The 288,358-nt window shown below is 43.9% G+C and overlaps 4 protein-coding genes across 4 annotated transcripts; 1 reads left to right on the plus strand and 3 right to left on the minus strand.

Annotated features, from left to right (window-relative positions):
• Window positions 1-24,796: 24,796 nt before the first annotated feature.
• Window positions 24,797-112,374, plus strand: LOC115478384 (probable cation-transporting ATPase 13A4). The gene is made up of 30 exons (XM_030215682.1): window positions 24,797-24,864; window positions 24,951-25,146; window positions 26,543-26,689; window positions 33,195-33,265; window positions 35,863-35,943; window positions 39,709-39,778; window positions 40,620-40,754; window positions 45,115-45,187; window positions 46,718-46,849; window positions 50,537-50,707; window positions 52,908-53,065; window positions 57,177-57,365; window positions 58,959-59,020; window positions 61,213-61,363; window positions 63,905-63,994; window positions 65,746-65,902; window positions 72,419-72,536; window positions 75,648-75,772; window positions 76,108-76,271; window positions 80,034-80,156; window positions 81,240-81,319; window positions 81,496-81,538; window positions 84,881-84,990; window positions 85,355-85,451; window positions 87,578-87,650; window positions 90,773-90,944; window positions 97,914-98,098; window positions 101,877-101,965; window positions 107,667-107,747; window positions 111,686-112,374. The coding sequence occupies exons 1-30, from the start codon at window positions 24,797-24,799 to the stop codon at window positions 111,947-111,949; spliced, it is 3,675 nt and encodes a 1,224-aa protein (XP_030071542.1). The 3' UTR covers window positions 111,950-112,374.
• A 21,843-nt stretch (window positions 112,375-134,217) lies between these two features.
• PLAAT1 (phospholipase A and acyltransferase 1) lies at window positions 134,218-145,381 on the minus strand. The gene is made up of 5 exons (XM_030216778.1): window positions 145,258-145,381; window positions 138,316-138,454; window positions 137,957-138,225; window positions 134,723-135,015; window positions 134,218-134,584 (listed from the first exon to the last, which is right to left on the minus strand). Exons 2-4 carry the CDS (start codon window positions 138,452-138,454, stop codon window positions 134,914-134,916), a joined length of 510 nt encoding a protein of 169 aa, XP_030072638.1. The 5' UTR covers window positions 145,258-145,381; the 3' UTR covers window positions 134,218-134,584; window positions 134,723-134,913.
• Window positions 145,382-152,487: 7,106 nt separating this feature from the next.
• On the minus strand, window positions 152,488-167,500 carry LOC115478385 (zonadhesin-like). The gene is made up of 5 exons (XM_030215683.1): window positions 167,303-167,500; window positions 164,579-164,717; window positions 159,545-159,682; window positions 155,618-155,720; window positions 152,488-152,682 (listed from the first exon to the last, which is right to left on the minus strand). Exons 1-5 carry the CDS (start codon window positions 167,498-167,500, stop codon window positions 152,562-152,564), a joined length of 699 nt encoding a protein of 232 aa, XP_030071543.1. The 3' UTR covers window positions 152,488-152,561.
• A 617-nt stretch (window positions 167,501-168,117) lies between these two features.
• On the minus strand, window positions 168,118-277,452 carry LOC115478386 (IgGFc-binding protein-like). The gene is made up of 40 exons (XM_030215684.1): window positions 277,291-277,452; window positions 276,815-277,195; window positions 274,567-274,856; window positions 272,976-273,244; window positions 272,144-272,218; window positions 268,102-268,245; window positions 267,230-267,486; window positions 254,269-254,353; window positions 250,077-250,151; window positions 249,414-249,652; window positions 248,148-248,431; window positions 247,493-247,770; window positions 246,725-247,323; window positions 245,019-245,616; window positions 240,796-240,995; window positions 240,320-240,700; window positions 238,926-239,215; window positions 237,339-237,607; window positions 236,506-236,580; window positions 235,873-235,959; window positions 218,731-218,817; window positions 216,706-216,819; window positions 216,161-216,408; window positions 211,123-211,300; window positions 208,721-208,829; window positions 207,705-207,796; window positions 202,301-202,477; window positions 199,365-199,567; window positions 197,236-197,380; window positions 193,273-193,514; window positions 190,031-190,195; window positions 187,404-187,531; window positions 186,824-187,092; window positions 185,821-186,029; window positions 182,914-183,058; window positions 179,260-179,510; window positions 176,213-176,342; window positions 173,407-173,575; window positions 170,322-170,501; window positions 168,118-168,265 (listed from the first exon to the last, which is right to left on the minus strand). Exons 1-40 carry the CDS (start codon window positions 277,450-277,452, stop codon window positions 168,118-168,120), a joined length of 8,427 nt encoding a protein of 2,808 aa, XP_030071544.1.
• Window positions 277,453-288,358: the final 10,906 nt, after the last annotated feature.

The raw sequence follows: 288,358 nt of genomic DNA on the forward strand, positions 1-288,358 counted from the left end.
CATGTTGGGCTTACTGCTGCATTGTAAAAGACCCCCTTAACCAGCCAAGGTCACTGCATAAAAGTCAGTCCTATCTTTATGCATTGCCCCCAAAAGTATTAAGGGGCCCTTTTATCAAGGTGCGTACCAATTAGAACTATCGCCCAGCTCCCCTTCTGCCCTGTGCAACCATATTGGCTGCACATAGCTATCTATGGCTCTGACTATACTGTTACATATTATTCATAGTTTATTGCTCCCGAGGCTGACTGTCACTGGAAACCAGTTTGGAATATGCATTTGTATTCATAGCCCTTTATGTTCAGCTTTCTTACAACAATCCTGCTTTGTGAAATAATAAATATTTAGTTGATCTACCTTGGTATGATCGTTGGCACATGGACAGAGGAGGTGCACTACTCGAATAGTCACATCAGGGACACAACTACCCTTTTCACTGAAGGGGAATCCATCGTTATACAGGCCACAGCCCTGAAGGGAGCTAGATTTGATTTTGATGTGCCTGTTTTTTTTTTTGTGGAGTTTTGTTGTCATGCCAGATCCAGGTTTAATAGTATATCTGTTCCCCATCCAGTCAGTGCATGAGTGGGGACTGGCCCACACACTGAGAGGAAGAAAAAAAAATCCCACTGGACATTTTGACAGACAGACCCCAAGTGTTGCATCCCAGGATGCACCAAATGAGTCAGTTGGCATCTTGTGGAAGATGGTGCTGTGGAAGAGTAGAGAGTGGGCATCACTCCTCCCTCCAAACCTCAGGGTAGGGGGACCAGGTGGCCATAGGTGGAGTTGGGATCCATGGGACCACCAAGAACCTTTCAGTTTGGGTGTCAGGGGAAGGGGGAGTCAGGAGATTGAGCATTTGGGGTTGGGGAGAGGAGAGCATTCACTAGATCACCAGGGATGTTTCCTTTTGTGTATTGGAGGGATGGAAGATTGCGGGCTCATCTCTGAGGTCAGGAGATCATGATGGTTTCTCTGGAATCAGGTAGAGAGGTGTGGTAGCCGTGTTAGTCCACTCTTACAGGTTATCAATAGAAATCAAACAAAATAAAACATGGAAAAGAAAATAAGATGATACCTTTTTTATTGGACATAACGTAATACATTTCTTGATTAGCATTCGAAGGTTGCCCTTCGTCAGATCGTAAATAAGCAAATGTGTTGGCAGATAGTATATATAAGAGAAACATCAAAGCATTACTTTGACAGTCTGACAGAGTGGGAGGGTGGGGGTATGCATGAGGACATCAATTATCTATTGATAACCTTTAAGAGTGGACTAACACGGCTACCACACCTCTCCCCTTAACAGTAAAATAACACATCTCTTAATGGTAGTCCATGTTGATAACGACCCCCTTACTGTAAAGAGTTGGTCTCAGGTAACCAGAGCTGATATTGTGATGTCATAATGGCTCATTCCACCAATGCCTAAGAGCCAACCTCATCAGTGATGTCACAATGGCTTACTTACCTCACTTTTATTACATATAGCAGTAATCTCAATTTTTAGTCTGACAGAGTGGGAGGGTGGGGGTATGCATGGGGACATATGGAATCAGGGAGTGGCAAGATTGGGGGGATCAGGGATGTCAGCTCAGTAGTTGGGGATGTCCAGTAGTCTACAGTCGGGATCAGTGATCTGAGATGCCAGGTAAACTTGCAGGAAGTAAGAGGACTTCACACATACAACAGAGGTTGTCAAAAAAGAAATGTCTTACCTTACTTCCGGTCCCCATCTGACAACACATTTCAGCTTTTCTTATCAAAAAGCCCCAGTACACAAAAGGTACGCAATCACAGTACAAGAATTAATGATGTTTTTTGAAAACCGCCATGTTATGCCTTGAATGGTAGGACATCAAATGTCAAAGAAATCAATACAAATATTTTTTTAAAAAATTGACCTTTGTGTGGCTACCTAATTTTACATCAAATTTGTCTCTCTCCAAAAATACACCCAAGCCACATAATTGTCTAGACACACAAGATATAAAGGTTGATATTCTGGGATTGTTTTGATGTTTTCTACTACTACTACTACTACTACTACTACTACTATTTAGCATTTCTATAGCGCTACAAGGCGAACGCAGCGCTGCACAAACATAGAAGAAAGACAGTCCCTGCTCAAAGAGCTTACAATCTAATAGACAAAAAATAAAGTAAGCAAATCAAATCAATTAATGTGTACAGGAAGGAGGAGAGGAGGTTACAAGTGGTTAGAAGTGGTTACAAGTCAAAAGCAATGTTAAAGAGGTGGGCTTTCAGTCTAGTTTTAAAGGTGGCCAAGGATAGGGCAAGACGTAGGGGCTCAGGAAGTTTATTCCAAGCGTAGGGTGCAGCGAGACAGAAGGCGCGAAGTCTGGAGTTGGCAGTAGTGGAGAAGGGAACAGATAAGAAGGATTTATCCATGGAGCGGAGTGCACGGGAAGGGGTGTAGGGAAGGACGAGTGTGGAGAGATACTGGGGAGCAGCAGAGTGAGTACATTTATAGGTTAGTAGAAGAAGTTTGAACAGGATGCGAAAACGGATAGGGAGCCAGTGAAGCGACTTGAGGAGAGGGGTAGTATGAGTAAAGCACAACCCTGCTTTCTTTGGCTTGAGGTATTTATTTCCCACCATTCTATTAACAGCTGAGCTGTATTATTCTTCACCAACACAGAGCCTCAGTCGGGATAAGACAGAAAATCAGGACCTCTCTCTTTAGTGGTTTATTGATGTTAGGCAAAAGTTTTTATTTCAGGAGCAACTTTGACACATTTCATTATTTATTTGTTACATTTGTATCCCACATTTTCCCACCTTTTTGCAGGCTGAATGTGGCTTACATAGTACCATAAACGGCGTTAGCCGATTCCGGTATGAACAAGGTGATATTGAGGTACATGTATGGTAAAGACCATTGGGGCGAACTTAGAGAGGGAGAGGAAGGATTAAGATATGTCCAGTTACGGTCTTTGGTTACGTTATGTCGCTGGTATCCCTTGCCAGTCAGGATTTATGGCAGACACTACGAGAAGACAAATTACATTATAGGTTACCAGTGGCGGCTGAAACACGTGAAACTTCTACCCCTGTCATCTTTTCTCTTCCAGTCTAATAAAGGAGGTGTGATTATGGGAACAATGCCTAGGGATGGGACAATGACGACACACAGGGACCCTTTTACTAAGCCGCGGTAAAAAGTGGCCTGTGGCAATGCGAGGGCGTCTTTTGGCTGCTCTGAAGGCCAGTTTTTAAATGGACATGCTGCAATATAAAAACCAGCGCGCCTCCATTTCCAGCCTGAGACCTTACCACCACCCATTGACTTAGCGGTAAGGTCTCACGCGCTACCCGGGTGGTAGGCATGCAACATGTGTCCACCAGGGGAGTAGCTGCCATGGGGCCACAGAGGCCAGGGCCCCTGTAGATTTGGCCCTGGACCCCCTGCCAACGACCCTCTCAACCCCTCCTCCCGCCGCCAACCTGCTGTCGCCTTCTAGTACCTTTGCTGGCGGGGGAGGAGTGGCCTAGTGGTTAGGGTGGTGGTCTTTGGTCGATTCCCATTTCAGGCACAGGCAGCTCCTTGTGACACTGGGCAAGTCACTTAACCCTCCATTGCCCCATGTAAGCCGCATTGAGCCTGCCATGAGTGGGAAAGCGCAGGGTACAAATGTAACAAAAATAAAATAGATACTATTGGAGATTCTACATGGAATGTTGCTACTATTGGAGATCCTACATGGAATGTTGCTATTCCACTAGCAACATTCCATGTAGAAGGCTGCGCAGGCTTCTGTTTCTGTGAGTCTGACGTCCTGCACGTACATGCAGGATGTCAGACTCACAGAAGCAGAAGCCTGCGCGGCCACATTGGTGATCTGCAAGGAATGTTGCTAGTGGAATAGCAACATTCCATGTAGAATCTCAAATAGTAGCAACAGTGGAGGAGTGGCCTAGAGGTTAGGGTGGTGGACTTTGGTCCTGAGGAACTGAGTTTGATTCCCACTTCAGGCACAGGCAGCTCCTTGTGACTCTGGGCAAGTCACTTAACCCTCCATTGCCCCATGTAAGCCGCATTGAGCCTGCCATGAGTGGGAAAGCACAGGGTACAAATGGAACAAAAATAAATTTTAAAAAACCCCGCCAGCCGAAGTCTTCTTGCTTCGTTCTGTTTCTGTGAGTCTGACATCCTGCACGTTGTGTATGTGCAGGACGTCAGATAGACTCAGAAACCAAATGAAGCGAGAAGACTTCGGCTGGCGGGGGTTGGGGTCCCCCGCCAGCAAAGGTAACATAGTAAATGACGGCAGAAAAAGACCTGCACAGTCCATCCAGTCTGCCCAACAAGATAAAATCATATGTGCTACTTTTTGTGTATACCTTACCTTGATTTGTACCTGTCATTTTCAGGGCACAGACTGTAGAAGTCTACCCAGCACTAGCCCCGCCTCCCAACCACCAACCCTTCCTCCCCCCACCAGCTCCGCCACCCCATTTCGGCTAAGCTTCTGAGGATCCATTCCTTCTGCACAGGATTCCTTTATGTATATCCCACGCATGTTTGAATTCTGTTACCGTTTTCATCTCCAACACCTCCCGCGGGAGGGCATTCCAAGCATCCACCACTCTCTCCGTGAAAAAATACTTCCTGACATTTTTCTTGAGTCTGCCCCCCTTCAATCTCATTTCATGTCCTCCAGTTCTACCGCCTTCCCATCGCCCAGATATTTGAACGTCTGTGTCATATCACCCCTGTTTCTCCTTTCCTCCAGGGTATACATGTTCAGGTCAGCAAGTCTCTCCTCATACGTCTTTTAACACAAATCCCATACCATTCTCGTAGCTTTTCTTTGCACCACTTCAATTCTTTTTACATCCTTAGCAAGATACGGCCTCCAGAACTGAACACAATTCTCCAGGTGGGGCCTCACCAACAACTTGTACAGGGGCATTAAAACGTCTTTTCTTCTGCTGGTCACTCCCTCTCTATACAGCCTAGCAACCTTCTACTTAAGGCCACCGCCTTGTCACACTGTTTCGTTGCCTTCAGATCCTCAGCTACTATCACCCCAAGATCCCTATCAGACTCTCACCGCCTAACACATATGTCTCCCGTGGATTTCTACTCCCTAAGTGCATCACTTTGCATTTCTTCGCATTGAATTTTAATTGCCAAACCTTAGACCATTCTTTTAGCTTCCGCAGATCCTTTTTCATGTTTTCCACTCCCTCCCGGGTGTCCACTCTGTTACAAATCTTAGTATCATCCGCAAAAAGGCAAACTTTACCTTCTAACCCTTCGGTAATGTCACTCACAAATATATTGAACAGAATCGGCCCCAGCACCGATCCCTGAGGCACTCCACTACTCACCTTTCCCTCCTCCGAGCGAACTCCATTAACCACCACCCTCTGCTGTCTGTCTGTCAACCAGTTCCTAATCCAGTAGGCGATGTCACGGCGATGGCGGCGGGGGGGGGGGGGGCTACAATGTGCCCCCTCACCTTTGCTCTGGATCCCCTTAATGGCAAAGTCCAGATACACCCCTGGCGTTCACTACCACTTACCGCTGGGTAAACACCACCCGGTAGCTGGGTGGTAATGCCGATTTGACACACACTGGACATGCGTAGTCCCTTACGCACCTTTGTAAAAGGGCCCCATAATTAGCTGGTTCAGGTGAAGTTAGTCGGAGGTTCTGTGACCCTGCCTGGAAGGACTCATAACAGGACTGCATGATAATAGGCACTTATTTAGCCCACGTCTCTCCCTAAATCTAGGTTCAGAGCGAGTTAACACAAGACCATAGTAAGAAAATAGTTGCAAAATGTGATCTACAAGTCAATCAGCATGTCGGGATTCCATCACCTCTGTATCAAATGGTGGCACACCCGACCGAAATTCATCAGATGATATTCTGGAAAAGCCTTAAAGCCTGTTTAAGTAATTTTTCACGGATGATCATAATTAATTTAAACCCTTAATTGGATAATTATTTCAATTTCTCAGCTCCATTCTAATTGTTATTATACATGTTGGTTGACTATAAATTGTTACCTTTTTGCATCTAGCATTTGTTTCCATACTACATACTGTAATACTCAATCAACATTTATGTTATTATTACTACTTAATGCATACTATCCGTCATCACTTTTTGTACTGTTAATTGCAATAGGTTGTTAGCCACATTGAACCTGATCTATTGGGATAATGTGGGATATAAATGAAATAAATAAATAAATGCAATATTACCAAATAACTAAATTTTGGTGAGATGTGGGGTTGTGCGGGCTTGATAGAATCAGGAATTTGATATTTGTCTCTATTTAGTTTGAGTTGCTTCCCAGTTAACCGAATTACAGTTAACATTCACCGGGTGGTCAATGTTAGGCCTATGTTCACAAGCTCAGGACTGGAGGTCCCAGCCTGTCCTTGCTTTAGCTGGTATGGCGGGGTAAAAGATTTTCTCATTAAAGTTTACATCGGACTCCTTGCTGTGTATGGCAGACTGTCTGCCGATTGGTATGGTTGCATTTTTATTCTTATGGCTTGGGTAAAATTTTGTATTCGCCAATAAAGTGAAGCTGCGGTCTTTGCTATATTCCAAATTTTTGAAATAAATACGTTATGTGTATATGTTCAAATTAGTTTAGCATGGATGGGGTGAATAGTCTCACATCCTCCGATAATGCAAATCCCTCCTGAGCCTCAGCCTTGAAAATTCCTCCACTCAGCATGGGTAAAGTCAGGGCTTTTTTGAGGGGGTACTTGGGGGTACTGAGTACCGGCACCTTTTCCATTGTCTGCTAAAATTGACCCATGATCCCCAAGTTTTAAAGAACGAGCTCAGGCTCTACACACCAATTCTGCCTTGTCATAGATTCTGTGACTGGTTGCAGGGGGCCTAGCTATTGTGGGGCGGGTCGCTCAGTGATCACCCCAACCCTGAAGGGTGATGTGGCATTTGAGTACCGGCACCTTTTTCGCTAGAAAAAATGCACTGGGTAAAGTTATCTATAACCGATAGGCAAGGCTAAACACGCAAGACACAAAGATTGAGGTTTGGGAATTGTTTTTTTTGTTTTGTTTTGTTACATTTGTACCCCGCGCTTTCCCCACTCATGGCAGGCTCAATGCGGCATACATGGGTCAATGGAGGGTTAAGTGACTTGCCCAGAGTCACAAGGAGCTGCCTGTGCCTGAAGTGGGAATCAAACTCAGTTCCTCAGGACCAAAGTCCACCACCCTAACCACTAGGCCACTCCTCCACTGTTGCTGCTATTTGAGATTCTACATGGAATGTTGCTATTCCACTAGCAACATTCCATGTAGAAGTCGGCCCTTGCAGATCACCAATGTGGCCACGCAGGACGTCAGACTCACAGAAACAGAAGCCTGTGCAGCCTTCTACATGGAATGTTGCTAGTGGAATAGCAAACAAAAAAAACAGCACCACGGGCCTTTAAAAATGGAACACAGTTCCATGTGGAATCTCCAATAGTATCTATTTTATTTTTGTTACATTTGTACCCCGCGCTTTCCCACTCATGGCAGGCTCAATGCAGCTTACATGGGGCAATGGAGGGTTAAGTGACTTGCCCAGCGTCACAAGGAGCTGCCTGTGATGTTGTCCTTGCTTAACCTGCCTTGTTTGGTTTGAGGTATTTATTTCCCGCCATTCTATTAACAGCTGAGCTGTATTATTCTTCACCAACACAGAGCCTCAGTCAGGATAAGACAGAAAATCAGGACCTCTCTCTTTAGTGGTTTATCGATGTTAGGCAGACGTTTTTATTTCAGAAGCAACTTTGACAGGTTTCATTATGGCAGACACTACCAGAACACAAACGACATTATAGGTTACCGGTAGTGGCTGAAACACATGAAATTTCTATGCCTGTCTTCTTTTCCACTCAAACAAAGGAGGTGTGATTCTGGGAACAATGCCTAGGGGTGGAACAATGGTAACACATAATTAACCGGTTCAGTTCAAGTGAGTCAGAGAATTCTGTGACCCAGCCTGGAAGGACACACAACAGGACTGCTTTAATACTTTCCAATGGAGGCAAAGACTAGGGGTGATCATCGTGCGCTTCTTAACCAAGGAGAGGAAAATGAGATGGTAAGGGCTTTTCTGCTCCTGCTTCTTCCTTCCTAAAACGAAACCTTAAAATGTGGTGAATGGGTAATAATCTAAATAATTACTGCCTGTATACTATTACTTTGTTTTCTTATCATCATGTCGACCAAAACCCTGCAATACTAAATGTTTATATTACTAACACTCTTCCACTACTCATGATGTATCGTAAGCCACTTTGAGCCTGCAAAGAGGTGGGATAAGGTGGGATACAAATGCAACAAATAAACAAAAATAAGTAAGTACATACTTTTCTGTTCTGAAGTTATCCCCAGGGTTGCATGGTCTTATATTTGCATCTGCTGTTTGGAAGCACACATTTTGTGGCTTAATTTCTGTGCATATATCCATACTTTCAAAAAAAATAAGCAGAAATGCAAATCCCTCCTGAACCTCGGCCTTGAACGTACCTCCACTCAGTGTGGGTAAGGTTATCTGTAACCAATATGCAGGTCGCTTCTTGCAATTACCAGATTTGGAATTATCTATGTGCCTTTTTCCACACACAAAGCCCTGATTCATGTACAGAAATAGCCTTTAACGTTGGCCTTCTATTTATTCAATTTTACTGCTGGTAAGAGAGATTGCATTTATTTAAAAAAACTAGTAAAAAAGGCCCGTTTCTGACACAAATGAAACGGGCGCTAGCAAGGTTTTCCTCTGAGTGTGTATGTTTGAGAGAGTGTGCGTGAGAGTGACTGTGTGAGAGAGAGAGAGAGTGAATGTGCGAGTGTGTGTGTGTGACACAGAGAGAGTGAGACTGGGTGCGAGTCTGTCTGTGAGAGAGAGAGTGTGTGTGTGTGAGAATGAGAGTGTGTGCCAGGGGCCCCCCACTCCCTCCCCTCCCTCCCGCCCAGTTCCAGGGTCATCGTCCCCCTCCCTCCCTCCCTCTCTCCGAGTGCCAGGGTCGTCCCCTCCCTCCCTCCCTCCGAGTTTCAAGGAACCCCCTCCCACACTCCTAGTTGCAGGGTCCCCCCTCCCTCCTTCCCTCTCTCTTCCCCATCCCAATTCAGCATCTCCCTTCTGTCACCCTACTTCCACCATGTCTACTATCTACCCTTCTCTCCCTGAGCAAGCATATTTCCTTTCTTTCCATCCTTCCTTGATCCAGTATCTCCTGTCTTCCCTATCCTCTCTACTCCTCTATCCAGCATCTTCCCCTTGAGCTGTGGCGTAGCAAGGGCGGGGCTGTGGGGGCAGTCCGCCCTGGGTGCATGCCGCTGGGGGGGTGTCGGCTCTGCTGGTTCCCTGCTCCCTCTGCCTCGGAACAGGTTACTTCCTGTTCCGGGGCAGAGGGAGCAGGGAACCAGCAGAACCGACACCCCCCCCCCCAGCGGCGTGCACACGGCAGGCAAGAATGCACTCGGGGGGGGGGTGGGCTTGGGTGATGCACTGGGGGGGGTGTCATGCTGCAACCCCCCCAGGTGTTTCGGGAGGGCGGCTGTTGAGCGCGTCAGTGGCGTCAGGCAGGCTGGAGCCTTTTTTTGTGTGAGTTGCTGTCAAGCTGTATGGCAGTTTGGGAGGGGGGGTGTTGGATCAGCTGTGAGGCATGTTTTTTTTTACCCCGGGTTCTGATGTTGACGTCCGAATGCGTTTGCTGACGTCAGCCTGTGCTACGGAGCCTAGCAGACTAACTCCGAAGAAGTCACGAACATAGGCAGCAAGACCAATAGAACGTTGGAGGTGAGAATTATTATATAGGATATTTTGCATTTTAACTGTTGGTTGACTTTAAAACCAAAACTCAAGGATTATAATTCTATTGGGCTCATTTTCGAAAGAGAAGGGCGCTCATCTTTCGACACAAATCAGGAAATGGGCATCCTTCTCCCAGGGTCGCCCAAATTGGCATAATCGAAAGCTGATTTTGGGCGCCCTCAACTGCTTTCCGTCGTGGGGACGACCATAGGTCACGGGGCATGTCGGAGGCGTAGCGAAGGCGGGACTGGGGCGTGCTTAACACATGGGCGTTCTCGGCTGATAATGGAAAAAAGAAGGGCGTCCCTGACGAACACTTGGCCGACTTTACTTGGTCCTTTTTTTTTTTACGACGAAGCCTCAAAAAGGTGCCCGAACTGACCAGATGACCACCGGAGGGAATCGGGGATGACCTCTCCTTACTCCCCCAGAGGTCACTAACCCCCTCCCACACTAAAAAAAAACTTTTTAAATATTTTTTGCCAGCCTCTATGCCAGCCTCGAATGTCATACCCAGCTCCATGACAGTAGTATGCAGGTCCCTGGAGCAGTTTTAGTGGGTATTGCAGTGCACTTCAGGCAGGCGGACCCATGCCTATCCCCCCCCCTACCTGTTAAACTTGTGGTGGTAAATGTAAGCCCTCCAAAACCCACCACAAAACCACTGTACCCACATCTAGGTGCCCCTCTTCATCCCTAAGGGCTATGGTAGCGGTGTACAGTTGTGGGGAGTGGGTTTTGGGGGGCTCAGCACACAAGGTAAGGAAGCTATGCACCTGGGAGCTTTTTCTGAAGTCCACTGCAGTGCCCCCTAGGGTGCCCAGTTGGTGTCCTGGCATGTCAGGGGGACCAGTGCACTACGAATGCTGGCTCCTCCCATGACCAAAGGGCTTGGATTTGGTTGTTTCTGAGATGGGCGTTCTCGATTTCCATTATCGCCGAAAATCGGGGAGACCTTCTCTAGGAATGACCATCTCTAAGGTTGACCTAAATGTTGAGATTTGGGCGTCCCCGACCGTATTATCGAAATGAAAGATGGCCGCCTATCTTGTTTTGATAATATGAGTTTCCCCGCCCCTTCGCAGGGACGTCCTGCGAGGACGCCCTCAGGAAAACTTGGGAGCTCCGGTCGATTATGCCCCTCCACGTATCCTGCGTACGTCAAATTTTTACAGCAGCATTTCAAACTGAAGACAAAGAAGTGTGGCTGGCTGCTATCTTCCATAATAATTTTGTTGACTTCTCTTTTTGTGTCACTTACATATAAACCAATATTAGAGTAGTAACAGATAGAAGGGAAGAGGTAATTGACCTCAAACAAAGCTAATTAGCAACAGAATGAACGTCCACAGGCAAAATGAATGTTTAAAAAAGGAACAAAACAGCAACATAAAAAAAAATTTATGTTCATACACCATTCAATCTGTTTTATTGGTATTTAAGAGAACCCATCAGGTTAAATGTAATTGTGGCAGATTCACTTAAATAATCCAACACTGTCCTAAAATCTGATTCCTGGATGTGGAAGGATAGGGCCAAATTGCCAAAAGAAACAGGGACAGAGCTTGCATCCATGTAGACAAATACAATCTATTTACAGTTTGATGCAAATTCTCAAATTCACACCTACATCTGAATTATTCAAAGAATTACAATGCTGAAAATATTTTTAACATGAAAATATTCCTATAAAGCTTTTAAAAATAATTCAATTTTTCAGAAAACAGTGGCTCATTTGGGAAGTCTAGAAAAAGTGGGGGAAAGATTCAGATTGGAATTCGAATTATACTGACATATCATCCAAAGTAAATTCAAGACAGTTCAAAGATCTACTTGGATTTGAGCCGGATCAAAAAAGGTTCGCCAGCCTTTCTTATAAGAACAGCATTCTTGTAGTGATCTTAAGATGTGTGAAGAAATCGTAATACTTTTAAACATATTATACCATCAGCAAAAGGCTGATCATACTAGTTCAAACCTGCTCTCCCACTGTCTCTCTGCATGAATTTTGGCAAATCACTGCTTCTTCCCGGTCTCTCGGTTTCCTCAGCAGGGGTTGGGTAATAATAATACACTTCATGCTTGCCTAACACAGATAGGATGTAAAAAAGAATGATGTTTCAGAAACATTGCATAATAAGTTGTATTATGCCACAACATTTGTAAAAGACATGCATAGCCCTGAGCTTGTATGGATTGGCAATCAATCAATCAATAAATTATTACACAGTTATTCAAGTGGGTAATAACATTAGTACAGTGAAAACAACATTTGGGTAATCTCACAGTAAGTAGAGAACACCATTATGCAGAAAAACATCTAGTTGAAAAACAATTAACCCCCCCCCCCCCCTTTTCACAGGGCACTTCTGAACAGGCCCATGAGCCTAGAAAATCCATTGCAGTGCCAGAGCATTGATTCAGGGATGAGTGTGTAAGACCTTTGAAGTCAGAATGATTGAATATTTTAACACCCAACAGAAAGAACTTAACAAGGATCTGGGGTTCCTAGCCCATTATAAACCATAAAGCTGTATGTCTCTGTTGATCACCCCACCCCTCAATTATCCACACCCATCCTGTCAGAATATCAATGATATGCTTTGATGTCCCCATGCATACCTCCGACCCACCCCCATCCTCCCACCCTGTCAGACTGTCATAGTAATGCTTGAATGTTTTCACTTATATACACTGTCAGCTAGCACATTTGCTTATTTCCGATCTGACAAAGAAGGGCAACCTTCGAAAGCTAATCAAGAAATGTATTAAGTTATGTCCAATAAAAAAGGTATCATCTTATTTTCTTTTCCATGTTTTATTTTGTTTGATTTCTATTGATAACATTCAGGGATGAGAAACAGTAGATGCTGTGAGGCTTCTAGCAGATCACTAACTCCTTCACGAAAATACTCCAATACTGAGTTCTGTTCCAAACCAGAAAGTAAATTCTACTAAAGTCCAAAATCAGCAAAAATAGTAGAAAAGGCAGAAAAATCACAAGGAAAAAAAAAAATCAGTCAGTAGATTCCACTGGCCAATCTCAACAGAAATACACAACTCAAAAGCCGGAAAATGTCAGATCTACACAACTTTACTCCTCAAACGTCTTGAGAAAGCGACAGGGGTACGGGGACTCTCAGATGTTTTGCTTTGACCTCCTTCTCCCTAGACCCATTTAATGAACTCCTGGCTGGAACATCTTCTTCCATAGACAACAGTCTTAGAAAGTACCGTGGTTGGTATCCTTCGTATTCAGACTAACCAACGTGTCCCAGGATTTTGTTGGTCTAATAAAAGGTATCAAGGTCCACACAGAATCCAGTTTTCTCTGGGACTAATATGTCTTCTAGAATAAGAAATCTTTGCTTAGATAATCAAGCCCATGATCATTTTAATTTCTATACATTCGTGCTGTCATTTTTATCTAGATGTTAATTATATATTTTCACAAGAACATTTCTTAACATATGTTGCTTTGTAACTAAGCTGCTACAGTATATTCCAGGAGCAAAGTTCTGTGGCCTTGTGAACAAAATTCATTCACATCAGGTATTTAACACTGGGCTAAAGAATAAGGATATACAATCTTTAATTTGCCTTTAAAAATGTTGTTACGTGCCATCGAATCAATATCAATCCATAGATTTCTTCACCCAACGCATAATTAAACTCTGGAATTCATTGCCGGAGAACGTGGTGAAGGCGGTTAGCTTAGCAGAGTTTAAAAAGGGGTTAGATGGTTTCCTAAAGAACAAGTCCATAAACCACTACTAAATGGACTTGGGAAAAATCCACAATTCCAGGAATAACATGTATAGAATGTTTGTACATTTGGGAAGCTCACCAGGTGCCCTTGGCCTGGATTGGCCACTGTCGTGGACAGGATGCTAGGCTCGATGGACCCTTGGTCTTTTCCCAGTGTGGCATTACTTATGTACTTATGATTGTAAGAGGAGGGGAGACTCTCCTAAGCAAAAAAGGCCCGTTTCGTAAACAAATGAAACGGGCGCTAGCAAGGTTTTAGAGAGAGTGAGAGTGTGTATATGTATGTGTGTGTGTGACACAGAGAAAGTGGGGGGTGTGTGTGTGAAAGAGAGTGTGCAAGGGTAGTGTGAAAATGAAGAGTCAGCAGTGAAATTGTACATAGGGCAGCTGAACCATTTGATGCATGTTTGTGTGTCTGTGTGAGAGAGTGTGTATATGTGTGTGGGTGCGTGTGTGTGTGATTTACAGACAGTGTAAGTGTGTGTTTGTGCGTCTGTGTGAAAGAGAGTGTGAAAGGGTAGGGTCAAAATGAAGAGTCAGCATTATAATTGTACATAGCACAGCAAAAAACTTTTGTGGCAGTTCTTGCCTGATCTCCCCTGCCGCCCCCTCCATACCCAACAATTCTTTCCTTGTCTTCCATTCCCTTTGTGTCCCGTGTGTGTGTGTGTGAGAGAGAGAGAGGTGCTAGCAGTCCCTGTGATAGTGGCAGGTCATTTGCTCATTATAGCCAGGTAAGAGTGTGAGTGAGTGTGTATGTGCTGGTTTTTTCTTTCCTTCCTATGCCCTCCGTGTCCGTTGTTTGTGTGGAGAGCAGAGATCTATATGGTGCATTTCTTCCCACAATGTGAAAGCTATGGACGTATTATTGACTGCAGTGTTTGTTTTTCGTTGGTTTTTGTTGTATGCTACTTCTTAGCAGTCAGATTTTTGTACTTCCGCTGTTGAATAGCTTTTTTTTGTTTTGGTAGGGCGTTTTGTCTGGGGAAAGCACATACCGTGATCTTAAGCATGGTTTTCCAAATTTGCATCGGCTTCCAGCGAGTTTCGTCGTCTCCTTGTTGTTTTTGAAGTTCCCGGGTTTGTGTTCTTCCTTCTGCTCCCTTGTTCGGTAGCCTTGTTGCGTGATTGGTCCTTGTAGCGTTGCTGCTGTCGTTGCGTAGCAACTGTGCGCTGCTGGTTTTCTTTGTTCCACGATGCTTCGTTCGTCACGTGCCGTCGCTTAGTAACGTGTTCGCGATGTGATTGGTTGTTTGTCATTGGTCCGCCCTCGACGTCATGACGTTTGACGTGGTGGGCGGGGCAAACACTCCTGGGCGAATTCTGGGTTTCACCACCATGCATTTGGAATGTTGGGACTTGTGGAGGCTTCAGAACGTTGGAGGTGCGTTTTATTTAGAGAGATAATTAATCCACCGCATGTGTACTATATGGAATTAGGGATTCTATTCTTAGTTTATTCACACCACAGGTGTTATGGTTGCATATCTTTTCCGGTAGAATCAAATATGTACATCTGTAGCATCAGTGGAGAAGGATGCAAGACAGGCCAGGAGAGGGGTGAGAGAATACTAGGGAAGTGGCGTTTATCCAGTGAACACACGTGAATATTTTTGTGTCGGGGGTATTCTGTCTGTGTTTATTAATTGTATTATTTATTATTAGGATTTATTTACTACCTTTTTGAAGGAATTTACTCAAGGCGGTGTACAGTAAGAATAAATCAAGCATGAGCAATAGGCAATTACAACAGAAAAATATTCAACTAACAATACAAAGTATGGCACGGTATACTACTTACAATGTCAACACAATACGTAATGGAACATTATAATTGATAGTGAAGGGAAAGGCAAAGTTGTAACATATAGATGGGTAAGAAAGTAGGAAGAGTTAGAAAGTAAGGTGATTGATTTGAAGATAGTTGCACATGAGGTCAGAGAGATGGTTAAATATTATCTCAGCTAGGGTAGGAGTGGATGAACATGTCCCGCTGAGTCATTCCTTGCGTATGTGACTGAAACTAACATGTTAGTTATTTCTTCCATTAAAGGCCTGGTTGAAGGGCCAAGCTTTCACCTGCTTCCTGAAGTAGAGATAGTCTTGTGTTAAGCCAAGCCTTTCAGGCAATGTGTTCCAGAGTGTGGGGGCTACTCCGGAGAAGGCTCGCTTGCGGGTATCACATCATCCTTGGCGGTGTGTGGAGGATCATCCTATTTTTCAGATACTCAAGGCCATTTCCTTTCAGGGCCTTGAAGATCAGACATAGAGTTTTAAATTTAGCCCTGAATTGTACTGGTAGCCAATGAAGTTTTTGCAAAAATGGTGTGATGTGGTCACGTCACTTGCAACCTTCTAGGAGTCTTGCTGCTGCATTCTGAATCAACTGGAGCAGGTGCAGGCCCTTTGTAGTCAGACCATTGTACTGTGAGTTGCAGTAATCCAGTCATTAATCCAGTAATTAAAACCTAAAATCAGAAGTCCTATACATTTATCTATATAAAGAATTGTATTTGTTCTTCATGCATTTGGACACGGTACAAGCAAATGAAACAAAGTCAATGACTACTTTTGGGTTGAAAAGCATTGGTCTCCCAGCTGCACCATCCTATCTATCTGACCAATACGATTGCGGCCAAAATGTGTACCTAAGGGTTCTCTAGGGTGCTCAGTGGTCCATTTGCTTCAGAACCTGATTGGATGCGATATCACATTTCCTGTGCAATGCTGGATATCTCAACTAGTAGTTTCTATGCTACAATATATGAATTTTGGACTTAGGAGCACACATGGATCCCAGGCTTCACTATAGTTAGATGTATACTGTAATTATTTAGATAAGAAATGAGACATTAAGTAGTCCTTTTACTAAGCTGTGCTAAGAAATGGGCTTAGAACGCCCTTAAACATGCCTTTTCCACGAGCTAAGTCCATTTCTAGCAGAGCCATCGTTAATGGCCCTAATGTTCAGAAATATTAGAAATAGCACTTCCCAAGACTAAATAATGATTGATGGACCATCAGACTGTGGGGATATGAGGCTTAATCACCAACATCACAAATAGATGTTATCTCACCAACACCAGTATTCCTCATAGGTCCAAAATATACTTCTTAATTTTTTACAAAGTAGTTCATCTCAGTTAAAAATATTAAATATCGCACTTATCTTATATATTCATGTAGTCACTGAACTATCATTGCTTGCTTCCAATATCATAAGTACATTAGTATTGCCATACTGGGAAAGACCAAAGGTCCATCAAGCCCAGCATCCTTTTTCCAACAGTGGCCAATTCAGGTCACAAATACCCGGCAAGATCCCAAAAATGTACAAAACATTTTATACTGCTTATCCCAGAAATAGTGGATTTTCCCCAAGTTCATTTAATAACGGTCTATGGATTTCTCCTTTAGGAAGCCGTCCAAACCTTTTTTTAAACTCTGCTAAGCTAACCGCCTTTACCACATTCTCTGGCAACGAATTCTAGAGTTTAATTACACGTTGAGTGAAGAAACATTTTCTCCGATTTGTTTTAAATTTACTACATTGTAGCTTCATCGTATGCCCCCTAGTCCTAGTATTGTTGGAAAGCGTAAACAGACGCTTCACATCTACCCGTTCAACTCCACTCATTATTTTATAGACCTACTACTACTACTACTTAACATTTCTAGAGCGCTACTAGGGTTACGCAGCGCTGTACAATTTACACCCTCATCCTCCCCGTCTCATCTGCCCGCAACCTCGGAGTCATCTTTGACTCCTCTCTTTCCTTCTCTGCGCATATCCAGCAGATAGCCAAGACCTGTCGCTTCTTCCTCTTTAACATCAGCAAAATTCGCCCTTTCCTCTCTGAACACACCACCCGAACTCTCGTCCACGCTCTCATTACCTCTCGCCTGGACTACTGCAACTTACTCCTCACCGGCCTCCCACTTAGCCATCTATCCCCCCTTCAGTCTGTTCAGAACTCTGCTGCACGTCTCATATTCCGCCAGAACCGATATACTCATATCACCCCTCTCCTCAGGTCACTTCACTGGCTTCCGATCAGATACCGCATTCAATTCAAGCTTCTCCTTCTTACCTACAAATGCACTCAGTCTGCTGCCCCTCACTACCTCTCTACCCTCATCTCCCCTTACGTTCCCACCCGTAACCTCCGTTCACAGGATAAATCCCTCCTCTCAGTACCCTTCTCCACCACCGCCAACTCCAGGCTCCGCTCATTCTGCCTCGCCTCACCCTATGCTTGGAACAACCTTCCTGAACCCTTACGCCAAGCCCCCTCCCTGCCCATCTTCAAGTCTTTGCTTAAAGCCCACCTCTTCAATGCTGCGTTCGGCACCTAACCCTTACCGTTCAGTGAATCCAGACTGCCCCAATTTGACTGCCCCTATCGGACCGACCGTTCACTTGTCTATTAGATTGTAAGCTCTTTGAGCAGGGACTGTCTCTCTTTGTTAAATTGTACAGCGCTGCGTAACCCTAGTAGCGCTCTAGAAATGTTGTTTTCTCCAAGCTGAAGAGCCCTAACCGCTTTATCCTTTCCTCATAGGAAAGTCGTCCCACCCCCTGTATCATTTTCGTCGCCCTTCTCTGCTCCTTTTCTAATTCCACTATATGTTTTTTGAGATCCACGGGCACAGTCCCGTTGTAGGTTTTTCCCCTATCTTCATCCAATTTTTCGATTGTATATTACTAATATAGAATTTGCTGCTCCATATATATAGTGATTAGTTGATATAATAGCATTTAACATGTGGCCATTTAAAAAAATTGCTGCACAGCTCTTACCATCTCCTATTTAGCTGGCACTCAGGATGCCCGTATTCTGGATGCGCCAACCGGTGCTGGCTGATTATCACTTCCACACCCATCCTTCCCCCTGAAACGCCCACACCAAAAAAATACAAAAATAAATACCACATGGTCAGCATGTGCAGATGGCAAAACTACCGCAGAACACTTTAGTGCATTCCACGTTAGACTATTTATCCTGAGTTAGTCAGCTCCTCATACAGCTTAGTAAAAGGGCCCCTAAATTAAAAAGATACATAACAGATTCATTTGAGGTATAGATGTGGGTTGATGTTTTATCAAAGAAAGTGTTACATGCTGACCCTACTTTTTTTGGATCACGTCTTTATCAAGACGTTTTCCAGTGAATACATTTTCCTATATTCTTCAGTGATTTCGTGTACAGACCCCTGATATAGGCTTTACGCTGAAACACAGTGCTGTGTCGGGTCCTAAAGAATAAAGGTTTTATTGATCATACTCCTCGTCCTGCTGTTTTCTCATGGAAGAGCCCTTCTGGTCACACTACTCCTTTCTTTGGTATTTATTGATGTAGTGGAATACGGCCCTCTGCTTTTGCGATGCTCCTCCGGTGGCTGTTATATGACATACCCTCACATACCTGGATTCTAAGCATCCCATGTTACAGCTTTTGAGATTAACCATTGCTACACCGAGAAAAGTGTACGAAGGAGAAAACGAAAGACTTAGGTGAGACAGAAAGAAAAGGAGGCTCTATGACCACAACTTTGGCATCAATCTATCTAATATATTTATGTCTCACCTATCACACTGTGAAATTTCATTGAATCTAGCTAAGGAGACCACTCAGCACAGGGCTCCAGAGGTCGAGATGTCAGACCGTCAGTAGCAATAGATAATATTTTCCGAAAACTGAAAGATAATTACCTAATCTTCCGAAAACATCTAAAGGCCCACCTGTTCAGAAAACACATCCCAGCTGAACCAACCTAATTATCCACAAGATCAATCAAATCTCACCCATATATTGAAAGTTTAAACAGAAAGAACAACAGTTCTCACTGTCCAACCAGAATCACACTCTGATCCGTCCCCTCAAGGACCTTGACCCATTTCATCCCTCGAACTACGGACCCTCCGTCCACTGGATCTGGAATCCTGCCCTGACCAATGATGTAACCCAACCCAACTTTGTTCTATTTGTCTTTCGATTCCACTCCTATAACGTTATTAACTTTTGTCAGATAATCCCCCTAGAAATTTCTATGTCCCTAACCAAGAGCTATATCTATTCTCCCAGGGAGGGAGATCCACAGACTCTCAATGTCCCGTCGAACTACCAACCCCCTTGATACTCTGTAACCACCCCATTGTTCCATGTAAGGCACATTGAACCTACCACAAGGTGGAAAAATGTGGGACACAAATGCAAGAAATAAATAAATATTCACATGCTAAACTCATATGAATCAGTATTGAATAGATACTGATGGATTAAATTACATTTCTCTGCTTTTTAATCCTCTTCTGTTTAATGTCACAGAGTGAGAGAAATGGGATTAGTGCTCACTGTTAGAAAACAAACATTTGTTAATGTTCTTGTTTTGATTTGTTTTCTTTTAAGAAAAAGCAAACCCTAATCTTGTATTGTATAACCATTTAGCCTGGTGACACATTAGGAAGTTTTATAGACATGGTGGGAAAGTACATAGGCACGTCTAGGACCAGACTTTAGAATCACACTGAAAAATGGGTGCAGGAAAAGATCAGCAGCCCAGACTTTAAGAGTCAGGCTTACGCCTGCTGAACCCTGGTGTAAATGCTGTTGCTCATATTGAGCGTGCTGACGCATTATTCTATAACTACACACCCAACTTTCTGGAATGCCCTTGACATGTCCATGTCTCTCCCATGGCCGCATCCCTTTTGTGTTTCACGCTATGGGGACAAAATGAGTGGCCTTACAGAAAGGCATTATTCTATACTAGTAAAAAAGGTCCGTTTCTGACACAAATGAAACGGGCGCTAGCAAGGTTTTCCTCGGAGTGTGTATGTTTGAGAGAGTATGTGTGAGAGCGACTGTGAGAGAGAGAGAGAGAGTGAATGTGCAAGTGCGTGTGTGTGAGAGAGAGAGAGAGAGAGTGAGACTGGGTGCGAGTGTGTCTGTGAGAGAGAGAGAGTGTGTGTGTGTGAGCATGAGAGTGTGTGCCAGGGCTCTCCCCTCCCTTCCAGTTCCAGGGTCCCCCCTCCCTCCCCGCCCTCCGAGTTCCAGGGTCGTCCCCCCTCCCTCCCTCCGAGTTCCAGGGTCATCCCCTCCCTGCCTCCCTCCGAGTTTCAGGGTCCCCTCCATCCCCTGCATTATGCTCTCTTTCCTGCATTCATCCATATGCAGGCAACGTCCTCTGTGCCCTGCCCCCTCCATCCATCCATGTGCAGCACCTCTCCCCTGCCCCCTCTACCTCCCTCCAAGTTCCAGGCCCTCTCCCCCTTCCCAGTTCCAGTGTCCCCCTCTCCCATTTCCAGGGTCCCCCCCCTCCCTCCCTCCCAGTTCCAGGATCCCATGGAACTGGGAGGGAGGGGGGATGGAGAAAGTTGGAGGAGTGACGTCAGCAGGTGGTTATAATCCCAGTGACACACATTGGAACGTTGGAGGAGCAAATTATTATATTAGATTGTGAACCTGACTTTTCACAGACTGAGGCCATGCCAGTTTTCACGCAGAGGCTTGTTCCTGTAATAGGCCTCAGGCACATTGCTGACACATCGAGGCTAACAGAAGCAAAAAATAAACTGTTGATAACTTTGTTTACCAAGCTAGGGACCTTCATGGACAAGAGAAAAACAGCTATGGCATCTGAAGCCAGGTCCTTGGGCCTTCAAAGACATAACACCGGAAAACCCCAAAATTGGTCATGGGTCAACATGATTCTTCAAATCCCCTTTAAAGATATAAGAGCTACAGACAACATCATGGGAAAGAAGGAAAGAAAGAAAGTCTGGCTGTCAGCCAACCCAGCCGGCCACCCATTAATGGCTCATTAAAGAAGTGCCTGACTCCCTCCCTCCGCCTGCATGTTCACCTGCCTGGGGAGAGCTACCATCTGCTGGCCTGATTGGTGGTTTTGCCACTGCCTTCCCAAGAGGAGAGAACACTTGCCTTCCCAGTTGTGGTGCCTCTGTCTTCAACAGCTACCTGGCTGCCTCCGGATCCAGTGTTCGTGCTTGGCTGAGAGTGTTGCCATCTGTCAGGTTGAACTGCTTTCTCTAAGTGCCTTCTCTAGATCTAGGAGCTAGTATGCAATGTCCTTGCCCTGCCTTGACATAAGTACATAAGTATTGCCATACTGGGAAAGACCAAAGGTCCATCGAGCCCAGCATCCTGTTTCCAACAGTGGCCAATCCAGGTCACAAATACCTGGCAAGATCCCAAAAAAGTACAAAACATTCTATACTGCTTATCCCAAAAATAGTGGATTTTCCCCAAGTCCATTTAATAACGGTCTATGGACTTTTCCTTTAGGACGCCGTCCAAACCTTTTTTAAACTCCGCTAAGATAACCGCATTTACCACATTCTCTGGCAACGAATTCCAGAGTTTAATTACACATTGAGTGAAGAAAGTTTCTCCGATTCGTTTTAAATTTACTACATTGTAGCTTCATCGCATGCCCCCTAGTCCTGGTATTTTTGGAAAGCGTAAACAGATGCTTCACATCTACCCATTCAACTCCACTCATTATTTTATAGACCTCTATCATATCTCCCCTCAGCCGCCTTTTCTCCTAGCTGAAGAGCCCTAGCCGCTTTAGCCTTTCCTCATAGGGAAGTCGTCCCATCTCCTTTATCATTTTCGTCGCCCTTCTCTTCACCTTTTCTAATTCCACTATATCTTTTTTGAGATGCGGCAACCAGAATTTAACGCAATATTCGAAGTGCGGTCGCATCATGGAGCAATACAAAGGCATTATAACATCCTCATTTTTGTTTTCCATTCCTTTCCTAATAATACCTAACATTCTATTTGCTTTCTTAGCCGTAGCAGCACACTGAGCAGAAGGTTTCAACATATCATCAACGACGACACCTAGATCCCTTTCTTGGTCCATGACTCCTAACATGGAACCTTCCATGACGTAGCTATAATTCGGGTTCCTCTTTCCCACATGCAACACTTTGCACTTGCTCACATTAAATGTTCTCTGCCATTTTGACGCCCAGTCTCCCAGTCTTGTAAGGATCTCTTGTAATTTTTCACAATCCTCCCGTGATTTAACGACTTTGAATAACTTTGTGTCATCAGCAAATGTAATTACCTCATTAGTTACTCCCATCTCTAGGTCATTTATAAATATGTTAAAAAGCAGCGGTCCCAGCACAGACCCCTGGGGAACCCCACTAACTACCCTTCTCCATTGAGAATACTGACCATTTAACCCTACTCTCTGTTTTCTATCTTTTAACCAGTTTTTAATCCACAATAGGACACTACCTCCTATCCCATGACTCTCCAATTTCCTCTGGAGTCTTTCATGAGGTACTCTGTCAAACGCCTTCTGAAAACCCAGATAAACAATATCAACTGGCTCACCTTTATCCACACGTTTGTTCACCCCTTCAAAGAAATGTCCCCTTCAAAGAACTGGTGAGGCAAGATTTCCCTTCCCTTCACATAAATTCATTGTTCGATCATCATTCTGGGTAATTCTACATAAGCCTCAAAAAGCTCCCGGCTACACTCTGCCATGGGAGCAGGACTGCTTCATCATGGGCACAAAAAAACCTCCTTGTCCTTTCTAACAGCATTTATACATTTTTTTTGTTCAATCAGTTTTTATTGATTTTATAACATATTAGAAATTTAGTACCAATGACAATAACAGTTAACAAAAAGGTCAATGTACTCCGACTATATATATATATATATATATATATATATATATATATATATATATATATACGTATGAAGTATGCATGCATATCAGATGTTATAGTATTAGTGCCAATATATGAATAGTACCTGTTCAGTAATAATTAACTTAAGCATTTACACATTTTAACCAAAAGAATCTTTTTAAATAGTGTTGCTGTATTCAAAAAATGTACTTAGCTTGTGTGGTTCTCCCTCTCCCTTCCTCCCGCATAAAAATCAAACAGTGACCGACGATGGCCAACGTTTCGTTTGCCTGCTTCAGGGTCTACCGGTCAAAAATATTAGAGGAGCGTCGTCTCTTTCTTCACAGAGAAGGAAGACTCTTTTTCCTCCTTGTATTTCCATTATATTTTGAAGTCGGACCCTATAGGAAAACTCTTGATATATATTTCTATAGACTTGGACTATTTTTTAGGGTTCTCTCCCTTGTTCGTTGGTATAGTTTATATTCTAAGTTCCTTGATTTATCCTTGCCATTTTCAGGGCATAGACCTTGGAAGTCTGCCCAGTACCACCCAAAACATTCCCAGACCACGTCCTCTTGTCAAAAGCATGTTTTTTCAGTTTTAGACATGTATATCCACTCCTACCCTAGCTGAGATAATAGTTAACCATCTCTCTGATCTCATGTGCAACTTTCTTTAAATAAGTCACCTTACTTTCTAACTCTTCTTACTCTTTTACCTATCTATATGTTCCATCTTTGTTTGACCCTTCACTAATCAATTAAAATGTGTTGACATAAGTAGTAAACTATGCCCAGTGGCGTAGGAAGGGGGGGGGGCGGTGGGGCGGTCCGCCCCGGGTGCACGCGCTGGGGGGGTGTTGGCGCCGCTGGTTACCTGCTCTCTCTGCCCCGGAACAGGTTACTTCCTGTTCCGGGGCAGAGAGAGCAGGGAACCAACGGAGCCGACGCAGCTCCCAGAGACAACATGCACTCGGTGGGGCGAAGCGCCAGCGGTAATGATGTACTCCGGGGGGGGTGCGCAGCGGCGACCTGCCCCGGGTGTCAGCCGGCCTCGCTACGCCGCTGACTGTGCCATACCTTGTATTGTTATTTGAATATTTTTACCGCTGTAATTGCCTATTGCTCATGTTTGATCTATTCTTACTGTACACCGCCTTGAGTGAATTACTTCAAAAAGGTGGTAAATAAATCCTAATAAATAAATACCCTGCTTTTCTGAAATTGGGATTTAGACATTTATGCAATATAAACCTGTAAATGCTGATTTATGCACAGCTAAAACCGCACTAGTGTTTCTAAATTAAGCACCTATAATGTAACGTTCAAGAAACATGGGATATAGAAAGTCTCATTAGTTTTGATGTCTAATCTGTGTGACTTCTTCTAACAAGAAGAAAGAAGAATGTTGTTATTATTCAATCACAGCTGAGTAAACTCAAGCATGGGGAGAAGACCCAACTTGTCCAAATTCAAACAGGGAGACAGTGGGAGAGCAGGTTTTGAACTTTAAGAATGCAGGAGCCATCATCCGCTCTTGCAATTCACTCCCAGATCCAACAGGGCTTTTGTAAGCTAAAGCTGTTAGTTTTTGTTTGGTCAGTTGAACTTACAAATCATGTTGATGACGTGTTATAGTGAGGAACATGTTATTTTGTTTATTCCTCAGTGTAATTTCTTTTGCTCTGCAGGAGATATTTGGGTACAGAACCCACGGATGTCGGAGAGCCTTGTGCATTGCTGGTTCCATCTTGTCCCTTGGGTTTCTTCTGCTTCTCTTCTACTGGAAACCAGAGTGGGACGTGCGGGCAAACTGTGTCCCCTGCTCTTTGGAAGAAGCTGACACTGTACTGCTCAGAACCACTGTGAGTATCTGATTCTGGAATGTTCTTGAGTATTTATCTTATCAACAGGGATGCAGCAGGAAGATTTTCATTTCTAGGAAGGTTTTTGATCACTAAAAGTGGGTGTGACAAGTTTGTAGTTTCTCATCCATTTGTTGTACTTTTCCCCCTGATGAAGCCCTAATTGGTGAAACATGGCCACGATGGGCATTGGGTTTTAATACAACAAAAGAAAGGGGTAGTCTAATGCGGTTCCAAGGCACGTGGGTTATTCAATAAATAATAGCTAAAATGACTCAACGCAGTCCTGCATTTTGGCGCCTGCTTCAGGACTCAATAACGTTCAGCCACAAATGATGGATTACAGGTGATGAGACAAAGAATCAGCCAAATAGTAACAGGATAAAAAATGCTGAGATACAAAGTACATCAATAAAAGAGTGTGTCAACAATGACAAGGAAAGTTGTGAGGGGCTACTTCTGCTCTTTTTGGTTTTTTTTGTAGTAGCATTAATAATCATTTGATTGACTTCTCATTGGGTCTCCTATTTCATCCTTGGTTAAGTGATGGGCCATATGGCCTTTATCTGCCGTCATGTTTCTATGTTTAAGTTGAATTTCTGAAAATTCAGATACAATCATCCATTTCAAGTCAATGCCGGCTGCTTAAAAGGATAACTTATTCACTGAGTGGCCCTTTTACAAAGGCGTGGGAAGGTCTACGAAGGTACAGCGCACACCAAATCGGCATGACCGCCCAGCTAGCACGTGAGCCGGGCAGCATTTCTGAATTTGGCAAGCGCCGAATCCCGCAGTAGAAATATTCTATTTTCTACCGCGGGCCGTTTACCCACAGTAGACAGCAGTTGGCGCATGCTGCATGCTTACCACATGGGTAGTGCATGAGACCTTACCGCTAGGTCAGTGGTTGGTGGTAAAGTCTCAGGCCAAAAATGGACGCACACTAGTTTCAATTTTAGCGCACATCCATCTTCCGGCCCCTTAAAAAAAGGCCCTTTTTCCTAGATGCGATAAAAATGACCCAGTGCACGCAAAAAAGATGCGCTTACACTACTGCAGGCCACTTTTTACCATGGCTTAGTAAAAGAACCCCTCAGTCCGAAAAAGTCCCTGGCCATGCCATTTGTTAAAATGAATAACTTTGGCGGGTTAGAGATTTACAAAGCCATAGTTAGTCATCCAAAAATGTACTTGCACTTTTCCAGATTTCTTTTGACTTTTAAGGTAGTTGAATTATGAATATTTATGAAACGTGCACACATGATCAGATGGTGATTAACACCATTGCTTTGTGTGTATACAACTAGTGGTTAAACTGTTTCACAAATGCCTCTTAACATTACAAAAACATGTATATTTCTTGCCTGTTCTCTGCCTTTCTATTTGATTTCTGTAGGATCAATTTAAACAGTGCTGCAAGAAGAAGGTGAATTGGATCCATCTGTCTAAACTGACGAACTCTGTGGTTGACAAACCCAATCTTCCGATCACTGCCGATGAGAACTCGATTATAAACAGAGCGATTATGAGGCCAGAACTGAAAGTAAGTTGGTGTCTAACAATGTAACCATGCCAATAAATAATCTCCCGATTCTATATAGGTTGCCCAAAATTGGGAGCAGGTCCCAGATCATGCGTAAACTAGTTAATGAGTCATTAACAATCAATTAATGGTGTTAATTGTCAGTCATTTGAGTTTACGCACAGATCTGACTGCTTGTACCCTGTTGTATAAAATATGTACCTAAATTTTACAGTGCACAACTCGGGGACATGACCATGAGAGGGGAATGGGCAGGTTAGGGGTGAGAGTAGGCTATGCTGTAACTTTGATAAATTAAGCCAGTACAATGAAGATTAAAGTGCATTAACGGTGTGTGAAATTACACTATTTTGCTATGAAATAACCCCTGAGGAAGCCGTTGATGATGGTGAAATGGGTCCCGTTGGAATTTGGTGCCTAAAAAGATGTCTTTTTTTTTTGTATTGCATAGTTTTTTAATTGCTAAAAAATTTGATAAACTACATTAAAATGATTTTGTGGGGCTTTTGAGGACCGATGGATGACAAAAGGATCCTAAGGTTTGAGCAGATAAGAATGTATATTGTCTGAAAAAGGTTGCTGAGGTCCTTTTCCCTGTTTTTAAATAATCTTGAAGAAATATCGATAATTTTGGTAACACAGATCTTTGGAAAAGCGGGTCAGGGGTGTTCCCATAAATCAGACATAAAGTTAGAGAACAGAATCATTTATGTGCCCAACTGTATCTCATTCCGTGGTACATTTGGGGCCCCTTCTAATAAGCGGTGATAAGCCCAATGTGGGCTTACCACTCACTACCGCTGGACTACTGCAGCAGCCCAGCGGTACTTCCCATCCCTAGCGCACTGTCATATCCGGGGCGTACCCGGCCGTAATCGGGCAGTGCTGTATGCTGCCTGGTTACTGCCGGGTTAGTGCGGGAGCCCTTACCGCCACCTAGGCCCACCCATTCTTGGCTCAGGCCCACACAGTGGCAGCACCCCACATCAACACCTCTCCTCCTCCGTGGCATCCTGGCATCTGCCCACCCATCACTGAACCCCGTCCCTCCCTGGTGTACCTTACAGATGTCCACAGCAATAATTCAGTTATTGCTATATGCGCTGATTTGCATGCACAGCTTTAGTTGCCGTTTATAGAATCCAGCGGTTAGCACACGATGTCAGCGAGCTAAGTAGTTTGCACTTCCATGCCAACGACATGGCCTCTGCCAAAGATAAAATACACTTTTTTAAACATAGCAGGCAATTACTTCACACTAATTCCAAAACATAACACAGGATGCTTTAACCATCCTGCATTAGGCATTTTGTCCCCAGGGGCATAGCCAGAATTCGGCGGGAGGGGGGTCCAGAGCCCGAGGTGAGGGAGCACATTTTAGCCCCCCCCCCCGGCGCCGCCGACCCCCCCCCCCCACCATTGCTGCCACCACCACTGCCACCAACAACAACAACTTTGACCCCCCCCCTGCCGACGATCCTCTCGACTCCCCCTCCCGCTGCCAACCCTCCCCCACCGCCTACCTTTGCTGGCAGGGGACCCCAATCCCCGCCAGCCGAGGTCCTCTTCTTCCGGCACAAGGCTTTGTTCTGTTTCTGAGTGTGATGTCCTGCACATTGATGTCAGACTCAGAAACAGAATGAAGCCTTGCGCCGGAATAAGAGGACCTCGGCTGGCGGGGGTTGGGGTCTCCCGCCAGGAAAGGTAGCCCACGGCGACGGAGGCTGCGGCGGCGGGGGAGGGTTGGCGACGGGAGAGGGGGTCAAGAGGGTCGTCGGCAGGGGGGACCAGGGCCAAATCCGCGGGGGCCCAGGCCCCCGTGGCCCCAGGTAGCTACGCCACTGTTTGTCCCACATTGAGCATGCATTAGCGCTTAACACAGTTTAGTAAACACCAACGGGCTTGTGAGGGGGTTTATAGAAGAACTGGTCCTCACTCTTAAGAATAGTCCCTCAGACCAACTGAGCCACCTTAAAACCACTAGTCACGCCCCAGGAGGAAGTGAGCCGGGAAGGGTGGAGTCGGAACCAGGAAGTATTAAAGACAGGGCCAGACTGAGGTTAAGGAGGCCCAGGGAAGGCAGAATCAAAGCCCCAGCATTTACCACTAGAACAGACATTTAATGATTGTGACCTGGCTGAGGTAAGCCACTTTTGTTTCCTGCCTGAGCCTTGCGAGCCTTGCTGGAGGCGGGAGCCAGAACTCGGAGAAGAACCAAGCAGGACTTACAGGCTGTGTTTGGGGCGTGGCAGCCCCACCAGTCACAGACTGTGCTTTGGGTTTGCCAGCCAGAGCCTGCTTAAGACTGTGCTAATTGAACTACGGAGGCGTTTTACCTTGTCTTCCTGGCCCTGTGACGTAACAGGCTCAGGATTCAATTAAATAAACACTTTGTTTTTATTTATATCCCTTTGTCCAGCTGTGTTATTTCACAGGCCCAGCCTCAACCCTCGCTTAAATTAGTCATTTGTTCTAACCATTTTTTCCCCAAATATGTGGAGGGGGATTAAAGCTGTTTTCGCTGCTGCCTATAACACTTCCTTCCTGGCAGTGAGTCACCAAATAAAAAAAAGTCTTGAGACTTGGCAATCACAGCAACTCCTCTCAGTCTTTAATGTGCTTATGGGCGGTGTTCAACCTGGTGCAGGAGGATTCAATTTAGGGATTATTAAACACAAATAATGTTCTACCAATCAAATTGCATCCCTGCAGTGCAGTATTATAATATACACTATTTATTTATTTGCTAAATTTGATGCCACACCCTACTAAAAATAGCTTAAAAGTTAAAATAAATTCAATGAATAAAAAAATATATAAAATAGTAAAAAGAAATATGTCCTCCCATTGCGGATTAATGTTAGCAATCAGGTTTATCTCTCTTAAATTTTATTTTATTTATTTATTTGTAGCATTTGTATCCCACATTTTCCCACCAATTTGCAGGCTCAATGTGGCTTACAGTTGCCGTCATGGTGGTTGCCATTTCCGGTTAACAGTTACAAGTGATATTGCGTTAAGGTGTGAACATACATTGTGACATACATGGTACATTCATGGAACATAACATATAAGGAACAGCTCTTGGTATATATATATACATAGTAAAAAAAGAATACATTATGGTATGGCATGAAGGATCCTGAGTAATAAGTTGAATTATAACATATATTAGGTCATCGACTATAGAGAGATCCTATTCGGTATAAGGTCTAGGGTGGTAGTGCTTGATTATTCATAGCAAGGAGATTAATCAGTCATGTGATAAGAGTTCGGTTTTGTATAGATCGTGTATAATGTTATTATTTAGTGTTTAAAGATGGATGTTTATGGTATGCCTTCTTGAAGAGATCTGCTACATCGTGTTTCTTTTCAGTATCAATAGAAATCAAACAAAATAAAACATGGAAAAGAAAATAAGATGATACCTTTTTTATTGGACATAACTTAATACATTTCTTGATTAGCTTTCGAAGGTTGCCCTTCTTCGTCAGATCGGAAATAAGCAAATGTGCTAGCTGACAGTGTATATAAGTGAAAACATTCAACCATTACTATGACAGTCTGACAGGGTAATGCTTGAATGTTTTCACTTATATACACTGTCAGCTAGCACATTTGCTTATTTCCGATCTGAGAAAGTAGGGCGACCTTCGAAAGCTAATCAAGAAATGTATTAAGTTATGTCCAATAAAAAAGGTATCATCTTATTTTCTTTTCAATGTGTCATTTTGTTTGATTTCTATTGATAACCTTAAGAGTGGACTAACAAGGCTACCACACCTCTCTATTTAACATGTAGAAACCCAAAGAGTAGCAACATTCCATGTAGAATCTCAAAGACTAGCAAGATTCCATGTAGAAGAAGGGCAACCTTCGAAGGCTAATCAAGAAATGTATTAAGTTATGTCCAATAAAAAAAGGTATCATCTTATTTTCTTTTCCATGTTTTATTTTGTTTGATTTCTATTGATAACCTTAAGAGTGGACTAACATGGCTACCACACTCCTCTACTTTTTAGTATCACAAAACAGTTTCAGAATAAAATACTTTTCCCCCCAGTCTCGTTTGTGGGGGGAGTTTCAAGATGGCGGACGCAGCTTGAGAGCGTTCGTCGAGTCTCCCTGGACCTTTCTCCTTTTCTGATTTAAAAACAAGATTTCTTCAACTAAAATGCCCCATACTAAAAGGGAAGGGGTGGTCAAGAGCTTACCACCCGCAGCGACGACCACTCGATCGGTCCAGTCGACCCTCGACGCTTTCGCCACAAGCACGCCACGGGTGATAGCGGTGAGGAGTTCCGCAGCGGAAGGGGTCGGAGGAGCGACGGCTTCCCTGGAACAGGATACCATCACTCTATCCTCACCGGATATTTCCCCACCTCCATGTCCCGCGAACTACCGAGACGCGGTGGAATCTCCAACAACGTCCGAAGTTGACGTTGAGGATTATTCGGCGGCTGGCACTGCGGAGGCAGCGAGCGGGAGAGGTTTTCAACAACAAGAGCAAGAAGCTCGCACGGAGGTAACCCTCGAGGCCATATGGGCAATGTTAAAAACTTTGAATCAAACAGTTCTAAAGGCAGCAGCTGATACAGCTTCTCTAGTGACTAAAGTAGATTCTTTGCAAGATTCTCTTGAAAAAATTAAACAAGATACTATTAAACAGAATGATATATTTCAACAAGAAATTTCTTCTATAAAAATACAACTCTCTCCTTGATAAAGGATAAAACCTTTACTCATAGTAAAATAAACCAGCTGGAGAATTATAATAGGAGACTTAACCTGAGAGTATTAAATTTCCCAAAAATGGTTGAACTGAGTGGTCTAGAACTATTTAAGAAATATCTCACTGAGGTTCTCAATTGTTCCCCCGAGATGATTCCTCCTATAAATAAAATATATTACCTTCCAATTCCACAGAAGAAAATGGAGGAACAAAGGAGAAAATCAGAAGCACAGGGAATGCAAGAGGATGGATTACAAAATTTAACAGCTTTTCTTGAAAATTCATTGCCTGAAATTCACACCCGTTCAACTTTGCTAGTTTCTCTGGTTTTTGAGCAAGACCTTAATTTAATTATGAAACTATACTTTAAAAATGCTCAAAAAACTTTTTTGGGATCTCGCTTGTGGATCTACCCAGACGTCACTAGATTTACTCAGGAAAAAAGAAGAGAGTTTCTGTTACTGAGAGATGAAGTTAAAGCTTTGGGAGCTAGCTTTTTGCTAGCCTATCCATGTAAATGTCTAATCAAATACTTGGATAATAAGTACGTTTTCTATGAACCTGAATAATTGAAAAGCTTTATCGGATCAAAGAAGATTGTCAAATGACCTCTTGGACTAAGGGAAATAATGAAGTATTGACTACCTGTGGGGCGGTCTAGGTCCTATTGCCTAAATAAGAAAAATATTTTGTTTTTGTTCTCCTCAAGTTCTTTGACTCCCCCCTAACTGTTGGTGGTCTAAGATAGGAAAATATTGTTTCTACTGATATGAGAAATATTATTGTAATTTCTTTTGATTGATATTTCAATTCCGAATTTTCTTTAACAAGTGTATCTTGTAATTATGTGAAATTATAAATAAATAAATAAATAAAAAAATACTTTTCCCCTCTAGCTCAAATGTGCATCTCTGCCTTTTCTTGAATAATCAGGCAAATTTGGGGAAAAAAAAGTACATTGGGTGTTTGCTATCTTTGCAAATAGCGAAACATGCTTTGGGAAGAGAGTAACACCCTTGACAACATTGCTGCCATAATGAAAAAATGTCCAAAAGTCCCAGAAGAAAATGAACATTCCCATAAACGTGGGGAAAATGACACAAACCAATTATTTTCCGGCTATACATCCCCAGTTGTAACCACTGCTCCATGTGTAGTGGGGGTTTAAAAAAGGTTTGGACGGCTTCCTAAAGGAAAGGTCCACAGACCATTATTAAAATGGACTTGGGGAAAATCCACCGCTTATTTCTGGGATAAGCAGCATAAAATGTTTTGTACTTTTTGGGGATCTCGTCAGGTACTTGTGACCTGGATTGGCTACTGTTGGAAACAATACACTGGACTTGATGGACCTTTGGTCTGTCCCAGTATGGCAACGCTTTTGTACTTGGGATTCTGAATGGAATCTTGCTACCCCCTTTGGGGTTCCACATGGAATGTTTCTGCTGTTTGAAATTCTGCATGGAACTTTGTTATTCTTTAGAATTCCGGAGTCTTGCTACTCTTTGGGGTTCTGCATGGAATGTTGCTACTCTTTGGGGTTCTGCATGGAATGTTGCTACTATTTGGGTTTCTGCCAGGTACTTGTGACCTGGATCGGCCACTGTTGGAAACAGGATGCTGGGCTTGATGGACCTTTGGTCAGTCCCGGTATGGCAATATTTATGTACTTAGGTACTTATATGTACTTATGGACTTATTTAGATGCATAAGTCTTGATTTGGGTTGCGCCTACATACAGGGACAGTTTTCAATTTCAGCTTGTTTTCACAGGTGAGATACATCTGGGTGCAGAAAATCAAATACATTTGGTTGAGCTCGGAGAAACAGTTCCGAAACATTGGGTAAGTTTAAGCTGCAGGGTAACATAGGAATATAGTAAACGACGGCAGATAAAGGCCAGCATGGCCTATCCAGTTTGCCCGGAAAGGTGGCCAGAGTTGTATGAAGCTTTGCATGTTTATGTTTCTTATGCAAATTTGATACATTGCCTAATCTGTCCAGCACGCCAACGCAGTTCACAATTAAAAATACATTCAAAACAGAAACATTACTCCACATTCATAGGATAGAGACAACCAATTCATACCAAGTACTTGACAGCAGAGAATTCATAAGAGAAAGAGACAAAAAACAAAATAGTAGCATGTGGGTGGACACCATTAAAGTATATGATTATAAACGGTCTCCAAAAAATAAATTTTAAGGGAAGCTTTAGTTTTAGTAAACGACTGTTCTAAACACAGTAAAGGAAGGAAGTTATTCCAAAAGCATGGAGCTAGGAAAAAGAAAGTTCAGTTCCTTGTGGATTCCCGAGCTCTCCCAGGTGAAGATAATACTAGATGATGCCAATCTAGGGAGTGTAGCGAGCGTGTGGGTGTGTAGGGGATCACACAATTGAACAAATAAGGAGAGATACCAGAATAATATGCCTTGTGTGTCAGACACAGTATCGTAAACTGGTACCTGATGTGGACTGGGAACCAATGCGACTGAAATAAAAAAGGTGAGGCCCAATCGGATTTTCTTGCAATACACAGGGCTTTTTTTTTGAGGGGGTACTTGGGGGTACTGAGTACCGGCACCTTTTCCATTGCCTGTTAAAACTGATCCATGGACCCCAAGTTTTAATGAAAGAGCTCAGGCTCTACACACCAATTCTGCCTTGTCATAGATTCTGTGACTGGTTGCAGGGGGCCTGGCTATTGTGGGGTGGGGTCCCTCAGTGATCACCCCACCCCTGAAGAGTGGCTAGCATTTGAGTACCGGCCCCTTTTTTGCTAGAATAAACACACTGGCAATACATAACAACTGTGCTGCAGCATTCTGTAGGGTTTGGTGCCTTTTAACCTGACCTTGCGGCATAGATGGAGTGACAGTACGAGATGAATGTAATGCTGTCCTATCCAAGTTACTACAGCGGGAACGAATACATCTCAACGCTAAAAAAACAGACTTTAGGGGGTTGATATTTAGGCTGGCATTGAGTATCCAGGTTCAGCGGTGACCATGGGAGTTAGCCCGGCTAACTCCCATGGTCACCGCTGAACCTGGATACTCAATGCCAGCCTGTTTTTTTTTTTTTGGTTACATTTGTACCCCGCACTTTCCCACTCATGGCAGGCTCAATGCGGCTTACATGGGGCAATGGAGGGTTAAGTGACTTGCCCAGAGTCACAAGGAGCTGCCTGTGCCTGAAGTGGGAATCGAACTCAGTTCCTCAGTTCCCCAGGATCAAAGTCCACCACCCTAACCACTAGGCCACTCCTCCACTGTTGCTACTATTTGAGATTCTACATGGAATGTTGCTATTCCAACATTCCATGTAGAAATCGGCCCTTGCAGATCACCAATGTGGCCGCGCAGGCTTCTGCTTCTGTGAGTCTGACGTCCTGCACGTACGTGCAGGACGTCAGACTTACAGAAACAGAAGCCTGTGCAGCCTTCTACATGTAATGTTGCTAGTGGAATAGCAACATTCCATGTAGAATCTCCAATAGTAGCAACATTCCATGTAGAATCTCCCATAGTATCTATTTTATTTTTGTTACATTTGTACCCTGCGCTTTCCCACTCATGGCAGGCTCAATGCAGCTTACATGGGGCAATGGAGGGTTAAGTGGCTTGCCCAGAGTCACAAGGAGCTGCCTGTGCCTGAAGTGGGAACCGAACTCAGTTCCTCAGGACCAAAGTCCCCCACCCTAACCACTAGGCCACTCCTGGTGACTGGCATTGAATATGTGGTTTATTGTTGGCCAGTTAGAAGATAACCGGCTGTTCATATGTTGAATATCAGAGGCTAAGACATTAGAAATGTGTTTTTGAAATGAAAGTCCAGAGTCAATAATGATACCCAGATACCGAAATGAAGTAACTGGATTGAGAAGTTTCAAACAACGGAGTGATATCCGTGGGAGCATACGTATGTTCCCACCCGTAACCTCCGCTCTCAGGACAAATCACTCCTATCTGTACCCTTCTCCACCACCGCTAACTCCAGACTCCGCCCCTTCTGCCTCGCATCACCATATGCCTGGAACAGCCTTCCCGAGCCCATACGTCATGCGCCCTCCCTGCCCATCTTCAAGTCCTTACTCAAAACCCATCTCTTCTCCCTTGCTTTTGGCGCATAACCACCTTCCCCACTCTTGATACCTACACTGACTACATAGTTTGTAACCTTTAGATTGTAAGCTCTTTTGAGCAGGGACGGTCCTTCCCCGTGTTAAACTTGTACAGCGCTGCGTAACCCTGGCAGCGCTATAGAAATGCTAAGTAGTAGTAGATATCTGTGGCTGAGGAAGCTTACCTGTAATCCGATTGTTGTTTTCTCTAGATTTACCACTAATTTGCGGTCTGATAACCATCTGAAAGACAGTTTTCAACCAAAAAGAGTCTTTTTTATCACATTAAAAATGTGGTATCATTTGTATCATTTCAGAGCACTGGAAGACAGTAATTCTTGTTCAGATATATACTCCAAGTATGGATCTGGCCTGACTCGTGAAGAACAGGATATAAGGTAGACAATACTGAAGGCAGAATTCAAAAGCCCTTATAAAACTGGTTTTGGCTGTGAGATGCATAGTGACTTTTTTTAAATTATTATTGTGAGCAAGGACAACGGATCAGCGTTGGCCAGACAAGTTGGTATATGGCCAAAATGAATTAAGATGGGATTAAAAACAATTGGGGGGGAGGGGAGGGGGCTGTAGGGTTACCAAGAGCAGAGAAATTCACCTGCTGTCTAAGGGGTCCTTTCACTAAGGTGTGCTGAAAAATGGACTTCACTATTGTAGGCGCCTGTTTTGGGTGCACGCAGATCCATTTTTCAGCGCACCTGTAAAAGAGGCCTTTTTAAAAACATTTTTGCAGACAATGGACATGCAGCAAAATAAAAATTAATGCATCCATTTTGGGTCTGAGACCTTACCGCCACCCATTGTCTTAGCAATAAGGTCTCACACGTTAACCGTGTGGTAATCGTCTACACGCGTAGAATGACGATTACTGCCCGGTTTCCACCGCATGCCGGAAAATAAAAATTATTTTCCGGCACGCATAGTGGATGCACGTAAAAAACAAAATTACCACCTGGGCCACATGATAGCCGGGCGGTAACTCAGAATTGACACATGTTGGGAGCTTTTAGCACCTACGCAGCTTAGTAAAAGGGACCCTAAATAATCTGTATACACTGAAGTTTGAATGCAGAAAGAACAAGAGTAGTTTTTTTTTGGTTTGTTTGTTTGTTTTATTTATTTATTACATTTGTACCCATACTTTCCCGCTCATCGCAGGCTCAATGCGGCTTACATAGTAACAAGAGAGTACAATCTGTAGTATCAGAATCAACAAAGGAGGTATATGATGGGACAAATGAACAAGGAGTAAATGGGATAGAAGAGGTATGGGAGAAAGGATAGGGATAGGTAAGGAGGTGGGGCGATAAAGGAGAAGTTGGGAAGAGCATGGAGGGTAGGAAGGTTGGTAGGACATATTTTCTGAGTCAATGTTGTTAATGATTAGTTGAACTGGTAAATAGATGGATTGCTTACTTATGGTATTACTTATGGTTTTAAAGTTTTACAATAATTTCAAGATACATTTTGATTTAGTAAAGATGATTTACAAGAAAAAGAAAAAGAATTCTATACATTTTCCATCTTATATTGACAGGTAACGTCATAAACGGAAAAAACAAAAGAATCAAAGTAATTATACTAGTGGTTTTATAATATAAAATGAAAATATTTCTATATTTCCATTGTTTTATTCATCTATAGTCCACAACATGGGAGGCCTGTCACAACATCCAAGAAATACTTAAAGGAAATTCTTTCCTTAGGAAACTAGGGATAAGGGGGGGGGGGGTGGGGGAGTTCCAGGATTCCTAACTATTTCGTGGAGTAGATGTAACGATTGGTCTTGACTGTTCTGAAGGTAACAAGGCTATTTTAGAGTCCAAAAAAAGATTAAATTGTTTAGAATATTTAACAGAATTCAGTTTTACTACACATTTACACGGAAAATTTAACCAGAAAAGTGCACCCAATTGGCGAACCTTGGGGGGTAGTTTAAGAAATTCTTTACGTCTTTTCTGGGTCGCTTTAGAAACATCCGGAAACATTCTTATTTTACAGTTCATAAAGAGCCAGAGCCGTAGCGAGGGGAGCTGACACCCGGGGCGGGTCGCCACTGCGCACCCCCCCCCCGAGTGCAGCACGGCGCACCCTCCTCCCGCTGAAGCGCACCCCCCCCCAGAGCGCATACCTGCGGCGAGGGACGTGCGGGAGGTCCGATCCGTCCCGACTGCACGTTGCTGGGGTGTGTCGGCTCCACGCTGATTCACTGCTCTCTCTGTCCCGGAACAGGAAGTAACCTGTTCCGGGGCAGAGAGGGCAGTGCACCAGCGCGGAGCCGACACCCTCCAGCAGCGTGCACCCGGGGCGGACCGCCCCCCCCCCTTCCTACGCCACTGTAAAGAGCTGATCTCTATGGAGGAAAAACTGTTTAAGGATCCAATCTCTGTCTGGTTGTAATACAAAAGAGAAAGAGTAGTTTTATATTGAGTGGAACACTTAGCATAGCTGAAAATACGCATAAAATGTATTTATATGCATTCATCCAACTGCTGAGTACATAAGTAATGCCATACTGGGAAAAGACCAAAGGTCCATCGAGCCCAGCATCCTGTCCCCGACAGCGGCCAATCCAGGTCAAGGGCACCTGGCAAGCTTCCCAAACGTACAAACATTTTATAGAAGTTATTCCCGTAATTGTGGATTTTTCCCAAGTCCATTTAGTAGCGGTCTACAAAACCCCATCTCTTTTCTTGTCAGAAGCCTGGAATCTCAGTGGGCTGTGATAACGTTAATCAAACCAATATTAAGGTTGCTGCAGTATATGAGATTTTGAGACCACACAGGACCCTTTTTCAGATGTGATGTCTCTTGTGTTCTGTGTTTCCTTATTTAACTCTACGGAGGCCATGAGGGTTCACTCGCAAATCAATCCAGCAATGGTACAGAATGTGAGCTGCTGGGGGTGAATAGAAAGGATAAGTGACAGTCAAAACTGTTTTGCTTTTTTGATGTGTATGCGATGCGCTATCTATAGCCATGGATGTGATCTGAGCTTGAGAAAGTCTTTTACTAAAAAGATCCAGCTCTCAGAAGCTAGTCACAAATTTAGGGGCCTGCGCTGGTGTAGATGTGTGTATCGGAAGCGCACAGGTCCATTTTTCAGCGCACCTGCAAAAAAAGGCCCCTTTTGCCGAAAATGGACATGTGGCAAAATAAAAATCAGCACATGTCCATTTTGGACCCGAGACCTTACCGCCACCCATTTGACTTAGCGGTAAGATCTCACACATTAACTGGGCGGTAATGGTCAGCACGCGTACACTGCCAATTACTGCCCGGTTAGCGCCACGTGGTAGAAATTAGAAATTATTTTCTGCCGCACATTTTAGACACACGTAGAAATTAGAATTACCTCCTGGGGCATGCAGTAGCCGGGCGGTAGGTCTAATTTGACGCATGTTGTACACGCGTAGGTGCCTACGCGTCTTAGTAAAAGGCCCCTTAGTCCAGAAAGGATACATCATCTATGGCTTGTTTGTTGAGTCATCCAAAGCCTTTTGTCGTCCCGTTACACTGTATCATAATAATGTGAAATTTGTATCAGCTTGACTTTTGAGAATACATACGTGTTTTACTAGATATTTAAATATTAATCAGTTGATGAAAGATTGCTCTGATATTATGGGTTGTCATATATGCAGAAAGTATATAAAGTGTCAGGGCATAGGATCAAGCTCAGTGGGTGCCTAAGGGTGCTGAGCACCCCCAACATCGAGCAAGATCCTTCATTGTTTCTAGGAAAGGGTAATTTGGCATTTTGCTTGGTAGACCCCACCACCACCACCACCACCACCACCATCAGCACCGATCCTTTTGAAACGTTGGTGCGTATGTACCAGAGTGAGTGTGAGAGAAGGTGTGAACTTAAAACAATTAGTATCCACCCAGAGAAACTGCCTCTGATTAAATGAAAGTCTAGGGATTAGGGTTCGCTAAAGTATTTTGATTGTAATTATCCTTGGTAGAGTACGAATGTGTTGCTAATTTAGTTCAGATAAATGTTTTTAGTTGACGGTGCTCATGTTGTCATCTGAGTTCCAGATGGAGACAGGTGAGTAATGAATTACCACAATGAACTGGGGAGATTGTACTGGGATGGAAACATTTCTGCTGAATTATAATTGTGAAATGATCCTCTACAGGAGAGAAATATGTGGGTCTAATGCGATTGACGTTGAAGTTACCCCAATATGGAAGATACTTTTTAAAGAGGTAAATTGCATTTAATTTTTTTGCCATTTTGTTTATAAACTTTTACATTCTGATGCAGGTTTTGATAATTCATTTTAAAGCATAGTAACATAGTAAATGACAGCAGATAAAGACCTGTATGGTCCATCCAGTCTGCCCAACAAGATAAACTCATTTTACATGGTATGTGATACTTTATATGTATACCCGAGTTTGATTTGTCCCTGCCGTTCTCAGGGCACAGACCGTAGAAGTCTGCTCAGCACTGTTCTTGTACTAAAAGTTCTGAAGATTCTGGAATCCTAAAGAGTTACAAGATTCCGGAATCCCAATTAGTAACAACATTCCATATAGAACCCCAAAGAGTAACATAGTAAATGAAGGGTAGTAGGTGCCACCTCCTGGACTAGTGCTTTTGAATATTGGGTCAACATTTCTTATGTATTAAAATCCAACTTTAGCAGGATCTTAGCTTGCAAGCACTTATGCAGAAGGTTCTAGAATTGCCTTCTATTCATTATGGATATCTGTTAGCCTCAAAATTCTCTCCCCCCCCCCCCCCCTGCATGTAAAGATAATCCTGTATTTAGTTTACAGTTATATGTAGGGCTTTTTTGAGGGGGTACTTGGGGGTACTGAGTACCGGCAACCTTTTCCATTGTCTGCCAAAATTGACCCACGGACTACAAGTTTTAATGATAGAGCTGGTTGCAGGGGATCTGGCTATTATGGGGTGGGTCCCTTAGTGATCATCCCACTCCTGAAGGGTGGACTGGCATTTGAGTACCGGCATCTTTTTTGCTACAGAAAACGCACTGGTTATTTGGACTCTTTTTCTAATTCTGGTATTTCTTTCTTCCAGGTTTTAAATCCATTTTACATTATACAAGCTGCAAGTTTGGCACTATGGCTGTCCCAGGGTTATACTGAGTTTTCTATCGCTATCATAATAATAACTGTCCTGTCTATTATCTTAACCACAATTGACCTCAGAAGGGTGAGTTTCTCATAAATGCAAGATTACTCAAGTTTCTATTTACTGTAATACTCTACATAGATAACCCAAGCTGGCAAGTCAGGAATAACAATTTTTTTTTTTAGAAGAGGGAAGGGGGAGAGTAAAAACCAAGGAACACGACATTGGGTCGGACTGAGCCCTGCAAGCTTTCCAAAAGAAGTTTCCTTCTTTACCAGGCATAAGTGAGAAAATATTTTATCTACTGGGGAAGAGACTTGATATACTGCCTTTCTGTGGTTACAATCAAAGAGGTTTACGGGTAATTATTTTTTACCTGGAGCAATAGAGGGTCAAGTGACTTGCCCACAGTCACAGTGTGGAGATAAAAATGGTAACAGAATTCAAAAATGCGTAGAATAAACACAAAGGAATCCTGTATAGAAGGTATGGAACCAAACAAGCTTTAGATGACATCGCCAGTAATTGGGAAGCGAAGCCATTGCTGGGCAGACTTCTACAGTCAATGCGCTGATCGTGGCTAGACAGATTCAACTTCAGTAGCTGGAGAACAAGGCCAGTGCTGGGCAGACTTTTACGGTCTGTACCATGATTATGGCTGGACATATTTAGTCCCCATGTTCAAGAGAGAGATAGGGTGATATGAGAGAGAGCGGGATCCCTCTCAGGCTTTGGTAAAATCACTACTTTTGCCACATTCAGAGATTGTGGCACTGCCTCTGCCTTAACCAAAAGATTGATCATATTTGCAATGGAAACCGTGATGTCCTCCATCAATAGTTTGTAAAATTCAGCTCTAAAGCCATCAGCACCAGGCACTTTCAGTAAAGGGCTTGGCTTTATCACCCAGTAGATCCCCTCAGCCCTCACAGGGGCATTCAAAAGATCTCTGTCCACCTGCTTTAGGGCTGGCAGAGACAGGTTTATCTAGGCACATATGGCTATTTAATCCCTGATCTGGGGGGGGGGGGGGGGGGTTCTTAAAGGTGCTGATAATACTGTTGCAAAACGGCACAAATAGTGGAGGAGTGGCCTAGTGGTTAAGGTGGTGGACTCTGGTCCTGGGGAACTGAGAAACTGAGTTCAATTCCCACTTCAGGCACAGGCAGCTGGGCAAGTCACTTAACCCTCCATTGCCCCATGTAAGCCGCATTGAGCCTGCCATGAGTGGGAAAGCGCAGGGTACAAATGTAACAAAAATAAAATAGATACTATTGGAGATTCTACATGGAATGTTGCTATTCCACTAGCAACATTCCATGTAGAAGGCTGCGCAGGCTTCTGTTTCTGTGAGTGTGACGTCCTGCATGTACGTGCAGGACATCAGACTTGCAGAAGCCTGCGCGGCCACATTGGTGATCTGCAAGGGCTGACTTCTACATGGAATGTTGCTAGTGGAATAGCAACATTCCATGTAGAATCTCAAATAGTAGCAACAGTGGAGGAGTGGCCTAGTGGTTAGAGTGGTGGACTTTGGTCCTGTGGAACTGAGTTCGAGTCCCACATCAGGCACAGGCAGCTCCTTGTGACTCTGGGCAAGTCACTTAACCCTCCATTGCCCCAGGTACAAATAAGTACCTGTATATAATATGTAAACCGCATTGAGCCTGCCATGAGTGGAAAAGCGCAGGGTACAAATGTAACAAAAATAAAAATAAAATCAGCATCATTGGTAACTCTGATACCTCACATATATTTAAAGCAAGGATCTGACACTGCCCTTCCCGCTGTGAAATCAATCTAGCCAACAACCGACGTCCCTTGTTTCTATGTCGATAGAGCCGATATTTATAATAGGCCAAGAACTTAGTAGCACTCTGGTGCAGCAGCTCGTTGAGAGCAGTTTCAGATGCTATCACTTTAGATTTATCCAGCACCCTATGGATAACCCCAAACCTCCTTCGTTCCATGTACAATTGACGCTCTACACTTAAAATTTCACGATCCCTGGCTTTATGAACATGGCTAGTGTAACAGGATTTCACCGTGAAGGATGGCCTTCACCTCTCGTTTTAACCACAACTCCAAAAAGCCAATCAGTTCCGCATCAAGAATAGATTCAGGTAGGCCTACCAGTCAGAGATGATTCCTCCTGGACTGGTTCTCCAGATCTTCTAACTTATCTTCAAGCACTGCCACTTGCTTCTGATACTGGGCTGGGCCTGCAGAAACTTGACCACAGACATGTGATCCTCTAGTAGGCTGGTACAGGCTTGATAGGAAACAAAATCTTGATTGAGTTCCTCCAGATAACTTTGAACTTGAACCAGTTTAGAGTGAATGGGCTGGAGCCTCCTATCAAACAGCACTTCCATCACTGTGGTTACCTCCGTGGTGACTTCAGCTACCCAGGCCGAGCTCACTGTGGAACCCTTGGGCCTCGAGGTTGCCGCCATATTATCCTCCCCAGGCCGGCCATGGTCGGTACCTTTCCTCTGTGATTTCATCGCCATCCGTACATGCCATGGGAAATCCTTCTCCGGAGGTAGTCCCCAGCTTCCCAACAATTTAGAGGTGGGTTTATGCAGGTAATTCGGGGTCTAGGAGAGGGTGTCCGGAGGAGCCCAAGTCAATGTCTGCTCCGGAGCATGGCGTTACGTCTTCATGGGTGATTTAATCCATTCTCGATGACTGGTATCGTTCGTAGTTTGCGATCTCCATCCACTTAGATTTAAATCAGATTTTATCCCTCACAAATAGAGGAGTGTGGTAGCCGTGTTAGTCCACTCTTAAGGTTATCAATAGAAATCAAACAAAATAAAACATGGATGCTATATTGGAGAAACAGGCCAGATGCTTAAGACAAGATTCAATTTACATAGACATCATATGAACAATACTGGTGCCAGCAGGGTTCCCACGCCTGTTGGTCAACATTTTACAGGACCAGGACACTGTACCAGTGACTTCACAGTGAGAATCCTCAAAGGTAACTTTAAAACCATACAAGAACGTAAGACCTTTGAAGTCAGAATGATTGAATATTTTAACACCCAACAGAAAGGACTTAACAAGGATCTGGGGTTCCTAGCCCATTATAAACCATAAAGCTGTATGTCTCTGTTGATCACCCTCCCCTCACCTATCCACACCCACCCTGTTAGAATATCAATGATATGCTTTGATGTCCCCATGCATACCTCCGACCCACCCCATCCTCCCACCCTGTCAGACTGTCATAGTAATGCTTGAATGTTTTCACTTATATACACTGTCAGCTAGCACATTTGCTTATTTCTGATCTGACGAAGAAGGGCAACCTTCGAAAGCTAATCAAGAAATGTATTAAGTTATGTCCAATAAAAAAGGTATCATCTTATTTTCTTTTCCATGTTTTATTTTGTTTGATTTCTATTGATCCCTCACAAATGAAACTCAGTTCTATATAACATTATCTTTCTGCATTAAAGTCCTCCCCTTACAAACGCTACAGTGTACAAATATTCTAGAACAAACATTTGGCCACATGAGCTGCTTCCAGACAACCTGATAGGGGAACCTGTTTTCCAAGCTTTTCTTCCCATGCTCTACATTTCCGGCAACAGACCTCCTGATAGGTCTAAACTCACTGCCCTAACCTTATATATTGGAAATAGTCCTAGTAAGTTTAATCTCTGCCCCTTATTCTTCCATGTATGTGAAGGGCAATTCCATCAATGCAACTGCAAGTTACTCTCCCCTCAGAGGTTCTCCTCTTTTCCTGTGGGAAGATAGAGCTCTGTTCAGCTTGTAACAGCTATAAAACAGAGGACACATACCAGCTGCTGGCCAAACAAGGGAAATGCATTGAAAGAAAGGTGTCATTAAAGCAACAGTACAAAATCATAAGCATGAAGTCCCCTGTCTCGCCACAGCGCACAACTGCTAGTGCTACTTATCTCCAATTAAGCGCCAATTTGCTAACTATGTTACACATGTAACTGATCCTGTTCTATAACTGGTTTTGCAATTGGGCATCTAACTTTAGGCACCATTATATAATTTGGGGGTAAGTCTCTTTCCTGCTTGATTTACTAAGCTACGTAAATGCGTTACTGCATGTTAATTCACGTTAATGAATGTTAAAGGTTGTACATAGTTAGTAAACAGGTCCCAATGAAAACGATGGGATCTGCAATATTTAAAATGCCTAAATCACATTAATACTTTCATTCAGTTTAGTAAATAGAGCTCAGATTTTGTAGCTGAGGCAATGAAGGGTTAAGTGGCTTGTTCAAGGTCACAGAGAGTGTAAGTAGGATTTGAACCTTGGCTTCCCCATTTCTCAGCGTGTTGCTCTAACCACTAGGCTGCTACACCATTGCTACCGACTGGCATATATTGTAATGACTGACAGAAATATATGCAATAATATTTTCCACTGTTATGTTAAATTCTACAGCAATCTGTGAAACTCAATAAATTAGTCAAGTCTAACAACAGTATCAAGGTCGACATGTGCAGAAAAGATGGAGGTAAGTCGATCTTTTCGTAAGCTTAACAACGAACTCAAGTCTTCCTGGTACCCACACACCAAAATTTGCTTTAGGAGCCACTGCTCAGTTCTTGAAAAGATATAACCCCAATGAATTGTGTCTGTTCTTTGTGTTATAATATCCACCCCAATGAACTTATGGCCCTATATTCAAAAGCATCAACTGCGTAAATGAGTTTTCTATAAAAGCTCTGTTGTAGTCAGGACCAGCTCAAGGAATTATGGTGCCCTAAGCCAATTTTTTCTTCAGTGCACCCCCTCCCTCATCAGTGTCCTCCTTTTTATCCAGTCAGCTCCCGTCCATCTGCATAGCTCCAATTCACCCTAGGGGTGCTGGGGGTGATAGGGCAGGAGCGATCCCCACCCTCACTCTCATGGTACTACCACTAAGGGAGGAGGAAGGGTTCAAACATAGGCGTCAGAACAGGGGGAGCCACAGGTGCTATGGCACCTCCAAAATTATCCTTCCCTTCCTCACTCCCCTGTGAGCTGTTTATTTGCTTACCGTGCTCCCCCAGGGTGGCAGTTCTAAAATTCTCTTAAGAAGAATTATTGTACGAGCAGCTGGTACAGGGCCTTGAGCATTTGAGCGTGTTCAAGGCCTGCTGGCTCTTGCCCCATCCAATCTTTCTGTTTTGAAGGGGACAGAAGCCAGCAGGCCTTATGGACATGCAGATGCTCAAGGCCCTGCAGGCTGGCCCTGCGATGCCTCTTCTTATGCAGATTATAGAGTCCCTGCCTTGAGGGAGGAAGGAAGGTTCATAGTCTATTATTAAGATGGACATGGGGGAAGCCACTGCTTGACCCAAGATTGGTAGCATGGAATGTTGCTACTATCTGGGTTTCTGCCAGGTACTCGTGACCTGGATTGGCTACTGTTGGAAGCAGGATACTGGGCTAGATGGACCATTGGGCTGACCCCGTATGGCTATTCTTATGTTAAGATCTAAACACCTTGTGGCAGAGCCAGTACAGAAGGAGAGATATGCTGAAGACTGGGGAGAGGGGAAGGGAAAGAGAGAACTGCTTGATGCCTTACACGGAGGAGGGAAAGGAAGGAAGGAGACAAATGTTAACTAATTACATTGCGCGTTCAAATACAGAATATGTCTAGATTTGCATGCACAGTTTTGGTCATGCATTGTGGAGACATATTTTCAAAGCACTTAGTTCCATAGTAACCTATGGAACTTTGTAAGTCTAAGTGCTTTGAAAATGAGTCCCTATAAAATCCGGAGGTTTATGCCTATGAGCTTCTTAGCATTCAGCGCATGCTAATTCTGTTAGCGCACAAAGCTTTAGTAAAAGGGACCCTAAGTGACTTTTTCAAGACTGATGATTTTAAAACCTGCAACTTCAAGTTTTATGGTTTTCCTACTGACCCTTGTGAGCAGCTGATTATTTCAATAATCACTAATAGATTTGCATTAAAAGGAGTGAAAATGTCCCAGATGGGTAATAAAGATCAATGTGTGGCTACATTACTCTTTGTTCATTTTCACATTTACAGAGTGCATCGAATTAGAATCTCAGTATTTGGTCCCGGGAGACATCATCGTTCTGACAGGGAAGAGGCTTTTCTTACCATGTGACACCATCCTCCTGAGCGGAACCTGTGTCGTAAATGAAGGCACTCTGACAGGTAAGAGCACTAATCTTTATTTCTGATATTTATAAACCACCTTTCACAAGTAATAGTGCACGCACAGCATTAAAATTAAGAAAATATAAACAAAACATAAATCAAAAACACACAATCATAAAACAACATAAAAACAATTATAGAAACCACGGCTCATAAAAGAACAGGACAGATCAGGCTGGTGAAAACATATTAGGCATCCTAGCCCTGTGCCCTCCCCTCCAGTTAACATTTAGGCCTTTTGCTGACAACCTCCCCCCCCCCCCCCCCCCCCCCCCCCCCCCCCCATCCAACAATCATAGTCACTCCACAGGGAGCTAATCTAATGCAAACTAATAAAATAAGGTGTAATTTTATCTGATTTCTTAAGGGGGGAAAACATCAAGCATACTGCCACGTTTTGAACAGTTTCAAAATTTTTTCAGAAGGCCTAAATATACAATGTTACAATCATCTAATATGTTAAGAATCAGAGACTACCACCAATTTAAACCAGTCTTCTGAGAAATTGTTTCACCACTTTAAGATTTGTAGACACTATCCCACGGATTCTATATAGCGCGCCTAGAGATCCACACCAAAATCGGCGTGGATTTTATAATAATGTGCAGAACTCAATTAGCTTAATAACCTAATGAGCGCTGATAACAGCACTTAAACAATAATGAGGTTTGGAAAAGTACCTGGTGGAAAAGTCCATAGTATGTTATAGAGACAGACATGGGAAGCAACTGCTTGCCCGGGATTGGTAGCATGGAATGTTGCTACTAGTTGGATTTCTAAAAGGTACTTGTGACCTGGCTTGGCCATTGTTTGGAAACAGGATACTGGGCTAGATGGACCATTGGTCTGACCCAGTATGGCTACTCTTATGGCTACTCTTATGAGCACTAATTGGAACTGATTAGAATTTAAGCGTATTCTGTAAAGATGCGTGCCAAACTTCTAACACATGCAGGCAAAAAGGGGCATGGTTATGGGTGGGGAAATGGGTGTTTCAAAATTTACAGGCCTACTTATAGAATACGGCCCAGTGCATATAAGTGCCATCTCCCCCTATGGGCCCAATATTCAGTCAGCGATGGGCAGCACATTTGCTGTCCTCCACTGGCGTTAAACAAAGATATTCAATGCCAGGCTATATATGACTAATGGCATTGAATATCCAGGCATTGCCTGCCCTGCTTTCTCTTCCCCTCACATCCAGCATGCTCGTTTTAATTAAATTGAGCATGCGTGCATGCTCAGTTTCACTAAAAGGAGTGTGCTGGACTGTGAGGGGAAGAGAGAGCAGGGCAGGCAATGTAGCGGCATTGGAGACCAGTGCTGAACAAAGACATCAGCTGGCAGGGGTTGGGGACCCCTGCCAGCCAAACCATGGGCCCATAACAAATTTGGGGGGCCCAGGCCCCCGTGGCCCCATGTAGCTACGCCAGTGCTTGCGATATATCCAGTTAGCTGAAGTCTTTGTCCAGCGCTGTTCTCCAGTGCCGCTACATTGCCTGCCCTGCTCTCTTTTCCCCTCACAGTCCAGCACACTCCGCTGAATATTCACAGTTAGGCGCTTAAATGCTATTTCACCGGCCAGGCACCATTCCTGGCCAGTGAAATAGTTTTGAATATCAGGGGTATCAATCTAAGGTCTCTCTCCTTGCCCTCTTTCCCCCTATCCCGTATAGCACCTTAGGATTTCTATTTCCCAGATATATCACTCTGCACTTCTTCACATTAACTCTTAACTGCCAAACATTAGACCAGTCTTCTAATTTTGTTGTATATTACTTCCCCTGTTGTCCAATATTCCCAGACTATCCAACTCTGTTGCAAATCTTTGGGTCATCTGGAAAAAAGGAAACTTTTCTTTCTAATCCTTTACCAATGTCGCTTACAAAGATATTGAACAGAAGTGACCGCAAAACCAGTCCTTAAGGTATTCCGTTACTCGTCTTTCTTTCCTCCAAGTAAATTTCATTTATCACCACTCTCTGTTGTCTGTCACTCAACCAGTTTCTATAATGCAGTTCACCAGTTTGGGTCCTAACTTCGCCCTCTTCCATTTATTCGTGAGTCTCCTATGAGGAGCTGCATCAAAGGCTTTGCTGAAATCCAAGTAGACTACTCCAGCATATATCCTTGATTTAGTTTTCTGGTCACCCAGTCGTAAAAATCAATCAAATATGTTTGGTAAAACCATGTTGCCTCAGATCTTGTAATGCAATGGATTCTAGAAAGTTCACTATGCTTTATTTTAGCAGTGTTTCCAATATTTTTCCAACCATCAACTTAAGGTTTACTGGCCTGCACTTTCCCACTTCTCTGTTACTACTTTTGTGAAGAGGGACCACATCTGTCTTTCTCCCATCCCGTGAAACTTTTCCATCTTCAAGGATCAATTAAACAAACCTTTAAGAGGACCTGCCAGAACCTATCTGAGCTCCCTCAATATCCTGAGATGTATCTCATCCAGCCGCATATCTTTATCCACTTTCAGTTTTTCAAGTTGTTGAGATACTTCCTATTCCTATACATACCTCTGTCAGCCAGCTAGGGTCCTTCTCCAATATTCTCTTCCATTAAGACAGAAGTATTTGTTAAGTAGTTCCACTTCTCTTCATCATTCTCCACATAATGGTTCTCAGCATCTTTTCATTTCTAGCTTTCCTCCTTTCCTTGACATAGCTGAAAAAAAGTCATCTTATTTTTTTTTTGTTACATTTGTACCCCACGCTTTCCCACTCATGGCAGGCTCAATACGGTTTAAATGGGGCAATTGAGGGTTAAGTGACTTGCCCAGAGTCACAAGGAGCTGCCTGTGCCTGAAGTGGGAATCGAACTCAGTTCCTCAGGACCAAAGTCCACCACCCTAACCACTAGGCCACTCCTCCAGTGTTGCTGCTATTTGAGATTCTACATGGAATGTTGCTATTCCACTAGCAACATTCCATGTAGAAGTCAGCCCTTGCAGATCACCAATGTGCCTGCGCAGCCTTCTACATGGAATGTTGCTAGTGGAAACATTCCATGTAGAATCTCCAATAGTATCTATTTTATTTTTGTTACATTTGTACCCTGCACTTTCCCACTCATGGCAGGCTCAATGCGGCTTACATGGGGCAATTGAGGGTTAAGTGACTTGCCCAGAGTCACAAGGAGCTGCCTGTGCCTGAAGTGGGAATCGAACTCAGTTCCTCAGTTCCCCAGGACCAAAGTCCACCACCCTAACCACTAGGCCACTCCTCCACTTTAAGCCATTCTTCTGCCTGTACTTTTGCCATCCTTATTTCTTTCTTTGCCTCTTTGATCTTTAACCAGTATTCTTTTCTGTGTTCTTCTTGCGAATGCTGGTTCTTTTGTCTTTATTTTTATCAGGTACTTGTTTGGAGAATCATATAGAGGAGGTTTCCTCTTGACACCAATCACAGCCATTTGTGTAGAGTTTTGCCAAGTGTGCAATTTTGATAGTATTCATGCCTTTTCTACTGTACAGGAAAAGAAATGTTGAGCATGAGTGAGCAGCATAGACAATTCTGCAAGACTTCTTTCTTATTTTGAAAATGAATCTGTACATCTTTGGCTGGAACCAAATAATCTATTGGCCTTGCCTCATCATTTGTCAGCTTTCAACCTACAGAACATAAATTATACCCAGGACTGTGTGATCTATGAAAGTCTGTCCTTCTCTCCTAGGTGAAAGTATTCCAGTTTTTAAGATCCCTTTGCCTCGGGTGGACAATGCTATCCCATGGAAAATACAGACTGGAGAAGATTACAAGAAGCACATCCTGTTCTGTGGGACTGAGGTCATCCAGATAAAGACATCTGGTCATGGTCCAGTGAAAGCTGTTGTGCTACAAACTGGTAGGTTATTTAAGTGTAATTAAACTCTGGAATTCGCTGCCAGAGAATGTGGTAAAGGTGGTTAGCTTAGCGGAGTTTAAAAAAGGTTTGGCAGGCTTCCTAAAGGAAAAGTCCATAGACCGTTATTTAAAGGAATTGGGGAAAATCCACTATTTTCGGGATAAGCAGTATAAAATGTTTTGTACATTTTTGGGATCTTGCCGGGTATTTGTGACCTGGATTGGCCACTGTTGGAAACAGGATGCTGGGCTCGATGGACCTTTGGTCTTTCCCAGTATGGCAATACTTATGTACTTATGCCAATATTAATCCAGAACAATTATAGAAAATCAGTGGATCATTGAATATATGTTTCTATGAGATATCATAAACACTCAATCTAGTGTATGACTCTTAAGGATCAAACGTTCCCCACCCATGTACTATAGGTCAGATTTCTGCAGGAACCAAACTTCTAAGTTCTCCTCGGAGATTGAAAATAGAAGAAAAGGAAAAGAGTTTCTATAGAAATGTTTAATAGTAGTAGTAGTAGTACCTGTCTCTATCTGTATTATTGGATCAATACCAACATCCAAATATAGAAGTGTACTCAATAACACTCTTCAAAAGCACTTCAGCATCAAATATATAATCAAATTCAATTCAACTGAGTCAAAAGGAGGCAGATAATATTTTGATAATCAAAGAAAAGTATGGCTAAGGTCATGCTCCGCCCATGCCCTGCCCCCTGACCACCAGTTAGGAGATGGCCGGTTAAACAGTTAGTGTCACTGGATATGCCCGTTAAGTGCCACTGAATATCTCGCCCCTAGACATTTAAATTGCTTTGACCATTGGACCCAGTGTGTTACCAACCAACTCCACATCATTATGAGATTTTTGTCCTAGGGCTGGTCTTCATACACCAGTTCAAGTGTCTTCTCTGGGGCAAAAAAAAGTAAAACTGCATTAGGAGAGCAGTCAGAAAACAAAGACTGGATTTAAGAGTCTAATCTTAGAAACAGAAAAAATGTAGGTAGATAAAGACCATATGGTCTTTCCAGTCTGCCCAACCATATCATCTACTCTCCCTATCACTCCCTTAGAGATCCTATATAATTCTCCTAAGATCTCTTGAATTCAGATACTGTTTTCGTCTCCACCACTTCTACCGGGAGACCATTCCACGAATTCACCAACCTTTCCATGAAGAAGTATTTTCTCAGGTTACTTCTGAGTCTGTCCCCTTTCACCTTCATCCTATGCCCCCTTGTTTCAGGCATTCCTTTCATTTGAAAGAGACTCACCTCCTGTGCATGTATGCTACATAGGTATTTAAATGTCTCTATCATATATCCCCTCTCCTGCCTTTCTTCTAAAGTATACATATTGAGATCTTTAAGTCTGTGCCCATACGTTTTATGATGAAGACCACTGACCATTTTAGTAGCCGCCCTCTGGACCAACTCCATCCTGTTTATATCTTTTTGAAAGTGCCGTCTCCAGAATTGTACATAATATTCTAAATGACGTCTCACCGGAGTCTTATGCAGGGGCATCATCACCTCCTTTATCCTATTGGCCATTCCTCTTCCTATGCACCCAAGCATCCTTCTAGCTTTCACCGTTGCCTTTTCTACCTGTTTGGCCACCTTAAAATCACTGCACACAATCACACCCAAGTCCCGCTCCTCTTTCATGCGCCAAAGTTCTTCACCCCCCCTAAACTGTACCATTCCCTCCGGTTTTTGCAGCCCAAATGCATGACCCTGCATTTTCTAGAATAACATCTAAGCTGCCATTTTGACCTGTTGATATTGTAGACGTTTATAACCAGTGTATAGACATCCATTCCTCAATGTATTTTAGGCTGTTCTTCAGCAGATCCGGTTCCAAAATACTAGTGGAACTTGAGACATCTCAATCTGGATATCTTGAGTCTGATTTGTACATCCTAAATAAATTGACTTAATATCTAAAATAAGGTGCTAAGAACATTGTGCCCTTTGTAGAACAGAAGTTTTAGAAAAGACCGACTCAATTAAGTTGCCTAATTCTGCCTTTTACAAGCATCTGCTTCTCTCTACAAGAAATATTTATCTATTACTATGAATAAGGTCAGTGCTAAATGCAGCATCTCGTGACGAAACTGGATTAGTTTGATAACTCTCTGCAGGTTTTGTAAGCTATCCAAATTTTGGCTCTGTTCTTTTCAATGTAGGTTTCAATACAGCAAAGGGTGATATGGTGAGGTCCATTCTCTACCCCAAGCCCGTGAACTTTCAGTTATACAAAGATGTCTTCAGGTTCATCCTCTGCCTCCTGGCACTAGCTGCATTTGGCCTGATCTATGCAGTGATTATATTTAAAATACAAGGGGTAAGTAATCTTCATATAAAATAAACATGGCTCCTTATTAACTATGTGTGTAACTGGCTAGGGATTGGGAGGAACGTGGGACCTCAGGGCTTGGGAGGCGGCACAATCAAATGGCAGCAGTAGAGGAAAGACCTGAGGCTGAAAGTTCAGAGATGTAAAGCAGCCAATTACTACCACTACAACTATTAATTATTCGCATGACACTACAAGGTGTGCTCAACTCTTTACAGACACATCCATATGGCCCCAATCTCTGTAGTCCCAGAGTTTAAATATTTGGGTGTTATTTTTGACTACAACTTTGAACATCTGAATAATGCCCTAGTAAGGAAATGCTCTTTGGCACTATGGCAATTCTGTAGTATCTGTCGCTACAAAAGTACCTAGTACATAAGTACCGCCATACTGGGAAAAGACCAAGGGTCCATCAAGCCCAGCATCCTGTCTCCGACAGCGGCCAATCCAGGCTTCAAGAACCCGGCAACCCCCCCCCCCCCCAAAAAAAAGAGAAGACTTCTTTATGCAATTTTTACTTTCTGACTAGACTACTGTAATATTGTCTATGCCAGACTCCCCCTCTGTCTTATCAAATGACTCCAAACAGCACAAAATATGATGATTAAAATCCTCTCCAACACGACAAGGATATGATTCAGCAACTCCACTTCTTAAACAACGACAACATCAGCTTCCCATCTCTTTTCACTTTCAACTTAAGACTCTCATTTAGCCCATAAAGCCTTGTATACTGGTGAACCTACATATTTAGCAACCCTCATAACATTTAACACATCACCCAAGACTCTTCGATCTTTGTTTATACCTCCTCTGCCTTGCACTCACCTAGAATCAACATGTCACGGAGCGTTCTTTTGCGTAGTTCCTCTATTGTGGAACTCTTTACTCAGGAGTCTTCAAATTGAGCCAATGCACTATTGTTCCAGATCCGAAGACCTAGTTAAAAGTATCCATCACTTGTCTAAGCCCACCTTCTTCCAAAAATAAATGCTAATATCACTGTTAAAACATAAATTTGTTACGGTGTATTTAATAAATTTATTTATTTATTTACAGCATTTATATCCCACAATTTCCCACCCATGGGTAGGCCCAATGTGGCTTACAACAGTCTACATAAACACACAGCAAGTCAGGGGTCAAACAATTAATGTCCTAGAAGTATAATGGGGAAAGGGCAAAAGCGAGGTAGAGAAAAAGAGAACGAGCAGCGGGGATTAATATGACACCGGGGTAAAATCCAATCTATGTGGAAAAATGGGGACCACTTATCTGTTAACCGTAAAACAGCACTGACTCTTGAATCAAACACCCCGATGCTAACAGCAAGCGTTTTGGTTAGAGAACATTACATTACATTAAAGGCTTCTCTTCTACAATGACCTACACAGTTCCATGCAGATCATGTAATCATAAAAGATACCAGAACAAACATCTGGGAATATACACACTAGAACTTGATCTAAATGCAAATCATTTCACATATTCCCCAAACAGAACTGCCTGAAGCTGTTTATGAAAAGATTGGAAGTGAGTTAAGGAATCTACAAATAATGGTAAAGCATCCCAAACTGTTGCGGCTTGATGGGGAATAGAGATCAATAACTGGTTTAGATATTTAACTGATTTAACTGGATGAAATAAATGACTTATTTGCCCCCATACTAGCTGTCTTTTTATTACAGAAAAAAATCTCATCCAATAGGAAGGCATATTTCCTTTTAAAGTCTGAAAAAAACATTGTACACAGCTTAAAATAACATCTCGCTGAAACCAGAAGCCAGTGTAGTTTAAAATAATAAGGAGTGATAGATACATCCATCTTTAAAGAGAAAATGACCCATACAGCTAAATTCTGGATTGTCTGCAATATTTTCATTAGATATTTGGTACATCCCACATAAACCACATTGCAGTAATCCATTTTTGATAGCAACAAAGATTAAACTATAAGCCTGAAGGAAAACAGTTCAAAATTTCTACAAATCAATCTTCCTGCTTCCGGGGTAGTTATATGGGTCCACAACCAAACTAAAGAGAAAGCAAACACACATTAAAACTCACACACAGTCTAAAAAGCTGCAGAGACTAAAGACTCAAACTCTGAATCTGGAACAACTGTGTGTTATAGAAAATCCTATGTATAGGCGGTCGGTGGCCCAACTGTTTGGGGAGGCTAAAGGGGGCGGGGTTAGGGGTGGAGCCAGGGGCGGAGCTTATATACATAATTGTCTGATAACACACAGAAAAAATAAATAAATACAAATAAAATAATCACAATTAATACCTTTTATTAAATTTAGATATTAGATATGTATCATATGTCAAAGAATAAAGTGTTTGCTCAAAGCATATTCTAAGCACAATCGCTCAACTGCAAAACACTATGCACAACTTTGTGCAAAAACACACTCAGAACCTTACTGTACCATAAATATTACACTGGGCAGAACCTAATACACCAATATACCACCCATACGGAAAATGCAGACCGTCAACAATATGAAACAAGGGATCATATCATCACAATTCTCATGTAGAGCCACAAAACACCCTAATTCATGTTTAATGTGGGATAAAATGCCATAAATAAGTAAATAAATATAAACTTTTAATGTTGAGCACCTGATTCTCAAAGTGGACATATTCCAAACACTATAATGAAAATAAAATGATCTTTTCTACCTTTGATGTCTAGTAACTTTTTCTGATCATGCTGGCCCAGTATTGATTCTGCTGCTGTCTGTCCTCAGTGCAGGTCAGGAAGTCATCCTTGTTAAATATCTCCCTGGCAACCCAGGACACCTCCAGCCAACCCCCTCCCCTCCCCGCTCTCCCAGCAGTAAGGTAAACAAACCATAAACCAATTTCTACAACTGGACAAGGCTAGAAGGCTTTCACTGCAGCTCCTGCTGTGAGGATGGAGGTAAATCAACAATTTAAACCCCTCAGAGCACAGCAGGGGAGGCTTAGCCTGTCCAAGCCTCTTATACCGGGCGCCTATGATCCTATGACCTGTTTTAAATGATTACTGATGTCTTTTTCTCCCTCCTTTCCTATTGTGCATATTGATAGTTTTATAATACAGTTTTTTGTGAAGATTTTAATGATAAACAAAGTTGTATAGTTATATAGTTATTTCTATGCCGTAGGACAAAACATTGTTTCCTTTCTTTTTTTTTTGTATGATTGCTTCTGAGAAAAGTGATGGTATCCCTGGTTATATCATTAGTTAAGCGCTGGTTATTTAACGTAATAAGGTGAGCACACAGGTTGAAAATCCAGCCCATTAAGTGGTGGCAGGACATCCAGGCAGCAATATCAGCTAGGCAAGTTGACATTTGGGAGTGAATGTTGGATAAGAGTTCAGGTCCAAAAATATAAATCTAGGCGTCATCGGCATAGAGGTAATACTAGAAGCCATGGAAGAGATGAGATCTCCAAAGGTACAAATGTAGAGAGAGAAGAGGGCCATGGTCAGAGCCCTGAAAGACGTCAGTTGAAAGGGGTTTTCTGAAAAAGAGTTCACCAGAGGCAACAGTGAAAGTGCAATAGGTAAGGTAAGAAGAGAACCAGAAGATAGCCATGAAAACTGAGGGAGAACAGTGTACCTAAGAGTAGGTAGTGATCAACTGTTTCGAAGGCTACAGATAGGGCAAGAATTTTAAGAATGGAATAGCAGCCTTTAGCCATGGCCATGAAGAGATGATAGGAAAGTTTGGAAAGACCATCTCAGTAGATTGAAGAGGGCACAAGCTAAACTGGAATGAATCAAGAAGTTTTTTTTTACTAATGAGAAAATAATTAAATTTTTTTTAACCAAAAAATGTTAGCCTTTCTACTTTAGTCTCCTTCTTAAAATACCCCTTCTAGTATAATTTGATGAGGTGAATAACTGAAGACCCAAGCTGATTTTAACTTTGGTTATAAAGCTTCAACTTTTGACTCGCATTACTAAACCAGGAAAAGGAAGGCTTGTGGGATGAATTGAACGTTTCCTGCAAAAATGGTAACATATGAACAGTTTTGAAACAAATATGAAGGAAATAGATTCTTGATGCTTTTCATTCTTTGTCCTGTAATTAATTTGTAGGAAAGCGTACGAGAGATCATAGTAAAAGCCTTACTTCTGTGCACTATTGCTGTATCTCCAACTCTACCAGCTGCTTTGGCATTAGCTGTCATATACGCTAACATACGGCTGAAGAGGAAAGGCATCCTCTGCATCAGCCCCCAGCGGATCAACATTTGTGGACGGTTGAACCTACTCTGCTTTGATAAAGTATGTACTCTCTCTGTTATAGCAGCCAAAGATAGACCTGCTGTTTACACGGGTCTATCTGGACACTAAACTTAGCGGGTCAGTCGATAAATATTGGCGCTAACTGGCTGTCGCATGACATGGCCAGTGACTGGGCTAGCCGCTAACCCCCGGATTCTATATATGGCACCTAGATTCTGCGCGGAATACACGCGTAACTTAATTGGCGTAACAAGGTAATCAGTGTTTTAGCAGCACTTAACAAGCAGTAACGAGCACTAATTGGCAATAATTACAATTTATCTGCGGAAATCATTAAGTGTATTCTATAAAGATCTGCACCTAAATTGCAAAGCGCACAGTTCAAAATAAACATGCGCAGCTTAAAAGGGATGTCTTTATAAACGTATTTATGGGCGTTTCATGGGTGTTCCAAAATTTCTGCACGTAATTACAGAATACGGGACAACGTGCCTAAATCTACTTGCACGGATTTACACCAGGCTTTTATTGGTGCAAATGGACATGCATAGATTTAGGTGCTGCGGTATCGACTAAGCGTATTCTATGCACCGCTTCTAAATCTTATAAAATACATCATATATAGAATCCCCCCTAAGTGCTAATATTTAGCCGAGATAGGTGGCTATCTCACTCTGAATATTAGCGTTTAGCCGGCCATTCCTGGCCAATTAAATAGCGCTCAATATCAGGTGGCTAGGCAGCAATTTGAATGTCACCGACACTTGGATAACCGCCAGCAGCCAAATTATAACTGGACTAGACTTTGAGCCCGTAAAAACGGGCTATTATAGGAAGGGGGGGTTGAAAGGCCCGCCCCCACCGCCGAGTTCACCGCTGCCCCTCCCCCTCCGAGTTCGCGCCCCCCTTCCCCACCGAGCCGTCACCACCCACCTTCCACCCGGCCGGGCCCTCGCTCCGCTATTGAAACAGCGAGGGTCCGGGAACGCAGCACTGAGCTCTGCTGAGCTGCCGACGTCGGCCTTCGTTCTTCTTCTCTGCCTGTCCCGCCCTCATGTGACGTAACGTCGTCGAGGGCGGGACAGAGGCAGAGAAGAAGAAGGAAGGGCGATGTCGGCAGCTCAGCAGAGCTCAGTGCTGCGTTCCCGGACCCTCGCTGTTTCAATAGCGGAGCGAGGGCCCGACCGGGTAAAGGTGGGTGGCGGCGGCGACTCGGGTGGGGGGAGCGTTAGACGGCGGTGTCCCTCCCTCAGCAATGCGCAGTACAGACCCTCTGTGTTCCGCCCCCCGTCATCACGTATTGACGTGGGGGCGGGGCAGAGAAGGTCTCTACTGCGCATTTGCGGTGAGTACGGTCACTCGCCGTTTATATGTTTGATACTCAGCACTGAATATTCCAGTATTAAAAAAAAAAACGCAGAAGCTGATGCTTAAATCAAATTCTGTCCACCACAGCCGAACATCGGGGAGAAACTTTTAATGAAATAACTTCTAATTTGTTGGCAAGTATTTCAAACTAGAAGAACAGAGTTAATTTCCATCCTACGCTTTGGATTTCCCCTTTTCTATTGTGTATAATAGAGTCTTTGTATCATCACGTGATAAGTCGTTTCTTTTTTTTTTTTCTCCTAGACTGGTACCTTAACAGAAGATGGGCTTGACCTGTGGGGTGTCATTCCTTCCGCAGGAGACTGGTAAGACTGGCAGTAGATAAATTCAAACTCTGTATTGCTCCGTGGTGGACTGTCTTGTTGATGTTCCCCATTGGCTGCATGTGAGAAGGAAAAGCAACCATAAAATGTCTATCGGTGAACAAATTTATGGGAATTTACTGAAAAGAAAGTAAACCTATTTGATAACATCCACAGAAAGGGTAACGGGAGTACAGGTGGTCTGTTGGGAAGTGATCTCTAGGAAAGCTCTTTAGACACTTGTTAATTGAGCTTGTGACAGCTGGATCTGGCCTGATGACTTCAGAAGAAACTGAGGCCATTTTGTTCAGCTTATTTAAACTGAATGGTCTATGTTGGCTTTATTGCACCAGCAGCCGCTAATGAGGCTTTGTAAAAGGGGGTAAGACAGGATGGTGATTTTCTTCATGTAAGGAGTGGAGCAGGGGCCAGTGGCGTAGGCACAGGTGGGCCTGGGTGGGCCAGGGCCCATTCACTTAGGGCTCAGGCCCACCCAACAGTAGTACACATTTAGTGGTAGCAGGTGGGGATCCCAAGCTCTGCCAGCTGAGGACTGCCCCCTGATGGTAACAAAAATGCTGCTCTCCACGATACTAGTGCCTGCGAATGCTCAGTTCTCAGCACATGCCTGCTGCAGATTGCCAAGGTGGAGCGAAGCATTTGCCCACAGCTGAGATATTTTTTTGATGGGGGTGGGGGGGGGGAGAACACTTGGTTCCCACCCACTTCTTGCCTAGGCCCACCCAAAATCTGCTGTCTGGCTACGCCCCTGGCAGGGACGTAGTCAGAAGTCCTTTTTTGGGGGGAGGGGCACCTCACAGCTTTTCCCTATAACCCCCTCCCATACACACACTGCATTTATTTCGTGCCTTTACCGGCAGGGATGCCCAAGCCTCATCAGCCAAACAGATCCACTTCCCAAGTCCCCACCTGAGCTGCCTGTGATCGACGGCTGAAGCATACCTGCCGACTTAAGTGCTGTACAAGCAGGCATGGGTGGGGAATAGGACAGCAGCTCTGTTTGGCTGGCAGGGCTTTGGCATCCCTGCCAGCCATTAAATCAATGCTTCAATTTTGGAGGGAGCTTGAGCCCAAAGTGGTGGTGGTGGGGGGGGGGGTCCAGGCCTCTCCTTGGCTGTGCTCCTGAAGTGGAGGAGTACAGCAGTGGACTGGGCACAGGAAGGCCCAAAATCAGATCTCATATCAGCTTCTTGTAGAGTTAGACAATTTGCTTAAATCTCAATAGCTTAAGAGAAGGCAATGGCAAACCAATCCTGTATCACTGCAAGAAAACCATGAAGGGGGGGGGGGGGGGGTCCTCATGTGTCCTTTCCAGGGTACATCTGGATCTTCATGTAGGCCTCAAAACTGCTGAACTATACAAATGGCTGTTTTCAAGAGAATTGTATAATCCTTCTCTTTGAGTCACCTTTGCTGTTTCTTGTGTGTTTCTCATGCTGCAAACATTCTTCAGGTTGGATCTTCAAGGCCAAACTTGAACTTAAAAAATGAACTCTCTCTCTCAGAATAAGTTAAGCGCTATTAAAATATTATAGTGGCCTAGTGGTTAGAGTGGTGGACTTTGGTCCTGGGGAACTGGGTTCGATTCCCACTGCAGGCACAGGCAGCTCCTTGTGACACTGGGCAAGTCACTTAACCCTCCATTGCCCCATGTAAGCCGCATCGAGCCTGCCATGAGTGGGAAAGCGCAGGGTACAAATGTAACAAAAATAAAATAGATACTATTGGAAATTCTACACGGAATGTTGCTACTATTGGAGATTCTACATGGAATGTTGCTATTCCACTAGCAACATTCCATGTAGAAGACTGCGCAGGCTTCTGTTTCTGTGAGTCTGACTTCAGACTCACAGAAGCAGAAGCCTGCGCGGCCACATTGGTGATCTGCAAGGGCCGACTTCTACGTGGAATGTTGCGAGTGGAGGAGTAGCCTAGTGGTTAGTGCAGTGGACTTTGATCTTGGGGAACTGAGTTCGATTCCCACTGCAGCTCCTTGTGACTCTGGGCAAGTCACTTAACCCTCCATTGCCCCTGGTACAAAATAAGTACCTGTACATAATATGTAAGCCACATTGAACCTGCCATGAGTGGGAAAGCGTGGGGTACAAATGTAATAAAAATTATAGAAAAAAACTAGAGATTCTATTATCTTTTACATGTTACTTTGCTCTCAGTTTCCTGAAAGTTCACAAGTTCTCCTCTGGCAACGCCCTGCCCTGGGGGCCTCTGCTTGGAGCCATGGCCAGCTGTCACTCACTGATTGTCCTTGATGGAAAAGTCCAGGGAGACCCACTGGACCTGAAAATGTTTGAAGGCACTAACTGGGTACCTATCATCTTTCTTACTGTTATAATAATATAAATACTGCTTAAGTTCCTGTAGTAAAAAAAATATGTTTAAAGCACAAAACTAGTGTGACCCCAGGCAAGTTACCCACTTTCATGAGCCCTAACTTTAGAGATAAGCTCTTCAACCCAGGGTTACTGTACTATTTGGATTATTATATATACCTGTAGTATTATTTTAATATAAAAAGAGGGGCATTTTCAAAAGGGACGTCCAAGTTGCGATTTGGATGTCCTTGCAAAACGTCCAAATCCAGGGGCTATTTTCGAAACAAGATGGACGTCCATCTTTCATTTCGAAAATACCATCAGGGACGTCCAAATCCTTAAATTTCACCATCCTTAGATTTGGATGTCCCTAGACATGGACATTTCTGATTTTCGACGATTTTCGAAACCAAAGACGTCCATGTCAAAAACAACCAAATGTAAGCCATTTGGTCGTGGGAGGAGCCAGCATTTGTAGTGCACTGGTCCCCCTGACATGCCAGGACACCAACCTGGCACCCTAGGGGGCACTGCAGTGGACTTCATAAATTGCTCCCAGGAACATAGCTCTTTGTGTGCTGAGCCCCCCAAAACCCACTACCCACAACTGTACACCACTAGCATAGCCCTTACGGGTGAAGGGGGGCACCTAGATGTGGGTACAGTGGATTTGTGGTGGGTTTTTGAAGGTTCGCTGTTTCCTCCACAAATGTAACAGGTAGGGGGGGATGGGGCTGGGTCTGCCTGTCTGAAGTGCACTGCAGTACCCACTAAAACTGCTCCAGGGACCTGCACACTGCTGTGATGGAGCTGAGTGTGACATCTGTTGCTGGCATAGAGGCTGGCACAAAATATTTTGAAAGATGTTTTTTTGAGGGTGGGAGGGGGTTGGTGACCACTGGGGGAGTAAGGGGAGGTGATCCCCAATTCTCTCCGGTGGTCATCTGGCCATTTCAGGCACCTTTTTGCGCCTTAGTCGTAAGAAAAACAGGTCCGGTTGAAAACGTCCAAGTGCTCATCAGAGAAGTCCTTGTTTTTTTCGATTATGGGTCAAGGACGTCCAAGTGTTAGGCATGCCCAAGTCCTGCTTTGCTACGCCTCCGACATGCCTCCTCGAACTTTGGCTGTCCTTGCGACGAAGTGCAGTTGAAGACGTCCTAAATCGAGCTTCGATTATGCCGATTTGGACGTCCCTGGGAGAAGGACGTCTATCTTCCAAATTATGTCGAAAGCTGGACGTCCTTCTGTTTCAAAAATGAGCCCGTTGGTCTCATAAATGATTGAAAATAATGGCTTGGCTTCACCTTTCTGAAAAATATTTCCTAAAATAATAACTAAACAAAAAAAAACAGCACCACGGGCCTTTAAAAATGGAACACAGTTCTTTAATGAATGAGCCTTGACAAAAAGACCCGACACGGGCCGTGTTTCGGTGACTAGCACCTGCGTCAGGGGTCACAGTGATGACGTGGAAAACTTGGGGAATAACTCGAGTATATTCCTCTACAATATATTATTCCTTACCCCACGTCTCATATAGTAAAAGCTACAAAGCAACAAGGCGCTTTCACTTTCTGTATCCAAACGGATGAAAAGCCTTGTTGCTTTGTAGCTTATACTATATGAGACGTGGGGTAAGGAATAATATATTGTAGAGGAATATATTCGAGTTATTCCCCAAGTTTTCCACGTCATCACTGTGACCCCTGACTCAGGTGCTAGTCACCGAAACACGGCCCGTGTCGGGTCTTTTTGTCAAGGCTCATTCATTAAAGAACTGTGTTCCATTTTTAAAGGCCTGTGGTGCTGTTTTTTTTGTTTGGACTTTAGTTTGTACTTTGTTCCCTAAAATAATAACTGTCATGCATTATATAACTTAATTTTGTTATACATTTTAATGTGTGTACCTGTATATAATATGTACAGTATTTAATATCAATCTGGCTTAGTCAAAGGGCCCTAAGTCTCAGGTGGTAAGTTATGCATCCTGATAATTGTTTTGTAAATCATCGAGGGGTTCTCAATCAGTGGCGGTATACCGGAAATAAAAATCAAATACATGTGGGAGGTTTGCTATTCCAAAGCAGTTACGTATTTTGACAGAAGGTGCCGCCGCGTAACTGCTTTGCTTTAAGTTTGCCAAGCCACTGAACGCTTTTAAACTTTTGTCCATGTAAGTTGCTAAATAGCCAAACTTACGTATTTTTAAGTTGGGGTGGGATCTGGGGTGGTTCAGGGCTCAGCTAAAAAGTATACGGAGAGCTGCAAAATTCTGTCACTCGCTAAGCATTTTTAAGAATTTAAGTCAGAATGCAGAAAAAGCAGGAATAAATTTAAATGGATACGTTTTCCGTTCACGTTTACGCTGGTGTTTTCAGAACTTACATTGAAGCTCATTACTCTAATGAAAATGTGTTAACTAATCTGTGTAAAGTTATGCGTTCACCACTGAGCTGAATAGTGACTTTTTGACATGTATTTTAATAATACACTTTTCCAGAAGTTCATTTGTACATATTTTCATTGTCTACAGGAAATAGATATTTCTGGTGCTCTGACAACCAATCAGGAGCAGGTTTCAGAAGGAAGCCTGATCATCAAACCGGGACCTAAAGCCAGCAACGTAGGTAACAGTGGAACTGTCCTCCATGTACGTATATGATTCACACAGCATTCAGCAATTAATTACTTTTCCTGGACCACCTCTAACTGTAGCTGCTTGTCAGAATCTCTCTGCCTTTCCAGTAATGGTCAGTAATGGCAGTGGCAAATCTACTGGTGGGCCTGGGTGGACACAAGCAGAAGCGGAGCCAGGTTGACGGCGCGGGGGGAGCGAGAACGGCGCGAGAGCGGACTTCCACTGGCATTGGTGCACATTTTCAATGCAACACATTGAGAAACAAATAGGCGCCGGAGCTCGCAGAACTCCGTTTGGGGGAGCGGCCGCTCCCCTGGCACCCCCCCCCCCCTGGCTATGCCACTGGACACAAGCCTACCTATTCTTGACTGAGGTCCACTCAGCAACGGTGCCTCACTTTCCCTCTCCCTCTCCTCCACCTGTAGGCTAGCAACTCCCCCTCTCTCTGTACTACTACTACTATAAATCATTTCTATAGGGCTACCAGTCGTTACGCAGAGCTTCACAATTGAACATGTAGAAAAGACAGTCCCTGCTCGAAAGAGCTTACAATCTAAATCAGGACAGACAGACAGGACAAAGAAGGGATAAGGGCAGGACAGACAGATAGGACACATAGGAATGATTCTAAATGGAATGTTGCTACTATTGGAGATTCTGTTGCTACTATTTGAGATTCTGGAATGTTGCTACTGTTTGAGATTCTACATGGAATCTTAATGTTGCTATTCCACTAGCAGCATTCCATGTAGAAGCCTGCCCTTGCAGATCAGCAACGCGGCCGCGCAGGCTTCTGTTTCTGTGAGTCTGACGTCCTGCACGTACACAGAAACAGAAGCCTGCGCGGCCGCGTTGCTGATCTGCAAGGGCAGACTTCTACTACTTCAAATCATTTCTATAGCGCTACCAGTCGTACGCAGCACTTCACAACTGAACATGAAGAAAAGACAGTCCCTGCTCAAAAGAGCTTACAATCTAAATCAGGACACATAAAGGATAAGGGTAGGACAGACAGAGGACACATAGGGAAAGGGACTATTGAAGAGAGGAAGACAAGATAAAGGTTACGAGTAGGTGACAAGTTAGGAATTAAAAAGCAGCATCAAACAGGTAGGCCTTTAGCCCGGATTTGAAGGCGGCCAGGGATGGAGCTTGACGTAATGGCTCAGGAAGTCTATTCCAGGCATAAGGTGCAGCGAGATAAAAGGAACAGAGTCTGGAGTTAGCGATGGAGGAGAAGGGTACAATTAGGAGAGATTTTCCTAGTGAACGGAGTTCCTGGGAAGGAGTGTAGGGAGTGATGACGGTGGAGAGGTAGTGAGGGGCTGCAGAGTGAATGCACTTATAGGTCAATAAGAGGAGCTTGAACTGTATAAGGAAACGGATAGGGAGCCAGTGAAGTGACTTCAGAAGAGGGCTGATATGGGCATAGCGACTTTGGTGAAATATTAATCGTGCGGCAGAATTTTGAACAGATTGAAGGTGTCGCCAGCAGCAACAGCGATTCATAGTTGCTGCCTGCTGCAGCCCCACAGGCTTCCCTCCAGTGAGGAAACATAACGTGATCCATGGGCTGTGTGTGGAGTGGGGGAGGGGGAAGACGCAGACATGTTGTGACCAAGGCAGAGGGTGTAAAAGAAATAGAGAGAGAGAGATGTTGAATGTTTTGCCCCCCATATTCACGGAGGCAGGGTATACTGGGATGCTGTTGTTAGCATGTCTGTTCCTTTTCTCAGGTTACCGTAGAGGGAATCTCCATCCTGCATCAGTTCCCCTTCTCCTCCAGTATGCAGAGGATGTCTGTTATTGCCGAGCTGATGGGAGAAGATGAGGTTGTTGTTTTTATGAAGGGAGCACCGGAGAAAGTGGTCAGCTTTTGCAAGCCAGAGACAGGTAAGTGAATGAAGATGTTCTTGTGCAGGGGCGTAGCCACGGGCGGGCCTGGATGGGCCCTGGCCCAGCCACTTTTGCTTCAGGCCTGCCAACCCTAACTAGCCCCAACCCAACCAGTGGCGTAGCTCTCCCAAGCGAGGCTCCAATCTTTTCCTGCCTCTTATGCCCGCTCTCCCCCGTTCGCGTGGTCTGCTCACTTTTACTGTCCTGAACCACCGTTCTCCCTCCAGCACTGGCGATTCCCATAGTCAGCCTTCTGCCAGCGTGCGTCGTCAGGGCCTCTTCTTGTCCCGTCTACTCTGCAACTTCCTGTTTTCCGCAAAGGTGGGACGCGCCTGAGGAGAGGCCCCGACGGCGCACGCTGGCAGAAGGCTGACTATGGGAATCGCCAGTGCTGGAGGGAGAAAGGCGCTTCAGGGCAGTAAAAATGACCAGAACTGACCATGTGCAGGGGGCTGTCGGCATCTGGAAGAACACTGCCAAATGCCCTAGGTTTGAAACAGTTCAGTGTGGGGGAGGGGGGGGTGAAGGAGGGTAGTGGGTGGAGAGGAAATGCGAGGCCCGTGCCCACCCAGTCCACCTCCAGGTCCATCTAAAAATTGAACTCTGGTTACGCTACTGCTCTTATGACAGGTAGAGTTAACTCTGGATCACATTCAATAAATGGTGTCCGTGTCTAGGCAATGGAAAAAAATGTCGCTTAGCGCTGTTCTATAAGGGTTGTGTAGGGTTGAGCGTCCTTTATAGAATAGCAGATAACGCTGATTCCTGCACCTAAATTTGGGCACCAGGACCATATGCCCACTGAAACCAGGTGTAATTCTTGGCATTCGATTTGGATGCACATCTGTAGTATTCTATAACACTGCTCGCAAATTTACGGAACACCCTTGACCCACCCATGCCCATGCCCACTTTTGGGTTGTGCACTGTTGGATTTGGGTACCCAGTGTTATAGAATAACAGGTAAAATAGGCCATACTGGGTCAGACCAGTGGTCTATCTAGCCCAGAGTCCTGCTTCCAACAATGGCCAATCCAGGTCACAAGTACCTGGCAGAAACCCAAATAGTAGCAACATCCCATGCTACCAATCCCAGGGCAAGCAGAGGCTTTCCCCCATGTCTATCTCAAAAGCAGACTATGGACGTTTCCTCCAGGAACTTGTGCAAACCTTTTATAAACCTGGATACGCTAACCGCTGTTACCACATCCTCTTGCAATGAGTTCCAGAGCTTAACTATTCTTTGAGTGAAAAAATATTTACAAAAGAACTGGAGAATGACCTGTAGGACTTCTTGGAGTTTAATGATACCCCAGAGATAGCCCTGTTAACTTTATGGGAAACATTGAAAGTGGTAATGAGAGGGAAGTCTATTTTATTACAAGCCTATACTTGTAAAACAAAACTTGAGCAAGAGCTGAAGCTCCGTCACAAAATAGCTACTTTAGAAACCCAAAATGAATTCCTCCCAGCGAGAGGATCTTCATCAACTCAGGCAGTGATGACAGGATTTGGAATTAGCTGACATTTGCATTCAATTACAGTATGCTAAGCAGGCACATTTTGAATTTGGCAATAATAATAGTCACCTCCTGGCCTGGAAGCTTAAAAAAGCAGTAACTCCGGAATTATATTTCTCAGATTATATCTCAGGGAGGCACATAATCTCAGAGTGGCACTCCTCAATATGATGCACCTGATTTACAAACAGAATTTGTTAGATTCTATTCTGACCTATACAGCCTGGAATCCACTCACCTGGCCTTCCAGATACACCAGATACAGCATTTTCTGGATCTCATGAAGCTACCCTCTGTTCACGCTTTCCAAAAATACTAGGACTAGGGGGCATGCGATGAAACTACAGTGTAGGAAATTTAAAACAAATCGGAGAAAATGTTTCTTCACCCAACGCATAATTAAACTCTGGAATTCATTGCCGGAGAACGTGGTGAAAGCGGTTAGCTTGGCAGAGTTTAAAAAGGGGTTAGACGGTTTCCTAAAGGACAAGTCCATAAACCGCTACTAAATGGACTTGGGAAAAATCCACAATTCCAGGAATAACATGTATAGAATGTTTGGACGTTTGGGAAGCTTGCCAGGTGCCCTTGGCCTGGATGCTGGTGTTTTCCCAGTGTGGCATTACTTATGCACTTATGTACTTATCATGCATCTCATACAGACCCATTTTGTTATTGATTATAAGATTTTCACTAAGATACTAGCTGCCAGGCTTCAACAATATCTGCCTGCTTTGATACATACTGATCAAGCAGGCTTTATAATAGGTCATCACACGTTCAATAACATACGAAGAGCATTACATATCATTGAGCAGGCAAAGTGGTCAGACGCCCCTATCCCTAATACTCTCAACAGACACTGAGAAGGCGTTCAACCGTGTCTCATGGTCACCTATGTTTGCTGTGTTGGAAAGGTTGGGAATCCAGGGTTATTAACTTTCCTAGATTCGATCATTATATGAGCACCCGTGGACATGCCTTAACATAACTACTACTAATCATTTCTATAGCACCACTAGACGTATCCAGTGCAGTACACATCATATGCAGGTACTTTCTGTCTCCCTAGAGGGCTCACAATCTAAGCTTTTTGTACCTGGGGCAATGGAGGGTTAAGTGACTGGCCCAAGGTCACAAGGAGCTGGAGTGGGAACTGAACTCAGGTTGCCAGGATCAGGCTACTCCTCCAATCCAAGCTAAATATATACTGAACCTTTTGAATTATATAGAGGCCTACAACAAGACTGTGCATCGTCATTGCCGAGCCTTATTCACTGAGGTCTTTTTTTCTCCATCATCAAAAGAGTTCTAGAGGTGATCCGGGAAATTATAGACTGGTGAGTCTGACGTGAATGCTGGGCAAAATGGTAGAGACTATTATAAAGAACAAAATTACAGAGTATATACATAAGCATGGATTAGTGAGACAAAGCCAACACAGATTTAGTGAAGGGAAATCTTGCCTCGCCAATATATTATGTTTCTTTGAAGGGGTGAACAAACATTTGGATAAACGCGAGCCAGTCGATATTGTATATCTGGATTTTTCAAAATGCATTTGGCAAAGAACCTCATGAAAAGCTCCTGCGAAAATCAGAGTCATGGGATAGGAGGCAGTATCCTATTGTGGATTAAGAACTGGTTAAATGATAGAAAACAGAGAGAACTACTACTACTACTTATCATTTCTATAGCGCTACTAGACGTACGCAGCACTGTACACTTGAACATGAAGAGACAGTCCCTGCTCGACAAAGCTTACAATCTAATTAGGAGAGACAAACAGGACAAATAAGGGATAAGGACAAAGAGTAGCAAGATTCTGGAATCTCAAGGAGTAGCAAGATTCTAGAATCCCAAAGAATAGCAAGATTCCGTACAGAATCTCAAACACTAGCGAAGATTCCGGAATCCTACAGACTACTACTACTTATCATTTCTAAAGCGCTACTAGACGTACGCAGCACTGTACACTTGAACATGAAGAGACAGTCCCTGCTAACAGAGCTTACAATCAGGACAAACAAGAGATAAGGGAATATTAAAGTGAGGATGATAAAATAAGGGCTCTGAACAAGTGAATAAGGGTTAGGAGTTAAAAGCAGCATCAAAAAGGTGGGCTTTTAGCTTAGGGTTAAATGGTCAGTATTCTCAATGGAGAAGGGTAGATAGTGGGGTTCCGCAGGTGTCTGTGCTGTGACCGTGGCTTTTTAACATATTTATAAAATGATCTAGAGAAGGGATGACTACTAAGGTAATTAAATTTTGCTGATGACACAAAGTTATTCAAAGTTGATTGTGAAAGTTATTCAAGAGGATTGTGAAAAATTGCAAGAGGACCTTACGAGACTGAAAGACTGGGCATCCAAATGGCAGATGAAATTTAATGTGAGCAAGTGCAAAGTGATGCATGATGGAAAGAGGAACCCAAACTATAGCTACATGATGCAAGGTTCCACATTAGGAGTCACCGGCCAGGAAAAGGATCTAAGTGTCATTGTTGATGATATGGTAAAACCTCTGCTCAGTGTGCAGCTAAGAAAGCAAATAGAATGTTAGGTATTATTAGGAAAGGAAAGGAATGGAAAGCAAAAATGAGAATGTTATAATGCCTTTGTATCATTCCATGGTGTGACCAAACCTCGAATACTGTGTGCAAGTCTGGTCACCTAATCTCAAAAAAGATATAGTGGATAGGACAACTTCCATATGAGGTCTATAAAATGATGAGTGGAATGGAATGGCTGGATGTGAATAATTTGTTTACTCTTTCCAAAAATACTAGGACTAGGGGGCACGCAATGAAACTGATAAGTAGTACATTTAAAACAAATCAGAGAAAATATTTCTTCCCTCAACCTGTAATTAAACCACATTGCCAGAGAATGTGGTAAAAGCAGTTAGCTTAGCGGGGTTTAAAAAAGGTTTGGACAACTTCCTAAAAGAAAAGTCCTTAAGCCATTGTTAAGATGGGGAAAATCCGTTGCTTATTTCTAGGATAAGCAACATAAAATCTATTTTACTATTTTGGGATCTTGCCAGGTACTTGTGACCTGGATTGGCCACTGTTGGAAAAAGGATACTGGGCTTGATAGACCTTCAGTCTGTCCCAGTATGGCAACACTTATGTTCTTAATACTTGATTGTTAGTGCTCAATTATAACCATTAATTGACTCCTTACCAAATTTAGTTACTCATGCATCTCAGGATCACACCCAAATTTTGGCAAGCAAAATTGGGTGCCCTTTATAGATTCCGAGAGTTTGTGTATTGGTCTCTAGTGAAGGAGCCAGCTGGGTGCAGTGTTTCAGGGGTGAGTAGCACAAATTTCTGTGGTGTCTATCAACACTTCAAAACTCTGAGGAAAAAGTTCTCACTCTTGTCTTTAATGGCTTCTTTTTACATGTAAAGATTTCAATAATGCACCAAATTGCTCCTTTGATTTTGCCTACATGTTATGGGGTCCTTTGGTGTAAGTATCAGTCGTACATTCATGAGTAACATCATTCATGATGCCCGATATTCTTCAATTCAAAAGGACTGCTTGAATGCGCAACTGTTTTTCTGCTCAGCGTTTACCGATATTCACAGATTGGTGCAGGTTTGAGCATTTACATACTGTTGACATTTTTCTCTATGACTTTTTAGCTTATCCTGTGTCCTCAAAGATTTAGAAGCATCAAGAACGGTGTTGTTTGAAATACTTTAGACTCCTGATGCAGGCCATTCTGCCAAAACACGGTCCGTGTCGAGTCTGATGAAAATCATTATTACAGTTATTTCTGCACCATTGATGCTCTTCTTGTTTGGGGCCATCTCCATCTCTGATAAATGAGAATTGGGACATCGAGGTCAGGACAATCCCAAGTTAAAATAGTATTTGAGAACAGGATCTGCATTTATAAATGGAGGAATGGATACATAAGTAATGCCACACTGGGAAAAGCCAAGGGTCCATCGAGCCCAGCATCCTGTCCACGACAGCGGCCAATCCAGGCCAAGGGCACCTGGCGAGCTTCCCAAACGTACAAACATTCTATACATGTTATTCCTGGAATTGTGGATTCCCAAGTCCATGTAGTAGTGGTTTATGGACTTGTTCTTTAGGAAACCGTCTAACCCCTTTTTAAACCCTGCCAAGCTAACCGCCTTCACCACGTTCTCCGGCAACGAATGCCAGAGTTTAATTATGCGTTGGGTGAAGAAAGTTTTTCTCCGATTTGCTTTAAATTTACTACACTGTAGTTTCATCGCATGCCCCCTAGTCCTAGTATTTTTGGATGTTCATGCACTGGCTACATGTGCTAGGAACAACCATTTTACAAAAATAAATGTCGAAAATATCAACAGGGAAAAACAAGAATATAAACATCTCTGTGGCTGCACATGAATGTTTATGTTATGAAATGGCAATATGAATTTTTATGCGTTGTAACATAAATGGTTAGATCAGCCATTTTTGAAACATAAATGTTTAATTCTCCTGAAAATGTCAGAGCATGGTATCCCTAGCCAGTTTCATTTGGGGGGGGGGGGGGGGGAGTAGGGGGGACAGCAACCAATAGAACACTTTTCTGAAACATAGACGTCCCAGGTAACAGGTCTAAATTCCAATGTTTATCTTTTGGGGGAATAAATATTTATTTGGGTCACTCCTAGTACTGCCCAAAACATGCCCTGACCACACCCCCTTCTCCAGTTTTAGATGTTTATATCACAGCTTTATAAAATCATGATTTAGATGTTTATATAATATGAACATCTAAATACCAGTTTATAGATGTCAAAAACCCTTCTAAAATAAGCGCCATTGCATTCTATTTTATTATGATTGATGTATATTCTATGGTTGTTGTAATTTTGTTCTTTTATTGATTTATGATGTTTGGTTTATTTGAATTGTATGATATAGTCTATAAAATCCTAATTTTAAACTAAATGAAATAATCCTATGGCAAGTCTGATTTCAGTACATTTTACCTCTGACAGTTCCAAATAATTTTGCGAAGGAACTGGAACACTACACATTGCAAGGTTTTCGAGTCATTGCACTGGCATTTAAGAATCTGAATATAAGGCGACAAGATAATATGGATGATATCGTGAGGTAAGAAAGACCTGACTAAACTTCTTAAAAATGTATATGGACCATCTATAGTAGTGTAGGGGGTTGACATTCAAAAAGGTTTAACTGGGCAGGAGACGTCTGGCTGCTAATATTCAGCAGTACTTAACTGGGTGGTACAACTGAATGTCTCCACTAACCATCCATCCCCTAATCAGCTAGGGGGAGGAGCTTGGGCGGAGCCAGCACTTAGCCAGTTAGCGGTGAAGTTCAGTCCGTTAACCGTCTAAGCAAGCATATAAAGTTAGGTCAGAAAAATGGCTGTGCTAAATAACATAAGAATAACCTACTGGGTCAGACCAATGGTCCATCTAGCTCAGTATCCTGTTTCCAACAGTAGCCAGGTCATAAGTACCTGGCAGAAACCCAAATAGTCTAAAAGATATATAAGAGGAAAGGATAGCCCACAACAAATAACCAGCAAGTGCACAAAACATGGCTAAATATATTGAAAAAGTAAACTATGCAATGGAATCTATACACTATTTTTATGGCAAAGAGGCATCATACAATAACATAGTAACATAGTAGATGACGGCAGAAAAAAGACCTGCACAGTCCATCCAGTGTGCCCAACAAAATAAACTCATATGTTCTACTTTTTGTGTATACCTTACCTTGATTTGTATCTGTCATTTTCATGGCACAGACCGTATAAGTCTGCCCAGCACTATCCCTGCCTCCCAACCACCGGCTCTGGCACAGACCGTATAAGTCTGCCCAGCACTATCCCGCCTCCCAGCCACCAGCCTCCCACCACTGGCTCTGCCACCCAATCTCAACTAAGCTTCTGAAGATCCATTCCCTTAGCCGAGATTGGGTGGCAAGAGCCGGTAGTGGGAGGCAGGGATAGTGCTGGGCAGACTTATACAGTCTGTGCCAGAGCCGGTGGTGGGAGGCGGGGCTGGTGGTTGGGGGCGGGGATAGTGCTGGGCAGACTTATACGGTCTCAAAATTACCCCAGAAGCAGGTTGTTCAAACTGAAATGCCATCTTGCTGTCTGTGAGCGTCGGGAGTAGGAACATTTTTTTATAGCGTTGTGACTCTGATGATTCAGTGAAGTATCTGGGACGCTTGGCCTTTCGGTTGTTTTTATGTCTAATGTTGAATGTTTAAATAATAAAATATCAGGCTTTTAAGCAGATGATTAACACAATTCAGAATGCTCCGGATCTGAAATAGCTGTGTGAGCTGTAAGAGATCCAATAGTTTGGCTCAGTATTGTACGATGCCTCTTTGCCATAAAAAGAATGTATAGATTCCATTGCATAATTTACTTGTTCAAGATATTTAGCCACATTTTGTGCATTCCTATATTTTGCTGAGAAACCCAAATAGTAGCAACATTCCATACAAAATCCCAAAGAATAGCAAGATTACGGAATCCCAAAGATTTACAACATTCCATACAGAACCCTAAAAAGAGTAGTAAGATTCCGGAATCCCAAAGAGTAACAAGATTCCATACAGAATCCCAAAGAGTACTATGGCCATGCCCCCCTTTTCAACTATGCACATCACGTTATAGAATTTACGCCCATCACGTTACAGTTCTGTTTGTAAATTCTAATACTAATTAGTGTCAATAATTGCCTGTTAAGTGGCAATAAGTCACATTATATAGAATCCGGGGGGGGGGGGGGGGGGGGGGGGGAGGTATCTGGTTAAATCTCCTTGAATATCAACTCCTGTGTGTTCTCACAGCCTCTTCCAAGCTGTTCACAGGCTCAGATACATTTTCTTGGACCAATATTAAAAAAAAAAAAAACATCAAAGCCTAGAAAAAGTCAAGTTTCCCCCAGGATTTCTTTAGCTCCCAGCACTCTGCAGTTACTCTTTTGATGCATCCTAAGTTGCAGATTTCATTTCACTGTCTTTCATATTTCTTAGAAAGTTTCTTCCCTTCAGACAAATTTCAGTGCTCAATAATAAAAGTGATATTCATTGAAATAATTGGATTTGAGATTTGCTTGGGTTTCTGCCTCAGCTGGAACCTACATAACTTAAGTCCAATTTATATTTTAAAGCAGTGGTTCTCAATGTTGTCCTCGGAATACACTAGACCCAGGGGCTGACTGATAGTGGTCGGGGCCCTTGGGCAGTAAGGGTCATTGGTGCCCCCACCCCTGCCACTGCACTGGTGAGAGGCTGCAGGCCTAATCCACATAGGTGCCATTTCATTGAAAATCTTTATGGGGGCGTGGCTGTTCCCTTTGAATCCCCTCTAGCTATGCCTCTGATCAGTTGTGTTTTCAGAAATAACAACAATAAGAACATGTATTTGATAAATTTGCAAGCAGTGGAGGAAGTGAATACAAATTTATTTCACGAATATTCATTGTATGTATGTTGAAAGCCCAACTGAATGGGAATCCTCAGGACAGGTGTGGTAACCGCTGCTCCAATATAGGCTGAGCTACTGCTCTAAAGGGATATAAACCTTAATTTTCTGACTCAGGGGTGTAGTTACTAATTTGGGCTACCATTAATATGTGTTATTTTATTGTTTATTTATGTATTTGTAACATTTGTATCCCACATTTTCCCACCCATTAGCAGGTTCAATGTGGCTAACATAATACCGTAAAGGCAATCGCCAGGTCCGGTAGATGTTAAACAAATACAGTATAAAATAAGGGTCAGGTAAGGTAAGGGTATACAAGTACAATAAGGGTCAAGGAAATAACGAATGTATAATGTCCAATACGATGTAAGGTTTTGATGCATTGCAGAGTTGAGGCATTTAAGTTGGGTCAGTAGGGTAGACCTTGCAAAACAGGTAGGTCTTTAATGATCGCCTGAACTTTAGATGGTCTTGGATTGTTTTCACACTCTTTGGTAGTGCATTCCACATTTGTGTACCTACATAGGAGAAATTGGATGCATAGGTTGATTTGTACTACTAGTAACTAGGTCTCATTATGTAAAATAACACACGTTAGTGGTGAAATAACATGTTAACAGTAACACGTTTGTAACTTCAACCCTCGGTGTCAGAACTTGTGCTCTTGCGCCTAGTGCTGTCCATGTACTATTACTTGGGCAATAATCATCTCTTCTCATAGTTACAGCAATGTGCATCTCTGTTTTAAGGGAAGAAGTGGAATGTGACCTGGAATTCCTTGGTCTGTTGATAATGGAGAATCGGCTGAAGGAGGAGACGGTACCAGTGCTACAGGAACTCAGCAACGCCAAGCTGAGAACTGTGATGATTACAGGTATCTCAAACAATTATACAAGTCGCCCAAAAGCGGCCTACCCATCAGGATCAAAAAATGACTTCCCCAATGCCAGATGTTTTATGAGGGCAATGAAAGCTGTTAGAGTCCAGGCCTTAAAATAGGACGTCCCCCTAGCCAGCCAAAGAGCTCCTTAGAGTCCTCACAGTTCGACTACCGGAAAAGAATTCACAAGCCACGACATGGTCCTTTGGCAGCTGATGGTAGAAATTGCTGCTGTAGGTCCAAGATATGATTTCTTTTGCTACTGTTCTAAGTTGAAATCTTAACTACTGAAAAAAAAACCCAAATACCTCATTTATTTTGTTTTGCAGGTGACAATCTGCAGACCGCTGTCACCGTTGCCAGGAATTCTGGGATCATTCCAAAGAGCGGTAAAGTAATTCTGGTTGAAGCACTTGAACCAGAAGAATCCACCAGAGCATCCATTACCTGGCAACCAATGGAAGATCCTAATCAGAACGGAATTAACAGTAGTGTGAGCATTACCAGGGGGACCTGAAATACTAGTGTTATAAATCCTCAGTGGCATTCGAGTAATTCACCTATTATCCAATCAACTTGGCATCTGGGATAGTTCAGATGATGAGACAAGCTGGATATCTGGTCTTATAATAATAGATTAATAATAAATAAGCATTTACTAAGGGGGTCAGAAAGGGGGAAAAGTCATTGAGGGACACAAGGCCATGGTGCAGAGCTGGTGCAAGGAAAGTGGGTGCCCTAGGCAAACCTTCAGCCTTAAACCCCCTCAATTAACGTTCAGGCACCTAGCCTGCAGTTCCTCAGCCCCAAGATTTTAATAATTAAACTCAACACTTGTGATTATCACACAAACACCCTATACAAATGCAGATTGAAGTAGATTTTTTTTGTTACATTTGTACCCTGCGCTTTCCCACTCATGGCAGGCTCAATGCGGCTTACATGGGGCAGTGGAGGGTTAAGTGACTTGCCCAGAGTCACAAGGAGCTGCCTGTGCCTGAAGTGGGAATTGAACTCAGTTCCTCAGGACCAAAGTCCCCCACCCTAACCACTAGGCCATTCCTCCACAGTTGCGACTATTTGAGATTCTACATAGAATGTTGGCCCTTGCAGATCACCAATGTGGCCGCGCAGGCTTCTGCTTCTGTGAATCTGACGTCCTGCACGTACGTGCAGGACGTCAGACTCACAGAAACAGAAGCCTGCGCAGCCTTCTACATGGAATGTTGCTAGTGGAATAGCAACATTCCATGTAGAATCTCCAATAGTATCTATTTTATTTTTGTTACATTTGTACCCTGCGCTTTCCCACTCATGGCAGGCTCAATGCGGCTTACATGGGGCAGTGGAGGGTTAAGTGACTTGCCCAGAGTCACAAGGAGCTGCCTGTGCCTGAAGTGGGAATTGAACTCAGTTCCTCAGGACCAAAGTCCCCCACCCTAACCACTAGGCCATTCCTCCACAGTTGCGACTATTTGAGATTCTACATAGAATGTTGGCCCTTGCAGATCACCAATGTGGCCGCGCAGGCTTCTGCTTCTGTGAATCTGACGTCCTGCACGTACGTGCAGGACGTCAGACTCACAGAAACAGAAGCCTGCGCAGCCTTCTACATGGAATGTTGCTAGTGGAATAGCAACATTCCATGTAGAATCTCCAATAGTATCTATTTTATTTTTGTTACATTTGTACTCCGCGCTTTCCCACTCATGGCAGGCTCAATGCGGCTTACATGGGGCAATGGAGGGTTAAGTGACTTGCCCAGAGTCACAAGGAGCTGCCTGTGCCTGAAGTGGGAACCGAACTCAGTTCCTCAGGACCAAAGTCCCCCACCCTAACCACTAGGCCACTCCTCCACTCTGATTCTGAGTCTGATGGTTCTGACAGGACTTCTTATTCTTCATTGACTGCAGCTGCTTATTGCTGTCCCCTAGAAGCTGCTGCCCTAGGTGACTGCCTAGTCTGTTCTAATGATTGAGCCAGCCCTGTGGTGGTGGTCAAAGCTTGCTTGCAGGCAAGGGAATGCTCACAAATCCGGTCGTATTCTGGATTTCCGCATACAATTTAATTACTTAACAAACCAAGAGCCGATAATTGTCACCTAACAAGTAATTATTGATACTAATTGGCATTAAATAGAATTTACGCACACAACTTGCTAGGCATATTCTGTACAGTAGTGTGCGTGCTGCCAAAAAGGGGGTGTGGCCATGGGCATCCAATAGGCAGACCGTGGACGTTCCAAAAATCTACACACACTGTTATGGAATACACCTGCTCTGCGCCTAACTTAGGCACCAGTATTTACACCAATTTTTACTTGGCATAAATAGACGTGCCTAGAGTTAGGCGCAGGCATAGCCGCTAGGCGTAGTCTATAAACCGACTAGGCATACTCTATAAACCGTGCCTAAATCTAGGCACGGTTTATAGAATACGCCTAGGTGGAAATATTTTCGGTGCCGATTTTTCAAGCGCCATATATAGAATCTAGTCCAGAGTGTGTATGTGACAGAGAGGCTGAAGATTGGTTACCAAGATTCAAATATGGCAGCTGATGCTAGTTGGTTGACTGAACTTATCCAGCCTCAGGCCATCATCCACTGAAACAATAACTGGACCAGTCAGATCACTGGTGATGGGCCTTCACCTCTTTCCACTGAGAAAATTGTCTATTTCATTGTACTGTGTTTCCTATCTTTGAACCAGGTCTCAATCTACAGTAGGCCATTGCCTTAGTTCTATCTCGAGATATTTCATTTTGTTCAGGAGTCTCAGATGCTTTCTGAAAATTCGGCTGTAGCTCTGGTAGTGTTTGCCGTGAGAATGATTGCTCTGTCCTATCTGATTTTGGCGTTCCTTTCTGATTTTTGTTTTGATTTTAGAATTGTAAAGCGCCTAGACCAGGGGTAGGCAACTCCGGTCCTCGAGAGCCGCAGGCAGGTCAGGTATTCAGGATATCCACAATTAATATGCAGGAGATAGATTTACATACCAAGGAGGCAGTGCTTGCAAATCTATCTCCTGCATATTCATTGTGGATATCCTGAAAACCTGACCTGCCTGCGGCTCTCGAGGACCGGAGTTGCCTACCCCTGGCCTAGACCCATCTTTCGGAATTTTGGTGGGTTACCAAGTTCCTAATAAACATAAACATTGCACTTAGTGCAAATTCTATGATGGCATCTTGGCACTGAGATTCCATTATAAAATACTAGCCATGTCAATGGCAGGCATAAATTGGCATTCCTAGATGCGCCAAGTGACATATAACTGGGAAACATGCCCAAGGCCTGCCCATGCTCTACCTACCCCCCTTGCTCGTAGGCAGCATGAGGCCAATATTCAGACCAGGGGAGGGAGCCCGGCTAACTCCCACGTCCGGTGGCAAATCTAGAATATCAATGCCAGGGCCGTATCCTGCGAGCGGCATTGAATTTCTATGGGATTTTTGGCCGCTAAAAACATAGTTGGTTAAGCCCATATTTATACGCCGACTGGCTAAGTTATGGCAGTCAAAGATAGGCCTGCTATTTACGAGGGTCGGTCAGCGGATGAATATTGGAGCTACCTGTCTATGTTGCGTGACTTAGTCGGTGACCGGGCTAGCCGTTAAGCGGTAATATTCAACCGAGATATCTGGCTATCTCACACTGAATATTAGTGCTTAGCTGGCTGTAGGCAATTTAACTGCCAGGAGTCGTTCCTGGCTGGTTAAAATATCGGCTTGTATGATACTGAAGCTCTACCTTAAAGAACAGTATCTACTGCAATTAGCAAGCTAACTGCCACTTTATGGCACCTTGGATGCAGAAGCAGAGCCAGGTTGACAGCGCGGGGGGAGCGAGAGTGGCGCGAAAGCGGACTTCCGCCGGCACTGGCGCACATTTTCAATGCAACACATTGAGAAAAAAATAGGCGCCAGAGCTGGCAGAACTCCGTTTGGGGGAACACTCTCTCCACTGGCACCCCCCCCCCCCCCCGGCTATGCCACTGCTTGGATGCGAATGAGGGACATTCACCTCTAGGCACCAGTTTGTAGAATTGTGAAATGACTACTCCAAGTTCTTTCAAACACTTCCTCTGCAGTTAAGGATTTACCTAACTCGGGATGTTGATCAATGCATAGCCAATCTAGTTAACCAACTCTTGATTTACGTAAGCACACAGAATAGTTCTGTGGGGATCAGGTTGACATTGGATGAGGCTTCTGTTTAATTATATATGAAAAAACCCCAATCTTTTCGTTTTGCAGGAAACATTTGTCGGCATTGAGAAAAACTCTGATCCTACAAATGAAATGGGCAACTATTATTTTGCCATGAGTGGCAAATCTTATGAGGCTATTGTGAAATATTTCTACAATTTACTCCCAAAGGTATGTCTGGAGAGCAAATGTATTATCTCAGATGGAAAGCGCTGGTTTGATGTGCATCGGCATCTCAGATTCATTCAACTACAGTATTGTAAATGACAGAATCCTTTAACTCTGATGCAAAGCTGTGATTCCTACTTTCCACTTTTTTTGATTCTTTTGGGGTTGATATGCAAAATCAACTTGAATAGTTCAATCAACCTTCACACTAAATACAATTACATCACTATAACCTGATAAGCTTAAGGAGGAAAAAGCCTCAGTAGACCCAGACCTGCTACAACACTATGGTCCATAAAGGTGCTGTTTCCCTATCATCGGCATTAAAAAAAACCTCCTTAGAAACTATTTATTTATATCCAAAAAAAAGAAAAGAAGAGAAAAGCTCCCATATAGTCTCGGAACTAGGAGTACTTAACTTATTTGTTCACAGCCAACGCAACATGTCCAACGATGGCCAGCGTTTCGAGGTCTGCATTGGGAATCAGTGGTGTATAACAATGGAACCAACAATTTCAAAAATTAAGGAGCTCAGCTACGTTGCTGTTCTCATATCAGGTCGTTATTCAAAAGCCAGGTAGCGACCTTGATACCTGAATAAATGCGGATGAGAAAGAGATTCAGCGGCACTGTCTGGATAGAATATCTTTATAGACCAATCGAAAAGCCAAGGTTCCATTTATATCAACAATATGGAAAAATCTTCATTTACCGATTATAATAAAAGGAGGGAAAACCGCAGATGTCAGTCCTGTGGAAATAAAAATTCTCCAGACTTTAAGAGCATCAGTGGTCATAAAAACCTCATATTAATCATTCATCCGCTCCTGCCCCATCCAGCTCTGGGTACAAACATGCCATCGCTGACCCCTTGTGGAAGTCCTGCAGTACTACCACTAGAGGTCGGCCTTTCATATAGAGCAAGACAACCCAAGGTCAATTTAATGCTTGCCAATGACAAGTTACCATATCATGACTCCTGGTTCTGCAAACAGATTAGGCAGCTGAAGCTTTTACAATGAGGATGATCTGTGAACATGATGTAACAGAAAAGGCGTAATTAGATTTATACTTTTCTTTTCACAGTTACTACTGAATGGAGCGATTTTTGCAAGAATGTCTCCTAATCAGAAGTCAAACCTGATTGAAGAGTTTCAGAAATTAAAGTGAGCTTTTTTTCCAGAATAAAATAACTGTTTATCCACTCCTACCCTAGCTGAGATAATATTTAACCATCTCTCTGACCTCAAGTGCAACTTTCTTCAAATCAATCTCCTTACTTTCTAATTCATCTATATTCATATTCATACATTCTAATGCTTTGGAACTTTTCTTCCTGTAGTTATTATGTCTCGATGTGTGGGGACGGTGCAAACGATTGTGGGGTAAGTAGAGGCAAACTATCTGATTCTGGCATCCGCTCTTCTGTTTAAAAGCAGCTTTAACCAATGTGCTAAATCATAGACTGACTCTTCTTTTTCCATTTATTTATTTATATATTGCATTTGTATCCCATATTTTCCCACCTCTTTGCAGGCTCAATGTGGCTTACAATACATCATGAATAGTGGAAATATATAAGAAAATGACTTTAAGCGATATTCAAAACCGTTTAAGGGAGTCTTCTACTAAGGCACACTGATGTTTAGTCATTGTTAAAAATAGGCGTGCACTGAACGGTAAAGACGCCCATAGGAATACATTGGCATCTTTAGCGTTTAGCGCACGCCTATTTTTAATATGTGCTAAAAACGCCAGCGTGTCTTAGTAAAAGACCCCCTAAGGCAGCCAGCTTTAGGTGCTGTTCATACAACTGACTTTCTTTGAAGTTGCTGGCGAGAAACGTCACTTTTGATCACACTGGGCCAATATTCAAAGGCACTTATCTGATTATTAAGCTCTTCTAACCAGATAAGTGCCAGAGTGAGGGATTTTCAGTAGCACTAACCAGTCAGTGGGCCTGATATTCAGACCTACTAGTTATCATTTCTATAGCGCTACTAGACGTACACAGCGCTGTACACTTGAACATGAAGAGACAGTCCCTGCTCGACAGAGCTTACAATCTAATTAGGACAGACAAACAGGACAAATAACAGATAAGGGAATATTAAAGTGAGGATGATAAAATAAGGGCTCTGAACAAGTGAATAAGGGTTAGGAGTTAAAAGCAGCATCAAAAAGGTGGGTTTAGCTTAGATTTGAAGATGGCCAGAGATGGAGCTTGACGTACCAGCTCAGGAAGTCTATTCCAGGCATATGGTGCAGCAAGATAAAAGGAAGGGAATCTGGAGTTAGCGGTGGAGGAGAAGGGTGAGAAGATCGTGAGAGGTAGCCAGGTTGCCTCCCGTAGTGGGCACTCAGCCCGGATATTCAATGCTGGGCCATTTCCAGTGACTGGCACTAAATGTCCGGGAGTATTTTGGCCACTTCAAATTTAACTGGCCAAGCCGATATTCAGCACTGACCAGTTAAATTTAAAACCGGCCAAAGATATACCCTGCTATTTTGGAGGTCAAATTTGGCTGCCAAACCTAGTCAGCAATGCACTGAATATCGCACGATGTAAACAGCTATCAACTAAGGACCTGATTCTATGTATGGTGCCTAAAATTAATGTGCATTAGGCAATTACGCCTAAGTGTATTCTAAGTACTGCAAGTAAATCTACGCACGATATTTAGAATACGCTTAGGTGTAGTTCATGCAACTAAATCTATGTGTGTCCATTTACACCAACAAAAAGCTGGCATAAATCACTGCATGTAGATTTACGTGCCCTGTGCATGCAATGTACGTTCGTAAATTCTAATTTTTGCCAATTAGGGCTCATTATTGCTTGTTAATAGCTGTTAACAATGCTTAACAACTTGTTAAAACAATTAATCTACACGCGTAGTTATAGACTACGCCTAGATTTATGCGCAGGAAGCTCTGTCGAGCAGGGACTGTCTCTTCATGTTCAAGTGTACAGCGCTGCGTACGTCTAGCAGCGCTTTAGAAATGATAAGTAGTAGTAGTAGTAGTGTAACTGTAGGCGTGTTATATAGAATACTGGGGTAAGCGCTAATTGGCTGGCTATCTCCCTCTGAATAGTGGCAGATAGCCGGTTAAGTACCATTCCTGGCTGGTTAAATGGTTTTAAATATTGGCCCGAGTGATTCTAAATATTTTTCAAACCATCTCGGCAGTATCTAGACAGTGCCAGGGTAGTACATGAGTAAAGTTTGGGCGGAGCCAGAGGTTATATGCCTAGCAGCCATATTCAGACCACTAACTAAATAAGAAACTGGATAAAGTGGAGACAGCAAAGAAAGCAGTCTGGATATTACTGCTAACCAGTTGTACTGTAATATCCAATGTTATTTTAACTGTGATGGTTGCCATTTTAAAAACATTAACTGCATTGGACTGAATACAGCCAAAAGTTATGGGCCCAATCAGGGGCGTAGCCAGACTTCGGCAGGAGGGGGGTCCAGAGCCCAAGGTGAGGGGACACATTTTAGCTCCCCCTCCCAGCGCCGCCGACCCCCTGGCCACTTTTGACCCTCCCCCCACCCCCACCCCCGCTGCCGCCAACCCTTTCCCACCACCGCCAGGTACCTTTGCTGGCGGGGGTCCCCATCCTATGCCAGCTAAAGTCCTTCTTCAGCGCCGTTCTCCGGCACGTTCGCTGATCTGGATTCTGTTTCTGTGAGTCCTGACGTCCTGCACGTTCGGATATCAGGAGTCAAGAAAAGACTCACCGAAACAGAATCCAGATCAGCAACGCGCCGCAGACCGGCGATGAAGAGGACTTCGGCTGGCGGGGGTTGGGGACCCCCGCCAGCAAAGGTACCTGACAGCGGTAGAGGGGGAGGGTTGGCGGCAGTGGGAGGGGTGGGGTCGAAAGTGGCAGGGGAGGGTCGGCGGCGGGAGGGTGAGAGTAGGGGGGCCAGGGCTAAATCTGTGGGGGCCCATGCCCCTGTGGCCCCACCTAGCTACGCCCCTGGGCCCAATATTCAGAAAATGCTGAGCTCTTTAAATTTATGCTCCTAAATTAGCATCTTAAATGTGGGTTCCTTTTACGAAGATGAGAGAAAAAGGGCCCTGCGCTAGCGGCAGGGGCCGTTTTTCCCACGCACCAGGGCCATTTTTACCACAGCTAGTAAAAGCCCACCCCCCCCAAAATGGCCACGCAGTGAGATAACTCTTACTGCATGGCCTTGCAGCGGGGAGCCCTTACCGCCACCCACTGAGGTGGCAATAAGGGCTCCCGCGCTAACCCAGCAGGAAGTGTGCAGCAATGCCCAATTATCGCCAGGTTATCGCCGTGCAAGCTGTTTCCGGGGGGTTCCTTTTTCCCCAGAAATGGTGCACGCACAGGGCGAGACTGTCGCTGGTGACCGCGTTGGGCTGGCAGTAGTCCCGGAAGAGTGAGCGGTAAGCCCCCATTGGGCTTACCGCCGCTCTGTAAAAGGGTCCACTTTGTGCCTTATCTTCAACCAAACTTAGGAGCATAACTTTTCAGCTGGAAATGCATCTTAACTTAGGAGCTTAAATTCTGTGCTTATAAATTTAGGCCTGCCGTTCGTTTGCCTAGGTTTATGAGCCTGATTTAATGAGGCCAGTACTGAAAAATCCGTTTTAAGCTCCTAACTTATTTTCTCTACCCTAAATCCGCCTCTGTTGCCACCAAGTTTTTACGCCGTTATGATATAGACTTGAAAGGACGGTGTGTATTTCAGGCACTCAAAGTGGCCCACGCTGGGATCTCTTTGTCGGAACAGGAGGCATCGGTGGCTTCGCCATTTACTTCCCAAACTCCCAACATAGAATGCGTCGCTCATTTAGTCAAGTAAGTTAAACGTGCAGGGCGCCAGACTCAGAAACAGAACGAAGGAAAAAGAGGACCTCGGCTGGCGGGGGTTGGGGTCCCCCGCCAGCAAAGGTAGGCGACAGCGGGTTGACGGCGGGAGGGGGGTGGGTCGAGAGGGTCGTCGGCAGGGGGGTCCAGGGCCAAATCTACGGGGGCCCGGGCCCCCGTGGCCCCACGTAGCTACGCCCCTGGTATTACCTGATGAATTAATTGATGTTTTCTTTGTATTTTTATGTTATTTTCGGTTTTAATATGTGTGTTTTTACTGGTAGCCGCTAAAGATGTAAGCAGGGTATAACCTTTTTAAAATAAATTAGTTAATGTTGCTTTATTTCCTTGACAGGGAAGGAAGAGCAGCTCTTGTAAGTTCATTCTGTGTGTTTAAGTACATCACTCTCTACTCCATGATTCAGTTTTGCTGTTTGCTGCTGCTTTACTGGGTAAGACTTTTAACTATTGCGAGGAAAATTAGAAACTGTACCCTTATCATATGATCTTCACCAGTGATGAGCTGGAATTGGCCTGAATCATCCAGGGTTTGGTTCAGACTTTTCTCGCGACATTAATTTCTAAAATAATAGCGAACTGACACATCAGAAAAGTTCACAAAAGCAATTCAGGCTGACCTTTCTGGTATACACACCAATCCAGGCCAAAAACGTTTTTGATAGAGGAATAAATCTCTCTCCCGTTCCATACCTGGAGCCCATAGGTGGCCCAGTCTTGAATATCCGGGGTTAATTCAGCTTAAAAACAGTACAAAATATCTATGAAGAAAAATAGGCCTGTGATTTTCCATATATTTTAATGGCTTGTTGTGGATGATTTCGCCAGATATCTTAATGCCTGACGTTCAGCAGCCCTAGGTAGGACCAGTGAATATGTGGTTTACAATTTAAAGACCCCTTTTAGTATGGCGCGTACAACACATGTCAAATTGGAACTACTGTCTGGCTACCGCGTGCCCTGGCTGGTAATTCCATTCCTGTCGTGCGTCCAAAAGACACGGTAGAAATTTTCTACCACGTGGCGCTTACGTGTCATTAATTGGCACTGTGGGCATGCTGACGATTACCACCCAGTTAACGCCTGAGACCTTACCGCTAAGTCAATGGGTGGCAGTAAGGTCTCATGCTGAAAATGAACGCGTGCTTTGTTTTAATTTTGCCGCACGGCCATTTTCAGTCACAAAGAAAAGGCCTTTTTTTGCAGGCGCACTGAAAAATGGACCTGCACGCATCAAAAATACGTGCCCACACCAGCGCAGGCCATTTATTGGCATGCCGTAGTAAAAGGGCCCCTAAGTTTGTGTCGCTATTGCAGGGGCATGGGCCCCCACAGATTAAGCTCTGGCCCCCTCTACATTTGACCCCCCCCCCCACCTCCCGCCATCGCCACCCACCCCGCCACCACATCAGGTATCTTGTTTGCTGGCGGGGATCCCCAATCCCCACCAGCCGAAGAGTTTTCTTCAGCGCCGGTCGACTCCGGTGCCTTCCTTGTGGGATCATCTGTATCTGACTCCTTTCCTGCACCGTGCATGTAGCCCCCTGCAGGACGTAAGGCGTCAGAAACAGATGATCCCACAAGGAAGGCGCCGGAGTTGACCGTCGCTGAAGAAGACTCTTCGGCTGGCGGGGATTGAGGACCTCTGCCAGCAAACAAGGTACCTGATGTGGCGGCGGGGCAGGGGGTGGGCAGGCGGTGGTGGGGGGGGGGGGGGTTGTGGTTGCGGCGGCGGTCCAAAGTGGCGGGGGGAGGTGGCTAAACAGTGCCCCCCACCTCGGGCTCTGGCCCCCCTCCCGCCGAGGTCTGGCTACGCCCCTGCGCTATTCTGCAGTCCTACTGGATGGGTAATGCCAAGTGAATAAATGGCAAATAACAACTGAATTGTTACCTGGAAACAGTGGCGTAGCAAGGGCGGGGCGGTGGGGACGGTCCGCCCTGGGTGCATGCTGCTGGAGGGTGCAGAGAGCAGCCATGCAGCTGTTGGCTCCGCTGGTTCCCTACTCCCTCTGCCCTGGAACAGGCTACTTCCTGTTCCGGGGCAGAGGGAGCCAATGGAGCTGACAGGCGTGCGGCTGCTCTCTGCACCCTCCAGCAGCCAAGAATGCACCGGGGGGGGGGGGGGGGCTTGATGTCGTGCTGCACCCTGGGGGGACGGACACCGCTGCACCCGGGGGGGGGGGGTGCGCAGCGGCGATCCTCTTTTCTTATATGGATACATTTTGGCTAAACAGTGAGTTATCTGGGCAAAATATATGTGTTGGCCTCCTTGGAATTTTGGGCCAAAACCACTGATGCAGTTAGCATGAGGTGCTGAGCACAGAAGCGCTTTCAGAATATCAGCCCCCATGTTCACAGTAGACCTTCATCGTTGACCACAAATCCAGAGGAATTTGACATTTGTTAGTTAGGTGAATAGGTCCGAATGATGTCAGTTGTGAAGCATTACTTATAGAAAATTGCCCTCGAATCCGGTAGCTAAAGGAATAGATCATTCCATGCCATAATAAATCTCCTTTATTTAAAATCTTATGTGAAATCTTTTTTTTTTTCTTTTTAGCAAACAAAAATCCTGGGAATGTACCAATATCTTATCCAAGATTTTGGTGTCACCTTTTCAATTTGTTTAACAAGTAAGCATCCGACCTGTGTGTGATGATTTATTGTAGATGACCCTGACTGAAAACGTTGTATCAGTGCTGGAGAAATAAAATAGCTCATGAGTCCTTGATGGCCCTGTGAGACAGCAGTAATTCATTTCAGGAGTAGACGCAAATAGAATCTACTTCTGTAACTTATATCATGACCAGGGACGGACTGACCATTCGGGCAACAGAGCAGTGCCTGAGGGTCCAGAGGCTCTAGGGGGGCACAGAGTCTCTGCCCAGATGCCCAGTGCGCTGCTGGTGATCTAGTGGCCTCAGCAGGGAGGAATATGTTCTTTCCTGCCCAGCCCGCTGGGCTGCCACTATACCCCCCCTACCTTGCGGAAGTCTCGCGAGACTGTCGAGACCCGCACGACTACCACGGGAAGTCTCAGCTGCCATTTTGAAAACACGGGGGGGGGGGGAATAGTGGCAGCCCAGCAGGCAGGAATGAACATGCCCCCCTCCCCCACAGAGGCCACCAGACTACCAGGACCCCTCAGAGAGGACCAGGGCAGTGGAGGCATCAGCTATGGCGGCAGGGGTGGCGAGGAGGTGTCGGGCGGGAGGCGCAGACCACCCTCAGTCTGCCCCTGGTCACGAGTTTGAGGGAAAATAGCATCACAAAAGGGAAAACCACACAGAGGACTAAATTCAATAAATGACGCCAAATATGGGCTTGAAAAAAAATGCGCGCTGAGCATTATTCTATAAACGACACTCTGAGCTGGGCACCGTTTTTTAGAATAGCGAATAGCGCTGGGATTTGTGCCCAACTTTTAGGCGTGAGGATTTATATCAACTGAACCCTGGTGTAAATCCCCATTACCTAAATTAGACAAGGATCCCCCGAATTCTATAATAGTGCACACATCTTTAGTGAATGCCCCGACCCACCTATGCCTTTCCCATGGCCATGACCCCTTTTCAATTACGCTCTAAAGAATTTGCATGTGCATCTTTATTGAATAGCATTTAGAAAGACGCACGCGCAAAATCAAATCGCTGACAATTAACGCCAATAATTGATTGTTACTGCCCATTTACTGATGCTAATAGTCTCGTGCGTGTGAATTGGGCAAATGCCCAAATTTGTACTTGCAATTTTAAGCACTGTTTATAGGATTTCCCCTGCACATCCAAGCAATCCATGACCACCTACCATTCAGGAAAGCACTACTACTACTACTACTACTACTATTTAACATTTCTAAAGCGCTACCAGGGTTGCGCAGAGCTGTACAATTAACAAAGAAGGACAGCCCTGCTCAAAGGAGCTTACAATCTAAAGGACAAAAAGTGCAGTCAATCAAGATTGAGGCAGTCTAGATTTCCTGGATAGAGGTACAATGGTTAGGTGCCGAAAGCGACATTGATGAGGTGGGCTTTGAGCAAGGATTTGAAGATGGGTAGGGAGGGGGCTTGGCGTATGGGCTCAGGGAGTTTATTCCAAGCATAGGGTGAGGCAAGGCAGAAAGGGCGGAGCCTGGAGTTGGCGGTGGCGGAGAAGGGTACTGATTGACTGCACTTTTTGTCCTTTAGATTGTAAGCTCTTTGAGCAGGGACTGTCTTTCTTCTATGTTTGTACAGCGCTGCGTATGCCTTGTAGCGCTATAGAAATGCTAAATAGTAGTAGTAGTAGTAGAGGAGGGATTTGTCCTGTGAGTGAGGTTATGGGTAGGAGCATAAGGGGAGATGAGGGTAGAGAGGTAGTGAGGGGCTGCAGATTGAGTGTACTAAAAACCCATTTATTCAAACAAGCTTACTCAAAAGACCCAGATTAATCTCATGAACCCATCTACCTTACATATACTGAAGAGAAAACGACATTGACCCAGACTCTATCTCCCACCTTACCCTCCTCTCTCTACCTACCTACCCATCCATTTACTACCCATCCATCCTTCTATTATGTTATACTTAATTTCCTACTTTACATAACAAAATTCTGTGTTACCTATTACTATGTAAGCTGCATTGAGCCTGCTTTTAGTGGGAAAATGCGGGATACAAATATAATAAATAAATAATAAATAAATAAATACCCCTAATCTTCACCCCCCTGATTTTAATTTCATTCCTCAAAAAGGATTCTGATTGGCTGTGGGGATATTTGACTGTACCCCAGAGCTTTTCTGCTATTAATGCATTCTTGAGCATATCAGAAGTTAACAGAATACAATCTAGTAGAAAAAAATTATTTATTTTTTTTTCTGTATTTATACCCCGCATTTTCCAACCTGTTGGTAGGTTCAGTGTGGCTTACATTTATTTATTTATTAAGATTTATTTACCACCTCTTTGAAGGAATTCACTCAAGGCGATGCACAGTAAGAATAGATCAAACATGAACAATAGATAGTTACAACAGTAAAAATATTCAAACAACAATACAAAGTATGGCATAGTATACTACTTACAATGTCAACACAATACGTAATAGAACATTTTAATCGATAGTGAAGGGTATAAGCAAAGATGGAATATAAAGATAGTTAAGAGAGTAGGAAGAGTTAGAAAGTAAGGTGACTGATTTAAAGAAAGTTGCACATGAGGTCAGAGAGATGGTTAAATATTATCTCAGCTAGGGTAGGAGTGACTAGGACAGGAATAGTGGATCCAGGTTTTTGTGGGCGATAGGGTTGACGAGTGTGTAGTTCAGTCTGTGTTTTATAGAGGGGGAAATGGTCAGTGATTTGCTAGGTTAGGTGTGATCATCGGGAAGGAATCTTCTGAGAAAAATGTGCTTTCAAGTGTTTGCGAAATGTTAGATAGCCATTTATTGATTTTAGCTAAAACCTATTTGAAATGCCCATGAACATCACACAGGCAAGAGCACATTCTCCAGCACTGCAAATTAACAGAAGCCGTCAGAAAGAGCTCAGCCTCTCAGCCCTCACCGTGGGCTCTATATCTCCACTCACTGCGCCTGCAAATTGCCTAGACATGCATGCACGATACGAGGAGTACTGACAGTGCATTACGGCAAATTACCCAAATGTATTCAGGAATGGACTAAATGAACACAACATAGCTGTGAGCGGTGACAACTGTGTACCAAAAAGTGAAAATAATCAGTTTTGTGTTCTTTTGTTTGTTTCTTTCTCCAGTGAGCTTGAATTGTGCCTATCCAAAGCTGGCACCCTACAGACCCCTGGCACAGCTGATCTCACCCCCTTTGATGCTTTCTGTAATATTTAATATCCTGTTAAATTTGTCTGTTCAGATATGTGGCTTTGTCCTGGTGCAACAGCAGCCCTGGTACTCCACTGAGAACTATAGGTAAACTCTATGTTTTATAAGGCAAGATCAATCATAAATTTGCAGGAGACTGTGCAAACAAAGCAGTGCAGATGGCTACAAGGCTGCAGCCTTAGCTTTACCTTCAGCTTCACCTAGAAACTCTATGACCCTACCTGCAACTCCCACTGGAAACTCCATTACTCACAAGGATGATATTTCTGCTGGAAAACCTTGCAACCCTGCATGCACTTTCCACAGGAAACTCAATTATGCCACATGATGCAACTCCCACTGGAAACATTATTAACCAGCATGGTGCTGTTTCCTAAGGAGACCTTCATTACTCTACATACAAATCCACAATACACCATTACCCTAAGCAGCTTCCCATAGGAAAATCAGTAAACTACATACAGAACATAAGAATTTCCAGGGGAGAGCAGTCTTTCCCTATGATAAGAGTCTAGGAACTATATCCACGGAGCCCTCAGTATCTGTTGTTACCAAAGCCAGACTCATAAGATAAGTGTGAAGTTTTTCAATCCTTTTTATGCCTTTATCTGGTTTGTTATTGAAGCTGGCTCAGGCGATTCATTGGAGTGCATTTGTTTGATGAGAATTTAAGGGCACAATTGCACTAAGCACAAATAGCACATACAAAATCACAAGGAGTGTGAGTGACCCAATGAATGAAGTAAATGCTTCACCCAGTAGTGGTCTTGAAAGACTACCACATGGGTGTTTATCTCTCTGAGGGTGCTCCTCTCACTATATCAATAGTGATTTTTGTATTATTTTTTTTATTTAGATTTTGCTCCCACCTTTTTCAGTAGTAGCTCAAGGTGAGTTACATTCAGGTACTCTGGATATTTGTCTGTCCCAGGAGGGCTCACAATCTAAGTTTGTACCTGAGGCAATGGAGGGTTAAGTGACTTGCCCAAGATCACAAGGAGCAGCAGTGGGATTTGAAATAGCCACCTCTGGATTGCAAGACTGGTGCTCTAACCACTAGGTCACTCCTCCACTCCTCTTTTGCACATACAAAATCACAAGGAGAGTGAGCAACCCAATGAATGAAGTGTTATGCTTCACCCAATAGTGGTCTTGAAAGACAACCACATGAGTGTTTATCTCTCTGAGGATGCTCCTCTCACTATATCAATAGTGATTTTTGTATTAGTACACTTTCCTGGTTTTTTGTTTATTGAACATAAGAATAGCCATACTGGGTCAGAACAATGGTCCATCGAGCCCAGTATCCTGCTTCCAACAGTGGCCAATCCGGGTCACAAGTACCTGGCAGAAACCCAATTAGTACCATCATTCCATACAGAATCCCAAAGAGTAGCAAGATTCCAGAATCCTAAAGAGTAACATAATTCCATACAGAATCCCACAGAGTATCAAGATTCCGGGATCCCAAAGATTCCATGCTACCAATCCCGGAGCAAGCAATGGCTTCCCCCATGTCCATCTCAATAACAGACTATGGACTTTACCTCCAGGAACTTGACCAAACCTTTTTTATACCCAGATTACGTTAAATGTTGTTACCACATCCTCCAGCAGCGAGTTCCAGAGCTTAACTATTCTTTGAGTGAAAAAAATATTTCCTCTTATTTGTTTTTAAGGTATTGACATGTAATTTAATTGAGTGTCCTCTGGTCTTTGTACTTTTTGAAAGAGTGAAAAATCTATTTACTTCTACACCGCTCGGGATTTCGTAGACCTCAACCGTATCTTTTCCAAGCTGAAGAGCCCTAACCTCTTTATTATTTTTGGTCACTCTTCTTGGAACCAGCTCCCAAATGGAATACTGTTTCCTACATACAGCTTCTACCGGAAACCCTAACGCACTAACTAAAGCTCCCCACAGGAACATATTCTGGCATAGCGGTGAACTTCATTCTTGTCACAGTATGCACAAAATGAACCCATTTAAGGGAGAATGCTATAACCTTGACACTAATATATGGACATGCAGTACATGTGCAAATGTTTACCATGCTATTTACATATGTATATGTGCACCTATGTGTATAAATACCAACATGCCACTGAAGCTCATAAATAGGATATATTTGCAAGGATATATACACAGAGGCACAGTATGGATGGGACATAGGCAGGGCTCCTACTTACACACTTAAATTACAGAATAGCACATGTTCATGCCACACCTGGACATTAGCACTTATCCCAGCTCTATGGATGTTGTAAGGGATCGTGCCTAAATGTTAGGCATATTCATACCCTGTTATGCTAGTATTCTATAGGGGAATATAGGTACCTACCTTCCTATGTGGAATAAGTGCCTCTAGGGTGCCAAATTGTAGATACCCTTTGTGATACTACTATTACTACTTAGCATTTCTATAGCGCTGCCAGGGTTACGCAGCGCTGAACAAGTTTAAACATGGGGAAAGACAGTCCCTGCTCAAGAGAGCTTATAATCTAAAGGTTACAAACTATGTAGTCAGTGTAGGTATTATGAATGGGGAAGGTGGTTAGGCGCCAAAAGCAAGGGAGAAGAGATGGGCTTTGAGTAAGGACTTGAAAATGGGCAGGGAGGGCGCATGGCGTATGGGCTCGGGAAGTCTGTTCCAGGCATAAGGTGATGCGAGGCAGAAGGCGAGGGTTGAGCGTAGGCCTCCAGTTAACACAGTTGGACAAAGTTGTGTTTATTCACTAAACTTAAGCCCTGTTCCTTCAGAAGGTCAGGAATAAAAGGCAAAGTCTCTTTAATTCAGAGGGAAAAGTCTTGACATGGGCTTATGGCCGACAGGACCCCAAACACAGTCCATGGGCTGTGAGTGCCACGCCCCAAACACAGTCTGTAAAGTTTCTTTCTCACTTTCTCTAGGCCAGCCAGGCCTCAGAACCAAGTTCACAACTATCCAACGTTGGCTTACCTCAGCCAGGTCATAGTGACTTGACGTACGTAGTGAAGGCATACGCTGGGGTTCATTTCTTCCACCCCTGGGCCTCCTTAACCCCACGCTGGCTCTGCCTTTTATACTTCCTGGTTCCTGTGCTTTCAGCTCTATCCCTCCCGCCTCACTTCCTCTCCGGGCTGGACTAGGGGTTTTAAGGTGGTTTGAACTACCTGAGGGACTATTCTTAAGGGTGAAGGGCAGTGTTCTGTCTACCCCCTCACATCCTATTATAGAATTGCCCTCCAAGAGACATACTCCTCAAAACTTCCATTATACAGAATGATAGTTTTTATGGGAAACCCTATCCGCAGCTTCCCAGCATGGTAATTCCTATGGAAATTCTATCACTTTACATGTAGCTTCTAAAGGAAAGATTATTACGCTACATAGAGCTTCCAGCTCCACTAGACTGTTTGCAGCTTCCCACAGGAAACTGAATTACTTTACATGCACTAGAGATGTTTTTTTATTTAAAATGACATAGAAACTACAATAAAATTTGTTACAATTTTTTGTGCCATCTTCAAAATGAAAGAAAAACACATGAAATTTTTATTCTCTTTCATGTTTCTTTTTTAGTGTATGTAAAAAGGCTTTAATGCACATTAAAGGATCCTTTTACTAAGGCGGGCTAATGGATTTAGCACGTGCTAATCATAGTGCGAGCTAATTGCCACGCAGTCCATAGGAATATTTAAAACAAATAAGAGGAAATAGTTTTTCACTCAACAAATAGTTAAGCTCTGGAACTCTTTGCCGGAGGAGGTGGTAAGAGTGGTTATTGTATCTGGGTTTAAAAAGGTTTGGACAAGTTCCTGGAGGAAAAGTCCATAGTATGCTATTGAGACAGACATGGGAAACAACTTCTTGCCCTGGAATTTGTAGCATGGAATGTTGCTTTTCTTTAGGATTCCAGAATCTTGCTATTCTTTGGGGTTCTACATGGAATGTTGCCACGATTTGGGTTTCTGCCAGGCACTTGTGACTTGGATTGGCCACTATTTGGAAAACAGGATACTGGGCTAGATGGACCATTGGTGAACTTCTTATGTTGAGTATAAAGGACTGTATGGCAAATAAAATGAAACAAAATTTAAAAAATAAATGAAAACACTGCACCCTTCCCAGTCCCCCTTTCTCTGCACACCTATTTGCAGGCAGAATATTAGGTTTGATAAATCAATAGATATATCCATGGATATGGGCAGCCTTTTAGCTATCTGCATGCATGTTATCGGTATAAATGTGTTTCTCTGCAAAAATTCCTTATGACTGTAAGGCTTTTCTTATTTCACACTAACTGCATCAACCAATCAGAGACCAGATTGCTGGACAGAATTTATGGAAATCTGGATATTGCAGCTGTTTCTGAGAATTTACAGAAAATTACTACTACTACTACTCATTTCTATAGCACTGCTGGATGTATGTAGGGCTGTACACATATGCAGGTACTTTCTCTGTCCCTAGAGGGCTCACAATCTAAGTTTTGGTACCTGGGGCAACGGAGGGTTAAGTGACTTGTCCAGGGTCACAAGGAGTTGCAGTGGGAATTGAACCCAGGTTACCAGGATCAAAGTCCACTGCACTAACCATTAGGCCACTCCTCCCCATAAAACCATTAGGCCACTCCTCCCCAGAAAACAGCTGACTGCAGAAAGTTACCCATCCTATCAAAGTGAAATTTAGTCTGGCTGATATTCTGCACTATTTAACCGGCCAGGCTGGTTAAATAGCCAGTGCCGTAGCGAGGGCCCCCCATCGGCATGCGCACCCCCCCCCCCCAAGCGCATTCTTACCACTGTCATAGGAAAGGGTCCGGGTAGGAGGGCCGCTCCGCCCCAAGTGCACATCGCTGGGAGCTGCGTCGGCTCTGCTGCTTCCCTGTTCTCTCTGCCCCGGAACAGGAAGTAACCTGTTCTGGGGCAGAGAGAGCAGGGAACCAGCAGAGCCGACCCCCCCCCCCCCCCCCCCCAGCGGTGTGCACCCAGAGCGGACCGTCCTCCCGCCCCCCCCCCTTGGTACACCACTGAAAATAGCACTTAACTGGCTATCCATGAATATTCAGCAGGAGATACTTGGTTATCTCCTGCTGAATATTCACGGTCAGCACATGCCACTAGATTCTATATAGCGCACCTAGAAGTCCGCGCCAAATTCTACAACTGCACATGTTACTTAATTGAATTAAGAAGCCAATCAGCATTGTTAACAGCACTTAACAATCAATAATGGGCACTTTTTGACAACCATTAGAATTTATGCACACAAATCATTAAGCGTATTCTGTAATGCACTGCGCCTAAATTTTAATGCATGCAGGCAAAAAGGGGCATGGTTATAGGTGGGGAAATAGGCATTTCGTGGGCATTCCAAAATTTACACGTGCAATTATAGAATATGGCTCAGTGCACCTAAATCTACGCGCCAGGATTTACACCGTGTTTTCACTGGTGCAAATGGACATGTGTAGTTTTAGACGCTAAGATACCAACTACACATATTCTATATACTGTGGCTTATAGAATAGGCTTAGGTGGAACTGTTTTCCACAGGGATGTTTTAGGCGCCATTTATAGAATTCCCCCTCCCCCCCCCCCCCCCCCCCCCCCCCCCCCATAGCGGCTAACTGGTTATATCATAGAATATAACCGGCTCTTCGCAAATATTCGGCGCTTCACTGGTCAAGTTAAACGGACAAATTTGGCCGTGTAAATAGCAGGTTCTATCTGTAGCCGCTATAAACCTAATTGGCCAGGGCTGAATATTAACTTAGCCGGTTAAGTTTATACAGGCCCAAAAAAAATGAGTATTCAATGCCGGTCACCGGAAACATCACGGCCGACCATGGGAGTTAGCCAGCAGTCTGAATATTGGCCCCCATCTGTCCAAGAGTTACCATGACTAAAAACGTTTTACACCAATTGAAAGGTGGTCATCAGAATGGCAACTGTATAAGTTAGGGGTACATAAGTACATAAGCATAAGCATCGCCATGCTGGGACAGACCAAGGGTCCTTCGAGCCCAGCACCCTGTCTCCGACAGCGGCCAAAAGAACAAACAATTTTTCCCACATCCATTCAATAACATTCTATGGCCTTTTCCTCCAGGAAGCTGTCCAACCCTTTTTTGTAATTCTGCTAAGTCAACCGCCTTAACCACTTTTTCCGGCAAGGAATTCCAGAGTCTAACTAAGCGTTGAGTGAAGAAAACTTTCCTCCGATTCGTTCTAAATTTACTACACTGCAGCTTCATCGCATGCCCCCTTGTCCTAGTATTTTTGGAAAGCGTAAACAGACGCTCCACATCGACCCTACTAAAGGTCATTAAGCCCTAATGTTCACTTAGTGTATGTGAAAACACATACTGCATGACACAATACAGCATTTTCAATATTTATTTATTTGTTTAATAAACTTACAACCCACCTATCCAGCCATCTAGGCGGGATACAACATAACACTCATAGAAAGCATATAAAACGTTACAAAAAAAAACATACAAACGTCCAATGCCCCAGAAAAGCCTAAAGACCCACCCCCTCAAGCAAACGCTTTACAAAACAATCAGGTTTATTCATATAGGTAACCTTTTAGCAACCTCTAAGTACTTGTTTATTATTTATGATTTATTTTTTGCCGGGAGCATGGCACGGACAGGGAATGGGTGGGGAAGTATTAACCAGACAGTGCATCACCTCATTTTTTTCTTCAGGTATTTTGCATTATTGCAAACATTAGCGCATGACCTCAAAAAGAAATAATTGAACATACCCTATATTCCAGGAATGCTAAAAATGGGCTTAGCGAGTGGGAGAGTCTCGTCTTAGCATGCACTAACCAACTTCCTAGTGCTTTTCAGTTGACAATACCCCTTAGACTGAATCTCCTCATATCACTGGACTCCTAGGGGTAAATTTCAGAGATTCTCTGCAGGTAAACGGGAAAGCTCAAGTTACCTTCTTAATGTTTTACGGAGCTGAATTAATGGATCAATGAGTATGAAAACGGTACTTGAAATGACAGCATGTATAATAATCAGGAATGTTGTTGCGATGTGGTTCTTTTGTAGCGCATGCAGCTCGGGCAATGGAAGCCTGGCCAACTCCACAAACAGTGCAAATGAAGCAACAGCAGGTGACGGATATGACAGCTTCGAAACCACCACTCTCTTTTTGCTGACAACGATCAACTGCATCATCGTGGCATTTGTATTCTCCAAAGGAAAACCTTTCAGGCAACCCATATATACCAACTGTATGTGTAATCTGTTACTATCATTAATGTACTGCCCTGATGGATCATGGTGAATGCATCGTGTACATGCATTTTTTTTGCAGTGGTTCCCTGCAGAGTAATTGGGAACAGCTTTTGTGTTCAGTTTAGGTTGATCAAACAGGTATTGTTGTAGACCACAAGTGCTGTGAGTATACTGTAATTATAATCAAGTTTTAGGGACCAAATACATTATCATTCCATTAGCATTTGAAGCACAGACTCCAGGCCACAACTATACTTAGGGGTCCTTTTACTAAGCCGCATATAGGCGCCTATGCGCACCCAATGCACGCCAATTCGGAATTGCTGCCCGGCTACCACGTGGCCTGGGCAATATTTTCATTTTTTTGCGCTTATCCAGTACGCACGCTGGACATTTTCTGGTGCACAGCGCTAACTGGACGGTAATTGACAGTGTATGCGTGCTGACGATTACCACCCGGTTAATGCGTGAGACCTTACACTAAACTCAATGGGTGGCAGTAAGGTCTCAGGCCCAAAATGGACGCGCGATAATTTTTATTTTGCCACACGTCCATTATCGCCCCCCCCCCCAAAAGGCCTTTTTTGCAGGTGCACTGAAAAATGGACCTGTGCGTGTCCAATACACACGTCTACACCAGCACAGGCCATTTGTCAGCGTATCTTAGTAAAAGGACCCGTTAGTTCTTTTTTTTTTTAAATATCTTTATTAGTTCAGAGCAAGGTCATAATATACACAGTACCGGTGAGTAACCAAAAAAGCGTAACTAATACATGGAAAAACTAACTACAGAGAACAGTACAAATAGCAAAAGGAATAGTATCGTAAACTGAACCAGATACAGCGTAACAGTGTTCCAACCCTCTCCGAAACTATTTGATGTTAAAGATACCCCCAACCAACAAACCTACCTCCCTTTCTTCCCTCCCCCCAACCCCCTTTTCTCAATCACTGCCTCAAGCACAAATGGATTGGTGTTCACCTTCACGCCCTGATACAAATAGGGAAAGATACCTCTGCCATATGTCTATGTATCGTCATTTAGCCAAAGATGAAAATCCACCCAGCCATTTCATGATCCCTGATCAGCCCAAGACTTCAAGATACATCTTTGACAAGCAAAACAGACAGCAACACAAACCTGCATTGTGTATAATCTAGCCCCAAGTTATGCAACTGTGACCCACTACCCATCAAGAGCACCAGATAAGACCAATCAAAGGAAACCCGCAGTGTGTCCTCAACAGCCTGGAGGGCTTGAGACCACAGCGTGGTCAGAGCCAGACACTCCAAGAAAGAGTGGCGAAAGGAGCCCACCGACACTTTGCACTTAATACAGAGATCATCCTCCCACAGTCCCATGAGCCTGCCCTTCTGCCGAGTGATGTAGACTCTGTGGAGTATACAATACTGGACTTCTTGTAAAGCCGCGTTGGAAGTGATCTTCAGAATCTCCTCAAACACTTCCTGAAAGTGCTTACTTGTAACTACCTCTGCCATACCTGCCTCCCACAATTTGGCAAGGGATTTTAATTAAGGAGCAGCCCTTCTGTCTCGAGCTACCTGATACCATTTAAATAACTTATTCAAGGAGGGCGGGAGAGCTAAGAACACCTGATCCACTTGAGTAAAACAGGTTTTGGAGGACAGCCACTTCTCCAGAGAGAGAATGATCACACACCTGGAGAAAATGAAAGAGATGAGTGTTAGGGAAGGCCCATGCGTGCTTGATCTGATCAAAAGAAGGAAAAACACCCTCCCCCAGGAACCCCAGATGTCCCAGGTACCGACAACCACCGCGTCTCCACCGTCCAAAAACACCATATCCATATCCGCACAGAATCCCGGATTGCCCACCAAGAAAAGAAAGGTCTTCATTCCGCATGCGCCCTCAATGGTACAGCGCCACCACTTCCAAGCCTTGCTCGATGCAAGCAGAAAAGGATTATGACCCTTATCGCCATCCTGATGTGAAAAAGCAGGCTTCAAAACAGAACATAAATTGAAAGAGTCGCAGCAGTTCTGCCAAAAATTGGAGGGAGTGAAGGTACTAGAGCACAAGTGGATTTGGCAGGAGGACCATCTTGAACAAGGCTACTCGGCCCAGAAAATGTATTGGAAAGTCTCCCCACTTAGCACAAAACTTGCGTACATGATCCATGACATTTTTCCGATACATCCAAGCATAATCTGCACTTAGGTACACTCCTAGATATTTAATCCCCGTCATCGCCCTGATAAGGGGAAAATCACTTAGGCTCAAACATGCACAAGGTTGAGTGATAGGAAGAGCCTCTGACATTAGGGAAGTCTTTAAGATTTATTTGTACTCTCTTGAAGCAAGGATGTAAACTAAGCAGAGAGCACTTCAGCCTTTGCACTTCTCAGAAATCATGAGGAGGGTAACCCACACTGTGCAGTAGGTACAACCCTAAAAACACAAGCATGAGGAAAGTAACCTGCACTGTGTGGCATGTACAACCCCAACCTTCCTTGGCTTAGTCAATAGGCCATGTTGGTCTTTCTCTACTGTCATTTACTATATTACTATGAAATTTTGGAAAACGTTCACACGTTCTCACATCAATTTAGAATCATACAGCCTCTCCTGCTCGCTTAAATCGCCTGTCGCCGCCCAGCCATGGATATTCAGCAGCACTAAATCAGGGAGTACTGCTGAATATTGTCTCTGACCAGTCCCCAAAAAAGTGAACCGGTCAGGGGCAGGCCAAGGGGCAGCACTGAGGAGGAGCCAGGGTTTATGCAGGCACCGGCAATTTTCAGCCAAGGCCCGCATAAGTTAGGGGGTGAAGCTCAAAGGCTGTCCTGAATTCATCCTCTTATCTTTATGTGGGCCCAGGCTGAATATGGGGCCTGGAACCCGCATTAAAAAAAAATTGTTCCCCCCTCCAGCGGCCCCTGAAAACAGCCCCTCCAGTCAGCAGCCCCATCCCACCCCCACCTGCTGCTCAGGATAGGACCCTCTGGGGCCTACCTGACCTCCCAGGTGGTCAAGCATTGGGGGCAGCAGCAAACTTCCATCACTCAGCTTCTTGAAAGTGGCTGTCGTGACCTCTCGCGATACTTGCAAGAGGTCATGGCAGCCATTTTCAAGAAACTGCTGCTAGGGGCAGGAGCAAGAGGGGTTTGCCCTTGTCCCCGATGCTCCATTGGAACACCAGGGAGGTTATGTAGGCCCCAGGAGAGGTGGGGGTGGGATGGGACTGGTCCTGGCCCAATATTCAGCCTGGGCCTGCGTAAGTTTCTTATGTGAGCTCAGCTGAATATTTGCCAGACCCACATAAGCTCCAGCAGCCTGCCCACCCAACAATATCCCCTGATATTCAGTGCCGGTACACGGACATGGCCCTACACTGAATATCAGGGGATAATTTAACCAGCAATGATCAGCTTTTTTAAAAAAACACTGACCGCCACTGACTGAATATTGGGGGGGGGGGGGGGAGGAATCTCAAAGTAGAACTGAATACCAACACCCCCCCCCCCCCCCCCCACCACCACCACCACCACCTTTCTGGTGGTAGTTTGAAGGGAAAGGGTAAGTGGAGGAGCAGTTTAATGGGTGGTCAGAATTTTATGGCTCATAAAAGCTGCTATTTGTCACCTTCTGAACTGATCCATCTCCTCCACCTCCTCCCCACCCCCAAAACTAACCATTGAAGGGATCTTTAGAACTTAGAAATATATATGTAGCATGAATACGTTCTCCTTGTACACAGTTTCCTCATAGTAATCATGTTCTTCTTCCTTCAGATGTGTTTTTAATTCTGCTGACAGTACAGCTTGCTGTTTGTATTTTCATCTTATTTGCGAACATTGAGGACTTGTACAAACGACTGGAGGTAAGACTTTAAAAGACATTTTGCTTCTATAAAATCAGCACTTCTCAACTAGTGATTTTCATTCCAAAAGAGGACATACGATATCTCAGATTACCTACCCCCTCCCCATGGATCTGATAAAGCACAAATGAAAGGGATTGGTTCCTCAACTTACTTCAGCTGCCAAAACACATATATTGCACTGGGTCATTAATTTGTGCGTACAAATGTGGTTTTAGTTGAAATAGGGTTAGCAAAAGTAGAGGTAGAAAAAAAATGGCTAAAGATATTAAGAAAGGTGGCAAGACTTTTTTAAGATATGTTGGAGAAAGGAGGAAGGCCAGAAATGGAATTGTAAGACTGAAAGATGCTGAGGCCTGCCACGTGGAGAGTGATGAGGAGAAAACAGATGTTTCTGTTCTGTGTTCATGGAGGAAAATCTTGGAGAAGAACCACTGTCAACAGCTAAGAGTGTATGTGGGAATGCACCTTTCACAGAAGAAAACATTTATGAACAACTGGAAAAACTGAAAGTTGACAAAGCCACAGGGCTGGATGGGATGCATCCCAGAATATTGAGAGAACTCAGAGAAATCCTTGCAGAATATCTTAGGGATTTAATAGATCCTTGATGATGGGATAGGATCCGTAAGACTAGAGATGAGTAGATGTGGTCCCTCTTGACATAAGCATAGTAACATAGTATATGAGAGCAGATAAAGACTCGCATGGTCCATCCAGTGTGCCCAGTAATGCATAACCTTGTTTATGATCTGTCCATGCCATTTTCGGGATACAAACCATAGACGTCTGCTCGCACTGGCCTTACTTCCCTATTACTGGAGTTTTCATCGAAGCCTATTCCAGCCAATTCAAATCCATCTGTCCTTAATTGAGACACAGACTGTAGAAGTCTGCTCTGTTAAGCGGGAACCGGGAAGAAGTGGGATTCTGGTAAGCCTCATGTTGGTGTTGGAAAACTAATGGAGATTCTGCTGAAGGAAAATTAAAGAGTCATGAGATAGGAGGTAATGTTCTGTTGTAGATTAGGAATTGATTATTGGACAGAAAGAAGAGGGTCGGGTTAAATGGCCATTTCTTCTAATGGAGGAGGGTGAATAGTGGAGTGCCGCAGGGTTCTGTACTAGGACCAGTGCTATTTAACATATTTATAAATGATTTGGAAATCGGAACGATGAGTGAGGTGATTAAATTTGCAGATGACACAAAAATAATTCAAGGTTGTTAAAACACATGTGGACTGTAAAAATTGCAGGAAGACCTTAGAAAATTAGAAGACTGGCCTCCAAATGGCAGATAAAATTTAATGTGAACAAATGCAAAGTAACGTACATTGGGAAGAATAATCTGAATCATCGTTAACTGATGCTAAAATCTACCTTGAGGGGGTCAGAACCCAAGAAAAAGATCTAGGTGTTGTTATAGACAATACACTGAAATCTTCTGCCAAGTGTGTGGTGATGGCCAAAAAAGCAAACAGGATGCTAGGAATTATTAGGAAAGGGATAGTAAATAAGACCAAGAATACTATAATGCCTCTGTATCACTCCATGGTGTGGCCTCACCTTGAGTAAAGTGTTCAGTTCTGGTCACTATGTCTCAAAAAAGATATAGCGGAATTAGAAAAGGTTCAAAGAAGAGCGACCAAAATGATAAAGGGGATGGAACTCCTCTCAAATGAGGAAAGGTTAAAGAGGTTAGGGCTCTTCAGGTTGGAAAAGAGACGGATGAGAGGAGATATGATCGAGGTCTACAAAATCCTGAGTGGTGTAGAACGAATAGAAGTGAATCGATTTTTTACTCTTTCAAAAAGTACAAAGACCAGGTGACACTCAATGAAGTTATATGGAAACACATTTTAAACAAATGGGAAGAAATATTTTTTCACTCAACAAATAGTTAAGCTCTGGATCTCTTTGTCTGAGAATGTAGTAACAGCGGTTAGCTCATATCTAGGTTTAAATAAGGTTTGAACAAGTTCCTGGAGGAAAAGTCCATAGTCTGCTATTGAGACAGACATAGGGAAGCCACTGCTTATCCCAGGATTGGTAGCATAGTACTTGTGACCTGGATTTGCCACTGTTGGAAACAGGATACGGTTAGATGGACCATTGGTCTGACCCAGTATGGCTACTCTTATGTTGTTTTTGTTCTTATGTAAGATCCAAGGCAACATGGTTTTATCAAAAGAAACTCCTGCCAGACAAATTGGATTGATTTCTTTGACTGGGAGACCAGAGAACTGGATAAATGACACATGCTAGATGCAATCTTCTTGGATTTTAGCAAAGCCTTTGATATGGTTCCTCACAGGAGGCTCCTGAATAAGCTTAGTGGGTTGAAGTTAGGACTCAAAGTGGTGAACTGGAGTGGAAACTGGTTAACAGAGAGAAGACAGAAGATGGTGGTAAAGGGAATCTTCTCAAAAGAAAAGGTACGTAGTGGAGTGCCTCAAGGATCAGTATTGGGACCAATTCTGTTTAATATATTTGTGAGTAACATTGCTGAAGGATTAGAAAGAAAATGTGTTTTTGCAGATGACATGAAGATTTGCAACAGGGTGGACACTATGAAGGGAGTAGAAAATATGAAAAGAGATCTACAAAAATTAGAAGAAGTCTGGCAGTTAAAATGCAAAGTGCAGAGTTATTCACTTGGTGTGTAGAGATAGGTGGTGAGAGGCTGAACAACACAGTTCAGGAGAAATTTGGTGTGATAATGTCTGAGGATCTCAAGGTGGCATAACAATGTGACAAGGCTGTGGCTATAGACAGAAGGATGCTAGGCTGCACAGAGGTATAACCAACAGAAGTAAGGAAGTGTTAATACACCTGTACACGTTGTTGGCGAGGCCCAACTTGAGCATTGTGTTCACATTTGGAGGCCATATCTTACTAAGGACAAAAAAGACTAGAAGCGGTTCAGAGAAAAGCAACAAAAATGGGGCTTTGGGTTTGCGCCAAAAGATATATGAGAAGAGACTTGATGACCTGAGTATGTACACCCTAGAGAAAAAGAGTGATAGGCGAGATATGATGCAGACATTTAAGTACCTGAACGTTATTAACACACAAACAATTCAATTCCAGTTTGTAACATTGTTGCATTGTTGGTTTAATCAAGTATTGACAATATCCAGCTCATTTTCGAAAGAGAAGGGCGCCCATCTTTCGACACAAACCGGGAGATGGGCGCCCTTCTCGCAAGGCCGCCCAAATCAGCATAATCAAAAGCCGCTTTTTTGACACCCTCGACGGCTTTCCGTCGCGGGGACGACCAAAGTTCACGGGGACGTGTCAGCAGGGTAGCAAAGGCGGGACTGGGGCGTGATTAGGAGATGGGCGTCCTCGGCCGATAATGGAAAAAAGAAGGGCGGCCCTGTCGAGCACTTGGCCAACTTTACTTGGTCCACTTTTTTTCATGACCAAGCCATAAAAGGATGCCCGAACTGAGCAGATGACCACCGGAGGAAATCGGGGATGACCTGCCCTTACTCCCCCAGTGGTCACTAACCCCCTCCCACCATAAAAAACAGGTTAAAAATACTTTTTTGCCAGCCTCTATGCCAGTCTCAAATGCCATACTCAGGTCCATCGCAGCAGTATACAGGTCCCTGGAGCAGTTGTAGTGGATGCAGTGTACTTCAGGCAGGCGGACCGTGGGGGGGGTTGGGGGGTTCAGTGCCCAAGGTAAGGGAGCTGTGCACCTGGGAGCAATTTCTGAAGTCCACTGCAGTGCCCCCTAGGGTGCTCGGTTGGTGTCCTGGCATGTGAGGGGGACCAGTGCTGGCTCCTCCCACGACCAAATGGCTTGGATTTAGCCGTTTTTCAGATGGGCGTCTTTGGATTCCATTATCAGCGAAAACCAAGGGCGGCCATCTCTACGGTTGACCCAAATGTTGAGATTTGGGCATCCCCGACCGTATTATTGAAATGAAAGATGGATGCCCATCTTGTTTCGATAATACGGTCGGGGATGCCCCTTTACGGGGCCGTCCTTAGAGATGGGCGCCCCCGTTCGATTATGCCCCTCTAAATGTAACTCTGCTGAAACCAAAATTATAAAACCATTCTTCCAAATTGTAACTGCCTATATGTGGTTGGCACTGTGGTGAATTGCCACTGGTTAGTCATGAAGGAGTGAGGACTAAGGGTGTGGGTCTGGATAGCCCATGCAGGTCTTTATATTATACTAGCCTTTGAGCCCGTAAAAATGGGCTATTATAGGAATGGGGGGTTGAAAGGCCCGCCCCCGCTGCCGAGTTCGCCGCTGCCCCTCCCCCTCCCCCTCCGAATTCGCGCCCCCCCCCCCCCCCCCACCGAGCTGTCACCACCCACCTTTCACCCGGCCGGGCCCTCGCTCCGCTATTGAAACAGCGAGGGTCCGGGAACGCAGCACTGAGCTCTGCTGAGCTGCCGACGTCGGCCTTCGTTCTTCTTCTCTGCCTGTCCCGCCCTCGTGTGACGTAACGTCGTCGAGGGCGGGACAGAGGCAGAGAAGAAGAAGGAAGGGCGATGTCGGCAGCTCAGCAGAGCTCAGTGCTGCGTTCCTGGACCCTCGCTGTTTCAATAGTGGAGCGAGGGCCCGACCGGGTAGAAGGTGGGTGGCGGCAGCGGCGACTCGGGTGGGGGGAGCGTTAGACGGCGGTGTCCCTCCCTCAGAAATGCGCAGTACAGACCCTCTGTGTTCTGCCCCCCGTCATCACGTATTGACGCGGGGGTGGGGCAGAGAAGGTCTCTACTGCGCATTTGCGAGTGAGTACGGTCACTCGCCGTTTATATGTTTGATTAGTATCTTACTATATTGTCCCAGGAATTTTAAACTGTTATGTTTTGCATGAGTTTCAGTGAACTGCATTCCTGTCTGACAATAGTTAATGGACTGAAACAGCTACTTTCTAGGCTTGATGGCCAAAAAAATCAGCCTGCTTGATTGATCTGTATAACTAATGCTGATATAATGCATCCATTCTGTCATAAATCACCTGCAAATGGGAGTAAATACAAGGACAAAATTTGGCAAATAGGCCTCAAAAAAATGGCAGCGAATTGCTCAAGCTGTTCACAAATCAATAATTACAAAGGAGCTGTTTTTACGCAGAAATCCCTGGTTATGAAGCCAGGGTTCAGAAGGGTGAAAGCTTCACTCTCCTTGGTGTATTATGCCAAAGTTATAGGGCTTCCTAAACCTCTCCTGAGGACCTCACAGCCAGTAAAATGTTCCGGATATCTACAATAAATATGCATGCACTGGAGTTCCAGCACATGCAACTTTATCTCATGAACTGCCCTTTAAGCTTCCCATTGTCTCTTTCCAACGTTTCAATGCTGATGTCCCATTGTTATATTCTTAATGATACTTCGATGGTTTCACAAAACTTGTACAATGTAACCTATAACCAAGTTGTAACAAATGTATTTCCATTATTCATATCTTATTGTAAGCCACACTGAGCTCGCAAAGAGGTGGGAAAATGTGGGATACAAATGCAATAAATAAATAAAAAAATAAATAAAAATATTGACTGTAGATATTCTGCAAATCCAACATTCCCAGGACAGGTTATCAAGTTGATGAATGCCCAAAGTGACATGTGGCCTATCATCCATCTGAATGTCTGTATTATGGTAGAATTTATTTCCTAAGCAGTAATGTAAACTGAGGGTCAAAGCCAGGCTGATACCCTGTGGTTTTCCTGCAGCTGGTTTGTACTCCGACGATCTGGAGAGTCGCCATTCTCATCATGCTTATCATCCTTTTTGTCATCTCATTCACAGTAGAGGTAAGTGTATAACCTGTTCAGGTGTCCAGTTGATTATTCAACATGAAAATATGATAACCAATGCATGGTACAAAGGTTTCCATTCCCTAGACTTCATTTATCTCTACTCAGGACACAGAATAATCTAAAAAAGGTAGTTGATGTGTCAGGTACAGTTATACATTTATTCACATTGTACATTTGTATAAGTTTAGGAAGAGGTCCGTCCCCCCCCCCCCCCCCCCACACACACACAATATTTAGCGGCATTTGACCAGCCAGAATCGGCACCTGGCCAGTTAAATTCCAGAAAACTGGTTATCTCCTGCTGAATATTACTGGTTAGTGGCTAGCAGATAGCCAGTTATATTGCCCAGTCTAACCGGCTATCTGCTGATTTTTAAAGCTGGTTTAGAAACTTCAAAGCATTTTCACTTTGTATTCTACTTTACCATTTATGTGCATTAATGCAATACCACTTGTAATTCTCTATCCGGAAATGGCGATCGCCATCACGGCATAATGTAAGCCACATTGAACCTGCAAATTGGTGGGAAAATGTGGGATACAAATGCAACAAATAATAATAATAATATTTGGCTATGTGAAAACATCTTTGGTCGGTTTATATAGATAACTGGCTAGTGCTGAATATCAGCTTAGCTGATTAACTTTAAACCAGCCAAAAATAAACCAGATATTCAATGCCAGTCACCAGAAATGGCCTCAACCGTAGTAAGCCGGTCTAACTCCAGCGGTCTGAAAATCGGCCTCATCATACATCTAGACCTGTATCTACGCCCAAGTCAACTAGGCCTGTGCCCAGGAGGGCAAAATTGCAAGTGCAATAAAGCTTCTGCCCCCTTTGCTCTTCCCATAAACCACCAATCCCACCCTACTCTCTGAATCCTTTTCTTCTACTGCCATCCCCTTTGGGCTTTGATGGCTTTGCTTCAGCGACAGACTCCTTAGACTGCAGTAAGCAGAAGGTAGGTATTTATATACAAACAAATCTTTTTTCAGATGGGGAAGCGATAGAACTAGAGACATGAGCTGAGGTTTCAAGAAGGTAGACTTAGGAGTAACATCAGGAAATAGTTTTTTCACAGAGAGGGCGGTGGAGGTGGTGGAGACAAAACCAGTGGCAGAATACAAAAACGTTTGGGATACATATAGAGGATCCCTATACAGAAAGAGTATGGAATTAAAGCACAACTTAAATGACCTTCACGCAGTGCTGTGCTGGAGCAGGCTCTCACAGGCTCGCAAGAGCCGGTTGTTAAGTTTTTAAGAATTTTGGGAGCCGGTTGTTACAGTAGGGCCCTCCATGGCTACTTTAGCAACTGGCTCCCAAAATGTGGGCTTGGGCCCCCTGCTGAATTCTCTTTTACTTTGCTGGTGGGGATGCTGAGCCCTGCCAGCCAAGTAAATAGACTACTGCTGCTCCCCGCTCCTTGTTTCCAGCTCTGGGAAGCAGGCTGAGACTTCTCGAGCATGTGTGAGAAGTTCCAGCATGCTGCTCAGAGCAAGACGTTGGGAGTGGTGGCAGTCCATTTATTGGCTGCCAGCAAAGGTATGCCTAGCGTGCCCGCATGAAGGGAGGGAGGAGAGAGCGGCAAGTGTTGCTCCCCCCGGCCACCCCTGGCCCTTCCAACTGCAGAGCTGGCTATGTCCGGAGAAAGAGCCTGTTGTTAAAATTTTACCAGCACACCCCTGCCTTCACGCTTTAAACAGGCACAGAGAGGTGAAAGCTGCATGGAGCGGCAGGTGCAACTCTGGCGTCCTTAAAGGACAGAATGGATAGACCATGCAGGTTTTTATCTGCTGTCATTTACTATTTCAAGAGTGGTTGGTCTATGTTCACAGGCTTTGCCCCCCAGTGGCGTACCGAGGGCGGGGCGATAGGGGCGGAATGCATCATATAAAAAGGAGAGAGGGAGACACAGGCAGGATAGAAGGGGGAAAGAAAAGGCAGGCAGTGGATGGCAGAGAAAGCTGGCAGACACCACCATATGGAAAAAGGAAAAGGGCAGACACGCTGGATGAAAGGGAGAGAGAAAGACAGCAGATGCTGAATGGAAGGGAGAGAGTGAAGAGAAGACGAGGAAAGCAGAAACCAGAGACAACAAAGGTAGAAAAAAAAAGATTTATTTATTTATTTGCTTTAGAATAATGTAGTATTGTAGCTGTGGTGATAAATAGATAAGGTGATCTTTTTGTTGGACTAATTTTAATACATTTTTTACCAACTTTCAGAGACCAAAACCTCCATCCTTAGGTCAGGACAGGACCGTAACAGCAGTATATTGTACTGGCCTTTGAAAGCTAATTGAAAATGTATTAGTCCAATAAAATGGTATTATCTTATTTTCTCTGTTTTGTTTTATTTGTTTTTTAATTTGTAAAGTGGTGATTGGTATTTGTCAGTTTTTTTTCAAATTTACGTCTGCTATCTTTATATTTTGCACAGTACTAGGGACATGCATCACTGTTTCTGTGGTGTTGCATTGTATGCGGAATCTGGCCTCTTGGGGGTTCAGTTTAATTTTTGTCTACATATTTCTATTTTAGTTTGTGGTTACTTATTCTATACTTGGTGAGGATGTATCTGTGTTCTCTGTTTGTGAAAAAGACATGATTTTCTGTTGGCAGGATCATTTTTACTAATGTCTTGTGTAATTTTACAATGGGTGTATTGATGTTCTAGTGCTCACTGCAATGTTTAAGATGCTGCCTTTCCTAGGTACACCCTTGTTGTGTGACTCGTGGATTATTAGTAAAAATAATATTTTCATATAGAGGAGGGGGTGTTAAAAAATGATCGATCCCTGGTGTCAAATACGCTATAGGTACGCCACTGCTGTCCCCTCATGGAATCCCAGAGGAGGTAAAGTTATCCTGGGGTTTCTGAGCACTGATTGATTAATTCCCTAAGCTCACTGCAATCTGATGATCACTCACTGGAGAAGGTTTTACAATTTGGAGAGTAGAAAGGCAGTGGCAGGGGGGAAGAATTCAGGAGTCTGTAAGTGTGGAATGGATCTCAGAGATGCCAAATATTTCACTTTGCAGATATGGGAAGCTGCTGTCCTGAGGTCATTGGTTACTTCTGCAGTATAGGGTAACCTGTGCTTGATATAAAAGTTTGACTACTACTACTACTACTACTTAACATTTCTATAGCGCTACTAGGGTTACGCAGCGCTGTACAGTTTAACAGAGAAGGACAGTCCCTGCTCAAAGAGCTTACAATCTAATAGATAAGAGTGAGACAAATATAGGACAATCAAGCCATTGTGACATCACTGATCAGGCTGGCTCTTAGTCATTGGTGGAATGAGGCATTATGACATCACAATCTCAGCTCTGGTTACCAGAGACTGAAACTCTTCACACTAAGGGGGGAAGTGGGCCAAGTATAGGACAGTCGAGCCATTGTGACATCACTGATGAGGTTGGCTCTTAGGCATTGGTGGAATGAGGCATTATGACATCACAATCTCAGCTCTGGTTAAATCACTGCTATATGTAAAACTACTACTACTACTTAACATTTCTATAGCGCTACTAGGGTTACGCAGCGCTGTACAGTTTAACAGAGAAGGACAGTCCCTGCTCAAAGGAGCTTACAATCTAAAGGACGAAATGTCAAGTTGAGGCAGTCTAGATTTCCTGAATAGAGGTATGGTGGTTAGGTGCCGAAGGCGACATTGAAGAGGTGGGCTTTGAGCAAGGATTTGAAGATGGGCAGGGAGGGGGCCTGGCGAATGGGCTCAGGGAATTGGCGGTGGTGGAGAAGGGTACTGAAAGGAGGGATTTGTCTTGAGAGTGGAGGTTACGGGTAGGAACGTAGGGGGAGATGGGGGTAGAGAGGTAGGGAGGGGCTGCAGATCGAGTGCATTTGTAGGTTTCATACTGTTGGTTATCTTTAACATGAATTAATGTCATTTATCTTTCAGGAGACCATCATTGAAAATAGATCATTCTGGCGGAAGATTAAAGAATGTGTCGGTTATCACTCAAAAAGTCAGTACAGGATATTGCTCAGTGCACTGGCGACTGACCCCAGCTGGCCTCCACTGTATAAGACTGAGTATGCAGACGCGATTAGCACACAGACCGATGGCAAAGAAGCCTACATGAACCCAGCATATGAGGAAGAAATACTTGTTGATGGAAAACAGGATACAGATATTGCAGTGATCATGCCTAGTGCTTCTTAGCAGACTATAGAAATGATTGAATGGAACATAAATGTCAATACAAAGGAAACAGCACAGGGATGACTGAGTCTGCTATGACCCAACTCAGGTGGTGCCTCTGAACTTACGGGTCGTGGTCTACTCAGCCTGCCACTGTTCAAAGAACTGGTTTCATAAAGGTTTTCTTCCACTATGAAATGCCGTAGGTCTGGGTGGGTTTTAGAGATAAAAATGGGTAGTCTTGCATTTTGGTTGTTGCAGTGTTATCCCTTGCCATTATTATAAGAAACCATGAAAATCAAAATGAAAATATTTTAATAAGGGGTTTAATTACTTGATTTTAGTGGGTCAACAAAAAGGTATTTCAAAGTACAATACACCAGGCCCTGGAAAATGCCAGTTAGCTTAGCAGGGTTTGAAAAAGGTTTGGACAATTTCCTAAAAGAAATGTCCATAAGCCATTATTAAGATGGGGAAATCCACTGCATATTCTAGGATAAGCAGCATAAAATCTGTTTTACTGTTCTGGGATCTTGCTAGGTACTTGTGACCTGGATTGGCCATTTTTGAAAATAATATACTGATCTTGATGGACCTTCGGTTTGTCCTAGTATGGCAAAACCTATGTTCTTATGTTATTTAATTGCACTTCTCACATTCCAAGGAAAGCTTGGGCGCCTTTTACAAAGGCATGCTAGCATTTTTAGGAATATATGGGCATCTTTAGGTTCAGCACACGCTTATGTTTAGCACGCACTAAAATCGCTAGCATGCCTTTGTAAAAGACCCCCATTGTATCTTATGAAAGCAGAGTTAGACAGACTTGTACTGTTTTTAGTCCACAGAACTGCACCTTTGAGCTAGGGGCGTAGCTAGGTGGGGCCACAGGGGCATAGGCTCCTGCAGATTTAGAGCTGGCCCCCCTGCTTTCACCCCCCCCTGCCGCCGACCCTCCCCTACCACATTTGACCTTCTCTCCCGCTGCCGCCATCAGGTACCTTTAGCACTGGTCTCCAGCGCGTTGCTGATCTGGATTCTGTTTCTGTGAGTCCTGACATCCTGCATGTAGGAACCTGCAGGACGTCAGGACTCACAGAAACAGAATCCAGACCAGCAAATGCGCTGGACTCGGAGACCGGCGCGGAAAGGGACTTCGACTGGCAGGGGTTGGGGACCCCCGCCAGCAAAGGTACCTCGCAGTGGCGGGGGAGGGTTGGCGGTGGCGGGAGGGGGGGTCGAAAAGGGAAGGGGAGGGGGTCAAAAGTGGCAGGGGGGGCTAAAATGTGCCCCTCACCTCGGGCTGTGGACCCCCCCTCCCACCGAAGTCTGCTACGCCCCTGCTTTGAGCTCATCTAGTTTACAAATATATTTAATGTTACTTATGCAAACCTCTTGTAGCAAAGTAAAGTTTGCTAGTTCATATTGCAATTCTTGAATATATTGTTAAGTTATTTTGTGACTACAAACTGTGCCCATGGTTATGGGTGATTTTTTTTTTTTCATTTTTAGAAAGTCCCATCCTATGCATATTATGGGATAATGGGTAAAATGAAATCACTGGATGATGCAAAGAGAGATAAATTGTTATGAATATGTCAATTACCTTTTGCATGTTTGTTTTAGTATAATTTCAATGCTGAGTTGCTGCCAGTGGTGTAGCCAAGGGTGGGCCCGGGTGGGCCCAGGCCCACCCACTTTGGGCTCAGGCCCACCCAGTAGCAGCACACCTATGAAGTGTCTGGCAGGGATCCCCAAGCCCCACCAGCTGAAAATTCCCAACAATTGTCCTTCCTGCATACCAGCCTTCCCTCTAATGTATTCCCACCTATGCGGAAACAGGAAGTTGCATCAGAGGGAAGGCTGTGGGGCCAACATGAGCAGTGTGTATTAGTTGCTGCTCTCTGCCAGTGAAAGTCTGCTATTTAAAAGGTATGTGGGGGAGGGGGGATGTTTGAGAGACCATATGGCATGCAGGCGAGAGAGGGAGAGACCGAATCACTTGTGGGACAGGGCGGAGTTCTGATGCCCACCCATCTTGGGCCCAGGCCCACCCAAACTTGGGTGTCTGGCTACGCCCCTGGTTGCTGCAATGCAACATTATACAAAGCAGCTCATTAGCTACTAGCACAGTGATTCCCAACCTGGTCCTGACGCAGTGGAGGCAGTGAATGCAAATCTCTCTCATGAATATTCATTGTGGATACCCTGAAAACCTGACTGGCTGGGGCGCCTCTAGGACCAGGTTTGGGAACCACTGGAGCAAGCACATAAACGATGTGCATAATTTTATCATTTTGCAACCCAGTCCATAGAAAACGCAAATATGCTTTTTTTCCTACTAGGCTTGATTTGCATTCTGTATACAGCCCAACAGCAAAACATCACCAGATAAATATAAAATGTCATAGAAAGTTCAGCCTGTTATGTTAATGCCCCGTGAAAATGTACCAAACTCAATATACTATTTCACTATCAAGAATGAGAATCAAATGAGCCCAATAGCAATGATACCCAAGTTGTTCGACAGACTTTGCAGTTCATTTTTACACGTATAGATATAAACCGTCTGCAGGTACAAGTAGCAATTTTTGATGGTTAAGTGCAACAGTGACAGTGTGCAGTAGAAGGATAATTCTACAAGGGGGCACCTAGTTTGAGGAGCTAGGAAAATGGTTATTTGACACCTGTTCTAAAAAGTAAAGTAGAAGCCTAGTTTGGTAGTGTAGGCATTTATATTTGCTATAGAGCTTGCAATAAACATAGTAACATAGTAGATGACGGCAGAAAAAGACCTGCACGGTCCATCCAGTCTGCCCAACAAGATAACTTCTATTTGCTACTTTTTGTGTATACCCTACTTTGATTTGTACCATTTAAATCATAAAGTGTGTGCCCTGGCCATGCTTTGCCAATGTGAATGTTCACTTGCAAAGTATATGCCATCGCATCTTATAGAATATGGCGTAGACAGAAGACGGTTATTTACGCATGTCCACCCATGTGCAAAAATGAATAGAATACTGGCATTTATGTGTGTTCTTACCTTCTAAAACTAGAGGGCTCCTTACAGAATTAAACCCTAACCGCCCGATATTTAGCGCTGTTTAAACGGTCAGAACGGATGCTGACTGGTTAAATAGCGCTTACCTGGCTATCCACCGGTATTCAGTGGGGGATACCCAGTTATCGTCCGCTGAATATCTGCAGTTAGCAGATCGCAGATAACCGATTATATCACGCAATATAACTGGCTATCTGCCAATTTTTTTAACCCGGGTTGGTGGTCATTATTTGGCCACGTCAAACCCTGTTATATATCACCCCTCTCCTCAAGTCACTGCAATCAAGTCCGATTAGGTACCGCATACAGTTCAAGCTTCTCCTACTAACCTACAAATGCACTCGATCTGCAGCCCTTCCCTATCTCTCTACCCTCATCTCCCCCTACGTTCCTACCCGTAACCTCCGCTCTCAAAACAAATCCCTCCTTTCAGTACCCTTCTCCACCACTGCCAACTCCAGGCTCCGCCCTTTCTGCCTCGCCTCACCCCATGCTTGGAATAAACTCCCTGAGCCCATTGGCCAGGCCCCCTCCCTGCCCATCTTCAAATCCTTGCTCAAAGCCCACCTCTTCAATGTTGCCTTCGGCACCTAACCACCATACCTCTATTCAGGAAATCTAGACTGGCCCAACTTGACATTTCGTCCTTTAGATTGTAAGCTCCTTTGAGCAGGGACTGTCCTTCTTTGTTAAACTGTACAGTGCTGCGTAACCCTAGTAGCGCTCTAGAAATGTTAAGTAGTAGTAGTAGTATGTCTGAAACATCGACATAGCTGGTTATCTTCAAACCAGCCAAGAACCCGCCCCCCCGAATATTCAATGCTGGTCACCAGAAACAACCCGGTTTTGAATAGCTGGGTTCAGTGCGGTCCACGGGACACAGCCCGGCTATCTCCCACAGTCTGAATATCAGGACCTAAGTGACCATGCTTTATTTGCAATAAAAAGTCCATGCCCACCATGGTGCTAATTTCCATTCAGTTACTAGTTACTAATACCTTTGCCTAGATGGCACTAGCAGCAGCTCTTTCAAACGCAATAGGACTAATGACTCATTTGACCTGCAAAAGGAAAGGCCACCCCCCCCCCCCCCCCCAACAAAAATCACTTTAGAAAAGATGCTGGTTATAGTGCAAATTTTATAAGCCTGTTCCATTGGTAGAAGCTTAGCCGAGATTGGGTGGCAGAGCCAGTGGCGGGAGGCGGGGCTTGTGCTGGGCAAGACTTCTACGGTCTGTGCCCTGACAAATCAAGGTAAGGTATACACAAAAAGTAGCACATATCAGTTTATCTTGTTGGGCAGACTGGATGGACTGTGCAGGTCTTTTTCTGCCGTCTTCTACTACGTTACAACACTGTTTCAAGGTAGTCTCCTATAAAAAGATTGAATATTCTTAGCAGATAATATTACTATGTCCTAATACACAACTTGACCTTTACTCACCAAGAGTATGTCTGACAGCCGAAATCAAAGATGGCTGTCAATATATTTCAGTTAACTGAAATATATCGACGGACATCTTGGTGAGTAAAGGTCAAGTTGTGTATTAGGACATAGTAATATTATTATCTGCTAAGAACATTCAATCTTTTTATAGGAGACTACCTTGAAACAGCGCTGTAACGCGAAACATGGATCTATGTCGGTAACATCTGGTCTCCAGTACTGAAGACTTAGTAAAAGCTAAGTACTATCTTGAAAGTGCTATATGAAAGCGAATGCTACATACCTGTAGAAGGTATTCTCCGAGGACAGCAGGCTGATTGTTCTCACTGATGGGTGACGTCCACGGCAGCCCCTCCAATCGGAAACTTCACTAGCAAAGTCCTTTGCTAGCCCTCGCGCGCCCGCGCGCACCGCGCATGCGCGGCCGTCTTCCCGCCCGAAACCGGCTCGAGCCGGCCAGTCCAGTATGTAGCAAGACAATACACTTCAAGGGAAGACACAACTCCAAAGGGGAGGCGGGCGGGTTTGTGAGAACAATCAGCCTGCTGTCCTCGGAGAATACCTTCTACAGGTATGTAGCATTCGCTTTCTCCGAGGACAAGCAGGCTGCTTGTTCTCACTGATGGGGTATCCCTAGCCCCCAGGCTCACTCAAAACAACAAACATGGTCAATTGGGCCTCGCAACGGCGAGGACATAACTGAGATTGACCTAAAAAATTTACCAACTAACTGAGAGTGTAGCCTGGAACAGAACAAACAGGGCCCTCGGGGGGTGGAGTTGGATCCTAAAGCCCAAACAGGTTCTGAAGAACTGACTGCCCGAACCGACTGTCGCGTCGGGTATCCTGCTGCAGGCAGTAATGAGATGTGAATGTGTGGACAGATGACCACGTCGCAGCTTTGCAAATTTCTTCAATGGAGGCTGACTTCAAGTGGGCTACCGACGCAGCCATGGCTCTAACATTATGAGCCGTGACATGACCCTCAAGAGCCAGCCCCGCCTGGGCGTAAGTGAAGGAAATGCAATCTGCTAGCCAATTGGATATGGTGCGTTTCCCTACAGCCACTCCCCTCCTATTGGGGTCAAAAGAAACAAACAATTGGGCGGACTGTCTGGTGGGCTGTGTCCGCTCCAGGTAGAAGGCCAATGCTCTCTTGCAGTCCAATGTGTGCAGCTGACGTTCAGCAGGGCAGGAATGAGGACGGGGAAAGAATGTTGGCAAGACAATTGACTGGTTCAGATGGAACTCCGACACGACCTTTGGCAGAAACTTAGGGTGAGTGCGGAGGACTACTCTGTTGTGATGAAATTTGGTGTAAGGGGCCTGGGCTACCAGGGCCTGAAGCTCACTGACTCTACGAGCCGAAGTAACTGCCACCAAGAAAATGACCTTCCAGGTCAAGTACTTCGGATGGCAGGAATTCAGTGGCTCAAAAGGAGGTTTCATCAGCTGGGTGAGAACGACATTGAGATCCCATGACACTGTAGGAGGCTTGACAGGGGGCTTTGACAAAAGCAAACCTCTCATGAAGCGAACAACTAAAGGCTGTCCCGAGATCGGCTTACCTTCCACTTGGTAATGGTATGCACTGATTGCACTAAGGTGAACCCTTACGGAGTTGGTCTTCAGACCAGACTCAGACAAGTGCAGAAGGTATTCAAGCAGGGTCTGTGTAGGACAAGAGCGAGGATCTAGGGCCTTGCTGTCACACCAGACGGCAAACCTCCTCCAATGAAAGAAGTAACTTCTCTTAGTGGAGTCTTTCCTGGAAGCAAGCAAGATGCGGGAGACACCCTCTGGCAGACCCAAAGAGGCAAAGTCTACGCCCTCAACATCCAGGCCGTGAGAGCCAGGGACTGGAGGTTGGGATGCAGAAGAGCCCCGTCGTCCTGCGTGATGAGGGTCGGAAAACACTCCAATCTCCACGGTTCTTCGGAGGATAACTCCAGAAGAAGAGGGAACCAGATCTGACGCGGCCAAAAGGGAGCAATCAGAATCATGGTGCCTCGGTCTTGCTTGAGTTTCAACAAAGTCTTCCCCACCAGAGGTATGGGAGGATAAGCATACAGCAGACCTTCCCCCCAATCCAGGAGGAAGGCATCCGACGCCAGTCTGCCGTGGGCCTGAAGCCTGGAACAGAACTGAGGGACCTTGTGGTTCACTTGAGATGCGAAGAGATCCACCAGGGGGGGCCCCACGCCTGGAAGATCTGTCGCACCACACGGGAATTGAGCGACCACTCGTGAGGTTGCATAATCCTGCTCAACCTGTCGGCCAGACTGTTGTTTACGCCTGCCAGATATGTGGCTTGGAGCACCATGCCCTGACGGCGAGCCCAGAGCCACATGCTGACGGCTTCCTGACACAGGGGGCGAGATCCGGTGCCCCCCTGCTTGTTGACATAGTACATGGCAACCTGATTGTCTGTCTGAATTTGGATAATTTGGTGGGACAGCCGATCTCTGAAAGCCTTCAGAGCGTTCCAGATCGCTCGCAACTCCAGAAGATTGATCTGTAGATCGCGTTCTTGGAGGGACCAACTTCCTTGGGTGTGAAGCCCATCGACATGAGCTCCCCAACCCAGGAGAGACGCATCCGTGGTCAGCACTTTTTGTGGCTGAGGAATTTGGAAGGGACGTCCCAGAGTCAAATTGGAGCAAATCGTCCACCAAAACAGGGATTCGAGAAAACTCGTGGACAGGTGGATCACGTCCTCTAGACCCCCAGCGGCCTGATACCACTGGGAGGCTAGGGTCCATTGAGCAGATCTCATGTGAAGGCGGGCCATGGGAGTCACATGAACTGTGGAGGCCATGTGGCCCAGCAATCTCAACATCTGCCGAGCTGTGATCTGCTGGGACGCTCGCACCCGCGAGACGAGGGACAACAAGTTGTTGGCTCTCGTCTCTGGGAGATAGGCGCGAGCCGTCCGAGAATCCAGCAGGGCTCCGATGAATTCGAGTTTCTGCACTGGGAGAAGATGGGACTTTGGGTAATTTATCACAAACTGGGCTCCTGCCTCGGATGTGTTCTTCACCAGCCAATCGTCGAGATATGGGAACACGTGCACCCCCAGCCTGCGAAGCGCCGCTGCTACCACAGCTAGGCACTTTGTGAACACCCTGGGTGCAGAGGCGAGCCCAAAGGGTAGCACACAGTACTGGAAGTGGCGTGTGCCCAGCTGAAATCGCAGATACTGTCTGTGAGCTGGCAGTATCGGGATGTGTGTATAGGCATCCTTCAAGTCCAGAGAGCATAGCCAATCGTTTTGCTGAATCATGGGGAGAAGGGTGCCCAGGGAAAGCATCCTGAACTTTTCTTTTACGAGATACTTGTTCAGGGCCCTTAGTGGAGAACCCACTGATCGGAGGTTATGAGAGGCCACCTTTGGTGAAAAGCTTTCAACCTCCCCCCGACTGGCAGGTCGCCCGGCACTGACACTTGGACGTCGGCTATGCTCTGCTGGAGCCAGTCAAAAGCTCGCCCCTTGCTTTTGCTGGGGAGCCGCGGGGCCTTGCTGAGGCGCACGCTGCTGACGAGAGCGAGCGCGCTGGGGCTTAGCCTGGGCCGCAGGCTGTCGGGAAGGAGGATTGTACCTACGCTTGCCAGAAGTATAGGGAACAGTCTTCCTTCCCCCGAAAAATCGTCTACCTGTAGAGGTAGAAGCTGAAGGCTGCCGGCGGGCGAATTTGTCGAATGCGGTGTCCCGCTGGTGGAGAGACTCTACCACCTGTTCGACTTTTTCGCCAAAAATGTTATCCGCACGGCAAGGCGAGTCCGCAATCCGCTGCTGGATTCTATTCTCCAGGTCGGCGGCACGCAGCCATGAGAGCCTGCGCATCACCACACCTTGAGCAGCGGCCCTGGACGCAACATCAAAAGTGTCATAAACTCCTCTGGCCAGGAATTTTCTGCACGCCTTCAGCTGCCTGACCACCTCCTGAAAAGGCTTGGCTTGCTCAGGGGGAAGAGCATCAACCAAGCCCGCCAACTGCCGCACATTGTTCCGCATGTGGATGCTCGTGTAGAGCTGGTAAGACTGGATCTTGGACACGAGCATAGAGGAATGGTAGGCCTTCCTCCCAAAGGAGTCTAAGGTTCTAGAGTCTTTGCCCGGGGGCGCCGAAGCATGCTCTCTAGAACTCTTAGCCTTCTTTAGGGCCAGATCCACAACTCCAGAGTCGTGAGGCAACTGGGTGCGCATCAGCTCTGGGTCCCCATGGATCCGGTACTGGGACTCGATCTTCTTGGGGATGTGGGGATTAGTTAGAGGTTTCGTCCAGTTCGCAAGCAATGTCTTTTTTAGGACATGATGCAAGGGAACAGTGGACGCTTCCTTAGGTGGAGAAGGATAGTCCAGGAGCTCAAACATTTCAGCCCTGGGCTCGTCCTCCACAACCACCGGGAAGGGGATGGCCGTAGACATCTCCCGGACAAAGGAAGCAAAAGACAGACTCTCAGGAGGAGAAAGCTGTCTTTCAGGAGAGGGAGTGGGATCAGAAGGAAGACCCTCAGACTCCTCGTCAGAGAAATATCTGGGATCTTCTTCTTCTTCCCACGAGGCCTCACCCTCGGTGTCAGACACAAGTTCACGGACCTGCGTCTGCAACCGGGCCCGGCTCGACTCCGTGGAGCCACGTCCACGATGGGGGCGTCGAGAGGTAGACTCCCTCGCCCGCATCGGCGAAGCTCCCTCCGCCGACGTAGTCGGGGAGCCCTCCTGGGAGGTGGCCGCAGTCGGCACCGCACGCGGTACCGACGTCGGGGACCTCACCCCGGGCGATGGGCCAGCCGGCGCCACGCTCGACGGTACCGGAGGCGCAAGCACCGCCGGTACCGGAGGGGTAGGGCGCAACAGCTCCCCCAGAATCTCTGGGAGAACGGCCCGGAGGCTCTCGTTCAGAGCGGCTGCAGAGAAAGGCATGGAGGTCGATGCAGGCGTCGACGTCAGTACCTGTTCCGGGCGTGGAGGCTGTTCCGGGCTGTCCAGAGCGGAGCGCATCGACACCTCCTGAACAGAGGGTGAGCGGTCCTCTCGGTGCCGATGCCTGCTGGGTGCCGACTCCCTCGGCGACCCAGAGCTCTCGGTGCCGACGCGGGGAGGGGACCGGTGTCGATGCTTCTTCGACTTCTTCCGAAGCATGTCACCGGAGCTCCCCGGCACCGACGAGGAGGACGTCGAATCCACCCGTCGCTTCCTCGGGGCCGAGACCGAAGAGGGTCGATCTGGGGGGGGGCTGTACCGCAGGAGCCCTCAGGGTAGGAGGAGACCCACCCGAGGGCTCACCGCCACCAGCAGGGGAATGGACAGCCCTCACCTGCACTCCACCCGATGCACCACCGTCCGACGACATCAGCAGACGAGGTCCTGGTACCACCGACGTCGATGCAGCTATCCGATGTCTCGGCGCCGATGCAGAGGCCCGATGCCTCGATGCGGTCGATGCAAGGGCGGCCGAGGAAGATGGTCTGGACGCTGACGACGTCGATGCACTCGAAGATCCCGGTGCCGATGCCGACGAAGAGCCCGAGAACAACACGTTCCACTGGGCTAGTCTCGCTACCTGAGTCCGCCTTTGAAGCAGGGAACACAGACTGCAGTTCTGAGGGCGGTGCTCGGCCCCCAGACACTGAAGACACGACGGGTGTCGATCAGTGAGCGAGATAACCCGGGCGCACTGGGTGCACTTCTTGAAGCCGCTGGAAGGCTTCGATGTCATGGGCGGAAAAATCACGCCGGCGAAATCAAAAGCCGAAATGGCGAAAATTGAAGCACCAAAATTTAGAGGGAGAAAAATCTCGACCGAGGCCAAAAAGAGGCCTACCCCGACGACGAAAGAAAACTTACCGGGGCAAAAAGCTGGAAGTATGGGGAGGATTGACACGAAACCCGGTGGAGGGTTTCCGGAGCACTTCCCGACTTTAGAAAAGCTTTTCCGAAGAAAAAAACACGCTCAAAAAACAATTTGGACGCGCGAGGTCAACTTTCCGGGGCCCGACACGGCGAAACACGACCGTACCGAGTGCGGACAAAAGAAGACTGGCCGGCTCGAGCCGGTTTCGGGCGGGAAGACGGCCGCGCATGCGCGGTGCGCGCGGGCGCGCGAGGGCTAGCAAAGGACTTTGCTAGTGAAGTTTCCGATTGGAGGGGCTGCCGTGGACGTCACCCATCAGTGAGAACAAGCAGCCTGCTTGTCCTCGGAGAATATACTATATATATATATATATATATATATATATATATATATATATATATATATATATATATATATATATTGTGAGAAGGTATGAGGGTGTCCTATAGGGTGTAGGCCACTAGAGGGCACTAGAAGAAGTTAGAGGTCGCTAGGACCGGGGAGAGCCCTGGGAGGCCCACAGGTGCAGGAGATTATGGGCTGGGTCCTGGGTGGCTAATTAACCACTTTATACCCCACCTGAGTTGTGAAAGGAGGGAAGTGAGCTAGCAGCAGAAGAAGAGAGAGCCCCTGAAAGATACTGGCTAACCTTATGGACTTGGGGTGGACTGGGTGTCCAAAGGAGATCAGCAGGCTGAAAGTCCTGGGGTAAGAAGTCCCTAAAGCATTAGAGTTGGACTGTGTGTCTAGAACTGTGTGTCCAAGAAGAAAAGACTGTGTGTCTAGAACTGTGTGTTCAAAGAGGGACTGTGTGTCCGAAGTACTAAGAGAAGCAGGCTGCAAAGCCTGGGGTTGAGAGTCCCCAAAGTATTGGTGTAGTACTGAGCCCATGTACCGTGTTTCCCCGAAAATAAGACAGTGTCTTATATTAATTTTTGCTCCCAAAGATGCACTAGGTCTTATTTTCAGGGGATGTCTTATTCGGGAGTAGTAGGGGGAACAGTATTGAAGTGGGGGGCGGTATCCTGCAGGAGTAAGCCGCGGCTCGCCTATCTGCCCACAGTGACCGCAGGACTCGAGCAGAGCAGAGCCACCCTGGCTGGGCTGGGAATGGAGGAAGGGTATGCACTAGGGAAGGTAATGGAATGTGGGGCCGGGCTGCTCTGGCTGGGGGTCTCGGGAGGTTGTGAGAGGTCTTAGGGCGCAGGATCATCCCTACCGTATTACAAACATTTTAAAAATTTTTTTACGGTAGCTCTGTTCCCCGTTGGTGGCGCTTTATGCGCTCCTCCTGTACATTCGCAACACTTTCCATCCTTCTAGTCTGACTTAGCCCTTGGGCGATAGAGCAGCGCCGAAAGGGCTCGGTTACTCATTTTCTTTTCTTTTATTATTTCTGCAAGGGGGATGTTTCTTTTCTTTCCGGGCTCACTTACCGGTAGTTGATCTTCATAAAAGCGTGAAGGAGGATGGTAGGAGTCCGCTGGACAATAGATTTTCCACCTCAGTCTTGTTTCTTTAATGTTATTTCGTCTTTGGGTTGCAGCGAAAAAAATTAAGGTTTTTGTGTCCATATCCCATCGGGGCCAAACAAAAACTTTGCTAGGTCTTACTTTCGGGGGCGGCCTTATATTTAGCAATTCAGCAAAACCTCTACTAGGTCTTATTTTCAGGGGATTTCTTATTTTTGGGGAAACAGGGTATCTGTGTGGGGAGGCTCAGGGTGAAGACCTATGAAAGTATAAAGTGTTAAGCTAGAAGAAGTGTGCCCCGGGGCTGGAATAAAGAGTTGCCTGAGATATATGCAGTTGGTGAGACCTGCTTAATTTGCTGAGTGGAAACCAGGTCACCCTGAGTGAGAAGGGGTAGCACACTAATCTGCATATGATTTGCATATTGAGAACCAGGTCACCCTGAGTGAGAAGGGGGATATCACAATATATATATATGTATATATAATTGAAATACTGAAACTAAAATGCCACAAAGGCTAAAAAATATTAAAAAAATATATAAAGAGGAACATTTTGGGATTGATGAGGATTGCGTTACTACCCTTGAAAGACATATGCCTGGCTCATTCTAGCCAAATTAGGGGAATGTATGCTGATGTGATACATCCTACTATGATTCCTTGACTCAATTGATCTTTGAATAATCAGGTGAATTTGAATGTGATGAAGCAGAGTGTACGTTAAACTGTTGGATTGTAAGCTCCCCTCTATACTAAGATTTACTGGTGCTTTATGACTATTTTTTTTACAGTGGCAAGATCTGTATACTTCAGAGGTTTTCATGGGCATCACAATAGAGGGAGCCAGAGGTGCCATGGCAGCATCAAAATTCCTTCCCTCCACTAAGCCGCAGCAAAAAGTGGCCTGCGGCAGTGTGAGCGTGTCTTTTGTGCACACTCCTGGCCAGTTTGTACCGCATCCTGGAAAAAGGGCCTTTTTTTTTAAGGGGTCGGAAAATGGAAGTGTGGCAAAATAAAATCCAGCGCGCGTCCATTTTCGACCTGAGACCTTACCACCACCCATTGACTTAACGGCAAGGTCTCACGTGCCACCTGGGTGTTAGGCATGCAGCTGTCTACCGCCGGAAAAGCACCACGCGGTAGAAAATATTTTCTACCACATCTTTTCGGCACGCACTGAATTCAGAATTACCACCCGGGGTAGTTGGCTGGTAATGCCAATTTGGTATGCACTGGATGCACGTAGGCCCATATACGCTTTGTAAAAGGGCCCCTAAGTGTTTGGTTTCTTACTTCCCTTTTCCTGTCCTTGCTCGAGGACCCACCCTGGCCAGTCACTATCAGGCTCATTTTCAAAAGCGAGAGACGTCCAAAAAGTGGCATGACAGCATTTGGACGTTTATCTCACAGAAACGTCCAAATCAGTATTATCAAAACCTCTTTTTGGACATCTTTCTCTGAAGTCCATCCAAATCTCAAGGGGACGTGCTAGGGGCGTTTTCAAGGTGGGACTTGGGCGTTCCTAAGACATGGACATCTTTTAGCAATAATGGAAGAAAACAAAGATGACCATGACTAAAACTTAGATTTTGAGTTAGACCTGTTTTTATGAATAGCTGTAGTGGGAATATAACGCACTTCTCCAGGATCAAGGTCTGCTGCACTAACCACTAGGCTACTGCCCCAAGTGACCACTGGAGGGACTCAGGGATCACCTCCCTTCACTCCCCCAAATCACAAAACATTTTTCCAAACAGCACTTTCAAAAGGAAAAGATAGACTTTTTTTTTTTTTTTTTGTAAAAAATGACCTTTCCTGTTTTGATTTTGGACGTTTTACAAAAAAACGCCCAAATTCAGACAGAGATGTCAAATGCAAAAATGCCCCTTGTGCATTTGACTTATCACAAGGAGCAGCAGTGGGAATTGAACCCATGTTGCCAGGATCAAAGCCTGCTGCACTAACCATTAAACCAGTCCTCCTCTGTTTTGGCTGTTTTGCATTTGGACATCTTTGCCTTCGAAAATGGCCAAAAATCAAAGATGTCCAAATCCAGGGACGTCCATGGTATTTTCGAAACCTTTTCCCCTCCTCTGAATTTGGACGTTTTACAAAGATGTCCAAATTCCAACTTAGATGTTTCTTTTGAAAATGCCCCTTAATGCGTTTTTTTGTAATGCTGATTGCACCGTTGCTGCCGTGACGTTGGTGGTTTTTATACAGCAGGTTCATTGAATCGTTTCGTAACTGCTCACCGGACTCTGAACATAAGGGTTCAATTTGGCGCACAACACTTACCCTGAAGATTTTATATTCACAGAAAACTCGGCAGTTGACTCCTTATGAAGGCTGGTTAGCTGAAACACAGCCTGTGTTGAGTTCATTTGGCTGGAACTTGTGTGCACTGTATATACAATAAAAATGTATTTTACAAGACAATATCATCTTGATGCTTTAGTTTCTTCCACTTCTGTGACTGTTAAGGTGGTTGGTTTGTGCAGAGTCACTGAAACAGATGCAATCTTTCTTTTTTGTTTTCTTAGCTCCTCGGAGAGGAAAACAGCTTCAGAATAGGTAGAGAATTGACGATAGCATAAACTGGAGGGGGAAATTAAACTGGTACAGTATTGGCCCAGTGGACTGTGTTTTTCCAAGAGTCTGTCACTGAAAACAGAGGGTTCCAGCTGTGACTGAAGGAACGCCTTGGTAAGCAGCTGAAAAGTCACCATAGGAAATTGCAAAGGCTGCTGCAGAAGGATGCCGGCTGACTTCTGGTGGAAAGAACAGTGTGCAAGACCAGTCAGGAGTCCAGCACAGGCGCAGACCACACAATAAAAATGGGGCCATTTTGCTAGTGGCAGTATGCACTAACACACACTTACCACGTGCTAAAAGGCACTATCGCAGGCTGCAGTCAGGCATTTCATGGTAGTTCTGGGATTGGCATGCGCTACCCACACGCCAAAAAAATTGTTTTTATTTTTTAGCATGGGAGGGCGTGTTTGGAGGCGGAAAACAGGTGTGTCCTGCGCTAATCAGGTAGTGTGGGTAAACCTCCGCTTGCTGACTGATTAGGGCAGGGTTAGTACATGAGTCCTTACCATGGTGGTAAGGGCTGACATGCTAATTTGGAAATTAGCATGTGGCCATCAATGAGGAAATAGAAATTGCAACCATTTTACAGCCGAACTAAATAAGTACATAAGTAATGCCATACTGGGAAAAGACCAAAGGTCCATCGAGCCTAGCATCCAGTCCCCGACAGCGGCCAATCCAGGTCAAGGGCACCTGGCAAGCTACCCAAATGTACAAACATTTTATACAAATTATTCCTGAAATTGTGGATTTTTCCCAAGTCCATTTAGTAGCAGTCTATGGACTTGTCCTTTAGGAAACTGTCCAACCCCTTTTTAAACTCTGCCAAGCTAACCGCCTTCACTAAAAGCAGCCTCAGCGTGCGGGAAATAGCCCCGCACCACTGATACTGCAGGACACTTTTTAACGCAGCTTAGTAAAAGGGCCCCAGTGTTTCGCAGTACTGTAAACAATTACTGAAAGCTGACCCATACGTAATGCTGCTCATTCTCTAGCGTGGGGTAAAGGGAGAAGGAGGGTAATTTTGAGTCTACCATGCTTCTACCATGAAGTCATTCTTTTTGTTTGGTTTCTGTTGGTTTTATTTAAAATCTAATTCCAATTAGAAAGCTTCACAACAAACTCCTTTCAAAATTTCCAAAGATTAAAATAGCAATTATGTGTAAAGAAGTAATCACAAAACATACAGCACTTAAACATACAGTTTAAAAAACAAAATAAGAAAAATTCAGATTCAAGTATTTCATCAGAATAAACAAAGCAGCACAGTTACAAAAAATGTTTTGTTTTTAATTTCTACAATAAAAGCCTTCAAAACCCGTGAATTAAAAAAAAATCCATCAGCCCAGAGCCAACAATGCTATCCCGACACACACATATACACACATGCACGGATCAACACTGCAACAGATTCTACTCCTAAAACGTCAAAGCTATCCACAAGCACCTGAACATCAAACCAGCTCCTTGTGTCTCCCAGAGTCACAGGACTTAGAGCCAGATGCACTAAAGTCGTCGGTAATTCCCGTTCCCTACCGATTCCATAGCGAATCGGTAGGGAACGGGAATGCATCAACGATAGGGAATGCAAATGAGCTACTCGTTGTAGGTCACTTGCATTCGCTATTGTCCTCGGTTGCCAGTCGGAGAATCAGGACGTCCCTTTCGATTATGCACCTCTTCCTGGTCTCTTCAGCCAATCAAAGCGCGTTTAGCTGGCTGGTGTCAGCTAAAACGCGCTCTGATTGGCTGAAGAGACCAGGAAGAGGTGCATAATCGAAAGGGACGTCCTGATTCTCCAGCAACCGAGGAAAATAGAAAACGTTTGCTGTGGAGGGGTAAGTGGCGCAGCGAAGACAACATAGAAGGGGGGGGGGGGGGGGGGGAAAAACCCGCCTCAGCCACGAGCGCCGGCAGAGCGAAAAATGGCGAAAAAAAAGACGTCCCTCACAAGCGCAGGGAGAGTACGTCCATAAAGGACGCCTCTCACATGCGCTCGCTGCTTTTTTTTTTTTTTTTTCTTTTTTACCTTTTTTGGGGGGCCCTTTTCCTTTCCGATTCCCTCACAGGAGCCCTAACGAGAGGTGCAGACCTCCCGTTAGGGTTCCTACGGTAAGGGAATCGGAAAAACGGTAGTGCATCTCATTATAATGGGCCGCAACAGTAGTGCAGCTCATTATAATAGCTTTTTAATAATTTGCATTCCGTTTTCGTTGCCTGCTACCGTGACAGGGAAAATGCCCTTGGTGCATGCCCCCCACGGTAAACTACTTGCGTTTTAAACTGGCTGGAACCAGTTTAAAATGCAAGTTGTGGGCTCGTTAGGTTTAGTGCATCTGGCCCTTAGCGGGAAGATTGTTGCCGAGGAGCTTTTTTTTTTCCTCTCTTTAGCAGCAATGGTTTGTTTTCCATGCAATTACATTAGTTTTTTTTCCTTCTTTTATTATTATTTTTTTATGCGATAAAAGCCTGCCTTTTATTCCAGACTCCCATCACTTTGACAGGAACTTTGAGATACTGCTGCTCCCCAGTATCTCTCCACACTCGTCCATCCCTACACCCCTTCCCGTGCACTCCGCTCCATGGATAAATCCTTCTTATCTGTTCCCTTCTCCACTACTGCCAACTCCAGACTTCGCGCCTTCTGTCTCGCTGCACCCTACGCCTGGAATAAACTTCCTGAGCCCCTACGTCTTGCCCCATCCTTGGCCACCTTTAAATCTAGACTGAAAGCCCACCTCTTTAACATTGCTTTTGACTCGTAATCACTTGTAACCACTCGCCTCCACCTACCCTCCTCTCTTCCTTCCCGTTCACATTAATTGATTTGATTGGCTTACTTTATTTATTTTTTTGTCTATTAGATTGTAAGCTCTTTGAGCAGGGACTGTCTTTCTTCTATGTTTGTGCAGCGCTGCGTATGCCTTGTAGCGCTATAGAAATGCTAAATAGTAGTAGTAGTAGTAGGAACAAACTTCAGTCCTCCTGCGTCATACGAACAGACCTAATAATTTTCAGGATGACTAACTGCAACTCATCTTGAGCTACGACTGAAAAGCTGTAGCTAATTAAATAAATAAAAATAAATATTTAGGGCTCCTTTTAGTACGCCGCGGTAGTGATTCCCTGCGCGGCAAACACGATGAAGCCCATTCAGTTCCTATGGGCTTACTCTCAATTGCTACACTGGAATCACGATCACGGCTTAGTAAAAAGGAGCCTTTAGATAGGTACAAGTAACTATGAAAAAGAGTAGTTGCATGCAAATTCACTTCATGAATATTTATCAGGTGAATCATCCCCAGCTGAAGCACCGCTGGTAAGTCTATCAACGTATTTAGCACCTGAGCTAGAAACGGCAACAAACATGAGTTTGCCTCTCTCACCTCAAATCCTGAGATGTTGCTACTATAGAGTTTAAGAGGTAAAGGATTTTTATATCTTACAATTCAATAAAACAGGCCTTACTACGATGCGTTATAGGCGTGTTAGCATTTTTAACGCACATTAACCATGTACGCACCTACAGTATCCTTATAGGCGCCTGCACGGTTAGTGCGCACAATTGTAGGCGCATTAATAATGCTAGTACACCTTAGTAAACAGGGCCCTAAATTTATTTTCGCCCAGATTCTGCGTAGGTTGACCAAATTTGGAGGAGGATCCCGGATCTGCACATAAACTAATTAGACGCTAACAATCAATTATTGGAGTTAACAAGCACTTGGCAGTGATTAGGACCTTATGCACGTACCTGCCCTGCGTTCTATTCTACAACATATGCACCTCAAAAGGGGGAATGGTCACGGGAGGGGCATGGGCTGAAAAATAAGCATTTATTTCACACTGAATGGGTACTGGAATATTATAGTTGTTTTGATATTATTACAGAAATGCACTGTTTCTTTGCGACTTTTTGAAGACTGGTCAGGGGTGTTTCCTGGATTTAGGCATGAAGTTACAGAACACCCGCATTTGTGCGTCTACCTGCCACAGGGGCATAGCTACATGGGGCCATGGGCCCCCACAGATCACGCCCTGGCCCCCCCTGCCACATCAGGTACCTTGTTTGCTGGCAGGGGTCCCAAATCCCCGCCAGCCAAAGACTCTTCAGCTGGCGAGGATTGGGGACCCCTGCCAGCAAACAAGGTATCTGATGTGGCGGCGGGGGTTTTGCGGGTGCGGCAGCAGTCCAAAGTGGCGGGGGAGGGGTGAGGCGGCAGGGGGAGGAGGCTAAACAGTGCCCCCCACCTCCGGCTCTGCCCCCCTCCCGCTGAGGTCTGGCTACGCCCTTGAACTGCCATCAGCTGTGTGTGAGCATTTACACCAGGTTTTAACAGGTTTAAGTGCTCATTCTCAAAAATTAGCTGCAAGAAGTGCGCTAAGGGGGTCCTTTTACTAAGCTGCGGAAAAATGGGTCCCGCACTGGTAGCCAGGGCCCTTTTTCCCACAGCCAGTAAAACCCGAAAAAAAAATGGCCACGCGGTTAGATAACTCTCACCGAGTGGCCATGTGGTGGGGAGCCCTTAACGCCACCCACTGAGGTGGCGATAAGGGCTCCAGCGCTAACCCGGCAGTTAACAGGGCTGCACGTGGCGCTGCCCGATTACCGCAGCGCTAGCCATTTCTGGGGGGGGTTTCTTTCTTCACCAGAAATGGCGAGCGCTCGGGGCGGGACCACTGCTGGCGGCCGCCTTGGGCCAGCAGTGGTCCCGAAAGAGCTGTAAGCCCCTAAGCCAGTATTCTGTACAAGGTGCTCTGCACAAATTGCCCTTTGCAAAATAATAGCTTCGCACGGATCTTAACTTACTTTTGGGCGCTATTTATTGAATCTGGCCTTTTATTGTTTTTTTTAGAAATATTTTCATACATTTAACTATCTTTGTTTATGCTCTGTAGTGAAAATTACATATCAGAAAAGAAATGGCTAGCACCTGTCAATTTATTACTGAAAACCCTGAATATAAACACAAACAGCAGGGCTTATAAGTATGGCCTCAGCAGTGACTCATTTCACAATGGGTCACAACCCAGTGGCGCACTGTAATCTTCATTCAGTTGTGACCCAGGCCCAGATGAACAAACCTCAAGCCAGCAATGTGGTTTTTAAACTGGTTCTAGCCAGTTTAGCGAGCAAGGAGTACAGTGAGACATGCACATTCTCCGAGCTCTTAGCCTATCATGGTAGCAGCTAATGAAAACGGAATGCAAAGCTATGTTTTCCGCAACTTGATACAGTCAATGGTACTAAGCCACTTGGACTATTGTAACAGTATCTTCATAGGTTGCAAAGAACAACTCATCAAGAAACTTCAGACCGCACAGAACATAGCTACGAGACTGATCTTTGGCAAATCAAAATTCGAATCTGCCAAGCTCTTTCGAGAAAATTTACACTGGCTTCCTAAGGAATCCTGCTCAGAAGGAATGGATCCTAAGGAGCTTAGACGAGATTGGGTGGCAAAGCCGGTGGCGGGAGACGGAGATGGTGCTGAGCAGACTTATATGGTCTGTGCCAGAGCCGATGGTGGGTGGCGGGACTGGTGGTTTGGAGGCAGGGATAGTGCTGGGCAGACTTATACGGTCTGTGCCAGAACCGGTGGTGGGAGGCGGGGCTGGTGGTTGGGAGGCGGGGATAGTGCTGGGCAGACTTATACAGTCTGTGCCCGGAAAAGGACAGGCACAAATCAAGGTAAGGTATACACAAAAAGTAGCACATGTGAGTTTATCTTGTTGGGCAGACTGGATGGACCGCGCAGGTCTTTTTCTGCCGTCATCTACTATGTTACTATGTTTACGATATGCACCTTGATTCATAGGATTATTTATGGCGAGGTTCCTGGTTACATGTTAAATCTAATTGATTTACCACCCAGAAATAGTTGTAGTTTTTCCCGCTCATATCTAATCTTACATTATCCAGATTGCCATGGCCTCAAATATAAATCTACCTAGGCATCCAGTTTCTCATTCGTAGGAACACAGTTATGGAATGCTCTGCCTAAAGTCCCGAGATCGACCCAGAATCATCTAGACTTCAGGAAATCTTTGAAGACCACCCTGTTTAAGAAGGCATACCTTCCTAACATCACTTAGTTTACTTTCAAACTGTTACAGCAATATATATGGACCCTCATGTTTTGTTTTTTTAAATTATCTTCTATTATCTCTGTTGTCTTAGATATACGTATACGATTATAGTTTACAATGACATTGCTTAACGATATTATACTTTAATGCAGTTTACCCTTGTGATTGTGTAAGCCACATTGAGCCTGCAACTAGTGGGAAAATGTGGGGTATAAATGTATTAAATAAATAAATAAAAAATAAAATAATGAGATAATTACTATACAATTGTGCATGCAAAGCAATGAACAGCCATTTTCCCACCCAATGCACACAGGCAGCCCCTACCTTTACCGTCAAAATTTTAACGGGTGGTGAGGAGCTGACGGTACTGCCTAGAATGACAGCCACGGTACAACAACAGAGATGATCACCAAATGTGGTTCTCAGATAAGATCCCTGCATACAGTACCACTCCCTCCTCCTGATCTGCACAAAGCGCTTGCACTAGCTCCTATTGGTGTGGAACAGAACCATCACTTTCTACAACTTCCTGGATGCCATACGTTTTTCAGACTCCCACCCTCCCACCTTTCTGTTCAAGAAATTCAACCAGGGAGCTCGTTTATCTGCAAAGGTTTTTGGCAAAGGGAATTCAGCAACTGCTGACAACTCCATTGTCTACAGAAAGTCATTGAAACACCTTCCCCCCCAAAAAAAAGTGTTTTCTGGTTGCTCAACTGCAATGGGATTTGGGTCACCCTTTGTATTCGGTGCTGTCTCCCCCCCAGAAGTTAGGGATCCGGATCCCGCTTCATACAAGCAACTTGTCTGAAAGATGCCTGAAGCATGCGAAGAGCAGCCACGCTTAGCAACTGGTTGCTCTGTGCTTGCTCAGCTGAATGACTTGTCCCCCCCCCCCCCCCATGAAGGAAACCACATGCAAATGAGCTAACAGCAAGCAGTTCATTTGACTATGATTTCCTTCATGCATGCCTGCCTGGCCTTTTCAAAGTTGGATTTGCGGTAATGGGATCGGTAAGGTAAGGGCAGATTGCGGGCAGTTTAGTGCATCTAGCCCCCAGTGTGAAATGAGTTGCTGCTGAGGTCATACTTATACCCCTGCTGTTTGTGTTCATATTCAAGTGTTGGTTTTACAGTAGTATATTGATTCATTACCTCCACTGTGTGAATACGGACTATTTAAATTGATTTAGCACCTATCAGTTGGCAGGAATGCTTCCTTCTGATTCAGCAGAATTTCAGCAAACTACCCTGTACAGACAGCTGGATGCCCTCAGCTTCCGCCAAAGCAGGGCTTATCAACCCAGTCCTCAGAATACCCCCAGCCAGTCAAGTTTTCAGGATATCCACAATGAATATACAGGAGATAAACTTATATACACTACCTCCATTCTATGTAAATCTGTCTCAAGCATATTCATGGTGGGTATCTTGAAAACCTAACTGGCTAGGGGTGTCCTGAGGACTGGGTTGAGAACCCCTGCGCTAAGGCCACACAGCAAGCCATTTTAAATGCCACTTCCAAGGGTAAAACAGTGTTTTAAGTGCAGAGACAGACTTTTGAAAATTGCCCAGACTATATGATCATAAACTCATGTGCATACATATATCCCTTTGGGTTTTTTTTTTTTTTTTTTTGGGGGGGGGGGGGGGGGGGGGGTTAGTGCTTATATACATTCATTATAAAACTATGCACGTAGAATAAACCAGGAAATCTAAATGTACTAAATATCAGGTATAAATGTATGTGCATACTTTCTGTATGGTAATTTTCAAAGAGAAATTTCTCTTTGAAAATTGGTGCAACTTGTGCGATTCCTGCCACACAAGTTAGACAGGTTGTTACAAAATGACCCTCTTATCAAGAAACAATGATCCCTTATTTTAAGCAAAGAGGTAAGCATATTTCAGTAAACTACGATTAGTGTAGCCCGTTTACCTCAAACAGGCCAGAACAGAAAAGAACAATTAGATGGTAAAATTATGACTCTCTCTCAGCCCTCTTCAGGATTATCACCTGATTCCAGTTTATAAGGAAGAGGAAAGTTCAGTCCTCAATTTTCCAAATGATCCTGTGGAACTGAGAAACTGCAGAACCCCTGGAAAACCAAGACTGGCTGACCTGGTCCTTCAGGGTTACCATATGGCTCCAGAAAAAGGAGGACGGATTGAGCCAGCCGGGTTTTACTTCCATTGCTTTCAAAGCAATGGAAGTAAAACCCGGCTGGCTCAATCCGTCCTCCTTTTTCTGGAGCCATATGGTAACCCTCTGGCTCAGAGCCACACTAAAACCCATCCTCCTCTGTGCAGGGCCGGTACTGAGTCAGCTTTCTCCAAAGATCACACACTCTTTAATGCAGTACACTGCACTTCTCATGCAATTTCTCTGCTGGCTGGTTTTCCACAGGAATCTTGACACCAAACCACCAACGGTGCTAATTTCTGTTTGGTTGCTGGTTAATAATGCCTTTGCCTAGATCTGTTCTGAAAGAAACCCAGCACTGAAAAAGCACCAGCAGCCGCTGCCACAAACCCAACAACACTGATGGCTCGTTTGGCCTGCAAAGGAAACAACAAAACACGTTACTTTCAGGGTCATTTCATATTTGACAGATTTAAATAAGAATAGGAGTGGAGGAGTGGTCTAGTGGTTAGAGTGGTGGACTTTGGTCCTGGGGAACTGGGTTGGATTCCTACTGCAGGCACAGGCAGCTCCTTGTGACTCTGGGCAAGTCACTTAACCCTCCATTGCCCCAGGTACAAATAAGTACCTATAGATGTAAGCCGCATTGAGCCTGCCACGAGTGGGAAAGCGCGGGGTACAAATGTAAGAAAAATAAATATTGGAGATTCTAGATGGAATGTTGCTACTATTGAGATTCTACATGGAATGTTGCTACTATTGGAGATTCTGTTGCTACTATTGGAGATTCTACATGGAATGTTGCTTCTATTGAGATTCTGTTGCTACTATTGGAGATTCTACATGGAATGTTGCTTCTATTGAGATTCTGTTGCTACTATTTGAGATTCTACATGGAATGTTGCTTCTATTGAGATTCTGTTGCTACTATTTGAGATTCTACATGGAATGTTGCTATTCCACTAGCAACATTCCATGTAGAAGCCTGCCCTTGCAGATCAGCAACGTGGCTGCGCAGGCTTCTGTTTCTGTGAGTCTGACGTCCTGCACGACGTCAGACTCACAGAAACAGAAGCCTGCGCGGCAAGGGCAGGCTTCTACATGGAACGTCGCTAGTAGAGGAGTAGCCTAATGGACTTTGATTCTGGGGAACTGGGTTCGATTCCCACTGCAGGTACAGGCAGCTCCACTTAACCCTCCATTGCCCCAGGTACAAATATAAGTACCTGTATATAATATGTAAGCCACATTGAACCTGCTATGAGTGGGAAAGCGTGGGAAAGCACGGGGTACAAATGTAAGAAAAAAAATAAAACTAGAGAAAGGAAGTTTTCTATTATACACCAGCCCTGATAAGTGATAGAAACCAGCAGTGCTCTGTTCAGAGAGGCGGTGTTATCAGTTATTTTCCATCGAAAAGCAGATTATATCAGGCACACAAATGGATGACAATATCCGACAGCTCTGCCAGAGCTTCTGAGCATGCACTGTCCTTCCCACGTACTGCTCAGTATTGAAATTCGACTGTATTTTCAGATGCCGAGACATAAAGATATGTCTGGATATGTCTGTTAAAAATAAACAATACCCCACTTTAACATTTGTTGCACCCTTTGCACTGTGGGGCCTGCCTCAGTCACTTCTAATGGAAGCTTCACATCAAGTACAGGCAGCTGATCTCATAAATGTTCATTTGGAAGCCAGATGATCAAGATACCCATTTCTTAGCAGCAACATGTCTCTCCTGCCTCATTGCCTTCTGTGCTGCCACCAAGGGCAAATTTTTCTACATCAGCGCACAACTCTCGCCTTCTGGATCTGCGAGCTGCTCGGAACACTGACGGTTAAGCGGGCTATAAATGCTGAAATCAAATTAAATTAGTGCCTTCTATTTGCTTGCATGACTTGAAGGGACGTTATGTCCAGTGTCACAACAGCAAAGACCTGATGGGGTAGATAACAAAAAAAAAACGATGTTCTTTGTTCTTTTGCACCTTGTAATATCCAACTCTGAGACAGCTGTCACTTGTTTTGCTTAGGCTCCCATCTCCCTGGGCAAGGTGTCTTAGCTTTACTTTCCAGGGAGGACACATACCTGTTGCACATCTCAGCAAACGAAGCTACTCAGTCCTTCAAGGGTTGCACCAGGTCTAGGTTGCAGTGTGACCATGCAAACTAATTGATTGTGGAGCTTGAATCTATCTGATGGCTGTTTGCTGTGGGTATCCTGAAAACCAGACCTGATGATGTTGGCCCTGAAGGCCCGGCCTTGTTAACAGCAGAGACTTATACAGAGGCACTATCACCTCCTTTTTCCCCCGTTCACCATTCCTCTCCCTATGCACTCGAGCATCCTTCTGGCTTTTGCCATCTGCTTTTCTTCTTGATTTGCCACCTTAAGGTTATCAGATAACATCACCCCGCTCTTTTTTCATGCACATAAATATTTCTGCCCCTATACTGTACCGTTCCCCTGAGATTTTGCAGCCCAAATGCTCAGCCGTGCACTTTTTAGCATTATATTTTTAGCTATCAAACTGTAGCCCCTTTCAAGTTCTGCTTGACCCCTCCTCATGTTATCTACATCATCCAGGTTGCCTACCCTGTTGCAGATTTTGCTACCACCCATAAAAAGGTAAACCTTACCTGACAGCTCTTTGGCAGTATCACTTACAAACAGGGGCGTAGCCAGACCGGCGGGAGAAGGGTCCAGAGCCCGAGGTGAGGGGGCACATTTTAGCACACCCCCCCACCGGCGCCGCCAACCCCCCCCTCTCCCGCTGCTGCCAACTCTCCCCCGCCACCGCCAGGTACTTTTGCTGGCGGGGTCCCCAACCCCCGCCAGCCGAAGTCCCCGTCAGCGCCGGTCTCTGAGTCCGGCGTGTTTGCTGATCTGGATTCTGTTTCTGTGAGTCCTGATGTCCTGCACGACGTCAGGACTCAAAGAAACAGAATCCAGGTCAGCAATGCGCCGGAGACTGGCGCTGAAGAGGACTTCATCTGGCGGGGGTTGGGGACCCCCCGCCAGCAAAGGTATCTGACGGCAGCGGCGGGGGAGGTCGAATGTGGCGGGGTGGGGTCCGCGGCATGAAAGCAGGGGGCCCAGAGCTAAATCTGTGGGGGCCTACGCCCCCGTGGCCCCCCCCCCCACCTACCTACACCCCTGCTTACAAAAAGGATAAAAAGAACCAATCCAAGGACCGATCTTTGTAGCATCCACCAGTAACACCTTTATCCTCAGTGTGGACTCTAAATACCCTGTCACTTCCCACTCAACCTGTTCCTTTCTCTTAGTAACCATGAAAAACCCCTACGCCCACCCAGAGAGTGCATTAAATTTATGCGAAATAATTTTACCTGATCAGAAACACCTTCTCCGTATCTGAGCAATGTGACAAAATGCTCACAGTTGTTTCCAAGTAAGTCGTACGACACCTCTTGATCTATCAGGTACTCCGCCCTCCGAATGATCTCCTCTGCAGGCAGCGGTGTGTAATCATCGTCATATTTATTATTTATTTTGTAGGTGTCGCTTCCCACCACATCCTTCAGCAGCTGCATTCTGACCAGCGCTTTCCTGCTGAACACAGACTTGGCGCTGGCAAACGAGGTGGCTGGGCCCTCATCTGTAGAAGAGAAGCACCAAGAACTGAACAACGGCTTACTTTAACAAGGAGCTCCTCCAGCAAAACACACACATACAGAATGGAGCTTACCTACAGGAGCTATGTTAATGACATAACCATCGCCTAAATAGAGAGCCCAGTGCTGGTAAGCCGGCCGAAAAATTTCAATCAGGTCCCCAGGCTGAGGGTTTCCAGGGTCGTCCATACTAAAGCTGTCACCAGTAGCCATCTGAAAATTCAGAAATGTTTTAATTGCCATCTAGTAAATCATCTCACACTTTATTCTCTCTGTTCGGTGCACAACATTACTAACTGTATCTGATCTGATATCCTGGCAATGACAATGTTAACAAATCTATGTAAGCCACATTGAGCCTGCAAATAGGTGGGGGAATGTGGGATACAAATGCAATAAATAATAATAACAATAAGAACATAAGCATAAGAGTAAAACAGATTTTATGCTGCTTATCCCAGGAATAAACAATGGATTTTCCCAAGTACGTCTTAAAAAAAATGGTTTATGGACTTTTGCTTTAGGAACTCGTCCACGCTTTATTAAATCCTGCTACGCTAACAAGATTCCGTCCATCAAATAAAAAGCATCACCGAGATGTGAGGTCTTTTAACAGCTCCCTCTGTTTTACCACTATATAAACGGCAGCATCTGCAGTTGAGATAAAAACATGGGCATTAAAAAAAAAAAAAAAAAAAAAAAAAGCCAAATACCGTAGTCATTTAGAAAAAGGAATGTGAAAAAGTATCAACATCACTTTGGAAAGCTGTTTTTCGTTGTTTCTTAAACACTGTTCCAGTTGCAACATAATAACCACTGGAACTCGCAGCTGATTGGCTGACAGACATTCCGTTCTCTAACACATTTCTAGACAGAAGCAACCATACGGCCTGCAATAGACAGCAGCACAGAGACGAGTGCACCCTGCACCACTTCACATGAAGAAAACACAGAGAAGGACTGTATCAATCTGCAGCCCCCCATTACCTCTCTACCCTCCTCTCCCCATATGTTCCCACCCGTAACCTCCGCTCTCAGGACAAATCACTCCTTTCTGTACCCTTCTCCACCACCGCTAACTCCAGACTCCGCCCCTTCTGCCTAGCATCAAGTCCTTATTCAAGGCCCATCTCTTCTCCCTTGCTTTTGGCGCCTAACCACCTTCCCATTCCTGATACCTACACTGACTACATAGTTTTTACCTTTAGATTGTAAGCTCTCTTGAGCAGGGACTGTCCTTCCCCATGTTTAAACTTGTACAGCGCTGCATAACCCTGGCAACGCTATAGAAATGCTAAGTAGTAGTATCAGAGTCAATTCCAACAATCTGAATATACCAGGATTGGGCAACCTGAGATCCACCATTGAATTTTATGCGGCCTCCAAGACCATAGGAATTTTGCAATTTTAAATACTGTATTTCACAAATTATTTTCAGAATAGCCATTCTAGTAGTTTGTTTCCATCATTTTTAGTAACATTTTCATTTTTTTTAATCCATTTATCACAGAAGGTACGTCAAGCTCCATCTCTGGCAGCCTTCAAATCTAGGCTGAAAGCCCACCTTTTTGATGCTGCTTTTAATGCCTAACCCTTACTCACTTGTTCAGCACCTATTTTTATCATTCTCACCTTAGTAATTCCCTTATCCCTTATTTGTCCTGTCTGTCCTAATTAGATGTAAGCTCTTTCGAGCAGTGACTGTCTCTTCATGTCCAGTGTACAGCGTTGCGTACATCCAGTAGCGCTATAGAAATGATAAGTAGTAATAGTCTTTGAGATTCCATAATCTTTGCTATTTTAGGGATTCTGCACGGAATCTTGCTATTCTTTGGGATTCCAGAATCTTGCTACCCTTTGTCCTTATCCCTTATTTGTCCTGTTTGTCTGTCCTAATTAGACTGTAAGATCTGTTGAGCAGGGACTGTCTCTTCATGTCCAGTGTATAGCACTGCGTATGTCTAGTAGTGCTATAGAAATGATAAGTAGTAGTAGTAGTAGTCTTTGGGATTCCGGAATCTTTGCTACTTTCGAGATTCTGCACGGAATCTTGCTATTCTTTGGGATTCCGGAATCTTCCTACTCTTTGTCCTTATCCCTTATTTGTCCTGTTTGTCTGTCCTAATTAGACTGTAAGATCTGTTGAGCAGGGACTGTCTCTTCATGTCCAGTGTATAGCACTGCGTATGTCTAGTAGTGCTATAGAAATGATAAGTAGTAGTAGTAATAGAAGGTCTATGGAGCTCTGTGCATTTCCGGTTCTGACATTTTGTAATGTTGCAACCCACTGGGGGGTAGCAATGTGTATAAAGGTTGCCCTCCTCTGGTATATATGATTGATGGAAAGCAGGAATGTTTACACTCTTTCACTTTGAGGACACCCGAAAACGGTTCAACAAATGTGAAGGCTGATTTTATAAAGATCATCTAAGTAGAAAAAGGGATGTCCAGCATGTGGCTTTCCCAACTTGCAGAGTATTTTACAAAACATGCACTGAGCACAGAGCCTTTTGTAAAATACCTTCCTATTTAGCCACTTTAATTATTCCATTTACCCCATTACATAACCGGCATTCCTCTGCTAGTCAGCAACTTTCTATCCCTGCTCTTGTCCACACTAGACTCCAATCTATCCGTCATTCAGCTTCCTTGTTTTCTCAGTCCATCCTTATGGACTTTGCTTCTATTTGTGATTCTCTCTAAAAAGCCCTATTCACGCTTTAAGACAGCATTGAAGATTTTAAGACAGCATTTGGTTTCTGTGGCTTATTCTGACTGATATGATGCACCGGGCAGGCTGCCCTCTGGGCAGTGATGTTGGGCCTGCATTTCTGATACTCTGTCCCACACTATTCAGTAAACCTCTTTCATTCTCTTTTCTCTTTTTTTTTTTAAAGGTTGTTGTGCTGGAAAGGACAGCCCAACGTGAAACAGGGTAGAGGTGAAGGGAAGGAAGAAGTAAATTTGCGGGGCACCACAGACAGGGATCTGAAGACCTCCAGGTGATTTTGCAGACTCAAGATATCTGCAAAGGTCAACTAGGGACCGGTTGACCAACTGGACCAGGAGCAAATCACTCAGAACCAGAGGCTGAAAAGTGTGTCCATCCACCTGCTGGAGATAGAAAATACTGAGGAACTGGACTGGATGGTAAGAGTGGTATGTCTCAGCTCAGTTTTCAGTTCTCTGTCTCCACCTGCTGGTTGATGGACACAACTATCCCACAGGTCCTGGAATGGAGGGAAGCTACCTAATGGAAACCTAACTTTTAACTGCATATATACCTGGTTTGGCTAGTATTCTATCAAGGAAAGTAGGCACCTATGTTTTTTTTGTTTTTTTTTTTACAGAAAAGGCTTCTATCGGGTGCCCTGTTGCAGAACTGTCCTCTTTGTGAGGGCAGCTAGGAGGTGTGAAATAGCACACATACTTTTGGAAGTGTCATATACACATCAGCGTTCTCCCCAGAACATTTTGCCAGCCAGGCGGCATGAAAACGTAGTCAGGTAATGACAGAGATTACTGCATAGTAATATAATATAGAATCTTCTGTTAAGTTTGCTGGACGGTAAGCAAAATCAGCCGGGTGGCATGCCCTTGAAAAGTCCTGGGCAAAACACTGCAAATGTTCTCTTATCGCTTCCTCCCTCCTTTCAGTCCAGCATGAATGACATCTGCTATGGAAACCCTCCAATGATTTCACTCTGACTCAGGAGAGAAACTATTACACAGAACAATGCAGGTGTATTCATCTTTTCTTAAAATGGCTAAATTGGTTTGACAATTACCTTAGGAGAGAACATACTGAACGGGTAAGATGCATCCCAGAGTGCACTTATTCAGCTTACTAAACGCAGATGAAAGCTTCTCTATTATCCCTGAGGAATATACAAATGAAGGCAATGGGAAAAAGATTTTTTTTTTCTCTGCTGTAATGAAGACTCGTTCTAATGCTATATAAATGTTACCTTTCCTATAGTGGAGGAGTGGCTTAGTAGTTAGGGTGGTGGACTTTGGTCCTGAGGAACTGAGTTCAATTCCCACTTCAGGCACAGGCAGCTCCTTGTGACTCTGGGCAAGTCACTTAACCCTCCATTGCCCCAGGTACAAATAAGTACCTGTATACAATATGTAAGCCACATTGAGCCTGCCATGAGTGGGAAAGCGCAGGGTACAAATGTAACAAAAATAAAAAAAAAACTACATCTGGTGCTGGCCCAGCTCTCACCTCATAATTGTTCCCCTGCAGCAAAAAATCCCCTGTGAAGTTTAGCCACTAAAAGGCTAGGGGAATTTCTTCTGAAACTGCCTCAGTCCCATGTTTTGTGCTTAAAATCATCTGGCATGCAACTTAGTAAATTCAAGAACAGAATTTTCAGTGTTCTGTAAGGTTTACAAATGTCTACACCCCTCTTATGAGAAGCACAAGCCTTACAACCAAATATATCCATGGCATCATGCACGCTATTTCACCAATAAAACTGATTTCTTCCACAACAAATTTTCAACCAGACCACCTGCTTTGAAAGAACAGATTCTATGCATCGGAAAACAAAAACTGCAAAAGCACATCTGGCACAAAGTTTAATTTATCAGTGCAACCTTACAATGACCAGACACCTACAAAGCCATGCCAACTGAAGGCAGAGGTTAAGATGCTCTGACTACTACTACTACTACTACTATTTGACATTTCTATAGCGCTACTAGGGTTACGCAGCGCTGTACAATATAACATAGGACAGTCCCTGCTCGAAGAGCTTACAATCTAATGGACAAATGTACAGACATCAAGTAGTGGCAGTCAAATTGGAGCAGTCTAAGGTTAGGTGCCGAAGGCAACATTGAAGAGGTGGGCTTTGAGCAAGGATTTGAAGATGGGTAGGGAGGGGGCTTGGCGTAGGGCTAAAGAGCTAAAGGCTTATGGTCCTTGTTCTACTGAGTCAGATGAGTCATTCTCAATCTCAATAAAACAAAGGACCACCTTTGTCACACAGAAGGGACAGTTGTTTTATCTACTATATATGATAAGAATCCTCTCCCTTCCCAGCCCCACATCTATATGTGATCAGAGTTCTCTAATTTAGGAAAGCAGCTCGTGATGGTAGATCACCTTCAGTTATGAGTCTTCCTCTGACAAATCCTTTCCAGACACCTGGAAACAGAAGAAATGCAAACTGAAGGCAGAGAAGGAACCCTGCCATCCACTCTGCCCAGTACACTGCCAAAGACCTCAGTTGATCTCTGGCTTTCCGTTTATTTATTTGCCATTAATGATCCTTCGAGCGTGCGCCAGGCTTTCTTCAGTTCCTGGTTTCTCCTCCTCCTCTCTCTTTCTTGGAAGACTATGCTACGAAAGGCAGGCCTTGCAGTTACAGTGAGGTAAGCCCAGCTCAAATCTTCAAATCCTGCTTAGTGCTTCCCCTACTGATGCTTCTTGTGACTTTCTGCAAGGACTAGAGGGCATGAGTTGAAGCTACAGTGTGGTAAATTTAAAACGAATCGGAGAAAATTTTTCTTCACCCAACGTGTAATTAGACTCTGGAATTCATTGCCGGAGAACGTGGTACGGGCGGTTAGCTTGACGGAGTTTAAAAAGGGGTTAGATAGATTCCTAAAGGACAAGTCCATAGACCGCTATTAAATGGACTGGAAAAATTCCTCATTTTTAGGTATAACTTGTCTGGAATGTTTTTACGTTTGGGGAGCGTGCCAGGTGCCCTTGACCTGGATTGGCCACTGTCGGTGACAGGATGCTGGGCTAGATGGACCTTTGGTCTTTCCCAGTATGGCACTACTTATGTACTTATGTACTTATGTACTTATGTACTTTGTCCTCCCCCCCTCTCATTTCTTCAGGAGGGGGTGGGGATTTATCTTGAGCACAGATCTGGCAAAGTGGGTAACTAAAACCAAAATCAAGCATAAAGAATACGTTTCTGAAACGCTCTACAACAAAATCAGTGATGCAAAGTATAGTTAGACTGTGAACATAAACTACAAACAGGGCCGATCTTAGGCAGGGGCAGTCGCACAGGGCCCCCTGCTCCTAGGGCCCTGCATCTCTGGCACACCTCCTGCTCAGTACCTTGATTTGCATCCACATTTCAGTAGAGAGCATCAGGCAGCGGCAGCAATTTTCATATCCCGTCAGCTGCCGAGCCCAGAGCCTCTCTTGTGCTGTCCTGCCCCCTTTTCATGTCACCTCCTGCTTCCGCAAGGGCGGGACGCAGCAGCGAGGAGGCTCTGGGCTCGGCAGCTGACGGGATATGAAAACCACTGCCGTGGTCTGCCGCTCTCTACTGAAACGTGGTGGGTGCACATCAAGGTACGGGGTGAGGTTGTGTTCTGAGAGCTCTAAACCTCCTAGATTATGGCTTACGGTGGCAGGCGCAGGCGGGGAGGGGGGGGGGGCAAGCGCTGGGCCCCGCAATTGCTATGCCTGTCCCTGGCTGCAAACACAGTAGTAAAACAATATAAAGCACTGACCGGTCATAAAATGTCTCCCTTCTGGTCACTAACAGGCAGGGCTTTTTTTGAGGGGGTACTGAGTACCGGCACCTTTTCCATTGTCTGCTAAAATTGACCCATGGACCCCAAGTTTTGATGAAAGAGCTCAGGCTCTACACACCAATTCTGCCTTGTCGTAGATTCTGTGACTGGTTGCGGGGGACCTGGCTATTGTGGGGTGGGTCCCTCAGTGATCACCCCACCCCTGAAGGGTGGCCTCGCATTTGAGTACCGGCACCTTTTCCATTGTCTGCTAAAATCGACCCATGGTCCCCAAGTTTTAATGAAAGAGCTCAGGCTCTACACACCAATTCTGCCTTGTCATAGATTCTGTGACTGGTTGCAGGGGGCCTGGCTATTGTGGGGAGGGTCCCTCAGTGATCACCCCACCCCTGAAGGGTGACCTGGAATTTGAGTACCAGCACCTTTTCACTGGAAAAAGTGCACTAAGGGGCTTCTCTGAAAAGCAGATCTCCCCTTTAACCAGTCTTTCTGTAACACATTACCTGACAAAATGCCAAGAGTCCTGGAAAGGAGCAAGGACCAGGGAATTACAGGCGCTTCCCTGCAGGTATCCAGCTCTCCTGAGTGCAGCCAGAGGTCTCTCCGTGGCCCCACTGACAGCCTAGAGCTTCCATTGCACAAGGGAACCCTCTGATCCCCCGGTGGTCACGTGCTCCCCACGACTCCGGCGTTCTGCTGCTGGCGGAAATAAAAATAGCCCAGCGAGCCAGCTGCAGCAATAGGCAGCTTTGCAAACAACAGCGTGCTGCATGGCTCGTCTGATGGCTCCGGCCACGGCTTACATCACCAGGAGAGGAGGAGGAGGAGGCGAGGCAATGCCAGCAGTCACTCTGGAGCAGGAGGAGCTGCTGTTTCTTTCGGCGAGAGGCCCGATTCTCACCAGCGGACGCAACCTCCTGCTGCTGCTGCTGCTGCTCCAGCCGTTCCCGCCCCCAGCGGTCTTTTTAGCAAAGCATCTTCTCTGGACCACCCACCGCTGCCGGCCGCGCGCCCAACGCAGGTCAAGCGCCGCACCCGCTGGTCGCGATGGAAACCGAGACCGATCGGCCAATCAGAGAACGAGAGGAGAACAGGCTCGAGCCGGGTTTCTCTTCCCGGGCTTTTTACAAAGCTGCAACAACAGCATCTGCTGGACCGTCACGCGTCGCACCCGCTGGTCGCGATGGAAACCGAGACCGATCGGCCAATCAGAGGGACGACCCTGGGAGCGGGGAAGAGGCTCGAGCCGGGTTTCTCTTCCCGGGCTTTTTACAAAGCTGCAACAACAGCATCTGCTGGACCGTCACGCGTCGCACCCGCTGGTCGCGATGGAAACCGAGACCGATCGGCCAATCAGAGGGACGACCCTGGGAGCGGGGAAGAGGCTCGAGCCGGGTTTCTCTTCCCGGGCTTTTATACGAAGCTGCAACAACACAACAGCAGGCATCTGCTGGACCGTCACCCGCCGGCCGCCGCGCGCCCCTGGTCACGCCGCGTCGCACCCGTTGTGGTCGCGATGGAAACCGAGGGCCCCAGCGGCCAATCAGATGGCGGCAGAAGGGCGGGAAGAAGAGGCAGCCTGGAGCCGGGTTTTTTTTTTTTTTTTTTTTTTTTTTCAATTTTAGTTGGATTTGGACTTTTCGTAGCTACTGGACTGTTATGAACGTTTTGCTGAAAATGTTGTGATTTACTCACATAATGATATTTATTTAGAAGGTCCTCTTCTATTATTTTGGTATTATACTGTGACGCATATGAATCATGATATGATGGGAAGTTCATTCATAGCCTGTCTTTGAAAGTGGAACCTGCTTCACGAATGACAGCCCTGAAAATTCCATCATGTAAGAGTAAAATAACGTATTCAGGTATTTTTGGATGTATGGTATTGGAAGATTTAGTTTGGGTTGTTATAGCCTATAAAAAATAGGCACTTTAAAGTTCTCACATCGATGCTCTTTTTCTATAGTATTCCCCCCACATGGCTGTGCATCTACCTTTAGTGCATATTTCCCTGTATTTTAGAAAAAAAAAGCCTCTTTTGTGTGTGATTAAGTTCCTGGAGGTAAAGTCCATAGTCAGTTATTGAGATGGACTTGGAGGAAGCCACTGCTTGACCCTGGGATTGGTAGCATGGAATGTTGCTCCTAATTGGGTTTCTGCCAGGTATTTGTGACCTGGATTGGCCACTGTTGGAAGCAAGATATTGGGCTACAGTGGCGTAGCCAAGGGTGGGCCCAGGCCCACCCAGTAGCAGCACACCTATGAAGTGTCTGGCAGGGATCCCCCAAGCCCCACCAGCCGAAAATTCCCAACAACTGTCCTTCCTGCCAGGGTTGCCAGGTGGAAAATTTTTTTCCCACCCAAACCAGCCTAAATCCAGCCCAAAACCCGCCGAAACTCAAACCCCGCCCCTGACACCCCCACCCCGCGTCATCACCCCGCCCCCGCCATCATCAACCCCGCCCCCGCCGTCATCGGCCCCGCCTCCCCCATCATCGGCCCCGCCCAGAACGTCACTAACCCCGCCCCCGTGCCCGAAAAAAAATGCCTAAAAAACCGCCCAAAAGACAAAAAAGAAGCCCAAAAAAACGCAACCCGCCGCGGGCAAAAATTTCCCACGGCGGGTCGCGGAAAACTGCCCAATTGGGCGGTAAAACCGCCCACCTGGCAACACTGCTTCCTGCATACCAGCCTTCCCTCTAATGTATTCTCGCCTATGCGGAAACAGGAAGTTGCATCAGAGGGAAGGCTGTGGGGGCCAACATGAGCAGTGTGTATTAGTTGCTGCTCGCTGCCGGTGAAAATCTGCTATTTAAAAGGTATGGGGGGGGGGGAATGTTTGAGAGACCATATGGCATGCAGGTGAGAGAGGGAGAGACCAAATCACTTGTGGGACAGGGCAGAGTTCTTCTGCCCACCCATCTTGGGGCCAGGCCCACCCAAAATTGGGTGTCTGGCTACGCCCCTGCTGGGCTAGATGGACTACTGGACTGATCCACTATGGCTATTCTTATGTTTAAAAGTACCACTGAGAACTGACGCATGCAAGTGTACATTCACACTTGAAAGCAGGCATTATCTTTCTATGAATAACATGGCTCATAAGATGAAACTCAAGCTATGTTATTCATTTTGCTTAATAAGGACATGTTTTGTATAAATAATAATAAATACATTTTCATGCTTTGTATCTCAATATTATTTTACATGCTGCACTACAAAAACAAATCTATCAAGAAAAGTCAATCTCTAAAATAGCAAAACAATGTTTACTAGAGAAACACTCCTTCAAGTCTCACTGATTTAAATGCTTGGCTGCAGCCTATACTGAACTCTCCAGGCTCTATCCAAAAGCATTTAAAGATTTAAATATATACTTTTTTATTAGACGAGCGTTTCTACATTAAACATTGTTTTGCTATTTTACAGATTGACTTTTCTTGATAGATTAGGATTATCTGTCTCAGGGGATTTTCTATTAGCACAACAAAAACCAGCATTAAGAACAAATAGCACGATTTTGCCCTTAATATGTGTTACTTGGCAAAATTCATGCATTATTCCCTGAATGCACATTAATAACTACCCCTCAAAAAACGTCTGGTGCTCTTGTAACATCCCTCATTGACTACTGACACTTGCTTAGTCGTTTTTAAAAATTGTTAGATTTATAGAAAATCATATGGTGCTCATAAGGAATGCCAAGCCAAATGCAAAGCGGAGATAAGGAGGGCAAAAAAGGACTTTGAGAAGAAATTAGCGTTGGAAGCAAAAATACATAGTAAAAATTTTTTTAGATACATTAAAAGCAGGAAACCGGCCAAAGAGTCGGTTGGGCCGCTGGACGAAAATGGTGTTAAAGGGGCGATCAAGGAGGACAAAGCCGTAGCGGAGAAATTAAATGAATTCTTTGCTTCGGTCTTCACCGAGGAGGATTTGGGGGGGGGACACCGGTGCCGGAAAGAATATTTGAAGCGGGGGAGTCGGAGAAACTAAACAAATTCTCTGTAACCTTGGAGGATGTAATGGGTCAGTTCAGCAAGCTGAAGAGTAGTAAATCACCGGGACCTGATGGTATTCATCCCAGAGTATTAATAGAACTAAAAAATGAACTTGCGGAGCTACTGTTAGAAATATGCAATCTGTCCCTAAAATCGAGTGTAGTACCGGAAGACTGGAGGGTAGCCAATGTTACTCCGATTTTTAAGAAGGGTTCCAGAGGAGATCCGGGAAATTATAGACCGGTGAGTCTGACGTCGGTGCCGGGCAAGATGGTGGAGGCTATTATTAAGAATAAAATTGCGGAGCATATACAAAAACATGGACTGATGAGACAAAGTCAGCACGGATTTAGTGAAGGGAAGTCTTGCCTCACCAATCTAATGCATTTTTTTGAGGGGGTAAGCAAACATGTGGACAATGGGGAGCCGGTTGATATTGTATATCTGGATTTTCAGAAGGCGTTTGACAAAGTGCCGCACGAAAGACTCTTGAAGAAATTGCAGAGTCATGGAATCGGAGGTAGGGTATTATTATGGATTAAGAACTGGTTGAAAGATAGGAAGCAGAGAGTAGGATTGCGTGGCCAGTATTCTCAGTGGAGGAGGGTAGTTAGTGGGGTCCCGCAGGGGTCTGTGCTGGGTCCGTTGCTTTTTAATGTATTTATAAATGACCTAGAGATGGGAATAACTAGTGAGGTAATTAAATTCGCCGATGACACAAAATTATTCAGGGTCGTCAAGTCGCAGGAGGAATGTGAACGATTACAGGAGGACCTTGCGAGACTGGGAGAATGGGCGTGCAAGTGGCAGATGAAGTTCAATGTTGACAAGTGCAAAGTGATGCATGTGGGTAAGAGGAACCCGAATTATAGCTACGTCTTGCAAGGTTCCGCGTTAGGAGTTACGGATCAAGAAAGGGATCTGGGTGTCGTCGTCGATGATACGCTGAAACCTTCTGCTCAGTGTGCTGCTGCGGCTAGGAAAGCAATAGAATGTTGGGTGTTATTAGGAAGGGTATGGAGTCCAGGTGTGCGGATGTTATAATGCCGTTGTATCGCTCCATGGTGCGACCGCACCTGGAGTATTGTGTTCAGTACTGGTCTCCGTATCTCAAAAAAGATATAGTAGAATTGGAAAAGGTACAGCGAAGGGCGACGAAAATGATAGTGGGGATGGGACGACTTTCCTATGAAGAGAGGCTGAGAAGGCTAGGGCTTTTCAGCTTGGAGAAGAGACGGCTGAGGGGAGATATGATAGAAGTGTATAAAATAATGAGTGGAATGGATCGGGTGGATGTGAAGCGACTGTTCACGCTATCCAAAAATACTAGGACTAGAGGGCATGAGTTGAAGCTACAGTGTGGTAAATTTAAAACGAATCGGAGAAAATTTTTCTTCACCCAACGTGTAATTAGACTCTGGAATTCGTTGCCGGAGAACGTGGTACGGGCGGTTAGCTTGACGGAGTTTAAAAAGGGGTTAGATAGATTCCTAAAGGACAAGTCCATAGACCGCTATTAAATGGACTTGGAAAAATTCCGCATTTTTAGGTATAACTTGTCTGGAATGTTTTTACGTTTGGGGAGCGTGCCAAGTGCCCTTGACCTGGATTGGCCACTGTCGGTGACAGGATGCTGGGCTAGATGGACCTTTGGTCTTTCCCAGTATGGCACTACTTATGTACTTATGTACTTATGTACTTAAAGACTTAAACAACTTTAAAACTTTCTGCAGATTTCAATATCATTAAAAGAATTGTCTATTATTTATTGTAGGTTCAGTGGCTGTTTAGACCTGTGTTTGGGGTGTCAGCTTCTGTTGATGCTAGTGTCACACAGCAAAGTAGTTTGAAGGTTAGCAGAAAACCTGTGTGTTCAGTCAAGTCATTAGAATTCTTAGAACTTATGCACAAGTTCCTACTAAAGAGAGAGAAAGAAAGAAAGAAACACAAAATTCTACACGTCTGCAGTAGCACAGGTAGGTGATCTCTACTTAATACACATATACAACAGGCTATTTCTTATCTCCAAGTATGAAAAGTAACCAGAATATGAAACTTACTGGAAATAACTGGAGAAAAAACTAGAACAGAATTTTTTTAAGGAATGCTACAACAGGATTAGCCACCTAATATTCAAAATGATTTAAATAGCCAGGAGAGGCTTCTGGCCGTTTACATCTTGTGTCTGGGGCTAAGCGGCAATATTCAGTGGCACTTAACCAAACAGTGCTGCTGAATATTGCCTGTTAACAGCCAACCCCCTAACTAGCGAGGTAAGGGGCGGACCAGGGGCTGATTTTGGGTGGAGTGTTCACCTAGCCGGTTAGAAGCAATATTCAGTCTGCTAGCTGGCTAGGAAGCTCCAATAGAGGAGTTGGGGGAGGGGACCTGGACCAACCAGCATGTGCACCCCCGGGCCAAAGCTTCAACAGGGGAAGTGCCCCTAACAGCGGCAGCAGACCACCAAATGCCAGACAGAGCAGGTTCTTGCCTGTCTTTTTCATTTTGTTCTATCTATTGATAGAGGGAACCACCCTTCACTACGACCAAAGAACTGACCAACAAGTGGGCCAAAAAGGGGCACCACCAAAATCTCCCCAAAAACAAAGGAGAGCAGGTCTGCACTCACCTACCATCTGTTGATAAGGAGACTGAGAAATAGTGGCTGGCTGAGGGCTGCGTTCCACCTTATTAAGTGACATCACTCAGTTCTCAGTGTCCCCATCTGCTGGTAGGAGGGCATATACCCGCTCATAGGGAATGGTCTGGAGGTAATGATAAGGAATGCAGTATTATATGAATGTCCTACTGTACTGCCTATTATGGTGCATCATTTATATTCTGCTAGCATTTATCATATTTCTGCTATATGAATATTCTACTATACTGTTTTAATATGCATATTTACAACTATCATATTATTGCTATTACCAGGCTTTAATCTGCCTATCTCCAGCTTTACCTCATTCTTTACCACTGTGTTTTATGCCTGAATTTGGTCATTTTACTATTGCTATGCTGTTAATACAATGTATTAAACACCTGTTGTACACCGCCTTGGGTAAATCTCTTCATAAAGACAGTTGGATAAATCCGACCATCCTATAGGGTTCACAAACTTTTTCTCAGCTCTTTGCTTGCATGCAAGGCTAGAATTTCCCCTTTGGTACAGTAAGTACACGTTGGCATACTTTTCACCATGCCCTCACTCTTACTGAAGATCCTTTGCCTAAGAGCAGGTGGAATATAAATCTAGCCCTGCTTATATGTTATGGGAAATAGAGAGCAGAAATCTTTTCTATCATCATAGTTTGCATGCATGGAACATGAATGTTCATTTACAGACTTGCATGCTCTGTACAAAACTAGGTTGAAAATGGGATGCTAAAGTAATATTTCCTGTAATACATTATTGATTCATAAACTTTCCAGTCGAGAAAAAAAAAATAAAAAATATAGTTTTAAAAGATTTAAAATGTATAATATTTTGGGTACTTCAAATACATTCAGAAATGTTTATGCATAAGGGCATTCCTACTCAAAGTTTAAAGCATTACTTTTAATGTGTCGCTATTACATTTCCACTTTAAAAACAAGTTTAAAGGACTGATGCATTAAGGACATTCTTCCTTCTCAACAAACTGCCCAGGAAAACTCAAAAATAAGTAATTTATTGAAAAGAAATGCTTCAAAGGGATACAGCAGAACCATAGGTGCTAATTACAATGGTATTGCACATAATTAAACATTTGGGATACACAATCCCACTTGAGATGACACTAATTAAGTTGTGATTGGCCATCTCATTCTTCAACATATGCAGCGTTGACTGCCCAATCTGCTTCTTGGTAGATGCTGGAGTTTGATGTGCTTTCTGTATCATTCACAAAGTAATCTGATCCCTGAGAATTTTTCTTCTTCCTCCTACAAAGGTGATCAGAAGAAATGCAGAATTATAAACACAGTAAATCATATGTGCACAGTAGTAAAGTAGGAATGAAAAAGAGCAGATGTTACTGATTAGGAAGCACTTCTCATGCAAGCTTATAAATTTTGACCATGAGCAATTAGTACTAACAGTAATCATTTTCACCACATGTCGAAATCCTTCATAGACCAGATCTTTATTCTCCTATAATTTCTGTATGTCAGTTAAAGTGTTTAGCCAGGCTGAAACTGAAACCTGTCAGATGAGGGCAGCAGAGGTGCAGGAGGTTCTCCATCCACTGTCCTGAGGAACATATCTCTTTATTTTTCTATGCTGGATCAACCACCCTAGGGGTCTGAGAAGGTACATTAGCTTCCATGCCAGTCCTTAGCCCTGTTTGCTGAAACTACTGGTTGTCATGGTGTTTTTTTAATCTCTTTTGGGGGGGAGGGGGATTGCAAGTGTCTCTATGCTATGAATGCCTCATGGTGTAATCAGTAGTTTGCTTGCCTACTGCACCCACAATCTGTGGTAATGGTGGTTAGCATATATGGGTTTTAAAAAAGTTTGGACAAGTTCTTGGAGGAAAAGTCCCTAGTCTGTTATTGAGATGGACATGGGGAAGCAACTGCTTGTCCCGGGATTGGTAGCATGGAATGGTGCTACTATTTTGGATTCTGGGATGTTGCTGTTCTTTGAATTCTGTCAGGTACTTGTAACCTGGATTGACCACTGTTGGAAGCAGGATACTGGGCTAGATGGACCATTAGCCTGACCCAGTATGGCTATTCTTATGTTTGTATGTTCTTAACCTGGTTTCATGTAGCTAGCATCTGGCCAACTCAGCTATCCATCCATTTTCAGCCGGTAAAAGAGTACCCAGCCTTAGTTAGGAGGTAAAGATAACTGGGGAAGACAATGGTAAACCACCCTGCTAATAGTCTGCCAAGAAACCATCACACAAGTGGCAGCCCCCATAAGTTATTCACAACTTGGTACTTGCATACAGGGGACAACTTTACCTTTACCTGTCTGCTATGACGTGTAATGGTCCTACCAGCTTAATTTATATAGTTCTCTGAAAGATCATGTAGCAGTTATTGAAAAAGATAATTAAACAGCTATTTAGTAAAGGAGAGACTGGTTGCTGCTTTGTCACAAAAAGACCCACTACTACTGATAAAACTCTTTCATGAAAAATCATGATTTGGGTGAATTCTTGCTATTAGTGGCAGGGCTGTGGTCAGAGTTGGAGTCGAAGGTTTGGTGTACCAACTGCATAGCCCTGGTTAGTGGCATACAGCAAGGCATATTAATATTATCCTGTCAGTTTTTGACCTCATGTGCCATTTTCTTATGCTGTACAGCAGCCATTCCCAACCCAGTCCTCAAGGCACACCTAGTCCCTGCAGGTTTTCAGGTTATCCACAATTAATATCCAGGAGTTAGATTTGCATAAAATTGAGGCAGTGCATGCAAATCTATCTCATGTATATGGAAATAGGAATAACAAGTGATGTAATTAAATTTGCAGATGATGCAAAACTATTCAAGGTTGTTAAAACAGAAATGGACTGTGAAATATTGCAGGAAGACCTTAGGAAATTGGAAGACTGGGCATCCAAATGACAGATGAAATTTAATGTGGACACATGCAAGGTGATACACATTCAAATCATAGTTAGCACTCAAGAAAAAGAGCTAGGTGTCATAGATAATATGCTGAAATCTTCTCAGTGTGCAGCAGCAGCCAAAAAAGCAAACAGGATTCTAGGAATTATTAGGAAAGGGATGGTGAATAAGACCGAAAATACTATAATGTCTGTGTATTGTTCCATGATGCAACTCCACCTTGACTATTACATTCAGTTCTGGTAGCTGTATCTCAAAAAAGATATAGTAGTATTAGAAAAGATTCAAAGGAGAGTGACCAAAATGATAACGGGGATAGAACTCCTCTCATATGAGGAAAGGCTAAAGAGGTTAGGGCTATTCCGCTTGAAATAAACACAGAAAATGCTGAGAGTTGTAGAATGAGTAAATTGATTTTTTACTCGTTTCATAAATACAAAGACTATGGGACACGCAAGGAAGTTACATGGAAATACTTTTAAAACAAATAGGAGGAAATATTTTTTCACTCAACGAATAGTTAAGCTCTAGATTGCCAGAGGATGTGGTAACAGTGGTTAGCATATCTGGGTTTAAAAAAGATTTGGACAAGTTCCTGGAGGAAAAGTCCATAGTCTGCTATTGAGACAGACATGGGGAAGCAACTGCTTTCCCTGAGATTTGTAGCATGGAATGTTGCCATGGTTCAGGCTTCTGCCAGGTATTTGTGACCTTGCTTGGCCACTGTTGGAAACAGGATACTGGGCTAGATGGACCATTGGTCTGACCCAGTATGGCTACTCTTATGTTCTTACTAGGAAAAAATGCCTGTTTCTGAGCGCAATGAAACGGGCTCTAGCAAGGGGCCCCCTCCCTCCGAGCTACTTGCCTTGTTCGGGGTTCGCGTCGCTGTGTGTGGGGAGGGTTTTGTTTTGTTTTTTTGCTGCGCCTCCGTGGCCGTGCCTGTGGCGTTTCCGTTTCGGCCCTCGAGTGTCATAGCTCCGCCCTCGACGTCATGACGTTTTGACGCGAGGGCAGTGCAGACACTCCAGGGCACACCGGATATCTCGGGCGCCTCAACTTCCGTGGAGGCTTCAGAACGTTGGGGTTGCCTTTTATATAGAGAGATGTTCTATAGTCATTGTGTTTAGCCTGAAAACCTGATGGGACTAGGTGTGTCCTGAGGACTGGATTGGGAATGGCTGCTCTACAGAATGGTTACTAAAACTGATATGTGGGCCAGAGGTAGTGCTGATATCAAAGTGACTTTGTGCATACAAGGTGTTTCTAAGCCTGATGCATATTTAAACAGTTCGCTACCTGGCATTGCACCTCCATAGGACCAGTCCTGTGATGGTGCAGAGGAGGATGACAGCAAGCATAGTGCCCACAACAATGTAGATAGTTGGATTAAATGGTTCTCCTAGGAAAGAAAACAAATATCAGCCACGCATCCTACAGTTTATTGGACCACTTGAAAATGACATTTGTTCCTTTTCTATCTTGTACAATCCTGGCACCTAGTCATCTAAGCATGCTTTCCAACTAGTCAGCCAAGACCACGGCCTCTGCAACTGTGAAATAAACATTTCAGAAGGCTTCAGACGTGAAGGGGAAGTTTCAGAATGGAACTTAGAAACCAAACCAGGCAACTGTTTATTGCTATTGTTTGGAAGGACTGTGCTTTTGTAGAATAATGGTTTTTTTTTCTGTTTTAGCCACTTCTTTTACCTAAAAACATAACATGCTTCTGCTTTGACCTTTATTGGGTATTAACTCTGTCTGGTCCTCTACAATACAGCATTGCCAGTGAACATGTGATTAGAGTTATAGAATGCAACTGAAGAAGTAATGTATCAAAATTAATATAAGGTTAATTAAACCACATTGAACTTGAGCCTGTTTTTGGGATAATGTGGGATATAAATGTCATAAATAAAATAAGTAAATAAATATTTCCAAGGACCGTCTTCCGTAATCTGGTACAATCATTAGTAATTAGTCATCTAGACTACTGCAACTCACTCTACGCTGGCTGCAAAGAGCAAATACTCAAAAAATTCCAAACAGCCCAGAACATGGCAGCCAGACTCATATTTGGAAAATCAAAATACGAAAGTGCAAAACCCCTACGAGAGAAGCTACACTGGCTCCCACTCAAAGAACACATCACGTTCAAAGTATGTACCCTAGTATATAAAATCATCCATGGCGAGGCCCCAGCCTACATGTCAGACCTGATAGACCTACCACCCAGGAATGCTAAAAGGTCATCTCACACATTCCTTAATCTTCATTTCCCCAACTGTAAAGGTCTAAAATACAAATTAATGCACACATCAACCTTTTCCTATATGAACACGCAATTCTGGAATGCATTGCCAGGCAACCTAAAAGCGATCTATGAACTGACCAACTTCCGTAAACTACTAAAGACCATCTCTTCGACAAGATATACCACAAAGATCAAAACATGTGAAACTCCCACATATATCCAGAAATGTTAATAATGCCTTATGTTATATTACTATCATGTATTCCATTACCATTCAACACAAAATCCTTCTGTAACACCAAATGTCTATTCTCTTATCATTACCACTATCCATGATGTATTGTAAGCCACATTGAGCTTGCAAAGAGGTGGGAAAATGTGGGATACAAATGCAATAAATAAATAACCCAGCAGATCGCCAGCCCCCCTGTCGCTGGGGGGGGGGGGGGGGCGGCTACGGCCACTGGACCACCAGGCAGGGACCATTTTCAGCGGGTTTGGGGGGGCTGGAGACCCACCGGATCTCCAGCCCTCCCTGAACCTGGGGGTGGGGTGGGATCGTCAGGGGGACCGGAGGTCCGCCGGACCTCCAGCCCCCGTTTTGCCTTGCTCGGCAGGGGTAGTCAGGGCCTGGGGGTCCCATGGACCTCCAGCCCCTGTGTTTGACAGGTTTGGGCTTTTGACAGTCCAGACCTTTCAAGCAAGTGTGGGAGGATTGTGCTGAGCGCATGCTCGGACACAATTCTCCCGCACTTCTACCCCATGATCAGAGATAATTGCGCTGCTTAAATTTGCATGCATTATCTCTGATCATCGGTGCGGTAAAGCCCCGTGCTGTTCCAGCGCTATTTTTAGTGTGCTGTTTGGAACATCGCGGGGCTTTTGATCATCTGCCTGTTGGAGAGTAATTTTATAAAGTGGGAGCTAATTTATATGGCAGTTACACAGGGCTCCTTTTGCAAAGCCACGCTAGTGATTCTAGTGTGGCAAATGCAACAAAGCCCATTCAATTCCTAGCGTGGCTTTGTAAAAGGAGCCCACCGTAAATGATTAGAATACCAGCATGGGCACATATGCACATATATGTCAAAAATCTGCCTAAGCACTTATTTGACAGGCAGGCATACACATGGGCGGAGTCTGAGCAGAGTGTGGGCGGGACTCACATATAACTTATAGAATACTGTACATTGCTGTGCGTATCTCTGGCATTGAGATGTGAGCACTTACACTACCTTTTTGTTTGGCATAGGACTCATGCATAAATTATATTTTTTTGCAAACAACTATTGATTTATCTATCATCAATCTTTATTATTCTTTATTTTAATCATTATAACCATAAACATCTACCCACTCAATGCTGTTCTCATCTATTAAAACCAATTACACATATCAACATTCACATCACATTCATTCCATCTCATTTATCCATATTATAATAAGTTTTTTTTTTTTTTTACAAATCTCTAATGAAAGCAACAGTCCACATTCCTAATAATGTCTTACAATAACAGCACATACTTTCGTTTTTATCTTAATTCACAATAATATCTGTAGAGGTTAACTATATATGTTTTGATTTTGGTCCACAGAGCTTTGCTCCACCTAATTGGAGCTAACACCATTCAGTTTTATGTTTTTCTCTTAAAATCAACTCTCCATTTTTAGATTGAATTCATTATTCCACACTTCAACTCCTTGACACAATCTTCTTTTAACACTTTTACTGCATGCGTCAAATTCTTCAATACCATCGAAAAGAAGAAACATGTAGCTGAGCCTTCATATTCTCCTTAGCTTATTCATACTTACTGATGTCTCAATGTTACCCGTGTTGTGTTTGCATGCTGTGACCCTACATGTATATGTTTCTCTTATACAGCATCTTCAGGGGTCAATAATTTGGCTGCCAAAAAGCCACTGGGCACTCAAGCCTCACTATACCCTCGTGGAAACGTCTAAATTACGCCCAAGCATGGAATGAATGTGATGTGAATGTTGATATGTGTAAATGGTTTTAATAGATGAGAACAGCATTGAGTGGATAGATGTTTATGGTTATAATGATTAAAATAAAGAATAATAAAGATTGATGATAGATAAATTAATAGCTGTTTGAAAAAAATATATAGAATATACCAAATACAACTAATTATTGAGGAGTGTACCCTTATAAGAATAATGCTTTTATAGAACAGGAGCTTCATAGACACTTAAATACGACGACTACTACTAATAATCATTTCTATAGTGTTACTAGGTGTACACATTGAGGCCAATATTCAGACCGTGGGAGGGAGCTTGGCTATCTCCTGCGGTCGGTGGTCAGCCCGGCTATACAATGCTGGGCTGTTTCTGGTGACTGGCATTGAATATCCGGTTTATTTTTAATTTTGATGTGAAGCCCCGCCCAGTGGATCCCAGGATGCACTGGGCAAGGCTGGGTGCCGCCATTTTCAAGGTGGTGCTGGAAGAGGAGGCAGTGAGGCAGTATACTTCTCCCTCCACAAGCTACGGGGGTGTGTGGAAGGGGGCCACTAGACCACCAAGTTGGGGAAGTTTTACATTTGCAGCCCACTGGGCTACCAGGGCTTTTATGGGAGGGCCCCTGTGAACTTGCGTTGGGGGGGGGCCGGGGGTCACTTGGCTTGGAGTGGGGATTCGGGGGGGGGGGGGGCACTGGACCACCAGTGCCTTGAGGTTGCAGGGGGGTCTGGGGGTTCCACAGACCTCCAGCCTGTGTTTGACAGGTCTGGGCTTTTGACAGGCCGGACCTGTCAAACCTGCTTAAATCTGCATGCTATATTATCTTTGATCATAGGGGTGGTAGAGGCCCACACTATTTTTAGAACAGTGTGGAGCTTTTGATCATCTGCACCTCAATGAGCTAGTCAACCTAATGGAATTCCTAGTCTCATCTTATTGTTTTGCTAATGTGACAGGTAAGAGTAATTGTAATAGTAATTTACCTTTTGGCTTTTCAGCTTCACAGAAAGTACCTCCATGTGTCTCTGGGCATTGACAATACATGGTCTTGTTTTCGGCATTCACAGTTTTTTCAATACATTCACCTCCATTTTCACATGGATTTTCCAGGCAGGGGCCAGCTGCAAACAAGCAGAATTAAGCCCATATAAAGTTGTGTAGAGTAATACAGATCTGGTATGATTTAATAGTTCTCTTCCGGATAAGTTTACAGCATGCTGTAGGTGAGACTCCATCTTCTCTCAGGCCCCTATTTACTAAACCATGCTGGCTGGTTAATATGGGAATTACTGTGTGCTTAGAGCACAGACCCAGGTTAACAGTTAATTCAGCATGTTAACTGTTAATGTGAGTTAATTCTCACATTACTCAGATAAAAAGGAATTCTGCAAGTGGCCACTTGAATGCATAAATGTATAGAATACTAGCACTTTTGCGAATTAAGCACTATTTTGTAAGTGGTATAGGACTAGATTTAGTAAATGGTGCTCAAATTTGGGCACTGAAAAAAATCCACGCAGCACGCTATTTTATAAACAGCACTCCAGGTTGCATACCATTTATGTTTATAGAATACCACTTAGAGACAATTTCTGAGCCAAATTTTGGGCATGAGGATTTATACCAACTAAACCCTGGTGTGAATGCTGATGCGTAAATTAGGCGTGGATCCCCGGTACTCAGTAATACTATGCACATCTTTAGTGAACGCCATGACCCTCCTAGGGCCATGCCCCCTTTTGAGTTGCAAACTATAAAATTTGAACACGGATCTTTATAGAATAGCGCTTAGCAAGATGCGTGCGCAAATCCAAATTGTTGCCAATTAATGCTAGGGTTACCATTCGTCCGGATTTCCCCGGACATGTCCTCTTTTTGAGGGCATGTCCGGGGCGTCCGGCGGATTTTGCCTGCACCCACGTTTGTCCGGATTTCTGGACAAACGTGGGCGCGGGTGCGGGCAGGCGCGTGCGTGTGGGCGGGCGATCGGCGCCGCGGGTCTGGTCTCCCGTCCCCTCCCCTTCCTTACCGTGTTCCCTGGTGGTCTAGTGACGTCTTCAGGGCAGGAAAGAGCCCCCTCTTTCCTGCCCGGAGCGCTGCCTCCCCTGTCTATCATCCTCCTCGGTCTGGCTGGGGATTCAAAATGGCCGCCGAGAGTTGAACTCTCGCGAGGCCGCTTCAACTCTCGGTGGCCATTTTGAATCCCCAGCCAGACCGAGGAGGATGCAGCAGGCAGTGCTCCGGGCAGGAAAGAGGGGGCTCTTTCCTGCCCCGAAGAGAAGACGCTACTAGACCACCAGGGCTAGATAGTAAGTGAGGGGGGGGTATGTGAGAGAGGGGGAGGGGACTATGTGACGGGGGGGGCGGGGAATAGGGGCGGAATGAGGACCCAAAGGGGGTGTGGTGGGGGCGGGGCATGAGGCGTGGCAGGGGCGGGCTAGGGGGCGTGACATGTGTCCTCTTTTTCAGAGGACACAAAATGGTAACCCTAATTAATGCCAATAATTGTTAGCACCTAATTCTTAGTATTAATTGGCTTGTTGGCCAATTTCATTGCATACACATCTCAGAATAGTGCACACTTTTGTGCATGTAAATTTGCACGACACTTATAGAATCTGGGGGATAGAGTGTAAATGCAAGGGGGTGCTCATATGGGTGGAGCACGAAAAGGGCATGGGCAGGGCAGCAAATTACACATGCATAACTTACAAAATACTATGGCCCCCTCTGACAACCTAGTATCAGTGAGGGCTGTAATTATGTGGGAATTATTTCTCTGATATATCTACTTACCATAAGAAATATACAATTTGGAAATATGGGACAAATAGGGTTTCTACCTCCTTACACCCACCCCAGATACAATGGACCAGCCACCTCCAAGATATAGGGTGACAGAAAAGACAGAGGCCATGCTCTTTCCAAGGAGTAAGTCTTTATTCCATTATAGATGATAACAAAACAATCAGGCTAAGTAATTAGGCAAAGTAATTGGATAAAGTAATTAGAATAATTAGGTAAAGTAATTAGACAGAGTAAGAAATAGCAAAGAAATCAGGCAATAGCAATTTGTTACGAGAGGGAGAGAGAGACCACCGTGAGAAAGAGTCACTCGGTTGGCAATCTCACCCCTCTAGATAGAATATAACAGCCACTTATATACAGTGAATTGAGCACCAATCCCCCTCCTATCCAGTCTACAACTTGCAATCTCAGCTACTTTCTGTCTCACCCCATTGTTTAAATAGAATGAAACACAGTATCTGAATATTCTGGAACACAGAACACAATCTGAATGTTTATAAAACACAGCATCTTATAATAAGTCCAAGGCTCTTTTACCGAAGACTTTCAGTCGCCATCTCGTACAGGAATTCCCCTAGAACCCAGGTTTTATCATAGTGTTATCTAAGTCCTCAACACTTCTTCTCTCCCAAACTGTAAACATATTCTTGAGTGTCCTTGTCAGCGGCACCGACTCTGTCAGGGGAGGGGGAAGAGCACTCTTTGCTGATACAGTGTGACCTTGTATGTACAGCTCTCAGCAATAATACAGAGAACACAGAAAAAATGCAGCTTTCAGGCAGTTTTAAGATTTAAGCCTTTAGCTTTGTAGGTCATGGGTCATGCCTGTCAGTGGTCAGGAAAGTGCAAATCAATTCAAGTTACAGATGCTCCTGCATTTATGTGATTGCTACTACTACTACTCACTTCTATAGCGCTACTAGATGTACGCCACGCTGTACACATTATATGCAGGTGCTCTCTCTGTCTCTAGAGGGCTCAAAATCTAAGTTTTTTTGTACGTGGAATAATGGAGGGTTAAGTGACTTGCCTGAGGTCACAAGGAGCTGCAGTGGGAATTAAACCCAGGTTGCCAGGATCAAAAGCCTGCTGCACTAACCATTAGGCCATTCCTCAACTCCAGTTATGCCAGTTTTTTGGCTGGTGTAACTGCAGTCATGTACATATAGGCGCACCAATGCTGGGTTATAGTATTGTATAACAGAATCTGGGCACCCAGATGCCATTATAAAATAGGCTTTTAACAGGCAACATCAGAGTGCCTAAAAACAGGCACCCACTTAGAAATACCCTCCTAACGCATATGGGAAAAACATTCAGTATGAGGGGATCCTTCATATGCTCATCTTCAGATATGGTGTATATCAATGCTAAAAGTGTGAAGAAGGCTGCTATATTGGACAGACAAGCCACATGCTAAAGACGAGAATCAATTTACATAGATATATTAAACATCACAGTGCCAACCAGGATGTCACCTCTGTGGGACAGCACTTTACAAAACCAGAACACTGCATCAATAGTTTTATGGTGAGCATAATAAAAGGGAATTTTAAGACAATCCAGGAACATAAGGCCTTAAAGTCAAAACGATGTATTTTGACACCCACCAGACAGGACTTAACAAAGATCTAGGTTTTCTAACCCACTATAATCCATAAAATTCTATTGCTTTATCACCACCTTATCAGCCATCCATCTCTCCCTGTTTCTCACCCCCCCCCCCTCAGCTCTCCCTGTTTCTCACCTAACCTACCCCACCCTCTTCTTGTGAGACTGTCACTGAAATGCTTTTGTGTTTCACATATATTGATATTTATCAACATTTGCTCATTTCTGCTCTGAACAAGAAGGGTTACCTTTGAAAGCTAATCAAAAATGTATTAAGTCAGTCCAATAAAAAAGGTATCATCTTATTTTCTTTTCTGTTTTCTTTTATTTCTATTTATTAACCCCTAATGCAAAAAAACACCATTTTGGGTTGTGGAATGAACAGGGATCGTGCTTTATACCATTAACATGGCAGAGGTGTACCTAACTGCACTGTATAGTAGCCCCAGAGCTGCCAAGAGAGTAGCCCCAGCTGCCAAGATAGTAGCCCCAGCGCTGCGTATGCCTTGTAGCGCTATAGAAATGCTAAATAGTAGTAGTAGTAGTAGAGAGCAATTTTCCATGGGCCCAGCCTCCAAGGAGGACCAAGCGCTGGCGATTGAGAGAGACTGCGCTGCCGGCCACGAGTCCTTCCTGCTGCGTCCAGCTTATAAGGAAACAGAAAATTACGACACAGGAGGAGAACACAACAGGAAGAAAGACCTGTGGCCAGAATAACAGTCTCTTTTGATCGCTGATGTGGGGGGGGGGGGGGGGCAGCAGCGGTGGGGCCCTGAACATTGTTTGCCCTGGGCTTGGCTTTGTAACTCGGCAGCCCTGGGTAGCCCTCTTAAAAATACCAGGGATGCCCTCAACTGTTAATACAAAGATTTTACAACTACCGGGCGTTAATTCTGGCTACTGCCATGTGGTTGCTGCAAAACCTCAGCACACATTTTATAAACAGGAGCCTTATTTTTTTTTTTTTTTACATTACCCTAGTATCCATTCAGGTGTTTGACTGGAAATATGAATTCTGTCAGTTTTGGTCAGTCATGGGTTTCACCTGGCTTTTCCAGTGTCCCCCCCCCCCCCCCCCCCCCCCCGCCCTCACTGTTTTCCCCATTTACAGTGCTGTCTAAGTGATAATACGGGGCATTCCTGGTCAATACGGGGCATTCCTAGCCCATGTTTGATTTGGTTGATTTAATCCTGAAATGAGAATGAGGACAAATGAGAAATCTATGAGCTGAGCATCTTTCCTTCTTGCACTTTGCGATTCAGAACTTGTACCTGTCCTTCTCATCTATATTTCAATTAAATAAAATATGCCCATGCCTCCCTTCCAACCCATATCCTAACAACAGCCCTTATAAATTACAGCAGCTCTCCTTTACTCACTTAGCAAAAGCCTTACTATAAACCTGTGTATTTAACTTCTTTTTAAATGTTGGATGATAGTTCTCAAATCACAATGTGTTCCATAACTTATCACCAAGTACTGCAAATGCTCGTGAACAGATTGATTGTAACTTCACTTTGCTGGGGCCCAGGAGCGATACATCTGCTAGGCCAGAACCAGTACGTTGTTAGACCTTTACTGTGTCAGTTGTACTTACAAATATAGCAGCCACGTGTGAGATTTGCGATGGTGCAAATTTCTTGTGGAGAACACAGAGTCCTCTGACAGTTGACAGTAGAGCTTTCTGTACAAACACATGTCTGAGAGCAGTCATCTGTGGTAAACCTTTCTCCAGCCTTAAAAATAATAATAAAAGAAAAGAAACCTCCTTGTGAGAACACACAGTATGTAGTAGTATATTTAAGAAATTAAGGGCCTGATATTCAAAACTATTTAAACAGCCAGGAGAGACTCCTGGCTTTTTAAATCACCTGTCTGGGGCTAACCAGGCATTTTCAGTGGCACTTAACCGGATAGTGCCACTGAAAATGCTCAGTTAGCACTCGAGCCAAAATGGCTATTTTGGGAGCATTCCGGGGGTGGAGTTGGCACATAGTCAGTTAAGATAACTTCAGAAATAGGACCACATAAAATTTCCGAGTTTAATGTTGGTTGCGGGCGCCATCTGAATATCGAGCTCTGTCTGTAATACTTCCATCTACATCAGGCCTCTAATATTTTAGGGCAAGCATTTATTGTACCTGTTAATAATTTTTTCTGTACTGAGTGGTTGGTTGCTCAGGAGTCTTCCACTTCCCAGGTGTAAAGGAGCTGAGGAAGTTAAACAGGAGTGTTCACAGTCCCTGGGAGGCAGGGGGGGGAGGGAAGAAAGTGCCATTGCTTCAAAGTGACTACAGGGTTCCAGTAGCGGAGGAGGACCACAGCTGAAATGACCAGACTAGTTATTGGAGGGCGGGGGGGGGGGGGGGGGGTCGTGGGAGAGAGATAATTAGGAATACATCCCTGGATAGCCACAAATGAAGGCTGTAGTTCAGAATGAACAGGAGGAAGCTACTGGGTCAAAAAAATAAATAAATAAAAATGAACTTGTATTAGGTGATGTCAGTCGGCAGTGTGGATTTCCTACCACACTGAAAATGAAAGGCCACTAAAACCCTAAACTTTGTCACAGCTTAGACTTATTTGAGTTCAGATATCAAACTAAACTGATTCAGGGGCAATGATAGAGGTTTATTGCTTTTAATAGGGAAAGTGTCCAATTGTGCACATGCTACCTGCCTTTTAGTCTGGCTCACCTTCTTAGACAAATAATCTTATTTGGAATTTATGCCCTCATTAACTTGCATGATAGAAATATTTAGTCAAAAAAGTGAATGGCATGCTTAACCTTTACAGTCTAGCTGAAACCTTCCATGCCAGTTTCCTGCAGAAAAGGGAACTATGTGCTAGGAAAAGCCAAAGTTTAGGGGCCAGCTTAACCATTATACAAACTAGGCATTTGCCTAGGAAATCAGCGTCTAGAGAGCAGCCAACACCACCTGCCGTCAAAGCAAAACAATGGATTCACATAGCCAGATAACTCAAAAACCTTTCAGCACCTAATCTTTACCTACAGGTAAATAGCTTTTCAAAATTGTTTTGTATTCAAAGTAGAAATTAAGTTTTACCTGCTAATTTTGTTTCCTTTAGGCCCTCCAGCCCGGTCCAGCTGCTGACGCATGGGATATGCTTGCCTACCAGCAGATGGAGACTGAGAACACAATTTCTGAGACCTGTATAATAGCCTTGTGCCACCTTATAGCTAGCTAGTATGTAACTAACAAATATAACAAACATTCCCCACTGTCTGTTCTCCCCACAGAAAACTTCACTTCCACCTCTCTAAAGCTGCAAAAGCCACAGGCAAATCACAGCTGTGTCATTTTTTTTTTTTTGCACATCACACACAACAACAACCAGTGTAATAACTATGTGCGCATGACCAGTCAAACTGGGGGAGGGAAGGGACCGCATGGCCAGGGGGAAGAGGCACCATTATGGATATGCCACTGGATCCAAGGTCCATTCGCATCTGATCAAACCAACCCATTTCCCTGCCTTCTCCAAATACTTCTTTGGAGTTTCTGTATCATGTTATTTCTTGATTTCAGAAAAAGGTACAGCTAACCCGAGAAACGTGAGGATTAAGCCTAGCAGCACAAAAGATTCTTTTATCAAATCCCCAAGCAAACCCTTGTTATTGCACATTAGCATTTCGTTATCAACTTCGGCGGGAAAAATGAGCTCAAAATGTTAACAATTTATCTGTCAATATTCATAGGCATCCTAACGCCAACCCCAAGCTGGCGTAGGGTTTGCAGCGACGAGAGCGCCGTTCTGCACGCTGTTCTTCGAGCATTGGAGGGAATAGGAAATGGCCTCATTTGCATGCTGTTGACTACATTAGCATGCTACTTGTGCTGTTCGTAGGTGAGCTCCTTGTTTCCCACAGTAAGGGCCTTTGAACGTTTTGCACTAGTAAATGCAGGTACTAGTCTGGTGCCAGTGGCTTCTAGCGCCCACATTACTTCTGCGCATTGGGGCCTTAGTGCTAGGGTGGCTGGTACTTAACCAGTTAGCAGTGAAATTCAGTTCACTAATCGGTTAAGTAAGTGTATAAAGTTAGAACAGCAAAAAGGCTGTCCTAACTTATTTTCCATAGTAACCAGGCACCAGTCTGAATATCGACCGGTTTCTGATTAACTTCCATGTGACTGCACTTACCCGGATGTGTTGGAGCCCAGACATGGTCCAACATTGAATATCTAGGCTTAATTTAGCCCACAGCTGTGCGCGGCTTAAAAACTGGTGACTGCTGTAGGATGAATATCAGGATCTTTAGGTTTTGCTGGCTAACACACATTTCTGGAATTCGCCCTACCTTGTAGTACTTATTGAGATAAGTACAGCCACACTCTTTGTATGGCACACAGCTGAAGCCGCTGAAAACATATCCGGGGAGGCATTCACAGCCTTCCAGACAAGGCATGTCACAGTCCGAGGGAGCGGCCAGATCACTGCATGAGGCAGGGCAAGCAGTCATGCATTTGCTGTATCTACTGTTAGGAGGACAGTCCATCTCTGTTTAAATAAAGAAGCAGAAAGTTAGAAACAGTCTTCAAAATGTGCATATCAGCTTAAGGACACCTTGGGGCCGATATTCAGATCACGGAGGTAGCCAGGCTGCCTCCCGCGGTCGGCACTGAGCCCTTATTTCAATGCCAGGCCTTCCAGTGACCGGCATTGAATATCTGGGTGTTTTTGACTGGTTTCAACTTAACAGGCCAAGTTGATATTCAGCACTGGCAGGTCAAGTTAAAACTGGCCAAAGATAGGCCAGCTATTTTGGCAGCCTAATTTGGCCGCCAAACTTAGCCAACGATGTGCTGAATATCAGCGGATAGCCGGATAAATCATGCAATATAACTGTCTATCAGCTATGCAATAACCGGCGATATTCCGCTGGAGATAGCCGTGACTATTTCCCACTAAATATCTCTGGATAGCCGGCAAAGTGCCATTTAACCGGCCAGGAGCTGTTTTAGAAATCGGGGATTTGTCTTCAGAGGCTGTACGCATGAGAGATTACTAACATATGCAGCCATACGTTATTAGCACAGGGTTCCACATTTTTTATCACAAAATCTACTATGTAAAATGAAGAAAAAAATGTAAACAATGAATAGAAGTCATAAATCAGATGTTCTTCTTACCACATCGACTATTCTCTCTCCAGTCCCCTATAGTGATGCCAGCCTCTTGGCAGTCTAGTGCATATTGGCCTAGGTTACTGCATAGCATGACTGTGTTTTCAATATCTGTACATAAGTCAAAGATGCAGTTCCTATGGAAAAAATAAAAGCATTGGACAAAACATCCTGTTACCGTGTTACAATTTTTTATTTCCTTTCTGATTCTACAGCATCTACTAAATTTAGCAAGTGGATTAAGGGGCTTTAAACACATACACTTAGCGGAGCACAATTTATTAAGCCTCCAAACTGAGGCAAAACTGATAACCAATTTCTGCATATGTGGGTGCCCAGTCAAATCCTTTTGAATATCGTGGGGAGCATGTCTGCATATATTAAACAGGTAAATAGTAGTAATGACATCATTACTCATGATATTTAGTGAAGGTTCTGCTACCAGAAGTTTGATGCTGATTTGTAGCACGTAAAATATAACTTCTGATCCCAGCCAGTGGCTAAGCATTGCCAACCCAGCATGGCTGCCATTGCAGACTAGCACTTAATAAAAAAAAGGGGACAAGAAGAGAAGGAGGAATATAAAAGGTCATTTGATATACTGCCCTTCTGTGGTACCACCAAAATGGTTTACATTTATTATACAGGTGCAAAGGAACCACGGGCAGTGGAAAGAACACAAAGATCCAATGAGGTGAGTAGAGTCAGAACACAAGGAGTTGGGAACCGGATCGGGCTCTTCAAAAACGGACTTAGGACACCGAAGCAAAATGATAGATGTTTATTAAATCTGACTCAACATGGTACCATGTTTTGGCACCTACGTGCCTGCTTCAGGAGTCTACACGAATAAAACAAATACGTGTAAAGATAAATGCATATCTGTTATTCGACTGTATTTCTATATGTTTTTACATCCTTCTTATTATCATTATGCTTGTTTTTATCATTAGACGTTATTTCATGATTATTTATCTATGTATTTATCATTATATCCTTTCTATTACTATGCTTGTTTTTCCATTTTGTATCATTCCATGATTATTTATTTATGCATTTATCTTTCCACATATTTGTTTTAATCGTATAGACTCCTGAAACAGGAAAGTAGATGCCGAAACATGATACCGTGTCGAGTCAGATTTAATAAACATCTATAATTTTGCTTCGGCGTCCTGAGTCTGTTTTTAAAGATCCTGATCCAGTTCCTACTCCTTGTGTTCTTACGTTTATTATATGCAAGTACTTTCTATGTCTCTAGTGGGCTCATAATCTAAGGTTTTTTTTTTTACCTAGGGCAATGGAGGTTTAAGTAACTTTCCCCAAGGTCACAAGGAGCCACAGTGGGAAGGAACCACTTTCCAGGTTCTCGGCCCACTGTGCTACTCAGAGCCTTCCCACATCCTTTCAAATGTGACTTGATTTACTCATCACCTGAGGTTGCATATTCAGATGAGGATATAAGAGGCTGCCTTTTGGTGGTGGGTGGTTGACTTTGGGGAGAGGGCATTGGGGCTTTCACATCCAGAGGATTTATCAAGGGAGGACATAACCTCAAGGTAGTTGGGAAAGTAAGGTCTGTGTTTGTTTTTGTGAAGGTGAAAGGGAAGAGAAAGGGATGACTGATATAGTATATGTGACTGGAGAGGGCCCTCTCAAATTGCTCAGCCTTTGAACATCACCAGTTAGTATTGTGGAGAACCAGACAGATATATGGAAAAAGGGAATACACTTTTAGGGCTATGTCCAGTTTAACATGTCCTTCTGAGCACTCAGACTTAATACATAAGGCACAGCTAAAGTGCATGCAAAATTTGATGCTGTCAGTTTCAATGCATTTTTAATACATAGGCCCCAGAATGTGCTGTCAGTGATTGTGAAATAGGATATATTTTATGCAAATTATAAAAAATGAGGAAAATAATAATGCGACTAGATAAATCATGGTCGTTAGTACAATAAATTGCTTCTTAGCACTCATTGGTAAGCCATGCATGGATGCGATGCACATACGCACAGGAAGTGTATTCTTAATCTTGATAAAATAATGCATTTATAATCCCCTAAAATAAAATAATGTTGATAAGCCTGTTAGGCAGAAAGCGTTGAGAGTAATATGTGAGCTAAGGAATATTGTTTAAGAGTTTTTTCACCAGGAAGATACTGAAGACGTACAGATCATTTTTTACTTACAAACTGTACAGGTCTGCTGCTATAGTTTGGTGGGCGGCTTTAAATGGACCAGATGGGTCAGTGAGAAGTCCACAGTAAGAACTGCTGTTAACCCTCTTCAGTTGGCTGGGTGAACAGCTCATTTGGAATCCAGTGTTAAGCTCTTCAACGTCTGATTCTTCCTCTGAAGTTAAAGCTTGTCTAGAATGAGAGAATAAATAATAGTTTCCTTATTTCTGCCCAATAACCATAGGCGCCCCGTATAAGAGGCTTGGGGAGGCTAAGCCTCCCCAGCCGAATCGTCGACTTCCGCTTGTTGTGGAGCCCACCCTCCCGCCCCGCGCATTTTCATCTTTTATTTCCGTGGCAGCGATGTCAATGAAGAAAAAGACTACAGGCTCGCCGCCAGCTTCTCCCTTCTCTCTGCTCTCGTGGAAACAGGAAATGCATCACGGGACACTGTGTGCAGAGAGAAGGGAGAAGCTGGCGGCGAGCCTGTAGTCTTTTTCTTCATTGACGTCGCTGCCACGGAGCGTATGGAGGTAAGCTCCGCCCCCTTTAGCCTCCCCAAACAGTTGGGCTACCGACCGTCTATGCCAATAACGTCTGCCACTGTACAGCAAAAACATTAGTTAATATACCAAACTAATATATTAGGATGTTTTTCTGTGATTGTGCTGAATTTATGTATGTTTTTATTATAACTCGATCAATATGCAGGCTAGAAATGCATACAATAAATAATGCAATGGCTTGACTTTTGCGAACTCTATTAAAACAGGATAAAGCAGTGTGATTAGTCAGTCCATTTCATTAAGCAGAAATAAAGGTCAGTAAAACAACAAATACATAAGGTGATACCCTTTTCTATTAGATTAACTTCATACATTTTTTGACTAGCTTTAAGGAGCTGGCACGCGTTTTCTCAAGGGTGAACAGAACTGAGTGTCAGCTTCTGAAAGCTGATCAGGAAATGCATTGTTAGTTCACACAAAATCATCATCAATATGTTTTAACGCACAGAAATAAAGGCTAATAAATTATATATATATATATATATATAGATATATTTTTTAAAATAATTTATTAGCCTCTGTTTCTGTGCGTTAAAACATATTGAATTCCGCATTTGAGAAAACAAAGTATTAAAACCAGTGCTAACATAATACTATACTGTTAAATATTTTTATTGGTGGCCATTGCTGGACAAGTGTTATAAATAGAATGTATAAAATGCTAGGTCCTATGGCCTATGGCCTCTGTTATTAAGTAAATGGCATTAATTTGGTGTGATGAAGTGTTTAGGAAGATGCCAGTCCCTTTTAACAACACTCCCTCACAGAGCTACATTATGAAATTAGGTCCTGAAATACAGAGCAAGGAGGGCATTACTCGGTCAGGTCAGAACAGGGAGAGCGTGGTTCAGGCAACCAGATAAAAACCCCAAGCACATTCAAGCCAGAGAGGCCCAGGGAAGAAAGAAGCAGCCCTTCAGCATATGCCTCCACTACAAATGTGTAAGCTATCGGAAACCTAGCTAATGTTTAATGCAGTGGCCTGAGAACCAGGTGACCCAAATTCAGTTCCCACTACAGCTTGGCAGAGTAGTGCAGGGGCGTGAGTCACACCTGGAGGTCTCGTGGTCCATCAACTGCTGGAGACTGCAGTGGTCACATGACTGGTGGAGTTCCTCTCTCTGATCCGAGAGAGAGTGGTCTGAGAGATGGTGGACATTGGGATAACTGTAGCTTATTTCAACAAATAAGGAGGCACCAGGAGTCAGGCAGTAGCTCTGGAAGCAGCCCGCTGGGCAGAAGTGAACCTTATGGCATTGCTGGCAGTCCACATAGCCAGCAAAGATAATGTTCAGGCAGATTGCTTCAACCACTCTCTGCTGGATCCAAAAAAGTGGGGTCTAAGGTAGATAATTTTTCAACTCTTAGACTGGTGTTGACAGTTTGTCTTCGATCTCATGGCCTTGAGCGGGAATGCCATGGCTAAGTGCTTCTTCATCCACAGGAAAGAGGCAGCCTCAATGGGCATAGATGCCCTGGTGTAGTAGTGGCCCAGGGATGAGCCCCTTTACATCTTTCCACCATGGTCCTAGTGCATCATCCCTTTTTGAAGCAGTTCATAGTGCGCTCTGGGAGCTCATTATATGCAACCTTTAATGTTTTGAGCACTCTCTTTTAATATGTGATATGCATCCTAGTAGCAGTGGTTAACTGTGCCCATGATGGAGGCATATTGGGCATCGATTGTAACACCTACACTCAAAGCAGTTTACACAGTATATACAGGTACTTATTTGTACCTGAGGTAATGGTGGGTTAAGTGACTTGCCCAGAGTCACAAGGAACTGCAGTGGGAATTGAACTCAGTTCCCCAGGATCAAAGTTCACTGCACTAACCACTAGGCTACTCCTCCAGGTGGATACATCTATGGCCAATGGTTGGTTTGTGTTGCTACTTCTGTTTTTGAACCTGTGACTTGCTGCAACTACTTCATGCCTCTTTTTACTGGTGAAATCAATGATTGATGATAGATATTGGGAATCATTACTCAGTAAGACACATCACTGCAGTGTCTCATAGTTGGTAAATGAGTGCAGATCTCGTGAAGTGTCATGCAAGTTACAAGAGCTGGCCATCTGTTCAATGGCCAAGAAGATTCTTACATATATTTCCTACATTACCATTAGCAAAATTCCTTTCCTTGATACTTCATTTCTCTTGGATCCACAATAATAATAGTGCTGACCTATAGGACATGTATTAATATTTACCATTACCCAGGCAGATTGATTGACTGTCAATCATTTCTCAGAGAAGTTTTGCACTGATTATACAAACATAATGGGAGAAATACTTTTAACTTTTTTAACCACAGTTATAAATACCATTGAACTTTTCAAAACCTTTTCTCCAAGCTTTCAAAGAGATATGGCTTTCAAAACAGATTTTCAAGAGCGATATTTGCATGTATTTCATCTAAGAACCATGCTAATTTGCATATTTTGGTCATCTTAAAAGCTACACATTTGAAGGCCTCAAGGATTAGGTCTAAGAACTCTTGACGTGATTTCTGTCAAGAAGCCCAACATACCTGAGTCTCAATGTTGTTTTCCCATTCTGGACTTTCCAGCTTTCACCAAACACATTTACATTGTTGACTTTTGTTCCATCTGGCTTTGTGAAGTCATTATTGTACTTTCCATCAAAGTTACCACACAGTCCTTCCACTTTCTTCTTGTATGTGTTGGGTAGAGTAATATCTATCATAAATGAAAAAACAAAACAAATGCATTCAGAAAACAACCAAAAAGCATGCAAGAAATGAGAAAGAAATGACTGTTAAAATATACTTTGCAGCAAAAATATATGGTGCAAACCAATGAAATCAACTTACAATTAAAAAGGCACCCAATTAACAAGTTGAAAGCTATTTATTATATAGAGAGAAAAAGACCTCAGGCCCAGATGATCAGAAGCCCTGCACTGTTCCAAGCACCGCTCTAAAATTAGCGCCGGAACAACGCAGGGCAGTAACACACCTTATGATCAGAGCTAATAGCATGCAAATTTAGGCGCGCTATTAGCTCTGATCATAGAGGTACATTTGTGGGAGGATTGTGCCTGGGCATGCATCCAAGGCACAATCCTCCCGCAGAGGTTTTGACAGGTCTGGGCTGTCAAAAAAAAAATTCCGGACCTGTCAAACAGTTAAGCCCTGCCCGGCATATCCCAGGAGGCACCTGCAGAGGAGGAATGGAGTGCTAGTCCCTCCATCCTCCAACTTTGAGGTAGGCCGCGGGGGGAAAGGGGGTGCCGGTGCATCAGTTGTGGTCCCACTGGACCATCAGGGTCTTGTTAGTGTTGAGGATGGGGTCTAGCAGTCCCACTGGACCACCAGGTCTTTTTAGTGTTTGGGGGGGGCGGGCTTAGGTTTCACAGACCCGAGAGAAAATCCCGGACCTGTCAAACTTCTTTTGGTCTCCCCCATTTCTCCCTTGGCAAACCCTAATGCCAGCTGTCCACTGATCATAAGGGAGGAATGCAGGAGACCCTCATTTGCATGCAATTAGCAGTCAGAGCTGGCAAGCACATTGTTAGGTGCTGTTATCAACGCTGATTAGCTTGTTAAGCCAATTAAGTTACGTGTGTTATGGAATATGCTTAGATTTCAGCGAGGAGCGTTAGACGCGCTATACAGAATCCAGCAGCAAGTACCGCTTTGGATTCAATTGGAAGGCCATTCATCCATTCATCCCTATTTTATGCACAAAGAGTCCTTATTAAAATTACCCCCTTACCCCCAGATTCTATATATGGGGGGAGATTCTATATATGGTGCATAGAAAATCTGCGCAGAAAACATTTCCGACTAAGCATATTCTATAAGCGACGCCTAGATTTAGGCACGGTATATAGAATACACTTAGTCGATATCCTAGCACCTAAATCTACACACCTCCATTTACATAAATGAAAACACAGCGTAAATCCCGGTGTGTAGATTTAGGAGCAGAGGGCTATATTCTATAACTACATGCGTACATTTTGGAATGCTTATGAAACACCCATTTCCCCACTCATAACCATGCCCCTTTTAGCCTGCATGCATTAGAAGTTAGGCGCACTGCGTTATAAAATACGGTTAGATGTAAATTGTAGTTACTGCCAATTAGTGCTCATTATTGCTTGTTGACCAATAACAAGCAATTATCGGCATTAATTGGCACTAATTAGAATATATGCGTGCAACTTTCTAAGCATATTCTAAGTAGAGAGGTGTGGTAGCCACGTTAGTCCACTCTTAAAGGTTATCAATAGAAATCAAACAAAATAAAACATGGAAAAGAAAATAAGATGATAACTTTTTGTTGGACATAACTTAATACATTTCTTGATTAGCTTTCGAAGGTTGCCCTTCTTCCTCAGATCGGAAATAAGCAAATTTGGTAGCAGATAGTATATATGAGAGAAACATCAAAGCATTACTTTGACAGTCTGACAGAGTGGGAGGGTGGGGTATGCATGGGGACATCAAAACATTTCATTGATATTCTAACAGAATGGGTGTTGGTAGGTGAGAGGAGGGTAATAAACAGAGAAATACAGCTTTATGTTTTATAATGAGTTAGAAAACCCAGATCCTTATTAAGTCCTGTTTGTTGGGTGTCAAAATATTCAATCATTCTTATTTCAAAGGTCTTACGTTCCTGTATTGTTTTAAAATTACCTTTCAGTATTCTTACTGTGAAATCACTGGTGCAGTGTTCTGGTCTTGTGAAGTGTTGGCCCACAGGGGTGGGGGCCTGACTGGCACCGGCTATTTTCATGTGATGTCTGTGCAAATTGAATCTTGTCTTAAGCATCTGGCCTGTTTCTCCAATATAGCATCCTTCGTTACATTTTTTACACTGAATGATATATACCACATTGGAAGATGAGCATGTAAAATAGTCCTTTATGTTGAATATTTTTCCTTTGTGAATGACTGTGGGGTCTTGTGAAATGTTTTGGCATAGTTTGCAGCTGGCTGTGTTACACGGACTTTTTCTTTTTCCGTCTATATTCTATAAAGTGGTGCACACAAATTCTAATGTGCAGATCTCAAAAGGGGTGTGGGCATGGGAGGGGCATGGGCGGGTTGTGAATGTTTCTAGAAATTACGTGAACTACACTCAATCTGTACTTATGGTTTTAGTTGACAGAAATGGTCGCACCTAAATTTAGTCGTGGATCCAGGTACTAAGTATAATCTATAAACCATGCCTAATGCTAGGCATGGTTTACAGAACAGCACTAGTCGTGGTTTTTTCCAAACCGATTTTTTCGACACCATATATAAACTTTGGTCCAAAATGTGTAGAAAGTCTCTGCAGTGATTATTCCAATCCATTTCTTACCTGCATTTTCTGCACCGTCGAAACTGACTGACAAACCAAAATCTGTTTCCATATAAATTCTTGTTGACCTTTGGGATATTCGAATTCCTTCATGAGGCTGAGCAGGAGGATCTATTCTCACACCATCCAACTGATTTATAAGACAAATTGAGAATATAAGTCAAACTTGCAATCAGAGTTATAAGAACATAAGAAAAGCTATGGCGAGTCAGACTGAGGTCAATTGAGCAAAGCATCCTGTCTTCACGAGTGGCCAGTTCAAGTTACAAGTCCGTGGCAGATCCAAAAAAAATAGATCTATTTCCCATACAGTAGCTCATTTGCAGGAATGACATCTAATAAGTTTTATGGACTTTTCCTTCCATAACCTGTACAAATCTTTTTTGAATCCTACTATGTTAATCGCTTTGACCACATCCTGTAGCTGCAACTCTAGCAGCTTAATTGCACACTGCATCAAAAAAATACTATGATTTGCTTTCAGTCTACTGGCCATTAGTTTTATGGAGTGTCCTCTTGTTTTGGTGTTTGACAGATTAAACAATTATTTCCTATTTAACCTTCCCATGCTTTTCAGATTTCCATGCACCACCTCTACCGCATGCAAATAAATCTCATGCGTATTCATTGTGGGTATCTCAAGAGCCAGAACTGCTTGCACTCTTTGAAGACCTGAATTGTCTACCTAAGAATATATTACAGAAAGGTCCTTATCATAGAAGCCCAATTTGCGACTTATAAGTGTTAATAGTGGCATGTAAACATATACCCTGAATAAACATTAGAAACCCAATGTTAGAAAGCTGGAATTTACATGTCATTATAATGCGGAATATTGCACTTAATGCATAAATGTTAGCCTGCTACATGTGACTGAATATTCAATGGCGGTGCCTTGACATGACCCGTTATTGAATTTCGTTATTTATTTATTATTTTAGCATCTTTTTTGGAGTCATCTTTGGATGTTATTACCCAGAGAACCACTTTGATAGTGACGTTTGCTTTGGAAATGGGCCAAAATAATATATTGAGACTTTCCTTTAGATATCTTGAAACATTGTTTCTGGGATCAAAAATTAGATTTTTTCCACGATTTAGCTAGAGAGACACAGATGAGGCGTAAGGCATTCTTGGCCTTTCAGCCTAGAATTTTAGCCTTAGGAGCTGATTTTTTATTAAGATTTCCTTGTATATGTTATGTTGTATTTGAGGCAAAGCAATTTAAATTGTTTGTCCCCAAACAATTGAAAGAATTTTTGTTAGCCAAACAGGAAGTGAAGAGTGTGATGTGAACCAATACGCTCACTGCTAAGGGTAGGCTGATAGAGGGGTTTGGGATAATGCTCATCTTATTGTAATTTTTTCTTCTCTTTTTGTTGATGAATAATTATTTCTTTATCTTGGATCTACTTTTCTTCACTTGTGGTCGAAGTTGATATTAGTAATATTTCTTATTGGACATTAATTTTCCTTATTTTTTTTAGTTTCTGAATGTAATTGTATCCTCTGTAGGAGGCTACTTTTGTAATATTGTATAAAATTAAATAAATAAATAAATAAACAAACAAATATAAATAAAAGAAAACTGTCCTGAGTATATATAACCTACCATGTTAAATTAAATATACAAGTTTGAACAATCACTTAATTACAGTCTGCAGAGAACTTTTATTCATTTGTGTGCTTATTCATTTATTTGTTTATCTAGAAAAATGTATTTCCTGCCAACATCACAAAAGTTCATCTAATATACCATAATCCCATTAAATATGATTTTGTATAGCATGACATCACCGAGAACACAAGGCAACTGAACCTTTAGTATGTGACCCAGTTTGGTAGATCTTCAGTTTCACTGTCTTTATTCTAGCACTTTGTGATATCTAGAACATTCTTTCATTAGATATGTTTGTGGCTTTATACAAACCCTCAGAATCTATATAGGCTGCCCAAAGATGGGCATGCAAATTTGGGCACCGATCGCAGATCTACGCACAAATTAATTAGCCACTGAGGCATCAACAATTAATAATTGCTATTAATTGGCAACAATTTTGAGTTACATGTGCATCTGCCCTAGGCAGTATTCTATAAAGTGCGCACCTAAATTTCATAGCATGCAACTCCAAAGAGACTTGGCTATTGAAGGGGCATGGGCAGATCAGGGGTTGTTCCCAGAAGTCAGGCGTGATATAGAATACTATCAACTGCTCCTTCTCTCTACCTGCGGGCAGCCCACCTCTGAGGAAACAGGAAATTATGTCAGATATGTGGGCTGCCCGCAGTTGAGAGAAGGAGACGGACCGGCAGCAGGGCAGCCTACGGGAGTTGCTACCACCACCTTCTATTGAAAAACAAGAAAAGAATAGAAGTGGAAATTTCTGGGAAGGAGGTTGGGGAGGGAAAGGCGGGGGCGGCAGCTCATTTTCTGCCTCAGGTGACAGATTGTCTTGGGCTGCCCCTGAGTATTTGAAAATGAACTCCCTTTGGATTGCAGTACTCATGAACCATACAGAAGGGACCTTGTTGGACAATGTTCTGAGACATTGGCTATTCTTTTTTTTCCCCCCATTTTTGCGGTGATACTTTGGCGGTTTGTGCAGTGATAAAGATACACTATTGTAGCAGTTGTTCTGCTACATAGGTTTTTCTGTGGAAAGACGTTGGTGACAGTTTTACAGATACTTAGACTCCTGAAGCAGACATATTGTTGCAGAAACATGGAGCCATGCCGAGTTCATTGTATCTGCCTTCTGACAAGACTTTTGTTTACCTACAACTGGAATCCTACATGTTATTAGTTGACCTACGTCCCTTCCCTCTTTGTTGGTTTATATTCTTTTGGACAAGGAAATTTGTGATATTACGAAGACCAATCACAGTCACAAAAACCAGTTGAACTGCTGAAATCCGTTCATGCCCCAATAAAAAGCCTGACCCCTGGAAAATACCTTGATAGGGCCTTTTTTGGTAGATAACAATACAAAAACTGTCTATTTCCAACATTGTTTTTGGAAGGCATACATAGTTTTATGCTTTCTTACCACAAGTTGCTTCTTCTGCTTAAAGAGGACGGTATGGTTGTATACGTTGGTGCTGATCTCCTTAAGATATGAGACCCCTACTTGTGTAATCAAAGGTGCATTCTTGCCTTCAATTCTGAACTGTGGCAGACTGTCAGAAATGCTAGAGGATGTCTGAACCACGATGTAAGTGTCCTTGCCTTGGAAATGATGCACTAAGCCATCAAAACTCAAGTAATGAGGGTCACCAGTGATAGAACACTTTGCAAAACCTAGAAGAGGGGAAATGAACTCATGTGATACATATGCAATGCATTGTGTCTGAAAACAAGGTGGCAGAAGGGATGGTGTGAAACATATTTTTGTGAAGTTATGTACTGTACATCTATAAGATACCCATGATATAATCCTGAAGACAGTCCCCCAATCAAAGACTCCCTCCTCAAAGACCTCTCCACCCATAGGCTTCCCAGACCTATCTCTTCAGTCTCTGTTGGTCTAGAGAATATGGGGCAGGAGCAATCCTCAGTCGTTCTGCCCCTTCCCTTCCAGCACCAGGTTCAAAATGGTACTTCTCAAGTCCTAGTGGAGCCTCATAACACTACTGCTAAGGATCAAGCTGCCATATAAGGGCCTTTTGCCCTCAGGATAGTGGTCTTCTAGAGAAAGGAATAGACACCAAACTCCTCTGCACTGGACATTACCTGTTTCTACTTTAATAGATGGATTTTTCACTTTGGGGAACAGGAAGGTTGCCAAGTGTGAAAGACTACTTCATAGAATTCCTATACTAGACATTGGTCTTGGGAACCTTTTATAACAGAATAAGATTCTTTGAGAAGGAAACTGTCAAACAGTTGATTCCAGCCAAGGAGAAGACCATCAACTGTACCAAAGTACCAAACCAGGGAAAGTGCAAGTATGGAGGATCTCTAATGACTGCTCTGAGCTCTTTAGCGAAGTGATAACTGACTATGAAATTTTCAAATGTCTAGGATTTTGTTTTCAGTGTGAATATCATTGGAAGAAACAGCTCTCAGGGCACTGCATCTAGGTATCTATCTTGTGGTGCCCAGTTACAGAATTGCCTCTAAGTGCAAATTCTATAATGGCATCTGGGTGCCAAGAATCTATTATAGAATTCTGGTATAAGTCAGCTGCATCTAGGCACATCCACTTTTGCCATGTCAATAGCAGATGGACATGCAAATAACTTCTATACGTTATCTGCCAGATTCTATATATTCTACCTTAATTTCTGCATAGACATCAAAGCGTATTCTATAACAATGCACATAATTTAATTGGTTAACTAGCTAATCAATTCTGTCAATTAAATGTTAAGCAATTATCAGCACTAATTGGCATTAAGATTTATGCGCACAACTCGCTAAGCGTATTCTGTAACGTGGTGCGTGTAAATTCTAAGTCGCATAGTTGAAAAGGGGGTGTGGCCATGGACAAGGCGTGGGCTTTTCAAAAATCTATGCATGTGGTTATAGAATACACCTGCTCTGCATCTAATGTAGGCGTTGGGATTTACACCAAGTAAAATGTGGCGTAAATGGCCACAACTAAACTTGGTCACGTGGAAAGGTGCTCAGCATATTTGATATGTGGAAATTTAAGCTTATTCTATAAAATTTACGCGTACTTTAGAAAATATGCCTAGACGTATTTTTTCCACCCAGAATTGTCAGGAGCCATATATAGAATCTAGTCCTATGTGTGTAAATCTTGGTCCTGTTCTTGTTCCTCCACTGAGAATCCCCCCCCCCCCCCCCCCCCCACACACACACCCTTGGCATTTATGCACTAAACAATTTGCACGTCATTTACAGAATAGCACTGCATTCGCACCTAGTACTTACTAAGTGTACATTTACCCATCTAACTGCTACTATTCTGTAATTTAAGCAGTCAAATGGTGTTTAAATTTACCATCTCAAGTTTTATTCTACTTCTTTACTCCAGTAAAATTTGGGGCCTACATGCAATGGTAACATATCCAGTTTGATTTAACTTTAACCTTTTATTCAGCCAAGTTATCTGGTTATGTTGGACTGCTGAATATGCTTTCTTTAAATTTAATCTGGTTATCTTTATAACAGCCTTGGGTCCAGAATGTCACCCAGGCCTACCTAACAGAATCACTATTGAATGGATGTGGAGATATACGTCCAAAACCTTTTCATGCAGCAGGCCAGGATTTTTAAATAAAATAATTTATCTGTTTAGCTCTCAAAGTTAACCAGTTAATACTTTTAAATATGAGCCTCTTAATATTTTGGAACAACCCAATCTGTGTGGTTTATTCAGCTATATTCTGAAGGCTTTAAGAATAGGGGCCCTAGAAAATTAATTTTCCCTAATAATCTTCCCCTTCACCACCTCCCATCAGGAGGAGCCATGGAGGGGCATTTTCAAACGGGGACGCCCACCTCTAAGGGCACCCATCTCTGAGGACGTCCCCGTGAAGGGGCGGGGCATCCCTTATTATCGAAACAAGATGGGCGTCCATCTTTCGTTTCGATAATATGGTCGGGGATCCCAAATCTCAACATTTAGGTCGACTTAAGAGATGGTCGACCTAAATGTTGAGATGGTCGACCTTGGAGATGGACGACCTTGGTTTTCGCCGATAATGGAAACCAAGGACACCCATCTCAAAAACGACCAAATGCAAGCCCTTTGGTCATGGGAGGAGCCAGCATTTGTAGTGCAATGGTCCCCCCTCACATTCCAGAACACCAACTGGGCACCCTAGGGGGCACTGCAGTGGACTTCACAAATTGCTCCCAGGTGCATAGCTCCCTTACATTTGGTGCTGAGCCCCCCAACCCCCCCCCCCAAAACCCACTCCCCACAACTGTACACCTCTACCATAGCCCTAAGGGGTGAAGGGGGGCACCTGCATGTGGGTACAGTGGGTTTTGGGTGGGTTTTGGAGGGCTCACATTTACCACCACAAGTGTAACAAGTGGGGGGGATGGGCCTGGGTCTGCTGCCTGAAGTGCAATGCACCCACTAAAATTGCTCCAGAGATCCTGCATACTGCTGTCAGGGAGCTGGGTATGACATTTGAGGCTGGCACAGAGGCTGGAAAAAAATGTTAAATTTTTTTTTTTTTAGGGTGGGAGGGGGTTGGTGACCACTGGGGGAGTAAGGGGAGGTCATCCCCCATTCCCTCTGGTGGTCATCTGGTCAGTTCGGGCACCTTTTCGAGGCTTGGTCGTGAAAAAAATTGGACCAAGTAAAGTCAGCCAAATGCTCGTCAGGGTCGCCCTTCTTTTTTCCATTATCGGCCAAGGACGTCCATCTCTTAACACGCCCCCATCCCGCCTTTGGTACACTGCCGATACGCCCCATGAACTTTGGTCGTCCCCGCGATGGAAAGCAGTTGAGGACGCCCAAAATCGGCTTTCGATTATGCCGATTTGGGCGACCCTGAGAGAAGGACGCCCATCTCCCAATTTGTGTCGGAAGATGGGTGTCCTTCTCTTTCGATTATGCCGCTGAAAGTCACCAGAGTTAAGAATTAGCCTTGCAGCTCTGCAAGATGTGTCTGTGGAAGAAGTGGACCAAGGACTACATTCATTTCCAAATTATAATGCAACAGGGCTGTGCCAAAGTCATACTGAATGTGTAGAAGTTTTGAAAATAAATGTTACCTACCTGTTGGTTTACAGGCATAATTGCCTTTGTTATTGAGAATACAGATCTCACCAGGCTCGCAACCATAACTTCTGCATTTTATGTTGTTACCCTTCTTACACTGACATTTTTGGACACAATGTGGAGTTATCCAGCTCTCACCCACCTGGAACATAACCAATTGTTAGAATAGCCTGTCCCTAGATTCAGGATGTAAATGCATTTCTGAAAAGCCAAGAGTACGGAGACTACACTTCAAAAAGATATACACAGGATGGAGTTGGTCTAGAGGGTGGCTGCTAAAATGGTCAGTCGTCTTCGTCATAAAGTGTATGGGGACAGACTTAAAGATATCAATATGTATACTTTGAAAGAAAGGTGAGAGAGGGGAGATAAGGTAGAGACATTTAAATACCTCCATGGGCATAAAAGTACAGGAGGCGAGTCTCAAATGAAAGGAAGCTCTGGAATGAGGAGGCATAGGGTGAAGGTGAAAGGGGATAGGCTCAGAAGTAACATGAGGAAATACTTCTTCACGGAAAGGGTGGTGACTTTGTAGAACGGCCTCCCGGTGGAGACAAAAACAGTATCTGAATTCAAGAGAGCTTAGGACAAGTACATAGGATCTATAAGGGAGAGGAAAGGACAGTAGAAGACATGGATGGGCAGATTGGATAGGCCATATGGTCTTTCTCTGCCTTTAGTTTTCTCTGTTTCTTTGTATGTCATTATCTTGAATATCACACTTATCAAGCCTAACAGCAAGGTCTCAGCGCTGTGGACTTGTCTAAAGCCTATCTGCCTGAGATGTAAAACACTAGGGGCCCTGTTTTCTAAGCCATGCTATAGGCGTGCTAGCGTTTTTAGCGCATGCTAAGACACCCATGAGTGTTTCTAGCATTTAGCATGCATTAAAAATGCTGGCACACCTTAGTAAACAGGGCCCTAGTTATATTAAGAAATGTGTGCACAGTCACATAAAGTTTGTTTTTTGCTCATTTGACCTATTTGTGTTTTCAGAAACACATTGTATAAGTGCAAGAACTTTAAAAATGTGTGTGCAATCATCGATATGCATGCATAGAACTGATTTCTGTACACTTTAAATTTTTAGGCACCCATAGAAACCAAACATGCACATGAATGCACGTTCCTTAAAGGCAGCCAACTGACAGAAACAACCTTCTCTCCAATCTTGTAAATTGCAAACAGGGTGATAATTAGAAACGTTGGAACAGTCCAGTGATGGCCTTTTCAGTAATGAATGGACTATACCATGCTTCCAGAAAAGTGGTACTTATCCAATAGATGAATTTTGATACATCATATTACATATCAAAGGTAAAAAAAAAAAATAATTAGGAAAAGGGCTCCTAGTCCAGCAGGCAGGCACTGGGTCAAGGGAACTGATAGCAGCTTTGATGGATGATATTATTGTATTCAAAAGTTGTAATAACAATAAAAATAAGCATTAGCTATTTCCTGGATTCATATTATCATAGTCAGGGCCCCTTTTACCAAGCTGCAGCAAAAGGGGGCCTGTGCTGACAACGGTGCTTGTTTTTGACACATGCTGAGGCCCTCTTACTGCAGCAGGTAAAAGGTAGGTCTTTCTTTTCTTCAGGAAATGGCTGTGCGGCAAGTGAAGCACTTACTACACGGTCATTTGGGGGGGGGGGAGTTCTTACCACCACCCATTGAGGTGGTGGTAAGGGCTCCCACGCTAACTCGGAGGTAACAGGGCAGTGATTACCACCGGCTCTACAAAAATATTTTTGTAGCACTGGATATAATGGCATGCTGGGCTGCTGCAGTAGCCCAGCAGTACTTCCTTTTTAGCAAGCGGTAAGCCCACATTGGGCTTACTGCTGCTTTGTAAAAGGGTCCCTTAGTGATTTAAGCATAATGGTTATTGATTATTTGATCCAAAAAAGTCCTCTCACAATGAGTGTCTTCCTGAACAAGGTCTTTATTAACAGTAGCAGAAATGACCCGACACGTGACGTGTTTCGGCCGTGAGGCCTGCGTCAGGGGTCTATAAAATAATATAATATACAAAGACATGCATAAAAATACAATTATAATTAAAACCATGAATAAAAACTTGAGCATACATATACAATTTCTTGTACAAATTTAGACAAATAAAACATCAGAATGAAAGATGCAAAATATATATAATAAAAAATATGATAAAAATATAAGAGTATATGACTTTAAAAGAATAGAGAATATTGAATTATATAAAAATATGAAATTATACCACATAGAGATAATGAGGACAAGGCATGAAATAAAATAAGGCATGCCTTGTCCTCATTATCTCTATGTGGTATAATTTCATATTTTTATATAATTCAATATTCTCTATTCTTTTAAAGTCATATACTCTTATATTTTTATCATATTTTTTATTATATATATTTTGCATCTTTCATTCTGATGTTTTATTTGTCTAAATTTGTACAAGAAATTGTATATGTATGCTCAAGTTTTTATTCATGGTTTTAATTATAATTGTATTTTTATGCATGTCTTTGTATATTATATTATTTTATAGACCCCTGACGCAGGCCTCACGGCCGAAACACGTCACGTGTCGGGTCATTTCTGCTACTGTTAATAAAGACCTTGTTCAGGAAGACACTCATTGTGAGAGGACTTTTTTGGATCCACTGTGTGTTTTGCCTTTCATTGGTTTTCCTGTGGAGAGTTCACCTTCTGTGGGGGTTTTGCTTTATTGATTATTTGACCCATTTCTCATCCATAATTCACTTTTACTGTGACGTGAGGGAGTGTAGATTTTATTTTTCTTAAATGTCTCAAAGTGAAACAAACTTTGGACTGTTGATAAATTAAAGAACATTTGACCCAGCATTAATAAAAGGAAATTCAGTAGAACATAAATGCAGAATTAGAACGACGTACAGGATAGTAGTTGTCCTTGTCATCTCTGCAGCCACAATTATCCAGAGGAACACATTGGTCATCACTTAGCACATGTCCATCATTGCAAACACAGCCTTCCATGCAGGCCACTGGCTTGTCGCAGGTACCAGATGCATAAATGTCATTACAGGTAGGTGGGCAGGGAGGAGCGCAGTCAGTGTAATGGCTATTGGTAGGACATGGCAGAGCTGCAAGGAAAAGAAATGTGGAGCTTTGTTAAGCTGTATTGTAGAAAAGCATTAGTATCACAGCAATGTTATTTGAATGTTCTAATTGTGTGCTTATTAGATATTCCATCACTATTATCCTTACATTGTATTATATCTATTTTATTTGGATTCCAGTGCTGTTAAATGTGTATATTTGTGATCCTGTTTCACGGAAGTCTTATTATTAGGTTTCAATTTGCTGTTTTCAAGTTTACCTCATTTATTGTATTTTACTATTGTTATGCTGTTAACAAAATTGTAAGTTTGCTGTTAAACTGTACCTATGTACACCACCTTGGGTAAATCTCTTCATAAAGGTAGTTAATAAAACCCAATAAATTAAATAAATTAAATAAAATAAATAAACCATGAAATAATGAAATGTGACACAAATTCACTGGCTTTATACACAGAGAAGATTAAAACATGATTGGAGAGCACTTCATATTTTAGAAAAAAAATAAAGGTTATTTTAGATTATTACCTGACATTGCAGAAGGGGCTTGTGTAATTTTCAAGGCTCATGTACCACAACAATGTTGAATAATTCTTGTATGGTCATATGTTCAGTAAAAGGTATCACACCCTGCTACACATCTACCTTTTTCATGGGCTCAATATTTCCACTAGAGCTTTGTACTAAGTCACTTATCAAACTATGCTCGCATTTTATTAACACACCTGACAAAGAAAATCATGTATTCTGTGCAGGCAAGCAGGTTTTCACCTGGGTTCTGCCTCTGTTTTGTGATTTGCAGTTCGATCCAACTTACGGCAGAGTGTGCTGTTCCTCCATTTGATAGTGACCCCTTCACGCTTACAGGCGTCAACATAGGACTGAGCTATAGCGCAGAGCGTGGAGAGCATGCCGTCATATTTGCACATGTCATAGACACAGTTCTGAATGAACAGTTGTGGTTTGATCAGATGGTGGCAAGGTTTGAAAGCATCTGAAAGTAAGACCTGACACTGGCCTTCGATCACTGGTTTCTGTTCTGCGGTGCATGGAGGACCAAGCTCATCTCTTGTATCTGGCAAGCAGCTGTAATAAAGATGCAAGTACATTTATATTAATATCACGCATATCCTTTACAAGGCTCATTATTCTGTGAAACGGGTGAACATGGAGACGATCCTTAAATACCAAGAAATGCAGTGGATCTAACTACTGAAAAAGCTGAACACGATTTTAGTGAAGAGTGTTTTTTGTATTGTTAATTTGGAAACTTCATTCCTCTTATTTTGTGGTTTGTGATTTCACATATATTTATTAAAATGTGCACGCACATTCCTACCTTGCCCCAACAATATGTGATGTAAAGAAACAATGCAAAACGAACAAACCCTACTTACCCAGAGTCGCTCTCCAATTCGTCTTTCCAGCTGTTACCAAACTCTGAGACATTGCGAGCCTGATGGCCATTTGGCATGAGCAACTCATCGTCGCCTCGGCTGTTATAGTTACCACACATGCCGCACACCTATGGCAAACAAATGAAATGTAATGAACATACTATGTGGCTTTGAATGTTTTCTGTAACAACTACTATACCTATTATACCAACTACTGGCATGAGTAAGAAGCAGGAAAGTTCAGATATTATGAAGATGCAATAAAGAAAATACTTAACTCAGGCCTGAAAATGTCTTAGTCAGAGAAGGTGAGAAAAAGACCTAGAAAAAGAAAGACTTAAAACAGGGAAAGAAAAGGGAAAATTCTTTTTCTTCAGAAAAGCATATTATTAAACAAATTATATAGATAGATAAATTTTACATATACATATGTGTCAAGCTAAGGTCCCTATTTACTAAGCTGTGTTAAACAGCATATTGTTGCACAAATTTACCCCAAAATTCACTAACATGCAGTGGTCCTTTATTTGGCAGTAAAATATCTCTCATTAAGCTGCATTATTGGTTAGCAGCTCATGCTGTTACCCAAAGAGGCTACTTCAAAAGCTTGTTTCAGTGAGCCTTCTAGCTTCCTATCCTGTAGGTCTTTTAGGGCAATGCCCCCTTCCACCAGCAAAGTGGTCTTCTTAGTCATCACCTTAACCAGGGAGTCCACCCTGGGAAACTGCAATTTCTCTTTCTCCGGAACTGGGTAGAGGCGAGCCATTGCTCTTCCCACTCTTAGACCTGTGTCCGGTGAGACCCATTCTGCTGTAATCAGGTCCTGAATGTCAGGATGCATCGGGAAGTCCTTAGAAGGATCTCTAAGTCTCCTTATGATCGACAAATAAGGAATTCCTGACGCCAAAGCAGAAGGCTCCTCAATGGAAAGCACCACCAGTGCCTCAGAAATAAGAGTACTGAACTCCTTTTTATGAAACAACATTGGTACTTTTGGGTCATGCTCCTCCTCAGGAGGGAGTTCTCCCTCCTCTAAAAGCTCCTTCAACGATGGTTCCTCTGAATAGACCAAAACCAGATCAGATAAGGAGGAAGAATCAGAAAGCCTCATCTGCCCACTCCTGGAGGTCTAAATGAGATCTCTTAGGAGCCCAAGAGGCAGGGGACGAGAAACTGAAGCACCTTGCAGCAACTCCGATGGTCCCTGCTTCAGTCAATAGGCCTGGTGTAAGAGCAATATAAATTCCGGAGAAAACAAAGATCCCAATGCAGCTGAATGATCTGTCGGGCCCTGAGTTTGTAAAATGGTGGCTGTGCTCCATGCATGATCAGACAGAGGCTGTTCCTCACTGCCAGTCGGCCCCAACAAAATGGCATCCATTTCCACGATCTTCTGCATCAAACTGCGCATTGGCCCTGCCAGAGAGCCCGAAGTCCCCAGCATATTTGGATGCTGTGCCAAATCCAAAGATGTGCTGCCACTGTTTTCTCCCTGTCCTGTGGGATTTCTGGCTTGCACACACTGCAGTGCCCCAACACTGGCCAGTGGATTACACAGTGAGAATACCACTTAGCTGCCTCCATAGGAGTCGCCATTCATCCCGACTGTCATAAGCGCCTTAGCACACGGTCCCAAGAGGTAAGTCAGGCTCTCCCCTGCTCCAAGTAGAACTTGCAACCCTCCAAGTGGTTCTGAGTCAACTTTAGTCAGACTTACCACTGTTGGTTGTTGGCTGCTCCCCCCAAGCTCACATTCTTCACAAGTCTTACCCCAGAAGAGAAAGATTCAGGACTGATACTCTGTCCCACACTCTCCGATAAACCTCTTTCCTTCTCCTTTCTCTTAGTTTTTTTAAGGTTGTTGTGCTGGAAAGGACAGCTCCACAGGAAACAGGGGTGAGGTGAAGGAAGGGAAGAAATAAATTCAAGGGGCACCACAGACAGGGATCTGAAGACCTCCAGATATGACTATGCAGACTCAAGCCATCTGCAAAGTTCAAGTGGGGACCAACTTGACCAGGAGCAAAGCACTCAGAACCAGAGGTTGATAAGTGTGTCCATCCACCTTCTGGATATAGAAAATAATGAAGATCTGGACTGGATGCCAAGAGAGATACGTCTCAGCTCAGTTATCAGTTCTCTGTCTCCACCTGCTGGTTGATGGACACAACTATCCCATAGGTTCTGGAATAGTGGGAAGCTACATAATAGAAACTAAATTTAGCTTCCTAGCCCTGAAATTTTCAAAGGAGCTAATCCAGTCTACCAACTGCTCAAATTTGGGAAGTTAGAGCCTTTGAAAATGTACCTCTTTGCCCACAGGAATCTACTGTAGTGTACATAGGATTTATGAACACAGATACATAAATAATTTTATCATTCCAGAAGTGGTTGTCACATTTCAAAGCTAAAACCACTACAGTGCTTTAACTTTTCAAAAATCCACCAGTACAGATACCTCAGGAATTATTTGACACCCAGATAAAGTATAAATCTGAGAAAGGTTTCATCGGTTCAGAAGAATCCTTAGTCCCAATCACTATTTAAAAATGCATTAAATAAAATTGTGCATGAGATAAAACTAGTAACACATTTGAAACACTCTGAAGCTACGTCCTTCTGCTCACCTTTGAGTAGTACGAGTCAGGGAGAACAATTTCTAAGTGATGGTCTCCATCAAACTTCACTGTCATTCCAAAGTCCGTCTCCACAACCGTATAGATTCCCACAGTTACAATCGATATGCCTCTTGTACGGCCTTGTACTGGGGTGCGAACCCTCTCCTGATTAAACTGTGTGAACAAACAGTCTTGTGAGTCAACCTCTGTTTAAGAGTCTTTCCACTCACAGTATTAAACCAGTGGGAGTGGCTGGGACAAAACAGTGATGGAATTCAAAAAGGCAGAGGATAAACATAGAGGATCCCTTATATAGCACGAGGATAGAATCAAAGGATAGAGTATTTCTGTTCAAAGAAAAGCACAAATTACTTTCACGCTTCAAAAAAGCATAGAGATGAGTAATCTGCACAGAGTGACAATTACAACCCTAGACAAAAGAGAGAGTAACCTGAATGAAGCAGCAGTTACAAGCCTAAACTAAAAGGAGGGTAACATGCACAGAGCAGCAGTTACAAGCGTAGACATCTTACTGGGCAGACTAGATGGGCCATGCCGGCCTTTAAGTACCAAGAAGGCAACAAGAAGGACAAAGCACCTCACAAAGAAGTCAAGAAAAACAAACACAGTGAGAAGATGCAGTCAACTTCCAGAATCAAGCAGTCTTTATTCCAACCAGCATCAAACAGTTCAAGTGAGATGACCCGACATGGCCGTGTTTCGGAGAGTGATGCCTGCGTCAGCGGTCGATAAACTCTCATACAATGAATTGTACTGTGCTGCAATTTGTTGGATTTTTATGGCACTTTTGGTGATTATAATTGCTAAAGACAACTGACTGAGTGTCTGTGATCGGTGGTTTTGGTTTCGTATACGAGCAATTCATTGTATGAGAGTTTATTGACCGCTGACGCAGGCATCACTCTCCGAAACACGGTTGTGTTGGGTCATCTCACTTGAACTGTTTGATGCTGGTTGGAATAAAGACTGCTTGATTCTGGAAGTTCACTGGCCTTTATCTACCATCATATTCAATGTTACTACGAGTATATTTATACCAAATCAAAATATTTTCTATAGTGTGAGTTTAGAACAGAATGGCTTTTGGAATCTTGATTTATTTAAACTGTGTGGTCAATGTACTAACCTGTGGAATTTATTGCTGGCACATAAAGGTTTGCTACCCATACAAATAAGCTGGGTAGCAAAGGTTTTGTGATAACTTGCTTAAAAAAAATAAACCCTTCACTTCACCAAGTAGTATCCATTTCTATTAGCAAATTCTGGGTCACAAAGATATTTTCATGCATATATTTTCAGAAGATTCATAAACAATGAGCTATTTTCAATGTTTTTTCATCACAGCAGCCCATTATTTATGAATTTAAACTTCTACCCATGGTGGACTACCTGTGAAAGTTTTACTACAGAGATTGGGCACATTTTGTGAACACTTTCGGAAAAGGGTTCAAAGCATGAAAGAAATGCACAAAATGCTGACATTTCTGTGTTTTTTTTTTCTGTTTCTGGGATTTTTGTGCATTTTGTAATGCATTGCATGCTTTTGAAAAACAATTGTGCTTTGGTACATTGTCCTCTTTGTGCTTTCTCTAGGAAAAAAGAAAACTAGGTTTTTTATTTAAATTAGTGCAGTCTGCTCTTCCCTATGAATGTAGTGTCATTGAGTGAAGCTTTGTGTTAACTTGAAAATTAAGACAATCAATACAGTGTTAAAACATTTCTCCATAATGCATCTGATGAAATGACAACCAGGTATCTAAAAATCTACTCTAAGGCATGCACTGTAAACAATTAAAAATGACAGCCACTGAGATGTCTAAACATGTCCACAAGAAACTAGTCCCATTCCATTAAACCAAAATCCCTGCAGATATGCCCACATCTCTCTATCAGTATATTGTGATATCTCAAAATGTTTAGGCATCTACTACTACTACTTAACATTTCTAGAGCGCTACTAGGGTTACGCAGCGCTGTACAAATTAACAAAGAAGGACGGTCCCTGCTCAAAGGAGCTTACAATCTAAAGGACGAAATGTCAAGTTGGTGCAGTCTAGATTTCTTGAGTAAACATATCATGCTCAAAATGTTTAGGCATGATATGTTTATTATAAATTCATTAGCTAAGATGGTGTTAAATTTGTAATAAAGTGATCGTATATTAAAGGATACCACTGTATAGGCCAATAGTTAGCTTACGGCAGTCAGTGATCTAAAAGCACTGCCACAGGGCAGAATATGACCAAGATCTTCCACATGCCTAATCCAGCATTGACTATCCAGGTCTTGGCCAGCCACCGGAAGTTATTTAGGTGCCAGTTGATATTTCAGACTGGAGCCCAAATTACTGGCTGAACAAAGTTAGGACTGTCTTTTTTGCAGTCATTTTTATCTGGCCACTTACCTAGTTACCGATCTGAAAATCACCACTAACTGGGTAAATTCTAGCTCCGCCCAGACTCTGCCCCCAGAATGCCCTGGCATTAACCAGATAGTGCCACCGCAGTCTCCTCAGATTTTCAGCAGTACTACAATATGATACTAGCCAGTGAGCCTTCTCTGGAGTACCCCCCACTTAACACAAGACTATCTACTTCAGGAAGCACGTGAAAGCTTGGCTCTTCAACCAGGCCATTAATAGAAGAAGTAACTAACTTGCTAGTCACACACACACACACTAGGAGAGACCCCAGCCGCACATACTGTAGCAGGACTTTCTTATCCACTCCTACCCTAGCTGAGATAATATTCAAGCACATTTCTGACTTCATGTGCAACTTTCTTTGGATTAGTCCCCTTATTTTCTAACTCCTGTTACTCTGTCTTATCTATCTATATGTTCCATCTTTGGTTACACCTTATGCTGCCTATTCAAATATTTTATTGTGTATTATGTTGCCATTGTAATGTAGCATACCAAGCCATACTTAGTATTGTTATTTGAATATTTTTACTGCTGTAATTGACTATTATGTTTGACTTATTCTTGAGTGAATTCCTTCAAAAAGGCGGTAAATAAATCCTAATAATAAATAATAAATAAAATTATGTGGCACTGAAAATCCAAGAATTGAGCCAAAATAATTTAACTGGGCAGGAGCCTTTCCATCTGGTTAAATCATTTTAAATATTGGTCTGTTAGTGAAGTCTCTGATGAATTGTTTACTGTGTGCTTGCGAATATCAGTTTTATCATTATTATTTGCTAAGCATTAAAACAGTTCCACATACCAGTGTCTTCCTGCTTTTCTGCAGTGTGATTCGGGTGTTATATACATCAACATAGACTTCCTTGAGATATGTAGCTCCACGTTGACCGCGGTCTTCATTTTTGCCACTGATGGTAACAGGGATAACATTGGTGGTATTGCACACCTGGACCAGCGTGTAGGTGCAAGTACCCACAAAAGTGTGCATTACTTTATCAAAGGTGAAGTAATGTGGGTCACCTGCCACGTGACACGATGCTTTTCCTAAACATCACAAATAAAGGAGGTAATTACAAAACACAAATTAAAAGTCAACCAAACAGACTTGATGAAGAAATAAATATATATAACAGAACTGGACAATATTGGCACAATTAGCCTGAATAACTTCTGCATGAAGGAAGATCTTCCCTCATTATTCAATACCTCTCTTTGAAATGTTTATGTTTATTCAGGAACTTGATATACTGCCTTTCACAACAAATCAATGCAGTGTACAATACAAAAAAATAACAGCAGCAGGAAAGGAACATCAAATTCAATAGAGAAAAAAAGAAGGAGATAGAGTAGAGAGTAAACGGAACAGATTAAGATCGGGGCAGGGAAATAGTAATAACTAGGAAAAAAGGCCCGTGTGTGTGTTTTACAGAGTGTGTGTGAGAGTGAGTGTGTGATAGAGAGAGAGTGAATGTGTGTGTGTGTGAGAATGAGAGTGTGTTCCAGGGGCCCCCCTCCCTCCCTCCCAGTTCCAGGGTTCCCCCCTCCCTCCCAGTTCCTGGGTCCGCCCACCCCCTCCAAGTTCCAGGGTCCGTCCCCTCCCTCTCTCAGTTCCAGGGTTGTTGCTCTTCCTCCCTCCCAGTTCCAGTGTCGTTGCTCCCCATCCCCCCCTCCAGCCACCCTGCGATGTTTAACTGCAAAATTAGGGAGCTGTGTAGTGTAATAAAACGCACATGCAACTTTGTGAAGCTGACTCCGTGGCTTCACTGAAGTGAAGGGTTCGTAAGGTTCGTCAGATTTGTCAGTCTGTCAACATCTCTCTCGGCTCCGCCCTCGTGCCTCTGATAAGTCCGCCGCCCTCGATGTCATCACATTTTGACGCGGGGCCGAGAGAGATGGTGACAGACTGACGAATCTGATGAACCTTACGAACCCTTCACTTCAGTGAAGCCACGGAGTCAGATTCAGAACGTTGGAGGTGCTTTTTATTATAGTAGAGATAATAAAAAAAATCAAATGCATTTTTATAATATACCACTGCATTCCACAAAACAAAAGGAGCAAGTTCCCATATGCCATCTTTCTCTTTCTATGTATGCACAGGAAAAAAAGATGTTAAATGCTCCCAGGTTTCAACCTAACTAATGTTTTAAAAAACCTTTGTATTTATAAATAGAAACTCTGAATGTTGAGCACCTGATTCTCATAACATGATGTCTGTTTTGGTGGCTCTTTACTAGGTGAAAAAAATGTCTGCACGAATATAGGAAGTCCTTATAACCAGCACCTCCAAATGACACAATGATTATGATTCAGAACTAATTAGTACTCTAATCGATGAAACCGATACTTCCTCTGTATACATCTATATGCACCACAAGCTGGCATGTTTGAAAATATAAGTAAGATCAAATAAGAATGCTACCAACAATAAAGAACGAGAATGTGGATGCAGTAGATGATAGGTTTTGATTGCTTTGTTTTAGGTGTATTAAAACAGTGACTGCGAGGGGAGACGGGGGAGGGGAAAGACAGCTTCAGCATTTTGTCATGCCGCCTCCTGTTAGTCTAACTTCTTTGGAAAACACAATATTGAAGCACCGCCCCCCCCCCCCCCCCAGCAGTGCAATTGGAGGACTCCCGCTCAGCTCAGAGGGAACAGTGATGGTAAATAAATCCTAATCTCTCTATATAAAACGCACCTCCAACGTTCTAATGAAGCCTCTCTTAGCAAAGTGAAGGGGGTGAGATCGCATTGTGTCTGCCCCGCCCACGCGTCAAACGTGATGACGTCGAGGGCGGAGCAATGACACTCAACCAATCGCATCGCTCGGCAGCGAAGCGTCAGGGAAGGAGGCGGCGCTCCCGACGTCTAGCCTTCCCTTCCATGTGTTCCGCCTTCTGACGTCAAGGATGACGTCAAAAGAAGGCGGAACACAGCGAAGGGAAACCTACACGTCGGGAGCACCGCCTCCTTCCCTGACGCTTCGCTGCCGGACCCGCCACGGAGGTAAATTTAAAAACAAGAAAAAAACAAAAACACGCATGTTGGGAGGAGAGAAGAGGGTGGCCAGTAAAGTACAACAATGGGAGCGGGAGGGCAGGGGAGAAACGACAGCATGGATGCGAAGGGGGGGGGGGGGAGAAGGGGGCGGGCCAGGCTGGCACATGGGAGAGAGAGGAGCATGGATGTGAGGGGGGGTCATGGAAGGGAGAGAGGGGACTTGCTAGAAAAGGATGAATGGAGGCGGCAGGGGACAGAGGAGCATGGATGGCCATGGATTGGGAGGGCAGGGCTCAGGGAGAGAGGGCAATTGCTGGAAAGGGATATATGGAGGGGGCAGGGGACAGAGGACCATGGATGGGCATGGATTGGGAGGGCAGGACTCAGGGAGAGAGGGGAATTGCTGGATAGGGATGAATGGAGGGGACAGGTGGGCATGGATGGATATGGATTGCAGGGCAGGCCTCAGGGAGAGAGGGGTATTGCTGGATAGGGATGAATGGAGGGGCCAGGTGACAAAGGAGCATGGATGGGCATGGATTGGAAGGGCAGGACTCAGGGAGAGGGGAATTGCTGGATAGGGATGAATGGAGGGGACAGATGGCCATGGATGCATATGGATTGCAGGGCAGGCCTCAGGGAGAGAGCGGAATTGCTGGATAGGGATGAATGGAGGGGCCAGGTGACAGAGGAGCATGGATTGGACTCACACTTTCACTCTGACTCTCAAACAGTCACTCTCACATACACTCTCCCAAACATACACACTCCGAGGAAAACCTTGCTAGCGCCCGTTTCATTTGTGTCAGAAACGGGCCTTTTTTACTAGTAAATAAATAAAACAGGAGTATATGCCTTCCATGCCTAATTGCCCTGTTATAAAAACTGTGTTTCCAATAACTTATTTACCTAAGAGGAAGGAGGTAATTCAGACTATCAAATAGACAATACAATTCACATTCAATACAATTAACATTGCCAGTTTTCTTGGTGCACAGAGTCCATTTACTTGGCTGCTCCTAATAAAACAGCCCTTTTACAGAGTAGTGGTAAGCCCAACGCGGGCTTACCGCTCGCTCTTCCAGGACTACAGCCGGCCTAACGCAGCCGCTGGTGGTAGTCCTGCCCGAAGCGCATGCCATTTCCGGGAGAAAAAAGAAAGCCCACAGAAATGGCTTGCATGGTGATAACCTGGTGGTAATCAGGCATCGCCGCACGCTGTCCAGTTACCACTAGGTTAGAGCGGGAGCCCTTATCACCATGTTCTCTCACCACGTAGAATCCATTAGAATTATATTTATAGTGAGGTACAGTATGTACGGCCGCACAGAGTGCCAAGTAGACTGGGGTGCCCAAATTGTGCCCTGTTCATTGCCTTCCCTACTTGGCCAGCATCTCCCATTCCTCTCCCTACAACCCTCCCAAGTGCATCCATCTCCCTCCTGTCAGATTCCCCCACCCTGGAAGAAGCGCTCCACTCCAAAGAGCATCTACCCACTCCCAAAGACACCCCACCACCACCTCATAGGCTCCCCTGGGCCTACAGCTGATGTTGCCCATGCCAGCTCTAGACTCAAAATAGCAGCCGCAACCTCTAACAGAAGGGGGGTGGATGCTTGGTGAGGGGCAGTTAGGGCATGGGGGCACTATGCTATGGCCTTGAGTAGAACATTATGCCAATAAATTGATGTTTCTCAGAGAGGCAAAAGCTGGGAGAGACCTATTACCTTTATATATGTTTAAAGAGTATTAATGAAAACTTACCAGTTCCATGACATCCGAGGATCCCATCCTGCACCTGGCATTTCTCCTGGACCCCACATGCCCATGGTGTGCAAGAAATTGTGTTGTTGCCATTGCATGTGCAGCGCTCAGCACAGTTATTCTGAGTGAACCAGCTTTCCCCAGCCTAAAGGAGCACAAGAAAAGTTTTTGACTTTTAAATCCTCAGAATGCAGTTTAATTCTCACAGTGTGAGAGTGAGATTATTCTTACAAGTCCAATAAACTGCAGTAGGCAAAGAAACTGGACTTTATTCAGTCTATTGCATGCTTCGCCTTGTTTAAGCTTGAGATGGGGAGTAGCATCTCTTCCTAGATGAATCAGTAAGAACAATTACTGAATAGTATAAGCAAACAAAACACAAATCAAAGACAAGGAAATAGGAACAAACATTTTTCCCTCATATTTAAGTAGAGGAGTGTGGTAGCCGTGTTAGTCCACTCTTAAGGTTATCAATAGAAATCAAACAAAATAAAACATGGAAAAGAAAATAAGATGATACCTTTTTTATTGGACATAATACATTTCTTGATTAGCTTTCGAAGGTTGCCCTTCTTCGTCAGATCGGAAATAAGCAAATGTGCTAGCTGACAGTGTATATAAGTGAAAAACATTCAAGCATTGCTATGACACCCTGTCAGACTGTCATAGCAATGCTTGAATGTTTTTCACTTATATACACTGTCAGCTAGCACATTTGCTTATTTCCGATCTGACGAAGAAGGGCAACCTTCGAAAGCTAATCAAGAAATGTATTAAGTTATGTCCAATAAAAAAGGTATCATCTTATTTTCTTTTCCATGTTTTATTTTGTTTGATCCCTCATATTTGAATGCTTTAAATGGAACAGTGCCACCCAGTGGCCTTAGAGTAAATGTCACAGTAACTAGCATTACCAAGTCTTGAAATTTCAAAGCGTGGGGCCCTTTTACCAAGCAGCGGGAAAAAATGGCCCTGTACTGGCGGTGGGGGCCATTTTTCTCATGCTCCAGGGCCCTTTTTACCGCAGTGGGTAAAAAGACCCCAGACACATGGCCATGGCCATGCGGTAAAACTCTTACCGCATGGCCATGCTACAGGGAGATGGCGATAAGGGCTCCCGCGCTAACCCGGCGGTAACTGGGCAGCGCACGGTGATGCCTGATTATTGCCAGGTTACCGCCATGCAAGCTATTTCTGGGAGTTTTCTTTTTTCTCCCAGAAATGGCATGCGCTTGAGGCGGGACTACTGCCAGTGCTTGCATTGGGCCGGTTGTAGTCCAGAAAGAGCGAGCCACGTTGGGTTTACTGCTGCTCTGTAAAAGGGCCCCTGTGTGTCTAAAGTATGAAAAAGAGTTGTTTCATAACAAAACTATGTAAAAGTGTGGACTACAATATACCTATTGTTTCCTGTGACCAGGACATGAATCATTCAGCCAAAAGTATCACGTACATTTTCTTGCTCACATTGGGGTCCTTTTAGAAAACCATGGTAAAAAATGGTGTGCGGTAGTGTGGGCGATTTGTTTAGGCATGTTCTGTGTCATTTTTTAGCACAGCTAAGGAAAAGGCTATTTTTTAATGGGGCGGGAAATGGGCCTGCTAATATTAAAACTAGCGGTTGCCTATTTACAGCCTGAGCCCTTACCGCTACCCACTGACCTAGCGATAAGGGCTCACGCATTACCCACGTGGTAACCGTGCAGTGTGAACCAATGTAGGTGCGCTGCCAGTTACTGCTGGGAATGGCCACCACGGCAGAAAACAGAAAATTATTTTCCACCACAGGATTTGGCGTGCGCCAAACTCGGAATTACTGCCAAGTGCACATGATATCCCAGCGGTAGTGCCTATTGGGAACACACTACCTGCACATTAGCCCTCTCGCACATTTGTAAAAGGGTGCCATTATGTTTTAAGAGAGAAGAATACTGAGGGACGTCACTTGTACAGTACACGAAGGCTGGCCTGTGGCTGCACAGTGTGTAAAGATATACAGTACAATTTTGGCTTCATACAAAGTATTTCATTTAAAATTGAATTTAAAGACCATTGGCCTTTTACAGTAATTCAGTTTCCTGTACTGCTAAGCAAATCCCAATGCTGTCAAATGGTTACTCGGGACTCCTTACCTGGTAATAGTTGTTGTTCATGTCTATACAGCCACATTGGTTTTCTGGGACACATCTGTCTCCACTCAGAACATAGCCCTCATCACAGAAACAGCCTTCTACCAGGGAAGAGTCACAGCTGCTGAAAGTGACAGGCCCAGAGCAGGTGGTGGAGCAGCTGCTGCCACAGCTTTTAAAATGGCTGCCTCCAGGACAAGATATTGCTAAAGAAAGAGACTAGTTTTAGACGTACTTAAGAAGCATGTTGTTGCCCCTCCATGTAAAAATAAAATACAGTTACAACAACGCACTTTCCCCCAGATTCTGTTTAGTGTGCTTAGATTTAGGCACCACAATTGGCATGGATTCTATAACACTGTGCGTAAGTTAATTGGCTTAACAAGCTAATGAGCGCAGATAACATCACTTAACAAGTAATAATGAGGACTAATAGGCACCAATTAGAATTTAGGCACACAGCTCACTAAGCATATTCTGTAACGATGTGCGCTGAACTTCAAACACTCGGTGGCAAAAAGAGGCGTGGTTATGGGCAGAGAAACTAGTATTTCATGGGCTTTCCAAAATTTAGGCGCCTAGTTATAGAATATGGCCCAGTGTGCCTAAATCTACACACTGAGATTTACACCAGGTTTTTGTTGACGTAAATGGATGCGAACAGATATCGGCGCTGAAATGTCAACTAAGCATATTCTATAATCGGCACCTAAATCTAGGTACTGATTATAGAATACACTTAGTCGGCACTGATTTCAGCGCCGATTTTTTAAGTGCCAAATATAGAATCTCCTCCTTTAGGGGTAAAGGGGTCATGGATTTGATATACCACTTTTCTGTGGGTACAGCCAAAGCAGTTTACATATCTTATATGCAGGTACTTTTTCTGTCCCTAGTGGGCTCACGATCTAAGTTTGTACCTAGGGCAATAGAGGGTTAAGTGACTTGCCCAGGATCACAAGGAGCTGCAGTGGGAATTAAACCCACTTCCCCCGGCTCTCAGTCCACTGCATGAGCCATTAGGCTACTCCTACCTTTAGAATGTGTTTTCATGTTTGTCACCAATAAGAAATGTGTTTCTATTTTCATATCATATTGCTTATGGGTGGTGCTCGTAGGTACTTCTCTATTAAAATGAAATACTGCTAGGATTCAAAATGCATAGTACAGCTATGCAGCAACACATTGTATAAAAATCTTAGAAATATCCTATCATCTTTTCCAATAAATATGAACTGCCTCTGAGACATGGTTTGCACACAAACCAGGACTAAAAACCACCAAAAATATATAAATACTTAGTGTCACAGGTCTCACCAATATATCTTCATATATATATATATATATAGTAAATAGAGTACCCTCAGATATTTTTCCACTATTACTGCAGACAATAAAGCTGCTACAAAGTGGTATAGCACTTCTTTCATCAGGTTACTCTAAAATTATTTGGGAAAACTTTTTTTAAAAAATATTTTCTTTTGCTTCCCAACACCATAGTGCTATAACAATCACACCAACTCTAAAAATATATATATGGTGAAGAACTGTGCACTTATCTCGCCTCGCTGACAGCTACTAAATTTCCGCTGTTCCTGTCGCACCTTCCGCGGGTTTCAGTTGCTTTCCTCAGGGCCATGGGTTAAGGCAAAGGAGTCCTCTTTTTCCTTTGTCACCAAAAAATGTGACAAATGGTGACAAAGGAAAAAGAGGACGTCACATAGGGCCCTGTTTACAAAGGCATGCTAAAAATTAGCACACGCTAACCGTGTAGATGCTCATAATATTGCTATGGGCGTCTACATGGTTAGCACATGCTAAAAATGCAAGCACATCTTTGTAAATGGCCCATAGTCTATTCTATCTAAGCAAATTGATCAATCTTAATTACCTTAGATTGAAAAAAACTTTGCCAAACTTTCTGCAGATGGATGCAAATGTTTAGGAATTGATAATTGTAACCAAACCAGTGGCGTAGCCAGAGGTGGGCCTGGGTGGGCCAGGGCCCACCCACTTAGGATTGAGGCCCACCCAACAGTAGCACACGTTTAGTGGTAGCTGATGGGGATCCCCAGCTCCACCAGCTGAAGACCTCCCCCTGATGGTAATGAAAACGCTACTCTCCTTCACCTGCGCATGCTCAGTCTTCAGCGCATCCCTGCTGCAGACTGTCAAGGTGGAAAGAAACGTTTTCTCGCCAGCTGAGATATTTGTTTTTGGTGGTGGTGCGGGGGGGGGGGGGGTAGAACACTTGGTGCCCACCCACTTCTTGCCTAGGCCCACCCAAAATCTGTTATCTGGCTACGCCCCTGAACCAAACTATTAAAAAGTTTAAACAATTCCTTAAAAGAATTATTTTATTCGGCTCACCCTCTTTCAATAACAACTCAAGATACCGTAAGTTATATTCAGGTACAGCACATATTTCCCTGTCCTTGGAGGGTTTATAATCTAATTTGCACCTAAAGAAATAGCGGATGAAGTGACTCGCTCAAGGTCACAGGGAGAGTTAGTGGGATTTAAACCCGGGCTTCTCTGAGTCACAGCCTCACTGCTCTGATCTCTAGGGGGTCTTTTACTAAGCCGCAGTAGCACTTCTAGCTTGCAGTAGAAATCAGCTGGCGGAAAATGCAAAGTTCCATAGGAATATAATGGGCGTCTTGGAGTTTACCACCAGCTGATTTCTACTGTGAGCTAAAAACACTACCATGTCTTAGTAAAAGACCCCCTCAGTTACTCCTCTACTGTTTTAGTCTTCTGTTCATGATGTGGTTCCTGATGAACAGGGGAGTACGTAATAAGATCTAGTGTCATGACTGATTATTTAATGTGAATTGTCCAGCTGAGCAAACATACCCAGTACAGTTAGCTCCTTGTGGTTTCATGCAAGTGATTTTATATCAGTAAAGATGTCTCCATCCGTATGAAACAAGACTTACGGCAGAAGGTGCTGGTCCTCCATTCTATACAGATTCCTGCTTTTGTGCACTGTTCAGCATAGGACTGCAAAGCGTAGCACAGGGAAGTTGATTGTTCTTCAGCAAAGCACATATCATAAACACAGTTATCAAAGTAAATATTTGGAGGCACTTTAGTATGACAGTCCTTGAAGACACCTGGGTAACAGAAGAAATATGTGTGAGATATATTATTAGTACAACACTAGTATACCTTGTTTAGGCATTCCTAAGAGGTACATTTTGGCAGAGCACACGCCAAGCTGCAATATGTGCTTTCTCAAGCCAGTCCCGGAGTACTCACTAGCCAGTCTGGTTTTTGGAATAGTCACAATGAATATGATTGGCCAGAGAGTATTGAAATGCAATGATTCCTTTGTGCACTATTACTACAGAGGCTACAAATTGATAGGGTAATCATCCCCCCCCCCCCCCCAAAAAAAAAGACTCCATTAATAATATGGGAATGACAGTGGATTCTGAGGGTACATTCCAACTCTAGATTGTGAAAGTTACATAGATTGCTTATGACATTGAGCTAAAACTTTATTTGGGTAATACTGCACAAAGTACAAAGACTCGAGGAAGTTATATGGAAATACTTTTAAAACAAATAGGAGGAAATATTTTTTCACTCAACGAATAGTTAAGCTCTGGAACTCTTTGCCGGAGGAGGTGGTAAGAGCAGTTAGCGTATCTGGGTTTTAAAAAGGTTTGGACAAATTCCTGGAGGAAAAGTCCATAGACTGCTATTGAGACAGACATGGGAAGCAACTGCTTCCCCTGGGATGTTTAGTATGGAGTGTTGCCACAATTTGGGTTTCTGCCAGGTTCTTGGCCACTGTTTGGAAAACAGGATACCGAGCTAGATGGACCATTGGTCTGACCCAGTATGGCTGCACGTTCTTCTGCACTTTGATTGTTCATGCAGGGCTTGGTTGGCAGTATCTTGTATTAGTGTAACAGCCTCTGTATTGCATTACCTGGAAAATGCTGCAGAGGTTGCAGGTTATCCAAAATGTGACAGCCTGAATTTTGTCAAGTATTTCTAGACGAGAAAGTGCTTGTCTAGTATTACATATACTGATGATAATAGCCTTCAAGGCGTTGAATGATCAATGTCTTAATTTCTGCTGGAGTGACTGGGGTAGTAAGAGTTTCCATTTGGCTGAGTGCTGGCTATGGGTCCTGTTACAAGGATGAAGAAAAATGGATTTTGAAGCAGAACCTTCTCTACAATGGTATTTAAATTATGGAATTCACTGCCATTTTGCAAGAAACAAACCCATATTTGTTCCCAGGCTGTAACTTAGGATAGGTTCTAGTAGTGTTACATCCTGCTGATGATTTAAAGAGCGGATGTTTTTACTGGGGAGGCTAGATATTTATCAACATGTAGTTTTGAATTTCATTTGAATTGTATTTTTAATGTTTGATTGCTGTGACTTCTACTTTGGATTGTGAACCACTTTGAATGTTTTATAAAGAAATAAATGTATCTTATACATACTTGTTGCCCCCAGTATTCAGGCAGCATCGGGCTGCGCAGTAACTGCCCGACACCGGCACCCTGACCGGATCCAGCAACTAGCATTGAATATTCAGTTTCACTTTTGACCGCAGCAACTTAACCAGTTAAGCCGATATTCAACACTAACTAGTTAAGTGCTTAGCTGTTAAAAATTGGTCTGATATTTATGTGGCCTATTTTAACTGCTAAACATAACCAGTTTGGTGCTGAATATCCACGCCCAACCCACTATGTCACTTGATATAGTCGGTTAGTGGTTAGCTGCTAACTGCAAATATTCTGCAGCGATAACTGGTTATCTCCTGCTGAATATCCACAGTTACACACTAACATGCCTGCCAAGTCTTCTGCATTGAGCGGGAGACTCCCACTTTGGCAGGTCATCTCCCGCTCTCCCGCCAAAGAAGGAAATTTTCCTGCTATGCTGCTCCTCCCGATGAGCAGCAGTGGTGGCAAAACAGCAAGCACAGCGCTCTAGCCTTCAGGCGTGCGCTGTTGGCTCTGCCAGTCCCCTGCCCCTGGTGATATCAACTTCCCATTCCAGGGCAGAGGACTGGCAGAGCCAACAGCGTGTGTGAAGGTTGTGGCCCCGCGTTTCCTATTTGTTGTTTTTCCTCACTGCTGCTATTGATCAGGAGAAACAGTAGTGGCCAGCCCAGGAGGACAGAGAATGCCGTGTAAGTAGGGAGGGAACAGCAGGGGTATAGAGAAAGAGCCTACCTAACCATTTACCATCCCCAGCAGCTGCCGCTCCACTGCTGTGAAAGGAGCAGTATCAGCGCGGCAGGGCAGGTGCACAGGGCGTTCAGCTCAGTGCTGGGAAACAGAAGAGGCATGGGGTGGAGGGGGGGGGGTCTCAAGGTCGGTAGGCAGGAGAAGCAGCGGTGTTTAGTCAGTTAACTGAATTAATCAATATAGAAACAAAAAAGCATCCTTTGAGTAGAAGGACAACAGAAAAAGTGCAATTTATATATCTATATATACAGTAGATATATAGATATATATAATAATATATATACTAGCCGTTAAGCCCGTTAAAACGGGCGAGATTTCCAGCTACTCTTCTCGCCGCCGCTCCCTCCCCCCTCCGTGCTGGGCCCCCTGCACTCTGACCTGACAGCGCCTCTCACCTCCGTGTGAAAGCGCTGCGGGCAGCAGCAGATCGATCTGCTGCTGCCTGCAGCGCTTCCACACGGAGGTGAGAGGCGCTGTCAGGTCAGTGCAGGGGGCCCGATACGGAGGGGGGCGGGAGCAGCGACAGGGATGGGGGGGAGGGTGGAGGTTGGTGCGCGCGATGTTCATTTCCAGGCTGCAGCGGCAGTGTCCGACAGTCTGACTCTGTTTCCCTCTCTATTCCGTTGTCTGATGTCATCACGTCTTGACACGAGAGTGGGACAGAGAGGGAAGTCTGTACTGCGCATTTGCAGGTGAGTTGGTCACTTGCCATTTATATGTTTGATATATATATATATATATATATATATAGAGAGAGAGAGAGAGAGAGAGAGAGAGAGATAGCAGTGTAATAAGAGAATAACTTTTCATAGGTAGAGTAGTAATTTGTTAGAAATTGTAATCAGTGTGTCATTTGGAAGGGCTGGTTATAGAGACACTCTAGCACTGTTATATTTGTGCAGAGATTTTTTTTCTCAAGGTAAAGGGCTTCTAAAACAGACATCATGTTATGAAAATCAGGTGTTCAACATTCAGAGTTTCTATTTATTTATTTACTTATTTATTTATATTATTTATATCCCACATTAAACATGAATTGGGTTGAAACATGGGAGCATTTAAAATCTTTTTCTTTTTTCTCCTACATCATAAGAAAAAGATGGCATGAGGTAGAGTGGGCGGGGCCAGAGCAGAGTGGGCGGAGCCATGGCAGAGTGGGCATTGCTGGGGCATGTACCAAAATCTCCCTCTCAAAAATCAGGACCCCTTGGCAGCTGTGCGCTAAAATGCTATTAACTGGCCAGGAGTCCTTCCTGTCTGGTTAAATAGTTTTGAATATTGACCAGATAGTAACTATCCTAAAAACCAGACTGACACAAAGTTATTCAGTCGTTAATTCGCGAGAGGATTGTGAAAAATTACAGAAGGACCTTACGAGACTGGGAGACTGGGCGGCCAAATGGCAGATGACGTTTAATGTGAACAAGTGCAAGGTGATGCATGTGGGAAAAAAGAACCCAAATTATAGCTACATCATACAAGGTTCCACGTTAGGAGTTACAGACCAAGAAAGAGAACTGGGTGTCGTTGTTGATAATAAACTGAAACCTTCTGCTCAGTGTGCTGCTGCGGCTAGGAAAGCGAATAGAATGCTGGGTATTATTAGGAAAGGTATGTAGAACAGGTGTGAGGATGTTATAATGCCGTTGTATCACTCCATGGTGCGACCGCACCTTGAGTATTGTGTTCAATTCTGGTCGCCGCATCTCAAGAAAGATATAGTAGAACTAGAAAAGGTGCAGCGAAGGGTGACGAAAATGATAGCGGGGATGGGACGACTTCCCTATGAAGAAAGACTAAGGAGGCTAGGGCTTTTCAGCTTGGAGAAGAGACGGCTGAGGGGAGACATGATAGAGGTATATAAAATAATGAGTGGAGTGGAACAGGTGGATGTGAAGCGTCTGTTCACGCTTTCCAAAAATACTAGGACTAGGGGGCATGCGATGAAACTACAGTGTAGTAAATTTAAAACAAATAGGAGAAACGTTTTCATCACCCAACGCATAATTAAACTCTGGAATTAGTTGCCGGAGAACGTAGTGAAGGCAGTTAGCTTGGCAGAGTTTAAAAAGGGGTTGGACGGTTTCCTAAAGGACAAGTCCATAGACCGCTACTAAATGGACTTGGGAAAAATTCACAATTTCGGGAATAACATGTATAAAATGGTTGTACGTTTGGGTAGCTTGCCAGGTGACCTTGACCTGGATTGGCCGCTGTTGGGTACAGGATGCTGGGCTCGATGGACATTTGGTCTTTTCCCAGTATGGCATTACTTATGTACTTAGGTGAGGCTTGAGAAAAACTGTTGTAAAGTATTCATGTACACACACAGACACACACACGAGTATATACACATGTATACCTTCAGAGCAGGAGTAAATCTGTATGAAGCACTATTAGGAATAGTTTAAAGAGAGTCTATTTTATAAAGGTACACAGTAGTAGCGTAGCCAGACAGCCAATTTAGGGCGGGCCTGAGATCAAAGTGGGTGGGCCAAAAATGTCATCGCTGCTGCCGCTGCCACCTCCCACCCCAAGCAAAACCCAAATTTTACTTCCGCCTCCCTTCCCAGCACCCTTCCCCCACCCACCCAAAGTAAATGAAATACCTGTGCTGGCGGGGATCTCCAATGCCTGCCAGCTGAAGACCTCCTTCCCGCCAAACGAGCTTACTTCTTGGGTGGCCGCCAACACTGTCCCCAAACTGCTGCTGTCAGACACCAGCCTCTGCTTATACTCAATTTTGCACATGTGTGAAAACTGAGCATGCGCACGGTAAAGTGGCCTGCAGCTGGCAGCAGCGGCTCGGCGACAGTGGCGGCTGCCCAAGAAGTAAGCTCATTTGGTGGGAAGGAGGTCTTCAGCTGGCGGGGCTTGGGGATTCCCACCAGCCACACTAAGGAAGATTAAATTTTGGGTGGGCCTGAGCCCAAATTGGGTGGGACCCAGCCCACCCGTGGCTACACCACTGGTACATAAGCACTTATGTTGCCTATAAAACAGGTCTCTTCTTGGACTTTTGGCATAGATACCCTGTTGTAAAATGACCCCATGAGAGGCTGGGCAATTTGTAAAATGATTTTGCTAGTGTTTTGGGACACAGAGGTATGTCTATGCTACCTGATGGGTCGGTGATCATTCCACAAGCAGTAACTTTTTCTGCTTCAGCTTTATTCACCGGATCACAGATCACATCAGTCCCATTGGTACACCTGGATAAGACACAGTAAATGAGAATTCTTTAGCAGAAAAGGGTCCTTTGTATAGGGAACTCCTTCATATTTCTAGGTTTAAAAAGCCTACTAATGGCTCTAGCATCTCAGCTCAATTTGTGATTGAGATCCTGGATTTCATTTATTCTGATTTAGTAGGCACTTAACAAAAAGCTCAAAGTGTTTCATATCATGCCCAAAATAAAGCATCCACTAATAACCAAATTGTCTCTCATAAAATACAATGTAAAGAGTCACTTAACAGTGGCAGATTAAGCAAACTGCAGCTCTATGAGGTGCCCTGTTTTGCATAACTTCTTCAGGAGCAGTAATTACAGCTTAAAATATCTTTCATTCATTAAACACCACCAAACTCCATAATGCCAAAGACACATAACTGGTTAGTACGCGTGAGTACTGACACCCTGAGGGGTCTTTTTACCAAGCTGCGTTAAAAAGGGCCCTGCGGTAGTGTTCGGGGCCATTTTTCGGGTGCATCAGGGCCCGTTTTTCCACAGCGGGTAAAAAGCCTTCCTCCCCCCTCAAAGAAAATGGCCATGTGGTAAGATTACTCAAAGCGGAACTACTGCCGGAGGCTGCGTTGGGCCGGCGGCAATTCCGGGTTGCCACATGGCAACCCTTTAGTAAAAATGTCCTCTAGTTATCCTATATTATATTATATAAAGCATTTTTCTTTAGGACAAGGTATTTGATTATATTGCAGTATCCTGCCCTATCGTGTCCTTTAAAGAAATTTAGAACTTTATCTGACTCCAGCACTTTACATGTGTGTCATCCTAAGGAATTACTAAACATCCTCAGGACAAATGGGAAAACAAGCCATCCCATCAGAATGTACAGTAGTGAACGCTGGGGTCAGAAGACAGTGAAATATTCATGCCAGTCCTAAGCAGCAGTACTTACACTGTGCCATTTTCAGGTACAATCCAGCTGTCTCCAAGCTCGATAGAATCTGCTGCTGCTTTTCCATCGGGTTTAATGATGTCATCGGATGGATTCCCATTATAATTGCCTGCAACATTGCAATTATGTAAATTACTGCACAGTAAATAGCAGAGCTCAGTTTTGATTGGGGGATCCCAGTTCATATTGGGAAGGGGAAGAATGTGAGAGTGTGTTTTGCTCTTAAAACTGAATAATGTCATTGTCCCCATACTCTCCCTTTCTCCCACAACAAAGCACACTCTAAGGACTGAGTTTATGGATGATTCATAGGTTTTTTGCCAATGGATGGGCTTTGCCTACAAACAGGTGGGAAAATATGGGATATAAATGTAATAAATAAATACATAAATAAAATCTTCTGACAAAGGCAATGTTGACTGAATGGGATGAAAGATCAGCCTTGTTGATGAATGGTACGGGCTCACTCAAACAGCTACAGTAGAGACACACCCAAGATTCTACAACTGGTGACCAAAATTGTGCACCCAAATTTGAGCATAGTGCAGAAATCTGTGCACAAATTAATTGGTTAATGAGATCTTATCAATAATTGGATGTCTACAACTAATTATTGTTAATTTTGCATGCATCTGGCTACATGCTTTTCTATAAGGCAAGCTGCTCGACTCCCATAGCACAGATCTCAAAAAGGGATATGGCCACAGCAAGGACATGAGCATGTTGGGGCATTCCAAAACATTGTGCATGTAGCTATAGAATACTGCTTTAGTGCGCCTAACTGTGGTGCCAGCGTTTACAGCAGGTTTCAACAGGTGCAAGTCTTGCACCCAAAGTTAGGTATGGGACTCAGCGCTATGGTGTTTAGCACCGATTTTTTTTCAGCAATGATTTTTGAGCATCATTTAGGGGTTCTTTTACTAACCAGCTTATAATCGAACGAGAAAAACGCCCAAGTTCCGACCTAAATCGGGAGATGGGCGTTTATCTCACAAAAACGATTAAAGCGGTATAATCGAAAGCCGATTTTGGACGTTTTCAACTGCACTCCGTCGCGGATGCGGACAAAGTTGATGGGGGCGTGTCAGAGGTGTGGCGAAGGCGGAACTGGGGCGTGGTTATCTGCCGAACAGAGATGGGCGCATTTCACAGATAATGGGACAAAAGTATGCGTTTTTAGCTAGAATTTAGGGCACTTTTCCTGGACCCTGTTTTTTCACGAATAAGGCCCCAAAAAGTGCCCTAAATGACCAGATGACCACTGGAGGGAATCGGGGATGACCTCCCCTGACTCCCCCAGTGGTCATAAACCCCCTCCCACCACAAAAAATGATGTTTCACAACTTTTTATTTTGACCCTCAAATGTCATACCCACCTCCCTGGCAGCAGTATGCAGGTCCCTGGAGCAGTTGTTAGGGGGTGCAGTGGACTTCAGGCAGGTGGACCCAGGCCCATCCCCCCCCTACCTGTTACAATTGTGCTGCTTAATGCTTAGTCGTCCAACCCCCCCCGAACCCACTGTACCCACATGTAGGTGCCCCCCTTCACTCCTTAGGGCTATAGTAATGGTGTAGACTTGTGGGCAGTGGGTTTTGAGGGGGATTTGGGGGGCTCTACACACAAGGGAAGGGTGCTATGCACCTGGGAGCTCTTTGACCTTTTGTTCTGTTTTTGTAAAAGTGCCCCCTAGGGTGCCTGGTTGGTGTCCTGGCATGTTAGGGGGACCAGTGCACTACGACTCCTGGCCCCTCCCACGAACAAATGCCTTGGATTTATTCGTTTTTGAGCTGGGCGATTTCATTGTCCATTATCGCTGAAAAGCAAAAACGCCCAGCTCACAACTTGGCGAATAAAACATGGACGTCTAATTGTTTCGAAAATACGCTTGGGTCCGCCCCTTCACGGACCCGTTCTCGGAGATAAACGCCCATGGAGATAGGCGTTTCTGTTCGATTATGCCCCTCTAAGGCTCACTAGCATTTTTAGCGCATGCTAAAAATAAGTATGTGCGAAACGCTAGACACGCCTATATATTCCTATAGGCGTATCTAGCATTTAGCATGTGCTAATCATTAGTGCATACTAAAAACGCTACCACACCTTTGTAATAGTCCCCCATTATATAATTCCACCCATACTGTGTACACGGACCATCAATGAGGTATTTTCATTTCAAAAAAGTTTCTCACATTGTGGTGCCTAATCCATGGAAAATCATTTGGAAACAGGAAACTGGCAAGGTGTGGTTAGAATGAAATTCCACACCACACATTGAACCATGAAGAAGGTATCCACCAAATTGCACCTCAAAGTGAGAACAAGAATGTATTTATGATCTGGTGGGGAAAGGGAAATGGTGGCCTGGGGTTCCTAGTTAGTAAAAATATAATATTTGACTTACCACATAAACCACAAAGCTGACCCTTGTACACTGATGGCAGTGTGACATCCACGTAATGATTACCATCAAATCTGACCCAAAGTTCAAAGTCAGTTCTCAGAAGGACATAGCTGCCACTAATTTGAACAGTAATTCCGTTTCCAATTGACACAGGTAGATTTGTCTTTCTTCCATTTACCTATGGATCATATTAACATATATTTAAAACATTCCTTTGCTACAGGTAGGAATTACTTAATTCAGTTTTTGGTCACACTAGGATTTTAGACCATCAAAATAAACTACATTTTAAAGTTTTTTTTGTTTTATAAAAATACATTTAGAAAATGTCAGCACTCAAATTTAGCAAGTGAAAGGCACAATACATGTTCCCATTTTGAGGCCCTGAGAGCTGCTCTGTATGACTCATCTGCCATTTGAACTATTCCTTATGAGGTAATTCTATACAGAAAGTGCTAAACATTTATATAGCAGATACACACATAAATGATCAGAATACCGGCTTATACACATCTATTTCTGCAGCTATACGCTATTCTGGAAATATCTCCATATCTCTGATAGCGCATATTTTACAAGTGGACTTTCACATGGGCGGAGTCTGAGTGAGACTCACGTGTAACTTATAGAATACCATAAAATATGCAAGTATCTCTCAAATCTATGGCTGATGTAAGTGTTTGGGCCTAGCACATAAGCCGTGGATACCTGATTAGCCTAGTATTCTACACAGGGAAGTAGTTGGTTACTTTCCTTTATGGAATGGGCTCATATAGGTGCCCTCTATCCCCCAGATTCTATATATGGTGCGCTGCCGAGATGCACACAAAAATTAATTGGCTAACCAGCTGTTAACCATTGATAACTGGATGCTAATAACGGGTTTTCAGCATTCATATATGCTGATGATATTACAATTTATATCCCATTCATCAAAGAATTACATGAGATATTTATTTATTTATTTATTTATTTGCATTTGTATCCCACATTTTCCCACCTATTTGCGGGCTCAGTGTGGCTTACAATACATTGTAAAAGATGGAAGTGCAGTTGGTTGAAGTACAATTATGGGTTACATTGTGAAGAATTATATAAGACAGAGTAAGTTCAGGATATTTTTAGGGGATCGAACAGTGGAATATAACGGGTGAGTTGAGAGGGGAGCAAAACATAATCGAGGGAACAGGGAGGTCTGACAGTTTTGTCAGTGGGTAGGATTTAAGAGTGGTGAGAGCACGGGAGTAGAGGTTCAGAGAGTGTATTGGTTGCGTGTCTGTGAGATTGTATGGGCTTTATGTGTTTTGATCCTTGCCGTAGAGTTTCTCGAAGAGATAAGTCTTTAGTAGTTTGCGGAAGTCGGTCAGTTTGTAGGTCATTTTCAGGCTGCGGGGTAGTGTATTCCAGTATTGTGTGCTCATGTATGTGAAAATCGATCCGTGCAGTGCTTTGTATTTTATGCCTTTGCATTTAGGGAAATGGAGATTGAGGAAGGTTCGGGACGATCTTTTAGCGTTTCTGGGTGGCAGGTCAATTAGGTCGGACATGTATGCAGGGGCTTCACCATGAATGATTTTGTGGACTAAGGTGCATACTTTAAAAGTGATGCGTTCCTTGAGTGGTAGCCAGTGTAGTTTCTCCCGTAAGGGTTTTGCACTTTCGTATTTTGGTTTTCCGAAGATGAGTCTGGCTGCTGTATTCTGGGCTGTTTGAAGTTTCTTCAGTATTTGTTCCTTGCATCCTGCATATAATGAGTTGCAATAGTCCAAGTGACTGAGTACGAGTGATTGCACTAGACTACGGAAGACATATCTTGGAAAGAATGGTCTAATTCTTTTCAGTTTCCACATGGAGTAGAACATTTTTTTGCAAACAAAATCAAAGTAGGTATCGATTTAATGGAATCCTGGGCTCTTAATTTCAAATTGAAACTTAATACTGATAAAACAAAATTTATGATAGTAACTAGCCCTTATCACCCAATAACCATCTCAGATTTAAGATTGATAATGTTACTTATTCTTTGGATTCAACAATGAAAATCTTGAGGATCTTAATTGATCAACTTCTTTCTTTTGATTGCTAAATTTCCAAAGTAGTCTCAAATGTCTTTCATTCATTGTGGAAACTAAAAAGATTAAGACCATTCTTTTCAAGATCAGTCTTTCACACTTTAGTTCAGTCGTTAGTCTTAATTAAATTTGACTATTGCAATTCAATTTATGCAGATATTAAGCGGAGTCTACTCCTAATAAAACTACAAACTGCACAAAACACGGCTGCTCGCCTTATAGATAGATCACCACGTTACATTAAAGTATCTCCTTTTCTTACGCATCTACACTGGTTACCTATCAATGAAAGAATTTCATTTAAGCTCTATGTTCTTGTTCATCAAATTCTTTATGGTATCTTACCATCTTATATGATAGATCTCATTAAGGGGTCCTTTTACTAAGGTGCACCAAAAAATGACCTGCGCTGGTTTAGACGCACGTATTGGACGCATGCAGGTCCATTTTTCAGCACACCTCCAAAAAAGGCCTTTTTTTGGCCGAAAATGGACGTGTGGCAAAATGAAAATTGGCGTGCATCCATTTTGGACCTGAGACCGTACTGACTTAGCAGTGAGGTCTCATGCATTAACTGGGCGGTAATCATCAGCGCACATACAATGCAGATTACCGTCCGGTTAGCGCCAAGCACCAGAAAATTTTCTGGCGTACATAGTGGATGCACATAAAAAATTAAATTACTGCCCAGGCATCGTGGTAGCCGGGTGGTAGTTCAAACTTGAGGTGCGTAGGGTGCGCGTACATGCCTATGTGGCTTAGTAAAAGGACTCCAAAGTTATCACCACAAAATGCCACCTCATCATCTAGTGAATATCTCATATTATGTTTCCCAAGTTATAAAAACTTAACCTACAAAACTAGCCATAATGCTAATTTTGTCTTACCAAAGTACCAAACTCTGGAACTCATTACTCAGTCGATTATATGTTATTTAGAAGTTTACTTAAAGCCCACTTCTTTAGATCTGTGTTCAGCTAATATGAAATTTTTTTAAATAGTTGTATTCTTGTATTAATATTGTCTTGTAATTCTTTCTTCTTAATTTGTTATGTAACCCGCATTGAACCTGAGCTTTCTTGAGAAAATGCGAGGTACAAATGTCATAATAAATAAATTGGCACCAATTAAGATTTACAATGTGCTTATGAGCACCTAAAACTCATAGTTCACAATTTCAAGGGGGTATGGTCATGGGAGGGGCACGGGCAGGTCACAGTCATTTCAAAAAGTTGTGCGCAGTGTTATAGAATAATGGGTCTCTGTGCCCACGTTGGGCGCCAGGGTTTATACCAAGATTCAGTAGGCGGAAGTCTGGCACCCAGAGTTGGGTGCAGGAACCAGCACTAAGGGCTCTGTTTATGAAGGTGCACTAGCGTGTTTAGCAATATAGGAATATTGTGGGCATGAACACAGTGCACACTAAAAACAGTAGTGCGCTTCTAGCGCAGCTTACTAAAAAGGGCCCTAAGTATTATTATATAAAGGGTGGAGTGGAGGAGTGGCCTAGTGGTTAGAGCACCAGGTTTGAAATCCAGAAGTGGCCAATTCAAATCCCACTGCTGCTCCTTGTGATCTTGGGCAAGTCACTTAACCCTCCATTGCCTCAGGTACAAACTTAGATTGTGAACCCTCCTGAGACAGAGAAATATCCAGTGTACCTGACTGTAACTCACCTTGAGCTACTACTGAAAAAGGTGTGAGCAAAATCCAAATAAATAAATAATAAAGGGTGTGTGACAGCACTTAGTGTCACACTTTTCTGGCATCCATGTTTGAGCTCCCTTTATAGGATTCCCCCTATATGGGTGACTGTTCACCAGCTAATATACTATCATGAAATTTGATGATAATATAAGAATATCACCACAAACCATTAATATTTTAGAAACAAGAAACAGTTTTCTATTTTGTTGTGTGCAAGTACCAGAATTCACCTGACCCAAAAACCTGTTTGTGATCAAACTTCAGTGATGACCTACGTCTTTTTACCTACTATTGTTATGCTGTTAACAGAATTGTAAATTTCAAGCCAAGCTGTACCTGCTGCCTTGGGAAAATCTTTTCAAAAGTGATTAATACATCCCAATGAATAAATAGTGGAAGGTGATTTTCATACTCAAAAGTTTTATGCAAAGTTACTTATTATGCAATTTTCTGGTTACCATGAAAATCGCATGGGACACAGATCATCAAACCACCAAAATAATTTGCAACATACTTAGTCAAATGCTCAGGCTGTTATATTAAACAGAATAAGTATTATCAGAATCACAAGCTGAGGGGCCCTTTTACTAAGCCACGGTAAAAAGTGGCCTGTAGTAGTGTAGGCACTTATATTGGGCGTGCGCCTGGTCAGTTTTTACCGCATCTGCAAAAAAGGGCTTTTTTTAAAGGGGCAGGAAAAGGGCCTGCGGTAAAAAATGAAACCAGTGCATGCCCAAAACTGGCCTGAGCCCTTAACACCATCCATTGATCTAATGGTAAGGGCTCACATGCTATATGCGCGGTGACCGGTCAGCACAAGCCAAGTGCCAATTACCACCAGAAACGGTTCCTATAGGAGGAAATAAATAATTCATCCAGGCATTATGGGCGCGTGCCAAATCTGAAATTACCACCAGGAAGGCACACTGTCCTGGCGATAGTCTGATTTGGGCGCACACTGCATGAGTGTAGAGCCTACTGTGGCTTAGTAAAAGGGCCCCTATTTAAATTCAAGACTGGATTGTCTTTTTGTAGTGATCTCTCTTTTGGGTATCACACTTACAACTCTCCCAAACTTGGCAGGAAGTGCAGGAGTCTGATAGATATAGCTGAGAAATATTTTCTGTTATTCCACAGGTGCAAAATCCTAGAGTAAAGATCTTTTTTAATGTTGTTGTTTTACTAGCTTTGAGGTTGGCTCAGTGAAAGAACTACTCTAATTTGAGAATGAATTTTATAAAAATAAACAATGCACTTACATGTACTTTCTTGCTTTTCAGCAAAGTGATCAGGTTTCCGTACACAAACACATGAACTGATTTCACATAGGAAACTTTGGTGTTTGAACCTCTGTGTTCGTTACTTGTGGAGACATCAAAGTACGGCAAATGGGTGGATTGATTGCAGAGTCTGGAAAGAGTGTAAGTGCAATTTCCCATGTAGTGATGAACTTTGTTGTCGAAAGTGTTATAGTGAGGGTCCCCTGAGGCACTGCAGGTACCACGGTCTGAAAGGAATTTGATGTACATTAATATGGTGGCAAGCTCTATAGCAAGTCTCATTAACTAGTATATTTCTTGTCCATACCTTAATGTTAACTAGCAAAGGCATACTTATTAGAAACATGCATGCAAAGTTTAAATCAGGTGATAGGTTAGTCGTTATACATTTTCACGAGTTATAAATGCTATTGATTATGTCTGATGAAATATGAATTATTTTTCACTCGATGTCAAGATCAATGCCACATGTCTAAAAATCAGACATGTGGCATTGATCTTGACATTGAGTGACATCGACTAACCTATGATTGGGGACTTAGTTGTTGTCTGGGTCGTTGTTGTTGTCTTAGGTGAAAGTGTTGATAAGGTGGTCCTGGTGCTGGTAGTGGAAGATGGAACTGTGGTAGGTTTAATGGCTGTAAAGTGAAGACAAGAATATCATGAATAAAATTTTCAGGCCTGGGTTTTTTAAAATATTTTTGATTTGTACATGTGAAGCTGTATTTTTTTACATAGAATGTAGAGATGCAGAGATCAGAATTGAGATGCTCAACTGTGGTGGTAATTGAAAAAAAGGATCCATCTATGTAGAGCCTTTTCTAACATACATGCAGGAGTGAATATGTATTTCCCACCATTTTCAGAGGAAACAGCTATTTTTAAAATATATACTGAAAAAATGAACAGCACAGACCTGGCAGCTTCCATGTGGAAGTGGTGGTAATATGTATGCAAGAAGCAATTTTGCAACTTTCTTCTGTAGCTGCTCCATTTAAAAATCTTAGGGGCCCTTTTACTAAAAGGTTGCCGCGTGGTGACCCAAAACTACTGCTGGCCCAATGCGGGTGCCGGTGTTAGTTCTACCCCTAGCACATGACATTTTCAGTGCTACAGAAAATCAGATCAGATTTTCTAGCACAGGAGTTACCCAGCAGTAATCGAGAAGTGCCATATCCTGCCCGGTTACTGCTGGTTAGCACAGGAGTCCCTACTGCCACCGCAATGGGTGGCAGCAAGTACTCTCCCCGAAATGGTCGTTTGGCAAGTGTGAACTTACCGCATGGCCATTGTTCCCTCTAAGGTGCGCGTGTGAGCGATTGCTCATACAAATCCGGAGCGTTGCTCACTTAAGGTCAATGTGCACTCACTTCAGAGAGATGCAGGAACAATACTTTTTACTGCCCAGTGGGAATAGTAAAATGTTTTGTTTCTGCAGTAAAGAAATCCTTTCCTCCCTTTTTTAAATAATCCCCATTCATCAGTGAAACCTAAAACTTGAAATACTGAGAGCTTGATGTTTTTAAGTAACTGTATTGCTTCGTAGACAAATCAGAGGAAGGTTTATGGATCTTTAGGACATACAACCAATATCGGGTAGTGAAAAAAAGATTGGTAAGATTTCCTGCTTTCATTTTTATTTGTCTGTTGAAAAGATGTTAGTGTTTCAAGGGTAAAGGGGACTTGATGTACCACCTTTCTGTGGTTTACGTATTATATACAGGTACTTATTTTGTACCTGGGGCAATGGAGAGTTGAGTGACTTTTTCAGAGCCACAAGGAGCTGCAGTGGGAATCAAACTTGGTTTCCGAATGCTCCTGCCACCGAGCTGCTCTCACTATAACAAATCTAAATAATTGGGGTGTTGTTGTGCCGATCCATGTTGCACCCCATGAACTGATGCTTATACAGTGTATGTGCTCAATGATCTGCTGCCAGGTTGATGGCAGCTTTTAACTGCCACTGTTCTACTGGTCCATTCCACGCTACCATCCCCAAAAATCTGCCACCTAGACAGACATCTGGTCCTTCTAGTGATAGAGCCAGCCCTGCCCTCTAGCATCACAAGGAAAACATTGATGGGCCTATCCACCAAAACATATCATAAAACATTTAGCACAAGCTTTCTTAAAATTTCAGTGTTCATGATAAAATCCCACCTCATTCAGGATGCAATAATTTTTTTCGTGGCACACTATAATGAAGCCTCTTTAGCAAGCATGCAAAATTAGCTTGTACATTAAGAGAACTTTGTGCATTAATAAAGTGCAATCATAGCAATTTCCATTAGGTTACTGCATTTTCTACCAAATTTTCAATATTGGTTAACAATGCAGGTAAATTCACATGTCGCGTTTACATGTGTATATAGAATACAAGTGTAAACATTGATAATACTACTATTTACATCTGTAGATGCTGTGGGACACTTGGGGGCATTTTCACTGTGACATCTAGGTTCGATTTGGGATGTTTTGTGGAACATGTCGAAAAATCAAATGGTTGTTCCTAGTTTCTAAGCAGGTGAAGTAATGGTAGTTCAGTTTACCTGTTGGAGATGGTGGTGAGGTTGTGGTTGGTGGTCCAGAAGGCAGCTCTGTGTTTATTGTAGATGTTTCATGTTTAGTTGTTTCATCTGAAAAAAATTATATCTATATCTCTATCTATATATCTATACTTATATATCTAAGAGGCTCATTTTCAAAAGAGAAAAATGTCCAAAAAATGGCATAAAACTGCATTTGGACATTTTTATCACAAAAATGTCCAAATTGCTCTCCTAGGATGTCTCTGTGGCCAGTCTGCTAAGAATACGGGTTCCTTCTACATCCCAGTGCTTTGATTTTATGTGTTTATTATTTGGACGTGGTTTTTTTTTATTGATAATGGATCAACAAGATAAACACACAAAGCACAAAAACATCTAGCATATAGTCATTTTAGAAAAAAAAACATAAACGTTTTCTGTTTTGGAAATGGCTATATTCCCCACTTGAATTTCGGACGTTTTGAGCAAAACGTCCAAAGTTGGACTTGGACATCATATCGAAAATGCACCTCCACATATCTATATCTATATTTATATATATATCCCAAGAACTTCACCCTATATTATTGACAGATGTTTAGGATGACATTGGAGATGCAGTTACATCCCAAAGAGATTTACCCCATACATAAATATTTGTAAATTTTTGAATTAATGGTGAGACAAGCTACCTGTTCTAGTTGATTGTGCCTTAGAGGTTGTTACAGTAGGGAGAAGTGTGACTTTGGTGGATGTTGTTTCAAACACAGTTGTCAAATCTACATGTAAACAAGGAGATGTGGGTCAATGTTTCTTTTTTCAATTAGATTTTATGAACATTACAATTTCCCATAATAACAAAGGAAATTAATAAAAACAAGTCAGATATAAAATAAGAAAACAAATAAAGGAAAATACATCAAAATCAATTAGCCCACAAGCTCAGTGTGTGAAATACAAGCCAGCTGATCCTAAATAAAATATTTCTAAGATCTGTCAATTCAGAATGAAGAGAAAATTCTAGATTAATTAAGTGGCAATCTTGTTGCAGTGTCCATTTAGTTAATACATCGATAATATTATGACATTTCTTTGAAACACGCACACACACTGGAACTAGATAAATCATTATCAGCACATGATTTCTAGAATGCTAGCTCTGTCATTCTTTAATAATGGTTGTTCCTAGTTTCTAAGCAGGTGAAGTAATGGTAGTTCAGTTTACCTGTTGGAGATGGTGGTGAGGTTGTGGTTGGTGGCCCAGAAGGCAGCTCTGTGTTTATTGTAGATGTTTCATGTTTAGTTGTTTCATCTGAAAAAAATTATATCTATATCTCTATCTATATATCTATACTTATATATCTAAGAGGCTCATTTTCAAAAGAGAAAAATGTCCAAAAAATGGCATAAAACTGCATTTGCATATTTTTATCACAAAAATGTCCAAATTGGTATTTTAAAAATTCATTTTTTGACATTTTTGTATGAAGTCCATCAGAAGTGCGTTCAAATCACAAGGGGGTGTGTTAAGGGCGGGATCTGGGTGTTCCTAACACTTGGACATTTCTCAGCCATAATGGATCAAAACAAAACCGTCTTGGACTACAACTAACACATTTTGAGCTAGATCTACTTTTATAACAAACAAGGCACAAAAAGGTGCCTTAAATGACCAGGGGGCTCACTTTCAAAGCACTTAGACTTACAAAATTCCATAGGTTACTTTGGAACTTTATAAATCTAAGTGTTTTGACAATATACTTCCAGGTGACCACTGCAAGGAATCAAGAATGACCTCCTCTTACTCCTCCAGTGGTCACTCATCCCCTTTCACCCCCAAAAATGTGATTAAAAACATTCTTACCAGCCTCTATGCTAGCCTCAGATGTAATACTCAGGTCCATTAGATCAACATGCAGGTCCCTAGAGTAGTTTAGTGGTGGGTAGGTGAACCTAGGCCCATACCTCCCCCTAATCTGTTACACTTCTGGTGGAAACTGTGAGTCCTCCAAAATTCACCAGAAACCAACAGTACCCACATATAAGGTGCCCCCTTCACTCATAAGGGACTATTGTAGTGGTGTAAGTTGGAGGTAGGTGGTTGTGGTTGGTTTTGGGAGAGCTCAACAGACAAGATAAGGGAGCAGTGGTGAGATGGGTACCTGGGAGCATTTATTTGAAGTCCAGTGCAGTGCCCCCTTGGGTGCCCATTGCTCTCCTGGGACGTCTCTGTGGCCAGTCTACTAAGAATGCTGGTTCCTTCTAAATCCCAATGGTTTGGTTTTGTGCGTATTTTACTTGGACGTGTTGTTTTTTGGATGATGGACGAACAAGATAAACGCACAAAGCACAAAAACATCTAGCATATAGTCATTTTTAGAAATAAAACATAAACATTTTCTGTTTTGGAAATGGCTATATTCCCCACTTGAAGTTTGGACGTTTTGAGCAAAACGTCCAAAGTTGGACGGACGTCATATCGAAAATGCACCTCCACATATCTATATCTATATCCCATGAACTTTACCTCATACTATAGACAGATGTTTAGGATGACATTGGAGGTGCAGTTACATCTCAAAGAGATTTACCCCTACAAAAATATTTGCCAATTTCTGAATTAATGATGAGACAAGCTACCTGTTCTTGTTGATTGTGCCGTAGAGGTTGTTACAGGAGGGAGAGGTGTGACTTTGGTGGATGTTGTTTCAGACACAGTTGTCAAATCTACATGTAAACAAGGAGGTGTGGGTCAGTGTTTCTTTTTTTAATTAGATTTTATGAACATTACAATTTCCCATAATAACAAAGGAAATTAATAGAAACAACTCAGATATGAAATAAGAAAACAAATAAAGGAAAATACATCAAAATCAATTAGCCCACAAGCGCAGTGTGTGAAATACAAGCCAACTGATGCTAAATAAAATATTTCTGAGATCTGTCGATTCAGAATTAAGAGAAAATTCTAGATTAATAGAGTGGCAATCTTGTTGCAGTGTCCATTTAGTTAATACATCGATAATAATATGACATTTCTTTGAAACAAGCACACACACTGGAACTAGATAAATCATTATCAGCACATGATTTCTGGAATGCTAGCTCTGTCATTCTTTAAGAATGGTTGTTCCTAGTTTCTAAGCAGGTGAAGTAATGGTAGTTCAGTTTACCTGTTGGAGATGGTGGTGAGGTTGTGGTTGATGGCCCAGAAGGCAGCTCTGTGTTTATTGTAGATGTTTCATGTTTAGTTGTTTCATCTGAAAAAAATTAAATCTATATCTCTATCTATATCTCTATACTTATATATATAAGAGGCTCATTTTCAAAAGAGAAAAATGTCCAAAAAATGGCATAAAACTGCATTTGGACATTTTTATCACAAAAATGTGCAAATTGCTCTCCTAGGATGTCTCTGTGGCCAGTCTGCTAAGAATACGGGTTCCTTCTATATCCCAGTGCTTTGATTTTATGTGTTTATTATTTGGACGTGGTTTTTTTTATTGATAATGGACCAACAAGATAAACGCACAGAGCACAAAAATATCTAGCATATAGTCATTTTAGAAAGAAAACATAAACTTTTTCTGTTTTGGAAATGGCTATATTCCCCACTTGTATTTCGGACGTTTTGAGCAAAATGTCCAAAGTTGGACTTGGACATCATATCGAAAATGCACCTCCACATATCTATATCTATATTTATATATATATCCCAAGAACTTCACCTTATATTATTGACAGATGTTTAGGATAACATTTGAGATGCAGTTACATCCCAAAGAGATTTACCCCATACATAAATATTTGTAAATTTCTGAATTAATGATGAGACAAGCTACCTGTTCTTGTTGATTGTGCCGTAGAAGTTGTTACAGGAGGGAGAAGTGTAACTTTGGTGGATGTTGTTTCAAACACAGTTGTCAAATCTACATGTAAACAAGGAGGTGTGGGTCAGTGTTTCTTTTTTTAATTAGATTTTATGAACATTACAATTTCCCATAATAACAAAGGATATTAATAAAAACAAGTCAGATATGAAATAAGAAAACAAATAAAGGAAAATACATCAAAATCAATTAGCCCACAAGCGTAGTGTGTGAAATACAAGCCAACTGATGCTAAATAAAATATTTCTGAGATCTGTCGATTCAGAATTAAGAGAAAATTCTAGATTAATAGAGTGGCAATCTTGTTGCAGTGTCCATTTAGTTAATACATCGATAATATTATGACATTTCTTTGAAACACGCACACACACTGGAACTAGATAAATCATTATCAGCACATGATTTCTGGAATGCTAGCTCTGTCATTCTTTAATAATGGTTGTTCCTAGTTTCTAAGCAGGTGAAGTAATGGTAGTTCAGTTTACCTGTTGGAGATGGTGGTGAGGTTGTGGTTGATGGCCCAGAAGGCAGCTCTGTGTTTATTGTAGATGTTTCATGTTTAGTTGTTTCATCTGAAAAAATATGTATATCTATATCTCTATCTATATATCAATATTTATATATCTAAAGGGCTCATTTTCAAAAGAGAAAAATGTCCAGAAAGTGGCATAAAACTGCATTTGGACATTTTTATCACAAAAATGTCCAAATTGGTATTTGAAAAATTCATTTTTAGACATTTTTGTATGAACTCCATCAGAAGTGCGTTCAAATCACAAGGGGGTGTGTTAAGGGCGGGATCTGGGTGTTCCTAACACTTGGACGTTTCTCAGCCATAATGGATCAAAACAAAACCGTCTTGGACTACAACTAACACATTTTGAGCTAGATCTATTTTTATAACAAACAAGGCACAAAAAGGTGCCTTAAATGACCAGGGGGCTCACTTTCAAAGCACTTAGACTTACAAAGTTCCATAGATTACTTTGGAACTTTGTAAGTCTAAGTGCTTTGACAATATACTTCCAGGTGACCACTGCAAGGAATCAAGACTGACCTCCTCTTACTCTTCCAGTGGTCACTAATCCCCTTTCACCCCCAAAAATGTGATTAAAAACATTCTTACCAGCCTCTTTGCTAGCCGCAGATGTAATACTCAGGTCCATTAGATCCACTATTTCTGGGGTAAGCAGTATAAAATGTTTTGTACTTTTGGGGATCTTGCCAGGTATTTGTGACCTGGATTGGCCACTGTTTGAAATAGGATGCTTGGCTTTATGGACTTTGGTCTTTCCCAGTATGGCAATACTGTATTTATGTAAGTTGATTTGTATTTGAGTCCTTTGCAGCTTGGGTAGTGCAGATTTAGGTACGTTCGTATTGATTCGAATGTGTTTCTCATTAGTAGGTCAATCAAGTCTGTCATGTGTCCCGGGGCTTCACCGTAGATAATCTTGTGAACCAGTGTGCAGATCTTGAAAGCAATGTGTTCTTTAATTGGGAGCCAATGTAGTTTTTCACAGAGGGGTTTTGCGCTATCAAATGTTTATGATTATTAAAATTATTCCACTGCCTTTCAGATAGGAGCCAAGTCAGTGTACAGCATAACAAGGAGGAAAGGAACTACAATTACAGATAGGACAGTAGGGGGGAAAGAAGAGGAAATAGTCAATTAAGAAGAAAAACAATTGCAGGCACCAACTGTCAACCAGGTCTAGTAGCTAGGAGGCATCGGGGAAAACAGGTGCATCTTCAGAAGATCCCTAAAGGAGGAGTAAGAAGGGGCTGATCGGATGTCAGCAGGAAGGGAATTCCAAAGGAAGGGGACCAGTGCAAAAAAGGCAGAGCGACTGGTGGACTGTAGTCCACAGTAATGAAGGGGGAGTAGAATTAGGCAGTGGTCAGAGGTGTATCGTAGAAAATGAGATGAAACATAAGGGGTGATCAGGCCAGCCAGATAGGGAGGATTTTTGAAACAGAGGATCTTAAAAGCACTTTAAAAGCAGGATAAGCCATTTGTGATCTGTACTTAACCTAATAGAGAGCCAATGGTGATGTTTGAACAAGGGGGTAATATGATTGTAATGGGAAGAATGGGGGAAAACACAGATGGTCGTATTCTGAATGGTTTCTTCAGAGCAGCAGAAAGGAAACCAGCATAGGCAACAATGCAGTAGTTGAGCTTAGATACAACAAGAGCGTAAAGAAGTGTGGCACAGCTAGAGTCATTAAATATAGGGGCGAATGGATCGTATCAGCCATAATGAGTAGAAGCAAGACTGTGGAACCGAAAAAATATGAGATTGAAAGGAACAGATGTAGTCCAGAGTGACTTCAAGACTTCATAAATCAAAAAGGCATTTTATGAAAACTCAACATGGCTCCATTCCACCCTTAGGCTGCATCCAGGGTATAGTTATAAGTATGGAATGTGAGAAGCATAATTGAGTGCTAATGGTGTGTGGAGGTGATTGCAAAACTGCTCTTTTTCGCTGCTGAATTGTTATATTTTATCTATGATCTGCTTTATATTTTTAAAACTGCTGCTGAATTGTCACATTTAATCTGACATCTGTTTTTTAACTGTACACTTGACGCAGCCTTAGGGAGAAATGTGGCTATGTCAGGTTTTAATAAAGTGACTTTTTTTGTTTTCGTGGTATTACTATTGGGTTTGCTTACAGTACCTGTACTACCCAGCCCCTGTATTGTTTAGCTCTTTCCCTATAGGAAATAGGCCTGATTCATTGACACATTGACACCTATCCCTCCTTTCCTCTAGGGCAGATGTGCTCATAACTACAACCCAGTCAAATTTTCAGGATTTCCACAATGAATATGCATGGAAATAGATCTCATGCATATTCATTGGGGAAATTCAGAAAAGAATAACTGGGTTGCAGAATTTGAGGACTGACATGAAGCACTTCTGTTCTAGGCTATACATATTCAGTCTTCAAGTTTCTTCTCGTCCCATTGAGATTTAGACTATGCATTAATTTTCAAACAAATGTAAATTTTGCAGAAGACAGATCATAGGATGACAAGAAAAAGCGCCAAGTCAGTCTCATTTTAGCTACATGGTAATATCCTGAGTGGTTGTTTCACCTCTCTGACTAGAAGACATAGCATTTCAATTTAAATGTTCCTTTGTACACATCAGCTGTAAATATGTTTCCTAATTTGTCAACATTTGGATGTATATAACGTACCAGTCATCACTGTTGTTGCCTCAGGAGGGGTGGAAGTTGGTGTTTGTACTGTTGTCTGATCTATTGGAAAATTCATACAGTGAATTCAACATTTGGCTTTAATTTTAGAACAAGACTGTTATAAAATTAGTGTGGGATATGAGCAAGATATCTAGACATTTGTAAAGCTCTATCAATTCAGAATTAATTGGTATATTGATATACTTGCAATCATTATATCACTCAAGAATACACTCAAATACAAAAATACACACCAAAGAGGTAGGAAAAAGTGGAGAAGAGACCTCAGTCTACCTTGAAAGTAAAGCCTACGCCACTGACAACCAGTGGCAAAAAAGGCTACCCAAGGGAAACATCAGCGGTCAGAAAAACTCCACATTCAGCAATATTATTTCTTCTTAAATATCGTAATTACTATTTCTCACAATGTCCACCTCTATAACAAAGAAAAGAGTTTTCAGTACTTAACTATTGCATGAAGTTACCGCATCTTCTGCTAGTTTTGAATATTAGCCAACAATGGAGTTCATTTTCGAATGGGTGTGCAGCATTTACACACATGACCAGAGGCATTTACTCATGTAAATGTCATATATATTTAACTATCAATTGTACAATACCATGCTTTATAGGTGTAGATGCTGCAGGATATATATGGGTCAATATTGAAAATCACTTGTCAAGATAATAGTAAGGTATCTGGTATTTGGAAAAGTGCTTCTGACTGGAATATTCAGAGGCTGTATCTGGATAATGCAGACTGCCTTATCTAGATATCCCATGTCTGCCCTAGTAGATGCACAGCAAAGGGCGGTAGAATACGTTTCAAATAAACATAACTAGAGTAGTGCTGAATATCCAGATTTTATTTTTGTTACATTTGTACCCCGCACTTTCCCACTCTTAGCAGGCTAAATGCAGCTTACATGGGGCAATGGAGGGTTAAGTAACTTGCCCAGAGTCACAAGGAGCTGCCTGTGCCTGAAGTGGGAGTTGAACTCAGTTCCTCAGGACCAAAGTCCACCACCCTAACCACTAGGCCACTCCTCCACTGTTGCTACTATTTGAGATTCTACATGGAATGTTGCTATTCCACTAGTAACATTCCATGTAGAAGTCGGCCCTTGCAGATCACCAATGTGGCCGCGCAGGCTTCTGCTTCTGTGAGTCTGACGTCCTGCAGGTACGTGCAGGACGTCAGACTCACAGAAACAGAAGCCTGCGCAGCCTTCTACATGGAATGTTGCTATTGGAATAGCAACATTCCATGTAGAATCTCCAATAGTATCTATTTTATTTTTGTTACATTTGTACCCTGCGCTTTCCCACTCTTAGCAGGCTCAATGCGGCTTACATGGGGGGCAATGAAGGGTTAAGTGACTTGCCCAGAGTCACAAGGAGCTGCCTGTGCCTGAAGTGGGAATTGAACTCAGTTCCTCAGTTCCCCAGGACCAAAGTCCACCACCCTAACCACTAGGCCACTCCTCCACCCATATCATTTTTGACTGCTGAAGACATCATTTTTAAAAAAAACTCTCTGACCACAGTGGCTAAATATTGACCCGATAGCTTTTAAGGAGGTGTGATCTGGGCATGGTTGAGCAATCCAGAATGATTTAGCTGGGCAGGAGCAACTCCTATTTGGTTAAACTGCGGTGAGTGGGTCAGGCTCAGATTTTCAGCAGCACTTAACCACTGAAAATCTGGTGTAACTTCCATGGCACTTGCTGGCTAGTGCTGGGGCGACAGTCGGGAGTTATGTGGGCACTGTCAATATTCACTGTCAGTGCCTACATAGCTACCGGTCATATAGAATCACACAGAAGGCAGCCCTAACTCTGCCTGCTTAGCTATATTGGTTATTGGCCGTATTCACATAACATTTAGGTGCAGCTGAAGACCTGGGTATCCAGTTCTGGCACCCAGATAGGGCCTGGCACTAAATTTCCAGGTTTAAATTAGCAGGTGGTGGTCAACGTTAAAATATATGCTGACTACTGCCAGTTGACTATTGACCTGTATGTGTGTATTTCCCATTTTACAATGGCAGTACACATATATTTTAAAAACATTCCCCTTTGTCAATTGTACCTTCTCCGAGGACAAGCAGGCTGCTTGTTCTCACTGATGGGTGACGTCCTCGGCAGCCCCTCCAATCGGAATCTTCCTAGCAAAGACCTTTGCTAGCTCTCGCGCGCCCGCGCGCACCGCGCATGCGCGGCCGTCTTCCCGCCCGAAACCGGCTCGAGCCGGCCAGTCTTCTTTCGTCCGCACTCGGTACGGCTGTGTTTTTTGCCGTGGTGAGCCCCGGAGAGTCGACCTCGCGCGTCCGTTATTTAATCGACGTGTTTTTTCTTCGGAAAAGTTTCTTTTCGTTCGGAAAGTGCTCCGGAAACCCTCTTGGGTTTCTTTTGCCTCTTCCCGTATTTCCAGTTTTTGCCCCGGTAAGTTTTCTTTCGTTGTCGGGGTAGGCCTCTTTTCGGCCTCGGTCGAGATTTTTCTCCCTTAAAGTTTTGGTGCTCCAAATTTGTCATTTCGGATTTTGACTTCGCCGGCGTGATTTTTCCGCCCATGACATCGAAGCCTTCCAGCGGCTTCAAGAAGTGCACCCAGTGCGCCCGGGTAATCTCGCTCACTGATAGGCACTCTTCGTGTCTTCAGTGTCTGGGGGCCGAGCACCGTCCCCAGAACTGTAGTCTGTGTTCCCTCTTACAAAGGCGGACTCAAGTAGCGAGATTGGCCCAGTGGAACGTTTTGTTCTCAGGCTCTTCGTCGGCATCGGCACCGGGGTCATCGTGTGCATCGACGTCATCAGAGTCCAGACCTTCTTCCTTGGCTGCCAGTGCATCGAGTGCATCGAGCTCTGCATCGGCGCCGAGACATCGGATAGCTGCATCGACGTCGGTGGTACCGGGACCTCGTCTCCTGATGTCGTCGGACGGTGGTGCATCGTGTGGAGTGCAGGTGAGGGCTGTCCATTCCCCTGCTGGTGGCGGTGAGCCCTCGGGTGGGTCTCCTCCTACCCTGAGGGCTCCTGCGGTACAGCCCCCCCGAGACCGACCCCCTTCGGCCTCGGCCCCGAGGAAGCGACGGCTGGATTCTACGTCCTCCTCGTCGGTGCCGGGGAGCTCCGGTGACATGCTTCGGAAGAAGTCGAAGAAGCATCGACACCGGTCCCCTCCCCGAGTCGGCACCGAGAGCTCTGGGTCGCCGAGGGAGTCGGCACCCAGCAGGCATCGGCACCGAGAGGACCGCTCACCCTCTGTTCAGGAGGTGTCGATGCGCTCCACTCTGGACAGCCCGGAACAGCCTCCACGCCCGGAACAGGTTCTGACGTCGACGCCTGCATCGACCTCCATGCCTTTCTCTGCAGCCGCTCTGAACGAGAGCCTCCGGGCCGTTCTCCCAGAGATTCTGGGAGAGCTGTTGCGCCCTACCCCTCCGGTACCGGCGGTGCTTGCGCCTCCGGTACCGTCGAGCGTGGCGCCGGCTGGCCCATCGCCCGGGGTGAGGTCCCCGACGTCGGTACCGCGTGCGGTGCCGACTGCGGCCACCTCCCAGGAGGGCTCCCCGACTACGTCGGCGGAGGGAGCTTCGCCGATGCGGGCGAGGGAGTCTACCTCTCGACGCCCCCATCGTGGACGTGGCTCCACGGAGTCGAGCCGGGCACGGTTGCAGACGCAGGTCCGTGAACTTGTGTCTGACACCGAGGGTGAGGCCTTGTGGGAGGAAGAAGAAGACCCCAGATATTTCTCTGACGAGGAGTCTGAGGGTCTACCTTCTGATCCCACTCCCTCTCCTGAAAGACAGCTTTCTCCTCCCGAGAGTCTGTCTTTTGCTTCCTTTGTCCGGGAGATGTCTACGGCCATCCCCTTCCCGGTGGTTGTGGAGGACGAGCCCAGGGCTGAAATGTTTGAGCTCCTGGACTATCCTTCTCCACCTAAGGAAGCGTCCACTGTTCCCCTGCACCATGTCCTCAAAAAGACATTGCTGGCGAACTGGACCAAGCCTTTAACTAATCCCCACATCCCCAAGAAGATCGAGTCCCAGTACCGGATCCATGGGGACCCAGAGCTGATGCGCACTCAGTTGCCTCACGACTCTGGAGTTGTGGATCTGGCCCTAAAGAAGGCTAAGAGTTCTAGGGAGCATGCTTCGGCGCCCCCGGGCAAAGACTCTAGAACCTTAGACTCCTTTGGGAGGAAGGCCTACCATTCCTCTATGCTCGTGGCCAAAATTCAGTCCTACCAGCTCTACACGAGCATACACATGCGGAATAATGTGCGACAGTTGGCGGGCTTGGTTGATGCTCTTCCCCCTGAGCAAGCCAAGCCTTTTCAGGAGGTGGTCAGGCAGCTGAAGGCGTGCAGAAAATTCCTGGCCAGAGGAGTTTATGACACTTTTGATGTTGCGTCCAGGGCCGCTGCTCAAGGTGTGGTGATGCGCAGGCTCTCATGGCTGCGTGCCGCCGACCTGGAGAATAGAATCCAGCAGCGGATTGCGGACTCGCCTTGCCGTGCGGACAACATTTTTGGAGAAAAAGTCGAGCAGGTGGTAGAGTCTCTCCACCAGCGGGACACCGCATTCGACAAGTTCTCCCGCCGGCAGCCTTCAGCTTCTACCTCTACAGGTAGACGATTTTTCGGGGGAAGGAAGACTGTTCCCTATACTTCTGGTAAGCGTAGGTACAATCCTCCTTCCCGACAGCCTGCGGCCCAGGCTAAGCCCCAGCGCGCTCGCTCTCGTCAGCAGCGTGCGCCTCAGCAAGGCCCCGCGGCTCCCCAGCAAAAGCAAGGGGCGAGCTTTTGACTGGCTCCAGCAGAGCATAGCCGACATCCAAGTGTCAGTGTCGGGCGACCTGCCAGTCGGAGGGAGGTTGAAAGCTTTTCACCAAAGGTGGCCTCTCATAACCTCCGATCAGTGGGTTCTGCAAATAGTCCGGCAAGGATACACCCTCAATTTGGCCTCCAAACCTCCAAATTGTCCACCGGGAGCTCAGTCTTACAGCTTCCAGCACAAGCAGGTACTTGCAGAGGAACTCTCCGCCCTTCTCAGCGCCAATGCGGTCGAGCCCGTGCCATCCGGGCAAGAAGGGCTGGGATTCTATTCCAGGTACTTCCTTGTGGAAAAGAAAACAGGGGGGATGCGTCCCATCCTAGACCTAAGGGCCCTGAACAGATATCTCGTAAAAGAAAAGTTCAGGATGCTTTCCCTGGGCACCCTTCTCCCCATGATTCAGCAAAACGATTGGCTATGCTCTCTGGACTTGAAGGATGCCTACACACACATCCCGATACTGCCAGCTCACAGACAGTATCTGCGATTTCAGTTGGGCACATGCCACTTCCAGTACTGTGTGCTACCCTTTGGGCTCGCCTCTGCGCCCAGGGTGTTCACAAAGTGCCTAGCTGTGGTAGCAGCGGCGCTTCGCAGGCTGGGGGTGCACGTGTTCCCATATCTCGACGATTGGCTGGTGAAGAACACATCCGAGGCAGGAGCCCTGCAGTCCATGCAGATGACTATTCGCCTCCTGGAGCTACTGGGGTTTGTGATAAATTACCCAAAGTCCCATCTTCTCCCAGTGCAGAAACTCGAATTCATAGGAGCTCTGCTGGATTCTCGGACGGCTCGTGCCTATCTCCCAGAGGCGAGAGCCAACAACTTGTTGTCCCTCGTCTCGTGGGTGCGAGCGTCCCAGCAGATCACAGCTCGGCAGATGTTGAGATTGCTGGGCCACATGGCCTCCACAGTTCATGTGACTCCCATGGCCCGTCTTCACATGAGATCTGCTCAATGGACCCTAGCCTCCCAGTGGTATCAGGCTGCTGGGGGTCTAGAAGACGTGATCCACCTGTCCACGAGTTTTCTCGAATCCCTGTATTGGTGGACAATCTGGTCCAATTTGACTCTGGGACGTCCTTTCCAAATTCCTCAGCCACAAAAAGTGCTGACAACGGATGCGTCTCTCCTGGGATGGGGAGCTCATGTCGATGGGTTTCACACCCAAGGAAGCTGGTCCCTCCAGGAACGCGGTCTACAGATCAATCTCCTGGAGTTGCGAGCGATCTGGAACGCTCTGAAGGCTTTCAGAGATCGGCTGTCCCATCAAATTATTCAAATTCAGACAGACAACCAGGTTGCCATGTACTATGTCAACAAGCAGGGGGGCACCGGATCTCGCCCCCTGTGTCAGGAAGCCGTCAGCATGTGGCTTTGGGCTCGCCGTCTCGGCATGGTTCTCCAAGCCACATATCTGGCAGGCGTAAACAACAGTCTGGCCGACAGACTGAGCCGGATTATGCAACCTCACGAGTGGTCGCTCAACTCCAGAGTGGTGCGCCAGATCTTCCAAGCGTGGGGCACCCCCTTGGTGGACCTCTTCGCATCTCGAGTGAACCACAAAGTCCCTCAGTTCTGTTCCAGGCTTCAGGCCCCCGGCAGACTAGCATCGGATGCCTTCCTCCTGGATTGGGGGGAGGGCCTGCTGTATGCTTATCCTCCCATTCCTCTGGTGGGAAAGACTTTGTTGAAACTCAAGCAAGACCGAGGCACCATGATTCTGATTGCTCCTTTTTGGCCGCGTCAGATCTGGTTCCCTCTTCTTCTGGAGTTATCCTCCGAAGAACCGTGGAGATTGGAGTGTTTTCCGACCCTCATCACGCAGGACGAAGGGGCTCTTCTGCATCCCAGCCTCCGGTCCCTGGCTCTCACGGCCTGGATGTTGAGAGCGTAGACTTTGCCTCTTTGGGTCTGTCAGAGGGTGTCTCCCGCGTCTTGCTTGCTTCCAGGAAAGATTCCACTAAGAGGAGTTACTTCTTTCTGTGGAGGAGGTTTGTCGTCTGGTGTGACAGCAAGGCCCTAGCTCCTCGCTCTTGTCCTACACAGACCCTGCTTGAATACCTTCTGCACTTGTCTGAGTCTGGTCTCAAGACCAACTCTGTAAGAGTTCACCTTAGCGCAATCAGTGCATACCATTACCATGTAGAAGGTAAGCCGATCTCAGGACAGCCTTTAGTTGTTCGCTTCATGAGAGGTTTGCTTTTGTCAAAGCCCCCGGTCAAGCCTCCTACAGTGTCATGGGATCTCAATGTCGTTCTCATCCAGCTGATGAAACCTCCTTTTGAGCCACTGAATTCCTGCCATCTGAAGTACTTGACCTGGAAGGTCATTTTCTTGGTGGCAGTTACTTCAGCTCGTAGAGTCAGTGAGCTTCAGGCCCTGGTAGCCCAGGCCCCTTACACCAAATTTCATCATAACAGAGTAGTCCTCCGCACTCACCCTAAGTTCTTGCCAAAGGTTGTGTCGGAGTTCCATCTGAACCAGTCAATTGTCTTGCCAACATTCTTTCCCCGTCCTCATTCCTGCCCTGCTGAACGTCAGCTGCACACATTGGACTGCAAGAGAGCATTGGCCTTCTACCTGGAGCGGACACAGCCCCACAGACAGTCCGCCCAATTGTTTGTTTCTTTTGACCCCAATAGGAGGGGAGTGGCTGTAGGGAAACGCACCATATCCAATTGGCTAGCAGATTTCATTTCCTTCACTTACGCCCAGGCGGGGCTGGCTCTTGAGGGTCATGTCACGGCTCATAATGTCAGAGCCATGGCTGCGTCGGTAGCCCACTTGAAGTCAGCCTCCATTGAAGAAATTTGCAAAGCTGCGACGTGGTCATCTGTCCACACATTCACATCTCATTACTGCCTGCAGCAGGATACCCGACGCGACAGTCGGTTCGGGCAGTCAGTTCTTCAGAACCTGTTTGGGCTTTAGGATCCAACTCCACCCCCCGAGGGCCCTGTTTGTTCTGTTCCAGGCTGCACTCTCAGTTAGTTGGTAAATTTTTTAGGTCAATCTCAGTTATGTCCTCGCCGTTGCGAGGCCCAATTGACCATGGTTGTTGTTTTGAGTGAGCCTGGGGGCTAGGGATACCCCATCAGTGAGAACAAGCAGCCTGCTTGTCCTCGGAGAAAGCGAATGCTACATACCTGTAGAAGGTATTCTCCGAGGACAGCAGGCTGATTGTTCTCACAAACCCGCCCGCCTCCCCTTTGGAGTTGTGTCTTCCCTTGAAATGTATTGTCTTGCTACATACTGGACTGGCCGGCTCGAGCCGGTTTCGGGCGGGAAGACGGCCGCGCCTGCGCGGTGCGCGCAGGCGCGCGAGAGCTAGCAAAGGTCTTTGCTAGGAAGATTCCGATTGGAGGGGCTGCCGAGGACGTCACCCATCAGTGAGAACAATCAGCCTGCTGTCCTCGGAGAATACCTTCTACAGGTATGTAGCATTCGCTTTATTCATGGCATGTGTAAGTACCAGCTATCTGTATATAATAATATATAGACCTGAGGTCTCTACCAGTGACTGAGGGAGAACTTCTGCTTACCTCAGGGGTGTCCAGCTTCACCTGAAATATTTTTTTAAAGTCTTATTTCACTCATCTTAACTGGCTTGGCTTCTGTTGGGTGTGCAGTTCTGGGAAGTCTGGCACTTAAGATGTGCAGTTACCAGATTTTGCATGTATAATGCCCCAAGTGATGCCTCTCTTATTGAAGGGTTCTTTTACTAAGCTGCAGAAAAAAGGGCCCTGCGGTAGTGGCAGGGGCCATTTATCCCATGGGCCAGGGCCGCCGAGAGAGGGGGGGCAGGGGGGGACAAATTTCCCCAGGCCCGGGCCTCCAAGGGGGGGACCAGCGCTGGGGTATCTCTCCTTCTCCTGCTCTCATGCCACCGGCGCTGCAGTCCCCGGTCTCACCTGCCTGCCCTCAGCTCCATCGACAGCCCCCCTCTATCCGCCACCGGGCCCCCTGCATTCAAATCAGCAGCGCCTCACCTCCGTGTGAAAGTGGCAGATCGCCTCCCTTCGGGCCCTCCCTGTATCCCGCCCTTGTGGAAACAGGAAGTTACATCAGATGAGGACGGGACACAGTGAGGGAAGGCCCAAAGGGAGGCGATCTGCAGCTTTCACACGGAGGTGAGGTACTGCCGATTTTAATGCAGGGGCTCGGTGACGGATGGAGGGGGGCTGTCGATGGGGCTGGGGGTGGGCGGATGGAGACTGGGGACTGCGGCACCGGTGGCCTAAGAGCAGGAGAGGGAGGCAACAGTGGTAGCAATTGGGGGGGGGGGCGGCCTTGCCCCGGGCCCAGCTCACTCTCTGGGCAGCTCTGGCCAGGGCCCTTTTTACCACAGAGGGCAAAAAGCCCTCCTCCTAAAAATGTCCATTTGATAAGATAACTCTTACTTTGTGCCCATGCGGTGGGGAGCACTTACTACCACCCATTGAGGTGGCAGTAGGTGCTCATGGTAACCCAGTGGTACCCGGGCAGTGCGCGGTGATGCCTGATTACCACCGGGTTACTGTCATGCTAGTAAAAAATTAAAAAGTTCTGGAGCACCAGAAATGGTGCACGCTAGACACAGAACTACCACCGGAGGCTGTATTGGGCCGGCAGTAGTTCAGATTTAGCGTGCGTTAAGTCTGCATTGGGCTTACTATCGCTTTGTAAAAGACCCCCTGAATATGTTCCTTTTGTGAAATTGATTTTCCCGCATCTGTATATGTATTTTAGAAAAGACTCTGCCTTCAGCTCATAATTTTGCAACATACCCAAGGAATTGTGAATATCTGAGCTGGATGTCCCAAACCCTACCCAAACATCCTATGCAAAATGGGGCTTAATGTGACATTTCTCCAGTGCAAGGATGTATACTGGAATTAGATAAATTGTTATAATTGTGGGACTTCTACAACACTAGCTGAGGCTTGTCATTAGGACAGTAATTCTTAGTGTCTATGGAAGTGAATTAATGGTGAAAAAAAAGTTTTACAATACCAGTTGGAGCTGGTGGTGAGGTTGTAGTTGGTGGTCCAGAAGGAAGAGCAGTAATTATGGTGGATGTTTCATGTCTAGTTGTTTCATCTGAAATCCAAAAGGTACACCTTGAGGGCATTTTACCTCATTCTGTAGAGAGATACTTAGGATGACACTGAAGATATCCAGTGGCGATTTACTCTGTTCAAAACTATTTGTAAATGTCTGAATTAATGATTTAAAAAACCCACCTGTTGTAGATGATTGGGCTGTGGTGGAGACGACAGGAGGTAGAGTTTTGACTGTGGTTAATATTGTTTCAGTCACAGTTGTTGCGTCTACAATGTAAACAAGGACATGTTGAACAGCTCATGACACTGCATTTCCTTCTTGATAATGGTCACGTGTTATGAAGATTTTTCTATAATAAGCTACTACTACTACTGATCATTTCTATAGTGATATTACACATTACATGCAAGTACTTTCTCTGTCCCTAGGGGACTCATAACTGAAGTGTTTATACCTGGGGCAGTGGAGGGCTAAATGACTTGCCCAAGGTCACAAGGAGCTACAGTGGGAATCAAACCCAGGTTATCAGGATCAAAGTCCATTGAACTAACCATTAGGCCACGCCTCCACTCATTAGAGACTGGAGATTGAAACTGGACAAGGACTGAGTCAGCTACTGACCACAGGCACCAGCCAATGGCAGGACAGCTTTCAAAATACTCGGTGATTTACTAAGCTTTGTAAAGCTAATGCTGACACTCCTTTAGCTGAGCTGAAAAATGGCTGCATTTCTCGTATTAAAGTTCATTTAAACATTTCAGATTTCCACTAGTTGTATAATCAATAAAGAACCTGGAAGAAGACTTTATTACCTGAAGATGATGGTGATACTGAAGGTGTTGTTGATGTAGAAACGGTTGTGGTTGGAGTTGTGGTTGTGGCATTTCCTGTGTATAAAAAAACATAATAATTCTTAATCTTATAAATTACTGTTTTGGTTGTCATTTTTTAAAAATTGATTATTTCACTTTTTGTTGATATTCATTTGATTTTGTTTAATAAAATGTTTAATTAATTTTCAGTATACTGAGTTAAGACTATAGATCAAGGGGGCACATGCTGCTCTCAAAATTCACAAAGCGATCTTGTTTCAAAAGAATTATAACATACAAATTAACTGGGTTTTAAGATCAGTTATGCAAACGTCATTCATGTTGGATATATGGAAATGAGATGTAAGAGACTGGAATTGAGTACGACCATACTTAAAGCAAACACTTTCAACATTTTTAGTATTTCTTAAGCCAATACTCAAAGAGATTTGTGTTTAGCAGCAGAATATCCTTAAAATTGGTTTATAATTATTTTTTGTAATTCCTGGATTATTGGTCCGATTCTGTTAACTAAGTAATCCGCATAGAACTTTTTTTTTTTGGTTATTTGACTCTTTGGTGCCAATTGTTTTGGTGTCATTTATAGAATTTACCCCTGTATGCTCAGTAAGGTCCAGATACAATGCAAATGTGTTGTGAGAACAGAAGGTGCTTCAATTTCCTCAACTCACTTTGGAGTTGGAATAAAGTTGCATATTAGCTCAGTGTAGTTAATTTTATGGGTTGGCCTAGAAAAAGCAATATGAAATGGAAAACTGAATTCTGTGGTCCATGTTAGTAAATTATTGATAAAAATTATTAATGGACTGTACCACATATGGTCCCATTCCTCCAGTCACCCAGATGTACTCCAACTGCCTCACATGCAGCCGCATAGGATGCCAGGACAACACAGAGCTGTTCAGAGCTCCCCCCTGTGGCACACTGGTCGTAGACGCAACTCTCGAAGTACTCTTTGGGTGGGATAAGAGAATGGCAAGGGCTAAATGGGCCATTGGTCATCATTAGGACTTTACAGTACTCCTCGGATGCTTGCTGCAGGGCTGGTGGACATGGTTTGGGATCAGTTGTTGCATTGCAGCTAAGAAAAAATAAGATACAGTTACTGTTGAACTCAAAAATGACTGATAATACAGGGTTCATGATAGAGTACATTTTACAAGAGGATGATTTTGCATACAAGCAAGGAGGAGTTTTGAATTACAGGACACAATATACCAGTTTAGACTGCTAACAGACTTTACAGAATGATGATTAGCTACCTTCCAGTGCTGTGCTGCTTCGGACCCTATGTACTTCGACAGGCTTTGCACTCATCTCAAGGGAATATTCTCAAAATCCATGGACTAGACCACATAAAGAAAGTGGGGTGGAGTGCAAGAGCATTTCAGGTTGTAGGACCTGAGTTAGGGAACAAATTGCCCTCTGACCTGAGAACAGAGTCTAGTTCATTGATTCTGGAAGAAATTGAAAACTCTTCTTTTTCTTTCATCCCTGTCTGTTGTATGAGGCAGTTTGTCTGTTTTAATAATTTTGATGTATCTTTTAATCTTTGCTGTTTTATTCTTTGCTTTTCTTCACTTTTTGTCTTTTTATATTATGCAAACCAATTTGAATGATATTTTTATCAGGAAATGGTATTTAAACTTAATAATGGTATAGGTACATTTTACAGATTGGTAACTTCTTTCTTATACCAGGCTGCAAAATTTGGAATTCTTTGGTATCTGAAATTAGATTGGAATCTTGCTATCTAAGGTTTAGGAAATTATTGAAAGCTTTTAATTGTTCAAATGTAAGTTTTATTTTATTATAATTTTGTTTCTTTTAGGGTTGTTTTTCCCCCGTTATATTCTTATTTAATCTGCTCTAAACCTTTGCGTAAGATGCATGCAATAAATATCAGTATTATATTGTATTATATAAATACACAGCATAACTATAAGCAAACTACTTATGTAGAACTGGGCTTTGAAGGAGAGATTTCATAGCCAATTGTGCTTAGCTCTCTGACTTTTAAAACCACATTGAAAATATAAAACATTCAGTTACGGAGGTCAGCTAATTAATTGACTTTGCTTGTATGTGCAGTTTTGTAAAATCTGCCATTTAGACATGTGCAGGTTTCAGATTCCACTGCTTACATGTATAAATGCAAGCAGTTGCACGTACAAAACCCCACAGAGCGCTGCTCTTCTTTTAATGTGTTTCTTTGTTCAGTAGCTGTTCCCGCAGTTCATGCTACCAAATATACCTGTATTTCTATCTAGACAACCTAAGTAAAATCAGGCTACACAAATTTACTGCTGTGCTGTATGAAATTATCTTTAAATAAGAGAATTTTCCAGAGGTAATTTATCCATAAAGCCTTAAAATGAAAGAAGAGTCAAGCTACTTACGGCCATTCATCATCGGGAACTCTCCAGCTGTTTCCAAAGTCATTGAAATCTGGAACAACCACTCCATCCGGTTTCATGAAATCATCTTCTTGGTTGCTAGTGTAGGTCCCACACAGACCACACAATAACCCTTTATAGTATTCCTTCACTCTGACAAAGAGCTCCTGGTCACCATCAAACTGGAGCTCAAGACCAAAGTTTGTGCTGATGATCGTACGGGTTTTAGTATTTGAAATGGTTACTCCAGGGGTGAGACTGGCAGGGAAGTTGGTCAATAATCCATTGTTAACCTGATAGTAAACAAAATGAAAGAGATGAAACATGAGAGAACTATTTAGTATCTTGAATTTTATACTGATAGTCCTTAATTTGAAAGCATTCTAGTATTAGAAACTACTCGGAGCATTTACATATTATGAGAATAAGTGACAAGTACACGTTAAGAACATGTTACAACTGTTTGAGAGTTTCACATTATTTCTTTGTTCGAAGATGTCGGTACAGCACAAGAACAATCTACAAACCATTCAGCTGAGAGGAAAAAAGAGACCATAAAAAAGGGAATGGAAAATAACTAGTCTCTCGGGTACGTAGTTAAGAATGTGCCTGAGTATATATGTTTTACAGTAGGTTTGGTTTTTAGGCCTGAAGAGATCCCTTAGCAGTAAGGGAGGAATTCTGAACACATTAGGAATTAGTCCCATAATATATAGGTGACAATTCTATACTTGGCCACCATAGACTAGACACCCCAATAGTGCACACTGAGTGCAAATTCTATAATGGCATCTGGGCGCCAAGATAGCATTACAGAATACTACTGTAACCCACCATCAGCGTGTCTAATATTTATGCATCATCATTTGCACTTGCTATTGACAAGGTGTAACTGATAACAGGTAAATTTGTCAAGGGCACATGTAACATATTGTTTCATAAGCTACACTCGTAACTGAAGACATGTCCATGACCCACCCATACTCCACTCAAATATATGCCCCCTCTTGCATTTGTCCAGCATAGTACGTATACATTCACTTATAGAAAACTGCATAATGTGTGTAAGTGCTACCTTTTGGCACATTTGCGGCAAAGAGGCGCCTAACCATAGGTATCTATAGAACTGCCCTTATAGGGACTCCTCATGGGAATTAGGTTTCACAGACTGAAATTCTTTAAAGTAACATGATTTTCCACTCCATTTCAAACTGGAATATGGTTAACAATCCAACTGGCTGCCTGATGAACAATTCTGCAGATCTCAGATGCTGAATCACCCCAAGTAGAGCAAATATTCTCCCAACCAAAACTTCTGAATTTGTGTAAGTACTTCATGTGTTAATGTCAGAAATACACCTACAGGAATGTAAAATCAAACACAGAAATGTACTTACATAGACAAAGTTGTGCTTTCTGAGTGCAATATGAATGCCATTCACAGTAAGAGCCACAGAATTAAGTGCCGTCCAGCTTGGGTTCCCCCTGTGCTCATTCCTTGTTGTAACACTAAAGCTGACAGAAGTGTTTCCACATGTCTCAGCCACTGTGTAATTACAGGAACCCTGGAAGTGGTGAACTTTTCCATCAAATGTTGTATAGTGGGGGTCTCCATAGATGTGACATGTAGCAGTGCTGGCTGGGTAACATCCCAGGAGGCCATTTTGAACTTTACAGATTTCATCTGGTCCACAAATGACTGAAACACATTCCACCTGGTTATTTCCCTTACACTGGCATTTGTTCTCACAGTTCCCGTCAATGAAGCTCTCTCCTTTCTGTAGGAAAGATGCAAAGATCATAATATCTTCAAGTAATCAAATATCAGTGAAATTATGCTTAATATTATGTAGGAAAAGCCTCTCTCACTCACGGTGTAGTATTTGTCTTTGTACCAGCATCCACAGTCAGCTCTCAAAACACAGGAACCTCCACTGAGCAGATATCCATCATCACATTCACAGCCTTCGATGCAGGGCTTATTGCAGTTTTCAGGGGCTGATGGGTCAACACACGTTGCAGGACAGGCAGTCATACATGCATTGTAGTGACTATTGGATGGGCATGGTATAGCTAAAAGGAAAACAGATCCTGTTTGCTAAATATGAGAATTAAAGGCACAACAGAAATCAACATAGGGGAAGTACAGCACTAGAGGTGGGCTAGGTTTATGGTAAGATTTCCAAGTATGCGTGTTTCTACTTTGTAAATGCTTTAGATTTACTGAGTAATCAATGCACAGCTGGTACAGTGGTGTAGCTACAGGGGGGGGGCACAGGGGCCTGGGCCTCCCAGATTGGCTCTGGGGCCCCCAGTTTGAGACCAGCATGGGACAAACTCTTTAGCTGGCGGCGGTTGGGGACCTCCACCAGCCAAGGTACGTTCTCAGTGGTTGTGGGGAGGGAGCGGCAGCGGGGGCTGGAATCAGTTCCAGGAGGGCAGCAGCGGGGAGGTGGTAGCGGCCATGGTGGGTGGAAGTGGTGGCGGGAGAGCGGCAGAGGGGAGGTGGGCCAAAATGTGCCCCCTCCCCGACATTGGGCTCTGGCCCTTCCTCCCGTCGAGGTCTGGCTATGCCCCTGAACTAGTAATAGATAATTTAGAACACTAAACTCTCATTTATAGAGGTATCTGGATTGTAATCTTAATTATAATGGAAACAACATTTTTTCAAATTTAATATGATATCTACTCAGAAAAACTGCTGTCTCTTACTCAGAATATCCATCAGCCATGAAGTAATTTGTAAACTGGAAGTGAAAAAAAGAAACTAAAAAACAACTATAAAAATTAGATCATACACCCAATAATTCTCATTTTATAGCACCCAAGGCCTAATTTTAGCCTGCTTTATAAAGACACATATGTCTCTATAAAACACTCTAGCGAATCCTGCAGAAATTGCAACTAAATTGAATGCATGGGCATTACACCTGCATGAGATCATGCAAAATTTGCACATGTGCCGAGTTTGTGTGTGCAATTTAATTACATAACAAGCAGAGCTGGTTTTAGACATGGTACGGCCCAGGGCAGAAATTAAAGAGGGGGCCCCTGATCCCCCCTCGCCTGATCTCTTCACCTGCATTGCTACTACACAGTCCTCGCATCTCTTACCATTCTCCCCACCATAGTCTGTCTCCCTCTCTTCCCCTCGCAGTCTCCTTTACAAATTTTATTTCCCTTCTGAAAGGGGCTCCGGCAAGGCAGCCATCCTCACATGCTTTCCCTCTCTACTATGATAGGAAATTGCATCAGAGGGGGGCAGATCGTGGCAGAGAGGCAAAGCTTCGGGGCAGCTTGTGAGAATGGCTGCCATACTGGGACCCCTCTAAGAAGGAAAATACGTTTTAAAAAAAGATCAGGAAGGGAGGAGAAGACAGAATGTGGTGGGGAGAAGGGAAAGAGATGCCTGGGGCCCCAGGAGCTGTGAGGCCCTGGACAGCTACCCTGTTTACCCCCCCCCCCCCCCATCCAGGCCCTAACAAGCCAATTAGTGCCAATAATTGGTTTTTTTTAACAGGCAATTATTAGCACTAATTAGAATTAATTAGACCTTATATAGGTACATTTAGGTGTGGATCCATGCCTAAATTTTATGAGTGACCCAAATAAGGGGGAGTGGAAATAGGAGGGTTATGGGCAATGTTCCCTCTAAGGAGTGTCCTGGTGCGTGCAATCGCTTTTTTCGTGTGAGCAGCAAGTTTTAAAAACCAACAATTTTGAGCACCAGTATTAGCAATGCATTTCTATATATAGCACAAAAAAACAATTTTGTGAGCGACCATGTAAAATCTCTGAGCAGAGCTCCTAAATCACTCATGCACAACGCATAGAGGGAACATTGGTCATGGGCCTTTTGGGGCAGATCGGAGGCATTGTTTTCAGTTACACACGTCATTATAGAATATGGGGGCTCCATGTGGAAATTTAGGTGTGGGAATTTCCACCACATTTTCGTTTCAGGAAAAGGTGGTGCTAAATTTACAAGTGACCCCTGGGCCTAAGCGCTATTCTATAAACCGTGCTGAAATTTAATTGTGGTTTATAGAATAGTGCTTATTTTGGTGCTATATATAGAATCTAGCCCAAATTGACCGATGTACTAAAGTGGTTAGTGCATATGACCCACAGAGGGGACTTTATAACTGTGCACCTGAAAATAATATCAGAAACATTCCTCTTTTATAATTATTTTATAAACATAATTTGTCTATATTAGGATGTCATAGGTACCGTTATTTTACAAGGGAAACGTGGAGGGGCATAATCGAAAGGAGTGCCCAAGTTCTCCTGAGGACATCCTCGCAGGACATCCTGGCAAAAGGGCGAAGAAACCCGTATTATCGAAACAAGAAGGGCATCCATCTTTTTCAATAATACGGTCGTGGACACCCAAATCACAAAATTTAGGTCGACCTTAGAGATGGTCGTCCTTAATGATGGTCATCCCCAATTTTCGGCGATAATGGAAACCGAGGGCACCCATCTCAGAAATGACCAAATGCAAGCCCTTTGGTCGTGGGAGGAGCCAGCATTCGTAGTGCACAGGTCCCCCTGATATGCCAGGACACCAACTGGGCACCCTAGGGGCCACTGCAGTGGACTTCATAAATTGCTACCAGGTGCATAGCTCCCTTACGTTGGGTGCTGGGTCCCCCAACCCCCAACCCCCCCCCAAAAAAAAAAACCCACTCCCCACAACTGTACACCACTACCATAGCCCTTATGGGTGAAGGGGGGGCACCTACATGTGGGAACAGTGGGTTTGTGGTGGGTGTTGAAGGGCTCACATTTACCACCACAAGTGTAACAGGTAGGGGAGTGGGCTTGGGATCGCCTACCTGAAGTGCACTGCACCCACTAAAACTGCTCCAGGGACCTGCATACTGCTGTCATGGAGCTGGCATAGAGGCTGAAAAAATATTTTTTAAATTTTTTTTTCAGGGTGGGAGGGGGTTAGTGAACACTGGGGGAGAAAGGGTCTTGGTTGTAAGAAAAACAGGACCAGATAAAGTCGTGCAAGTGTTCGTCAGGGACGCCCTTCCTTTTTCCATTATGGGTCGAGGATGCCCATGTGTTAGGCACACCCCAGTCCCGCTTTCGCTATGCCTCTAACATGCCCCCGTGAACATTGGTCATCCTCACGAGGAGAGTAATTGAGGATGCCCAAAATCGGCTTTCGATTATGCCAATTTGGGCAACCCTGTGAGAAGGATGCCCAGCTTGCGATTTGTGTCAAAAGATGGGTGCCTTTCTCTTTTGCAAATAAGCCTGCTAGGCATATAGATTGCTTTATAAGATAAGAACCCAGAATGCACACATACAAATGTACACTTTCTTCAGGACAGGCATACATATGTACATGTACTCTGTGAATGTACCCATGTATTTTACAAAAAAAATTATATGGAAATACTTTTAAATACTTTTGAAACAAATAGGAGGAAATATTTTTTTCACTCAAAGAATACTAAAGCTCTGGAACTTGCTGCCAGAGGATGTGGAAACAGCCGTTAGTGTATCTGGGTTTAAAATAGGTTTGGAGACGTTTCTGGAGAAAAAGTCCACAGTCTGTTATTGAGATGGACATGGGGAAGCCACTGCTTGCCCAGGATTGGTAGCATGGAATGTTACTAGGGCTTTTTTTAAGGGGGTACTCGTGGGTACTGAGTACTGGCACCTTTTCCAGTGTCTGCTAAAACTGACCCATGGACCACAAGTTTTAATGAAAGAGCTCAGGCTCTACACACCAATTCTGCCTTGTCATAGATTCTGTGACTGGTTGCAGGGGGCCTGGCTATTGTGCGGTGGGTCCCTCAGTGATCACCCCACCCCTGAAGGGTCGCCTGGCATTTGAGTACCGGCACCTTTTTTGCTAAAAAAATTGCACTGAATGTTACTACTATTTGGGTTTCTACCAGGTAATTGTGACCTGGATTGGCCACTAATGGACAAAGGATACTGGGCTGGATGGACCATTGGTCTGACCCAGTATGGCTACTGTTATGTTCTACATAGAACATCCCAACTTCACTCCAATAATGATGCTTTATGTGGAGACGAGCCTTTCTTAAATGGCCTCATTAATGACCTCACTTTCACATGTGATAAATACAGTATCAACAGCCTCTGAATACTCACAGCAGAAGGTATTGTTTCTCCAGGGAGGAATAGGGACTCCTTCTCGCTGACAGGCATCGGCATAGACCTCCAAAGCTTGGCATAAAACTTGGTTCCCAGCACAATACTCGAGGACACAGGCTTCATAGAAGCTATCAGGGTTAATCACTGAATGACAGACACTGAAAGGTGCATCTTTGCTTACTAGCAATTTACAAAGTTCTTCTTCTTCACAAGGAGGAAGAGTTACTGGAGGAGGAATTAATGTAGGAGGCACTATGCATAAGGGATCATTGTCATCTGTTACCCAGCTGTTTCCCAGCTGAACTGAAGTCTGAGCTTGCTGTCCATCTGGCATCATGTAATCATCTTGTCTCAGACTATTGAAGTTACCACACATGCCACATGTCAGGTTGAAATAGGTGATGGGGACCTTCACTTCAACAGAATGATCAGTGTCATACTCAACTTTCAGTCTGAAATCAGTCTCCAAAACAACATATCGGCCACTTCTGGTTATTTTAAGAGAGCCTCCAGCTAGTGTTACTGGTAGGTTTGCCCATATTTCATTAACCTACAGGAAAAGACAGCAGAGTCTGATCAGAAAACATGAGCTAGTCTAATGGCTCAGTATCCGAGCTATATACTGCCATAAGGAGAACTGGATTCCACTCTGTTAAAGGTCTCCCATTCTCCATGTCAATAATATGCTGCAGTGACAGTGTTCACAAGTCCAAGAACGGAGGAATTCCTAGCCATTACACTACTACTGCAATCTAGTGGATACAATTCATATCCATGACCTGAGGATTCTAGAAGAAACCCTAGCTCATGGTGCCAGGTGAGGCTTATTGCTACAGTTACTGGGCTAAGTGAGCTGGGAGGGGTTACAAAGTAGAGACAAATCAGTGCTGTAAAGGAAGATTCATGGTGCTGGATGCTAGGCCTAGTTTCCATTGAGCTGAAAGCACAAAGGAGCAGAAAGAAACTGCCAGGAATGCAAACCAACAGGAAATCTGTTAAAATAATAATAATTTTGTCAAATTACATATTTCTGTTTGTTCAGGAAGTAAAAAATAGATGACGAGAGGTTGATGATGGCTGGATGTTCAGGCAACAGGCTTGTTAGTTTAGGTAGCTATTTAGATTAATAAAATTCTTCATGATAAAATATGGTGGGAGAGGCTGGATTTGGATAAATTATAGACGCTTGTGTGCTGACTTACCTTGGATGGTAGAACCAAAGAAGAAGACAAAAAAAAGCCAAAGCTATTCTGGAGGAGAGATTCGTGCAAAAATCTTAAATCATAACTCCTTCTAGACATGAAATAAGTGACACATACATCAGTTTCATTTAGGTTGACAATATTAACTTTACTAATCCCTCGCTGCAAGGCTCAAGCCATAGCACTGTATGATCATACTTGTCAAGGCTGTCTGATAGATCTGACTGGGCTAGTGCACCCCATGTAGGTAATATATGTGAACCTGGAAAAGTGTGTGTGTGTGTGTGGGGGGGGGGGGGGGGGGGGGAATGGCTGGTACCACTGTGGAATAGTCTGGAAAAAGAGGCTCCTGATAAGGCCTCTTGGTGGTCTACAGCGATATTCGGGGATAGGGAATTTTAAATAATGAGGGAAATATTTGGCAGGAAAAAAGTAAAAACATGATGTAACACTCACCAAAACACGAGATGACTCCCTTTTAATCATCACAATTTTGTGATCATAGACTTCAACATAAACCTTTTGAACATAGGACACGTGTGAGTTTCCACGATTTTCATTCTTAGCTTCGATGTTGAAATACGGCAGAGAAGTGGAATTAGTACAGAGTTTGGCCAGTGTGTAGGTGCAGGTGCCCATGAAGCTGTGAAACTCTTTGTCAAAAGTGTTATAATAAGGATCATTGTGCACACGGCAGATCCCATAAGTATAGTCAATGCAGGTAGGCTCTCCATTGGAAATTCCACAGTACTGCTGTTCTGGACATGTTGTATTTCTACAGTTAAGTTTGCTTCCTGGTGATGGGCAGCTGCATCTTGTTGAGCAGGTGTTATCGGTCCAAAAGGCAGATCCCACAGGATAGTGAATACCATCTTTCCAGCATCCACATTGGTTATTGAGAACACATTTATCATTGTAGAGAGCAAATCCATTGTCACAGACACAGCCTTCAACACACGGCAGTGAGCAAGAAGAAGGGGCACTGGGATTCACACAGGTAGCAGGGCAAGCCGAGCCACACAGTTCATAGTGACTGTTGGATGGACAGTGGGTTGCTGTAAAAAAAAAAAAAAAACAATTTGTGACTAGTCAAACTCACATAGAAATCAATACAAATGGACCAACTCTGACTAAATGGTAGTGCTAGACTAAGTTCAGCCATTCATTAAATTTATCATAAATAAGTAAAGGATGTATGAGGAGAGTGAATATTCCTGTACATACGGCAGAATGTTGCATTCCTCCAGGGCTCTAGTGTCACACCAAGTGCTTGACATGCATCTGCATAAGATTGCAGACTCCTGCACAGCGAGTCGGGATCCATCTGCAGCTCACACAAATCATAAATACAGTTGGTGAAGTGAGTGTCTGGGGGTAAGACAGAATGGCACCATCTGAAAGGCCCATTGCTATCAGTAATGATACCACAGAAGCTGCTGCCTTCAATGATCTGCTGCTCCTCCTCAGTACAGTTTGGTTGATGCTCAGGACCAGGAGAACAGCTGGAAGAAAAGAAAAGAGAAGTCCCAGAGTCATTTAATTATTCTGTACAGTGGAGTCACCCAATGAACTTTGCTTATAGCAATGAGAACTCTACCAGGAAGTAGAGGACATTTTTGCTGTAAATTTCAGAGATTAATTTCTATCAGTTTCACTCAGAATTTATTTCAAGGCTAGACTCAAGTCCACTTCTGTAATCACAGCAATTTGCCATATGATTTACATTGTAATGTCCCTTGAGCTATAAACCCTGTTTTGTGCTGAGGATGTTTTGCTCAGAAAGTCAATATTTCATATTAATACTATGATCTTCCATGTAATAAGACAAGCAGTATAGAATTATATGCAGAAGTAGAATTTTCTACTAAAGTCAACCAACCTTGTATCATTGGCAACCTGCCAACTGTTACCAAGACTGACAGAGTCTGGTTCCATTTGTCCATCTGGATTTAAGAAGTCATCGAGATGATTCCCGTTATAATTTCCACACATTCCACAAACTTTGCCTTTATAGGTGCTGGGAAGAGTCACTTCTACTCTGTGATTGCCATCAAACCTCACATTCAGTCCAAAGACTGTGGTCAGAAGAACATACTGTCCACTCAGGGAAACTTGAACTCCTGATGAGTAACTTAAGGGCAATATTTCTACTACCCCATTAACCTGTAGTTAGAAATGTCAGGTCAGAATCATTTATAGTGGACAAAGAAACCTAACTGTGGAGGGACATACATATAAAAATAGTCTGATTCCCAAGCAACTGTTACTTCAAACTTAGAGCACCAGCAGAGTAAACATTAATCCAAAAAGACTTTCATCAATAATTCAGCATACTCTAAATATATTTAAACACATTTTCCTAGATTTTTATGAAGATCATCAGAATTCACAGCATCAACGTTGCAATATAGACTTTCAAAAGCAACGATGTTCAAGTCGTCATCTATGGCAGCCATTTTTTCAATGTGAGAGAGTATGTTAGCTGCAGAAAATTGAACCTCTTCCCTGAGGAAGATGCAAAACCTGGTCATGTCGGTGGAGGTTCTCACACTGTGGAAAACAGCTGCAAGTTAAGTGGTACTAGTGATATCTGCTAATTTTGTTTTTTACCAATCATGGGTATATTTGAATAAGTGAATCTATTTGAAAAACTGAAAAAATATGGATTGATGAAGATTTGCACATCATTGCTCTTGAAAGTCTATATTGCAACATTGATGCTGTGAATTCTGATGATCCTCATAAAAATCTATGAAAATGTGTTTAAAAATATTTAGAGTATGCTGAATTATTGATGAAAGTCTTCTGGAATTAATGTTTATTCTGCTGGTGCTCTAAGTTTGAAAGGGAAATGGGACTTAATATACTGCCTTTCTGAGGTTTACATATATTCAGGTACTTATTTTGTACCAGGGGCAATGGAGGGTTAAGTGACTTGCCCAGAGTCACAAGGAGCTGTAGTGGGAATTGAACTCAGTTCCCCAGGATCAAAGTCAACTGCACTAACCACTAGGCTACTCCTCCACTCCAACAAGTAACAGTTGTTTAGGAATCAGACTATTATTAGGTCACAATCATTAGCATTTCCTATTGCTTTTTCTGCCAAAGTTTAATAATCAACTGTCAATATGTCTCTTACACTTACTTTCACAACTCTGTTTTTCTCCAGTGTGATCCTGTTTCCATACACATCAATATCTACATATTTGACATAAGAAACATGCGTGTTGCCATCTCGGTGTTCATTTGCTGCTTCAACGTTGAAGTATGGCAGACTGGTGTCATTACACAGCTGAGATAACGTGTATTTACAGGTTCCCATGAAATGGTGGACTTGATTATCAAATGTATAATAGTGAGGATCTCCTTCAACCACACAAGAATCTTCGAATAGAAAAAGAGGAATGAAATGGATTTAGGAATTATTAGTTTTCCAGAGTCCCTACTTCAGTCTGATTTCTTATCCTTTCTGTTTGAGGAAAGGATGGGTTTCTGCTAAATAATTTTTACCCAATTTCAATGTTTTCAGGTAATCTGAAAAAACCTAAACTAAATAACAATAACCTGTGTTTTATGCAGCATAAATCTATAAGAAACCCTTTAAAAATGTAAATGATAAAGCTGTTCCTCTTACACATAACGCTACTACTATGCAAATCAAGCCAATCATCTTTTTGCTTAGTTGATAAACAGTTACCATTTTCCTCACTAAAAATCATACTAAAAATAAATAAAATTAATTCCAAAGTTCCTAGCTCTAACTAGTGATGTAGAGACCCTGGAGGAAGGTCCTTTAGGTGATAATTACCTGAAGTGGTTATTGGTACTGAAGGTATCACTGTTGTGGTAATGATTGTAGTTGTAGGTGTGCTTGGGATTGGTACTGTAGATGGAAAACATAATTCATAATGGTGTAAACCTGTTTTTTAGTGGTTTACATATATTTAGTTCTCACTTTTTACAGAAAAGACATTTTAGAAAATCAAACTAATATATGAAATCTTTATCACATTACAAAAATTCTAGTCCACATCACAGAGAACACAACTGATACTGTAACTTTAAATCAGTTTCATAAGAAAAACCTTAACAAAGAATTTCTACAGTGTGGACAATTTAAGAAAACCCTGAATTAAACCTAAGCACCTCTATTTATATCTAAAGAATTAAAAAACAAACTTTAGTTGAAAGAAAAATCTCTAAGGTCCAGGAACCCTTTTACAAAGCCACGGTAGGGCTACCGTGACAATTGCATTTGGCAAATTGGCCCTACTGTTGGGTTTCTGCAGGAGCCCAGCGGTAGTTCCAGTGTGTGCCACACCCATTTCCTGCACTCAGAAAATAATTATTTTATTTTTTGAGCGTCAGGGGCATACTCAGTGGTAATTGGGCAGCACTGCTCGCTGCCGAGTTAGCGCATGAACCTTTACCACCTTCTAAGGGCTCCCACAGGAAATGGCTATGTGGCAAGTGCTTTTCACTTTTTTTTTAAACGTCCTTTTACTCGCTGTGGTAAAAGGGGGCCTCGGTGCATGGCAAACCTACAGGACAACGCCACCACAGGTGTCCTTTCACTGCAGCTTAGTAATAGGTCCCTTAAATGATCAGGAACCAAGAACGAGGAAAATATATGAATGATTTTCATATCTGACCAGACACGTGCAAGGAATTTTTTTTTAATGTTCCCCTCAAAGGAATGTTTTTCATCATAACTGGGCTGATCTGGCCATATCTAGAAACATTAATACTGCTTGAGCACAAAAACATACAACTCTCCTTCTGAAAATAAGCTTTTAACGTCATCATCTTTTCTACAGAGCTCAATGTATCCAACAAGATGGCCCGTTTAAGAATGCTATCTTGACAGGATTCCAAAAATGTACTTAAATGATGAACTTGATTATCAAATATATAACAATAGAGATCCCCTTTAACCACATAAAAATCTTCAGACAGAAAAAGAGGAATGAAATATATCTAGAAATTATTAGTTTTTTTACAATCACTACTTCAGTCTGATTTCTTATCATCTGCTTTGTGGAAAGAATGGGTTTCTGCTAAACACTTTTTACTCAATATCTAGATTTTCAGATAATCTGAGAAAAGTAAACTAAATAATAATAGCCTGTATTTTATCCAGCATAAATCCATAACAAACCATTACAAATTTAAATGATAAAGCTGTTCCTCTTACATATAACACAACTACTATGAAAATCAAGCCAATGTAAAAATAAAAAAAACATCTTTTTGCATAGTTGATAAACAGCTAACATTTTCCTCATTAAAAATCATACTAAAAATAAATAAATAAAATCAGTTCCAAAGTTCCCAGCTCTGACTAGTGATGTACAGATCCTAGAGGAAGGTCCTTTAGGTGATAATTACTTGAAGTGGTTGTTGATACTGGAGATATCGTTGTTGTGGAAGTGGGTGTAATCGTAGTCGTGCTTGGGGTGGTTACTGTAGATGGAAAATATAATTGAAAATGGTGAAAAATAATTGTTTTTTAGCAGTTTAAATATATTTACTTCTCCCTTTTTAATGAAAATTGCACAAAACCTAATGTTTATGTTGATATTCATTTGATTTTTTTTTTAATGAAATGTTCAATCTCTTCTCAGAAAACTAAAAGGTGACACTGCAGATCAAGGGTACACATATGGCCTTCAGGATTCACAAGCAAGTCTTGTTCCAAAATAACTAGAATGTGAAAGATAACTGATTCTGAGGCCAAATTTATGCAAATAGTGTTCACTGTATACATGCGGAATAAGATGGCTGTGTGGACCTCAGTAACTGGAGTTGTGTTCCCTGGCCTTTGACCCTTTCAAAGCAGTTTTGTGGTCCATTTGCATATTGAGGCATGCAAAGGCCATGATGTTAGCGGTCCCTCCCAAAAAGACCATAAGATCCATTGTACTGGGTCACGTCAGTTTCATCAAACCTGACATCCTGTCTTCAATAGTGGCCAATCTGTATCATTAGGATGTACCCAACAGATTTCAAAAAATAGATCCAGCCCTTTCTCTCTCTCTCTCTCTCTCTCTATCAGCCTTGTATATCCCTATAAAAAGATGAACTTTGTAATCAGGTTGTATAATGCTGCAAAATTATGCAACTTTACTATTCAGAAATAAAGCCAGTATTCAAAGGGAAATATCTGGATATCTGATGATATCAGTGGAACTATCTAGATATTGCCACTAAATATCCTTACAGACCACTTTGGCAGTATCTGGATAATGTTGGTTCAGTCCGTGGGTGGAGCTAAGCCACAGCTGACAATTATCCAGTTATGTCCGGATTCTGTATAGCACGCCTAGAGATCCACACTGAAATCTAAGCGTATTCTGTAACACACATAACTTAATTGGCTTAACAAGCCAATCAGCATTGAGAACAGCACTTAACAGGCAATAATGAGCACTAATTGGCAATAATTAGCATTTATACACACGACTCACTAAGTGTATTCTGTAATGCAGTGCGCCCAACTTCTAATGCATGCAGCCAAAAAGGGGCGTGGTTATAGGTGGGTAATGTGGCCCAGTATGCCTAAATCTATGCACCGGGATTTATGTGATGTTTTCTTTTGTATAAATGGATGCACATAGTTTTAGGCACCGGGATATTCTATACACTGCGCCTAAATGTCTTCTCGTACGTACCTCAATTTACACCTTCCCAACTGCAAAGCTATTAAATACAAAACCTCCTATGCATCCAGTTTCTCCTTTTTGAGCAGCCAGCTTTGGAACGCTCTACCAAGATCCATCCGAATAATCAACGACCATTTGCCCTTCAGAAAAATGTTGAAGACCCATGTCTTCAATAAAGCTTACCCTAATGACCCAACTTAACTTTTTAAGACCACCCACATGATTCCTGTCCTGACGAATATTATACCTTAGACCATGTCTCCCAATCTCCTTATGCTCATCCCCCAATTCTTCCTACTCCTTACCTCTCCCAATCTCCTTTCCTTTTGCACATCTTTGTTTACCTTTCCATGTTCAATTTACATATCCTTAAAACCCAACTATTACTATGTTTACTACAATTTGTAATATTCTATTTACTATGTAAGACGCATTGAACCTGCTATGTGTGGGAAAGCGCGGGGTACAAATGTAATAAATAAGTAAATCTAGGCTCCATTTATAGAATATGCTTAGGTGAAAATATTTTCTGCGTGGATTTGATTAAGCACCATATATAGAATCACACCCTTTAGTAGCTGCATATCAGGCAGATAGATAACATTTCAACACACTTCTCATTTTTGCTTTCTTTAACTTGCTGCTTTTTTTTTAAGTATAACCCTGTGGGGGGTTATTTTGTAAAAAGAGTTACTATGCACATAGCTGATTTTATGTAAGGAAAAGGCTGATGTTTATGCTTGTATATCTATGCAGATCTCCTAGATCATACATAGGGGATCTAAGGGCACAGTTTGTGTAGAACAAGGAAGAGTTGGGATGTAGGTTTTACAAAATATTGGATACTCCCATGGAGTACATGCAAACATTTACACCAGCTTTAGAACAGGTCTTTAAATGTATGAGGTGGCATTTGAGTACTATCGGGAGAGGGGGCAGTTCTGGGAGTCACATAAGCACCTGTATTGCCTTTATAAAATAGACTTTTAAAAGATGTCTTTTGAGACTTCACACAGTGGCAGTCTGTTCGAAAATTATTTCTGCTATCCTGTTTCTTGTCTCAATTTCTAGGGTGAATGTAAGAGGTAACACAATGAGTAATATAGGGGTCTCTTTACAAAGGTGCACTAGCGTTTTTAGCGTGCACTAAAAATAAGCATATGCTAAATGCTAGAGATGTCCATATATTATTAGCATTTAGCGTGCGCTATTCATTTGCACGTGCTAAAAACGCTACCGTGCCTTTGTAAAAGGCCCCCATAATGAATTGACATATATGATACGTTACTGCTACATTTCTGGATGTGGAGACGATGTAATACAGAATATCTCACTTACCTGAGCAATATCCTTGCACTATAGATAAGTCATCCATGGCGACATCACTGCGGTAATCATTGCCTCTCACGCCTTCTAGAATGATCTACGGCAGGATTGGACATTGGTGTTAATTATTTCCCACAAACGAGGCTATTTCAATGAGAAACATTTTGAAAGAGTCACTATGGATTGCATCACCAGTAGGGCAGGAGGAACTAGGAATCGCTCCTGCTCCCTTTTTCAAACAGGATAGGGCAAGACATGGGGAGATGAGGACAAGGAGTGGGGGAAGGGGAGAGGATCCACTTTTATATTTTATGCCGTAATAGAGGTGGCGGAGGCTTAAGTCTTTAAAGAAAACAAAGTACAATTTAGCTTGCATTCTTTCTGTTTCATTTTAAAAGTGACAGGCACAAGATAGGACATTTTGGATTTCAATTTCCATTTTAGATTCATGGCTTGAATTTCCAGATCAGAGCTCTAGGCAATGTTGAAATTTCCGTTGCATTTCCAATGAAAGCACATCCCAAGGTCAATATTCAGCAGGGTAGTGGCTACTTAAAGATACCCCATGAGGATAATTCAATAACAGGGTGGCATCTATTTTAAACCTATTTTATTAAGAAAAACTATAAGGTAAATATTCAGCATTTTGCTGAATGTCGCTGGTGTTATTCACATATATTCGATGCCGGATCATGTCTGGGCTTTGGCATTGAAAATGCAATTTATGAGTCGTGGGCTAACACATGGCCGCTTAGCCACCGGCTGCCACATAAAGATAGGACTGTATTTTATGCTGTACCATTTATATGGTTACCTTGGCTGGTTTAGTGCTGAATAGCCGGACTTAACCATTCAAGTGCTGACTGTCAGGCTTTCAAAGCAGGATCTAGGTTTGTGAGCCCTTGGACCACTGCCGAGGAGCGGCAGTGGGAGGCAAAACCACCCCCAAACCACAGACAAGGTAGAACAGGACTGGAACCCCGGACTGGAGTTGCAGCAGAGGCAAACAAGCTGGAATAGGCAGAGCAGGCACACTAGACTTCACCTGCGCTTGGCTGCTTTTCACCAGGAGTTGAGCCCCTGGCTGCAGGCAGCCGTCAGGACTTACTGAGCAAGGCAGGACTGGATACCAACAGACTACACACACGAAGTCAGGACTGAAAGCTGCAAACGCAGCCACTAAACAAGAAACACAGAGAACCCAGAACTAAACACAGAAATACAAACAAGACTCAAGACTAGGACAGTACAAGCTAAACTACAGAAAGACTAAACTAGAATCATGCAGGGAACTAGTACAAGAAACTAGACTAGGCAGAATTGCAACAAGCACCAACATACCAGGGCCTTAGGCGATGCAAAGGCAAAGACAGAAAGTTTCTAGGTGATTAATAAAGCCCATCAGCTGAGGCTCAGCTGCAGCAATCTCAAGGCAGCTACGGGTGCTGCTCAGGCACAACCAAGAAAGACAAGTCTGGCAGCCTGGAAGATCCGGACCGGACTGGACTCCTTGTGACTCTGGGCAAGTCACTTAACCCTCCATTGCCAAAGGTACAAATAAGTACCTGTGTATAATATGTAAGCAGCATTGAGCCTGCCATGAGTGGGAAAACGCGGGGTACAAATGTAAAAAAAAAAAAAAGTCTGGAACGGGTGGCAGTTCATAGCAGCCACCGGTTCTGGCCACCAGAGGGCGAGGTGAGCACAGACAAGGAAACATTCACATATGTGACACTGACTCCGTCCCCAGAACGTCCCCAAAATAGCCGTCTTTCACTTAGGCACTAACCCCGGGATTCTATATAGCGCGACATAAGTTGCACACACAAATCCAGTCGTATTCAGTATTTGCATGCACAACTTAATTAGTTAACAAGCCAATAACTGCCAATTAACAATCAATTATTGACACTAATTGGCATTAATTAGAATTTACATGCAGAACTGTCTAAGCACATACATAGGTCCTTTTACCAAGCTGCAGGAAAAAGGGCCCTGCACTAGTGGTGGGGACTGTTTTTCCCATGCACCAGGGCCATTTTTAACTTATTCAAATATCCCCATGATTGGTAAAAAAACAAAATTAGCAGATATCACTAGTACCACTTAACTTGCAACTGTTTTCCACAGTGTGAAAACCTTCACTGACATGACCAGGTTTTGCATCTTCGTCAGGGAAGAGGTTCAATTTTCTGCGTCTAACATACTCTTTCACATTGAAAAAATGGCTGCCATAGATGACAATTTGCACATCTATCAATCACTATGGCCACACAGCTATCCTCTATTTCTAAAAGGTTTGCAAACATTTTCATTAGGCTGGGATGGGGGGGGGGGGGGGGGGGGAGCAGCAGTTTGGAAGATATGAATTTTCACACATGGACAGTAATGCTTCATTTCAAAGCCACTTCATTCAGACAACTAGCTATGCTAATGAAAATGTTTTGTAAAGGGGGCTTTTTGCACATTCAATAGCAAAAAACACCAGAAGGCCAATCCTTTTTGTGAAAAATATTAATAAAAGAGGCCATCTTTGTAACAAACATTCACATGATATATATGTAAAATATACATTAATGAGCTGCTGTGATGCAAATTCATGCAAAATAGCTAATTAATACACAGATTTATGAAAAAGGCTTTGCATGCCAAGGGCTAGGACTGTCTTTTGAGCAACAGTGGCAAAATCATAAAGAGGCCTCTGGCATTGGCATTCCAGGAGTCCCCCACGGGATGGCTCAAATTCTATAGCGCTACAAGGCGTACAGTCCCTGCTCAAAGAGCTTACAATCTAATAGACAAAAAATAAAGTAATCAAATCAAATCAATTAATGTGTACAGGAAAGAGGAGAGGAGGGTAGATGGAGGCGAGTGGTTATAAGTGGTTATGAGTCAAAAGCAATGTTAAAGAGGTGGGCTTTCAGTCTAGATTTAAAGGTGGCCAAGGATGGGGCAAGACGTAGGGGCTCAGGAAGTTTATTCCAGGCATAGGGTGCAGCGAGACAGAAGGCGCGAAGTCTGGAGTTGGCAGTAGTGGAGAAGGGAACAGATAAGAAGGATTTATCCATGGAGCGGAGTGCACGGGAAGGGGAGTAGGGAAGGACGAGAGATACTGGGGAGCAGCAGAGTGAGTACATTTATAGGTTAGTAGAAGAAGTTTGAACAGGATGCGAAAACGGATAGGGAGCCAGTGAAGCGACTTGAGGAGAGGGGTAGTATGAGTAAAGCGACCCTGGCGGAAGATGAGACGGGCAGCAGAGTTTTGAACCGATTGGAGAGGGGAGAGGTGACTAAGTGGGAGGCCAGCAAGAAGCAGATTGCAGTAGTCTAAACGAGAGGTGACAAGGGTGTGGATGAGGGTTTTGGTAGAGTGCTCGGAAAGAAAGGGGCGGATTTTACGGATGTTGTAAAGAAAGAAACGACAGGTCTTGGTGATCTGCTGGATATGAGCAGAGAAGGAGAGAGAAGAGTCAAAGATGACCCCAAGGTTTCGAGCTGAGGAGACAGGGAGAATGAGAGAGCCATCAATAGAAACAGAAAACGGGGGGAGCGGGGAGGTGGGTTTGGGGGGGGGGGGGGGGGAAATGAGAAGCTCGGTTTTGGTCATATTTAATTTCAGGTGGCGTTGAGACAGCCAGACAGCAATGTCAGACAAGCACGCTGATACTTTGGTTTGGATGCAAGGTGAGATATCAGGGGTATAAAGGTAGATTTGGGAGTCATCAGCATAGAGATGGTAGGAAAAGCCATGGGATGAGATTAATGAGCCAAGGGAAGAAGTGTAGATGGAAAAGAGGAGAGGACCAAGAACAGAACCCTGAGGTACGCCGACAGGCAGAGGGATAGAAGTAGAAGAGGATCCACCAGAGTGAACACTAAAGGTGCGGAGGGAGAGGTAGGAAGAGAACCAGGAAAGGACAGAGCCCTGGAATCGAAGTGAGGACAGGGTATCGAGAAGTATTTTGTGATCGACAGTGTCAAAAGCGGCGGAAAGATCAAGAAGAATGAGGATGGAATAGAGACCTCTGGATTTAGCCAGTAATAGGTCATTGGAGACTCTAGTAAGCGCAGTTTCGGTTGAATGGAGAGGGCGAAAACCAGATTGTAGTGGGTCAAGAATAGCATGTGAGGAGAGAAAATCAAGGCAGCGGTGGTGAACAGCACGTTCAAGTAATTTGGAGAGAAAAGGGAGGAGGGAGATGGGTCGGTAATTCGAGGGACAAGTAGGGTCGAGTGAAGGCTTCTTAAGGAGAGGTGTGACCACAGCATGTTTAAAGGCAGTAGGGACAGTTGCAGTGGAAAGTGAGAGGTTGAGAATGTGACAGATAAAAGGAATAAGAGCAGGTGAGATGGCATTAAGAAGATGGGTGGGAATGGGATTCAGAGGAACAGGTGGTACATTTTGAGGAAGAAAGGAGAAGTGTAGTTTCCTGTATAGTAACTTCAGGAAAGGAGGAAAAGGAATGAGGGGAAGGAGAGAGAGGGGAACGGACTAGTGGAGGGAGAGGTGGCGAGGTAGAGAATTCAAGGTTTATCTTTTGAACCTTGTCGTGAAAGAATTCAGCAAGGGTCTGAGGAGATAATGAAGGGGGAGTTGGGGGAGGGGCACCTTGAGGAGAGAGTTCAATGTGGTGAAGAGAAGTCGAGGGTTAGAGCCAAGAGAGCTGGTCATTTGAATATAATAATCCTGTTTGGCGCGTAAAAGAGCAGATTGGAAGGAGGTCAGCATGAACTTAAAGTGTAAGAAATCAGCAAGGGCCCGAGATTTCCGCCAGAGGCGTTCGGCGGATTGGGTACAGGAACGTAGGTAGCGGATATTAGAAGTCAGCCAAGGTTGGGGTTTTGTACGCCTTATAGGAGGGTGGGTCATCAAAGGTGCAAGAGTGTCTAAGGCAGAGGATAGAGTATTGTTGTAAGAAGAAACAGCCTCGTTGACAGACGTGGATGGTGCCACAGTAGAGAGGAGGTTTGAAACATGGGAGGATAGAGATGAAGGGTCAATATCGTGAAGATTCCTAGATAAATTAGATAAGATAGGACGAGACTGGGAGGGAGGAGATTTAAGTGTGAAAGTTATAAGATGGTGATCAGAGAGGGGAAGATCAGAGGCAAGGAAACTAGAGGGTGAACAGTTGGAGGAGAAGATGAGATGAAGACAGTGACCATTTTGATGAGTGGGGGAGGTGGAGCATAGTTGGAGATTAAAGGAGGGTGTTAAAGCGAGTAACTTAGAAATATAAGAGTTGGAAGGATCATTAGCAGGAATATTAAAGTCACCAAGGATGAGAGAGGGGGAGGAAGGATCATGGAAGAAGGCAAGCCAGGCATCAAAGTCACTGAGAAAGGATGAAAAGGACTTATCAGGGGGACGATAAATTACCGCTATTCGAAGAGGCAGAGGAGATAAAAGGCGGATAGAGTGGACTTCAAAGGAGGAAAAACAGTGAGATTGAGGTGGAAGAATGGGTTGAAATCTGGAGGAGGGAGAGAGAAGTAGTCCAACACCGCCCTCGCGACCAGCAGGGCGAGGAGTATGTGAAAAAAGATAACCGCCATGGCAGAGGGCTGCGACTGAAGCAGAGTCATCAGGGCAGAGCCAGGTTTCTGTTATGGCGAGCAGATGGAGGTGACGCGAGATGGAGAGGTCCTGGATATAGGGGTGTTTGTTACAGATAGAGCAGGCATTCCATAGGGCGCAAGAGAAGGGCAGAGAAGAGGAGGAGAGTAGAGGAATAGAGATGAGGTTAGAGAGGTCGCAGTGAGATCTGTAGAGTTGGGATAATAGTTGGTGAGGAGGGCCAGAATTCGGATTGATGTCACCAGCTGAGAGTAAGAGAAGGAGTAAAAGAGAGCAGAGTATAAGCACCTTTTCCATACTTGAATTTATAAAACATTGCCATCCACCTGTGTGCATGAATGGTATAGTGAGTATTTGTTAGAGCTGTGGTCATATGGACAGAGCGTAGGCAAGGCTGATATTTACACAGGCAACGTACAGATTCTCCGATGACAAGCAGGCTGCTTGTTCTCACTGATGGGTGACGTCCACGGCAGCCCCTCCAATCGGAAACTTCACTAGCAAAGGCCTTTGCTAGTCCTCGCGCGCCCATGTGCACCGCGCATGCGCGGCCGTCTTCCCGCCCGAACCGGCTCGTGTTCGTCAGTCTTCTTTTGTCCGCGCTCGGGACGGTCGTGTTTTGCGCCGTTTCGTGCCCCTCAAAGTTGACCCTCGCGCGTCTCGCGATTTTGTTAAAAAAAAAAAGAGAGACCTTTCGGTCTTGTCCCTTCCCGTGTGTCCAGTTTGTTTTCCTCGACGTAAGTTTCTTTTCGCTTTCGGGGTAGGCCTTTTTTGGGGCCTCGGTACGGGTTTTTTCTCTCTCCCTATTTTTGGTGCCCTTAGTCGCCATTACGAATTTTGATTTTGCCGGCGTGATTTTTCCACCCATGTCATCGAAGTCTCCCAGCGGCTTCAAGAAGTGCACCCAGTGCGCCCGGGTAATCTCGCTCACTGATAGGCACGCGTCGTGTCTTCAGTGTCTGGGGGCTGGGCACCGCCCGCAGGCCTGTAGTCTTTGCGCTCTTTTACAAAAGAGGACTCAGGTAGCGAGATTGGCCCAGTGGAACGTGTTGTTGTCGGGCTCTTCGTCGACAACAGCACCGGAGTCATCAAGTGCATCGACGTCGGCAGCATCAAGACCTTTGACCTCGGCATCGACCGTATCGACTGCATCGAGGTATTGACCCTCTGCATCGTCGGTACGGAGACATCGAAAGGCTGCGTCGGCGTCGGTGGTACCGGGACCTCCACTGTTGCTGATGTTGTCGGACGGTGGTGCTTCGACTGGAGTGCAGGTGAGGGCTGTCCATTCCCCTGCTGGTGGCAGTGAGCCTTCGGGTGGGTCTCCCCCTACCCTGAGGGCTCCTGCGGTACAGCCCCCCCCCCCCGAGACCGACCTTCTTCGGCCTCGGCCCCGAGGAAGCGACGGCTGGATTCTACGTCCTCCTCGTCGGTACCGGGAAGCTCCGGTGACATGCTTCATTTGAAAAAATCAAAGAAGCATCGACACCGGTCTCCTTCCCGCATCGGTACCGAGAGCTCTGGGTCGCCGAGGGAGTCGGCACCCAGTAGGCATCGGCACCGGGAGGACCGCTCACCCTCTGTTCAGGAGGTGTCGATGCGCTCCACCTTGGACAGCCAGGAACAGCCTCCACGCTCGGAACAGACTCTGACCTCGACGCCTGCATCGGCTTCCATGTCTTTCTCCACAGCCGCTCTGCACGAGAGTCTCCGGGCCGTTCTCCCGGAGATCCTGGGAGAGCTGTTGCGCCCTTCCCCTCCGGTACCGGGGGTGCTTGCGCCACCGGTACCGTCGAGTGAGGCGCCGGCTGGCCCCTTGCCCGGGGTGAGGTCTCCGACATCGGTGCCGCTTGCGGTACCGACTGCGGCCGCCTCCCAGGAAGGCTCCCCAACGACGTCGGCGGAGGGAGCTTCGCCGGTGCTGGCGAGGGAGTCTACCTCTCGACGCTCCCACCGTGGCCGTGTTTCCACAGAGTCGAGCCGGGCACGGCTTCAGACACAGGTTCATGAACTTGTGTCTGATACCGATGGTGAGGCCTCGTGGGAGGAGGAGGAGGACATCAGATATTTCTCTGACGAGGAGTCTGATGGCCTTCCTTCTGATCCCACTCCCTCCGCTGAAAGGCAGCTTTCTCCTCCCGAGAGTCTGTCTTTTGCGGCCTTTGTCCGGGAGATGTCTACGGCCATCCCCTTCCCGGTGGTTGTGGAGGATGAGCCCAGGGCTGAAATGTTTGAGCTCTTGGACTATCCTTCTCCACCTAAGGAAGTGTCCACAGTACCCATGCACCATGTCCTAAGAAAGACATTGCTGGCGAACTGGACCAAGCCACTAACTAATCCCCACATTCCCAAGAAGATCGAGTCCCAGTACCGGATCCATGGGGACCCAGAGCTGATGCGCACTCAGTTGCCTCACGACTCTGGTGTGGTGGATCTGGCCCTAAAGAAGGCTAAGAGTTCTAGGGAGCATGCTTCGGCGCCCCCGGGCAAGGACTCTAGAACCTTAGATTCCTTTGGGAGGAAGGCCTACCATTCTTCTATGCTTGTGGCCAATATTCAGTCTTACCAGCTCTACACGAGCATCCATATGCGGAACAATGTGCGGCAGTTGGCGGGCTTGGTGGACAAGCTCCCTCCTGAGCAAGCCAAGCCATTTCAGGAGGTGGTCAGGCCAGAGGGGTATATGATACCTTTGATGTTGCGTCCAGGGCCGCTGCTCAAGGTGTGGTGATGCGCAGACACTCATGGCTGCGTGCCTCCGACCTGGAGAATAGGATCCAGCAGCGGATTGCGGACTCCCCTTGCCGAGCGGACAACATTTTTGGCGAGAAAGTCAAACAGGTGGTAGAGCAGCTCCACCAGCGGGATACCGCTTTCGACAAGTTCTCCCGCCGGCAGCCTTCAGCATCTACCTCCTCAGGTAGACATTTTTATGGGGGAATGAAGACTGTTCCCTACTCTTCTGGTAAGCGTAGGTACAATCCTCCTTCTCGACAGCCTGCGGCCCAGGCTAAGCCCCAGTGCGCTCGCTCTCGTCAGCAGCGTGCGCCTCAGCAAGGCCCCACGGCTCCCCAGCAAAAGCAGGGGGCGAGCTTTTGACTGGCTCCAGCAGAGCATAGCCGACATCAACGTGTCAGTGCCGGGCGATCTGCCGGTCGGGGGGAGGTTGAAAGCTTTTCACCAAAGGTGGCCTCTTATAACCTCCGACCGTTGGGTTCTTCAAATAGTCCGGCAAGGATACACCCTCAATTTGGCCTCCAAACCTCCAAATTGCCCACCGGGAGCTCAATCCTACAGCTTCCAGCACAAGCAGGTACTTGCAGAGGAACTCTCCGCCCTTCTCAGCGCCAATGCGGTCGAGCCCATGCCATCCGGGCAAGAAGGGCTGGGATTCTATTCCAGGTACTTCCTTGTGGAAAAGAAAACAGGGGGGATGCGTCCCATCCTAGACCTAAGGGCCCTGAACAAATATCTGGTCAAGGAAAAGTTCAGGATGCTTTCCCTGGGCACCCTTCTTCCCATGATTCAGGAAAACGACTGGCTATGCTCTCTGGACTTGAAGGATGCCTACACGCACATCTCGATACTGCCAGCTCACAGGCAGTATCTGCGATTTCAGCTGGGCACACGTCACTTCCAGTACTGTGTGCTACCCTTTGGGCTCGCCTCTGCGCCCAGAGTGTTGACGAAGTGCCTGGCTGTAGTAGCAGCGGCGCTTCGCAGGCTGGGAGTGCACGTGTTCCCCTATCTCGACGATTGGCTGGTGAAGAACACATCCGAGGCAGGAGCTCTACAGTCCATGCAGAGGACTATTCGCCTCCTGGAGCTACTGGGGTTTGTGATAAATTATCCAAAGTCCCATCTTCTCCCAGTACAGAGACTCGAATTCATAGGAGCTCTGCTGGATTCTCGGACGGCTCGTGCCTATCTCCCAGAGACGAGAGCCAACAACTTGTGGTCCCTCGTCTCTTGGGTGTGAGCGTCCCAGCAGATCACAGCTCGGCAGATGTTGAGATTGTTGGGCCACATGGCCTCCACAGTTCATGTGACTCCCATGGCCCGCCTTCACATGCGATCTGCTCAATGGACCCTAGCTTCCCAGTGGTTTCAGGCTGCTGGGGATCTAGAAGACGTGATCCACCTGTCCACGAGTTTTCTCAAATCCCTGTATTGGTGGACGATTTGGTCCAATTTGACTCTGGGACGTCCTTTCCAAATTCCTCAGCCACAAAAAGTGCTGGCTACGGATGCGTCTCTCCTGGGGTGGGGAGCTCATGTCGATGGGCTTCACACCCAGGGAAGCTGGTCCCTCCAGGAACGCGATCTGCAGATCAATCTCCTGGAGTTACGAGCGGTCTGGAACGCTCTGAAGGCTTTCAGAGATCAGCTGTCCCACCAAATTATCCAAATTCAGACAGACAACCAGGTTGCCATGTATTACATCAACAAGCAGGGGGGCACCGGATCTTGCCCCCTGTGTCAGGAGGCCGTCAGCATGTGGCTCTGGGCTCGCCGTCACGGCATGGTGCTCCAAGCCACATATCTGGCAGGCGTAAACAACAGTCTGGCCGACAAGTTGAGCAGGATCATGCAACCTCACGAGTGGTCGCTCAACTCCAGAGTAGTGCGCCAGATCTTCCAGGTGTGGGGCACCCCCTTGGTAGATCTTTTTGCATCTCGAGCCAACCACAAAGTCCCTCAGTTCTGTTCCAGACTTCAGGCCCACGGCAGACTGGCATTGGATGCCTTCCTCCTGGACTGGGGGGAAGGTCTACTGTATGCTTATCCTCCCATACCTCTGGTGGGGAAGACTTTGTTGAAACTCAAGCAAGACCGAGGCACCATGATTCTGATTGCTCCGTTTTGGCCGCGTCAGATCTCGTTCCCTCTTCTTCTGGAGTTGTCCTCCGAAGAACCGTGGAGATTGGAGTGTTTTCCGACCCTCATCACACAGGACGAAGGGGCGCTTCTGCATCCCAACCTCCAGTCTCTGGCTCTCACGGCCTGGATGTTGAGAGCGTAGACGTTGCCTCTTTGGGTCTGTCAGAGGATGTCTCCCGTATCTTGCTTGCTTCCAGGAAAGATTCCACTAAGAGGAGTTACTTCTTTCTATGGAGGAGGTTTGCCGTCTGGTGTGACAGCAAGGCCCTAGATCCTCGCTCTTGTCCTACACAGACCCTGCTTGACTACCTTCTGCACTTGTCTGAGTCTGGTCTCAAGACCAACTCTGTAAGGGTTCACCTTAGTGCAATCAGTGCATACCATTACCGTGTGGAAGGTAAGCCGATCTCAGGACAGCCTTTAGTTGTTCGCTTCATGAGAGGTTTGCTTTTGTCAAAGCCCCCCGTCAAACCTCCTACAGTGTCATGGGATCTCAATGTCGTTCTCACCCAGCTGATGAAACCTCCTTTTGAGCCACTGAACTCCTGCCATCTGAAGTACTTGACCTGTAAGGTCATTTTCTTGGTGGCAGTTACTTCAGCTCGTAGAGTCAGTGAGCTTCAGGCCCTGGTAGCCCAGGCCCCTTACACCAAATTTCATCATACCAGAGTAGTCCTCCGCACTCACCCTAAGTTCTTGCCGAAGGTAGTGTCGGAGTTCCATCTGAACCAGTCAATTGTCTTGCCAACATTCTTTCCCCGTCCTCATTCCTGCCCTGCTGAATGTCGGCTGCACATATTGGACTGCAAAAGAGCATTGGCCTTCTATCTGGACGGACACAGCCCAACAGACAGTCCGCCCAATTGTTTGTTTCTTTTGATCCCAACAGGAGGGGAGTGGCTGTGGGGAAACGCACCATATCCAATTGGCTAGCAGATTGCATTTCCTTCACTTACGCCCAGGCTGGGCTGGCTCTTGAGGGTCATGTCACGGCTCACAATGTCAGAGCCATGGCTGCGTCAGTGGCCCACTTGAAATCAGCCACTATTGAAGAGATCTGCAAAGCTGCGACGTGGTCATCTATCCACACATTCACATCTCATTACTGCCTGCAGCAGGATACCCGACGCGACAGTTGGTTCGGGCAGTCAGTGCTTCAGAATCTGTTCGGGGTTTAGAATCCAACTCCACCCCCCTAGGCCCATGTGTATTCTGTTCCAGGCTACACTCTCAGTTAGTTGAATAAGTTGTTAGGTCAATCTCAGTTATGTCCTCGCCGTTGCGAGGCCCAATTGACCATGTTTGTTGTTTTGAGTGAGCCTGGGGGCTAGGGATACCCCATCAGTGAGAACAAGCAGCCTGCTTGTCCTCGGAGAAAGCGAATGCTACATACCTGTAGAAGGTATTCTCCGAGGACAGCAGGCTGATTGTTCTCACAAACCCGCCCGCCTCCCCTTTGGAGTTGTGTCTTCCCTTGTTTTTGTCTTGCTACATATGGGACTGACGAATACGAGCCGGTTCGGGCGGGAAGACGGCCGCGTATGCGCGGTGCGCATGGGCGCGCGAGGACTAGCAAAGGCCTTTGCTAGTGAAGTTTCCATTGGAGGGGCTGCCGTGGACGTCACCCATCAGTGAGAACAATCAGCCTGCTGTCCTCAGAGAATACCTTCTACAGGTATGTAGCATTCGCTTTATTGTCAGCTGTACGCGTAAAGGTCACTCAAATATATGAGTGGATCAATAAATATATGTATATATTGCCCACTCTCTTTCATAGTAAATGAACTGATTCAGGTATCGCGCTGCATGCGTCTGGTAGTGCTATATAAATGCTATTAGTAGTAGTAGTATGGTCCATCTAGTCTGCTCATGCAGTTTACACCCCTCTATGTCCTGTTCAAAATATAAAGGTCATTTAAGTTTTCCTTTGATTCCATCTTCTTTCTACATTATGATCATCAATATTTATTCTGTGCATTTTGGAATTCATTCAGTATCCTGCGTTATAATGTAGATATATAAATGTCCAGCTACTCATTGTGATTCTAACTCACTGTATTCTATAAATGTGACCAACCCAGCGTAAATCAAACTTGAAATTTGGTCAGGTCCTAGGCAATTGACAAAATTACTTCAAGTTGCTATAGAACTCTTTTAAGATAAGTGAAAAAAAAAACACTTTTTTATAAAGTATTGTAAGATAATAAAAGATGAAAATTTTGGAAATACTGTGAAAATAGTTTGAAGCAGATGATGAGATAAGTGAGTCGTTGGGCAGTGGTTCCGACATGAAACTAGTCACTGCCGAGGCTTCTCTCACAGTAATTAATTATTTCATGTGCCATCATTTCAAATTTGATTTCTGCTGGGTTGGTCACATTTATAGCGTTAAGAATACCCTGCATGATCAAGTGATTTGGGACATTTAAAGGTTGGTTACTCACTGTACTCTACGTGAGACATCCATGAAACAAGGATGAATATATTTCCTTAAACAACACATGGTGTACCTACCTGCGAATTTTTTGACAGATCCAGAAGTACCTCTCCAAAGTGCCACTCATCTCCCTTATGGCCAAACTGTGAAAACACGTTCTGAAGAATTCCATTGTTTAGCACAGAAACCTTTAGTGCCATTATCTCACCGACGCCAAACATGTGATACCAAAAGCGGAAACAATGAGGCCCTTGGGATTGGCATTGAGGACTGAGCAGCCGAGCTACAGCTCCAACGCCAGCATCATTCCCCTCAATGTAGATGTAGTAGCCATCTAAAAGAGAAGAAAATGTTCTATTTCTTTCCAATTTCTTCAGAAATATCACTGTGAAAATTATGACAATGAAAGGTAAGAACCACTTATTTTCCAGTCTATGAAAGCTACTATAAAAACTTATAGTATAGCATATAGCCCTGCATGATAAAAAGGGTATTAAAATGCACTCATCCTAAAGTAAATAAAGTGATGATCTGGTGGAGGTAGATGCTGCATGACTTTAAGAAAGATTCTCCTTGGCAGCAAATCTGCAAGGAACCACAGTCTCCTCTCAGCTATTGATATGACTCTGTGGCAAGTGCAAAGAAGTCCATGGATGGAGAAATCACAAAGGGACAAACACCATTCAAGATAACTCAGAAGAAATTCTCTTTCAGGTAATCCCTGTTAGATAACTAACTCCCAGTATTCCTATTCTGCTCAGGGCCATGCCTACAGTCTTACGGTACTGCCCACTAATAGACAGTGGTAGCTGAGTCTAGATCTGAAGTCATATAGAAGGCAGATGAGTGAAGCCACTGAAGAAATAAATCAAAATTCTAACTTTTAAAGTTTGAAACAAACTGCAGCAAAACTTATTTAGTATAATCAATTGTTCATTTCTGCACCTACTTCCGGTAGTGTGGTCATAGGAAGGTCCTGTTGAAGAACTTGGTGTTGGCCCCTTTTGACGTTTCCAGTCAAAGTTGTCATCAGCAGCTTGTGTCCAGTGGCAGAAGTCATCATCAAATGTACAAGATACGGGACAAAGGTCAACTGGAACAGTAGAGAAATAATATTCAGAAGGAAATGTTAATTAATTTGAGTAACAACATTCTTCAGGGCTTTTTTATATTCACTATTTGCAGCTTAACTGCTGATGTTATGGATTGGCTGCTGAATCAAGGAGCACTAAAGACAGTACACTTAGATTAAGGAACACAACAGTCGATGCCTTAGTCTCGTGGCATTGTCAGTTACTGGACAGGTTACCAACCAAGGAACAGTAAGCTTCCTAGGAAGAGCCAAATCCATGCCAGAGATAATGGGCATCCCTGCAATTCTGCAGTCTGAGAAGTAACATTTGATAAACTTCTCAATCAAACATATGAACAACAACATTTGCCGAAACACGGAACCGTGTCAAGTCTTTTATATCTGGTCACTGGCAATAAAGATTTTTTTCTACTCAGCTTTTGGTGTCCTACCTGGATTGGTTGCCCCACGTCCCTTCCCTAATCCTTGGATAGCAACAACATTGTTTATCATTTATACTCATTTTACTTATCTTAGTTAACTCTGTTGAATTTTATTTATCTTTATTCCATCTGTTAAAACCTATTGAAGACCACTATTTCACACACTGCTGCCTCAGGGGCTAAAATTTTTCAAAAGCTAATATTCAGAATATCTTCTGGGCAGAGCATTGTGTAATGCATCAAGCAGTAGACCAAACAAAGGCTAGAGAGTGCAGAAGACTACATAAGTCTTATTATCCTTTTGCATTGATGGCCATCAAAAGAAATTATTTAATAACTGTATAGTTTTACAGATCCCTGCATGCCCTGCTTATTTACTGTCATGCATCTCTGACAGTATTGCTTGATGCCAGACAGTGGATCAGCCTGCTATTGGGTGACTCTGTTTCGGCCTGTTGTAATTTAGTAATAAATTCCACAGTCAACGTAGCTACAGTCTGGTTCTCGGGTATAATAGGATCCTGGTTACATGTCTTTGTGAGGTCCGTGTCCTGGAGAGCGCATCTGCATTGCCCTTCTTGGAGCATCGGCAATACGCAATTACAAAATAAAACCAGGGGAAGAATAATGCCTATCTAGTCTGGCGAGGTCTAAGCCATTGTGCAAATTGTATATACACTAGATTCCTGTGGCCTATAAAATCGTTACAGGGTGTTGTGCTACTTCCAACAGATGCCATCATCTCTCTCTCCCCAATATTGTAGTTAATCTCCTACGGGGCAAAAGTATGCACTTTTAGAGAAGTAAGCACAGGGGTGATGTTTGGTTGAGTCCAGGTCCTGCTGGGAGAGAACAGCCCCACCATCAACAACAAGGGCTTATTATCTACCGGGATTTATGTCATGTTTTCTTTGGTATAAATGGATGCACATAGTTTTAGGCACCGGGATATCAACTAAGTGTGTTCTATACACTGCGCCTAAATGTCTTCTTGTACTTACCTCAATTTACACCTTCCCAACTGCAAAGGTATTAAATACAAAACCTCCTATGCATCCAGTTTCTCCTTTTTGGGCAGCCAGCTTTGGAACGCTCTACCAAGACCATCCGAATAATCAACCATCATCTGCCCTTCAGAAAAATGTTGAAGACCCATCTCTTCAAGAAAGCTTATCCTAATGACCCAACTTAACTTTTTAAGCCCACCCACATGATTCCTGTCCTGACGATTATTATACCTTAGACCATGTCTCCCAATCTCCTTATGCTCATCCCCCAATCTTGTTTTCTTCATTCTTCCTACTCCTTACCTCTCCCAATCTCCTTTCCTTTTGCATATCTTTGTTTACCTATCCATGTTCAATTTACATATCCTTAAATCCCCACTATTACTATGTTTACTACAATTTGTAATATTCTATTTACTATGTAAGACGCATTGAACCTGCTATGTGTGGGAAAGCGCGGGGTACAAATGTAATAAATAAGTAAATCTAGGCTCCATTTATAGAATATGCTTAGGTGAAAATATTTTCTGCGTGGATTTGATTAAGCACCATATATAGAATCACCCCCTTAGTAGCTGCATATCAGGCAGATAGATAACATTTCAACACACTTCTCATTTTTGCTTTCTTTAACTTGCTGCTTTTTTTAAAGTATAACCCTATGGGGGGTTATTTTGTAAAAAAGTGTTACTATGCACATAGCTGATTTTATGTAAGGAAAAGGCTGATGTTTATACTTGTATATCTATGCTAATCTCCGAGATCATACATAGGGGTTCTAAGGGCACAGTTTGTGTAGAACAAGGAAGAGTTGGGATGTAGGTTTTACAAAATATTGGATACTCCCATGGAGTACATGCAAACATTTACACCAGCTTTAGAACAGGTCTTTAAATGTATGAGGTGGCATTTGAGTACTATCGGGAGAGGGGGCAGTTCTGGGAGTCACATAAGCGCCTGTATTGCCTTTATAAAATAGACTTTTAAAAGATGTCTTTTGAGACTTCACACAGTGGTAGTCTGTTCAAAAATTATTTCTGCTATCCTGTTTCTTGTCTCAGTTTCTAGGATGAATGTAAGAGGTAACACAATGAGTAATATAGGGGTCTCTTTACAAAGGTGCTCTAGCGTTTTTAGCATGCACTAAAAATAAGCATGTGCTAAATGCTAAAGATGTCCATATATTCCTAGCATTTAGCGTGCGCTATTCATTTGCACGTGCTAAAAACGCTACCGTGCCTTTGTAAAAGACACCCTGAATATGTTCCTTTTGTGAAATTGATTCTCCCGCATCTGTATATGTATTTTAGAAAAGACTCTGCCTTCAGCTCATAATTTTGCAACATACCCAAGGAATTGTGAATATCTGAGCTGGATGTCCCAATCCCTACCCAAACATCCTATGCAAAATGGGGCTTAATGTGACATTTCTCCAGTGCAAGGATGTATACTGGAATTAGATAAATTGTTATAAGTGTGGGACTTCTACAAACACTAGCTGAGGCTTGTCATTAGGACAGTAATTCTTAGTGTCTATGGAAGTGAATTAATGGTAAAAACATTTTTACAATACCAGTTGGAGCTGGTGGTGAGGTTGTAGTTGGTGGTCCAGAAGGAAGAGCAGTAATTATGGTGGATGTTTCATGTCCAGTGTCATCCTAAGTATCTCTCTACAGAATGAGGTAAAATGCCCTCATGGTGTACCTTTTGGATTTCAGATGAAATTCTGTAGAGAGATACTTAGGATGACACTGGAGATATCCAATGGAGATTTACTCTGTTCAAAACTATTTGTAAATGTCTGAATTAATGATTAAAAAAACTACCTGTTGTAGATGATTGGGCTGTGGTGGAGACGACAGGAGGTAGAGTTTTGACTGTGGTAAATGTTATTTCAGTCACAGTTGTTGCGTCTACAATGTAAACAAGGACATGTTGAACAGCTCATGACACTGCATTTCCTTCTTGATAATGGTCACGTGCTATGAAGATGTTTCTATAATAAACTACTACTGATCATTTCTATAGTGATATTACACATTACAGCACTGTACACGTTATATGCAAGTACTTTCTCTGTCCCTAGGGGACTCACAATTGAAGTGTTTATATCTGGGTCATTGAGGGCTAAGTGACTTGCCCAAGGTCACAAGGAGCTACAGTGGGAATCAAACCCAGGTTATCAGGATCAAAGTCCATTGAACTAACCATTAGGCCACGCCTCCACTCATTAGAGACTGGAGATTGAAACTGGACAAGGACTGAGTCAGCTACTGACCACAGGCACCAGCCAATGGCAGGACAGCTTTCAAAATACTCGGTGATTTACTAAGCTTTGTAAAGCTAATGCTGACACTCCTTTAGCTGAGCTGAAAAATGGCTGCATTTCTCGTATTAAAGTTCATTTAAACATTTCAGATTTCCACTAGTTGTATAATCAATAAAGAACCTGGAAGAAGACTTTATTACCTGAAGATGATGGTGATACTGAAGGTGTTGTTGATGTAGAAACGGTTGTGGTTGGAGTTATGGTTGTGGCATTTCCTGTGTATAAAAAAACATAATAATTCTTAATGGTATAAATTACTGTTTTGGTTGTCATTTTTTAAGAATTGATTATTTCACTTTTTGTTGATATTCATTTGATTTTGTTTAATAAAATGTTTAATTAATTTTCAGTATACTGAGTTAAGACTATAGATCAAGGGGGCACATGCTGCTCTCAAAATTCACAAAGCGATCTTGTTTCAAAAGAATTATAACATACAAATTAACTGGGTTTTAAGATCAGTTATGCAAACGTCATTCATTTGGATATATGGAAATGAGATGTAAGAGACTGGAATTGAGTACGACTATACTTAAAGCAAACGCTTTCAACATTCTTAGTATTTCTTAAGCCAATACTCAAAGAGATTTGTGTTTAGCAGCAGAATATCCTTAAAATTGGTTTATAATTATTTTTTGTAATTCCTGGATTATTGGTCCGATTCTGTTAACTAAGTAATCCGCATAGAACTTTTTTTTTTTGGTTATTTGACTCTTTGGTGCCAATTTTTTTGGTGTCATTTATAGAATTTACCCCTGTATGCTCAGTAAGGTCCAGATACAATGCAAATGTGTTGTGAGAACAGAAGGTGCTTCAATTTCCTCAACTCACTTTGGAGTTGGAATAAAGTTGCATATTAGCTCAGTGTAGTTAATTTTATGGGTTGGCCTAGAAAAAGCAATATGAAATGGAAAACTGAATTCTGTGGTCCATGTTAGTAAATTATTGATAAAAATTATTAATGGACTGTACCACATATGGTCCCATTCCTCCAGTCACCCAGATGTACTCCAACTGCCTCGCATGCAGCCGCATAGGATGCCAGGACAACACAGAGCTGTTCAGAGCTCCCCCCTGTGGCACACTGGTCGTAGACGCAACTCTCGAAGTACTCTTTGGGTGGGATAAGAGAATGGCAAGGGCTAAATGGGCCATTGGTCATCATTAGGACTTTACAGTACTCCTCGGATGCTTGCTGCAGGGCTGGTGGACATGGTTTGGGATCAGTTGTTGCATTGCAGCTAAGAAAAAATAAGATACAGTTACTGTTGAACTCAAAAATGACTGATAATACAGGGTTCGTGATAGAGTACATTTTACAAGAGGATGATTTTGCATACAAGCAAGGAGGAGTTTTGAATTACAGGACACAATATACCAGTTTAGACTGCTAACAGACTTTACAGAATGATGATTAGCTACCTTCCAGTGCTGTGCTGCTTCGGACCCTATGTACTTCGACAGGCTTTGCACTCATCTCAAGGGAATATTCTCAAAATCCATGGACTAGACCACATGAAGAAAGTGGGGTGGAGTGCAAGAGCATTTCAGGTTGTAGGACCTGAGTTAGGGAACAAATTGCCCTCTGACCTGAGAATAGAGTCTAGTTCATTGATTCTGGAAGAAATTGAAAACTCTTCTTTTTCTTTCATCCCTGTCTGTTGTATGAGGCAGTTTGTCTGTTTTAATAATTTTGATGTATCTTTTAATCTTTGCTGTTTTATTCTTTGCTTTTCTTCACTTTTGTCTTTTTATATTATGCAAACCAATTTGAATGATATTTTTTATCAGGAAATGGTATTTAAACTTAATAATGGTATAGGTACATTTTACAGATTGGTAACTTCTTTCTTATACCAGGCTGCAAAATTTGGAATTCTTTGGTATCTGAAATTAGATTGGAATCTTGCTATCTAAGGTTTAGGAAATTATTGAAAGCTTTTAATTGTTCAAATGTAAGTTTTATTTTATTATAATTTTGTTTCTTTTAGGGTTGTTTTTCCCCCGTTATATTCTTATTTAATCTGCTCTAAACCTTTGCGTAAGATGCATGCAATAAATATCAGTATTATATTGTATTATATAAATACACAGCATAACTATAAGCAAACTACTTACTGTATGTAGAACTGGGCTTTGAAGGAGAGATTTCATAGCCAATTGTGCTTAGCTCTCTGACTTTTAAAACCACATTGAAAATATAAAACATTCAGTTACGGAGGTCAGCTAATTAATTGACTTTGCTTGTATGTGCAGTTTTGTAAAATCTGCCATTTAGACATGTGCAGGTTTCAGATTCCACTGCTTACATGTATAATGCAAGCAGTTGCACGTACAAAACCCCACAGAGCGCTGCTCTTCTTTTAATGTGTTTCTTTGTTCAGTAGCTGTTCCCGCAGTTCATGCTACCAAATATACCTGTATTTCTATCTAGACAACCTAAGTAAAATCAGGCTACACAAATTTACTGCTGTGCTGTATGAAATTATCTTTAAATAAGAGAATTTTCCAGAGGTAATTTATCCATAAAGCCTTAAAATGAAAGAAGAGTCAAGCTACTTACGGCCATTCATCATCGGGAACTCTCCAGCTGTTTCCAAAGTCATTGAAATCTGGAACAACCACTCCATCCGGTTTCATGAAATCATCTTCTTGGTTGCTAGTGTAGGTCCCACACAGACCACACAATAACCCTTTATAGTATTCCTTCACTCTGACAAAGAGCTCCTGGTCACCATCAAACTGGAGCTCAAGACCAAAGTTTGTGCTGATGATCGTACGGGTTTTAGTATTTGAAATGCTTACTCCAGGGGTGGGACTGGCAGGGAAGTTGGTCAACAATCCATTGTTAACCTGACAGTAAACAAAATGAAGTAGATGAAACATGAGAGAACTATTTAGTATCTTGAATTTTATACTGATAGTCCTTAATTTGAAAGCATTCTAGTATTAGAAACTACTCGGAGCATTTACATATTATGAGAATAAGTGACAAGTACATATTAAGATCATGTTACAACTGTTTGAGAGTTTCACATTATTTCTTTGTGCGAAGCTGTCGGTACAGCACAAGAAAAATCCACAAACCATTCAGCTGAGAGGAAAAAAGAGACCATAAAAAAGGGAATGGAAAATAACTACTCTCTCGGGTATATAGTTAAGAATGTGCCTGAATATATATGCTTTACAGTAGGTTTTGCTTTTAGGCCTGAAGAGATCCCTTAGCAGTAAGGGAGGATTTCTGAATTCATTACTACTACTACTACTATTTAGCATTTCTATAGCGCTACAAAGCGTACACAGCGCTGTACAAACATAGAAGAAAGACAGTCCCTTAGGAATTAGTCCCATGATATATAGGTGCCAATTCTATAATTGGCCACCATAGACTAGACACCCCAATAGTGCTCACTAAGTGCAAATTCTATAATGGCATCTGGGCGCCAAGATAGCATTACAGAATACTACTGTAACCCACCATCAGCGTGTCTACTATTTATGCATCATCATTTGCACTTGCTATTGACAAGGTGTAACTGATAACAGGTAAGTTTGTCATGGGCACATGTAACATATTGTTTCATAAGCTACACTAATGTGGTATATATCATTCAGTGTAAAAAATGTAACGAAGGATGCTATATTGGAGAAACAGGCCAGATGCTTAAGACAAGATTCAATTTACATAGACATCATATGAACAATACTGGTGCCAGCAGGGTTCCCACGCCTGTTGGTCAACATTTTACAGGACCAGGACACTGTACCAGTGACTTCATAGTGAGAATCCTGAAAGGTAACTTTAAAACCATACAAGAACGTAAGACCTTTGAAGTCAGAATGATTGAATATTTTAACACCCAACAGAAAGGACTTAACAATGATCTGGGGTTCCTAGCCCATTATAAACCATAAAGCTGTATGTCTCTGTTGATCACCCTCCCCTCACCTATCCACACCCGTCCTGTTAGAATATCAATGATATGCTTTGATGTCCCCATGCATACCTCCGACCCACCCCCATCCACCCACCCTGTCAGACTGTCATAGTAATGCTTGAATGTTTTCACTTATATACTATATATTTTCAAAGCACTTAGCCTTCCAAAGTTCCATAGAAGCCTATGGAACTTTAGAAGGCTAAGTGCTTTGAAAATATGCCTCAGTCAGCTAGCACATTTGCTTATTTCCGATCTGAGGAAGAAGGGCAACCTTCGAAAGCTAATCAAGAAATGTATTAAGTTATGTCCAATAAAAAAGGTATCATCTTATTTTCTTTTCCATGTTTTATTTTGTTTGATTTCTATTGATAACCTTAAGAGTGGACTAACACGGCTACCACACTCCTCTACATAAGCTACACTCGTAACTGAAGACATGTCCATGACCCACCCATACTCCACTCAAATATATGCCCCCCCTTGCATTTGTCCAGCATAGCACATATACATTCACTTATAGAAAACTGCATAATGTGTATAAGTGCTACCTTTAGGCACATTTGCGGCAAAGAGGCGCCTAACCATATGTATCTATAGAACTGCCCTTATAGGGACTCCTCATGGGAATTAGGTTTCACAGACTGAAATTCTTTAAAGTAACATGATTTTCCACTCCATTTCAAACTGGAATATGGTTAACAATCCAACTGGCTGCCTGATGAACAATTCTGCAGATCTCAGATGCTGAATCACCCCAAGTAGAGTAAATATTCTCCCAACCAAAACTTCTGAATTTGTGTAAGTACTTCATGTGTTAATGTCAGAAATACACCTACAGGAATGTAAAATCAAACACAGAAATGTACTTACATAGACAAAGTTGTGCTTTCTGAGTGCAATATGAATGCCATTCACAGTAAGAGCCACAGAATTAAGTGCCGTCCAGCTTGGGTTCCCCCTGTGCTCATTCCTTGTTGTAACACTAAAGCTGACAGAAGTGTTTCCACATGTCTCAGCCACTGTGTAATTACAGGAACCCTGGAAGTGGTGAACTTTTCCATCAAATGTTGTATAGTGGGGGTCTCCATAGATGTGACATGTAGCAGTGCTGGCTGGGTAACATCCCAGGAGGCCATTTTGAACTTTACAGATTTCATCTGGTCCACAAATGACTGAAACACATTCCACCTGGTTATTTCCCTTACACTGGCATTTGTTCTCACAGTTCCCGTCAATGAAGCTCTCTCCTTTCTGTAGGAAAGATGCAAAGATCATAATATCTTCAAGTAATCAAATATCAGTGAAATTATGCTTAATATTATGTAGGAAAAGCCTCTCTCACTCACGGTGTAGTATTTGTCTTTGTACCAGCATCCACAGTCAGCTCTCGAAACACAGGAACCTCCACTGAGCACATATCCATCATCACATTCACAGCCTTCGATGCAGGGCTTATTGCAGTTTTCGGGGGCTGATGGGTCAACACACGTTGCAGGACAGGCAGTCATACATGCATTGTAGTGACTATTGGATGGGCATGGTATAGCTAAAAGGAAAACAGATCCTGTTTGCTAAATATGAGAATTAAAGGCACAACAGAAATCAACATAGGGGAAGTACAGCACTAGAGGTGGGCTAAGTTTATGGTAAGATTTCCAAGTATGCGTGTTTCTACTTTGGAAATGCTTTAGATTTACTGAGTAATCAATGCACAGCTGGTACAGTGGTGTAGCTACGGGGGGGGGGGGGGCACAGGGGCCTAGGCCTCCCAAATTGGCTCTGGGGCCCCCAGTTTGAGACCAGCACGGGACAAACTCTTTAGCTGGCGGCGATTGGGGACCTCCACCAGCCAAGGTACGTTCTCAGTGGTGGTGGGGAGGGAGCGGCAGCGGGGGCTGGAATCAGTTCCAGGAGGGCAGCAGCGGGGAGGTGGTAGCGGCCGTGGTGGGTGGAAGTGGTGGCGGGAGAGCGGCAGAGGGGAGGTGGGCCAAAATGTGCCCCCCCCCCACATTGGGCTCTGGCCCTTCCTCCCGTCGAGGTCTGGCTACGCCCCTGAACTAGTAATAGTTTATTTAGAACACTAAACTCTCATTTGTAGAGGTATCTGGATTGTAATCTTAATTTTAATGGAAACAAAATTTTTTCAAATTTAATATGATATCTACTCAAAAAAACTGCTGTCTCTTACTCAGAATATCCATCAGCCATGAAGTAATTTGTAAACTGGATGTGGCAAGTGAAAAAAAGAAACTAAAAAACAACTATAAAAATTAGATCATACACCCAATAATTCTCATTTTATAGCACCCAAGGCCTAATTTTAGCCTGCTTTATAAAGACACATATGTCTCTATAAAACACTCTAGCGAATCCTGCAGAAATTGCAACTAAATTGAATGCATGGGCATTACACCTGCATGAGATCATGCAAAATTTGCACATGTGCCGAGTTTGTGTGTGCAATTTAATTACATAACAAGCAGAGCTGGTTTTAGACATGGTACGGCCCAGGGCAGAAATTAAGGAGGGGGCCCCTGATCCCCCCTCGCCTGATCTCTTCACCTGCATTGCTACTACACAGTCCTCGCATCTCTTACCATTCTACCCACCACAGTCTGTCTCCCTCTCTTCCCCTCGCAGTCTCCTTTACAAATTTTATTTCCCTTCTGAAAGGGGCTCCGGCAAGGCAGCCATCCTCACATGCTTTCCCTCTCTACTATGATAGGAAATTGCATCAGAGGGGGGCAGATCGTGGCAGAGAGGCAAAGCTTCGGGGCAGCTTGTGAGAATGGCTGCCATACTGGGACCCCTCTAAGAAGGAAAATACGTTTTAAAAAAAGATCAGGAAGGGAGGAGAAGACAGAATGTGGTGGGGAGAAGGGAAAGAGATGCCTGGAGCCCCAGGAGCTATAAGGCCCAGGACAGCTACCCTGTTTACCCCCCCCCCCCCCATCCAGGCCCTAACAAGCCAATTGGTGCCAATAATTGGTTTTTTTAACAGGCAATTATTAGCACTAATTAGAATTAATTAGACCTTATATAGGTACATTTAGGTGTGGATCCATGCCTAAATTTTATGAGTGGCCCAAATAAGGGGGAGTGGAAATACTACTACTACTACTACTACTACTTAGCATTTCTATAGCGCTGCCAGGGTTACGCAGCGCTGTACAAGTTTAAACACGGGGAGGGACAGTCCCTGCTCAAGAGAGCTTACAATCTAACGGTAATAGACTACACAGTCAGTGTAGGTAACAGGAATGGGGAAGGTGGTTAGGCGCCAAAAGCAAGGGAGAAGAGATGGGCCTTGAGTAAGGACTTGAAGATGGGCAGGGAGGGCGCATGGCGTATGGGCTCAGGAAGTCTGTTCCAGGCATAAGGTGCTGCGAGGCAGAAGGGGCGGAGTCTGGAGTTAGCGGTGGTGGAGAAGGGTACAGATAGGAGTGATTTGTCCTGAGAGCGGAGGTTACGGGTGGGAACATACGGGGAGAGGAGGGTAGAGAGGTAATGGGGGGCAGCAGATTGAGTGCACTTGAAGGTCAATAGAAGAAGCTTGAACTGTATACGGTAGTGGATTGGGAGCCAGTGAAGCGACTTAAGGAGGGGGGTGATATGAGAGTATCGGTTCACGCGGTAGATAAGACGTGCGGCGGAATTTTGGACAGATTGAAGGGGGGATAGGTGGCTAAGCGGGAGGCCAGCGAGGAGAAGGTTGCAATAGTCAAGACGAGAGGTAACGAGTGAGTGGACGAGGATGCAGGTGGTCTGTTCAGAGAGGAAGGGGCGAATTTTGCTAATATTATAGAGGAAGAAGCGACAGGTCTTAGCTGTCTGTTGGATATGGGCAGAGAAGGAGAGGGAGGAATCGAAGATGACTCTGAGATTGCGTGCTGAAGAGACGGGGAGGATGAGGGTGTTGTCAACAGAGACGGAAAGTGGGGGAAGAGGAGAAGAGGGTTTGGGTGGAAAGATAAGGAGCTCAGTCTTTGCCATGTTCAGTTTCAGATGCCGGTTGGACATCCAGGCAGCGATGTCGGAAAGGCAGGCTGAAACTTTGGCCTGGGTTTCAACTGTGATGTCGGGAGTGGAGAGGTAAAGCTGGGTGTCATCGGCATAGAGATGGTACTGGAAACCATGACATGAGATCAACGAGCCAAGGGAAGAGGTGTATATCGAGAAGAGAAGCGGTCCAAGGACAGATCCTTGGGGAACCCCAACAGAGAGCGGGATGGGGGTGGAAGAGGAGCCATTAGAAGATACTCTGAAGGTGCGTTGGGAAAGATACGAGGAGAACCAGGAGAGGACGGAGCCCTGGAACCCAAATGAGGACAGTGTGTCAAGAAGTAAATTATGATTGACGGTGTCAAAGGCGGCGGATAGGTCGAGGAGGATGAGGATGGAGTAATGGCCTTTGGATTTGGCGAGGAACAGGTCATTGCAGACTTTAGAGAGTGCTGTTTCTGTCGAGTGTAGTGGGCGAAAGCCAGATTGAAGCGGGTCGAGGACAGCCTGAGAGGAGAGGAAGTCAAAGCAACGGCTGTGGACAGCACGCTCAAGTAATTTGGAGAGGAAGGGTAGAAGAGAAATGGGGCGGTAGTTGGAGGGACAGGTGGGGTCAAGTGATGGTTTTTTGAGAAGTGGTGTGACTACTGCATGCTTGAAGGTGTCAGGGACAGTAGCAGTGGAGAGAGAGAGGTTGAGGATGTGACAGATTGAGGGGATAACTGTAGGAGAGATGTTGGTAAGCAGATTGGTGGGAATGGGATCCGAGGAACAGGTGGTGCACTTGGAGGAAGAAAGAAGGCGAGCAGTTTCCTCTTCGGTGATCTCAGGGAAGGAGGAAAAGGAGGCCGGGTTAGGTTGGTTGAGGGAGTGGGTTAAGAAGTCACAGGGAGGAGAAGGCTTGGAAGTGAATTCAAGGTTGATCTTCTGCACTTTATCGCGGAAGTGGTCAGCTAGTGATTGAGGAGAGAGTGAGGGAGGGGTGGGAGCGGAGGGTACTTTAAGTAGGGAGTTGAGAGTGGCAAAGAGGCGACGAGGGTTGGAGCCAAGAGAATTGGTTAATTGAGAATAATATTCCTGTTTGGCAAGGAATAGGGAGGATTGGAAGGAGGATAGCATGAATTTGTAATGGGTGAAGTCTGATAGGGTGCGAGATTTCCTCCAGAGTCGTTCAGCAGATCGGGTGCAGGAGCGAAGGTAACGGATGCAGGGGGTTAACCAGGGCTGCGGATTAGTGCGCTTAGTGGGGCGAGAGACAGATGGTGCTAGGGTATCCAGAGCGGTGGAGAGAGTTTCATTGTAGGTAGAGACAGCCGTGTCGACAGATTCAGAAGACGAGATGGAAGGGAAGAGATTGGAGATGTGGGAGGATAGGGTAGGGGGGTCGACAGCTTGGAGATTCCTGAAAGGCGTGGTTATAGTTGGGCGAGGTTGAGGGGGAGGGTGATGAAGTGTGAGGGTAATTAGGTGATGATCTGAGATAGGAAGGACTGAGGTGCAGAAATTGGAAGGTGAGCAGGAAGAGACGAGAACGAGGTCGAGACAATGGCCATCACGGTGAGTAGGGGTGGTAGAGCATAGTCGGAGGTTAAAGGAGGATATCAGAGTAAGAAATTTAGAAGCGTAGGCATTGGATGGGTTGTCAACGTGAATGTTAAAATCACCAAGAATGAGGGAAGGAGATGCGGGATCAAGAAAGACGGTGAGCCAAGCGTCGAAGTCAGTAAGGAATGAAGAGAGGGGTTTGTCAGGGGGGCGGTAGATGACTGCAACTCTGAGTGGTAATGGAAGGAATAGCCGGATGGAGTGTTATGGGCAATGTTCCCTCTAAGGAGTGTCCTGGTGCGTGCAATCGCTTTTTTCGTGTGAGCAGCAAGTTTTAAAAACCAACAATTTTGAGCACCAGTATTAGCAATGCATTTCCATATATAGCACAAAAAAACAATTTTGTGAGCGACCATGTAAAATCTCTGAGCAGCGCTCCTAAATCACTCATGCGCAACGCATAGAGGGAACATTGGTCATGGGCCTTTTGGGGCAGATCGGAGGCATTGTTTTCAGTTACACACGTCATTATAGAATATGGGGGCTCCATGTGGAAATTTAGGTGTGGGAATTTCCACCACATTTTCGTTTCAGGAAAAGGTGGTGCTAAATTTACAAGTGACCCCTGGGCCTAAGCGCTATTCTATAAACCGTGCTGAAATTGAATTGTGGTTTATAGAATAGTGCTTATTTTGGTGCTATATATAGAATCTAGCCCAAATTGACCGATGTACTAAAGTGGTTAGTGCATATGACCCACAGAGGGGACTTTATAACTGTGCACCTGAAAATAATATCAGAAACATTCCTCTTTTATAATTATTTTATAAACATAATTTGTCTATATTAGGATGTCATAGGTACCGTTATTTTACAAGGGAAACGTGGAGGGGCATAATCGAAAGGAGTGCCCAAGTTCTCCTGAGGACATCCTCGCAGGACATCCTGGCAAAAGGGCGAAGAAACCCGTATTATCGAAACAAGAAGGGCATCCATCTTTTTCAATAATACGGTCGTGGACACCCAAATCACAAAATTTAGGTCGACCTTAGAGATGGTCGTCCTTAATGATGGTCATCCCCTATTTTCGGCGATAATGGAAACCGAGGGCACCCATCTCAGAAATGACCAAATGCAAGCCCTTTGGTCGTGGGAGGAGCCAGCATTCATAGTGCACAGGTCCCCCTGATATGCCAGGACACCAACCGGGCACCCTAGGGGCCACTGCAGTGGACTTCATAAATTGCTACCAGGTGCATAGCTCCCTTACGTTGGGTGCTGGGTCCCCCAACCCCCCCCCCCAAAAAAAAAAACCCACTCCCCACAACTGTACACCACTACCATAGCCCTTATGGGTGAAGGGGGGGCACCTACATGTGGGTACAGTGGGTTTGTGGTGGGTGTTGAAGGGCTCACATTTACCACCACAAGTGTAACAGGTAGGGGGGTGGGCTTGGGATCGCCTACCTGAAGTGCACTGCACCCACTAAAACTGCTCCAGGGACCTGCATACTGCTGTCATGGAGCTGGCATAGAGGCTGGAAAAAATATTTTTTAAATTTTTTTTTCAGGGTGGGAGGGGATTAGTGACCACTGGGGGAGAAAGGGTCTTGGTTGTAAGAAAAACAGGACTAGATAAAGTCGTGCAAGTGTTAGTCAGGGACGCCCTTCCTTTTTCCATTATGGGTCGAGGATGCCCATGTGTTAGGCACACCCCAGTCCCGCTTTCGCTATGCCTCTAACATGCCCCCGTGAACATTGGTCATCCTCACGAGGAGAGTAATTGAGGATGCCCAAAATCAGCTTTCGATTATGCCAATTTGGACAACCCTGTGAGAAGGATGCCCAGCTTGCGATTTGTGTCAAAAGATGGGTGCCTTTCTCTTTTGCAAATAAGCCTGCTAGGCATATAGATTGCTTTATAAGATAAGCACCCAGAATGCACACATACAAATGTACACTTTCTTCAGGACAGGCATACATATGTACATGTACTCTGTGAATGTACCCATGTATTTTACAAAAAAAATTATATGGAAATACTTTTAAATACTTTTGAAACAAATAGGAGGAAATATTTTTTTCACTCAAAGAATACTAAAGCTCTGGAACTTGCTGCCAGAGGATGTGGAAACAGCCGTTAGTGTATCTGGGTTTAAAATAGGTTTGGAGACGTTTCTGGAGAAAAAGTCCACAGTCTGTTATTGAGATGGACATGGGGAAGCCACTGCTTGCCCAGGATTGGTAGCATGGAATGTTACTAGGGCTTTTTTTTAAGGGGGTACTCGTGGGTACTGAGTACTGGCACCTTTTCCAGTGTCTGCTAAAACTGACCCATGGACCACAAGTTTTAATGAAAGAGCTCAGGCTCTACACACCAATTCTGCCTTGTCATAGATTCTGTGACTGGTTGCAGGGGGCCTGGCTATTGTGCGGTGGGTCCCTCAGTGATCACCCCACCCCTGAAGTGTCGCCTGGCATTTGAGTACAGGCACCTTTTTTGCTAAAAAAAATTGCACTGAATGTTACTACTGTTTGGGTTTCTACCAGGTAATTGTGACCTGGATTGGCCACTAATGGACAAAGGATACTGGGCTGGATGGACCATTGGTCTGACCCAGTATGGCTACTGTTATGTTCTACATAGAACATCCCAACTTCACTCCAATAATGATGCTTTATGTGGAGACGAGCCTTTCTTAAATGGCCTCATTAATGACCTCACTTTCACATGTGATAAATACAGTATCAACAGCCTCTGAATACTCACAGCAGAAGGTATTGTTTCTCCATGGAGGAATAGGGACTCCTTCTCGCTGACAGGCATCGGCATAGACCTCCAAAGCTTGGCATAAAACTTGGTTCCCAGCACAATACTCGAGGACACAGGCTTCATAGAAGCTCTCAGGGTTAATCACTGAATGACAGACACTGAAAGGTGCATCTTTGCTTACTAGCAATTTACAAAGTTCTTCTTCTTCACAAGGAGGAAGAGTTACTGGAGGAGGAATTAATGTAGGAGGCACTATGCATAAGGGATCATTGTCATCTGTTACCCAGCTGTTTCCCAGCTGAACTGAAGTCTGAGCTTGCTGTCCATCTGGCATCATGTAATCATCTTGTCTCAGACTATTGAAGTTACCACACATGCCACATGTCAGGTTGAAATAGGTGATGGGGACCTTCACTTCAACAGAATGATCAGTGTCATACTCAACTTTCAGTCTGAAATCAGTCTCCAAAACAACATATCGGCCACTTCTGGTTATTTTAAGAGAGCCTCCAGCTAGTGTTACTGGTAGGTTTGTCCATATTTCATTAACCTACAGGAAAAGACAGCAGAGTCTGATCAGAAAACATGAGCTAGTCTAATGGCTCAGTATCCGAGCTATATACTGCCATAAGGAGAACTGGATTCCACTCTGTTAAAGGTCTCCCATTCTCCATGTCAATAATATGCTGCAGTGACAGTGTTCACAAGTCCAAGAACGGAGGAATTCCTAGCCATTACACTACTACTGCAATCTAGTGGATACAATTCATATCCATGACCTGAGGATTCTAGAAGAAACCCTAGCTCATGGTGCCAGGTGAGGCTTATTGCTACAGTTACTGGGCTAAGTGAGCTGGGAGGGGTTACAAAGTAGAGACAAATCAGTGCTGTAAAGGAAGATTCATGGTGCTGGATGCTAGGCCTAGTTTCCATTGAGCTGAAAGCACAAAGGAGCAGAAAGAAACTGCCAGGAATGCAAACCAACAGGAAATCTGTTAAAATAATAATAATTTTGTCAAATTACATATTTCTGTTTGTTCAGGAAGTAAAAAAATAGATGACGAGAGGTTGATGATGGCTGGATGTTCAGGCAACAGGCTTGTTAGTTTAGGTAGCTATTTAGATTAATAAAAATCTTCATGATAAAATATGGTGGGAGAGGCTGGATTTGGATAAATTATAGACGCTTGTGTGCTGACTTACCTTGGATGGTAGAACCAAAGAAGAAGACAAAAAAAAGCCAACAACTGGGATGACTGAATGGGCCAATTGGTCATTACCTGCCATAATTTATAACTATGTGATACAAGCTATTCTGGAGGAGAGATTCGTGCAAAAATCTTAAATCATAACTCCTTCTAGACATGAAATAAGTGACACATACATCAGTTTCATTTAGGTTGACAATATTAACTTTACTAATCCCTCGCTGCAAGGCTCAGGCCATAGCACTGTATGATCATACTTGTCAAGGCTGTCTGATAGATCTGACTGGGCTAGTGCACCCCATGTAGGTAATATATGTGAACCTGGAAAAGTGTGTGTGTGTGGGGGGGGGGGGGGGGGGAATGGCTGGTACCACTGTGGAATAGTCTGGAAAAAGAGGCTCCTGATAAGGCCGCTTGGTGGTCTACAGCGATATTCGGGGATAGGGAATTTTAAATAATGAGGGAAATATTTGGCAGGAAAAAAGTAAAAACATGATGTAACACTCACCAAAACACGAGATGACTCCCTTTTAATCATCACAATTTTGTGATCATAGACTTCAACATAAACCTTTTGAACATAGGACACGTGTGAGTTTCCACGATTTTCATTCTTAGCTTCGATGTTGAAATACGGCAGAGAAGTGGAATTAGTACAGAGTTTGGCCAGTGTGTAGGTGCAGGTGCCCATGAAGCTGTGAAACTCTTTGTCAAAAGTGTTATAATAAGGGTCATTGTGCACACGGCAGATCCCATAAGTATAGTCAATGCAGGTAGGCTCTCCATTGGAAATTCCACAGTACTGCTGTTCTGGACATGTTGTATTTCTACAGTTAAGTTTGCTTCCTGGTGATGGGCAGCTGCATCTTGTTGAACAGGTGTTATCGGTCCAAAAGGCAGATCCCACAGGATAGTGAATACCATCTTTCCAGCATCCACATTGGTTATTGAGAACACATTTATCATTGTAGAGAGCAAATCCATTGTCACAGACACAGCCTTCAACACACGGCAGTGAGCAAGAAGAAGGGGCACTGGGATTCACACAGGTAGCAGGGCAAGCCGAGCCACACAGTTCATAGTGACTGTTGGATGGACAGTGGGTTGCTGTAAAAAAAAAAAACCAATTTGTGACTAGTCAAACTCACATAGAAATCAATACAAATGGACCAACTCTGACTAAATGGTAGTGCTAGACTAAGTTCAGCCATTCATTAAATTTATCATAAATAAGTAAAGGATGTATGAGGAGAGTGAATATTCCTGTACATACGGCAGAATGTTGCATTCCTCCAGTGCTCTAGTGTCACACCAAGTGCTTGACATGCATCTGCATAAGATTGCAGACTCCTGCACAGCGAGTCGGGATCCATCTGCAGCTCACACAAATCATAAATACAGTTGGTGAAGTGAGGGTCTGGGGGTAAGACAGAATGGCACCATCTGAAAGGCCCATTGCTATCAGTAATGATACCACAGAAGCTGCTGCCTTCAATGATCTGCTGCTCCTCCTCAGTACAGTTTGGTTGATGCTCAGGACCAGGAGAACAGCTGGAAGAAAAGAAAAGAGAAGTCCCAGAGTCATGTAATTATTCTGTACAGTGGAGTCACCCAATGAACTTTGATTATAGCAATGAGAACTCTACCAGGAAGTAGAGGACATTTTTGCTGTAAATTTCAGAGATTAATTTCTATCAGTTTCACTCAGAATTTATTTCAAGGCTAGACTCAAGTCCACTTCTGTAATCACAGCAATTTGCCATATGATTTACATTGTAATGTCCCTTGAGCTATAAACCCTGTTTTGTGCTGAGGATGTTTTGCTCAGAAAGTCAATATTTCATATTAATACTATGATCTTCCATGTAATAAGACAAGCAGTATAGAATTATATGCAGAAGTAGAATTTTCTACTAAAGTCAACCAACCTTGTATCATTGGCAACCTGCCAACTGTTACCAAGACTGACAGAGTCTGGTTCCATTTGTCCATCTGGATTTAAGAAGTCATCGAGATGATTCCCGTTATAATTTCCACACATTCCACAAACTTTGCCTTTATAGGTGCTGGGAAGAGTCACTTCTACTCTGTGATTGCCATCAAACCTCACATTCAGTCCAAAGACTGTGGTCAGAAGAACATACTGTCCACTCAGGGAAACTTGAACTCCTGATGAGTAACTTAAGGGCAATATTTCTACTACCCCATTAACCTGTAGTTAGAAATGTCAGGTCAGAATCATTTATAGTGGACAAAGAAACCTAACTGTGGAGGGACATACATATAAAAATAGTCTGATTCCCAAGCAACTGTTACTTCAAACTTAGAGCACCAGCAGAGTAAACATTAATCCAAAAAGACTTTCATCAATAATTCAGCATACTCTAAATATATTTAAACACATTTTCCTAGATTTTTATGAAGATCATCAGAATTCACAGCATCAACGTTGCAATATAGACTTTCAAAAGCAACGATGTTCAAGTCGTCATCTATGGCAGCCATTTTTTCAATGTGAGAGAGTATGTTAGCTGCAGAAAATTGAACCTCTTCCCTGAGGAAGATGCAAAACCTGGTCATGTCGGTGGAGGTTCTCACACTGTGGAAAACAGCTGCAAGTTAAGTGGTACTAGTGATATCTGCTAATTTTGTTTTTTACCAATCATGGGTATATTTGAATAAGTGAATCTATTTGAAAAACTGAAAAAATATGGATCGATGAAGATTTGCACATCATTGCTCTTGAAAGTCTATATTGCAACATTGATGCTGTGAATTCTGATGATCCTCATAAAAATCTATGAAAATGTGTTTAAAAATATTTAGAGTATGCTGAATTATTGATGAAAGTCTTCTGGAATTAATGTTTATTCTGCTGGTGCTCTA

The sequence above is a fragment of the Microcaecilia unicolor genome, chromosome 10 (genome assembly GCF_901765095.1).
Source record: "Microcaecilia unicolor chromosome 10, aMicUni1.1, whole genome shotgun sequence".
In the NCBI taxonomy this organism is placed as follows: Eukaryota; Metazoa; Chordata; class Amphibia; order Gymnophiona; family Siphonopidae; genus Microcaecilia; species Microcaecilia unicolor.

What these genes read in the sequence shown, in the direction of transcription:
- LOC115478384 (XM_030215682.1), top strand. Translation starts at nt 24,797, where the DNA reads ATGCAGGAGCCATCATCCGCTCTTGCAATTCACTCCCAGATCCAACAG. An exon ending in ACCTACTCTGCTTTGATAAA is followed by an intron (nt 57,366 to 58,958) that starts GTATGTACTCTC and finishes TTTTTCTCCTAG; the next exon opens with ACTGGTACCTTAACAGAAGA. An exon ending in CTTTTGCAAGCCAGAGACAG is followed by an intron (nt 65,903 to 72,418) that starts GTAAGTGAATGA and finishes TACCTCTGACAG; the next exon opens with TTCCAAATAATTTTGCGAAG.
- PLAAT1 (XM_030216778.1), bottom strand. Translation starts at nt 138,454, where the DNA reads ATGGCTACTGGTGACAGCTTTAGTATGGACGACCCTGGAAACCCTCAG. An exon ending in CATTAACATAGCTCCTGTAG is followed by an intron (nt 138,226 to 138,315) that starts GTAAGCTCCATT and finishes TCTCTTCTACAG; the next exon opens with ATGAGGGCCCAGCCACCTCG. An exon ending in GAGAAGGTGTTTCTGATCAG is followed by an intron (nt 135,016 to 137,956) that starts GTAAAATTATTT and finishes TTTCCTTTGCAG; the next exon opens with GCCAAACGAGCCATCAGTGT.
- LOC115478385 (XM_030215683.1), bottom strand. Translation starts at nt 167,500, where the DNA reads ATGGACTGTCCTCCTAACAGTAGATACAGCAAATGCATGACTGCTTGC. An exon ending in CACACGTGGCTGCTATATTT is followed by an intron (nt 159,683 to 164,578) that starts GTAAGTACAACT and finishes GCTTGTTTGCAG; the next exon opens with CTGGCCCCTGCCTGGAAAAT. An exon ending in TGAAGCTGAAAAGCCAAAAG is followed by an intron (nt 155,721 to 159,544) that starts GTAAATTACTAT and finishes TTTCTTTCCTAG; the next exon opens with GAGAACCATTTAATCCAACT.
- LOC115478386 (XM_030215684.1), bottom strand. Translation starts at nt 277,452, where the DNA reads ATGACTGCCTGTCCTGCAACGTGTGTTGACCCATCAGCCCCCGAAAAC. An exon ending in TGTATTTATCACATGTGAAA is followed by an intron (nt 240,996 to 245,018) that starts GTGAGGTCATTA and finishes TTTTCCTTTTAG; the next exon opens with CTATACCATGCCCATCCAAT. An exon ending in TTATGCCTGTAAACCAACAG is followed by an intron (nt 179,511 to 182,913) that starts GTAGGTAACATT and finishes CCCCTCTTCTAG; the next exon opens with GTTTTGCAAAGTGTTCTATC.